At 38.2% G+C, this 250687-nt stretch overlaps 1 protein-coding gene across 1 annotated transcript; it reads right to left on the bottom strand.

Annotated features, from left to right (window-relative positions):
• Window positions 1-8279: 8279 nt before the first annotated feature.
• On the bottom strand, window positions 8280-116722 carry LOC5579452. The gene is made up of 8 exons (XM_021842854.1): window positions 116233-116722; window positions 87875-88359; window positions 58429-58572; window positions 47782-47943; window positions 45719-45895; window positions 38021-38167; window positions 9681-9967; window positions 8280-9357 (listed from the first exon to the last, which is right to left on the bottom strand). The coding sequence occupies exons 2-8, from the start codon at window positions 88230-88232 to the stop codon at window positions 9268-9270; spliced, it is 1365 nt and encodes a 454-aa protein (XP_021698546.1). The 5' UTR covers window positions 88233-88359; window positions 116233-116722; the 3' UTR covers window positions 8280-9267.
• Between the last annotated feature and the right edge of the window lie 133965 nt (window positions 116723-250687).

Here is a 250687-nt window from a genome sequence, read left to right as displayed (position 1 = left end):
TGTTCATTTTCGGCTCTGTAGAGTTTTCACCGGTCGTTATTTGTTTCTAAGAAAGTCAGATATGTCATAAGATAGCTCTTCGGGAGAAATTATTTTTTGGAACGGAATCCTTCAATAGTATTCGGATTCCGAAGTAGACACATCAATATCGTTTGGCAATCTCTTTTAGAGAAGTTCCATGATTAGTAATAGCTTTTATCGCTTTGAGTATTGTGTTTTTTGAATTTGAAGCACGTTCCGATTTTCTATGATAATTGCGAACCTTGTTTACTAATAGCTACCTTAAAAGAAAACACAAATTCAATCTCTAATGATAAACTTTTTACTTGCCCCACGTGATAGAAAATTGATGGTGTTTTAATTTAGTTATTTTTATGTCTAGGTCGAATTAATCCCAAACTTAGATGTGGTACAGAGAATTATTTTCTGCAAATTTTTTCTACTGAACATATCAATACAAGATTGCGCGCCGCCAACTTGTAACGGAGTAATAGTTGACAGGTAGACAATCTTTCACTCTATTATGCAATAATGGTTGAAAAATCGCAGGAATCTCTTATCTATCGTAATCCTCTGAATGGCCTCAAAGGTTTACGAATGAGTTTGAAACGTGAATACATATATTCAGTAAAATATACAATTTATTTTCACTTACCCCATTAACCCATTTGTCCAGCGGTACCTCACATAAATTTGGTTTGCGATTGGCATCTTGCCCATTTCATATGTAATTTCGCTTTTGAATATTTTCAGCAAACCTTATGTAATTTGCAAGTTTGTTCTAGAAAACTTGTATGCAACGTTGCCAAATAAAGATTTCTGATCAGAAAAATGTTCGGAATTTATTATATTTTGCTTGGTTTCTATATAGATACTGAATGATAAGTTTATCCTCATTAAACCATTATACGGGCTTCTGATTATTGTTTGGTCATTACTGTTATGTGGTAATAACATGTTTGCATAATTTTTCAATATAGAATTTTTAATAGCGCTGTTTAAGGAACAGACATTTAAGAATGTATCATTTTCAACGTTTAATGTAGTCCCATAATGAATAAAAAATAAATTAAAAATAATTTTCTGAAGTATTTTTCTAACTTCTTTTGTTCGATTCTATTCAAGGCATGTGGCACCTGACTTATTGTTAGATTTCTGCTCCTATTTTATGATCTATGTGTTGTCAGAAAACCGGAAAAAATGAAAATTGAAAAGCTGGTGCTGAAGTTGTCGCACAAAATATTGCTGGCAACTCTGTTTGGCAGACCAATCAGCGGCTTATTAGTTTTGGCACGAAACTCAGATACGTTTTGTCAAGTCTCTGTCTCAGGTTTTTATTATTGCAGTAGTGCTGCATATCGTAAAGTAGAGAATAAAAAAAATAGTCAATTGGCAAATAAATAAAGCACATAGTTGATAAATGTGGAAATGCTCATATCATAAGTACATTAAGCTAAAAAGCAGAATCTGACCCAGTAGAGGTGTAACGTCAGAAGAAAAGAGCATTTACGATGCAACATGCGCAGCGAAACACCATACATAAATTACAGCTTGTGTTAAGAATTCATATTATAATAACGTTTTGCGTGCATCAAATAGTTTTACGAATAAAATTTTCATGTTACTTTCACCCCAAAAATAGCCTTACTTATTACTTATTATTTATTTGAGCCATTCGCAAGCTTTTACAATATTTACAATATTTCAAATGAGTAAAATTACTCACGAGTGAGTAAATGTTAGTCGAAAACTCACTCACGAGTATGAGCTGTACAACTGAAACTCACGACTGAGTATACTCACGCGAGAGTTCAAGCTGTACAACTCATACTCGCGAGTGAGTTTGCAGTTTTCAGTGAGTATTCACGAGTTTCCCAACACTGATGTCGACACTTACAGTGATGAACTGTTCATATTTTGTTAAATCAATTTATTTAAGTACCATGTCCACTGTTGTCATGTTAAAATTACTATTCAAAAAATATTGTACATTTAAATAAAAGCATGAAACACGCTCAAAAAATTGATCACCAGCATGCTCATTCAGAGGCGTTGCGTGGTCCAATTATCAACCTGTGCACTTCAAATTTAGTGTCATATTATTTTTGCATTATTGGGTTCAAACTATTTTTTATTAAGTTTATAAAAATGTGTATCCATTGGCTACTAACCTTCGTTTTCAAATATAATTTTCTTCCGATCTCTCAGTTGATTTAAACTATTGAATATTTTATATCCTAATCGGGTGTTTAGTTTGATTTATCAACTCAACCAACACTTTCTCAATTTGAATGATTAGTCATTATTATGGACAAATTATAAAATTGAATATTATAATTATGTGGGTTATCAGTGACGATTTATAAAACACTGGATTCTAGCTAATATTGCAATTGTAGTATGTCATAGCTTACATATCTTTACATATAATTAATTCAAGATCGGTAGCATCGTGTAGTGCACACCTTTTGAAAAATGCTCGCTTTTGAAATACACCACAAGCGTCAAAATATTGACGATGGCGGAGGGCCCGACCGCTCTTGTGTTTATTTTCTGGTTTTCATCTAACTGACCATTGCAAGTACCCCCGCGCTGTATGTGAAAAGTGAGATTTTTAACCAGTATTGTTCAAAAAAACAGCAGCGCGAGTGCCAAATGAGAAGAAACTTCCTAGTAGGAAGTTCCTACAGTAAGCCGCCCGAAAAATCCACCTGACTTCACACCACAAGCTTGGTGATGCTGAAGGCGCCAATGTGAAAAGAGAGCAAGCAAAATACTGGACAAACATTTCAAAAGGGCACATCGACATTGGTAAACATTGGCTTTGCAAGCCGCTGTTGAGCCCAATTCAACTTGATCACGCTCACCAATACCACTATTAGGAAGAGCTAACACCAATCTTTCTGATAGTGGTGTTAGTTTGCGTGGGCGGGCTTAAAAGAGCTCAACAGAAACGTTTCTGAAAAAAGGCTCAAGACCTCTTGGGCCCTTTTCAAATGTTTGTCCAGAGTAGCAATACTGTGCACCTACCAGAGTTGACGTTTTGGCTACTAACACACTCGCATTTGTAGTTCAAAACGCTTTCTACTACATATACAGAATTGCGTGTACGATACAAGGCAGCGCGTTCCCCGATGAGAGTGCACGCGTTGGTCTTCATGGTCACAGCAGCAAAGTGTAGCGTGGAACAAATTGTTGCGTAGGATGCAGCATGCTGAGCGCGTAGAGAAAATGTGGTCACAAATCGCGCGTCGCACCAAACAGCATTTGCATTTAATTTGCATAGCAAAAATTTACCAACAGATATTTTGCCAGATGAAACTTGCGTTGCAAGCTATCAATAATAGAGATAACGAAATGGGCTAAATTCAATATTATTAAGAGAATTATTGAATTGTACTTCAAAGGCAGTACATATTGTAGGTGGTTAGGATCTGGGAGGGAGGCACCGATACTACACACGAAATTGGATACAATTGTTTTTCAAATTGCAAGATAACTCCAGTTTGCCAACGACAATCAAGGCAGGCTTAGTGAAAATCACTAGTTTTCATTTTTTGTGTACCTTCGATCTTTCTGGACAAACATTGAAAAAGGGCCATAGTTTTCTATGCGTTTCATTTTCAGTTTTAATAAAAACAGTAAAAAGAGCCTCATTCCAATAAGTTACATTCAATTAGACAAAAACGGTGCTCTTGTGACGTTACTTTTGAATGTTCATGAATTGATTCTAATTCGATTTTTGCTACTTTTGATGAAATGCAAAAATATGCTTAGGCTAATTACGCGCTTTTTTCATGTTTGTCCATTGCTTAAGATCCGGGCTCACAGTGACAGTTCGTGACAGCAAAATCTCGGCTCACTGTGACGTAGAGAAATTTTGTATTGGTTTCTCCCTCCCAGGTTAGGATGAACAAGTTGCCACCTGTGCAGTGCACATGTTGCACATGTGGACGCGACGCCTCTGTGCTCATTACACAAAAGCAAAATAACACTCCGGCAACGAGAAAACCTGAACTCGATTGCACTCAGAACGCATGCAAAAACGACGCAAAAACAAAAACGTTTTTTTCTGGTGAAGATGAAATGAAGCCAAAACTCAAACCCTCAAGAGCACAAATCTAGACAGGACAGCGGCTGAAGCTGAAAACTTGATCGATTGGTCACCACCAGCGAGTGACGAATCGATCAAGCCCCCAGCCCAATCCGCTGTCCGGCCCTCCAGACTCGTGCTCCCGAAAATCTGAGGTCCGGCTTCGTTGCATCTTCACCTTCTGCTTGGGCTTTAACAATCACTGCCCAGCGGAACGCATGCAGAACTTATTTCTGCTATGGACACTTTTTTTTTCCTAAACTGCAAAAGTCGTTTCACCAGCCGAAACTCTACTTCAATCAGTATGGTCATTTCACAAAAACAAAATTCCTATCACTCCGGCGACGCAAAAGCTCGAACTCGATTGCACTCAAAACGCGTGCAAACTAAAAAAAATACTTCAACGACGAAAAAAACAATGCTTCAGCTTGGGCTTCAACGAAGCACTGCTCGACAGAACGCGTGCAGAATAAACCGACTTATTTGAATTTGACACATTTTTCAAAAACTGCACCAGCCGTTTCATCCGCCGAATCTAATAACTTGCGGAGACGATAAAAACGTGACAGATCAATTTTCAACACATCCGTTCGCGCGCGCTGCCTACTGCGATCGTTATTCTGTTTGAACACCATCTTATATGGAAACCTCTAAGAAGGTCTCTTCTTTGATTTTGGTTGCTATAAGAAACATAGGGAAGATTGAATTTCGTTATTTCCTAGCAAAAAAGTGAATTTTAAAATTTCTATGAAATGGATTTATTGAAAACTAGTGTTCCCGGCAAACTTCGTCTTGCCATCAAGTAGGCTGTTGTAAAACGATTCGAATCACCCCATACAAAATGACAGGTCTGTTAATACTCGTTTTTTCGGTTTTTCTGGTGAATATCCTTGGATTTTCATGCACACAAACACGTCGGAACCCTTGTCGAACAAAGCGAACCCGTTCGTAAGTTATTTCGTGACATACAAACACCATTCCATTTTTATTTATATAGATTGTATCGAAATGAGCAATCAATTCGAAGTATCAGACACATTTTTTGAGCAACAAATTAAATCAGTAGCTCAAGCTCTTCGAATCAAATGAACGCCAAACGTGATCAGAATTTTCTTCGAATATTCTTTCATGAAGCAGGAGGTATTGTTAGGGTAAATCAAAGATATTTCAAATATCGAAGAAAGGAGAATACCGTGTTTTGTCGGAAACTCTTAAAGATCGCGAACTACTCCTCAATTATCTAGAAGAGAAGAGGCAAAAATGTTAATTATCGATCACAAAACAGAAACTTTGTCCAAGAATCACTTGAAAAGATCATAAGTAAAACAAAAAATTTAATAACTCAGGACTTCGAAAATATTCTCAATCAAGAGAACGTTTTCTAAAATTCCTGGGATATTTATTGATTTGGAAGAAGTGAGAACTATTATTAAAGAATTCAAAAATATGAAAGCTCCAGGCGATGATGGAATTTTCTACCTCCTCATAAAGAAACTTCCAAAAAAGCTTATCATTCTTAGTTGATATATTTAACAAATGTTTTCAATTAGCATATTTTCCTGACAAATGGAAAAATGCTAAAATTGTACCAATTTTAAAACCAGACAAAAATCCTGCAGAAGTTTCTAGCTATCGTCCAATCAGTTTTCTTTTCTTCATCAGTAAACTTTTTGAAAAGGTCATTTTGAACAGAATGATAGTCCACATCAACGAAAATTCAATTTTTGCCAATGAACAGTTCGGATTCCGCCATGGACATTCGACCACTCATCAACTTTTACGTGTAACAAATTTGATCCGTTCCAAAAAATCTGAGGGTTATTCTACTGGTCTTGCTCTTCTAGACATAGAAAAAGCATTCGACAGTCTTTGGCATGCAGGTTTGATCGTAAAATTAAAAAACTTTAATTTTCCAACATACATTGTTAGAATAATTCAAAGTTATCTGTCAAATCGTACACTTCAGGTTAATTATCAGAACTCCAGGCCTGAAAGACTTTCTGGAAGAGCTTGTGTTCCTCAAGGCAGCATTTTGGGACCAATATTGTACAATATTTTCACATCTGACTTACCTGAGTTACCTCAGGGATGTAAAAAATCTTTGTTTGCGGATGACACAAACCTCTCCGCCAAAGGACTAAGTCTGCGTGTCATCTGTAGTCGATTGCAAAAAAGTTTGGATATTTTTTCTTCATACTTGCAAAAATGGAAGATTTCTACTAATGCTTCCAAAACTCAACTAATAATATTCCCACATAAACCAAAAACTCTTTATTTGAAACCTTCAAGTAGACATGTTGTCACGATGAGAGGGGTTCCGATATGTTGGTCAGTATCTAGGGCTCATGCTAGATAAGAATTTGACTTTCAAAAATCACATTGAGGGCATCCAAGCCAAATGTAACAAATATGTAAAATGTCTCTATCCACTTATTAATAGAAAATCAAAACTTTGTCTTAAGAACAAGCTTTTGATATTCAGACAAATTTTCAGGCCAGCCATGTTGTATGCTGTACCAATTTGGACTAGCTGTTGTAATATAAGGAAGAAAGCTCTGCAGAGAATTCATAATAAAATTTTGAAAATGATTCTGAAGCCTCCTCCCTGGTATAGTTACATAGAATATCCAATGTTGAAACATTAGAGCAAATGTCAAATAAAATTCTTAATTATTCGAGGCAAAAATCGTTACAACCTTCTATTGCCACGATTAATGCGTTATATATTTAGGTTAAGTTAGGTGAAGTAAATTGAAAACATGTTTTATTTTCTCTATGAGCAGGTGAAATCAACTCACCTGTAAAAAATTTGAACTGCTACGGCAAATGAAATGTAATATGTTGTTAACAAAATGTTAATAAAATATTAAATTTGTTTTACCAAATTAGGATGATAGTGTTGTCCAATAACACAGAACAACTAGGTATAAGAAATGAATGTAATGTTTGGAATGATACTAATAAAGAAAAAAAAAAAGAAATTTTGTATTTTTTTATTGGTAGCGTTCGGGTTAGTGAGTGGTTTTTTCCATGCTTGCTTGGAGATTTATTTGGAAAATATTAGAACAATTATTAAAAGAAGCTCTTGGAGATGATGGGTTTGTTTTAATTCCACGTAGAGAAATTTCTAAAAAGTAGCTCATCGTCCAACGGTTGGATTTGGCATATTTTCCTGAAAAATGAAAAAGTTCTTAGAATTTACCAATTTCAAAACCGAACAATAATTTTGTCAAAACATCAATTAAAATTCAATTTTTGTCAATGAATAGTTTGAGTTCCGCCGTATACATTCGATCACTCATCAAATTTTACGTGTTATATTTTTTTCGATAAATAAAAATGTTTCTTAGCCTTTTGTGAAGCTAGGAATTTCATATTTCAAATTTTCAGCAGTTCAAATAATTTTGTCCTCAAAGTTATGTTAAATAATGATGATGAAATTAATCGGAAACTCCGTGAAAATGATCGGTCAGTCTACCTGAATTATTGTTCAGTAGTTTTGCCGAAAAAAAACTGTCACTATCTGATGAAGTCATACTGAGTTCGTCACTTATCCTTGACAGCCTAGTTGTAGTAGAACATGAATTCAGTCTCAAATCTCTTAATGAAAACCAAAAACAAAAAAAAAATCGATTCAGAATAAATCTTTTGCCAATCTATCAACTGCAATCGATAGTAGGGATACCAATACATGTTTTAAAAATATAAATTATAATTCTTTGAAAAAGCATGCATACATATTCAAGTTTTTTTTTTCTAAAAAACTATCAAAGTTACGTTTTACGGTACTACAAATTGTTGTTAATGTGATAAATCTATTGATAAAATTGCCTCCAAAGCATTACTATCTGACATTCAAATTAATTACAGTGTGAGATACGATTATAAAAGATTCAGCTCATTGGTTCGGCGCTTTCACTTTGTTTCATTGAAACACCCATTCGATGAAACACAGATAAACAGATTCCCAGCCTAACAGTGACGTACAACATTCCGAAATTCCCAAACAGCAAATTTTACAGCATGACTCAGCAGTGGAAATAATATTTGCTTAGTAAAGAAACTTTTCACGCGATTTTTCATTGAAAAATAAGTTCTTTAAATCCCTTTAATTCTTCTAGCAAAACCTAATGATGCGTAGTATCAGTTTGTTATTAATTTTAGAATTCTTCCGATTTCTCATTAGAAAATGCTAGTTATAAACGCTATACCTTCAACTTTTGGAAACATTTGTTTGCAGAGCAATTATTGTATGTTTGTATTTTAGTTAATAGTTTGAATATATATCGCCACAGAAACTGGTACCAAACTCAATCAACTGCTGATTTGAGGGCAATAAGGTTAACACAACTCGTAGAAGTCTCTAGCTATTCATTCTATTTTACTTGTGCTAATCGTTAACGAACTAACCGGTGGAAGAAGAATGTTCCTTCTGCCGAGTTAACTGCTGTTGTCTGGTTTGAGTTACATTTCAATTCATTGATTTAGTTCTGGTTAATGTTCTCGCGAGCGTTGTACTTTTTCTCGTTACATGAATTTCTTCATCAGACGTGCGTATCGAATGATTCTGTCATAAGATTTTTTTTCTTCTGTTGTCTCAATTCGTGATGTTTTTCGATTTTTATAGTTCTCTAAATCAAAACGGAACTTATTCAACTGGTTGAGCTGACCGCTGTCGGGTTGAATATTGCTTATATAATGGCTTTAGTTGTAGAATACTGCAGATTTTATTTGTTGAATTTGCTCACATTTAACTTCGAATCTGAGACTCAGATGCACTATATGGAACATGGAACTTTAGACTTTTATTGGGGTTTTTGTCCTATCAGTCAACTGATACTACAGTGTTTAGGGAACAAGAGCTAAATCGATTCGATTCATAACCAGATTTTTTGTTAGTTTTGATTTGTTTGGTCTACTGTTCAACTGGCTCTTCACCATTGTCATCCTGTTGTTTCCGCTTTGCATTCGTTTTTGTTGTTGTGTTTTTGTTGTTGTAATAATCTAGACTACGCCTGAATTACACTATATAAACGTCGTACTTAATAGTGTAACTTATCTAAAAATTCCATAAAATGTCTATTCAACAATGATGATAACCTCTAGGTTGTATCTGTCGTGGTTGTGTGTGAGTTTGAGATTTTGTGTCACTTAGTCGTGGTTTGCACCGTTCATTATTTTAGTAGCTCAGTGGAACTGCAGGGCCCATCGTAGCCACCACACATACTATCACTAGCAGATCTCTGGCTTAGGTTTGGAGAAAACTGAAAGTAAGGGAGATGAATGTTAAATTGGGAATGCAATAATAATATCACAGAGACACAGACGTAATACTTAGAACAAATTCCTTTTGAATCGCCCAGTTCACACCATCGCAATCTGGTGAGCATGTTGCCCAAAATACTGATTTGTGCAACAAGACCTGCTGAAGGCGCTAGTGTGAAACGTCTAACGAAAAGGAATGCGGTGCGCATCTAGTTGTGAGGTTTGAAACACGAATATGAAATGATCGTTAAATGAGAAGCCCGTGGGAATTTCTTCAGTGCTACGTCTGTTTGTCTCTGATCATATCGTAAACCACTCCTACCTCCTGGGTTTCATCAACTGACGGCAGCAGGTCGTCTATCGAGTTCGGCGTCATCGGGCTAGGGGTGGTGAGAATGGGTTTGTTCATCGGACACGATATCACATCGCCGATAATTATATTGGGTTTGATTTTCTGCAGCTGTTGTTGCTCCTGCAGTCGGACCAAGTGTTTCTTCATTTCCTGCCGCAATTCCTTCTGTTGGATCTCCTGCTCGAATCGACGCATGCTGTAACTTCGAACCGACGACGTTGTACTGTGCACAGAAGCTAAACTTGGTCTTCGTGAACCTGGTTGCGTTGAAACGAGGAAAAAAGAAAGGCAAAATGGAAACGGAAATGGACGAGAAGATAAAAGGAAAACGATTATTCGAGCCTCGAACAAGTCCTGAATCATCAACGGAAACGAAAAAATAGCATGTTTTCGAGAGTAACGATACAAAGTAAACGAGGAATTCATCTTAATGTACGGCAGTTGCGTAATGCATTAGGTAATTGGATTAATTGCGTCTTGAGGTGGCATTTGCTAGCATTATAGGAGAGCTGGAGCAGGCTTTTCCGCTTTTATTGGAATGAAATGTTGATGTTTGCACAAAAAGCAAGCAGGTGCACGATTAACATGAACAGTGTGGAGCAAATAGTGAATGGAATGAAAATATTACGTTTTTTTTAATATTTCATCAGTCATGTATCTAAACAGTTTTCTCGAAGGACAGTATGTAATAATTTCTAACACCCTAAAATCATAGCAATACTTAAACGTTCTAAATTTCGTCTTTTCCGAGCTAATAAAACTGGAGCAAATGTCAAAACTGTAGAAGCGGTTTTCTCAGTAATAATCCTCAAATCGAAATAAAATAAAATCACACAGCTATTTTATTTCGTAAATTAAAAGACTGTGTGTTTTTATTTTTTGATTCGAAGATCATTATGGAGAAAACTGCTTCTTCAGGTTTGCTCCAATTTTACTAGGGCCTTACCATTTCAAATCTTGCCCCTTGATTGAAATCGATGAAAGTAAAGGCGGTACCGTAAAATCGGGTGTAATTGATCATCGTATCACACGATTTTATTTATTCCTAATGGAGCACAAATATCAATGTTAGCTGCAGTAAATGAACGTTGTTTGCCGTAACTATTGTCGAATTGTGTGTTGTGAAGTTTTTTGCGGTGAAGAATGTTAATTACTATGAAAATAATGTAAAATTTCAAAATCATGCACGGTGCAGTATTGACAAACACCTGAAAATTTGTGAGGATGCTTGTGATATATCCCCAAACATGATTTCATCACCAAAACTCGTTCCAATTAGCTCAAATGGTTGAAATGATTGAATTTCTGTTAGATATCAATGAATTCCTTAGGAAATTGCATACATTTAGGCGTTTCCGCGTAATTCATGAAATTTAACTATTCGTTATTTATATAAATATTGCATTGCTAAGAATTTGACAAGCATATTCAGATTAAGGGAGCTCAAATTTATCATGTAGAGTTGTTTTGAAAACTAACAATAATGACATTGACAAGTGATCAATTTCACCCCGAAATGAGATTCCCTGATTTTTTATTTTAGAGATATTTGTTAACACTAAAATGACATGTGTTAGAAAATTTCGGTATATGAGTCGATGAGGCACACCTTTGTACTTGTTTTCCTGCATTAAGTTGTTTGGCATTGTTAACATTATAGAAAACAGACTAGAAAAACCGTGAAAAATGATCAATTTCACCCGAAATTACGGTACTTGGTATTGGAAATAAGTACTAAAAATAATATAATTGTTTTCATGGTAAAAACTAAAGAGACTAGAATACGTTTTAAAAATAAACTTACATTGCCGCTTTTAGTGCAATTTATGAACCCAAGTCATACATAGTAGGAGCAAGGTAGCGCTAGTGCTGACCATTTGGTTGACGATTTTTCCGTGATTTGAAAATATTGAAGCGCTGAACATCAGATGTTCATGATATATGAATTGCAATGAGATTTATTTTATTGTATAAGAAAATCTTGTTTGGGAATGAACTTCAATCGAGTTTTGTGAAGCAAGCGATGCTCAAAATAACACACCATCAGGGTCGGTGTACTAATAGTCGATCAATCACTTATTCATCGAAAATCTAATAATAAATCCAGCGTTATTGTTTTTACGTCATCTTAATGCTTCGGATGCTACGGAAAATTATGTTTTCCTATTTAATACCGTTTGAGCCATAAAAGGCAAAATGCATATAGAAGCACGTTTTCTAATTTTTCCTATAGTAGTACTAGGCAAAACTCAAATCTAAATCATACTTAAGCTCTTAAATTTTCCATATGAAGAGTAGATCAAAAACTTTTGATTGGTACAGGTTGGACTCGATTATCCGGAGACTCGATTATCCGGTGACTCGATTATCCGGGATTCGATTATCCGGAATATATTTTTCGACATTCTTGTTTGTGAGTGAAAAAATAATGCATCAATTTTGATATAATTTAATATTGCAATATACAATATGAATGGTTTAGCAGTTTTGGACGTAGGTAAGAAAAGGTTTTTTTTTGTGTATGACTGTCAAAAATTTATTACTCTTCTCTTGTTCCTAGAAATAATTTCTGGCTACGCCATTGCATCATATAAATAAAGCAACAAAAAAGATATTGTTAATGTTCTTTTATCGCAGATTTTAATTTTTCTTTCAGCGATTCGATAATCCAAAGTGAAAAAAAAATCTATACTCCGGATAATCGAGTCCGACCTGTACTGAATTTTTCGGTCGACTACAGCTACATCAACTACAGCCGAGTCATTTTGATTGACTCGACTTATAAAATTGACCCCTTAATATTTTTTTGTACCAAATGGGGCTTTAAATCATTGGTACTTCAATAGCAAACAATTATTTTAATTTTTTTGGAATGATTTTCAGTTAAACGGCCGTTAAAAGTCACTAATGCGACTATTTGAATATTATAAAAAAATATTTTTTATCTTTTGATATACTTAAGGCCATATTTTATAAGTCGTGTCGATCAAAATGACTGGATTGGAGTCACTGTCGACCAAAAAATTCGTTCGACACTGCTTTGTCAGTCGATTTTTTGACGATTGCCCTTTATGTGACTGGATTACTATGGCAGTCGACGACATTTGAAATATATTCGAAATTTGATTGACAGTGACTACAGACCAGTCACATGAATATGCTCGATGTAAAAAATAGTTAAGTCTTTCATCCTTTTTAACAGCAGGGTACTGCTTTTTATAGTTTAATGGCGGTTTGTAATTTCTCATCGTAATAGACTGTTTTCATCACGTCAAACGGCATTCTCTCCTGTACTAAGGGGTCTATTTTGTAAATCGAGACAATTTATGTGAATCGTCAGCAGTCACTGTCGAACACAGTAGGCATGCATATCTCAGAAGTCACCCGTCGACTATCGTAGAATCCTGTCACCCATAACTGTCGAATAATGCGAGTAACAGAGTTGTGTCGAGCGAAATTTTTGGTCGACAGTTACTCCAGTCGAGTCAATTTTCAGAAATTGGCAAAATGCATGCCTGATTCCAGGGACGAAATTCTCAATCTACCCTCGCCTACATTGATACTTGCTGGGTAGAATTTTCGTTGAATTTTATTTGTTTTTATCCACACCTTGACAACACAACAAAGATTGGTAAAGCTCTTGCGCAAGATTGTCAGTTTCCATTTAACCTGCTGATACTCAACCGCTATGTGGTAATCGGAAACAAAAATTGATATTCATTCTAACCAGCTGGACTATTTTTACATTCCATTTCGGGAAGTTGTAATTTTTGCACGAAGCACACTAAACACACGTCAATATAATCGATTCCGTGTATCGGATCGTTCATTACCCGTATAGCAGCAAATTTTTAAATTAATATGAACCTCATTGATAATCAAATTTCTAAAATTGACACTCTTCTGCTTCTGATAGTCAAAAACATCAACGACATACGGGCATCGTTGTTTGTTTTGTTCATCTATTTTTGTGTCATCTTCTCTGGTACAATCATATTGTTGGTGGTGCGGTTACTTTGATGGTGGCATAAATTTCAGTGAATCGAGTATAGTGAGCATGTTTTTTTGTCCCTGCCTGATTCCATAAAGTGCCTTTGAACGAAATTGCTAAAAATGTTGTACGTTGTTTTCATGAAAAACGAAAAAATCACCAACAAAATTTCTCAGAGTGTTCACAATCACTTGTAAATCATTCTCACATAGTCTTGTACCGAATATTCAACGAGATTTAAATGGAAATCCTAACCTGATCTATCATAATTCTAAGCAAGATTGTCAAATAATACTGGGATTGATTTTTACAGAAACCTCGAGGGAATTTTTTACAGAATTCTCAGAAATTTTTATCTTAGTGAGGTGCGAATATTGATTACATGCATTTGTTAAGGCTCAAGAATCCATCATTCAATCATCAACGATCATCAACAATTAAAAACCAGTTTTATTGTTCAAATTTAAAGAAATCCTTAAGAAAATCTATCACTGCATTCCAGATAGCAATTGTAATGCAATGATAGATTTTCTTGAGCATTGCTTCAATTTTGAGCAGAAAAACTGGTTTTGAAAATATCTAAAACGTTGATGGTTATTTTCCTCTTAAAAGTATCGAATATTCATAAAATTTCCTAACAACAATCTTTCTCATTGGTTGACAACCGTTATATCTTACAAAAATTGTTAGTTTAATAGGCATAAATAAGATCTTCTCTTGAAATGAGTGACATGGCTCTATGATTATTTGTTTACTAACTAGCAATACATATATTTTTAATAACAATTGGATCTTTTGCTAAAATATGTAAATGTTATAAAAATGTAAATAAAACTTCTGCAAAGATCTAGATAGGAAAGGTATTTTCATTGAGATCTACAAGGGATAGTCAAATGGTTGAGGTAGCCTGAATTCAAATGCTTGTAATTTCAAAAAAAATGAAGAGATTGGATGCATTCGGAAGCATTCTGTTGAACTTTTTGATGGTCTTTATTCTAAGATGGTTGAGTACAAACTGATTATTTTTCACAGCGCTAGGGTCACGGCTGGTGATAGCCATTGACTACTATGTTAGTGGCTAACATTTCTCCCTTCATATACGGCTCAAATCTGGATGGCATCCAGATCACGCTCTGTGGCTGGATTGATGATGCTTCTGAAACAGGTGGCTGGTTTTCTTCTCCATGCCTCGGTTGTGGTTGATTGGTCTGTGAGTGACCTCGATTGGGAACCACTTCGAATTGATTGGCACTTGCATCGAATTCCCGGTTGGGAACTGCTGGTACCACTTGAACATCGATTAGTGGTTGAATGGAAACATGAGGTGGTTCCTGCTCGGCTTAACCCTGTTGAGAGGCGTGCTGTACAGCTGGTCTTGGAGTCCAAACATATCCACCAGGGAATCTATGACATTTGGTCGAATGACATTTAGTCGAATGACGTTTGGTCGAATGACATTTAGTCGAAAGTACATTTGGTCGAATGGACATTACGTCGAATGGACATTTGGTCGAAAGAAAATTTGCTTATAGAAGCATATGATATTTTGCTAAAAGGATTTTTAGTCGAATAGGGATTTTTCAGTTTATTTTACAGAGTGTAGTTTTGACGATAAAACTCAGTGATAGAATCATTGGAAAAGGTGACGGTCTATTACTAGCATATGCTCGTACAACATGATAGACTGCAAGAAACCTGCATTGGTGTATTGGTATTTCTTAGACAAACTTCAAAGGTTCAATATGCGACATGCCTAATTATGGAATTTCATTTGATAACACAGACTCCCCCACAAACTCGACTTCTTGCGTTGGTGGCGTTACTTGATGTCATTTTTCTCATTCAAGCTTATTCTGCGGGTCGGATGAATCGCGACAAGCTGATATCAAATGAAGGCAAATCAACTTTTTACATAGGTCAACTCGTCTCACCTCACACAATACACAGGATTAACACAATTCTCTTGTTTGATTATTTTCGATTGAACCAATTATCAACTTATTATTAATTGAATCCATCGACACCGTTTTCAAATCCACGTGTTTACCCAAGAAATTTAATGTAGCTTAAAGTCAAAATCATAACAATTAGTAGGAAAACGAATTATATAGGTAATACTTTTAGTTCACTTCGTCAAAATCGTTGTAAATAAAATAGTTGTGTCACATTGCCATTGGATAAATATCAGCAGTTTTATGTAAAGAACGATGATATTTTGAAGGAATAATAAATTCAACAATGTTAAATATTTCAATAACTGCACGACACAAACATTTAGGAGGTTTTTTTACAAAGAATGATGATATTTTGAAAGGATAATAAACTCAACATAATGATTCAAAGTTGAGCATACATATTTTTGAACTCCTACAAAATTGGATGAAACAAAACGTTCCGTTTACAAATTCATAAAGGTTGCAGAATAATAACATTATCAAGAATAATTTATCATATATAGACGCTAGTAGTATATGTTCTAGCGTCTATATATGAAATTTTTGGCTGGAAAATGTAATTATGCTACAGCCTTTAAGCATTCACCACGTTGCAAAGCGTAGGTAATATTTATCATGTATAAATATTCGTGTTTGACTTCAGATGAAAAATATGTTTGCCCAAAATAAATTTAAGATCATCCGTTGAGCAAAAATTCTAGCTTGATTTTGGTTCTGCTGAATTAATCGATTTTTCAATCAACCATTACTAAATAAAGTTTCGACGAAATTTTCTAAAGTCATTCGACCAAACGTCCATTCGACCAAATATCCATTCGACCAAATGTACTTTCGACTAAATGTCATTCGACCAAACGTCATTCGACCAAATGTCCTAAAGCCCCACCAGGATATCTAGTGGTGTACAGTCTCCTGCGCTGGTTGTTGCTTCACTGGAACAATGCGTGAGCTGATTGGAGTGCGACCTGATGAGCTTCTTCCGTCTATGTCAATCGTCCAGTAGCACGCTGTGGTTGACTTTACCAATGACCTCGTGATTACGCCTGATTACGTCCGTAGCCCACTGCCACTTGGTGTTGCAGCGGTAGACCTTGGTGTAAACCATGTCGTTTTTTCGGAAGTTTCTGGGAGTTGCGCTATACTTTCGGTTGAACTGTTCGTTCTGGAGCTGATTGAGGACATCTGGCTTGGGTTGGCCGTGATGGAGTAGATCGAGAACCGTCTTCATGTTGCGACCAACTATTAGCTGTGATGGAGTCCTGCCATTCAATTGAATTGCTCAAGTGGTGTAGGGTAAGTGTTCCCTTAGTTGTGGGTGTTCCTATAGTTGCGGTAGTGCCGTTTTCACTGATTTTATTCCATTAGCCACAGATCCTACACTGCCAATCGACGTATTGGCTTGTTGATACGCGGAATAGTTGAAAAAAGCGCCCAAATTGCTTGAAAACTAATGAAAACTCACTAAATTTGCTAAAACTGTTCTTGCTTGTAACAATAGTTGCGGTAAAGTGTTCCTATAGTGGAGGATCCCATAAGAAAACAACGGATACCGCAACTATAGGAACACAAATTAAAAATATACCGCAACTAAAGGAACAGTGTACCAATATTGGAGGTATTATTTTTCGATGATGAAGTCCTCCTCCGGTTTAACGTAACTGTTGAAGTCGGCGTATCCAAACTGTGTGATGGACACGTACTCGATGTCGAAAATGAAGCACAGCAGCGTTAGGGCCCAACGTTGAAATTGGTTGGCCGTATGAATCGGAATTCCCTTCTTCGGTCCGAAAATCTGCAAGACTGGCTGACGAACCGTCTGAAAGGTGAACTTGCGACCAAGCAGCATGCGATGAAATTTCGTCACGTCAAACACCAGCCGAAGACCTTCCTTCTCGATCTGTCCATAATTTGCCTCCACGGGGGTGAGTGAGTCGGAAGCGTGTGCGACGGTTTTGAGTGAACTAGCAGGGAACCTGTGTAGAAGGTATGCACCGATTCCGGATTGCGAGGCATCGACACCAACGATGATTTCCAATGTAGGAACGCAGTGCGTCAGCAGCATATCCGACTGGAGTACCTCTTTGAAACGCTTGTATGATTTTGACACTCACTGTTCCAAATGAATTTGACAACCAATTTGACAACCTGAAATTTACCGCACTAAGGAACGAACGTTGAGTTGTGACATCTTTGGGCGGTGGCATCTTGACAATGGCTTCCACCTTGGATGGATCTGGATGGCGACCGTTCTCAGCTACGATGTGCGCCTGATACTTGACCTCCGACTGCAGAATGTTGCACTGTTCTTCCCTCAATATGAATCTGTAAGCTTGAAGGCGTTGGAATAGTGCGTTGAGAATCTTGTGGTGATCCTTTTTAGTTTTGCTGTTAACGAAGATGTCGTCCAGAAACGTGTCCACTTCTTCGAGATCTGCAACCATGCTGTTGATCAACTGCTGGCAAGCCTCGGGATCGGATTTTACTCCAGGTGCGTGCCGGTTGAAACGGAATAGACCTCGCTGAGTGTTGATTATGTGCAGCTGCTTCGAGTCGTCGTCTACGTCCACCAGCAGATAAGCATCACTCAAGTCGATGCCGCTGAAATACCGGCACCCATTGAGCTTGATGAAGATGTCATCAGGAAACGGTATCGGGTAGTGGTTGGGCAGCATACACTCGGGTTGAATAATCAGCACAGATTCTATCTTTACCTCCTGGCTTCTTCACTTCAATGATCGGAGCCTTCCATTGGGAGAAGTCCACTGGCGTGATTATTCCCAGCGATTGTAGTATGTCCAGCTCCGCATCAATCTCTTCCATGGACATGAAAGGGCACTTTGGCTTGAAAACGGGATAGGCATCTGGCTTGAGATAGAGCTGGACCCTCATCTTCTTGCAATGTCTGAGGCCTTGCTTGAACACTTCGGGATACGCAGCTTTTATTGACTTGATCAGCGGCAACGTGGACCTGGTTGCAGATATCCCACAGCTTGAACATCCCAAACCGAACAGGTTGATGCATTTGTTGGTCACGTAGAAAGCTGCGGTTTTGGTGACACCTCCTAGTTTGATTGGATATCGGAGCTCACCAAGTAGATGAAGAGCGTCACCCGATGCAGTTCAGGCAGGCCGTGTTGTGTCAGTCAGCGTTGGCGAGCCTAGGTTCTTGTTTCACTGTTTCTTTGAAACGATGGTGATTTCGGACGCGGTGTCCTACAGCAGAGTGACTTGGGACTTGTTGATTTCCAACGTTAGGATCTTCCTTCTTGAAGTGCAGTTGACCTGGTTGATGGAGAAAATGACTTCTTGAGTGCCAACTTCGATGTGTAGCTGCTGGGTTGCTTGTGTTGCCAGCAGGGTGTTCATGAAACATCGGACTTCGTCTTCTTCTTTACTTTGGAACCAGTTGACATTGGCGAAGGCTTCTGGTTGACTGCACAGATTGTAATCACCGATTTCTTGTGTTCCACCATGGCTGTGTCGCAGACGTTGGCACTCCGTGATGAATGATTCCAGCGTGCATCCTTACGCCGCGCCGGCCTCGAGATTGGATTATAGTCTCGTTCGGATGTCTGCGTCCTTCAACGATCGGAGTCCACAGATGAAAATCAGGCTTTTGAACTGATCCGCCGCGATCTTGCTGAGCTCGAAGTCTTCACAGCATCGGTTGACTGTCCCAACGTACGCTAAGAAATCATCTGCGTCGTTCTTAGTGAGATGGAAGCACTGAGACCTGAACAGGGAGATTCGGACGCTGAACAGCTCTTTCAGCTTCTTCACCGTTTCTTCGAACGAGTACTCACGCGGGTGCTTTGGGAGCATGAATTTGACGTTCTTGCCGTGCACCGTCACGCTGAGGCTTCTCAACAGCAACCGCAGTTTTGCCGCATCGTCCAACTTCGCTCCGTCCATGTGAAAGAGGTCTTCGTACTTCCGGTACCGTAATCCGGGGGCAAATTGATCACAATTTTACTACTTTTTGTTCTGTTATCCTTCAGAATTCAAATATGGTCAAATAAATTTCGACAAAACCAGTACTCCATTGATCTTTATCAGTTTATGAAATTGATTTTTCATGAAATAATATTTAACATATCATAAAAATAGTTTTAATATCAAAAAATTAAAATGACACATTGGGGCGAAATTGATCACCATATCACAAAGCAGATTTTAGAATTAAAAATTTCCCTGTCTACTAAATTTGGGCCTCCTGAATCTGAAAATGATGTAAAAATTCTTATAACTCGAGTATTTGATCAGTTTATTGCAAAATTAAACTCCGAAAATCTGCCAAATACGCCTAAATGTAGGCAATTTCCCTTGAAATTAGCACATTATCCAAGATTAACGGTTTTATGAGCAAAAAACTATATTTGCTATGCTGCATGATATCAAAAATAAGTTCAGTAGTTCATACTTAAGCTTACACATCATTTTAAACTCTCAAAGTTAACATATAGGCATTGCACCAGTGGATTGGGCGGCATCCACAAATTATGTAACGCTCTAGAGGGAGGGGGGGAGTAGGCTCAAGCGTTACGGCTCATACAAAAATTTTAAAAATTCATACAAAAAGCGTTACGGAGGGGGGGGGGTCAAAAATTTCCAATTTTAGCGTTACGTATAAAATGGACGCCGGCTTGTTTAGCACAGACATTTCCAACTGTATTGCTTACAGCTTACACCTTCCAAAACTGGGAATATTTCTATGCAAAACTGACCCTAATAAAAATGAAATAGTTCAAAATCATCATAAGATATCCATAAACTAGAAAACATGGAATGTCTGTAGTGCCAATGAAACCTTCAGTATTCTTGGAAGAAAATGTCTTTTGGTACCGACCTGATCAAATTCACCCCAGTGATTAATTTGCCCCCGGATTACGGTACCACCGATTGAGAAAGATCCCGTTGACTGGATCGTAGACGAATTTTCGGATGTTATATGCCGGAGATTCGATGGTGAACTCCGGGCTGCCCGCGGATCGTTTGGGAACGTTTTCTTGATTGCCGAAACGTTCCATCATCTCCATCAGCCGGGCATTTTGTTCCGCCATCGCTTGATTCTACCGGTAGATTTCTTCATATTCGCCTTCGCCGGATCCAGGCATCTTGATGAAAACTGCAGCTCTTCCTTCGTTTCAATAATGGTTGGATACAAACTGCTCTTCCTTCCTATTCAATGATGGTTGGATACAAACTGATTATTTTTCACAGCTGTTAATCTAAGACAAGACGTGACAGGTCAAAGTGCAAAAACGAAACCAATTGCCTGTCAAAAAAGACCACTTCTCATCAGTGTTGCCACATTTTTTCCGACTCTCATCTGTGTTTTCGGCTAAAAAAATCTTTTTTATCTTGAGTCAACCTCCAAAAATCTTGGTAAAAATCTGTGACGCATAAATATTTAAAATTTTTATTTTTTAGATCAAAAAGAATGTTTGCAAACGTATTATGACTGTTTAAGGCATGTCAACAATTTCTAATTTGTAATTATTCTTCTAAAAGTAAGTTAAAGGTACGTAATAGTTTCTAAAATATTAAAATATTCAAGTTTTTGGGAAAACTTAAACAGAGAAATGGCATTTCTGATTTATATCTTCCAAAACCGTGTCCTAAACTCGTGAAATATCCTGAAATCTTAGAAATCTTTTTAATTTCAAAAATCTGTGATCTGTTATCACAGATATCTGTAGGCAAGAACAGGAAAAAATCTGTGTAATTACAGATAAATCTGTGTATGTGGCATCACTGCTTCTCATTGGTCGTTTTGGCAAAGGCCTACTTTCACATCGTTGAGTTGGATTGCAACAGGGCACTTTGTTGTTAGCCCGGCCGTGTTGCTAGTTCATAGATTAAAGTTTTTATCAAATGTTTGGAAAATTTTCATGAAATCTTTTTGTTACAAATCTATTTATATTCGATGTTAAGTTTAAAGCATGTGCTCCTACAATGAAAAATATAATAAAAATAATTAATTGTAACCAATTTGATGGAAATTATGTCAATTATCTTTGAAAATAATGTCGGTTTTGAGTATTAACCTGATTTTCAAAAAAGCTTGCATCATTTACTACACTAAATGAATTGAGTGTACAAGAAACAACCAAATTATGCGCTTTGATATTTGAATTTGTTCACAAGATTTACTTAAAAAGGATACTGGTAGCACTGGCTGTTGTATCGTCAGGGCTATCGACTGAAAAACAACGGGGCAGTCTTAGTTGAGCTGTCACGTCCTGTCCTAGCTGTTGATGACTTATAAATAAGCAGGTTGCTGTGGTACAAAAGTGGTCGCTAGGTTCACGGCTGGTGATAGCCATCGACTACTATGTTAGTGGCTAACACATTCGACGGCAAATTTTATCTAGTTTTAGTAATTTACTGCACCATTTTGTTCAGGATTTTCCGAAAACATGTAAAAATCACGTTTTTTTCTGCCGTCTGTATGATGGAAGTTGTATAGATGTTTACAAATTTCCAGGAAACAAGATCCAATTGGAAATTGAATGCCGGCGGACGCATTGATATTCTTAGGAAATCTTCCGAAATATGGCCACTACGCATCAATTTTCAAGATGATGCTTTCGAGATCGCTTAAAAATGCAGGACATATTTAAACCTGAAATCCAACGTAATTTTCACGTACCTTATGATGATCTTGAAGCAAAAAAATATCATAGTTACGCCATTGCTTTTATAAACGCCGTGCATAATGCTTCATGTGTTCTACATCTGGTGCATTAAAACAGTAGGGTAGTTTGGAGTGAATGTGATGATTGGGTGAAACGGATCCCTAAAACTTTAAATTTAAAGACATGATTTTTCTAAACTATAGTGGCATGAATTCCAGAAGCTCAAATGGTCGGTGTTCAGACAGACCAGACTAAATGATATTTTGGCCTTGTGAAAATAAGTCAAGAACTTCACCAATTTTGATCTTTTCGGTGCTATTTTTATACAGATGTCTCATCAAATAGATAAGTTTCAATATTATAGTAAAGAAGGCATATATTTTGTTTTCCCAGATGCTTTCAAAAAGTTTTAATGAGATCTTTAAAAAACACCTGGTCTGGTCTGTCTGAATACCGACCAAATGGTTCGTATGCATCAAATTTTGAAGAATTAAATTTCATGTTACATACATTTTACTGCTTGTCAGCGACAAGTCAGCGCAAGTGTGATTTTGGTCATAATGGGGAAGATTTATTCAATTACTGGCTTTCTTGATCTCATAGAAGCGGGGATTTCTGTAACAAATTTCAGTTAAACCCCTTATTAAAAAAGAGAGTCATGAGGGTGTCAAAGTATTCCACAGATAACAAGAATTATTTTTCGTCTGTTCCAATACAAATATTGGAAGTTATTTTTTTGAAATGTGTACAACGTTTACAAACGACGAAGCTTCATAGTTTGGATTCATGGGTTCCAAACCACCCCAACATTCCCTACACAGTATTGTAGTGCTATGGAAATGGGAACAATTGCAGCATACCTGCGGTGATTTTATGATTTTAGGCCGGTGGGAAGCTGATGAACGCAGAGCACGGTTACAGAAGTGGGATGGCGTCAACTATGTAGGGATAAAGGCCTTGTGCGGTTTAGTTGAGTTAGCGTATAACTGGGAATGTATGGCAAAAAACATGCATAGCATTCAAAGTAGAAGCGGCTGTTGGAAGATTTGTAAATTTTAAAGCGCAGTGGGCTGGACTTGAAATAGTCGAAGATTAGCGGTGAACATGTTGCTTTTACAACTTTATCAGAAAAGGATTTTTTATTCTGTGACCTGTCCCGTTCCAGATCAATCAATTTAAGCTTTAAGTTGCCATTTTCGCATTCGTATATCGTGTACTATGATGTAACGCGTTTGTTTTATATTGAACAATGAATCTTGAAGCATAATATACGAATAATGTAATAAATTGAAAAACAATACGAATCAGAAAAAAATTAAGTACATTCAACGCATTTTACAAAAGATTTGGTAGTCTGTGCTAAAACCAAGAGTTTTCTACGCAATGTATCTACGAAACCATTTCGTTGCAGAAAACAACGAATGATTTCGTTGAGCAAACGATCAATTTCCTAACAATAAGCAATTTTTATCCAGTGCGAGCAGCGTTAGTTGAAGACAATCGCAAACATTGCTAGAACGCTCATCTTCGAATCGTTAAACATGTATTGCACAATACTTTCAATACGTTGTGCCAACTACAATTATTTTGTACGGTGCACAAAAATAGAGTTCTATGTACAAAATCTTGTGGTACAAAGTGAGTTTTGTAAAAAATACGATAACTTACGGGAGTCCATGTAACTTCTAAGGAATCCTTGAAATTTATCCAGAAATTCTAGGAATCTAAGGGAAGGAATTTTCTGAAATGATTTGTGAAACCTTGTGAATGCTCTGAGTAGTAAGGTGTGGCCTCCTGTTTTAATCTTTGGGTAGGGGAAAAAATAATCAAAAATTGAAAATGCTTCTGCAAAAGCATACTTCAGTATGTTATTTAAGCAGCAAATGTTCAAACCTTGCCCATTGTCACCGTCATAACTAGAGGGGGATAAGATAACCACAGACAAATAAACACTGACAGATTTTCCATCAACCACACAGATAACGATCATTCTAAATTTATTATGTTATAAACCTCACTACCAGAGGCGTGCGCATCGTTTTGATTCGTGTTTGACGTTTCACACTAGCGCCTTCTGCAGGTCTTGTTTCGCAAAGCAATGATTCGTATGGATTTGAAGCAAAATTGTTCGAAACATTATGTGTGTTTGTCTGTGGGATAACTATGCAACAAATCAAGTGGTATATGCGAAGGTAGGAAAATCTTGAATCATAACAGTTATATCCGTTTGAAAGAGAAAAAGCTCTTCTAATGGGTGCACCGTTTCAGTGGACGTAAATACCGGAAACGGCTTTATTTCTATGCTGATGCTTTTTTATGAAGGTTTATTTCGGTTTGAAGAGCTCCAGATGAAATGGAATGGATAAGGTAATGGTAAAACTATGTTATCTATAACATACCGAATGATAAACCTATGCTATCTCTAACTATGAGATCATTTGAAATCACTATTCGGCATCCTATTGTGCGTTTCATAAACCAATGCTTCCCAATCATCAGTACTGGTTTTATTGTAGATTAAATTATGACTTTGAAACAGTTTCAAAACCATATACAACCCTGAAATGTTATATGATTTAGGTTAGCTGCGTAAAATTTAAGATAAAGATTGACCGAAGCCACATATCAAATCTAGAAGAGCACAAATCTGAAGAATCGAATTGTCTTTATAGCTTGAAATTTAATCCACTGGTCAGAGTGTGACTTTTGGATCAAGTTTACACCTTTGCGTTCTTCAAATTTCAAATTTCTGTATTTACTCTATATTTACCAATAAAACAAAATTTCTGTATTTACCTTGAAAAATCAATCTTCATTTGTTTATAAAAGGTTTTTTTTTTTTTAAATTACACGTTGTCCGACAAATGTTCAAACATTTAGTTTGTATTTTACGAAATCTCAATCTACTTAATTGTAAAAAAATACGCTGGAAATGATATTTGAACCCTGTTTTATCATTTATACATGCAAGATAAACCTTTGTAATATACGGCACTTGAAAAAAAAAAAAAAAATAATGACAATAAATCCGGATGTTGTAGTGTGGTTTTTGTTTCCTATTGTCTCAAGAATAGTCCAAACTACGGTGTCGAAATCGCAAAATCGGCGACAAGGCAAACATTTGCAAAAACAACATCTGTTTGCAGCATGCCAGAGATGATTTACCGAGGTGCGGGCCCATCAGGTAGCCGTTTCTCATATTTTCCATGAGTTTGCAGATGAATCGAAACAATGAAACTGTTGTTTCGGTGTGGTGACGGTGAAGCAAGCGATAGCGTAATGCAATAAAGATGTCAATAGTTCCATTGTTTGCAAAGTTCATGCTGAAAGGAGAGGAGAGCCTAGACATACTTCGAACACAGGGAACAAAAGTGAAACGAAGAATTACCGGAAGCAAAAAACTATAGGTGTAGAGTGTAAATCAAGCTTAAATGAAACAAACTAATTTGGAAAGTTTTATCAAATTGGTGGTATTTGTAATTTACTTCTCTCTGTAATCGCCATATTGCTTATATGCATGAAACATCTCTGAGGGAAACTATAATTTACCTGACCTATCAATACCCTAGATCTAAAAAAAAGTTTAGAAGTGTGGTCAACATTGATGAATAAACATTAATCACGCAGCAATGGACAACTATTAGAACAGAAAAAAAACAACTTGTTCAACGAGTAATAAGACAACACAGAAGCGGCGCTTGGTTTATTTTGTTTTGCATGTTATTTTTTAACTGATGAAGAAATTCAAATAAACGAAACAAAAAGACGTTTAGTTTAATAATCAATTCAATTATTGCTTGGTTTGGGATGCATATAGATAATGGTGACGGCCTTTCAAATGTTTCTCTTGTATAACTTAGGCATTACGTTCCCACTGAGACAGCGCCTGCTTCTCAGTTCGATGTTCTTATGAGCATTTCTACAGTTTTTAACTAAAAGTTTCCATGGCTTAAGTTGCCACATTCGTATATCGGGTGGCAGGCACGACAATAGTCAAGGAAATTTTTGATACGAATATATCCAGGACCGACCGGGGATAGTTGAGGAGTGAATAAAATGTAGAATACTAGGACTGGTCCTTATAGCAAGACTGAGGTGGTGGTCAACAATCGCAAGTCCCAGCAACGGTCGCTTATATCGGTAGGTGATTGCACTATTAGGGATCCCTCAAATCAAGACGATTTTTTACGGAGACAGCGACAAATAATCGCCGTGATTCCGCTGATGTTTCGCTGCATGCACAGTTTGATGGGCGTGTCTAAGCTACAGCGACGCGATTTTCGTCGCGTCTGTCTAGATCCACGTTTCTCAACAGGGGGTCGGAGGACCCCCGACCATGTGAGAAGCTCGCTCAAACGAGCACCTTGCAGCGAGCCGTTTTTTAGTGGTCGCCAAGGTTGAGAAATGGTTGAGACTCTAGATGGTTCCACATAAAAATGCTTGCAGCGACAAATCAACGAAATCGCTGCGATTTTTTGTCGTTGTTATTGAAAAATATCGCATTGATTTGGGGGAGCCTTTAAATTAAATCTCCTGCGTGTCCCAATTTTGCTGGTGTGGAGGAAACAGTGGAGCAAGTCGTGTTAGATTGCCCGCGTTTCATTGTTGTGAGAAACCGCATGTTCGCTGCATGCGGAGGGGACACGTCCCAGGACAAAATAATCCAGAGAATGTGTGCTGATACCGAGTGCTAGAATGCAGTAACAACAACTGTCACTCACATCGGGCTAGAATTGCAGCGTCTATGGCGCGCCGAGCCCATAGCCATAGAGTTTGCCTAGGCTTCTTCTGCTACGTGTGTTAAGTGCTATTGTATGTTCGGCCAATTGTTAGAAAATGCATTTCGTCGAACTTGGATTTTTCTCTGAATACATGCAAGATTCGAGCGCATCCAGACGCGAATCGGATGCACACCTTCCTAAGTTAGGTTTCTCGCATAGGTTCTGAGAAAAATTCAACTTTGTCGAGGAATCATTTCTAACTTTTTATCGCACTGACAGTATATGCACTTACATTTCCCCGAACAAATACCGAAAAGTAGTTCAGAGGAGAAAAGGTTCTATGGCCAAGGGTAATGTCTGTGCATTAGGGTGCGGCTTATTTTTCGAATGTTCTGAAAACCAAAAATTGTTTTGCTTTTCTGAATTCAAATCACATAAAAGGTGAAATCTCAAATTTTGAGCCAAAAATATTAAGATTTAAAGGTGGCGCAAGCGATTTGAAGGTCAATTTTCATTACTTTGTTATTTTTTAACCAATTTTGAAGCTCTTAGCATCATACTCTTCACAATTGAATTTATGGATAGTTTGTAAAATATCAAATTTGTCTAAAATCAAAACTAGTCGTAGTTAACAGTAGTTTTCTCTAAATTTTTCCTCTTTTTAATGACAAATCCATCTTTGTTGGACCATGAATTCATGAATACTCATTCAATTCCAGATACTTTTACATGCTTTTGAAGCAAATATAGTAGTTTTTAAACTGTGGGTACAACAAACAAATTTAAAAATAGTTTGGTTGAGTAAGTTAACAAAAAATGCCCAAAAACATGAGTTTTCAACGAATAACATTATATTTTTGTCATTTAAACGTTAATACTCAAGCTGAAACTGGTTTTTCTCATTTGGTTTTTTTTTTAATTCCGTACAAAGTGGACCGAAGGGTCTCAGATTTTCAAGAAACTTTTTCCACAGGCAAGGCTCATCAATATATGAATAAAAAAAATGAGAAAAATTCAGGGTCGCTTATTTTCCCGGAAAACTCAGTTGGATTTTTTTTGTTTTCCTCTGACACTACTTACTTTGAAAAATCATAACTTAAGAACGAAGCATCCTAGAAACAAAGTTGTTTTTTTTTATGAAAATGAAAGCAAATTTTCTCAGGAATAAAATAAATATTAACTGGAAAAAGTTTTCCACAAAATTTTCCACCGTTGAGAAAACTCGTAAAGAAAAGCCGGAAAAACTATGCTCCAACTCGTGGAAAATTTTCAAAAAAATATTTTTAAGAAGATAATTTCATAAGCTTTAATCGCTAAAATTTTTGAAATGGTATTTTTTTCGTTTTTGAGTTATGGCCAATTTTGTAAAAAATGTGCAAATGTGCCATTTTGAGCCTTTTCTTCAAAAAATCATAGCTCAAGAAAGAAGCATCGTAGAAACAAAGTTTTTTTTTATGAAAATGAAAGCAAATTTCCTAAGGAATAGAAAAAATGTTAACTGGAAAAAGTTTTCCACAAAATTTTCCACCGTTGAGAAAATTCGTAAAGAAAAGCCGGGAAAACTATGTTCCAATTAGTGGAAAACTTTCAAAAATATATTTTTGAGAACAGAATTTTATACCTTCTCAAAAAAATATTTTTTGACCTTTGTTTCTATGATGCTTTGTTCTTGAGTTATGATTTTTTAAAGTAAGTATTGTCAGGGGAAAAAAAAACTTTCCAACTGAGTTTTCCGGAAAAATAGGCGACCCTGAATTTTTCTCAATTTTTTTTATTCATATATTGATGAGCCCTGCCTGTGGAAAAAGTTCCATGAAAGTCTGAGACCTTTCGGCCCAAACCCGTACGGAAATAAAAAAAAAAACCCTTTTTTTTAAACCTTCAAAGAGGTCTCAAAACCAATTTTTCAAAAATATTTTTAAATGTTTTAAAAAATTTCTGAACTTTTCAACTTGTAGTTATAAAGTATACTTCACAAATTCCAGTTTAACTTTAAAAATGAAATTTTCGGTGAAAAAAATCAACAATTCGAAGAAATTTGGTTTTTATTTCATTAAAAAATCATGTTTTTGGGTAGTTTTTGTTAAACAACATTTTCAAAAAAAAAAAAAAAAATTAAATATTAATTAAAATTGTTCACACATTTTGAAAACAACTAAATTACCTTCAAAAGCATGTTAAAAGATCGGGAATTTGATAAGCTTTCATGAAATTATCGTAAAAAAGATGGATTTTTAGTACAAAGAAGTGTCCGTGTCTTTTAAAGAGAATGATAATAAGAGCTTTTAAATTCGTTACGAAATAACAATGTTATGAAGGCTTCACTGAAGGTCATATTTCATATCATGAAAATTCACCCTTAAATCGCTTGCGCCACCTCTAAATCTTAATTTTTTTGGTTCAGATTTTGTGGTTTTCCTTTTTGTGTGATTTGAATCCAGAAGAGCACACGTAGGGAGCCGGATATTATTCTTGGAACTTTGATTTACTTTGGCAGAGGGGTTTTTTTTTAAAAGCTATAGAGCTCATATTTGGCCACAACATGCGTCGTACTGAAGCACTTCTTCTTCAAAAATTTAGATAATTCGGCCGAGAAAACCCCCCCCCCATGCCAAAGTGAATGTTGGAAGTGCCCAAGTGGCTCGGCACCCTATTTTTGGTTTTGAGAACTTTAAAAAAATAAGCCATACCCTACTGTGCATTCTGTGCACCATTTGAATAATTCGGCAGGAATTGGTCACGTGCAGTGCATGAGCTGGTTTTAGTTTTTGTTTTGAAGAAGTTTTTCAATATTTTTTAATAAAAAAATTATTCCTGAAGGAATTTGACAAAGGATTTCAATTATTTCACGAGACATTACTATACAAATCACCTTTTATATTAAAGCATCCAGCAGCTTATTCTTACAAAAAAGTCCAGTAGTTGCTCACTCAGAAATTCTTGTAGGTGTAGTTTTTGGATTCTCCGAAATAATTCATAAAAATATTTGTGAAATAACTTGTTTTACTAATTACATTTTTTTTTTTTCAAATAAGTTCGATGAGTTTTGGATGATCATCTAACATTTTCTGGGAGCACTTCTTACAAAAATCTTTTAAGTATAGTCAGAAGCGCAACCAGGATTTGGATCTTACAGTGAGAAGTTATGCGAATATTATTAGCAGATGATCGAATGCAAATCAGCGAACGAATGTTTGTGATTTTTCGGCATGAAAACGGCCACCATCTCCCTTTATCTTGCCAATGATTTTAATTTATAATCATTGAAACAAAAAAAAAATGCACGTATTTTCTGTAGTTCATTAAATTGGGCCAAATGCTAAACCAACTAAAAGTTTTTTGAAGCATCGGATTTTGCATCAATCAGCTGTTAAAAAAGATCTCAATTTGCATGTATGCTCGACAAACATCTCGTCGAAAAGCTTCAGTATATTAATCAGAAAAAGCGAGAAATTTTCCTTCATATAAAATTTATTTTGAAAACCAACCTACTGAACAGTCGATTTACGCTGTTTTTTTTTTCTCCTTATCTAGATATTTGCCTTCCTCGTCATAGTCCGAGTCGACATTTCTTTAAAAAAAATCTGTTTTTGTTCTTCAAAATAGTAAGAACTAACAATATGTATTGTACAGTAAACGAAAAAGTATGATTCAAAATTTATATTCAATTAAAAACTTATCAAAATTTATATTCAATTAAAAATTTATATTCAATTAAAAACTTATCTTATAAAGGTACTAACCTTAATTACGAATAACTTCACTGAAGACATCAAACGATAAACATGAACGAGAACGGACAAAAAATTATATAGTAGATTTTAACTATAAAATCTTAAATTCTTATTTCTCTTGCTTGAGACTTTCCATGTTTGAGTTGGAGATCACGCAACTCAAGAGCCAAGAAATCATGCATGAGTTGCCTCATCCGTTTGACTTATTGCCTTGCATTTCCACAGTTTTTTCACGTAAAGCACTATCCTTTATTTTTCTGCTAGAAATGTAACACACCTCTCTGAGCAATGAAAATCGACAGGTTTTCGATGGGTCTTGAGATTAAATCATTTTTGTCGTCATTTTTGTTGTTAAAATTCATGAATGAATATTTGAATGAGCTTTAAAATTCCGTTGGAAAAAATATCAAAAGAATTTATTTAAAAATTGCTAAAAGCATTCCTTGATCTCCTGTATCCTGCAAACAAGAACTAAATTGATGCTTCCGGCTTTCCTATATTACCTTTCAATGTAAAGTGTGTTCTCAACATTGCACTAGTAGAATACCGGCTGAAAAAAATTATCACACCAAAATATTGTCAAACCACGTTAACCATTGGATGACATCGTAGTTAACAAATCCAACATGCAACGTACATGTAACGCACACTGTTGGATTGTACATTGAATGCAAGGTGCGTGCTTTTGCTTAACTGCAATATATATTAACGTGTGACCATTTATTTCTCCGTTTTTTTTAATTTGCACGAAAGTTTTTTCGTGAATAAACAGAATTATATTCGGCGTAAACTGGAAAACGGCATCTGGCGGCGGTGCATGAATCACAAAGTTGTATCCAGTGAATGAGAAGATCAATATCCAAGCGTATAAAACATGGCAGATCCCGTTGGGTTGACCATTTTGTACATATGCCTCAAGAAAGACATGGAAAAATAAAGAGAAACCGAACGAGGCCGTCGGCAACGTGGCAGGCCATGCACGCGATGGGTTTTGCAGTAGAGGAAGGCTTCGGGGTGATTAGCCCAGGAACAGCATATACAACGCAAGTTGTGAGCCATCAAGTATCTAGTAAAAAATTACTCATAGAATCTTTGGATGGAATTGTAAAGTAAAAACTTGAGAACTTCCTGGTAGAGTTCAAAAGGAATTCAATATCGTCGTCAGGGTGACATTAGGCCAAAGCATAATCTGAAATATCTCAGCAAGTATTGGGAATATTACTATCTAAAGGTCTCTTCAAATTGTCACTTTTAAGGTTTTACAGAAAATCTAATTGTTAGGTGGACGAATACTATTCTAAAAACTCACATTCCTGTCCATCATATCAATTTTTATTGGAAAGCATTAGACAATTTGAGCGGAAGACGATTCTCTTCATTTGTTATTATTCCTATCAATTCTTGTTTTGTGTTCGATCCAATATCACTGCCTCGAAGGGGTGAGATTGGGGCAATTTTTATACGTTTGTATTCAAAGAAAAAAATAAAAAAACGAATTTCCAACATTGAGAGATTCTCTCCTCTCTCGCTATCTTTTGGTTATAAAAATGCAATACTAAAGCTTTCGGGAAGTTTTCACTACAGATGTCCTTGGCTAGCGATTCATACAAAAAACAGGTAACAAAAGCGGTTGTTGTGGCTTTTTTATTGATTAAAGAGAAAGTTAACAAAGAGAGCTTCTTATAATGTTAGATAGATTCTTTTGAAAAGTTACGCGAGATTTGTTCAGCTCTTGGCCAATACATTACCCATGAACGTATTCTCATATTTAGCAGAATATTTGAAATCGAATTGGCCCAATATTACTTCCAACAACAGTACCTTAAGCTGATAGTATTATTAGGGGATTCTGTGACTAATATTAGAAGGAATCATTGAGATATTGTTGTAGTAATTCCTCGTTTGTTTTTCGTGAAAAGGTAACTGCAAAGATTCATACAATAATCTAATTCTTGTGCTTCTGAAATTTTTAAGGAACGCCTCGTATGCTTTGAGAATTTTCTTTGATGTTATTTCTGTGAAAAAATCGTGGAAAATCTTTGGACCCCGTCTAAAACCGTTCATTGAGAAAATCTCTGGCGGAAACGGAGTCATCGAAATAATTCCTTGAACCATTTCTGGTGGACTAACTATTGAGGATTAAACTGTTTGTTTAATCGAGGATCCTTTCAGATGGTAATTTTTCTTGAATTTTGTATTATTATATATTGGCATTGGCAAGAAATTAAAATTCTTCAATAGTTTTACAAGTAGTAATAGTTACAAAAAGTTACATGTTTCGAAGAAGTAACATGGGATCGTTCATGAATGACGTAGAATTTTAGGGGTATCATGAATTTGTGACGATGTGTGACTAGGGGTTCTAAACTGGTGGACGTAGCATTTCGAGTCATGTCATGATAAATACAGTAGCGCTCAAAACAAAATTGACTTACCATTTTATTTTCACCAAATTTTGTTTTGTTTTAAAATGATGATGCTCAGCATCAGTACTTAAGGTACTAAGAATAAAAATTATTGATAAAATTTTGTGATATATGCAATCAACAAGTTTAAGGTGAAGACGAATCGAAGCCAAAGTTAAAGTTTTCAAGAGCACGGATCTGGAGAACCAAACATCCGTTCAAGCTGAAAACCTAATCGATTGATCACCACCAGTTAGTGACCAATATATTAAGTGGATTGAATGGATGTTCGGTTCCTTCCTTCGGGGCCTTCCTTAGCCGAGTGGTTAGAGTCCGCGGCTACAAAGCAAAGCCATGCTGAAGGTGTCTGGGTTCGATTCCCGGTCGGTCCAGGATCTTTTCGTAATGGAAATTTCCTTGACTTCCCTGGGCATAGAGTATAATCGTACCTGCCACACGATATACGAATGCGAAAATGGCAACTTTGGCAATGAAAGCTCTCAGTTAATAACTGTGGAAGTGCTCATAAGAACATTAAGCTGAGAAGCAGGCTCTGTCCCAGTGAGGACGTTAATGCCAAGAAGAAGAAGGATGTTCGGTTCTCCAGATCCATGCTCTTGAAAATTTGAGGTGTGGCTTTGTTCTTTAATCACCTTAAAATAATTATACCATATGTAAATTATTTCCGAATTATAAAGTAATGTTAATTTATTTAGCTATTATTTAATTAAAAAAAAAATTGAAAAGATTTTGTTTTCAGCTATCCAGAAAAATAATAAATTGTTCTACACCCCAACCTCTTTTTACGACCATTTTTGGGGGGTCGTAAAAAAAATCGGTCGTAAAAAAATCAGGGTTATAATTATGTTTTTGAAAAATGTAACGTCTAGATGCGGAAATACTGATTCGACAAAGTTGAAGCATGGGTTGAGAACTTTCCAAAATGGCCGTTCATGTTTTCATATTTTGGTAATAGATGGCAACACTGCTCGATTATTATCAAAAGAGCCAATTTTATGGGGGTGTGATATGCAAATACCAAAAAAAAATTAAACATAACGATACCGAATTTTCACCAAAGTTGAAGGAAGTGTTGCGTGTCATACAGTCGACCGAATCACAAATGTTCATGTGGCTGGCACTGTTTAAGTAGAATAAAGTAAAGATCAAAACCATCAAACTTGAGCGGAACAGAAATATATAATGCTTAGCAACATAGCAATACTTTTCAACTGTAGTCCAGTTTTTCATGAAGGGTTCAAATTTTTTTTCGTAGCTGGCAACACTGCTTAAGTAAAATTGAGCCACACTTGTACTGCCTAAGTGTGCATGCAACTATTGTTTTGCGTATATATCAGGATCCTGACCACTTAGAAAGATGGCGTCTTCGGCAAAGTTGTTCAGTAGCTGAAGGACTATCATTATTCTAGCCAAGAGATTCGAGATTTTGCCACCAGGCGGCTCTAGTGAGCATAGAATTTTTGTTTTCCGGATAGCTCAGGATCCTGACCACTTAGAAAGATGGCGTCTTCGACAAAGTTGTTCAGTAGCTCAAGGACTATCATTATTCTAGCCAAGAGATTCGAGATTTGGCCACCAGGCGGCACTAGTGAGCATAGATTATTTGTTTGCCCGATAGCTCAGGATCCTGACCACTTAGAAAGATGGCGTCTTGGGCAAAGTTGTTCAGTAGCTCAGGCGCTATCATTATCAAAGCTATGAGATTCAAAATTTTGCCACCGGAAAACAAAAATTCTATGCTTACTAGTGCCGTCTGGTGCAAAATCTCGAATCTTTTGGCTAGAATAATGATAATCCTTGAGCTACTGAACAACTTTGCTGAAGACGCCATCTCTCTAAGTGGTCAGGATCCTGAGCTATCGGGAAAACAGAAATTCTATGCTCACTAGCGCCGTTTGGTGGCAAAATCTTGAATCTCTTGGCTAGAATAATGATAGTCCTTAAGCAACTGAACAACTTTGCCGAAGACACCATCTTTCTAAGTGGCCAGGATCCTGAGATATCCGCAAAACAAAAGTTTCATGCTCACTAGCGCCGCCTTGTGGCAAAATTATGAATCTCATAAATTTTATAATGATAGCGCTTGAGCTTCTGAACAACTTTGTCGAAAACGCCATCTCTCTAAGTGGTCAGGATCCTGAGTTATCGGGAAAACAAAAATTCTATGCTCACTAGCGACGCCTGGTGGCAAAATCTTGAATCTCTTGGCTAGAATAATGATAGTCATTGAGCAACTGAACAACTTTGCCGAAGACGCCATCTTTTTAAGTGACCAGGATCCTGAGCTATCCGCAACACAAAAATTCTATGCTCACTAGCGCCGCCTGGTGCAAAATTTCGAATCTCATAACTTTTATAATGATAGCGCTTGAGCTACTGAACAACTTTGCCGAAGGCGCCATCTCTCTAAGTGGTCAGGATCGTGAGCTATCCGCAAAACAAACATTCTATGCTCACTAGCGTCGCCTGGTGGCAGAATTCCGCAATTGAATGACCACCATATGTTAGCCCTTGAACTACTGAACAATTTTGCTGAACATCATGATCCTCTATTTTGAATACTTTTTAAGATAATGATCGTATATAAAAACGGTAGTTAATCTGAATTTCGGTCGTAAAAAAGTGGTCGGAAAAAGAACCGTCGGTAAAAAACCGGTCGTAAAAAGAGGTTGTAGTGTAGTTTTAATTTTCGTACACCATTTTTATAATTATAAAAAAATGTTTACGCAGGCATAGTAAAACACAATATGTATTCAGTGAAAGAGATCTCCAACAAATCAACCATATCATTAGATTTGAGATAACAATACTCTTGATGCCTGTCAATATAGAATGATTATAAAATTAAATTGAAATATTTATAAAGATAAGTCATTTGAAGAGCAATCAATAAGATTTCAATAAAATTCCAAATATTGCATTCGTGATTATTTATTTATCTGGCCACTGTTTGCTGAACAGCTTTGAATTTGAAACAATCATGAAGATTACACAGAAATTAAGGTATTTTGTAGATCATATTCACTGAAATTCATGTCTTAACACTGAATAATTCGAAAAGAAAGCAATCTTCTTATGTAACATAAATACTGTCGTTCGATCAGTAATTAAAATCTAGCTTTGTTATAAATTCCTAAATTTCAATATTTCATTTTAGCTATTGGTAAATTAAAATGAATAAGAGGGGGAGGTGTACTCGATATGCTAGGTTCTTTAGTCTATGAGGGAGAGGGGGTGTATGAAATGTATGAAAAAAGCTACGTCATATATAAAAGGGGTCCCAATTACAATTTTAAGTAATCCACATTGTATAATGCCATTATGTGATCAATAGATTGGGTTCAGCAGGATACTTCAATTCTCACTACTTGATTTTTTTAAACACCTTCAAATACTTTAGAGTTCTCATATCCTAAGAACACCGTTTTTTTCTTTATCTATATGCATCCCAACACAATATGTTCTTTCTTTTTAGTTTCCTGTCTGTAAATGTTTTTTTTATGATTGCTAGCCGACCTAGCTGTAAACCATGACAGGAACACAAAATCAAAATCATAAACATCGAACGAAACCTAATAACATATTGATCGATTGAGCGTGAAAGAAAAGTGTCAGAGTTACTTGGAAGAGATATGTAATTTAGAAACAGACAGTTTGACACTGAACAAAATGAAGTCACCAAATATGACAAACCAAAAAAGAACAAGTACCTACAACACACAGTTATAGATGATGAACATGAGTTGAGTTTATAGTTTGTAGCATTTGTATCGAACACATTGAACGGCATTCTTGGTAAATAACTTGCTATGCTTGATTGCCTACGGACAGCACGTCAGACGATGATAGGAACTGACCGTCCCACGTATGGAATAAGGGATCTTAGGGGACCAGGATGGGAGTGGACTCCGGGAACACGTGGGCAGAGCACATATGCAGTAAGTCTTATAAGAGATGTGCATCTATTGGGACCGGGCTGGATCGAATAGAGGATTCTGGATAGGAGTTGTACTTTTGTTGCAATCGCCTGGTTATTTACACTTGTACTGAGATGGTAATCTTCAAAGTTCAACATAAATTTGAATACGTTGAATTGTTCAAGCAAGTTTGCTCATCTGATTCCGTGCTTCCTCAGAGCAGAGGGGTGGTTACTTCCGGAAAAGAGGAACAAACTTTGCTCGAAAGGGATCGGGGTGGAAAATTAAAGAAGGAATAACAGCCGTACAACACAGATATATGACACAGAGAACGTGGTGAATAAAGGATATGCATATTATATACGTTAACACTGTTACTTGGGATTTGTCTTGATTTGTGGGGGGAGTACAGGTTTAGTTGGGCTGGGAACAAAAAAGAACGACACCGGTCGGTGGTAAAGGAGGTTATAGTAGGTGAAAGTAGGTGGGAAATAGTAGTGTGGTTTTTGTTCGGTCGGATTTGGGAGCAGGATAAAATTGAGATGTGAAGGTGTTCTTTTTACCGCGACATTTGCCACCTCGCTAGCGGGTGTTGGCAGCGCTCCCATTTCAACACTATCGTTCTCATAGCTGTAATGATTGAGGCCAGTGTCGTTCTCTTCGTCGTAACTAGAGTCGTCATTACTGGAGGCGTATTTGGAGGTTTTGCAAAATTTGGACAACAGTTTGTTATGCTTTCTGAGCGACGGAATGTCCAGATAGAGCAACTGTTTCTGGTGTTCCAGCTGGCGCTCGAGATATTTGGTCATATTGTCGTCGCTCAGATAGTCGCTCGGATGCTGTGAATTACTAGAGGCGGTTGATCTACTATTTCTAAGCGCAGATATGTGACATGATACAAGCAATATGGCGGCAGATCTAGCCGCACCTGTACGCGAGGTTGACACCAAGACACCTTTGGAACCGTGTAAGGGAGCACTTGACGGCCGTCGATTGCCATAGGAACCGATGGAGCCGCTAGATCGTTGACTGGAACGTGATGACGGCCTTGCCGACTGTATTGTCAATGGAATTCCTGTGTTTGATGTTGTTGTTGTTAGTGTAGTTATTGGTGTAGATTTTTTTTAATCGCGATGGTTGTTTGAATGGAGTATTCGCAGATCCAAGGAAAGTAGACAGAATAGAAAGAGACAAGCGTACATACCGTATTAGATTCTAGGAGTTATTTGGCAAGACTCTTTCCACGGTGCAACAGATTGTACAAAGTATTCGTAAATAAAATTTGTTGTCTGATTTGCTATATTTTCCGTTAGGGATACACCCAAATATCAATACCACACTTGAACTCAATTTTCATTTGCATATTTCTCCATTGTTTGTGGCATTTTTATTTATTTCAAAACAACTTTGTCTACTTGTCTAAGGAATAACTTTAGTCCATTGCGGCCAACCTCAGAACGACACACTAAAATATTTGTGATAACACTTCTTAATAAAAATCTCTATGGCTTATTCGGTATGAAATCAAAGATTTTTTGTGTCTTACGAATGTTTTAGTGATCCCAAATATCGGCACGCGATTAGTTGATTGATTTTAAATAAGTTTTAGATTTTTCATCAAAACTTAACAAATGTTCTTCAAACGATATAAGAATAGGTACGGTCACATGTTGAACTGAACTGGCCACGTCTTTTCAGTGTAAGTTTTGAAAAATGTCACTACTTCAAGTAAAACCTTAGTGAACAATGTTCATAAAAATATCAAAATACCTAAAAAGTAACATTAACTTATTGCCTTTTGAATGTGCTATAAAGAATATCAATAATACGTGTGATCACAGAACTATAGACAAAACATGTTTGGGGGTCAATCCAAAATTTTCTCCAATGTACCTACAGGAGTTCCTCCACAGGTTTATCGGGAGTTCCATTAGATAATTTCAAAGCAATTCCCCCATTGTTTCTAGAGATCCATTTAATGAATCTTCCAGTGATCTCCAGAATTTCCTTACGAAACCACTTAAGTGATTTTACAGTGACATATTGCAAGATTTTTTCAAAAGATTTTTTTTTTTGAGTTTCGGAAGCTATCCAAGAATTTCTCCAAATAATACATGAATTTCTGTATGAATCAAGAAATTCCTTCCAAGAAATGTTCAGGAGTTCATGCTGAAATTGCTCAAGTGTTATTCAGTTAGCAAATCCTTCAAGATTTTTTTTAGAAAAAATAACAAGTATAATATAAAGAATATTAAACAGTTGATTCCATGCCATCTAACATTTTAATTTTCGTTTTCTTTGAAGATCAAAGCAGCTGAAACTGAGAAAGAGCGTATCATGATACCTGGCGCATTTTAGAGGTTCGACTGTTAGTACAATTTTTTTATGGTTTCAGTAATCTCAGCTAAAATTAATGCTGAATCTTCCTAGAATTTATTTTTTATTTTATAGAGATTCCATCAAAAATTTCTTATCGATATTTCTAGACATTCTTTCAGGATTTTTAAGAGATAGTCTTATTACTTTAGCAAAACTTTAGGGATTACAACAGGAATTCTTTTAGAAAGAGCTCCAAGGATTCCTTCAGGATTTCTTAAACATTTCATGCAAGAATTCCTTTAAAACTTACACCAGGAATTCCTTCAGAACGCCTCTATTTATTTCTCCTGTATTTTTTCAAGGATCCTTTATGTGGGGGCCCAGATAGCCGTAGCGGTAAAACGCGCAGCTATTCAGCAAGACCAAGCTGAGGGTCGTGGGTTCGAATCCCACCAGTCGAGGATCTTTTCGGGTTGGAAATTTTCTCGGCTTCCCAGGGCATAGAGTATCTTCGTACCTGCCACACGATTTACGCATGCAAAAATGGTCATTGGCATAGTAAGCTCTCAGTTAATAACTGTGGAAGTGCTCATAAGAACACTAAGCTGAGCAGCAGGCTTTGTCCCAGTGGGGACGTAACGCCAGAAAGAAGAAGAAGTTATGTGAATTCCTACAGAAATTCCTTCAAGAGATTTCTTAAATAATTTCTTCAGTGATTCCCACCACTCCACAGTTATTGATCAATTAGTGCCAAAGCTAGCATATTAAATTAAACAATATAGAAAACATAAAACTTTAATTTAATAGCATTAATTATCCTGTTTAACATTGGAACTTTGCTAAGTCAACTATCTGGTGTGAAATATTTACTCAGGGTTTCACAAAAAATAAAAATTCTAACAGTTGTTGAATACACTACTGTGGATCACTATTCACATTATGGATTAAATTGTGATATATTATGGTTTTAACATCAACATTTTTCAACCCCAAATCACATACATCTTAGTGATTTGACATAAGTTAACAATGCGTCACACCCAAGTAACCAAACAGCACTTTAAGAGGAAAATAACCATCATCGTTTTACAAATTTTCAAAACCAGTTTTTTTGCTCAAATTCAAAGCAATGTTCATGAAAATCTATCATAGCATTACACTTGCTATCTATAATGTAATGATAGATTTTCATGAGGATTTCTTTAAATTTGAACAAAAAAACTGGTTTTTCATTCAGACGATGAGTCGACAACTAGGCAGAAGCGTTAAAAGGGTCAAACACAATGCACCGGCATTACGGCAAGAACGGCTAATCGGCAACACCGACTTGAAAGACATGTCAATGTTTTGATCAATGTCGACTCAATCAGATTCAACATGGATTTGACAAGTATAGTGTAGATCAAGATGGGCTTGACGTTTTACCGTTGTACCATGCTGCCGGTCACATTATGTTTGGGGATTCACACAGCTCTGATCATCACAAGTTCCTACCTCACGATTCCGTGGGTCAAACGATGACAAAGACCAGATAAGGGTTGCATACTTAGCTGGTAGTGCAGCCTGGGCACTGTTGTCCATCTGACAGCAGCTAGATTGATGAGATACGTCTCGAGCGTCTGTTCACCACGAGGTGCGGCTCAAACAGCGTCTGTTCTGGCATCCAGCAGCTGAGCAAGAAATGCTGAATCGCGCACAGCTAAATCCAAGGTTGTAGCCCCATCAGCGCGATCTTCCTAGTGTTAGTTGGGACGTTAAACAGAGCTGGCACGATGGCGCTCCGGCGAGACAGGAGTGTTGGGCCTATGCCACCGTAAAAAAACCTTATTGCGATTAACATAGGAGATAATACGACCCGGAACAATCGGCAAAGATCCACGCGACAAAATAAGGATTAGGATTGGAATCTTGGAACATAGAACTGCTAGTCACTTGGTTTCGCAGGTTGCGACAGGTTAATCTATAATGAACTACATCCCCATAACTTCAATACCGTAGCGCTGCAGGAACTTTGTTGAACTGGACAGAAGGTGTGGAAAATCGGGCATCGAGCGGCTATCTTCTACCAAAGCTGTGGCATCACAAATGAGCTAGGAACTGGCTTCATAGTGTTGGGCAAGACGCGGCAACGCGTTTTCGGGTGGCAACCGATCAACCCAAGGATGTGCAAGATGAAGATAAAAAGCCGTTTCTTCAACTACCGCATCGCATCATCAACGTACACTGTCAACATGTCGATGAGAAGGAGACATTATATGCGCAGCTGGAGCAGGTATATGACCAAGGTGTGTGCATTTTACTCTGTAGCCAGAGTAGAATTGGACCCGCCTTGACAGATGATCGGGCGGAACAACTTTGCAGCCTGTCGTGGTATGGGAGTCCGAAGCACTTTCTTCCCGCGCAAAGATATCCATAAGGTCACCTGAAGATCATCTGATAATATAACCATTGGTTATTAATCAAGAACCGAATCGACCACTTCTAATCGACGGAAAATTCTTTACTGACATTACCAATGTTCGCACATACCGCAGTGCGAATATAGATTCCGAACACTACCTAGTTGCTGTATGTATGCCCAAATTTTATGCCACCGTCTATCACAAATTGCTAGAGAATTTGTTGGGCAATATCAGACAGGATTTATGGGCGAACGAGCAACAACGGACCAGATATTAGCCATCCGCCAGGTGTTGCAGAAATGCCGCGAAAATAATGTATCCACACATCATTTCTTCATCGATTTTAAATCACAATACAATCGATCGAGAACAGCTATGGCAGATTATGTACGGATACGGTTTTCCGGATAAACTAATAAGATTGATCAAGGCGACTCTGGAGTGAGTGATGTGCGTAGTCTGAGTATCAGGGACACTCTCAAGTCCCTTCGAATCTTGCAGAGGGTTACGGCAAGTTGTTGGCCTGTCGTGTTTACTGTTCAACATTGAGTTAGAGGGTGTGATAAGAAGAGTGAGAATACCAACGAGTGGCACGAGCTTCAGAAAGTCCGTTCAGCTTCTTGGTTTCGCCAACGACATTGATATTGTTGTACGCAACTTTGAGAGGATGGCGGACAGGCGAATCGGACTAAAAATCAATGTGTTGAAAACGAAGTACATGATAGTGAGGGGCTCAAGAGATGACACGGCCCGCCCCCAGCCTCGAGTCCATATTTACGGTGATGAAATCGAGGTTGTCGAAGAATTCGTGTACTTGGACTCACTGGTGACCGCTGACAACGACACCAGCAAAGAAATCCAAAGACGCATCGTTGCTAGAAATCGTGCCTATTTTGGACTCTTCAGAACTCTTCAATCGAGCAAAGTTCGCCATCGCACGAAGTTAACCATCTTCAAAATGCTGATTAGACCGGTACTTCTCTATGGGCACGAAACATGGACTCTACGTACAGAGGACCAACGCGCCATTGGTGTTTTTGAACGGAAGGTGTCACGGACCATCTACAGCGAAGTGCAGATGGAAGACGGAACGTGAAAAAGGCGAATGAACCATGAATTGCCGTGTCGATATTGATCATTGGTGATCTGGTTGTGAAGATATTCCGATGTTCTTTAAGGGACCGACATTTTCCATATAAAATGTCTTTGGCGGCCATTTTGTTTTTGGTCAATTTATCAATAAAATAAAATGTGTACTATACAATACCAGGTAATAAGGAGCTATTCTGAAAAAATCATAAAAATCGGTTCAGTATTCTTGGAGAAATCTGAAAACTACGATATGAGGTTTTAGAGTTTTCAAGATCTTTATTTGTCCAGGGTGGTACCAGAAACATAAATGCTCATTACTCAAAAACGGCTGCACCAAATTGCTTCATTTTTTCACAACATACTCGCATTAACATTCTGAGGAGTGAATATCCGATTACAATAAAAATTCTTTAGCCTGAGATATTTACGTGGGTTATGGCTACGCGTCGATCTCCCAAGTAATTTTGGAATTTATCCGGGCCCTAGTGACCAATTTTCAATGTCGCCACATATTCGTAAACTAGAAGAGGTTTTTTAGATCCTGTGAAAGAATGGTGCAAAAATATCTAGAAACAAAAATGTTATTGCGATTTGAATATTTTTTTAGCGGTTTAAAATGAAGCTGCCGATAGAGGGGTTAAGACACATAAGAAGATTGATTTGCAGTTCTTTAGAAAAAAATAGAAATTATTTGTACAAATTCCCTAACATTATTAGTCCCGTAATCCGGGGTATCATTGATCAGCGGGTAACATTGATCGGAATGACCCATCACGTAAATAGTTCGTATCGCCATTTATTGATGGAACATTTTCAAATCATGAATGGTGCTTCTCTTTCTTATATGCATAAGCTAATGAAAGTGAAGATTTTGCGTAATTTGCGTTTACCTTATGCGTAAATTTGTCAACTTTTCGAAGCAATTATTTCAATGGTTAAGGATGACACTACCGAACATTCATGTCTCACATAAGTTCTGCAAACAATATGAGCAAGGAAAATGCGGTTCTTACTAAAAATGGCATCGTCGAAAACAATTCCGTTGACAAAACTTTCATAAGTATGCTCAATTAGGCAACATTAACGAATTACTTTTAAGAATATAGAATTCCCTTAGGAAATTGCCTACTTTTAGGCGTATTCCGTGGTTCGAGGTGTTTTTAATTTAAAAAAAACTTAAAAAGTAATTGACCTGTAAGCGTTTGGCCTTCATATACGGCTTCGGGGGCATGATTTAAGTAAGCAACGACATTTTCAATATTACCGAACATTGTTTACATAGGTGATCAATGTTACCCCATATCAGCTAAAAAAAATTTAAATCACTTAAAACATTTTTTTTGAACATGCTTAAATGTTTAAAAAAAAAAACAAAATACAGTATATATTCGCGAGCTATGGGTGGCAGTACTTGTTTTAAAAATATAAAATTTGCAACATTTGGATTGTCAAACGAAATATTTAAGAAATATTCAAAAAAATGATCAATGTTACCCCGGACTACGGTCCTAATTATATATTTTAAAGTTAATCAACGAAAAATCGTGATGAAATTTTTGGGAGAATTCAAGAGAAGTTCATTAGCTGTAAGCCATTTTCAAGAATCTTAAGTGGACATCTTGAAGGTGTCGTTAGAGGAGTTCCTTGGCGAATTCCTATAGAAATAATTGATTTCTAAGTCGTTTCTGCATAGGTTCCTGGAATAATCATGAAATAATTGTATGTGTTTGAAAGAATATTTTCAGGAATTCCTAAATGTTTTTTCTTCTCTGAAAGAAGCTGGGGAAGATACTTTTGTCAAATTTTTGATGGAACCATCGATTGAAATTCTTGAATAAATGCATACCATAAGCCCTTGATCGGTTCATACAACGATAAACGAGTAATTTTTCGCGGGGCTTCTATTGTTATAGTGTATTTTCAACGATTCGTACAATATGTCCTGTTAGATTTTTGGAGAAATATTCAAAAAAATCCTGGAAAAATGTCTAGAGAAACGATTGAATTGGAAAACTCTTAAAGGTATCTCTGGAGGAATTCTAGAGAAAAAAATGTGCCTGGATTCATGATGACATGATGAGCTTGCTAACAAGATCCTTAGCAGAAACCTCGAAACACCAATAACACATTTTTTACGAATTATTTACAAGACCTTCGATCGATTCTGAAGAGAACCTATGAATGATTTTGCTGAGGTGTTCAGAAGATTATTTGCGTAAACTTATATCCCTTCTTGTATTTACCTTTTCCAGATAAGATGCAGATTTTATTTTATACAAATCAAAAGAAATCTGCAAGTCGATCCTGTGAGCTCAAGTATGGTATTGTTTTGTTGCACCGTGTCATATGTTAGTTGTTTAATCGTAATTATTTTATGGATCTCATGCATTATAAAGAGAAGTTTGTCTTCTAAGTACAAAAGTATTTCTACTATGTTTATATGTGTTTTTAAGAGTAAGGCAACATAACACACTCATATATCGATCCCATACCAACCAGCTTTTCTATGTTGGTCAAGGCAGTTGAAATTGAAGATGAGCGTGTCATGCTACCTACCGCGTTTAAGAGATTTGACTGTCAATTTATCACTGAGTGATATTCAGGATATTCGAACACTGATATTTCAGTTTTCATGGATTGTACGATCTGTGCCAACTTTCCAATCAATCATCCTATGCATCCTTAGACAGACAAATTCATCTCTTATTCGTTTAGGAATAAAAAAAAAAAAAAAAACAGGTGACAGCTTTAGAAAAAAACCTCTACTAAAGACCAAGAAATCTCAACCCGGAAAAACGTGAACCAACACATACCTGTATCGCTGTTGTACAAAATCGGCGGCGCAAGGTTAGCATCGCCAAAATGTCGAGGTCGAGGGTATTTCGTTTTGCTAAATAAATGCAGTACCATGCAAATGAGCCCGGCTAGCACGGCAATGCCACTGGTGACACCGAAAAGCGTCGGAAGATCTGCAGTTATTTGAGCCATATCTGAAAAAGAAAAAAAAACAAGCAACCAAGAAAATAGTAAAGAGGTGAAACGTGAATGCGACAGAGAAATCCAGTGCGGTTCCAATTCAACGGGAACCGATTGTATCGAGTTTTATTTTGCAAAAAAAAAAAGTTTGCGACGGAAGAAGTTTCAACTCATAACGATATGTTTCAAATCATCCCCCAGAAGCTACTTGGGCAGCCTGTGTATTTTAAGCTGCTTACAGTGGATAAAGTGAAGTCCAAAACATGACTACAAATAGATTTTTTCTGCTTGTAGGAAAAATATGTGGGCTTAATCGGTTTACTTAATTCATGGAGTATGAGTATTTACACAGAAAATCTACATTTTTAAAATCTTGTCAACATTGGGGACCGAAATATTTTGGGAAGTTTCAGATTCATGCGGAAATTCACTTATGTTGTAAAGTAAATTTGTTCACGAATTCCTATTGATTTATTTTAATTCAGGAAAAGGAATCTTCTTGTAATTTCCGACTAAGTACCTGGAGAAGTCGATTGGAATTCATTAGAGTAAATTCAATATATTCTTATATCAAATTTCAGAGACAATTGTTTGAATAGTTGTTGGACAATATTTAGTAGAACCCTTTGAGAGAATGTTTGATGCATTTTCAGAATGCTATTTAACCTTGTTTTTGACAAGACACCTAAATACATCCAGAAATCGTTGGCCGAATCTTTAATTTTTCTAGAACTCTAGATATTTTCTATGAAGCATTTTCTTACATTTTGATGTATGAGACAATTTTTGAAAAATAATAATAAAAAACGGTCGTGTAGGAAAGGAAAGAGTTCTCTTGACTACGTTCATGAACGAAAAACCGTGAATCTATTCATTATACCGGGTTCACTTTCGTATGGGGACCACGTGCCACGTGGTTTATAGATAGCCCCACATCATGATTATAGTATGGATGGATATCAGTTTTTACTTGATAATCCTATTTTTCACTTTGATATTTAATAGTTTTTCATGGAATGTTTCTTTTTTTCTTTGAGAATAGAATAGTTTCTATAAGTGTATCCAAATTATCATCAAATACTAAGATTCTCACTACTGAAACATTGGAATTCCATTAATAAGTAGTATTATTCCATAAAACAATAAACATTGTGATGGTAAACTAGATTCAACTACAGTTAACTCTCCATAACTCGATATTGAAGAGACCATCGAGTTACAGAACACAAAACTAATGCAAATGCGATCCAAGGGATCATCAAGGTAGCCATGATAACCAACTTTTACTTTGGTTCTCTAACTCAATATCGAGATATGGAATATCGAGTAAGGGAGAGTTAACTGTATAAATAATGAATATTCATCATATTATTTAACATAAAGAGTCGACTATGAAAAATAAATATATAAAAAAAAAATAAATTCGCTAAAAATATACCATTTGCAACCATATCATTCACTGACAGCACCGAATAAACATGGATAAAACAAGAAAATAGATTTAAATTATTTAATGTGTTGATGCTTGAGACCGACATTTCTTTTACTCCGGATGCTCAACGAACGCCTTTGAACTGTTAATTTTAATATCATATTTCGGACACTCAATGAAGCGAAGCTTAATCTGATTAGCAATATTGCTATTTTTATATGCCATCATGCACGTGTTCATGAAAATTCTTATGGTTTTGGGTGAAATATGTAGAATTCAATATAGAACATAAACCTAAGTATATGGCACCGTTGTAAATTTAGTTTAACGGCCTAACGCGTTTCGCATGTGAGATTGATGATTGGGGGATTCCATTAACGAAAATAAAACGCATCCACCCGTGAATCAGTCCGCCCCAGCACCGACCGTAGATATGTATTACGGAGAGAAAGGCAAAAGGACACTTACCTTGTGTGCAGAAGACACGTCTGGTTGGTTTTACGTAGCTAACGGAGTGGAAACCGGGAGCACACTGGCAGATGGCGTTGTGGCTGATCTGCACGCATAGAGCGTGCTCATCGTTGTAGATGCAGGTTTGATCGTAGAAGCATTGTTCCCCTAACTTTTTGGCTGATTGGGGGCAAGATGGCAGGTTGAGTGAGTAGCATCCGATAGTGGTGTTAATCGTCGTTGCATGAAATAGAAAACAGATAACGATGAATAAGAACGTGTGTTGTGCAATTCATATGAGAGGAAATTCCAAATATGGCAATGGTTGGTAAATGTATTAAGGAATAGAGAGTTTGTAAATTTATTAAGGGATAGAGATTATAAACTGTAGAGAAATAATGTCGCTGACGCTACTGTCAGAACATCTTTTACTGGCGGAGGTAGGCGGGGATATAAGTGTCAACGCGAAAAAGTATGTACTTTGACATTTATGTGCCCGACAAAGAACTTCAACATAGAAATAACTCCGGTATTCTAGTAGGTGGGATGGTTGGTTTGTCCGCTGATAGTGAACCCTTGGAAGGCAAAACAGGTGAAGATATGATTTATTTGCACGGATTTTGGCTATCATGCAACGAAAAACAAAAAGACTAAACAGGTCCCAATCGTGCATGAAATACGTCCAAAAAGAACACGTTACCAAAGACTGCAACCTAGGTGTTTGCTCCGTGAAGCGACAAGTAGCTTCAAATGCCCTGTGTTCGGTCACACCGCAACGACGTCTCTCATTCGTTGTATGCTAGGCGCGCTCAGATATAGCAGCAGCGCTTTGATGCTCTTGCGTTGGGTTGCGTTGCGGCTGTTGGCGCATCAAACTATTGTAACATTACGATCATCCGTACTATCTCTCACATATATAAGAGGCACCGTTCACTGTTGATATTAGTTGTAAGTCGTTGTTGTAACCGTAGAGTATCTCCCACCGAGCAGGAGCACAGCCTCTCGGTGGTGGGCAATAAATCACCGATAGTATTGGGTCTTGCACAAGTGTTTAGATTTATGTGATAATTTTGACATCCCTCCAAGCATGATTTCGCTGCGAAATTTTCCCCCGATTAGACTCAACGATTATCACAATACGATTTATTGCGCACAAATCACACAATCGCGCACAGCAAGATCTGTTTAACTAGGTAGGCTAACTGGCCAACTGTCAAAAAGCTGAAACAACCTATCTTATGACAGACCTTGCTTATATACATATTAGACTGGCCCTTAAACAAAAAAGTTGTAAAACTCAACGGGGCACCCCTTAGATATGTGCCTTAGGGTAAGAAAAAAGGTCTCCCAAAATTTCAACTCAATTGGTTGCGCCACCAGCTGGCGCATTCAATTCGAAGTTTGTATGGGATTTTCGTTTCAAATATATTGAAAATTGACCCTTGGTCACTGTTTCGTTCTGTATACTAATTGATCGTGTTCAATTGGGCCCAGAATGACAAATACACTAGCTGATACCCTAATGAACATAATTGCAGAAGGTTGTATCTGTATTTAAGCTCATTTTTATTAACCTTTCAGTTGTTGAAAGTTAGGCTTAGATCAGAACTCCCGTACAGTCATATATATACATGCATCTTGCGCAGCAGCTCGCCCAGCGTCATAGGTGGCTATGATGCGCCTAGTGGTAACCATCATGTTATGTTGAAGAAATGCAGAGCTGTATTGCAGATCTATTTCAGATAGTTAAAACACCAACTTTATCACTTTTAATCATGATACAACCTTCAACAATATTGTTGGCTATGGTATCAAGTAGTGTTTTTGACATTCTGGGTAAAATTGAACGCGATCAACAGTTTTCCTGAACCAAACAGTAGATGATGTACTGTTTCCCATATGCTTGAGCTGGGAATCCCATATTAATTTCAATTCAAATGCGCCAGCTCGTGGAACGACCAAATGAGCTGAAATTTTCAGGAAGTCTTCATCTAACCCTAAGGAATAATTCTGGGGGTTGCCCCGTGGAATTATACAACTTTATTTTTCTTCCATACTGAGCTGGGCCAGTCTAATACATATGCACTGTGAAATTGTATGCAAGATTCGACTGTGATAATAAGAAATTAGGGGTGAGTATAAATGGGTGCAAAAGTCGCTATAGCAGAAGATTGTTGTTCGTTCATTCGTCTGCCCCTTCGGGACCAAAGTAAATAACAACGTAGGGCCTGGTCAACCCTGGACGAAACACCCTGTTTACAAGCAAATTAAGGCAGGTTAACTCTTGTTAAATGATGAAGTAGGGAGCCGGATCCAATTCTTAGCACTTTTGATTCACTTCGGCAGTGTTTTTTTTTTTAAAGCTACTGAGCTCATATTTTGCCACAATATGCGTCGTATTAAAGTGCTTCTTGTTGCAAAATTTCAGACAATTTGGTCGAGGAAAACCCCCACATGCCGAAGTGAACCTTGCAAGTGCCGAAGTAGCTCAGCACTCTATAAAGATAACGTAGGTTAATCACAACTATTGCAATACTGCACAGCAACAGTTGTGTCAAACACGAAGTGTGACGATGCAAGCATTACTCTTCCCTAAGCATGACCTGCACTATACGCTGACGAAAATGGAGAAAATGCCGGCGTTGTTCAAGTTTCACATAGTTGCCAGTCTACATAGTATCCCTAACGTAACGCTAAGGACTGATCAGATCTTGGAGTTTCAAAGTATATTAAATACGATGTTAAAGAAGTGTTGAGCGGAAAACTGCTTTCCAGACAGATGGAAGTGGTAGGTACTAGGGGATGGTACACAAATTATGTCACGCTTAATTTCAACTTTTTCGATCCCCTCCCCTCCCCCCCTTTGTCACACTTTTTGTATGAGTCCTTCGAAAATTTTGTAAGGCTTGTCACGCTTGGCTCGACCCCCCTCCCCCCTTGGAGCGTGACATAATTTGTGCACGACCCCTAGTTGGTGCTGTTGCCAAAACCGGGGAAATCGCCAGGAGATCCTGCTTCACATATCATCATACGGTGGCTTGATACCCTTGGTAATAATGGACGTCAAAAACGCATTTGATAGTTGTTTTTAATTATGAATCGTGGTTTACGGCTAGCCAGCCGAGTGGAAGTTTAACAACTACTGAAAAGCTAAACATTACATATAATTTGCAATTGGATTAGATGGATAAATTGATGTGAAGATTTGTGAAAAAGTTACACGTCTTCTCAGTGAGAATCGAACTCACGACCCCCCGATCTCTAGTTGGGGCGCGTTACCACTACGCCATGAGAGGACTCATGAACGCAGAAGTTAACCTGAATTCGATTTCAGCTCAATAATCACGTGGTCCTTTTTCGCAACAGCCGAATGCAATACCGAATGATTGTTTACATTCTGATTCCGTTCGAGTGACATTCGGGTTTAAGTGCTGATGAGCGTTCACTGACTGGAAATCCACAGCACGAAATGATTCAGTGAGTGGGAATTCGCTCACTCAGTTCAATGCATTCGGCGAATGTAATGTAAATAGGTTCACTCGTGCCTCGCAGGTACAAGTGTATTGATATTCACTTCTCTTCATGTTCCTTCCGATCCTTGGTTTTACACAATCGGTTTCGACGCTTTCATGCTGCACTCCACCCTCCCGATTACCAAATTATCGATATCAAGCTTTCTAGACAACTAAGTACAAATATAAAGAATGGTTTCAGTATATTGAAGCATTTAAAGGATTGATAGATTTTTTTCGGAATATTTCGGTTCTAAGTACGGGTCTGACAAGTTCAATGCGAAATATTTGATGTCACTTCACGATGCATGGGCAATTCGAACAACAGCCGGATGGATCCAGAAAGAGCTATCTCCGTGTCTGAGAGTTTAATTACAAAACTACGCACACGTATGACAGTTAAACATTGAACTTTGAACATGTCTTGTATTTTTAAATCGTGCTTTATGAATTAAATGCAAGGTTATAACATAAAAATAGTCCATTAATAATTCATTTTGCACGACATCTCGCACCACATACAATATTACACAATACATCTGTAACTTTTTCGAATTTCTTTTAAAACGGTTGGCTAAAGATGGTTAAAGGACAGATTTAAATGAATATAGTCCACTTCGTCCGACAAAACTTGAATGTCAACACATATTTTTGAGTGATTCATTAGTTTAGAATGGTTTACTCATAATTATTTTAAGACCTTATTTTGTTATTATAATTCATAAAAAGCTTTTGCAAATTTGTGCTTATTGGCGAACTTGAAGAAAATGCAAATTGTTTGTCTATTTACTGCAAACAATCTTCCAGTACCGGTATTTTGCCGGCACTGAGAGTTACAGTACCGTCGAACGGGAACTCGTCAAAAGGGTTCGGTACTGGGAACCCTTGTCCATAATTCACAAAGTCGACTCCCTATGTCGAGTATGCCTTCGAGAAAGCGACGAAGGCTGTTAGTTCAGTAGCTAGGATGATGCCCAACAATGGGGGACAAAGAAGCAACACGAGACGTCTTCTGGTCATATTCAAAGGTAACAAGTACTATACGGGTAGCGATCGCCTGCCACACTATTTCGTCAGAAAAATTATGCGTTGTCGCCGTGATGATCCTCATCTGCATCACTCTGGTGGAGCATGTGGAATGTTGTCAGCGGAGAGACGCTTACATGTGAGGAATACTTTTAGGTTGTTCACGATTGCTGGATGGCAACAGGAAATGAACAACTCTGAGAAAGGAAGGTGATTCTAACTGCCTATCCCTTATGATGTGTCTTCAACCCCTAATGACGAAATTCCGGTCAGGCCATAGATGCTTCCGGAAAAGAATGCATAAAGTTTCCTCATTGCCCACCAGCCAAAACATCTAGGAGACACCGGAGTATTTTACACTTACACAGCGTAACAAAAATGACATTTTTGTGTGTCTCAAGGATCAAATTATGTGTCTCGAGTAGATTTGGGATTGCTGAATCTGATGCCATTTTCAGAAATGTCCCAGCACGTCACAATTTTTAACTACAGGTCGCCAAAGTTGTATAAAACACTGGTTTTCTTGATGTTTACATAAAATTTAAAGTATGATTTATCAAACTTTTTTGTGATCTAATCCACTAAGCATGCTATTTTGCACTTAAACTTTTATTATGGATGGTTGGTTGGTTTGACTTTATTAACGAGATTTTCAGCCCTGGGCTAGTTCATCTCGGGACCAACGGCTTTACTTCCCTTCCGAAGGAAGTCGTCACTATAACTTTTTACGTCATAAGTGACTATGTCGGGGATGGGATTCGATCCCAGGTCCTCGGCGTGAGCGGCGAGTGTTCTAACCACTACACCGGGTCCGTCCCCCGGACCTAGACCTTATGGACTAAATTTGATGCTTGCTGTCTCCATACAAAATTCGTCGTTTATCTTATATGGGAAAATACAATACTTTTTTAAACCATCAAAAGATATCTTTTCCGCATCGAAAGTATTATAAACTTTGCTGATAAGTATTGTTATACACATAAAATTTGAATTCTGTGGCAATTTAAGCAAATAAATTGCCTTACAAGCTTGCACACTTGCATGCAAATAGTCATTTTTTGCATTTTCAACAAACAATATCTCAAAAACTATACGTGCTATAATATTTTTGGAAACGGCAATGGATTCAGCAACTCTGAGTTGAGTGAATAGCGGAATTTTGGTGCTTGAGACAAAAACGTGTTCCGCAGTGTTATTTGTCTTCTTTCGATTTACGGATATTCCGTTTTGTTTCAAATTCCAAGCATGACTCATATTCAAAACACTCAACTTTTTTTTAACGATTTTTCATGAAAACCACTAAAATGTCTTCAAATGATGATCAATTTGTTTATGATTCTAGTCCTATGCATTTAGAAGTTGTGAAAATATCAATTCTTACCTTTGAAATCGACTTTGTTCGGAATCTGAGGCATTAGAGTAATGCAAATTTTGAAATTTTGGCTCCCCTATGCTTAAACGATTTTTATTATGGTAAATAGCATCCTCCCAAAGTTTTAAGTGTTTCGGAAGAAATTTGACTGTGCACACGCCATTTGAAGTTTATATGGAGATTACTATGGAAAACGCCAGAACACAAACAGCCCTTTATCTCGTTGTCATAATATTTTATGGAAAAGTGAACAAACTCTTCTCATGTGAAATCCTTTCAGCTACAACTTCGCGAAGACCACATTTCGATTGGACGTCAGAACAAATTGCTACCCATAATCATAAAGCATTGCATTTTGCATGCTTAACAAACTGCTCGGCAGGCAACAGTGGTGGTCTTGGCGCCCTGGCGGGTAGAATAGATCAAAGTAATCCAGGCTACTATATTCTACAGCAAACAAACAGTATTGTTCTGAAAGTAGGGTAAGTGTTCCCTTAGTTGTGGGTGCTCCTATAGTTGCGGTAGTGCCGTTTTCACTGATTTTATTACATTAGCCACAGAACCGACACTGCCAATCGACGTATCGGCTTGTTGATACACGGAATAGTTCAAAAGAGCGTTCAAATTGCTTTAAAACTGATGGAATATCACTAAAATTGATAAAACTTCTCTTACCTGTACCAATAGTTGCGAGTGTTCCTATAGTGGAGGAACCCATAAGAAACCCACGGATACCGCAACTATAGGAACACAAATTAAAAATATACCGCAACTAAAGGAACAGTGTACCAATAGTAGAGGTATTATTTTTCACTGACAAGCCGTGGATTACTACGATGAAATCATTTTTCTCATTAAGTCAATGGTCGTTACTTCCCGTTACAACATCAACACGTGCATTAATTGCGCTTCTTTAATTAAGGCGGTTAAATGAAGTTCAATCGTGCTTAGTACCTCCACTATTGGTACATCTACCCTAATTGAATGATCATCTCAGCAGGATTTAGATTTTGTTATCAATGATAACAAAGTATCCTTACGTCTAATGGAAATGTGGTCTTCGGCAAAGTTGTAACAGGGAAGAATTCATATGAGAAGAGTTTGTTTACTATTTCATTGATTATTATTACGAGCAGTTAGAGGACTGAACACAAAAGGTTTGCCTTCGCTATAGTAATTTCCATATAATGGCGTGTGCACAATTAAATTTCTTCCAAATCACTTCAAATTTTGGGAGAATGATTTTTACCATAATTGAAATCTTTTAAAAATAGGGGAGCAGCAACTTCAAAATATGCATCAGTCTAATGAGTCATGTTCGGAATTTGAAACAATGCGGTACGAAAAAGATATTGCCAGAAACACAGGCGTTCTAAACCGAGACAATATTACGCAAAAAGTGTGCCAGCTTGAAACTACGAGGAATGCAGTGAGTTGAAGAGTAACCCAGGCAATTTCTTGAAGACCAAAGAGCTTCGATCAGGGATCAGAATACGCTAGGGCCATCACAAGGGACTAGCTTGAGTAGAGCGGATGTTTCGTAGCGTCGGTTATGGGTCGTTGAGGTACGTGGGAACCAAAAGTCATCCCCCATCCGTAATCGTGGCACCGACATTGACTAGCATCGAGATTTCTATAGTACTAGCGTCGTCGGAATAGGATAGGTCCATCATCGGAAACTAGTTGAGTAGATTGAAGATAGGCACTGAAATGGGGCGCTTGTGAACCGGAAGCTATCCTCCACCGGAATCACAGGACCAATCTTGGCATCTACCCGTATGGCATCGGCTCTGGAGATTTTCCATTACCATAAAACACTTTGTCGGAGTAGGATTAGATCATCTAGATCGACCGTCGAAAACTGTTCCAAGTAGTACGTAGTAGTCTTCGTAGTAGCTGGCTTGAGTCGTCGAAAAGCCAGCTGAACGGAAACCGTCCTCCACCCAGAATAGCTGGATCTTCTTCGGCACTCTGCTGGGCAGTATTGGAGAAAAAAAGAAACGTGCGGGTTGGAGATATTCTATCGTCGGTGACTAAACCGAGGAGGGTGGGTACTTACATATCGTGATGAATAACTACTTTTGAATCGTGGGGGGCTAGTGAACCGAAAGTCATCCTTCAACCGAAATCGCTGAATTGACCTCGGCATCCAACTGGTATGGAGAGATAGATAAGCAGCGAATTGGCAGCAACTTACCATAAAGTAATGAAACATAGACAACAAGCAAAGGAGTGACCAATATCTCTGAGATTATAAGTCTCTTTGAAACTCTCTATGGATCATTTCAAAAGCAATAAGTAGAAATTACTTTGTGAGTTTTAGACCATTTTTATTTGGATTTTGCTTACTAATTTTTCAATTGATTCTTATTCTTTGACGAGTACTTGCAAAATTTTGACGGAAAAATCAGACAATTGTCTTGCCATCAAGAAGTCTATCGTACATACAACGTCATGTAATCCCCCATACAAAATGGCACATTAATTTTTTTCCCGTTTTTTTCGATTATTCCGGCAACTTTCTCGAACTTTTTCGTCGCTCAAACACGTCACATCCCTTGTTGATTGCAACAGTGAAAAACTTACGTCAATCCATTGATGCGTTCGTTTAAGGAAACGATTATATCAACAGTTGAAGAAATTTTGGATTCTTAAGCAAATTTCAGTCAATTGAATGGCCCACTACAGAAAAAAACCAATGTTTGATCTTATGGAAGATAAATCTTCTCATGCGGGCCGTACTATTCCAATATTCTAAATCACTCCGCGCCGCGCACAAAACCTTCCTGAAAGCCGCATGCAGCCCGTGGGCCGCAATTTGGTGACTACTGGTACAACTGAAAATACAAATGGGTATTTTTCTAATTCTAAAAAAAGTAATAATCTTTGGAATTAGCTTCAGCCAATGCATTTGAATGCCACTCTGCAACCTGACTGCACCTCTCAATAGCTTTAGTAGCCAGTTTCGATTACATACCATATGAGGGCATACATATGTGTCCAACAGATAAGTTTACCACCGACCGCTGACACGCAGCCAAAAAGCATATTCTAGTTTTGAGGTACACCGCACACCGGTCCACTCATACATGGTCCGGATATCTCAACGGTTCACAGAGTCGTTTTCAATAATGATGCCAAACCGGTTCAACTGTGGCCGTTCCTCGACATCATCACCAACACAAACAAGCTTCCATTTCCGGGAATTAGTCGAGAGTCGGGGATTGCGGAGGGAAGACGAAGTCAAAATTTAGATTCGGTTCGGTTATTTTCAAAGCCACGAACAAAATCAGCAGCCAACGGATCGGTGCCTATCATTTAGCACGATGACCATTTGGCGGGTAGCCAAAGAGATGGCTAAATGCTCACACGGCCACCAAAATGCAGTGCGAAAAATAGCAGTTGTTCTTTGTTAGTTGTAGTTTGACAGTTTGCAGTTGTTCTTCCAATCAGCAATTGTTAAATCTCTGAGGAATGTCTAGATATGTACAATTCTATAGCAAATAACCATGCGTCTCCTCCTACAATACGATGCTCACTTGTCCAGATTTGAAAACTCATAGCAATAACTACTAACTGTTTTCTAGGGTGTGTGCTAACGTAAGAACTAAACAAATTCCCAATATTTTACAAGTTTTGATCATACAGTTAAAGTTCCATTACTCGATATCCACTCATGGAACCATACTAAAAATCAAATTTCATGGTTACTATGATGATACCTTCAAAGGGCTTACCATAGCGTTGCTGTTCCATGACTCGATATTTCCATGAGTCGATGGTCCCTTCGATAACGATTCATGGAGAGTTGACTGTATTATGTGTTGTAGAACAAGTTTTAGGGTTGCAGACTGGTTTAAGCAATCCCGTAACATGATGGATGTCATTTTTGAATTTTCTCCATAGAAGTTCGAAGATCTTCTTTGTCGATTCTTTAGACTAAAAAGAATAGTTGACTAAGATATATCCGGGGGGAGGGGTGAGGAGCGATTAGTACGATACGACGAAGCTCTCCTTTTGTTATTAGACATTACTTTGTTATCATTTAAGATTAAATTGTTATTAAATAAAGTTAACGGGACTAATGATGTTTGCCGTTCAATGGCATATACTAGATTTGGTATATATAAGACATAGTTTGGAAACTTGTTGTTTGATTGACAACAGGTAACAATGTAATTGATGAAGGCCGTACGGAAAGTTTTTCATGATAATTATTAAAATGAGATGGAGGCTAGTTGATTACCTTAACAACAGGTGAAAACAAACACCCGGGAATCCTAAACCTAGGAATTCAGAATCTGGCTATTTCACCTTTTTAGCTTATATGGTTATTTTATGGCTAGAATAAAACATGTCAGCTGTATAATCACAATATTAGCTCACAGGGCGAATTTGGGCATACGCACCTATTTAGAGTCCAAACATAAAGAAAAACAAATTTTATTTTTAATGTATTCTTAACTATATAGAACTGAAGATGAATATTTGACATTGTTTTCCAATTAAAAACATGTTTAGAAATTAGGTATTTGCCAGCATTTTAGAGAACTGAACCTCTGTACGATGGTCGGTTCTTCAATACCGTTCAACCATAGCATTTTGTTTTGCTTGTTGTCACTGAACGAGTCAAAGCCTTATATAAGCACAGGATACGTATCAGACAAGATTAGACAGGATGATGTCGCACCGGACAACCATTGCATTGGTTTTCGAGGAAAGCATAAATATGATGACAAGGTTGGGTAAACTTACGCTTGGCACATCCTTTTAGTAGTCCAATCAGCACTACGTAATCTTTTTCGCAGCTGCACGTATTGGAGGATGGATCACAGTACACGTGATGCAGCTTGGCGTGGCACGTAAATTCGCACGGGGCTCCGACGTACATTCCTTTGGCTGTGGACAAGAGAGATAGGAAAGGAAAAACTTAGATAAGAAAAACAGGAAAAAAGTACCACCATGTTTAAGTAGAACCAGACGTACGGCAACAGGAAATAAATGTAGCAGCAAAAAATCAATCAATCAATCGATGAGTAATGTTGTTTCCTTTCGCGCATTTCACGCCTCCACACTTCAGTCGTGGTACGAGTCGGGGAAACAGTACATTACAACACTATTAAATTCAAATTTTATGGGCATTTTTATGACACTTTTCCAGTGGACGCATGTATAGTGTCAACATATATAGATAAAAAGAATGATGGTGGAAAGTATTGGATTGTAGCCAAGTTATGTAGTTACGGTGTGATAGAATGTTCATAATTGCTGGTTATGAAACTTTATTACGGATGTAACACATTGATAGTAAAAATTCAAAGGCATTGTTCAATTTTGTTTGCAAACTATGTTTATTGCGATTGTGGAAGAGAAACCTTTGTATGGTCAATTTGACAGAACAGCATATTGCTGCTATGTAGCCCTATCGTTCTACTTAGTCGCGCTTAGTCGACGACTAAGAAGCTTTTCTCAGATTTTTTCTCTACAATTTTCGCTTCAAGAAAGTATTCATCAAAAACATAAGAGAATTATTTATTGCGAGATCATGTGTAATATAACGCCCTGTAAGACATCAATCGAAAAGTTCAAGCTATATCAGACCAGGTGCATCTTAACACTATGTAAGACATGACACCTGGAATAATTTTGCCATATCTTACATAGGTCAGCAGCACTTCAACGCCCAAAGAATATTATTTAAAAATTCCAAGATGTTTCAACGCCCTACTGTCATCTGACCTCATCGTTTATAGATCAGGTGCGTTTGACGCCCTGTAGCTCGTCAATCGAAATTTCCAAGCTGTATATACACCTTGGAGTGATTTTACTCAGTCTCACGTAAATCAGATGCTTCTCAATCCTCTGAGGACATTGATTGAAAATTGCACGCTGTATTAACGTGCTGGAGAAATTAACCATAAGTAGATAAGGTGCATCTGAAAGCCCTGGAGTAATTTGACTCTCACAAAGATCAGGTACATCTTGAAGCCTTGTAAGACATGAGATAAAATTTATAAGCTGTATCCACGTCCAGTAATTTTACCTTATTCTAAGTAGATCAAGTACATCTTGGTGCCATGAGGGCATCAATTTGAAATTCTAAGCCATATAAACGCCCTGTAGTTATTCGACCTTATCCTTCGTAGGTCGGTGTGCATCTTGACGCCCTGTTTTACATCAGATGAAAATCATAAGCGGCATGAACACCCTGGAGTTATTCGATCTTATAGCACGTGGAGCAGGTGTACTTAACCCCTTGTTCGATATCAATGAAAGTTTCCTAGCTGTATCCTTGCCCTGGAGTAATTTGATCTTGTCTCACGTAGATCAGGTGCATCTGAATACAATGGTAGCAAATTCCAAGCCGTATCAACGCCCCGGAGTAATTTGTTTTAAGTATCAGGTGCATCTTATTGTCATTTGAGGTGTATTAACGCCCTGGAGTATTTTAACATTTTTTATGCTTCATCGATCAGGTGCATCGTTACGCCCTATAGGGCGTGGAATGAAAAATTATAAGCCTTGGAGTAATTTAACTTTATTCTACGACAACAAGATGCATCTTAACGCCCTGTAAGACATCATCCCTGGAATATTTTGACCATAACTCACGTAGATCAGATGCACCTCAACTCCCTGAGGACATTACTTGAATAATCCAGGCGGTATCAACGCCCTGGAGTCATTTGACTTTATTCTTTGTAGATCAGGTGCATCGCCCTGTAGGACATGAGTTGTAAATTATAAGTTGTATCAGTGCTTTGGAGTAATTCATTCTACACTTGGTCTCCAGTGTACTTAACGCCCTGTATGATATCAATTGACATTTCCAAGCTATATTAACTCCCTGGAGTAATTTACCCTAAGTAGATCAGGTGCATTATACGCCCTGCAACACATCTATTGAAAATTCCAAGTTGTATTAACAACCTGGAGTAATTTGACCTTATCTCACGAAGATCAGGTGCATTTTGACGCCCTGTAGGACATCAGATGGAAATGATAAACTGTATCAACGTCTGGAGTAATTTGATCTTATCCCATGGAAATCATCTGCATTTTAACCCCTTGAAGACATTGGTTGAAAGTTCTAGTTTTATGAATACCATGGAGTAGATTGATCTTATTCAAGTAAATCAGGTAGATCATGATGTCCTAAGGGCAACTATTGAAAACTATAAGCTGTATCAACGTCCTGGAGTTATTCGATTTTATTTCTCGTAAATCAGGTCTACTTAACGCCATGTATGACATCATTCGAAATTTTGGAGCAATACAGTAATGTCCCGAATTTGTCAGCCCCATGCTGCATTTAGGGTTGACAAAAACAGGATAATTTTTTTCGACTGGTTTCAAGTGTTATTTGAACTTAAGGAATTACTTTTATGATTTGTTTAACATTAAAAATTATGTTTTTACCTTTATTTTCTATGTACCGTTACATTGATAAGTTTCTTGGATAATTATGAGGAATTTCAAATTTCAAAAATTCACTCCTTAGATGATTGTATAGACGTGGCCAAGGTCATAATTGACTTTATGCATCCAATATTGCCAGTATAGATGTGTTTAGTCTAATTATGATAAATATAAATTTTAGGCTAACAAAATCGGGTCAAAAAGGGTGCTAAAATCGGGGGCAGACAAAATCGGTGGCTGACAAAATCGGGTCATTACTGTATTCACCCCCTGAAGTAGTTTGACCGTAACCTTGATATTATTCGATTGCTTGTACCATTTCCGCATCGTAGGAAAATAACACATAGTCATTTATTTATGCAAAACTTGTCATCTCGCACTACCTCCCCTATTGGAGCTTTGCCCTATGTATAATTCTTTCAAAATTTCATCATTTTTTAAAATAATCCTCCTTGATATTGTCGTCGCTCAGTTATTGGAATAGTAAACATGGTTGAATTTATTATTCTTCCAAAATGTCATCGTTTTTAATTTATAACTCTTAATTTATATCCAATGACAAGGCGCACGACCGTGGGTAAGAATTTGGAATGTCGGGACCAAACCTGATACTGTTGAACATAGAACAACTAGGTCACCTTGAATTGACTACATATAAGGGCGAACACGAAATTATTGCGACACCGAAAATGTCATGCCAATTTTCTTATAATGTTTAAAATCAAACTAAAATTTTATGGTAGTTTTATACGTATATTTACTTCAAAAATAACAGAAAAGTTAATCGATGGAGCCTTGAGTGTAAAATTGAAGGCATTTTCGCTTGAAGCCCTCCATTAAAGTCATTACAGTGTCATCCGGTACCAGTTTCTCAGTTTGTTTTTCATTTTCTTAACATGTCCTTCTCGTTTTGTACTGTCTTCTTGCTCTTCCGAAGTTCCCGCTTCATTATTGCCCAGTACTGCTCCACCGGGCGCAGCTCCGGACAGTTTGGCGGATTCATGTCTTTTGGAACAATATGGACAGATTTGGCCTCATACCGCTCCAGGACACTTTTAGAAAAGTGGCATGATGCCAAATCTGGCCAATGTAGCGGAGCTTCGTCGTGCTGCTGCAAAAACGGTAAAAGGCGCTTCTCGAGGCACTCAGATTTATAGTTCTCGCCATTTACTGTGCCCTTTGTCACGAAAGGCTCACTCCTCAGTCCGCAAGAGCAGATGGCTTGCCAAATGAGATATTTGGAGGTGAACTTCGACATTTTCTTCTTCTTAAATTTGTCGTCCACATCGAACTTGCTCTTGCCGGTGAAAAACTCCAACCCCGGAATTTGCTTAAAATCGGCTTTTATATACGCTTCGTCGTCCATCACACAGCAGCCATATTTTGTCAGCATCTTTTCGTAGAGCTTCCGTGCCCGAGTTTTAGCCGTCGATTGTTGCCGCTCATCGTGGTTTGGGAAGTTCTGTACCTTGTATGTATGTAGTTCAGCTCTCTTCTTTGCATTCTGGACTTAGCTCTGCGATATGCCGATCTTTTTAGCCAAATCACGGCTTGAGACGTTGGGATTTGCTTTAATCATCCGCTTCTCCTTTCCCTCCGTCTTTTTGTTCTCCGGTCCCGGTTTTCTTCCAGCTCCTTTGCCGTGGTCCAACGTCAACCGCTCCTGGAACCGCTTCATCACTCTGGAGACGGTTGAATGGTGAACGTGAACATTTTTCCCAACTGCCGGTGCGACAGGTCAGGAAATTCCAGGTGTTTGGAAAGAATTTGATCTCTTGAATCGCGTTGGTTCACCTCCATTTTCGTTGAATCGAAAAACCCGACTTCGAGTTTGACAGTATGTAAACAATACACATCAATGAGGAAGTGTGCAAAATTTGGTTGATTTGTATCCAATGGTAGAAAAGTTATGCCCTGTTGAATGTGTCGCAATAATTTCGTGTTCGATCTTTAATGCACTTTTATACGTAGAACCTTTACTAACTTTGGCGGCTTTTAGTAAAAGGTTTTGAAGAAATGCATTAAAAGTTCCTTCGGTACGGATGGTTTCCTTCTCATGGTGAATTTTTGTTGTGAATGTGACTTCTAGCTAAATTACATTCCTTACGAAAACATTTAGCTTATATGGTGAAGTCGATGACTTCGATTGATACCATGAAAACCAGAAGTCGCATAGCAGTATATGAACAAAGTCGTTCATTTATACAAACTGCATCACTCCCGTACAACATGGTGGATGAAATCACTTGATCGATGAGTTTTCACGCATGAAACTCTTTTTTATGAGTTCATATGTACTTCCGTTTCATCACGTATAGGGGGGCTGGGGGCAAGAAGGACACCTTAAGATATATAGGTTCAGATCATGGTTGATTAGCTCAATTTTTGAAGATTATTCCAGTGTAGAGGCAAGCTCAGCTCTTGTTCTGAATGATGTTATCAAAAGATTTCAAAAATATAAGAAACACATGATGATTTGAAATTTTTGAAAATGTCCCTTCTTATGAGGTTTTTAAACGAGGAACGGGGCAAGAGTGCCACTCGTATGGGGCAAGAAGACCACCAAAGCAAAATGCCACAAATTTTGTATATTATTATTTCCCCGCCTAAAGGATAAATTGTAGAGTAAGTAAAGATAAAAACTGAGGGATAAAAGTTGACTTATAGTTAAAAAGTAATTTTACGAAATTAATTTAGTTTTCATCTTATTTGACTGTAACAATAATAGTAAACATTTTCAGAAACCATTTTGAATGTCTAAGATGATTTCTTTTGATTTTATTTAGTAGGAAACATTGATTGAATGCAATATTAAAAAAAAAAAAGAAAATTGAGGTGTCCCTCTTGCCCCATAAGACATACTGTTATTATATATGTAAAATTTAATGTAAAAAGGACTTTTTCGAAAAAAAATCCTCACAGCTATATTAAACAATTGAAAATCATCAATACTGTGCGGAAAAATCAATATGTCTTGTATTTATTGGTAGTCAAACCTTGTTTTCCAGTCTTACATTCTTATAATATTTCGCATATTTTGAGTTGGTGAGTTAAAGACATTTTTCTAATTTTTTGTACTAAACATTTTGAACTGTAATATTTACACAACCCTCAATTAGTACTCAATTTATACTTATCCTGAGTTTAACATCAAAAAATTGATTTGAACTACGTGAAATTAGAGATGGCACTCTTGCCCCGGGTGTCCTTCTTGCCCCATGTCCCCCTACCTTTACAAAGTAAGTCGGATCAATCCGTAGCAGCTGTCAAATAAATTAAGTCGCCTAAGAGTACGGACTAACTCGCAAGAGAATCTACACACTCGCATTGCATGTTATGCTTCATCATATAAAATATGTACGTACAGTCAACTCTCCATAACTCGCTATTTAAGGGACCATCGAGTTAGGGAGGTATCGAGTAGAACACAAAACCAGTGCAAATGGGATCCAAGATAATTCCTATGTCAATGTCGCAGGTCATAGCAGTTCAAATTTTCTCCCTAGGGGTAATCGTTCGAATTGTTCCGAATCAAATGGAAATACCTGTGATGATGTCGCCACAGATAACTCATATTCCGCCTCTTGTGGGCTTCATGGCCGTGCGGTTAGTGTTACCAAGCATTTAGCCGCATCGAGACAAGGAGTGTGGGTTCGATTCCCGCTTCAGTCCGGAAAACTTTTCGTCAGGAATGTATTTCGACTGTGCCACTGGGCGTTGCATGCTGGTCCGTTGTCTAGTGTGGTGCTTCCTTCAAAAAGCAAATCATCCACTGGAAGTTTTAACGTGTCGGTGTTTCTTCATCAATGAAAAATTCCAATAAAAAATCAACCAAAAATGTACCTACTGCTAGTAACATGTCTGCCTCTGATTTTGATTTTTCAACTGAACAATAAAATGAAAGGATTGATCGAATGATAAAAGGCGTCACTATGACTGAGGCGAAAGTTGGCGAAAAACTTAATAATAAAATTGTTATTACACTACGTAATGTTTTTTTTTAAATAACTCAATTTTTTTTTTAATTTGAATACCTGTTTTTTGAACGATAAAAAAGACGAGCTGTTTTATTTTCTAACAGCTGATAACATACATATAGCAGTTATTACTATAAATTATTTGAAACCAAAAGAGATCAAAACTTTTTTGTTTATGATAATGATCGACTGGATGGAGCATGTGGTGGAACTGCTATCATTATTCATATGCGTAGAAAGCATTATTATTACTAGTTATTCGACACCATTTGCAATTATTTTCGAGCGGGCTGGACTACATATGAAACATACATCGTAGTCTTGAGGTTAACATATCTTTGCAAACAAAACTTGATATTGACAATGCTCTCGAAACTTTATTAAATCCCATTGTTGAAGCAAGGGACATTGCAATACCAAAATTTGAATAAAATTCGAATCCGTGATTATTAACGATGATCTTAAAATCTTGATCGGTCTTGAAAACGTGTGAAGATAGCAATTTTAATACACTCGCAATCTTGCTATGAAAATTATATGGCAGAATCTGCAAACAGATATTAAAAACGGTTTACTCCATTGAAAAAAACAAAAATTTAGAAAATAAGATTTCTTAATTGGAACTTGGCTCTTAACCTCGAAAAATAAAAAGCTCGAAAGTCAATTCAGATATTGAAAGAGGAATACAAATTATTACCTACTAATTGTGAAAAAGCTCAAAAATTTGCTATGCTGTTTGAGAGCGCACACAATTTTAATCTAGAACTAAATTGTCCAATTGAAAATCGAGTTACTCAGGACTTGGAAAGCATTCTCAATCAAGAAAACGTTTTCGAAAATTCCTGGGGGAATAATTTGGAAGAAGTGACAACTATTATTAAAAAAATCTGGAAGCCCCTGGCGGTGGTGGAGTCATAGGTACTCAATCAATTCGTTGAACATACAAACCAACTTGTGTATCATGCTTTCCAATAGTGACTGATGATTACATACTACGTAGTCCATCGCTGTCCTAATGAGCATTGCCCTTTTTGCAATATGTATGGCAAACATCAGCTCGGCGTGGACCCTACCCCTTCTGCCACCTACACTTTTGCATTTGAAATCCTATTTTACTAGCAATTAGACTCGATCCGGTTTATTACTGGCACTCAAGCAATCTGCAAATTAAGCTCACCAAATCCACCCAAACCCATGCTGTGCGAAACCCATCGCCATCAACGGGTCGGTTCCGGTGGGGTGGCCCCCATGGTGGAATTGCAGCATAAAACATTTAGTCACGACATTTCACCACCGCACGACGGAGTGCAGTTCCACAACTGAGGGATCCAGTGGCGTATGTGGTCACGAACAATTCCATTTAACAAACCTTATTTAATTCTGAATTCGACCGCTAGGTGGTACTAGAGGGCATGGAAGTTTTACTTTTGTTTTGCAAATATCTCAGGAGCCAGTCCATTTAGAAAGATGATGTCTTCGGCAAAGTTGTTTAGTATGTTAAGGACTATCATTGTTCAAGCTAGTTAATTCAAAATGTTGCCACTAGGCGGTACTAGTGAGCATGGAACTTTTGTTTGCAGATATCTCAGGAACCTGACCACTTAGAAAGATAGTTCCTTTGCAAAGGAACCTTTTTCCTTTCCTTGGTGTGTGTCGTTCGCAATCTTCGTATCGCATCTTTTATACCGCTTGTTTTTCGTGAAAATTTCGTTGTTTCGTTTGCACTTAAAATTTGATTTTGTTGTGTCTAATCGCGTATTGTAAAGTGCTACTCATCAGACTACAAATTTTGTCAGTTGTGTGTAGAAATCATCCTATTTAGCCTGCTTAATTTCTCGTGCAAGAGAATCATCACCTTTCAACAACATACAACACAATCTCAAGCGCCATTCACCATTGTTCCGTTATCGTCTCAACCGGACTCTGCCATCGCACGTTCAGCCAACTAGTTGTGAAGCTATAGCTATAGCAAATTTCATCGAAATATTAGAGCATCTCCAGCAGTTCAATAATGATTACTCACTGCGAGGCTTGCAAGGTTGAAATCGTTGCTGAGGATATTGTTGTGGCTTGTGAGGGTCTCTGCGAGGCACAACGTCATTTTCATGCCCGATGTGTTGGTTTATCCTATGACGAAGGCTGCGCTTGTCTGCATCGTAATATCTTCTGGATGTGTGATTCATGCAGAGATGCAATTGAGCGAGGTCGTTTTCGTAACTCTTTCACCGACAAAAATAGCAGCGGTTTTGTAACAAAAAATGAAGTTGTATGCTTGAAGTCGGAAGTGAACCGAACTAATGCGATTGTATCGCAAATGGTAACAAGTTCTAATGCATCGAAACAACCTACTCCAGAGCAGCCTGTTGTCCGTGATCCTGTTTGCCGTTCTCCGTTATCATCTACGAGGATGAATGCAAGCGATCACCTTGATATACTAGCTTCAAACGACACCGTACTTCAACTGTATGTTAGCAACATCGCACCGGATGTAACTGAACACGAAGTTAAACAAATGGTTTGCGAATCCATAGGAGTCAACGACGTTTATCATCTGAAATGTTTGGCGCCTTCTTGGAGAGACACTTCAACGCTCAACTACATATCGTACAAAGTGACAGTCGATGCAAAGCTTCGTGATTGTGCCTTCAAAGCCTCGAATTGGCCAAGTGGAGTGCGATGTCGCGAGTTCAGAGACTTTTCCAATTCAGTGTGTCGTCCATCCTCCCGAGAATCTCAATATTTATTTGCAGTTTAGACACTCTATACGTAATACGGCAAATTTTGATAATTATGTGTTTTTTAATAATTGTTTTGTGTTCATGTATTATTGCTCTAAACATTGTTAACGAATAACTGTTATGTATGCTGAATCATTCAATAGTAATCTGTACGACAATAAGGTCGAAGATGAAATCAGAAATAAATAAATAAATAAATAAATAAATAAATAAATAAACAAAGTAGTTCAGTAGCTCAAGGGCTATCATTATTTGAACCAAAAAATAGGATATTTTGCCACCAGGCGGCGCTAGTGACCATGAAATTTTGGTTTTACGGATACTGCACGATCTTCACTTTATAGACAGGCACCTTCGTCAAAGTTGTTCAGAAGCTCAGGGATTATCATTATTTTACAAAATATCGAACTTTAAGGATTAAACAAAGAAAGAATTTTAGCTACTGAACAACTCTGCCGAAGATGCTATCTTTCTAAGTGATCAGGCTCCTGAGATATTTGCGAAACAAATAGTTTATGCTCACTAGCGCTGCCTGGTGGTGAAATTTTGAATCAATTTGCTCAAATAATGATAGCCCTTGAGCTACTGAACAATTTTGCCGAAGACATCATCTTTCTATGTGTTCATACTCCTGGGATATTCGCAAAACCAAGGGTGTTGTACAAAGTACAACGCGCGACTACTCGCGTTACAAAAATTCGCGCGACGACCGAAAGGTTAAAATAATGGGTAAATATATTCCGACACTTCTGATTGTCAAAAGCTTCGGCCCTCATTCGTCGCGTGCTACGCCACTTTGGTCACCTACCTAATAGGGCAATTGAGATGACGAGAGGGATGTTTCCCCCTCGGCAGTTTTGCAGTAAGCGTATTTACTCAAACTAAAAATAAACTGAAACACGAACACAGAAGGAACCGTTCGGATAGCCGTACCGATTAATGGATCCCATGGGGTGAGAAAAAGAAAACTTCAACGTTTTGCCACTGTTTCGGACGGCTTCCGAGTCTGTAGGAGAAATAACGTGCCCGCATCTGCAGTTTCGATCCTTATCAGCTCTGAAGGGGCAGGAGCTTACTGGGAAAAAACGGCTACGAGTTGGATGTATTGTTTTGGCTGTGATACTTGAGCGACATGCAATCAATAACTGTGCCTTTGAAATCAATTGTCCATTCATTCGGAATAACATCCAAACGGAAGACATTACCAAAAAAATCAAAATAGGCTCTTAAAACTAGAGCATTTGGTTCTTAGAATTGGAGTTTTGATGAATATCCTTCGTGTGCGATTTGACAGATTACATTAAATTATTCTGACAATGTATGTTGGAAAATTGAAGATTTTTATTTTTTATTTTTTCAATCAAATCTTTATGCCAAACACTGTCGAATGCTTTTTCTAGAAAAGCAAGACCAGTTGAATAGCTCTCAGACTTGTTAAAAAAACGTAAAAATTAATGAATACCTATCCGCTTATTGGCAAAACTGATTGATATGGATCATCATTCTGCTAAAAATAACTTTTTCAAAAAGTTTACTTCCAAAAAAAATGGTACATTGTTCGCTTTGTCAGGAAAATACACCAACTGAAAACATATGTTAAAATATATCAACCAAGAATGATAGGCTAATTTCTGGAAGTAAATGAAAAACCGAATTCAGTACTATACCATTGAAATTCCACTAGAGTTTGTATACTTTGACAGATACGTGTATTTCGACCTCAACTGTAAGGCTTGAGGCTTTTTTAATGCTATGGATAATTTTTAAAACGTATTGTCCAGTTAACAGATGACACAATTTAATATGTAATAAAAATATGTTTAAATGTATTAGCATCGTATTCAAAACATTGCATTTCATATTGCCCCACCCGTCTCAACTTGCCCTGTTGTACCTTAAGGACTATTTAGGGCATATTTTTCCAGCATGTCCCGAGGGACCCGAGGAGGAAAGAATAACACGCCAATAACTTATGCATACCATATTTTGGTATCATACCATAATTAGGTATTGTTCAGTTATCAATACCTCATTTTGGTATTATAATGGTATTTGAAAAACATGTTTAAAACAATTAAAAATACTTCATTTTGGTATTCGATAGCTATTGAGGACTGCTGGAGGTATTGAACTATTATTGAAAAATATCACTTTTGTATGAAAATCCATCATGTATCATTTAGGTATTACAATACCTGATCTTGTTATCAGTTTGGTATTTATAGAATATGCAGAAGGTATTATTTGAGGTAGGGGGAGATCCCCCAGTACCGGACACTTAAGCCATTAAATTCATAATTCGAAAAATGTTGATTGTATGGGCTCGTGTTACCCATTTATGATAAATATTATCATTTTTATAGTGTACAAAAAAAAATTTGAAAATATAAATATGAATTTTGACATTGCGTTTTGATGATGTATTTTAGTACCAAATTGATCGATCTTGAAAGGTGGCACCCAATACCGGACACGATCTGGAAATGCCTTGAATTCTGTAAATTTGAACATCATTGAATATGTACACTATAGGAATAGTTTATAATTACCAATTCAATGCATTGGCAACATTTACAAGAATGATTTGAGTTTTTCTTAGTTTGCAAGATGCCTATCAAAAACCTCTTTCATATATGATGAAAAATAGCACATTTTACAATGTTGTTCTGAATGTTCATTCTTCTTAATTTTATTGCATGTTTGATACCATGATCGACGGAACTTATGAAAAATGAAAGTATTTTGAGACACTGACGCAATAATTACAAATACATCATATAACAAATCAAGCTGTCCGAAACTGAGAGATAGAGGGTGCTTAACCAAAATTGTAATTTGTCCATATTTAGTTCAATTATGGTACAAAATACATTCATACTATCAAATAAGGATTATGTTCGATCATGCTTGCGGGATCCAATGTATTTTTTCATATTCAAAATAATTACTAAATAGGCTCAAAATTAAGAAGATACGTCAATTTTTCAAAGATTTTCATACTTTTCTACGTTTTTAAAAAGGCATGCATATTTCAAGGATGTGTTATTCTACGCAAACACTATTCTACATAAGAGCTTTCTTTTCTTCTAATAAACCATCTTGATTGGACCATGATTTCTCAATGTTTCGACTTTGTCCGGTATTGGGTGCTGTCCGGCACTGGGGGATCTCCCCCTATTTTACCTCTATGCAGGGCTCATTCATATCTCATTCAGGTTGTAAGTATTGGAAATTATCTGGTATGGAATACCTCAATTTGGTATTCAGTAGTTATTTTCTTCTGCTCGGGGAGTAAGACGTTATTGATATGGATATGTGCAATACCCTACTACTAAAACAACAACAACAGCAACAACAACATATATGGTGGTTATATGTTCCACATTGATTGGAACAGTCATCACGCAACGATGGTTCACAAATATTTTAGCATAAAATTTTATTTTTCGTGAATAGTGGTGCAACTCCTTAGCCGTGGTTAGAGTCCTCGGCTACAAAGCAAAGCCATGCTGAAGTTGCCTGGGTTCGATTCCCAGTCGGTCCAGGATCTTTTCGTAATGGAAATTTCCTTGACTTCCCTGGGCATATAGTATCGTCTTACTTGCCACACGATATACGATTGTGAAAATGGCAACTTTGGCAAAGAAAGCTCTCAATTAATGACTGTGGAAGTGCTCATTGAAAACAGCTGAGAAGCAGGCTCTGTTCCAGTGAGGACGTAATGCCAAGAAGTGGAGAGGTACAATTCCGAAAATGAGTTATACAAAATGTTTAACGTAGGTACATGTTTTATTTTAGCTATGAACTCTTTAAAATCAGTGATTGAAACTTCGTTCGGAAATAACGCACCTTGACCCATAATCAAGAAAACTGTGTAACTGAGAATGCAAGCATGAAGGATCGAGTTCGAGTGGCTGATTGACTGACGGGAAAAGTGAGAGACGACAGTTTTACCGTTGTATCGATTTATGAGTAAACAACATCATTGGCATTTGGGACCTGCAGTCAGTAGACATCGGTTTACATTTATTTTGATGGACAGAAGCAGTATTGTTGAAATAAAATACCTGTCCATCAAAGGCAAGGAAAGTTGCTGTGAACTTACTCTGAAGTATTGATTGAATGAGTTGCGAGAAGGAGAATTGCAAAACTTTCGATGTGAATTAAAACCTCAAACTCTTGGCTGCGTCGAACGGGTAAACTATTTCGAAAAACTTTCTCGGATAAAAAATCCCAGGCACATCATTTTTTTCTTTTCAATTATCTTGGAATATTTTCGAAAAGAGTCAGTTCACTTGCTCAATCGTACGGAGAATAAATGAAATAAGACGATGCACTATTTGCATTAGGGAGGTTCAAAACTTAAAAATGTTTGAGAATCCATTCTCCCAGTCCCATATGTTCCTTACCACCCTTACCATAAAAATAGCATTTAGTTGAATCTTCTGCTTTCTAGGTGCAGATTTAATGGTGACCCAGAGACAATGTAGGTTTATATGGAAATTACTATGGATAAATTTTGAGATGTGTTGTAATGTAAGTACAAACTTATTATTCCATAGTAAAAACTCATTCTTAAAACCATAATAGAGAAATTTGGTAAAGAGAGAAATTCAATCCGACGAATAGCACAAGAGATATTTATGAGTTTGTTGGCTATTATTTAGCCTAATATGGGATTATAGCCCTGCAAACATGTACAAAAATCCCAAACAAAATAGGGTCAAATAGGATTTGTTTCTTCAGCAACATCTTTCATAAAGGTTTGAAGAATGAGTTTTCAGTATGGGATGATGAGTTTCTACTTACATTATAGTACTAGCGTGTTTGGAACATTTATCAAAATTTCTCCATAGTAATTTTCATATAAACCTACGTTGACTTTGGGCCACCTTTAAATCACCTCTGAAAACGATGAAAATTTCACAGAACGCTATTTTTATTGTAAAGATGATAAGAAGCATCATTGGATTTTCAAACATTTTTAAAATTTGAATGCCCTAATATGCATTAATGTTTGTATGATTACCCAGCTTGAATCCTCTCAAAGGGCTCCACAGCTTGTAGGTTGAAGCGCCAATTTAGCAGATAGAGAGTCGTGGGTTCAATCTCCACCGGAGCACGTGGTTCATTTTCGCAATTTCAACTACATTTTTTAAATTTGACACATATTCGGTGTGTACAGTGGTGGCGAAGTCGACATTTAGTGTGCGTGACATCCGTGTATGGTACAAATTGTTCCTGAAAGTAGTCAGGATGAGATTGTTAAAAAGAAACATGAATGTTGCTAGTATCCAATTTACGAAGTATACCGTAACTACGCTAACGCTAACGCTAACGTGACATCCGTGTATGGTACAAAATATTTCACAATCACATGCAAGCGAGTTCCCGTCATAAGCCGTTTAAATTAGTGACATAGTTATTTTTGTTTACGTTCTTCCTCTACTAATACAAAGCCATGGCTTCTTATTCCACAACTTAGTATATATTTTCATTGGTGTGTACCTGGGGGTGCGGTCTCGAACATTTTGATCATTCAATTTGAACACATTTTTTTCCACCAGTGCTAACCGTTGTTTGTTTGCTTGTAGCGCAGGAAACCAGGGTTGGGAAAAAATCTGAAATTCATTCTACAGTAGCCAAACAAAGCCAATCGCAGTCAGCGAAGTCAGTGAAAGTCACGCCTATCGCTGCCGTAGGCAAAGAGCCTTGAAATATTCAAAAAAAACCGTTGCTAAGGGCAACCCAAAATTACCGTAGAAAAATGTTCTATTTCCCGCTGCATTTCCCGCATTTATAGCCTTCAATGACACTAACGATTTAGAAAATTCATGCACCCAACATGGACCGATGCACGAGTTCACTTTTTGACGTTTGAGCGGTGCCGTGTTATTTACGTGACCATGGCAACGAGTGAATTCGGCACCGCTCAAACGTCAAATTAGTGAACACGTGCATTGGTCCATAGGCTACTTGATGAGATTCACATTTTTGAACTATTGTACTGGGAAAGCCACGTGATTTTCGCGAAATTCAAGCCTACTACTATTACCATTCCCAGCACTGCTACTCCAATTTGATGAGGGCAATCAGTCCAAAGAATCAGCTGAAACAGATTATTTCTGACCGTATGTTAGTATAAACATTAGAGTTGTTCAAAAAATCTGTTTTGCTCCACACCGCTCATTCGATTCAAGATCAAATTCTGAGTGTCCTCCCGTTGTTGATAAACGAGCACTGTAGAAAAATTTGCGATTAGATATAAATCAATATCTAATTACTGAGCCGTCCAACTTGAAAACGGTCTTCAGCAAAATTGTAGCTGATAAATGTATCTCACAGTATCAACGTAGAACTAATTTCGAAGAGCACATGGACAAACACTATGACCGATTGAATGATTTGCTTGCTTTTCCCATAGTAATTCTCATATAAACTTTGAAGGGCTTGTGCAGTCTCAATTTTCAGCCGAATGAGCTCAAATTTTGGGAGGACACTCAGAATTTGATCTTGAATCGAATAAGTGGTGTGGAGCAAAAACGAATTTTTTGAACCACTCTAATAAACATATTTTACAAAAGTTCTGTATATATTACGCATGAATAAGACCAAGTAAAACGTTTCTTCAACAGTTGATTGTTTTTGTGTCACATAAAATGTATAACATATTTTAGCGTGGCGAAATAATGACCGCACATTTCTAGGCATACTAGGATCATTTTGATGAAAAGTTGAGCTTGACAGCAGCCTGGCTGCTTGTTGATATCCAGTTGGCACCCCTTAGGTGTGTACATATTAATATCCAAACATTTAGATTTAGAATATTATAAATCCTTTGGCTGGATTTGCCTTGAACTAGAAAATTCAAATGTGCAAATTATATAGACAGTTAGATACATCTAATTTGTATTAAAGGAAGTTTTGGTGTTTCCAACGCTTTGTATAAATTAGAATAAATACTAAAAACTAGAAGAAGTAATTTACAGGGTGTCCGCATATTATCCGTACAAACTTTGAAGGCATGCTTCTATCAAGCTGAACAAATTAAACATTCCTACATGCTTTGATATTTTGACCTTTTATGTTCATAAGCAGCAAGTTTAACACATTCCTGATTTCAAATATTTGAAAAACCGACCTAAATGTGTTGAGTTGTCTTAATGAGTGCCATTTTTTAAACTTTTAACGGAAGTGAAATGTCCTTCTAACTCATAAAATTTGAACCGTATAATATTTGTTTCAGGTTATCGCCAAGAATGCCTGTAGATCATCGTAACTATCAGTAGGAACTTGGGATTCAGCGCATGATGAATTTAGAAAGAAAATATCTCTTGTTGACTAGTGGCCGCGGGAAAAATTACTCCGAATCATTTAATTGGGCAAATGTCAGTATGAAGCAGTCATTTGAAAAAGACTAAAAATTATATTTTGTGTTAACATATAGAAGTATTGAAAAAGGTAGGACTTTGATTTTTTATTGAGAGATAATCATATGCGGATAATAAGCGGACAGCATGAATGCAAGAGCTCGAGGAGAAATCAATGGGACAGATTTATTGTGAAATCCTTTGAGGGATTGCTACATGAACCCATGCAGAAGTTACATCTATCTATATAAATAAAAATGGAGTGGTGTTTGTATGTCACGAAATGGCTTGAGAACGGCTCGACTGATTAGAATGATTCTTCCATAGTTATGTTCCTGAAGTGTTCCGACGTGTTTGTGTATATAAAAAGCAAAGGTTAATTAACGGGAAAGTTGAATAAACAGGAGTGAACGGAGCTTCCATTTTGCACGGAGCGTTCCATGGCGTTTTTCAACAGCCTACTTGATGGCAAGACGAAGTTTGCCGGGACCACTAGTCTATAAATAAAAATGGAGTTTTTATGTTACAAAATGCCTTAAGAACGGATGAACGAATTGACGTATGTTTTTCACAGTTGCATTCAACAAGGGATGCGACGTGATAGTGCGAGGAAAAAGTTTGGGAAAGTCTCCGGAATAATCTGGAAAACTGGAGAAGACTAATGTGTCATTTTGTACGGGGAATTACATGACATTTTACAACAGCCTACTGATGGCAAACAAAGGCTTCGTGCTCCGAGCCGAACTGTGTAGGGATAAGAATGGAAGAATCTTGACGGGCGGACGTGAAGTGATCGAAAGGTGGAAGCAACACTACGACGAACACAAATTTCATAACGCCAAAAATGACCGTTTTTGACACACACCCACCCCCTCGTAACACATTGTATAAATTTTTCAATTTTCTATGATCTGTAACATCTCAAGGACACCCACCCACCCTTTTAGGCGTTATGAAATTTGTGAATGGGCCCAAGGTGCTATCCCAGATTATCTTCCGTCGTTTATCACCAACAGCAAATGAGTTTGTGGGAAGTTATCAAGTTGGCCGCTCAATGGCCGTTTGACGACGGATCAAATATTCACTGTACGACACATCCTCCAGAAATGTCGTGAACACCAAGTCAACCAACGCATCACCTGTTCATCGATTTCAAGGCGTAGTATCAACCGCAAAGAGCTATGGAAAACCATGGACGAGTACAACTTTCCCGGGAAGCTCACAAGACTAATAAGAGTAACGATGGACGGTATACAGAATAGCGTGAAGATTTCGGGCGAACATTCCAGTTCGTTCGAATCCCGCCGGAGACTTCGACAAGGTGATTCGTGTCAACTGTTCAACATCGCGCTAGAAAGTGTCATGCGGAGAGCCGAGTTTAAAAACCGAGGTACAGTTTTCACAAGATCCACCCAGTATGTTTGCTTTGCGGATGATACGGATCAAGGTATGTAGAAAGGAGGTAGTCCAATATGTCAGATTTTCCATTCTGCCATCTTGAAATACTAAATGACAGCTGGCAAGTTTGTTTTGATTGTGAACTAACACTATATTGAAACAACGTATCATAAAAATATTCTACGACAAAGTTCGCTTATTTATTTGTTGTTATTTGTTCAATCGGTCGGTTGTCAGTTTTGAGCGCTGTCCGTAATTGTTAATTTTTTGCTGTAACTGTGTCTGGAAATTCGTCAAATCACTTCAAAACAACGGATCCGAAAGCTTCAGATTTGGTGTCACCGATTATCGAATCTACAGCCGTTTTTCCAAGATAATACCAAATAATTGTGTTCAGCCGTACCGCCATGGACTGCAAGAAGTGCTTTGCTAGAGTTGCGACAAAAGAAGAGCAATTCATTCATTGTAATGGACCGTGTGGTGTGATATTCCATGCCGCTTGCGTTGGGTTAGACAAAGTTGATCTCGCTGCTGTGTCGCCTCCAAAGAGAAACAGTTTTTGGCTTTGCGACGAATGTTTGGCTAAGTTTGTGCTATGGAGAACCGAACGAAAGGAGGAGAACATGGAATCGATCGCCCCAACGGACAGAACGAAGCAGAAATCAATACTTCAACGCGATGTCGACGATCTGAAGGCAAAAGTGGATTCCATACTGTCTGTACTAGCGGCAAGTTCTATCTGTGCTCTGAATACTGTGATGCTGCATTCTACTCCTACCTCCTCACGGCACTTTGATAATGTGTTGAGAGAAGCTGCCTACGGTGGGACTTCATGTGTTGCCGATGCATCAGAACGATCTTCGAACACAACTGCCGGGGATGAAAACTTCTCATTATTGTTGACGAACATCGACAGCAGCGTTTCAGAGAAAGATGTGCAAATGATGGTTTCGCAATGTTTGGGTGTCTGTGATGCAGAATGTAAATATGTAAAAAAGTTAGTTCCACGATGGGTTGACAGTAGTACTTTAGATTATATCTCCTTTAAAATAGTTTTAAACTGCAAGTGGAAAACTATCGCAATGAAATCATCTACATGGCCAAAGAATATAAGATTTCGAGAGTTTAGAAGAAGGCAATGTACGTGGAAACCCGACACTCTGTAGAACTAAAACTTTTTGTTATTGTAAATTATTTTGATTTTTTAATGTTTTGATTGTCCTGCTTGATTTTCTGCTCTATGTAATTTGTTTAGTTTTTATGACCGTATTAAGAATAATTTTGTTTGTTTGCGAATTGCACTGTTTTAAGATTAAGTATATATTCAATTAGACTACAATAAGTCCGTTGAATCAAACAAATAAAGAATTATCAAGCACATACTTCGAATTGTTTTTGGTTTAATTTCACTAAATTCGTTTTTTGTGATTCAGAGATATCAGATGCAGGGCTTCACAGAGCAGCTATAAAATGTTCTTTTTAATCTCACGGGGTACACATTACAGGCAATTCCTCACCAACTTTTAAAATTTGTTGTAATACCGAACAGTCCATGCTTTGTCTTTCCGAATTTGAACAGATATGGTTCTCAATCAAAACATCTTCTGCGATTCAGAACACTTAAACATTACATTAATGACGAGAGTTCGAGTCGTGACGAAAAACTTTATGGATGCAGGAGAAAATTTTTACTTCACTGTATTTATGTTTGTTGAAGTAAACATTAACTAACAACCCCATAGAAACGGTAGCGTGAAAACAGTGTACACAAACCCGCCAGCTATCCAACTCGCCAGCTGTCACTTCCACCTTCCCCGCAGCTAACCACACCGCGAACCTACTGACTGCTTATAGGGTGTCCGCGAATTATCCGTACAAACTTTGAGCATAGTTCTATGCAATTAAGCGGAATAATTTCAGTATTCTTGCATGGTATAATACATTGAGCAATTCTCGCTGAAACCAGGCCGCCATCGGCACCCATCGTTAGAATTCCAATTTTATGTCACTGATCGCTAGTTTTCGATAAAACTTAAGGGTGGTCCTTTCTGTTTTCTCAAATTGGTGGACCCCTCGTACGCCAGCTAGCTGAACAGTTTGCGAAAAAGCCCATTTTTAGATAAATCTTGGGTATTTCTTCACGGGATATGTCCCATATTTCGCTTGGAACACATAGCAAACTTAGTGGCATCGTATAGAGAAAGGATATAGCTTTCATTTAAACTTGAAAAAATTTTGGCGGCCATTTTGAATTTGGCCGCCATCTTGAATTTTGTTAGAAAAATCGATTTTTCACCATCAGCGCACCGCTAGTTTTGAATTCTGAGATCACCATCAGAAAGCTGAGAATAAATTGCGTAAGATAGGCTACAGAAACTAGGTGAGCAATGGTATTTACCCTATCAAATGAACGATGTTAATCATGTTATACGATGAGTATAATGTAAATCATGTTATACGATTTTGACGTATATGGCGAGTGCAATCAATACAAACATCATTTTGTGTACAACAAAGAAACAAGTTTTCAACCATTGGTGTTTTATTCGAGTCGAGTAAAGAATAAGAATATTAATTGTAGTGAAAAAATCTGGCGGCCATCTTGAATTTTGACGCCATTTTGATTTTAGGTAGTAAAATTGATTATTCACCTTGATAGCACTCAGCATGTCGAATTTAGAGGCTACCAATAAAAAAAGGTTACGCATACTCTTCTTCTTATTATTCTTCATTTTACTGACGTTACGTCTCTATTGGAACCGAGACTGATACTCAGCTTTATTAGTTAGAAATTCAGGTTATTAAACAGGATTTTTTTTAATGCGATTTCTGACAACAGAATAATTCTTCGACATATCTTTGAATTCAGTATTAATGAATAAATAAATTCAATACATGAAAACCGTCAAATAACATTGATTGTTTTAAACAAACATTTTTTCACCCTATTCATTGTTGTTCATTGTATGAAGTTTATAGATTGCGTGTCGGGACATTAGTAAGCCTTGTGGTAATATCTGTAGTTCTAACGTAAAACATTGACAAAAGTTCATTAATTTATAATGAAAGTCTTAAATTTTGAAGCAAAAAACATCCTTGATTTTCTAAGCCATAAAGTATCGTTTTAAGTACCGCCCAACATGCATGTGAAAAATAGCGAAATTGAATGATGAGAAGCAGGTTTTGTTCTTATGGGGACGTAATGCCGAAAGGCAGGTGTATAATTTCGAGGTTAGAAAAACTGGCGGCCATCTTGGCTTTCGACGCCATCTTGGTTTTTAGTAGTTGCATGATTTTTTACCATCTCAGTGCTCATCATGTTGAATTATGAGGCCCCCGTTAAAAAAAAACAGTCAGATTCTATCTTTCTTATCTTTTGTCAGCTGTTCAACTGATTGTTCATTTGTATCAATGGTTTTAGACCAAATAAATGAAAGAAATAATGCTATTTTACAACTCGAAGATATGCAGAAGAATCTTTCAGGTAGCAAATAAGCGTTAAAAAAATCCTATTTGATAATTTGTTTTTTAAAACTAGTTAACCTGAAGGGCTGGCTCTGTTCCAGTAGGTACGTAACGTGAGAAAAAAGAAGAACAAGAAGAAGAATAAGTGTAACGGTAGCATTTAAATTCAACATGTTGAGTGCTAACAAGGTGAAAACTCATTCTACTACTTAAAACCAAGATGGCGTCAAAATCCAAGATGGCCGCCAGATTTATTCACTCAAATTAATACTCCCATTCTTCATCTGTCTCAAATAATACACCAACGATTGAAAACTTGTTTCTTTGTTGTACAAAAAATTATGTTTGCATTGATTGCACTCGCCATATACGTCAAAATAGTAGAACATAATTTGGAAAATCGTTCATATCATAGGGTAAATACCTTTGCTCACCTAGTTTTTGTAGCCTATCATACGCAATTTTTCCTCAGCTTTCTGATGATGATCTCAGAATTCAAAACTAGCGGTGCGCTAATGGTGAAAAATCGATTTTTCTAACAAAATTCAAGATGGCGGCCAAATTCAAAATGGCCGCCAAAATTTTTTCAAGTTCAAATGAAAGCTATATCCTTTCTCTATACGATGCCACTAAGTTTGCTATGTGTTCCAAGCGAAATATGGGACATATCCCGTGAAGAATACCCAAGATTTATCTAAAAATGGGCTTTTTCGCAAACTGTTCAGCTAGCTGGCGTACGAGGGGTCCACCAATTTGAGAAAACAGAAAGGACCACCCTTAAGTTTTATCGAAAACTAGCAATCAGTGACATAAAATCGGAATTCTAACGATGGGTGCCGATGGCGGCCTGGTTTCAGCGAGAATTGCTCATTGACCTATTATAATCTTAAGCAGTAAGTTTCACACATTTCCAATTTCATTATTATTATTATCTTTATTTATGAGATTTTCAGCCCTAGGATTTCCAATTTCAAACATTTGTAAAACCAGGCTAAAAGTGTTGAAAGGTCTTAGAGAGAGCCGTTTTTCGAGCTTTTTGAGAGATGATAAAAGTTCATAGAACTAACAGGATTTTAATTGACTGATTTTCTATTTCCAGCCTAACTTGAAGCCAAGGACCTGTAAGTAGGTTACTTGAAACAGAAATAGAAAATTTTGATTAATCTATTTAAGATGTTAGGAAGAAAAAATCTCTAAAATGACTAGCGGCCCTCAGGAATAACGTCTCCGAAAAATTAAAATTTGCCTATCTCAGAAAGAAGTAATAATTTTTAAATTATTTGAAATTCTATTTTCTGTCAACATATGGATGGCAGAAAATTTGGAAGGGTGGCAGATCTGTACACCCGGTTGAAACGTGAAGCGACAAAAGTAGGCTTGGGGTGAATGCGTCAAAAACATAGTACATGCTGATAGGCGGAACCGACCGCAACAGAGCCCGTCTAGGAAGCAGTGTCACGATAGACGGGAATACCTTCGAGGTGGTTCATGAGTTCGTCTACCTCGGATTCTTATTAACGGCTGATAACAACGGCAGTCATGAAATACGGAGGCGTATCATCAATGGGCTCCAGAAGAAGCTGCAATCTAGAAAGATTCATCCCCACACAAAATTTACCATATACAAAACGCTTAACACCTCGTTAACGAGGTTTTATCAAACTGATTGATGTAACACCAAGTATATAAATAAAATAAATAAATGAATATGTTCAAAGAGAACATTTTCCATATATTTCTATAAGAATTAAAATATTTTTTTTCTGAAAAAATAATTTCAATGCATTACTGAGATCATTGAAATAATAATTCTTCAATTTGCCACGCAAGTATATCTTATGATTTATATTCCAGGAAGCTATTGAATAAAGAGAAAACCTTATATGGGAAAAACAGCTTCAATAACATTTCCGACCGATTTAAAATATCAATAGCATGAGCCTACTGGGCGTGTACCGCTCTCCAGTGGTGAAAATATTCGCAGCACAAAGCACCTCACGAGTGTAAACTAGAGATGGTCGGGTTTCACATTTTTCAAACCCGAACCTGACCCGTACCCGACTTACTTTATTTCTTCAAACCCGGACCCGACCCAAACGCGAGACAATAATTGAAAAGCAAACCCGCGCCCGACCCGAACCCGAAAAATTTTTGCTGTGTAAGCCCGAACCCGATCCGAAACCCGAAAAACAATTGTAAGAAGAACCCGAATAAAACCCGAGTTTGAAAAGATGGTAAATTCATCGGTTCTGATGAATAGGGAAGCTTTTAGGTTGTTACTGTGTTCACAATTCTCACCAAACCCGATCTAAACCCGACTCAAACCCGACTTTTTGTAAGCCCGAACCCGACCCGTACTCGATAATTTTGTAGCCTTCAAACCCGACCTGAACCCGTCGGGTTCGGGTCGGGTTTCGGGTTTGAAAACCCGAGACCCGATCATCTCTAGTGTAAACCAATGCAAAACAAACATGGCAGACTCACGAACAGGCTTGGTGTGAGTATGTTCGCATACCAAAAGAAATAGCAAACAGATCGCACACATTTGCTCTTGAATAGCAAGATGTGATTTATTATGGTTTTGATACAATGAGAATATATACTAAGGTGTGGAAGAAGAAGCAATGGCTATGTATTAGTAAAGAGAAAAAACGTAAACAAAAATAACTACGTCACTAATTTACACGGCTTCTTATGGGAGCTTGCTTGTTTGTAGTTGAGAACCATCTTGCACCGTACACGGATATCACGCACACTAAATGTCTTCTTCCTCACCTCGGTATATATTCTCATTGGTTTTGATATACAAATCAATTGTAGGGGGATGAGGGGCATAATGGACGCATTAAATGAATGCTCTTCATAAGATAAAAAAAATGGTCATACTATTCAGTTACCGTCGGCTAGTTTTCATGTTCGATATTAGTATGACGTGCCTCATCATAATAAAAATCATATCACAAATCACCAAAATGAAATTGAAAATTGAGACGAAAATATGGCTAAAAATAGGGTATCGGGGCATAATGAACATTTTCGTGAAATTTAGTGAAAACCAGTGTCAATCGTTCTACCCTTCAATCAAATTAGCAAGAAATTTTTTTTCTGGGTTCGTTACTTTGCTCATTAATGTCGATTATCCCACCGCCTTGCTTATATCCCAATCTGAGACTGGGAAAAACTTAAAAACAAATTTCAAAGGACAATTAAAGCGAAAAATAAACTTGTTTACCGTCAAACAATTTATATGCAATACAGATTGAGTAAAGTGAATGAAACTGTGATGAAATATGTATACTGCAAGAGGGTGCCAATTTCTCCTCGTGTGTTCATTATGCCCCTAATCCCCCTATATCCATCAAAACGACAGTAAACTACTAGTTTATAGTCAAAAACCTTTTGAAAACCAGAAACACTGGTGGGATAACAGCTTTTGTTTTCCCAGAGGCGCAATTGACACTGAGCAGCTCCGAACACGACAAATGCGAGTTAATTAGCACTCTGATGCTCGCGAGTATTTTTTTTGTTTATTCCGGTTTAGCAGACATGTTCGCTACTTTCAGTCACTGGCGCTCTCAACAATATCATACAATCAGTTATTACGCTAGTAGATCTTTAGGCTAAGTAGACCTTCATTCGTTTTGGCAGCCATGTTGACATTGCAGCTCACATTTTCAAAGTGACAAAACTCAGTCCTCATAGTTGATATTTATACGGAAAAGTATCACTATATGCGCATACATGCAGAAAGTATGGTGATACTTTTTCAACTACATCACTGCAATACCAACTGATTTTCTTTAAATCGGTATTGTCTCATGATTCAGCAACAACAATCAACGACGTGTACATATTTCAATGACGGTCTATTTCGCCTTGAGACCTATCAATATATCACTTGTTTTGCGCGTAGATTATACAACCTGTGTTCCAAAAGGTTATTGGATAAAAAAGAGCGCCCGTTTAACTCAAAAATTTAAACAGCTCAATAACATGAGCAGTGCTGGGATTGGTACTAGTAGTAGGCTTGAATTTAGAGAAACTCCCCGAGGAGGAAAGAATAACTCGGCAATAACTTATGCATACCATATTTTGTTATCATACCCCAATTAGGTATTAAACAGTTATCAATACCTCATTTTGGTATTATAATGATATTTGAAAAAAATAATTAAAACAATTAAAAATACTTCATTTTGGTATTCGATAGGTATTGAGGATTGCTGGAGGTATTGAACTATTATTGAAAAATTTCACTTTTATATGAAAATCCATCAAGTATTATTTAGGTATTGCAATACCTGATCTAATTATCAGCTTGGTATTTGTAGAATATGCAGAAGGTATTATTTGAGGTATTTTACCTCTTATGCAGGGCTCATTCATACCTCATTCAGGTTGTAAGTATTGCAAATTATCTGGTATGGAATACCTCAATTTGGTATTCAGTAGTTATTTTCTTCTGCTCGGGTCACGAGTCTCTTTCCAATGGACCTATGCACGCGTTTACTCGTGGACGTTTGAGCGGTGTCGTGTTGTTTTAGTGACCATGGTAACTAGTGAATGGACCAATGCACGAGTTCACTAATTTGACGGTTGAGCGGTGCTGAATTCACTAGTTGCCATGGTCACGTAGGGGAGCATGGTTCAAGACGCACTGATGGGGTAAAATGGCTCACCTCATTAAATCATTCCCAAAACGTTTCAATTCGTATTCTTTGCCAAACAATGTTAAAATTTGTTCACCCAAGAGTTGCCGCCACAACCCTTGGACATAAACTCATAGATTTTTCCTTAATTTTCCGGCGAAATTTAATATTTTTCCCTGTTTTGTCCAAATATTAAGGTTTTCCGATGATTTCATTAAGGAATAAGCGTTTCCATACCACAGAGCAAACTCATGGAGAAACATGGTTGCTAACTACTAGTTTTCCATACTAAATGGCATTATACCCCATCCATTTGGTCATTTTGAACCACCCCCATTTTTAAACTAACTTTTCTACACGATTTAAAACCGTTAAAAAACTTTTTTTTTAGCAAAAATTGTAAAGTTTCTGTTAGGACTTCGAATAGTGTTAAAATGTGGATATCATAAGGAGAAAACGACACAAATCTTTAAAGTGGAATTTTGGACCATTTGACCCTAAATAATACGCTCAAACGTCAACGAGTGAACGCATGCATTGTTCCATACAGTAGTGCAAAAACGCGAATTTCATCAAGTAGCCTATGTTGGGTGCACGAATTTTCTAAACCATTAGTGTCATTGAAGGCTCTAATTGTGGGAAATTCAGCGTTAAATTGAACATTTTTCTTCAGTAATCTTGTGTTACCTTTAGTAACGGGTGTTTTGCTATTTTCAAGGCTTTTTGTCTACAGTAACGATGGGCGTGAGTTTCACTGGCTTCGCAGACTGTGATTTGCTGTGCTTGGATACTGAAGAATGAATTTCAAGATTTTTTTCCAACCCTGAACATAAGTCTGCTGGACGTTTACTGCTTATCAAACAATCAGTTATTAGGTTGGCAAATCTTAAGGCCTATATTTCCGGAAGTTCTTGGATGACTCAGAACTATCATTGTATTCACCAAGTTTCACAGTGTAATACCTAATACATTTCTGAACATGTGCTTAATTCAAAATTCACCGATGTGTAGCACTATTTCCGTAAAACTTTTCATTCTATTACATAATTTTCAATCAAATCGTCCTAATTTAATTTACGAATCGCGTAAAAGTTACTTTAATTGAATTTTACACGTAAAAAAGGGCTTAACAAAACGAAGTTCAACATACAGTTGTTAGTCATGATAGAAGATGAGGTCCACATGAACCACTGCATGATGCTCCGGACTTTTTAGGGAGTTTAGGGAGCAAGATTCTTTCCTGCATTCTCTACGCCCTTTGAGCGATCCGATTTAGATCAGTTGAAATAGTTGAATAGATTATTTAAAAAGCCAGGTCAATTTTAAAAGTGATGTGTGATGAGACTTATATGTATATAGTTTTCGGCACCATTTACAGTTCTGAAAAGAAGTGCTTTTCAGTACTGTTTCTACTGTTGTCAAATAGTAGTTTACGCAAGATGTTGCAAAGTGTAGAGTTTCTTCCTGATATCCCGACTAGCAGATCATATCAACATTATATCACAATTATATCATAGTGAGTTCTAAATTTCTCCTGTTGATGAAATTCAGATATGATATGATATGATTATTTTTACATTACAACACATCATGTTACAAAAAGTTATTACAAATCTTATTACAATCTTATTACAATAACTGGAACAGAATTTGGCTACATTCATCATTATGACAAAATTATAACATAGGTTGTTATGATATAATTGTGTTTTATTGTATGAAGAACATTTACCAAGAACGAGTAAGTTTGTCGTTTATATACGATATTAATTGTGACGAGTAGTATTTCATCTTTTGATCGTGTCGTCGTCTCTATTTGTGTACATTGAGAATGGTAAGCTAATTCCAAGCCACATTCGTTAAATCTCTGTGCAACTTTGATTGCTCTGGTCAAACACGAAGTACCAACTACGAATTGTATGGTCATATGTGCTCATGCTCATGTTAATTAACTCATGCTCATATACGTCATTAATCGCGACGTCATGTTTTTACGCTCAGACGCAGGAGAAATTTGGAAAACTTCAAGTCCTGTATGACTGGTTATGTTCAGAATAATAGTAGTGAACGCTGATTTTCATACAAAATGCTCAACTTTGGCATGCTGTAACGTTGTTTCCATATGAGCAATCGGCATGAAATTTTGGTAGGGAACTACAAATATACTCAATTTCATTATCACAAAATTTTAATTTTTTTACACTACCGGCTAAAAAGTTAAGTACCTGGTGAAATCACTCAAAATAATAGTAGTTCTTCTTTTGTAAATTTTTGTTCAGCAACAGTTTTGTAAAATATTGGCTTGTTTACATATTCACAGCTTGGGTGGAAATGGTTGAAACGATGAGTAAAGAAAAAAACTCAAAATACAGCAGATATTTAAATTTTTAAAACTACTATGATTTTGAGCAATTGTGTGAACATTTTCAAATTTTGTGATAATGAAATTGAGTATATTTGTAGTTCACTGCCGAGACTTCATGCCGATTGCTCATATGGAAACAAAGTTACAGCATGCCAACGTTGAGCATTTTATATGAAAATCGGCTTTCATTACTATTATTCTGAACACAACTGTACTAGCTGAGAAGAGTAAGCACCAGTTGAGCTTCCATTACCCCTTACTTAAAGTGCACCAAATAGCCTCAATGGTACATGTCTCAGCTCGACTCCAGGTATTGATTTGTTTTTTTTTAACAATATGAAACTTTTTTATTTCATTTCTGTTATTTTCTAAAAATAGACTTATACACTTTAAAATATTTACTCAAAAAAAATGAGTGAATATATAGTTCTTACCCAAATTGATTTTTACCCTAAGCGGTATTTGTAACAAAATATGTTACAATTTTGACATGTTGTAGTGCAAATTTTTAATTATTTTAACAACATTCCGCATCTAATTTATAACGACCGGTGTTACAAAAAAAGATCGTAACTAAATAACACATCAAGTTATTATTTTGATAGCTTCAGCTAGTCGAGAATTCATAAAAGACACCAAAAACAGAAACTTTTCAGCACCATTATGGAACAGTGCTGAAAAATACTACCTTTAAGTACTGTTTTTGTTGGTGGGAAAAGTAGGCAGTTATGTTGTTCGTTATTTTGACAAAAAGTAGGCTGATAAGCAATGGAATTGCAGCAAAGTTATTATATTGCTAATTATGCAAGCCCATACTCACCCGACTTATTGTTGACGATGTCGTACTCGTCGAAGTCCTCGTCCATGTAGTCGTCGTCGTCCTCCTCCAGGTGGGGCGCCACCATCTCCGGCAGTGTGCGTGACCGCACGTTGAGCCCGGTGACCGGTTTTGCCCCAGTGTTGGTTGTTTCGATGGCTAACGTCATTGGAAGCATCTTGATAAACACGTACGACAGGTAAAGCAGTGCAAAGTACGATTTGCGCAGCTTGCGGTTCTTGATGTACTTATCGCTAATAAGGGCGTAGATGATCCGATGGTAGAGCAGGTTTTTCTGCTGGTGACTTTTCTGTGCTGTGCATCCTCCCCATATGTGGTCGGGGAAAAAACTCACTATCATCTTTGATGACTTACAGCTGTACGGACATGTCGCGAATGCTGCAGATTCATTTAATGTTCATTTGTGTTCGGGTTTGATTTGCTGCGAGGGGTTAGTTTCCGTTTCGATGTCACATCACATTTACACACTGTTGGGATTTTGATAAAAAAAAACATTGATTAAGTGTACGGCTTTAATACATTGCCTCGGAAAGAGGCTTTACTGGATAAAGAGTGCCCGAAGAGTTATGGAGTGCATTGTTCCTAAACGTGAAGTGATAAATTGCTTTCAACACCATTTTGGACAGTTTGTTCTTATCAAGGTTCTCCTAACACGATAGTGATCTAACATGGCATCATCACTTCTCGATGCCGTCAAGAGCTTCTACTGTGTTTTCTACGTGCTTCGAATTAAGCCTAGATGCAAGATAGCGCAACTATCAAACGGAAAGCCATTGCACAACGTGGCACCTGCTTTGCTTTCCATCAAACAATGGCTGGAAGCTGCAGAATGAAAGTACCTACAGAAAGCTATAGCTATATAGCCAAAGCGTCAATTTCACGGCTTGTGTACACGTTGATGAATTAATTCATACCGGCAAGTTGTTGTTCATACATAAAAGCCTTTGAGAATGTTTTTTTCGGCATCTTTTAAAGTAGGCTTTTATTATGCATGCAAAGCCACGAAGTCACAAGGACATGCTAAGTGTTGAATTTCATGTTTCAAGGTAGTTTTGGTACTGCTTTGAATTTGTAGTAGGAATGAGTGGGATGCTGTTTTGTGGTGGTTAGTAATCGTGACTAAATCTGCAATATAGAATCAGGAAATGAGGATAATAAGGATTTCTTAAAATCACTTCGGTTACACACTTAAATTATTTTACGGATTCCTGTAAAAATCTCAACAGCTGAACAGTTCGGTGAAATAAATTAACGGAGTACGGTAAATTTTTACAGTATTCGGTGAAAAATTACCGGAATCCGTAAAATTTCGACGGAATTACGGTGTTTTATTTCACCGAACTGTTCAGCTGTTGAGATTACGGTGAAATTCACCGTAAGAGCTTAGTGTGTACAACTGTGTTGATAGACACTCATCCAAAAATCCTCTTTCAATTCAAATAACAAACGATAAAATGTCACCTTGACTATTGTCTACTTGAAGGTTTCAAATATAGTACTTTAGGTTTATGTGCGAATATAATAAGTTGAGTTTTGGAAGTATTGGGAGAAATCTTCCATTTTTGCAAGTATGAAGAAAACATATCCCAACTTTTCCAAACTACTACAAATGCCACGCAGGCTTCGCTTTGGCAGAGAGACCTTTGTCATACGCAAATAAGCATTTTTGACATTCCAGAGGTATCTCAGGTAAGTCAGATGTGATAATATTGTATAATATTGAACCCAAAATGCTGACTTGAGGACCTCCAGCTCTTATAGGACGTATTTCAGGCTTGGAGTTCTGATAATTAACCTGAAGTGTACGATTTGACAGAAAACTTTACATTATTCTTACAATGTATATTGGAAAATTAAAGTATTTTAAGTTTACAATCAAGCCTTCATGCCAAACACTATCGAATGCTTTTTCTATGTCTAGAACAGCAAGACCAGTAGAATAGTCTTCAGATTTCTTAGAACGAATCAAATTTGTTACACGTAAAAGTTGATGAGCGGTTATATGTCCATGTCGGAATCTGAACTGTTCATTGGCAAAAATTGAATTTTCGTTGATGTGGACAATCATTCTGCTCAAAATGACCTTTTCAAATAGTTTACTGATGGAGGAAAGCAAACTGATTGAGCGATAGCTAGAAGCTTCTGCAGGATTTTTGTCTGATTCCAAAACTGTACACATTTTTCCATTCGTCAGGAAAATATGCAAACTGAAAACATTTATTAAATACTAGTGGTCCCGGCAAACTTCGTCTTGCCATCAAGTAGGCTGTTAGAAAACGCTATGAATCGTCCCATATACAATGACAGTTCCGTTCACGCTCATTTTTCCGACTTTCTCGGTGAATACCCTGGAATTTTTATACACACAAACACGTCGGAACACTTGACGAACAGAACGGATAAATAATCATTCAAATCCGTTAACCCGTTCTCAAGCCATTTCGTGACATACAAAAACCATTCCATTTTTATTTATATCGATATCAACTAAGTAACAATGATAAGCTACTTTCTGGAAGTTCCTTGATAAGGATGTAAAAAATCACATAATTGCCAGGGGCTTTGATATATTTGTTTTTTTTTTTTTATAACAGTTCTCACTACTTCCAAATCAGTCTCCAAGGAGTTTTCAAAACCATTCTCTTGATTGAGAATGTTTTGCGAAATTCTGATCAACTTAATTTTCTATTGGACTAGTCAGCCCTAAATTAAAACTGTGCGCGCTTTCAAACTGCATAAAAAGTTTTTGAGCATTCTCGCAATTAGTTCGTAATAATTTGTTTCGGAATTAGCTTCTGAAGTTATTTTTTTTTCGAAATTTTAGATAATTACGAAGACTCTTTACCAACCAAGAAAGGCAAAAGTAGAGCAAACGGATTGATTTTACGGCAACAGACCCGGCAACGAATAAAGGACAACGATCGGAAAGTTGGATCTTGGAACGTGAGCACTTTGAATGAACCCGCCCGTGTTGGGCTCCTGGTTCGTGAACTGCGAAATGTCGGGGTGAACGTGCCAGCTATCCAGGAAATACGCTGGCCGAGAACCGGAGAATGCGAATTCCGAGCGGTGGACCCCATCGCCAACACTTCATCCAAGTACCACATCTATTATAGCGGTGGCGACAGAGCATAACGTGGAATTGGCTTCATAGTTATTGGGAAGCAGATGAAGCAAATTATTTGGTGGAAACCGGTAAGCGACCGAATCTGTGTGTTGAGAATGAAGGGCAAGTTCTTCAACTACAGCCTGATCAGCAATTATGCACCAACGAACGATAAGCCCGATGACATGAAGGATGAGTTTTATGAGAGCCTGAATAAGGCCTTCGGAGAGTGCCCAAAATAAAATGTCAAGATAGTCATCGGCGACGCAAATGCGCAGATCGGGAAAGAAGATTTATTCCGACCCGTCATTGGAACGGTAAGCCTTTATTCCGTTACCAATGATAATGGCCTGCGGCTACGCAAACACACCTGGCGACACCCGATTGGTGATGCCTGCTCCCAGACCACGTGCTGGTTGATGGGCGACATTTCTCAGATGTCTTTGATGTCAGGACCTTCCGAGGCCCTAATATCGACTCGGATCATTATCTCGTTGTAGCTAAAATTCGGGCGCGGTTATCCAGCGTCACGAGCTCCACAACAAACAGAACGCTGCGCTTCAATAAATTACAACGCTTGTCGACTGATGGGGTAGCTGCGCATTACCGTCAGCAACTAGACGAGCAGTTGGGAAGAATCAACGTTGCTGGAGACGTCGATCGCTTTGTGGGACCCTATCCACGAAGCTGTGACAACAACGGCAAAACGACTGGTTCGATGAAGATTGCCAGAGAGTGGCAGACATGGAGAATGTCGCTAGAAGCCGTATGCTTGTTGCCGATACCCGACAGAACAGAGAGCGGTACAGGGCAGCGAGAGCCGAAGAAAATCCAATCCACCGCAGAAAGAAAAGGCAGCACGAAGAAAGTGTGGTAGCTGACGCTCAAGAAAGCATGGCCCGGAATGATATGCGGAGATTCTATACAACGGTCAATGGCGCGCCGCACAATACCGTATCAGTGCCCGTCATGTTCAATGATCGAGAAGGAAATTCGCTAACCGATAAAACGGCGGTGACTGCCAGGTGGAAGGAGCACTTTCAACAATTGTTGAACGGTGAAAATGAAAATGTAGCGAGGATGAACATAGATGATGACGATCAAGCTGTGGACCCACCGACCATAGGAGAGGTTAAAAAGGCTATCAGCGAGCTGAAGAACTGTAAGGCTGCTGGGAAGGACGAGATCCCGGTCGAGCTTCTCAAGCACGGAAGCGAGCAGCTTTACCAGTCGATCCACCGAGTACTTCTGAAGGCATGGGAGGACGAAGAATTGACAACCGGCTGGTTGGATGGCCTCATCCGCCCTATCTACAAGAAACGGCACAGACTGGAGTGGGCCAATTACAGAGGAATTACCCTGCTGAATTCGGCGCACAAAATTCTGTCGTGCATCCTGTTTAACAGACTGAGACCGCTCGAGGAGCCCTTCATCGGCAAATACCAAGCTGGTTTTCGTGAGTGCCGTTCGACAACGGACCAGATGTCGGACGTCAACGGCTGCGTTAATTTTAACGTTAATGTCTGAAAGATTTTATTACCTTAAAAAAAATAATGTCTAATGACTAATCCATCGATTGACAAATAAGAAAATCTAGAAAAGCAGACTCTAAAATAGTCTACGCAATAGTCTTAAATGAACAATTCATTAGCAACATAAGAACAAGATAATTGTACATTGTGTAGACAGTTTCATCGATTTTAACTCGGATGACGAGACTTAAAAAAAAACGCATGATCTCATTACAATTCTCATAGAATTTGAACTGATTTCGTTGTAGTCGGAATCGATGGGAAAACGTTGATAACTTAGAGCTCCACAGTCTCAGAAGTAGCAGGTTTTCCAATGGAAACTTGCATCGGTATCATCCTAGCGCGGCCTCCCAGAACCATATTTTAGCTGTTGGTTAGGTAGAAAAAAAAGTTGCCGTGTGTTGCCTAGAGGTAAAAAGCCGATTTCTGGTAACGATTTCTTGAGGGAGAATACAATATCGCCAGAAAAATCGTTGTAATTTGTAAAAGTTCTTCTCTATTCTTCCTAGTAAGAACAAACTGACGTCCGAAGAGGCTGACTGTTGCGTGACAAATAACGATAATGACAACGCACTGTGAACTTAGATTTTTTTATCAATTTTCCATGGATACGGCGTATCAGCATAGAAACAAACGTGTTGATTATTGAAACATTTTCTAGGAACCTGCGCGAAAAACAAGATTGACGCTTTGGTTAGCGCTGATCGTTGACGTTGATTCAACGCAAATCGTTAACGTTGACGCTAACAACCATGGAAATCAACGCAACGACGTTGAAGTTGATCCAGAGCAAAATCAACGTTAACGGCGTTTATCGTTGATTAACGTTAACAACCTTGATGTTTAGCTTGCGAATGATCCTAGACAAATTCCGGGAGTATAACTTGCAGACTCACCATCTGTTTATTGATTTCAAGGCGGCGTACGACTCAGTGAAAAGAAATGAGCTTTGGCAGATAATGTCTGAAAATGGTTTTCCGGCGAAACTAATTAGGCTGATACGTGCTACGCTGGATGGTTCGAAATCAAGTGTTCGGATCGCAGACGAGGTGTCAACCTCGTTCGTGACGTTAGACGGATTGAAGCAGGGAGACGCACTTTCGAATTAACTGTTCAACATTGCACTCGAGGGTGCTATTAGGAGATCTGGCGTGCAGAGAAGTGGCACTATTATCACAAGGTCGCACATGCTTCTTGGCTTTGCGAACTTTATAGACCTAATTGGAATCGATCGCAGGTCAGTGGAAGTGGCCTTCGTGCCTCTGAAGAGGGAGACAGCGAGGATAGGCCTGACCATAATTCTACCAAAACGAAGTACATGGTTGCAGGTAGATATAGAGTTAGACTTGGTGGTGTAGGTGCTGAGGTAGTGCAAACATCCCGTGTTTGAAGTTGTTGAAGAATTTGTTTACCTTGGAACAATTGTGACATGTGACAGTGACGTTTCCCGCGAAGTGAAAAGACGTGTTGTAGCTGCGAATAGGGCCTTTTACGGACTACGTAACCAGCTTAGGTCCCACAGCTTGCAAACGGAAACGAAATTCACCCTGTATAAAACAATGATTCCTCCGGTGGCTCTCTACGGGCACGAAGCGTGGACGTAGAAAGAGTCAGACCGGAAAGCTCTCGGTGTTTTAGAGCATAAAGTGCGGACAAAACTCGGTGGGAAACTCGAAGATGGTGTGTGGCGCATACGCATGAATCACGAGTTGTATCAAGTGTACAAAGATGCGAATTTTATCAAGCGTGTAAAATACGGCAGACTTCAATGGGCTTGTCACTTAGTGCGAATGTCGGAAGAAAGAATTGCATAAATAATAATAAGCATGGAACCAGGTAGAGGTCGGCGGCTTCAGGGAAAACTACAAATACGCTGGTTGTACGCAGTGGAAGAGGACCTGGCGACCCTAAACTTTCGGGACAACTGGAGAAGTTTCGGCCAAGACAAAAATTGTTGTTTGTTAATCGTGAAAACCTTTTTTTTATTTTTTTTCTACTGATCCTGCCATATAATTTTCATAGCAGGATAGCCTTCTCCTCACGTTTTTAAGACGGATCAAGAGTTTAAGATCATCGTCTATAATCACGAATTCCAATTTCTTCACATTTTGGAATTGCAATCAAATTGCAATCAACAATGTTTCAACAATGGAATTTGTTAAAGTTTCAAGAGCATTTGTTCTGGCAGCACGGGTTCAGATGTTGTGCAGAATCCAATCGAGCGTAAGACGCACAACGGGGACTGTTAGGGGAACAATAGCTATTGTTGAAACTGCGAAAGTGAAATCACGATCGTGGACTTTATTGAAAGTGTCGAATATTATTTGCTATCTTATTAATCTTTTGCTCTGAAATTCTAGTTATTTACGGCATTGTTAACTTGTCGGCTACATTTACTATCATTGTGAATTCATTAACTAAAGTTTATCGGTAAGAATTCTTTGAAAACGTCACGAGTCATTATCATGAATCCTCTTATGTTACACTAGGCTTGTAATCTACAGATACGGAAATTACGCAATACATACTAAACCAGTCTTAATCGCTCTAATCTAATCATCAATTTAGTGGCGAAAGGTATTAGTACTGTTCTACTTACGATTACAATAATTAAGTGAATTGTTCTTTAAAATAGGGATTAGAAGCCACAGCCCAGAAGCGTCATCGGGTAGAGTTCTAAGCCGGTAGGCAATACCAAATGTAAGGGAAAATACTTTACTTAAATGGATTTAAATAAAACTACGATCTTTTCAGCTTTGAGCTGCGCCAAACTAACGCTGCTGCGAAATTTTTTCCTGCCCTTACAGCATTGTCAATTGTACTCCCTAAGAGCACATGGACAAACATTATGAGCGATTGAATGAATTTATTGCATTTCCCTATGTAATTCCCATATAAACTTTGAAGGGCTTGTGCAGTCTCAGTTTTCATCCGAATGAGCTCAAATTTTGAGAGCAAACTGAGAATGGTCTAGAATCGAATGAGCAGTGTGGAGCAAAAACGATTTTTTGAACCACCTTAATATATATGTTATAAGCTGTTAGAAAATCAAATAGTTCGTCCTCGTTAGCATTTAAAGTACGACCATTGCAATTTAAAATATTTGGATTATTATTTGAATCCATTAAAAAAACGTTATCCAATAACAATTTGATTAGTAAATTTTACACCAACTTGGATTGCTTTAGTCATAGTGGTGGTTTTGAACATTGCATCAATCGTTTGATTCAATTTTTGTAGTTAGAAAAAATAAGATCAGAGGGAGACACATTATTTGATGATTCTCCGTTGACAATCCCGGTAGACGAAGAAGCGGAATAGAAGCTTCCTGTGGCGGCATTTGATTTGAAAGAATGAGATCGGTTACTCGTAGTATGGAAAGGGGAGGAGTTTAAATTATCTGCTACGATATCGGCATAGGATTTTCCTTGAGTAGATCCAAACGAAATTAAAAGATTCAAACGGCTCACCGACGGTATAAAATTAGTTTGTGAATGAGCACTATTCTAATCTTCCTGATGGGTATAACTGAAAAATGAGCATAGTTCGATATTCTACCAGGGGAATTCTGAACACGAAAAACATGACCGTTCATCTGACTGCCACGAGCCTCGACGACTCGCCTACGCGAAGTGCAATCCCAAAGGTTTGACTTATGAGGGCCCCCGCAATTCAAGCATACAATCTTTGTGGTATCATCCGATACAGGATAGAAACACGTCCTTAGCGTCAGAAGAATCTCTGCAAATCAAGCATTTAGTGGCAATGTTTTGTACCATGACCCCAATTTTGGCACCGACGGCACTGAGTGGGGTTCTGAAAATTTCCTACAGGTTTATGGAAATGTTCCCATGTAACACGGACATCGAACATAAGTCTTGCTTTTTCTAAAGGCTTATTATTATTTAGATCTATTTTGTTAAAGTGTACTCTAGAATATTCTTGAGAAAGCCTTTTCCGAAGAATGCCAGACTGGGTTTTCTTTTTCATAATGATTACTTGGACTGGGGAAAATCCAAGTAAATTATTCCATTTTTGATCTTCTCAGGGGACCTATAGTCACTTGAAAGACCTTTCAAGACAACTTTGAAGAAACGTTCAGTTTTGTCGTCATAAAAAATTGTTCTTCTCTTCAATATGTTTGTTTCTGTTTCAAGAACTACGCGATCTTTGAGAGTTTCCGGCAATACGCGACCGTCTCCTTCATTTGCGATTTGGAAGATTTCAAGATCTCCTGTCTAAATCCCCCAAATTCGGAACAACTGACCACGATAGGCGCAACTCTTTGCTTACTCACTTGTATCAAAGAGCCTGGGCTAGATACTGCTTTGATTTGGTGTTCGTAAAATTTGTCTAGAGCATCGAACTGATTGTTCATTTCGATGCAATTATCAACATCATACATTTCACCCTTGGAAGAAAGCGTGCATTCTGAAGAAACGTCCTTTCTTCCAGTTTAATCAATGTCTTAAGAAAAGTGAATATAATTTGCAAGATCAAAGCATAAGGGCAAAAATGATTGAACTCAGTCGAAAGATTAAAATAACTTTTGATGAAACCAAACTTTTTTTCGTCAATGTTCAGTACTGTAGATAATAACACCTTCCACTCTGCCAACAATAAGCACCAGGATTCCCGTACAAACATCCACAGCAGAGAAAACCTACCGCTATGTATTTTTGGCACACGGCTGCTTGGCCAAAACCCAAGCATATCTTGTTGCTAAATGGTTCCGGATTGGTATAGTGTGTTTTGAAGTGGGTGGCTTTTCGCCATTGTGTGCTATTTCAATTCAACCTTTGACACTTTCCAACGGTACGAACGCCCAGCTCATTAGGAACCTTAAATTTTCGTACCGTGCCCTGATAGTTTCCGAACTATCAGCAGAGTATAATGGATAGAAAAATGACATTGTAAACTATCTCCGTCATTAACAACTTGAGGGATTTTAATGATGTCGGTGGGAAAAAAGGAGATTGGACCAGTCTTTTGAACTATTTATAGCACATTGAAGTTGTGGTATATTTTTCCAGTTAGCTTAAATTTTGTTGTCCCAGAAATTTGTATCTGTAAAGATTGATTGTCTGTGATTAGGGTGATTGCATTGCCGAATTTTTACTTCGATTTAAGTTTCAAGCTTCAAGCTCAACAATCAGTTTCATTATATGAGCATGATATGTGCAGTAAGCTCAAGCTTCACGACTCACAAAATTTTCATTTTTTTTTTTCATACAAAAACCGTTACGGATGGGGGATCTCCAATTTAAGCGTTACATGATAAATAAATACTGCCTTAGGAGTAAACTATCAAAGTAAACTTCGGAATAGATAGTTTCGAAGTAACGGTAGCGTTTGTTTCAATTGGCTAAGAACAAAATTATGTATCGCCTGTTCTGACAACTGTTGCTATCGAATACCACCTGCCGAGGATGTTTTTGTTCTTATGGAAATTTTCTTGAAGGCTGCTTGCGCACGCCAGGAGTTTATGATACATATTAACTGTCACGACCCAGTGCGCATCGTACCTTCGTGCTGTGCGTACACGAATTCTCTCTGCTCTTGGAAGTTTTCTTAAAAACTACCTAAAGCAATAAAACAGTACTTTTCTGTGCTACACAAACAGTACTTTTCAGTGCTAAAATTAAAAACGGTACTTTTCAGTGCTACTTAAACAGTACTTTTCAGTACTATTTTTTCTACTATTGATCCCTTTACGATCCTTGTTTGGACCCGTGCCTTCGATTTTTCGTTGGACCCGTTGGCGAAAGCTAGCGGTGGTAATCCTTCTTGGACACCGTCTAGGGAAAAAACCTCTCGAAGGTCACGTCTTTCTCGTTTATTAACTAAACATGGTATCAACAACTAACAAAAGGAAGGGTGAATCTCTGAATTCACTACTTCCTTCCAAAAAAGTGGGTTTTAAAACTGTCACTACACGTGGCAAGAATGGAAGAAAGGACGCTTCCCCGGAATGCGAAGTTTCTTCCAAGGGTGAAATGAATAATTGTATTGAAATGAGCAATCAGTTCGATGCTCTAGACAAATTTTCCGAACACCAAATCGAAGCAGCCTCTAGCCCAGGCTCTTTGATTCAAGTGAGGAAGCAAAGAGTGCCGCCTATCGTGGTCAGTTGTTCCGAATTTGGGGGATTTAGGCAGGAGATCTTGAGCTCCATTAGGGGAATCAAGGTTTCCTTCCAAATCGCAAAAAAAGGAGACTGTCGCGTTTTGCCGGAAACTCTTAAAGATCGCGAACTTCTTCTCAGATATCTTGAAGAGAAGAAGCACAAATTTTTTACTTATGACGACAAAACTGAACGTTTGTTCAAAGTCGTCTTGAAAGGTCTCTCAAGTGACTATAAGTCACCTGAAGAGATCAAAAATGGAATAAATGATTTACTTGGATTTTCCCCAGTCCAAGTAATCATTATGAAAAAGAGAACCCAATCTGGCATTGTTCGGAAAGGGCTTTCTCAAGAATATTATTTAGTTCACTTTAACAAAAAAGAACTAAATAATATTAAAGCTTTAGAAAAAGCTAAACTTATGTTCGATGTCCGTGTGACGTGGGAACATTTCCAGAAACCTGGAGGAAATTACCAGAACCCCACTCAGTGCCGTCGGTGCCAAAAGTGGGGTCATGGTACAAAAAATTGTCGCATGGATGCTAAATGCATGATTTGTGGAGGTTCTTCTCACGCTAAGGACGACTGTCCTGTGAAAGAAGATACCAGAAAATTTCAATGCGCCAATTGCAAGGGCCCTCACAAAGCTAACTTTTGGGAATGCATTTCACGCAAAAGAGTCGTTGAGGCTCGTGCCAAGCAGATGAAGGATAATATCCGTTACGATAACGGTCGTTTCCGGAATTTGCCTGGTAGAGTATCGAACAATGCTCATTTTCCAGTTAACGATCGCTTGATTAGGAATCATACCCACCAGGAAGATCATAATCATGCTCATTCACAAACAAATTTTAATCCGTCGGGTAGCCGTTCGAATCTTTCAATTTCGAATGTATCTACCCACGGTAAATCCTTTGCCGATATCGTAGCAGGTAATTTGAACTCTTCCCCTGTTCGTTCCATGAGTACCCATTCTACTTGTTTCAAATCAAATGGAAAAAACCCTACCGCCACAGGTAACTCCTACCCCGCTTCTTCGTCTACCGAAAATTCCAATGGGAAATCATCAGATGATATGTCTGCCTCTGATTTTAATTTTCTAACTGAACAATTGAATCTAATGATTGATGCAATGTTCAAAGCCACCACTATGACTGAAGCAGTCCAAGTAGGTGTAAAATTTACAAATAAAATTGTTATTGGATTACGTTTTTCTAATGGATCCAAATAATAATTTAAATATTTTAAATTGGAATGCTCGTTCTCTGAATGGTAAAGAGGACGAGCTGTTTAATTTTCTTACAGCTAATAACGTGCATATAGCAGTTATTACCGAAACTTATTTAAAACCTGGATCCAAATTTAAAAAAGATCCTAACTTTTTTGTTTATCGTAATGATCGACTTGATGGGGCATGTGGGGGAGTTGCAATCATCATTCATAGGCGTATAAAACATCAACTGTTTTCGTCATTTGAAACTAAAGTTTTTGAAACTTTAGGTGTTTCTGTTGAAACACAGTTTGGTAAATATACTTTCATAGCTGCCTATTTGCCTTTTCAATGCTCTGGACAGCAAGTTAATTGGCTTCAAACTGACTTGCGAAAATTAACTCGCAATAAGTCAAAATTTTTTGTCATTGGTGACTTTAATGCCAAACATCGGTCATGGAATAATTCTCAAAGTAATTCCAATTTTATTTGATGAGTGCTCTTCAGGATATTTCTCAATTCAATACCCTGATAGCCCTACATGTTTTTCCTCTTCTAGAAATCCATCTACGATTGACTTGGTCTTAACCGACTCTAGTCATCTTTGTAGCCAATTAGTTACTCATGCTGATTTTGATTCTGATCATGTCCCTGTTACATTTCAAATATCGCATGAAGCGATTCTCAATCCTATCAGCTCCACTTTCAATTATTTACGAGCCGACTGGAATATATATGAAACGTATGTTGACTCTAATCTTGATGTTAACATTTCTTTAGAAACTAAAATTGATATTGACAATGCTCTTGAAACTTTAACAAATTCCATTGTTGAAGCCAGAAACATTGCAATTCCAAAATGTGAAGTAAAATTTGAATCCGTGATTATAGACGATGATCTTAAACTCTTGATCCGTCTTAAAAACGTGAGGAGAAGGCAATTTCAACGCACTCGTGATCCTGCTATGAAAATTATATGGCAGGATTTGCAGAAAGAAATCAAGAAACGTTTTGCAGATTTAAGAAACAAAAATTTTGAAAATAAAATTTCTCAATTGGACCCCGGCTCTAAGCCCTTTTGGAAATTATCTAAAATCTTGAAAAAAACCTCAGAAGCCTATACCGGCATTGAAAGAGGAAAACAAATTATTACTAACTAATTGCGAAAAAGCTCAAAAACTTGCTATGCAGTTTGAAAGTGCGCACAATTTTAATTTAGGACTTACTAGTCCAATTGAAAATGAAGTTACTCAGGAGTTCGAAAATATTCTCAATCAAGAGAACGTTTTCGAAAATGCCTGGGAGACTGATTTGGAAGAAGTGAGAACTATTATTAAAAAATTCAAAAATATGAAAGCTCCTGGCGATGATGGAATTTTCTACATCCTCATCAAGAAACTTCCAGAAAGTAGCTTATCATTCTTAGTTGATATATTTAACAAATGTTTTCAATTAACATATTTTCCTGACAAATGGAAAAATGCTAAGGTTGTTCCAATTTTAAAACCAGACAAAAATCCTGCAGAAGCTTCTAGCTATCGTCCAATCAGTTTGCTTTCCTCCATCAGTAAACTTTTTGAAAAGGTTATTCTGAACAGAATGATGGCCCACATCAACGAGAATTCAATTTTTGCCAATGAACAGTTCGGATTCCGCCATGGACATTCGACCACTCATCAACTTTTACGTGTAACAAATTTGATCCGTTCCAACAAATCTGAAGGCTACTCTACTGGTCTTGCTCTTCTAGACATAGAAAAAGCATTCGACAGTGTTTGGCATGAAGGTTTGATTGTAAAATTGAAAAATTTTAATTTTCCAACATACATTGTTAGAATAATTCAAAGTTATCTGTCAAATCGTACACTTCAGGTTAATTATCAGAACTCCAGATCTGAAAGACTTCCTGTAAGAGCTGGTATTCCCCAAGGCAGCATTTTGGGACCAATATTATACAATATTTTCACATCTGACTTACCTGAGTTACCTCAGGGATGTCAAAAATCTTTGTTTGCGGATGACACAGGCCTCTCCGCCAAAGGACGAAGCCTGCGTGTCATCTGTAGTCGATTGCAAAAAAGTTTGGATATTTTTTCTTCATACTTGCAAAAATGGAAGATTTCTCCTAATGCTTCCAAAACTCAACTAATAATATTCCCACATAAACCAAAAGCTCTTTATTTGAAACCTTCAAGTAGACATGTTGTCACGATGAGAGGGGTTCCAATAAATTGGTCAGATGAAGTTAAGTATCTAGGACTCATGCTAGATAAGAATTTAACTTTCAAAAATCACATTGAGGGCATTCAAGCCAAATGTAACAAATATGTAAAATGTCTCTATCCCCTTATTAATAGAAAATCAAAACTTTGTCTTAAGAACAAGCTTTTGATATTCAAACAAATTTTCAGGCCAGCCATGTTGTATGCTGTACCAATATGGACTAGCTGTTGTAATACCAGGAAGAAAGCTCTGCAGAGAATTCAAAATAAAATTTTGAAAATGATTCTGAGGCTTCCTCCCTGGTATAGTACCAATGAGTTACATAGAATATCCAATGTTGAAACATTGGAACAAATGTCAAATAAAATAATCAATAATTTCAGGCAAAAATCGTTACAATCTTCTATTGCCACGATTAATGCGTTATATGTTTAGGTTAAGTTAGGTTAAGTATATTAAAAACTTTTTTTTCTCTTATAAGCAGGTGAAATCAACTCACCTGTAAAAAATCTGAACTGCTACGGCAAGTGAAATGTAATATGTTGTTAACAAAATGTTAATAAAATCTTAGATTTGTTTTACCAAATTAGGATGATAGTGTTGTCTAATAACACAGAACACCTAGATATAAGAAATAATGAATGTAATGTTTGGAATGATACTAATAAAGAAATTTAAAAAAAAAAAAAAAAAAAAAAAAAAAATTAACTGTCACGAAACGGTGCTTAAAATTAGCGTTTCACAGATTTTTGAACAGCCATTACTCTAAAACTAGTCATTCGATTTCAAATCTTCTTTCACAGTCATAAAGCTTGATTCTTCAATTAATAAACAAAAATATTCTACATAGTCGTAGCAAGGTACAAACAGTCTTAAGGGGGTGTGAAAATATGTCTTCCTTAAAAAAGAGCGTTACAATGGTTTAGAGCTCATATCTCAGCCATCAGACAAAAATATTATAATTTTATTGCATAGTCGGAGACTTTCAAGAAAACCATAACAAGGAAAAATACCATACAGAGTTGTAGTAAGGCAAATGAAGAATGTGAGGCTTCCATTCGGAATGTTTACCAAACCTATAAAAACATATTTCGGCGCCGCTATGCAATCAATTTTTGATTTTGTTTCACGATTTGACAATTCTAGTGTAGAACTTCAATAGAAAAATACTAAACATGGTCGTAGCTAGGAAAGACAGAAATAAGGGGCTTCCATTAAAAAATGGTTCAATATATCCAAAATATCATAAATTTACACTAAATAAACCGATTTTTGATTTTCTTTTACCATTTAAATGCTTAAATGTATAGCTTTCAGGGAAAAATAATATTGCACATAGTCGTAGTAAGACATAAGGTATTTAAGGGGTATACCCTATTTCTTAGTCCCGTTTGCCTGTAAATCAAAATTTAAAGCGATGACATGTAGGTTTTTCTTCTTAAAATTGATTGTAGAAGTCAGGTTAATAAAATTTAATAGAGATATATGTTTTTGAAAACACTCAAAATTTATTTTACCTAAAAACTAAAGAAAAATCTTTTTTTCACCTGTAGCTCAAAATTCAAAGCAATCGCATGTAGTTCTTATTCGACATAAAATTAATTGCAGAAGTCAAGATAAGATGTATGAAAAAAATAGAAACATCTGATTACATTCAAAATTTATTTTACCTAAGAAACTGATGAAAACCCTATTTCATGGGTCTGTTTTTGTGTAAATAAAAATCCAAAGCAATGACAAGTAGTTTTCTTCAGATTTAATTTGTTTATAGAAGATAAGTGAACATGTTTGAGAAGAAATAGATATTTCTTAATAGCATTTCAAATTTATTTGACCTTAAAAACTACTTAACACTGATTTCATGAGCTGTTTGCCTGTAAATCTTAATTCAGAGCGTTGGCACATAGCTTTTTCGAAATAAACTTACTAAGAGAAGTTAGAAGAACCCGTTAAAGTAGTAATAGTAGTTTTTTTTAATACACGCAAAATTTATTTACCCAAGAAACTACGCTAACCCTCAATTCATGAATTTATATGTTTGTGAATAAAAACTCAAAGCTAAAATATGTTATTTTTTCACCAACAAATTGTTTATAGATGTTAAGTAAATATGTTTTACAAAATACACTCAAAATTTATTTCGCCCAAGAAACTACGTAAACCCCTGTTTAAAAATATTTATGTTCGTAAAGAAAAAAATATAAGCAATGATATATTGTTTTTTTAACATCAAATTGATTGTAGAAGTTGAGTTAACATATAAGGTAATAGCACATTTTTGATTACATATAAAATAGGTAATAGCATACTTAATATAAATTTCTTTACCTAGGAGACTAAGAAAAAATCTGTTTCATGAGCCTGTTTACCTTTAAAGCAAAAATCAAAGCAGTGACATCAAGTTTTTTTTCGATATAAATACCTTTACAGCAGTTAAGTATACATGTTTGAGAAAAAAAATATGTTTTTCAATTGCACTCAAAAATTATTGTACTTAAATACTATGAAAATTCCAATAAAAATCTAAAATCTAAAGCAGTATGCAGATTTTGACATTGAATTTATTGTAGAGGCCAAGTGAACTTGTTTGAGTAGAAATAAAATGTTTGATTATACTCAAACTTTGATTCACACAAAGCTATGATATTCATAGTTTTTTAAGTAAAACATTTTTGTTTGTGTGCAAAACTTTATTTTTGTTCTTAAACATGTAAATACTCTAAAGAAATTTATCTTGGAAAAACTCAATTTCATCGCTTTGAATTTCTATTCACAGGCAAACAGTCTCTTGAAATATTGTTGTTTTTAGTTTCTTAGATACAGTTAACCCTCTCTTACTCGATATTCCGTATCTCGATATCGAGTCAGAGAACTATAGTAAAAGTTGGTTTTCATGGCTAACTCGATGGTCCTTTGGATCACAGTTGCACTGGTTTTGTGTTCTGTAACTCGATACTTCCCTAACTCGATGGTCCCTTCAATATCGAATCAGGGAGGGATGACTGTAATATGAATGTTGAGTGTAATCAAAAAAATCTGATGTTTAATGTAAAAATAAACTAATGTCAATTAACGTCGCCTTAGATTTCGATTTAGAGGCATAAAATTTGAAAAATTGGGATTAATCATAGTTTTTTGAGTGCAATCAAGAATTATTTTCTAAGCACAACTATGTTAAAATAACTTCTATTAGTAAATATATAATGGAAAAAAATGTCAACGCTTTGAATTATGATTTACAGGCAAACAGGCTCATGATTGAGGGTTTATCTTAGTTTCTTATGTGAAATAAATTTTGATTGTTATTACAAATTGTTTTACAAGCATAAATGTCTTTTGCACTAGGTTTCACGTAGTTTTTGTTTTTTTTACACATAATTATATTTAGAGTAATCAGAATTTGTATTACTTCTCAAACATATTTACTTGACTTCAATTTTTTGTTGAAAAAACTACGATCCATCGGTTTGATTTTTCATTTACTAGCATATATGTTTATTAAACAGAGTTGTACGTAATCTCTTAGGGAAAATAAATTTTGAGTGTAATCGAAAATCTCAATATCTACTTCAACATGTTCACCCAACATCTATAAGCAAGTTTATTCCAAAAAATCTGCGTGTCATCGCCTTCAATTTTGATTTACAAGCAACCTAGATCGTGAGATAGGGTTTCTCGGGATTTATTAGGTTAAATAAATTTGAAGTGTTATAAGAAAATAAATATTACTTCTTAAAAAGTTCACTTAACTTCTATTAGCAATTTCATGCTGAGAAAACTACTCAAAAATTTTCAAGTGAAAATTCTTCAATTCTTCAATCAAATTAATATAGAAAAGGCTACATATCATTGCCTTAGATTTTGATTTAGATACATATAATTTTAAAAATTGGATTTTTCTTGGGTTTTTAAGTAAAATAAAATTTGAGTGCAATCCAAAATTATATGTTTAACCAAACATGTTAATATGAGTACTATAAATAAATTTCGAACGAAAAAATAATTTTCATCGCCTTCAATTATGATTTACTGGCCTATCGGCTGATAGAGGGTTTTTCTTAGTTTCTCATGTGAAATAGAGTGTGAGTGCAATCAAAAATTTACATTATTTCTCAAACATGTTTACTTAACTTCTACAACCAATTTTAAGTTGAAAACAATAATATATTTTTGCATTGATTATTTTTTATACAAGCATGGACAAATTTTCACGTAGTTTTTTCGGGTAAAATAAATTTTGAGTGTATCCAAAAATTTGTATTACTTCTCAAACATGTTAACTTCACTTCTTCAATCAATTTCATGTTGAAAAATTAACTAACTATCGATTTGAATTTTTAGTCAGAAGCATATGTGTTTATTAACAAGGTCTTACATAGTTTCTAGGGTAAAACAATTTTTGAGTGTGATCAGAAGCTTCTATTTTTATTCAAACATGTTCATCTAACTTCTATAAGCAAATTTTTTCCATAAAATCTACATGTCATTGCTCAGAATTTTGGTTTTCAGGCAAACATGCTGCTGGCAAACGTCATGAGATAGGGTTTCTCGTAGTTTTTCAGGTTAAATAAATTTGAAATGTTAAAAGAAAATGTCCATTTCTTCTCAAACGTGTTTACTTCTATAAGCAAGTTCATGTAGAAAAAAAAATTACTTGTCGTTACATTGGATTTCGAATTACAGGTAAACATACTCATGACATGGTTTTAGCAGACTTTTCGATAAAATAAATTTTGAGCGCAATCAAAAGTTTCTTTTCCTATACAAATAGGTTTAGTTGGTTTCAAAAATTAAAATTATGTTAAAAAACACATGTATTTGCATTGAATTTCGAGCTACAGACAAACAGGACAAAAAATGGGTTTCCATAGTTTTTAGGTAAAACAAAATTTAAGTGTTTTCTAAAATGTATGTCTTTGTTCAAATTTAATAACTTGACTTCTACAATCAATTTTATGGAGAAAAAAAACTTGATGGCATCGCTTTGAATTTTAAATTACAGGCAAATGAGACCAATAAATAGTGCATACCCCTCAAAAACTTTATATCTTACTACGTCTATGTGCAATATTATTTTTATCTCATGATCAAAAACTGATTGCATAGCGGCACTTTTCATTGGAGTCAAGTGCATTTGACGATTTTTATGCAAATATTAAAAATTTACAAGATTTTAGCATCTTTCTACGACCACTATTTGATAAAGTCATAATGAGTTCGTCACTTACCCATGACAGCCTAGTTATAGTTATAGAACATGAATTCGGTCTCAAATCTCTTAGCGAAAACCATTTTTACAAACTGGTACTATTTTTGTAATCTAAGTAAGAAATTTCCATATAGCGTTAAACGCCCAGAGGTATGCAACGCCCTATAAATGTTCCGTAATTCATTCAATCTTGTTCGATTTATAGGGGAATGTGGGGCAAGATGAGCACCCGGGGCAAGATGGGCACCCCTAGTTTGTGTCGTTCCTACCGATTTTTTTCAATATATTATTTGGGGTTCTGATGAATATCATTCAATTGATATGATGGCCATAAATTTCAGCTAAAAAATCAACAGCACAACGTAAATATTGTCCAAAATACATAGAAGTCCAAAAATTTACCTTTTCATATAAGATTTGTTAATTTAAAAGTGATATTTTTGTTGCGTAAATAAATTAATTCATTCGTTTTTGGCCGTATAGTTATAGAATAATCTTCTGTAGATAATCAGGAGCAAAACTTTTTATCAAATTTAAAAAATATTTCAATTGTTTTGATTATATTAATAAATTTACACCCTTGGGGCAAGATGAGCACCATGTTTAAAATTAAGTAAAAGTGTGAAATTATAGAACCACATTTAGCTGTGGGCTTGACTTACGGTATCTTCTTTGCACAAAACAATTTTTCTAAAAAATATACAAACAAACAACAAATTTAATCGTTTTTTTAAGTAAAATCTTAGCAATTTATGAAAAGTTATTTATTTTCTGATAAAAGTTTTAAAAACTTAAGTTAGTTGAAGATAAATATTATCAGATATTAAAGATAATATCTTGGGATATTGCAAACATTGAAAAATAACAGTTTTCTTTAGTAAATTGCATCTTTTTATGGGGGTGCCCATCTTGCCCCGCAGTTTTTTTGACCGATGATAAAAAAGCTATTTTTTAACGTGTTGTTTGGAAAACTATTTATCACTTTCTAAAACTTTTAATGGTTGGAGGTCAAAGTAATAATGTAAAAGATAAGGATGGTTACCAATTTTACCAAAATAATAACGTTTAAGTAGGCTTAAATCGCGCTTATCCTTAGGGTGCTCATCTTGCCCCACCTGACCCTACTCCATTATCAAAGTTAACCCAAAACAGAAAACCGACTTTCGATTATATGAAAAATTATATATCCATTCAGAATCAATCTTTTGGCAATCTATCAAGTGCAATCGATAGCTAGGATGTCAGTACTTGTTTTTAAAATATAAATTGTAATTCTTTGAAACAGCATGTAGAAATATTCATGTTTTCTTCGAAAAAACTATCAAAGTTACCCCGTTTTACGGTAGCTGTCTGTTTTTTTTGTTGCTGGAATTTTTCTTGCTGAGATTTTAGAAAGCTTAATCTTGCTTAGTTTGGGTGGTGGCTACGGTTAGGATAGCTCAGATCAATCTCCAGCATAAAAGAACAGCAACAATCAATCTTTGTAGACTCATAAAAAATGGTACAGCATATAGATTTATTATAAAAGGAACATGGACAATGATTTTTCATTGTTTTCAATGCGAGATCATCTCTCCCATATTTTGCTGTTCGGATAATTTGCGGACACCCTGTAGTTCAATAACATTACTTTCGTAAGGGAGACTTCTACCTAGATAACTTTGTGGACCCAGTCTTTGCTACTTTCAGTAAAAAAAGAAATGGCGAAATTGTGTCATGCCTCGTCATGCGTGCTCGATAATAAAGCAATTGTTGCTACACTCATTTCTGAGTTAAAAACCAGAGTTGTATGTGGTGTCAAAATTGAGGTTTCTGTTGATGACCTCAATAGGAAATAAGTTCATTGTTCGGTTTATTTAACACATGATAAACCATCCCCGACGAGTTGTCGTATACTGTGTAGCAGAAGATCTTCCGCTGATTGTGAGCAGTGATGCAAATGCTCATCACATCATCTGGAGCAGCTCATATATTAATTTGAGAGGCTCCAGTCTGACGGAATACTTAAGTAGTACAGACCTTAGATTACTCAATATACACAATCGTCTAACCTTCATGGTATCTACTAAAGATGAAGTGTTAGACATAATGCTCTGCTCAAATAGAATCAGTCACGAATTGACGGCATGTATCAGACGAGGATCTGATCATCGCTACATCTTATTTGAACAATCAAATGTAACTTCGCAGACTTTGCGTTTTAGGAATCCCTAGTCAATTAACTGGGAACTCTATATAGAATTAATTGCGACCAAATTTCATGGATACTCTCCGTCCATTGAAAATCCAGGTGATTTAGATGATGCCGTTGATACTACAATATACCATATTATGCAAGCTTTTGAAGAAGCATGTCCTCTGCGCTCTGTGAAGACTACAAGAAATTTTGATCTTGATCCTTCCTTGATCCTTAAGAGATAGAGAGGTGCGATGTTCAGCAAAAACACGCGTTTTAGGATGTTTAACAACTTTGTAGAAGACATGAAAAATATTAAAAATTTAAGTAAAAAGTTATGAACAAAAATTATTTTAAACGTGTTTTTTCATACGGATTTGTGTACATTATGGTAAAGAATTCGTAACTCTTTTACAAGATTTTTAAGATTTTTTATGTCTTGTACAAAGTTGTTAAACATCTTAAAACGCGTGTTGTTGCTGAACATCGCACCTCTCTATCTCTTAAGGAAAAAGAATTATCAGTCGAGTTCGTTTTAATAAGGCATATTTGTTTGATAGTAAAAACCCATGCAAAGACGCTTATAGACAAAAGTTTTTATCAACTGCCGAAAGGGGAGATATGGTACTTTCATGATTTGTAAGAGTTGTCTGCGCCATTTTGCGCCGAAGCCAGTTATAGAGGCCTAAACTACCCCTTGAAAAAAGAGTAATTCATGAATAACTTTGTTTTTTTCAAAAGATAGGGTTATGATATGTTCAGCAAAAACACGGGTTTTTTCATGACAAACAACTTTGTAGAAAACACAATAAATGTTAAAAATCTTGGAAATAAGTTATGATATAAAATATGATTTTTTGGGGCCATTAACATACAACGGCATATATCTCAAAAAGTATAAGAGATAGGAAAATTGTGTCTTCGACAAAGTTGTTTCAAATAGCCAATTCTACTACTTTGCCGAATACACCATATGTCTATCTAAATGTTTTGAAAAAATAGTTTTTTCTATCTCACTGCTAGGTGGATTGATCACAAAACTTTTTTCGTCAAAAGTTGCGCTTTAATATACCAAGAAACTTCTCCGAACAAACTATATCGCTAAAATCAACGGTTTGGGCGCTATTCAAAAAGCGCATGAAATCGAGAAAATAAAACACAGTGGTGTGGTAGAATACCATTACATACTGCCATTAATGTTCTCCATACTAGAACTAGTAAGCAACCATGTTTCTCCATGAGTTTGGTATGGAAAAGCTTACTCGTTAATAAAATCATCGTAAAACCTTAATATTTAGGCAAAACAATGACAAATTTTGAATTTCACCGGAAATTTAAGGAAAATTGTAGTTCATGTCCAAGAGTTGTAGCGGCAACTCTTGGGTAAGCGTACCATTGGTGCCTCGCGTACCTAAAGGAATCAAATAAACCCCTCTGTGCGGTCCTTAGCCTCATGCCCGGCAATTCCTATCCCTACCTCCTCGCGGTACTGGCTGTAGTACGAGTAACCTTGGAGAAGATCGGGTAACCAACCCCCGGTGGGAACTTTGGTCGTATGCTGACAGGGAAGGGGGGGTTTGCTTTTGATATTGCTTCTGCAAACTTGGAGCGTCTGTACTCCATGTTAGGAGCGGCTCACAACAGCGTCTGTTCCCCATGTCAGGGGCGGCTGATCATCGTCCGAGTGCCAGAGAAGGACTCTAAGTTAAACTGCGCACAAGGGCTCTCCGAACATTTAGCGGGAATGGTCTTCCGGAAATCTAGGGGGTTGGTGTCAGGCCCTGCAAGCCAGCCGTAAAAACATCAAGCAACGAATAATCAAGGAGAGAATACGAACCGGGACAATCGGCAAAGACCACAGCGACGGAAAGGGACTAACGATTGGAAACTCGGTACGTGGAACTGCAAATCTCTCAACTACATCGGGAGCACACGCATACTCGCCGACGTGATGAAGGACCGCAGATTCGGCATCGTAGCGCTGCAGGAAGTGTGTTGGAAGGGATCAATGGTGCGAACGTGTGCAACACACACGAACTGGGAACAGCTTTTATAGTGATGGGTGATATGCAGAGGCGCGTGATCGGGTGGTGGTCGATCAATGAGAGAGTGTGCAAGTTGAGGCTCAAAGGCCAGTTCTTCAAATTCAGCATAATAAACGTGCACAGCCCTCACTCCGGAAGCACTGATGATAATAAAGACGCTTTTTACGCTCTAACGCGAGTACGACAGCTGCCCAAGCCACGACGTCAAGATCATCATAGGAAATCTAAACGCTCAGGTTGGCCAGCAGGAGGAGTTCAGACCGACGATTAGAAAGTTCAGCGCCCACCGGCTGACGAACGAAAACGGCCTACGACTAATTGATTTCGCCGCCTTCAAGAATATGGTCATTCGTAGCACCTACTTTCAGCACAGCCTTCCATACCGACACACTTGGAGATCACCACAGCAGACAGAATCACAATTGACCACGTTCTGATTGATGTACGGCACTTCTCCGACATTATCGACGTCAGGAGCTATCGTGGCACTAACATCGACTCTGACTACTATCTGGTGATGGTCAAACTGCGCCCAAAACTCTTCGTCGTTAACAACGAACGGTACCGACGACCGCCCCGGTATGACCTAGAACGGCTCAAGCAACCGGATGTCCCAGCTGCATACGCGCAGCACCTCTAAGCTGCATTACCGGAAGAGGGTGAGCTGGATGAAGCCCCTCTTGAGGACTGCTGGAGAACAGTGGAAGCAGCCATCAATGATGCAGCTGAGAGCAACGTCGGGTACGTGGGATGGATTCGACGGAACGATTGGTTCGAGGAGGAATGAAGGCAAATTCTGGAGGAGAAGAATGCAGCGCTGGCGGTCATGCTGCAGCAAGGGACCCGACAGAACGAGGAGCATTAAAGACGGAAACGGCAACAGCAGACCCGCCTCTTTCGGGAGAATATGAAACGCCTGGAGGAGACGGAGTGCCAGGAGATGGAACAGCTGTGCCGGTCTCAAGAAACACATAAGTTCTATCAGAAGCTCAACGCATCCCGCAACGGCTTCGTGCCACGAGCCGAGATGTGCCAGGATAAGCATAACGGACGAGCGTGAGGTGATCGAAAGGTGGAAGCAGCACTACGATGAACACCTGTGCTGATAGCACAGGTAATGAAGGTCAGGACAACGGAGAAAATTCCTACGTCAGTAGTGAAGGCAATGGAAACTAACTAGCTCCACTTTGAGGAAGGTTAAGGATGCCATTCACCAGCTCAAGAACAATAAAGCTGCTGGTAAGGATGTTATCATAGCAGAACTCATAAAGATGGGCTCGGAGAGGCTGGCCATTTGTGTGCACCGACTAATAGGCATAATCTGGGAAACAGAATAGGTACCGGAGGAGAGGAAGGAAGGGGTAATATGCCCCTTCTACGGGAAAAGCGACAAGTTAGGTTTGAGAACTTTCGAGCGATCACCATTCTAAATGCGGCCTTCAAAGTATTATCCCGGATCATCTTCTCGCGTCTGTCACTTGTAGCAAACGAGTTTGTGGGATGTTATCAAGCCGGCTTCGTTGACGGTCGATCGACAACGGACCAGGTCTTTACTGTACGGCAAATCCCTCAAAAGTGTCGTGAATACCAGGCCCCAATGCATCACCATTTCATCGATTTCAAGGCGGCGTACGATAGTATCGACCACGTAGAGCTATGGAAAATCATGGACGAGAACAGCTTCCCCGGGAAGCTCACGAGGCTGATAAGAGCGACGATGGTAGGTGTGCAAAACTGTGTGAAGGTTTCAGGCGAACACTCCAGTTCGTTTGGATCCCACCGGGGACTACGACAAGGTTATGGACTTTCGTGCTTGTTGTTCAATATTGCGCTAGAATGCGTTATGCGGATAGCCGGGCTCAACAACCGGGGTATGATTTTTACGAGATCCAGTCATTTTTTTTGCTTCGCGGATGATATGAACATTGTCGGCTGAACATTTGAAAATATGGCAGACCTATAGATGTTGATGTTATCATATACCCGTATCCAGTCCTTGCGTTTAGCGTGTCTTAGTTCTTTGTTGTATTATGGCTTGATGTTTGCTTTCACTGTCCTCCAGCAACTGTTCTCCATTCAACCCAATCTAAAGTGATCTTTGCTCTATTGAACAACCGCCTGGGTTCCTTCCTCAATCTTTCCAGATTGTCATTCATCTGGCACATCCATGTTAGACGACCTTTGGTGAATACCCGAGCAGAAGAAAATATCTACTAAATACCAAAATGAGGTATTCCATACCAGATAATTTCCAATACTTACAACCTGAATGAGGTATGAAGGAGCCCTGCATAAGAGGTAAAATACCTCAAATAATACCTTCTGCCTATTCTACACATACCAAGCTGATAATTAGTTCAGGTATTATAATACCTAAAAAATACTTGATGGATTTTCATATAAAAGTGAAATTTTTCAATAGTAGTTCAATGCCTCCAGCAGTCCTCAATAGCTATCGAATACCAAAATGAAGTATTTTTAATTGTTTTAAACATTTTTTTCCCATACCATTTTAATACCAAAATGAGGTATTGACAACTGTACAATACCTAATTATGGTATGATACCAAAATATGGTATGCATAAGTTATTGCGAGTTAGTCTTTCCTCCTCGGGTAGGACAGCTAGCATGATAAGATGAGATCAATTGGTCAATGATCCCATTAGAGGCATTTTCCAGTTGTCAAACAGTCTTGAACTGTTCACTGTTATATGAATTCTTATTCGTTAAATAAAAATGATTTATATCCTAATTGGTTTTCTTTAGGTCTCTATAGCTTTCTGTTATATCTGATTCAGCTTTAAAATCGAAACTGATTTGTTTAGGATGTGACAATGATTTTTCGTTAGAAACATGCCAGTTCACAATATTTTCCGATAGCAGGTCACTACAGATCATGAGTTCTAGAACCTCGGACGGAAAGCATTTACAAAAGTAGGAGAATTGTCTCATTACATATGTCATACATTTTTTAGAAGACATGTAGTTCAAAAGATCTTCGCCTCTTTTATTGATATTGGTGCTGCTTGAAATTGTATGATGGGCGTTTGCATCGCACCCTATTATAAATGGGCATTAATTAACGATTAAGTAACGACCGAAGATGGAGGCACAACTTCAACATCTCCAGGAAAGTAGGCAGCAGCAATACATACCTCCGTTTTCCCACAGTTAATTGGTTGAATTCTGAGATTGGGACAAATTTTGTGTCCCCGTTTACAAGAATAGTTGTTCGTGGTTTGGGCTGACTTTCGAGTAATCAACATGCTCTCATAAGCATCATGGTAATTTGGATGTTGCTAGTAGCAAGGTCATTGACATAGTATAAGTTTGGTCACGTTCAGGCTTCGGATTGAACTCATGACTGTCTGCCTAAAGAGCAAAAGCGATAACCATTAGATCATCGACTCCGTCTTATTTTCTTAAGACTAAAAATACTAATGTATTTTGTAATTTGAACCCATTTGATTATGAATTCATTTTCACCCCTTGTGGCAGTTTTCACAAGACTTTTCCAGCGTCAAAATTTTTCCTGTCTAAAAACAAACAAAATGATTTGTTTGTCAAATCATTCCATTACCCAGCACTTTTCCCATCCTTTTATTGTTTTATCGACTGCCCAAGAAGAGCAAAACACCGTCTTGAGAAAACGAGTTGACGAAAGCTGGCGCCACGATTACGACTACGAAGCCGGGTTTGTTTTTCTTTTTCGGTTTCCTCGGTTCTCGCTCTTTCCATGGACGGCAATCTCTCATGGCTTATCAAATACCCCCCAAAACGCATCGGGAAAATTGAGCAAGCAGCCACTGGTGCTTTGCCTAGACGGCAAATGAAAGCAAAAGCTACAATCGCGTGAGTTTGACACTTGAAAAGTGGGGGAGGGACGACATTGTGGGTGAGGAATGTAGTTTTCGCACATGCTCACTGATGGGCCTCTTTTGTCGTGCTTTATTTCGAAAAAATATACGATTGTGTATTTCGATTCGTTTCTCATATTCATGTCATCGCAAATCGAAAAGGAACGAAGAGGATATTCGATTTTGATTACATCGCTACTTGGTATACGTAATGTTGGGATTCTTAAAAAAGGTGACGACTTCCTATGTAAGAACTTTTCGAAAATGAGCCTTGTTATGCAATTATAAAATTGGAGCAATTATAAAAATGGAGCAAAAGGATATGTTCCTTGCATACTATAGGCGTGTGGGGGTTATTACCCTTTATTCCAAAGCAGTTGCGCCCGTCTCTAAGAAACGTCCGGTTTACTTACGCTGGATGTTGTAACACACTCTCAATTCTCAAACTTAATAAATGTCTCAAGCGGTTCTCTTTTAGGCTTAAGCTGTGGTCAGAATCGATCGAAACAAAAGGTTTTTTTCTCGACTGATAAGGCTAGTATTCGGTGGAGTGGAAGAACTACCATTTTTCCAATGCTCAATCTAGCGGAAGCTGTCTTCGTAGTGTTGGAAGAAATAGCATGCAAATTTATTGATTTATTCATTTGCATGACTTCCAGCGGTATTCTTGTTTATTCCTTATAGAGAATCATGTTCACAATCGATGGACTTGTAAAATTGCATTCTTCCCTATCGCTCGACAAAACCAGTAGATATATGCTATGCCGGAAATGGCACTTCGATATACTTTTTTCGGGCACTCTTCATCTATAGTTATAATTAATGTTAAGCAATACGATATAAGTTGTAATTTTCACCTTTCATAATTAACACATCGCTTCATCCAGACTGGTATCGCACTCATCCATCTTTCACTATTTGACGAAATTACAGTAAACTTGATCAAACATTTCAGGTTTCAATAATTTTCTTTTTGGGAACAGAATGCGTCAATCCGAATCCACTTCCCCTATCATTCACTGGCTTATTAGATATCACATTAATCCTCTATGCCGAGATTTCCATCAAGGCGTGTATGCTTGCAAAAATTAACACCAAACCGATTTTTACGAGCGGAAAATCCGGAAAAAAGATTTTATGTTAAGAACGCACAAATAACATTTTTATCCTTTTCGCCCCTTTTGGAGCTGGAAGTCTCCTTGTGGCGCTGCTATGTGTGGTGTCCTATTTGTATGATTTCCGTGTATATACAACTGCAGCCAGGTGTATGTGTGTGAGTGTCTGAGTGGTGGTGGTGTTCTATCGCGGCTTGAGAGTGTCGAGTAAAAACGGTGCTATCGCGGAAAGTTGCACGGCGAGGACTGAAAGCTTCGCCGTGAACATGACTCTGCTAAGGCAGTGAGAAAATTATATTCGCCTAATGTGTCTGGAGCTGGTCAGAGAATTTCTATGGAAATGGGAGCGGAGCATAGCTTTTTGATCGGGAGAAGATGTGCGAGACGGGAGAGTAATGTGGAAATCACGTGAAGTATCTTTTATTTAGAATTTAAACTTCTATAAATAAAAGATTAATTATTTCTATTATATTTTTCTATCGCACGTGTCTTTTTTAAATTTTAATGTATTTTAGCATTATGTATTATTGAGACATTCTATTTTAAAACTAATTCAGATTTATCAGGTAAATTCAAAATATATAAAATATATTAACTTTAATTTTAATTATTGGGGCCTTCCTTAGCCGAGTAGTTAGAGTCCGCGGCTACAAAGCAAAGCCATGCTGAAGATGTCTGGGCTCGATTCCCGGTCGGTCCAGGATATTTTCGTATTGGAAATTTCCTTGACTTCCCAGGGCAAAGAGTATAATCGTGCCTGCCACACGATATACGAATGCGAAAATGGCAAGTTAGGCAAAGAAAGATCTTAGTTAATAACTGTGGAAGTGCTCATAAGAACATTAATCTGAGAAGTAGGCTCTGTCCTAGTGAGGACGTAATGTCAAGAAGAAGAAGAAGAAGATATTTTATTTTTGAATGTTATAAATAAAGCTCCAAATTCTCGAATTGAAGGACGAAGATATGCCTTCCGGTTAGTTGGATGTCATCACTGACATGCAGTAATTACAGAGGGACTACTCGACCGAATTCGGCACACATAGGGAGACTTACGGCTTCGGCACCATTCGACTATTATCGGCAACCAAATTTCAAACGCCGAATACACAGTATTTTTATATTAAAACACATCAATGAAAACATTCAGATGATTCTTTGTTCTTCCCGCTTCCTGCTGATGAGATTTACGAGACTGAACAAACAATACCGCCAGAGATGTCATCAATTCAAATGAACACGCCTCGAAATGCGACTGGTTTGGAGCTGCCGAAGAGATTCGCCAGCAGCTCTTATGGGAAAGTTGCCGAAGAAAATGTGGTTGCCGACAATAGTCACAATGAAAAGAGATATTCGAATCGTTGTAAGTCTGTCGATGTTGGTGTGAATCGATATAGAATTGAGCAACGCATAACTGTAAACAGATAAACACGGAATTTCTCTGCTGATGTCCGAGAAAATAACAAAATAAGCGCGGCATCGGCTTAGACTGCCGAGAAAACGTAAGTTCCCCAGCTTTAGCTACCTTCACGATACTGGGTTCGCCGTAGAGTTGAGCGAGCTCGTGGTTCATCCTTCGCCGCCACACACCGTTCTTCTGCAGGTCGCCAAGATTGTCCTGAGCACCCGGCGTTCGAAAACCCCAAGAGCTTGCAAGTCCTCCTCGAGCATAGTCCACGTTTCATGCCCGTAGAAGACTACCGGTCTTATGAGCGTTTTGTACATCGTGCATTTGGTGCGGGCGTGAATCTTTCTTGACCGCAGTTTCTTCTGGAGCCCATAGTAGGCACAACTTCCGCTGATGATGCGCCTTCGTAATTCCCGACTAACATTATTGCCAGCCACCAACAAGGATCCGAGGTAGACGAACTCGTCCACCATCTCGAAGGTATTCTCGTCTATCGTGACACTGCTTCCTAGGCGGGCCCTATCGCGCTCAGTTCCGCGAACCAGCATGTACTTTGTTTTCGACGCATTCACCATTAGCCCGACTCTTGTTGCTTCGCGTTTAAGGCGAGTTAACAAATCTGCTACCGTTTTAAATTTTCTCCCAATTATATCCATGTCTTCCGTGAAGCAAACAAATTGTCCGGATCTCGTGAAAATCGTGCCTCGACTGTTAAGTCCGGCTCTCCGCATGATACCTTCAAGCGCAATATTGAACAACAGGCACCAAAGTCCGTCGACCTGTCGTAGTCCCCGCAGTTCTCGTCCATGATCTTCCATAGCTCTACACGGTCAATACTGTCGTATTTCGCTTTGAAATTGATGAAAATGTAATGCGTTGGGACCTGGTATTCACGGCATTTTTGGAGGATTTGTCGTGTAGTAAAGATCTGGTCCGTTTTCGATCTTGATAACTTCACACAAACTCGTTTACTATAGGTGACGAACGACGGAAGATGATCTGGGATAATACTTTGTAGGCCGCATTTACAATGGTGATCGCTCAAAAGTGCTCACAATCTAACTTGTTGCCATTCTTGTAGATGGGGCATATTACCCCTTCCTTCCACTCCTCCGGTATCTGTTCTGTTTTCCAGATTTTGTCTATCAGTCAGTGTAGACAAATGGCCAGCCTCTCCGGGCCCATCTTTAGGAGTTCAGCTCCGATACCCCCAACTAACAATTCAGAGCCACAAACAAGCATGCATGTTTAATTATTGTTCAATAATGGTAATGGCAGCTGAATAAAAAATTTGCTCTATAAAGAGCTGAGAAGGTGCTTTTTTAACACAAACTTAGATCAATGTTCAACGTTATGCATTAGAATGGACAAAAGTTGAATCACCACTTATTAAACGTTTCCAAAGATTCTCATTCGACTAGTCAAGATTGTTCTACAAATGAGCTGAACAAGACATGTTTCCCCCAATTAAAAAGCCAATATTCCACTGAACAAATGTATATGTATAAAAGGATATTCAGGTATCAGGTATCAGAAGGCCGGCTCCAAAGGCACGTTCCCCACCAGTTGGGAGATTTGTGCCATCGCCATATTTGAGCCTATTTCTCGCGGAACATTACTAAAGGACCTATGTACAAATGAGAGATTCTCTCCTCTCTCGTTCTCTTTCGATTATAACAGTGGAATACTAATGATTTTGGGAAGTTTTTCACTATAGATCGAAAGTCAATTCCCTTGACTAGCGTTTCATACAGAAAACGCAACGGAAGAGGTTAATGTGACTCAGTTATTAATGAAAGAGAAAGTAAACAAAGAGAGCCTCTCAATGTTAGATAGGTCCTTTAGTAATGTTCCGCGAGATTTCATCATCTACACGATGGGAGAGGAAAGGGAAGGGAAAGATGGGAGGAAATAGGAGTGGGGTCCCTTGAAGAGGGAAGATCGCATAAGCGAAATGAGAGCATGTAGCTCCATACCACAATGGGTTCGAACAGCGCGCTAAAAAGGGCACTGCAAAACGCATGAGCGTAAAAAGAGCCTATAGCTCATTACCACAGCGGGTTAAGAATAACAGAATGTCCTGAAGATTCAGGCTTCTGAATTCAGTTTCACTTAATAAGTGTTTACCAAGTAATTGGAATCGCATTTGCGCAAAAACTGGACAGTTACATATCAGGTGATACGAAGTTCCATAATCGGAGTCACAACTATCACACACAAATGAGTCAGAACGCTGCCATGTGATAGTTGAGTCGGCAGTGGCCTGTCAACGCTCTGACCAAGAGACTGCAATTCTGCTTTGACAGATTTGTTAAATACTTCGCCACCCTTGGAGATGGCTCAGTAATGTACAATTTTGTTTGACGACATGACTCCAAACTATTCCAATATTGCTTGTGCTGAGTTGCCGCCCAAGAATTTATCTGAAGCTTCACCCAGCACTTCGAAATTGGAATAGCCGGCTCAGGACCAATGAAGTCATGCGATGCTCCATCGCGAGCTAGCTCATCAGCCAATTCATTTCCAACGATGGAAGAATGGCCAGGTACGATTACAAGCTTCGACCTTGAGTTGGCCGAAGCGAGAGCTTTTATAGCAGCTTGACTATCTGAACAGAAGTATATGACTTTACCCATTACGCGCTGTTGAAGTGCTGATTGCACTCCACACATAAGGGCAAATATTTCCGCCTGAAAAACGGTGCAGTTTCTACCAAGTGAGTAAAACTGATTCAGCCTTAGCTCACGAGAATATACTCCTGCACCAGCTCTACCTTCAAGAAGGGAGCCATCAGTGTAACATACTATATTGTTTGATATACTTCTTTCCAAATAGCCAGACGTCCACTCTTCCCGTGAAGGGAATTGTGTGATAAATGTCCTGTAAGGAAAGTGACAAGCAATTGTGAGATCACTTGGAGCAAGGACAATTTTGTCCCAATTCACCAAAAGTGGAAACAACGAAGTGTGTGTAGATCTACGATTCACTGGATTTTTCTCCAGTAGATCCAGTACCCATAAACGGTAAGAGGAAGAAAGTGCTTCTTGTTTAAGATATATGTGTAGTGGCGCAACGTCGAAAAGGGCCTCGAGCGCTGCTGTGGGAGTTGTAGAGAACGCACCAGACATCGCCATCAAGCACATCCTTTGGAGATGGTCCAATTTTGATTGGATTGTTCTCACTTCGCCCTTTTGCCACCACACAAGACATCCATATGCCAATATGGAATCCCATCCGCTCCTGGAGATTTGAAAGGAGCAAAACTATTAAGTGCCCATTGAATCGATTCAGTAGTTACGATACTGCGAGCCGAGGCCAGAGACTCGTAACTACATGAAAAGACATTTGGTTCATCCGTAGATGCTATGTCCACACATCCGGGGAAGTGTGTATTGAATAGACATTCTAAAACTTCTTCATCGGAAGAAGTAAAGTCACCATTAGGTAAGCGAATTTCGTTCACTTGAAAATCCTTAGATTTTGCAAGGATTTTGTTTAGCCGACTGACTTCACTCAAACTGGAAAAATTTGTACAAAGGTTTTTCCAGCCGGATCGTTCAGCAGAACGAAGAGCCTTCTTGTAAGCCTTGCGAGCCGACTTGAAAGACTCTGATCCAGCTGAACGGCGTCTGTTCCAACTCCTTCTACATTGTTTCCTGAGTCTAGTCAGATCGGAATTCCACCATGGGGTCCCTCTTGTAGTCTTTACAGACCGCAGAGGACATGCTTCTTCAAAAGCTTCCATAATGTAGGATGTTGTAGTATCAACGGCATCATCCAGATCACTTGGATTTTCAATGGACGGAGAATATCCATGAAATTTGGTCGCAACCAATTCAATATAGAGTTCCCAGTTTGTTGACCGGGGATTCCTAAAACGCAAAGTCTGCGCAGTTACATTTGAATGTTCAAAGAAGATGTAGCGATGATCAGATAATGATTCCTCATCTGATACATGCCAATTCGTCAACTCGTGACTGATTCTATTCGAGCAGAGCGTTATGTCTAACACTTCTTCTCTATTAGAAACCATGAAGGTTGGGCGATTGCCTATGTTAAGTAATCCAAGGTCTGTACTACTTAAGTATTCCATCAGACTGGAGCCTCTTAGCCGTGTAGTTCCGGCGTATAGAATAGAACTACGGACGACCTGTTCCGGTGGTAAGAGTCCACCAAACGGGGTAACCCCAATTCAAGGTGTGATGCGAAAAACCGTGCTGAGGAATGAATGGTCGAAGGGGTGAAAAAGATGTTCGGCCGTTAACGGAGCCTGTGGGGCACCTGGGCACCCCTCACAGTATTTTGTCCCTTACCGCGTTAATGCAGGGCTCTGGCGTGGTGGACCTCTTTTCCCGTGCTACTCGTGGGATCCAATCATGAATACAAACTTAAACCAAAATCAAAATAATAGTAGTAGTGCAGGTAGTAGCAGTAGTAGGGAAGCGAACCCCTTCGCAAGAAGTGGGTTAGCTAGGTCTCCGTTGAGGAGAGCGGAAGCAGGAGGAGGCAGCAGTGCACGTAGTGCCAGTGCTGGAAACCATATTTCATCCCCGGCTAACGCATCGGGTGAGGTTATGGATGGAGCGTGGTTGATGAGGGCCATCAATAAAAGTAGAGATGGGCTCTCTGCGATGGAAGTGGCTGCACAGCAGCTCGACTCCATAATTGACTTTGCGTCCTCGAAGTCTAACATCAGCAAGGACCTCAAGCAGGCCCTGTTCAGACTTCGTAAGTCGATGTTCGCGGCCAAGCAGAACCATGCTGAATCCATGGCGACTGTGGCTGCGACAGAACCCGTGAAATTGAAGGTGCCGAAGTCTACCCAGACGGAGCCCTTCGTCTTCGCGGGTAGCCCCAAAAGTGCGGAAGCGAATGCTTACAACAAGCAATCGCAGAAGCGCGCGAGGCAGCCGTCAGGGGAGGAGCTACCCGGCGGCGCTCGCAAGGCCAGGCGGATATTAACCCCGAAAACCGGCAGAAGTGCCGGAAAATCGGACTCCAGCCAGGCGTCCCGGAAAGCCGAGAAGGGTGGGCCCGAAAAGGCTGGCCCCTCACGGAGTGATGGGAACAGGGGGTTGCGACCTTTGACAGGTCCTCAATCACCACAGGTTAGGGCGGATCAGGGGGGGACGCCCCCTGGACAACCGTAGTGAGAAAGAAGAAGAAGGAGAAGCAGGAAGTTCAGGAGCGCAGGGATACCAGGCCTAAGAAAAGTAGGAGGGTAGGTGCCAAGCGCGAAAAGGGTGATGCGATCATCATCAAGACGGAAGAGTCCAAGTACTCGGAAGTCCTGAAGGCGATGCGCAGTGACGCGAAGCTCGCAGATCTTGGAGCCGACGTACGCAGTGTCAGACGCACTCGTACAGGTGAAATGATTCTCAAGCTTAAGCGCGACAAGGAGCGCAAGGGCGCCGCCTACAAAAGTTTGGCGGAAGAGGTCCTTGGCGAGGGTGTCGAAGTGAGGGCTCTGACGCAGTCAGTGACTCTGAAGGTGATGAACCTTGACGAGATCACCAACGCAGAAGAGCTCGTCACAGCACTGCGGCAACAGTGCGAGATTCAGGTGCCCACCACTGCCGTTCAGCTACGGAAAGGTCCGGCAGGTACTCAGGTGGCCTTAGTACACCTACCTGTGGCGGACGCAAATAAGTCCGCTAAGGTAGGCAAGATCAAGGTTGGTTGGTCAGTATGCTCACTGAACATACATGAGCAACCGGTGATCTGCTTTAGGTGTAGGGAACCAGGACACAAGTCCTGGGGCTGTAAAGGCCCTGATAGGACCAAGTTGTGTAGGCGTTGTGGTGAGGAAGGTCGTAAGGCACTAGGCTGCAAGAACCCTCCCAAGTGCTTGATTTGTTCCGGCAAGTCCGTGAACAACAATCATCCAACGGGAGGCTCAAGGTGCCCGACCTTCAAACGAGCCATTAACGAAAAGTCACAGTGCAGGTAACGCAGCTGAACCTGAACCACTGTGACGCAGCTCAGCAACTGCTGTACCAGGCAGTTGCTGAGTGGGGGACGGACATCGCCATCATATCGGACCCATACCGAGTACCCGCCGGCAACGGCAACTGGGTCGTGGATGGATCCGGAAAAATGGCGGCGATATGGACGACGGGTAAATACCCCGTCCAGGAGTTGGTGTCTACTACCTACGAGGGCTTCGTGATCGCCAAGGTAAACGGGGTCCTCTTTTGTAGCTGCTATGCGCCTCCGAGTTGGTCGACCGAGCGGTTCACGCAGATGCTGGACTGCATGACGACCGTGTTGACAGGGCGAAGGCCAGTAGTAATAGCGGGTGACTTCAATGCCTGGGCCGTGGAATGGGGAAGCCGCATCACGAACCAGCGAGGTCAAATCCTGCTAGAGGCACTGGCCGTGCTAGATGTCGATCTGGCTAATGTTGGTACCAAAAGTACCTTCAGCCGAAACGGAGCGGAGTCGATTATCGACGTTACTTTTTGTAGTCCTGGCCTAACGAGTAGTTCGAACTGGAGGGTAGACAATGCCTACACTCACAGCGACCACCTGGCGGTTCGCTACAGTATCGACTACAACAATAGCAGGCAGCGCGTAGAGGAAGCGGCTAGGTCACGGCCAAGCCCTCGTAGGTGGAAGACATCGTACTTCAATGACGAAGTACTTAGGGAGGCGCTCCGTCGTGAGCGTAACCTACTCGGCCTAAGCGGGGACGAACTGGTAGCGGTGCTTTCGCGTGCGTGCGATGCGACCATGCCTAGGAAAGTCCACCCTAGAAATGGGAGACCACCGACGTACTGGTGGACTCAAGCAATTGCGAACCTGCGCCGTGCCTGCCTACGGGCCAGGAGGCGGATGCAGCGAGCACGTACCGAGCAGGAGCGTGAAGAACGACGGGCGGTGTTCACCGCTGCCAAAGTCGCGCTGAAGTCCGAGATAAGGGCAAGCAAAAAGGCCTGCTTTGAGAGACTCTGTCAGAGTGCCAACGCGAACCCGTGGGGTGATGCCTACAGGATCGTTATGGCGAAGACAAGAGGTGCAATTGCTCCTACGGAGCAATCTCCACAGATGCTGGAGGGGATCATCGAGGGGCTCTTTCCGCGCCACAACCCTAGCCCATGGCCTCCTTTTGTAGGACAGCCGGGGATTGGGGCTGGCGATGAGGATAGAGTAACCGATGAGGAACTTGTAGGGATTGCAAAATCCCTAAGCATGGGGAAGGCACCAGGTCCGGACGGAGTTCCAAACCTGGCCCTCAAAGTCGCAATCTTGGAGGCTCCCGGTATGTTCAGATCTGCTATGCAGATATGCCTGGACGAGGGAGTATTTCCAGATGCGTGGAAGAGGCAGAGCCTGGTACTATTGCCAAAGGCGGGGAAACCACCTGGTGACCCGTCGGCGTATAGACCAATATGCTTGATTGACACGGCGGGGAAGGTGCTCGAGAAGATCATCCTCAACAGACTGTTGAGGTACACTGAGAGTGTAAATGGTCTCTCAAGCAACCAGTTCGGCTTCCGGAAAGGGAAGTCCACCGTAGACGCTATTCTGACGGTTAAGAAAACCGCTGAGATAGCACTCCAGCGTAAGAGGAGGGGGATTCGCTACTGCGCAGTAGTGACTCTGGATGTAAGGAACGCATTTAATAGTGCCAGTTGGGCGGCTATTGCCGATGCGCTCCTGCGTCTGGGGATACCCGAGTACCTGTACAAGATTCTCGGAAGTTACTTCCAGAATCGGGTATTAGTCTATGACACAGAGGTGGGTCGGAAGTGCTTTCACATAACCTCAGGAGTCCCGCAAGGTTCCATCCTGGGCCCGGTGTTATGGAATGTCATGTACGACGAGGTGTTGAGATTAAAATTCCCGGCGGGTGTGGTCATCGTTGGCTTTGCCGACGATATTACGCTGGAGGTCTACGGTGAATCGATCGAAGAAGTGGAATTGACTGCAGCCCACTCGATCGCAATTGTGGAGGAGTGGATGAGCTCCAGGAAACTGGAATTGGCTCACCACAAAACTGAGGCGGTTGTTGTCAACAACCGAAAGTCGGTGCAGCAAGCGGTGATCAGTGTAGGCGACTGCACGATCACTTCGAAGCGCTCCGTCAAACACTTGGGGGTGATGATCGACGACAAGCTTACCTTCGGTAGCCACGTCGATTATGCCTGCAAGAGAGCCTCCACAGCTATTGTGGCACTGTCCCGGATGATGTCCAATAGCTCTGCGGTGTACGCCAGCAAGCGAAAGCTTCTGGCCAGTGTCGCCTCGTCCATACTGAGGTATGGTGGCCCGGCTTGGGGCACGGCCTTAAGTACCAAGAGCTACCGTAGCAAGCTAGAGAGTACTTATAGGCTAATGTGCCTGAGGGTTGCGAGCGCGTACCGTACCGTGTCACACGATGCACTCTGCGTCATCACCGGTATGGTGCCTATTGGTATCCTTATCATGGAAGACATAGAGTGCTTCGAAATGCGCGGCACAAGAGGCATACGCAGGACTGCCAGACTGGCCTCCATGGTCAAATGGCAGCGTGCGTGGGACAGTTCCACCAAGGGAGTGTGGACTCACAGGTTGATTCCGAGGTTAGATATCTGGGTCAATAGGCGCCATGGGGAACTAACATTCCACCTGACACAGGTCCTTTCGGGCCATGGTTGCTTTAGACAGTATCTACACCGTTTCGGTCATGCGGGTTCTCCCGAATGTCCAGTTTGTGCAGGTTTAGAGGAAACGGCGGAACACGTTTTGTTCGTGTGCCCGCGTTTCCGCACAATGCGTGACCGCATGTTAGCCACATGCGGTCGGGACACGACTCCGGACAATTTGGTCCAGAGGATGTGTGAAGACGAGTTTGGCTGGAATGCCGTTTCATCGGCTATCACCCACATCGTCTCGGAACTGCAAAGGAGGTGGCGAGTGGACTCGAGGAGTGGCTAGTGCAGACGCTAAACAACAGGTGGTCCAAGGGTTCGCAGTCGGCTACGTAGGTCATACCGGTGCCCTACGGTCGAAATCGACCCTTACAGCGATTAAGTGGCCGCGGGGAGAACATCCTGGTAGCGCTGCTGTCGTAGCGCCGGCCTACTGGGTTGGTACGAGCCTCTGGTTGTTCGGGGCAGGTGGAGGCCCCTTCGTCAGCAATCCCAGCTGGTGCTAGCTGATAGGGCCTGAGCCTTCAGTAGGTCAAATTGCGAAGCCCGCAGTATCAGTTCTTGATACCTGCGGTGCAGCTGGGCGCGGGCGTAGTGGTCGACCCTGCCCGCTTTCAGCGGACAACGGGAGGTGAGGACCACCTGGGAAGCTGGCAAAGCGCCAGCATGCTACCTTGGTGGACCCCCCTAAGCGTGTCATCGATGTTCGTTGCTGCATGGCTACGCAGCTAACCTGGAGGATGCGATGTGCAATAGCCCCTCTCCGAAGCAATGCCTTCTTGGTGGTCCCGGAGAGACGAAGGGTTTGGCGGCAATGGAAATGGTTTAGTGGGTCGGGGGTGTAGTCCTGTTTACTGCTTGCATGTAGTAAATGGTCCCTAACCCCACACGGCGTCTGTTGAGCAGATTATCCCCCCATTGCTTAGAAGAAAAAAAAAAAAAAAAAAAAAGACTGGAGCCTCTCAAATTGATATCTGAGCTGCCCCAGATGATGTGATGAGCATTGGCATCACTGCCTACAATCAGCGGAAGGCCTTTTGTTGCGCAGTGTACGACAACTCGTTTGAAGTCATCCGTTGGGGATGGTTCATCATGTGGTAAATATACCGAACAATAGACGTATTTCCTGTTGAGGTCACCAACAGAAACATCAATTGTGACAGCACATACATCTCTGGTCGTCAACTCAGAAATGAGTGTAGCAACGATTGCTTTATTTACGAGCACGCATGCGCGGGGCATGGAGCGCGAGTTTGCCATTTCAAGTTTGCTGAAAGTAGCAAAAACTGGGTCCACAAGGTTACCTAGATAGAAGTTTCCTCTACGAAAGTAGGGTTCTTGAACTAGCGCCACTTGGGCTGCACCATTTTGCATGAGTCTGCAAAGATTGATCGTTGCTGTTCTTTTATGCTGAAGATTGATCTGAGCTAACCTAACCGTAGCCACTACCCAAACTAGGCAGGATTAAGCTTTTTGCAATCTCAGCACGGAAAAGACCAGCAACGAAAAAACCAGATCGGTATCTATTTAAAGTCGCCAAAGGCGAAAGAGCACAGAACACACTGTGTAAAACGCATAATGCGAATCCATATAGGTGGTAATTTAAATTAAATGTCAACATATTCATAATCCCACCCTTATTAAGCCTCAGGATAGAGACTGAAGAAGGGCAGCCGATTATCTCGGAGAAACACAAGGTCACCTGCACCATTGCTCCGGGTAGCACAGGAAGGACTCAATACTGTGGAGGGCGCCCTGGTACCCCACAGGCTCCGTTAGCGGTTAGGTTTTATTTAGACCCCCCTAACCATTCATTCCTAGGCACGGTACGCATCACACCATAAATTAGGGGTCACCTGTGAGGTGGACTTTTACCACCGGAACAGGCAGTCCGTAGTGTTAATTCTTAGCCAGTTGAAACAATCGCTACCGACACTACGCGGCTATCTAGGCTGCTCGGGAAAAGGAGGTTAATATTGATGATTAACTCCTGACGTGCCCAAGAACCGCCCTAAAATTAGAATGGACAAAAGTTGAATCACCACTTATTAAACGTTTCCAAAGATTCTCATTCGACTAGTCAAGATTGTTCTACAAATGAGCTGAACAAGACATGTTTCCCCCAATTAAAAAGCCAATATTCCACTGAACAAATGTATATGTATAAAAGGATATTCAGAAGACGAACTAACGTTTTACTTGCATCGCACTTCAGCTATTCCCACATGTTTAACATAAGCATGAATAAGAGCTGAATAAGTATCTTATAAAATCCTAATTCTGCTTCAGTATATTATAAGAACAGTTGATCCAATAGAGGCCAAAATGACGATTAACAAACACATTGTTCAGCAATAAATAAGCCTTGTAAAAGCGATCACACTATAGCTAAATTTCATAAAATGGACAAAATATCCGAAACTCGTGTTGAGTTCCGAATGCATTTCAAAGCTCATAAATTATGTTTTCTTAAAACTTTTGAAATAGCTGTTCAGAAAATAAACATGGCCAGTCCCCAGAAATGCAGAATTATTGTAAAAAACAAAATTAAACATTTAAGCTAAGTATTCCAAGTAGGAGCAAAGTAGTGACAAACAAAGCGTGATATTGAATTAATTGACATAAGAGATAAAATATCTGAAGACAATATCAAAATTTTGTTTCTGGAACTTCTAAACCTATGAAAAATTTGATGTACACAGATCTAATGAATAGCTCGCAGCTATTGGTAAAATCTTGCAAAATCTAAATATGACATGCCAATTTTGTTCTAGTAGTTTATTTTAGATATCATTTCCAGATATTTTATATCATATATCTATCAAATTAATATCACTTTTAGCTATCCATATTATATTTTCTATTGCTAAGCTTTTTTCGCCTGCTCGGGATGTTTTTCCGTACAAGAAAAATGGAAATTTCTTTGACAGAATCGATTAAATAAATTTCTATAGCCAGCTACATTTGAAATGACATTTCTTCACAACTGAATAAATACTGCGCTCTAAGAAAAATGATTTACTTGGCCATTTCCGAAAATAAAAATCGCATCAAGATATTCGAATATTTTTCTATTCAGGTGGGTTCTGAGGGATAACCCTTCAAATGATTCAAATATATTCATACAGAGAACTTTTACTTCAATGCATATGTAATAGGTTTATGAAAAATACAAATAAAAAATAATCAAACTATTATTTATAAAATTATTTATGTCAATTAATCATTTTTGAACAAACTAAAACTTATTATGAAATAAGATTAATCATTTCAGGCTGTTTTTACTTTGTGTAAATGAACATTATTTTGACCAACATCGACATAAATTTTCTCACTGTGCGCTAAAAATAGCCGACTGAACTTAGCTTGGATCAGCACTAAACAGCAGCTGCATAATATGCTTGTTCAGTTGTAGATTAGCGTACCATGTGTTGATTAGACGTTGTCGAATAGAAGCTCGAACATGGTCAATATTCAGCTATGAGAAGTTTATATTTTGCACTGGACGGTATAATCATCAAATCTAGGTTGGCGCAGATGGCAAGGCATACCGTTCACGATTGGAAGGTCTCGAGTTCGAATCCAGTATACAGGCGATTTTTAAATAAGATTGTTGTACTATCATAATAATAGTGCACACTACATTTATAAAGTGCCTAGAAAAAAAATTTTTTTTTTAATTAGTCTTTAATTATTTTTAGACCAGCCGTATAAAAGCTGAACTAATTGGTTGTAAAACGTTTTTAAAGCTGAAAAATAAAGTTGGTATTCAACGACATGCTTTAAAGTTTCTCCAAATTTGTGTGAACAATGCTTTAACAAAGGTTGGCCATGGAAATTATTAAAATGTTATAAAACATGATGCTGGATAAAACTGCCATAATGGTGTTTGTTAAATGAGTGAATGTTAGTTGGGCCATCCTTACCAGCAGCTTTATTGTTCTTGAGCTGGTGAATGGTATCCTTAACCTCCCTCAAAGTGGAGGCTGGTTGGTTTCTATCCTCCGCAGTACTGGCGAAGGCATTTCCTCCGTTGTCCCGTCTTTCATTACCTGTGCTTTCAGCGCCATTCAGGTGCTCATCGAAGTGCTGCTTCCACCTTTCGACCACCTCACGCTCGTCCGTCGAAATGCTCCCATCCTTATCCCTGCACATCTCAGCTCGTGGCACGAAGCCGTTGCAGGATGCGTTGAGCTTCTGATAGAACTTACGCGATTCTTGAGACCGGCACAGCAGTTCCATCTCCACGCACTCCATCTCCTCCAGGCGGTGTTTTTTTTCTCCTGAAAGAGTCGGGTCTGCTGTTGCCATTTCTGTCTATAACGTTCTATGTTCTGCCGGGTCCCTTGCTGCAGCATGACCATCCGCGCTGCATTCTTCTACTCCAGAATCTGCCTACATTTCTCGTCGAACAAATCGTTCCGTCGACTCCATCCTACGTACTCGACGTTGCTCTCAGCTACCTTGTTGATGGCTGTCTTCACTGTTCTCCAGCAGTCCTCAAGAGGGGCTTCATTCAGCTTCCGGTAATATAGTTTCGAGATGCTGCACGTATACCACTTCGACATCCGGTTGCCTGAGCCGCTCTAGGTCATACCGGGGCGGCCGTCGGTACCGTACGTTGTTATCGACGAAGAGTTTTTGGCGCAGTTTTATCATCAACAGATAGTGCTCAGAATCAATGTTAGCGCCACGATAGGTCATGACCAGCCATGTCGTTCTGCTTAGTCGCGCTTAGTCGACGACTAAGAAGCTTTCCTCAGATATTTTCTTAACGCCCTTTGGGAAATCAGTTGAAAATTCAAGCTGTGTATCATCGACCTGAATTAATTTAGCTTTGTTGCATGTAGATCAGGTGCAACTAAACGCCCTGTGTAACATCAATCGAAATTGTCAAGCTGTATCAACGCCCTGGAGTAATTTGACCTTGTCTTAATTGGATCAGTTGCATTTAACGCCCTGTAGGATATCATTTAATAATTACAAACTATATTGAGACCCTGGAGTAGTTTGACTTTATTCTATGTAGATCGAGTGTATATTAATGGTCTGATGACTTCAATTACTAGTTGTATCAACGCCCTGGAGTATTAAAACTTTGCTCTATGTAGATCAGGTGCAACTCAACGCCCTGTATGACATCAATCGATCAAGCTGTATCAACGCCCTGGAGTGTTTTGACTTTGCCCAATGTAGATCAGATTCATCTCAACGCTCTGTAGAACATCAATTGAAAATTCTAAGTTTTATCAGTAGTTGAGTAGCAGTAATTTGATATTGCTTCACGTATATCAGATGCATCTTAACTCCCTGTATGACATAAATCGATCCATCTGTGTCGACGCTCTGGAATGACTTGACTTTATTCAACATAGATCTTTGCGAGATCTGGAACATCTCAACGCCCTGAATAAAATCAATCGAAATTTCCATGCTATATTAACGTCCTAGAGTAGTATGACTTTATTCCATGTAGATCAGGTGCATCTTGACGCTCTGTAGGACATCAATAAAAAATCCTTACTTTGTCAACGCCCTGGAAAAAAATGCTTTATTCCACACAGATCTTTGCGAGATCTAGAGCATCTGAACGCTTTGTAGAAAATCAATCGAAACCTACGTGTTCCAGGGCGTTGATACACCTTGGAGTAATTTGAGCTTATTCTATGTATCAGATACAACTTAATTTTAAGGACATTAATTGTATACTCTAAGCTGGATCAACGCCCTGGAATAATTTGACCTTTTCCATGTAGATCAGGTGCATGTGACCGCCCTTTAGGACTTATTTTCATAATTCCAAGCTGTATCAACGCCGTGGCAGGGGCCCAGATAGCCGTAGCGGTAAACGCGCAGCTATTCAGCATGACCAAGCTGAGGGTCGTGGGTTCGAATCCCACCGGTCGAGGATCTTTTCGGGTTGGAAATTTTCTCGACTTCGCAGGGCATAGAGTATCTTCGTACCTGCCACACGATATACACATGCAAAAATGGTCATTGGCATAGTAAGCTCTCAGTGAATAACTGTGGAAGTGCTCATAAGAACACTAAGCTGAGAAGCAGGCTTTGTCCCAGTAGGGACGTAACGCCAGAAAGAAGAAGATCAACGCCGTGGCGTAAGAGTCCACAAAGATCTTGGCGAGATCTGAAGCATCTTTACGCCCTATAGCAAATCAATCGATTTTTCTTGCTGTATCAAACCCCTACGGTCATTTGACTTTATCCTATGTAAATCATGCGCACCTTATAGCCCTGTATAACATCAATCGATATTGTCAAGCTGAACGTCAATTGTAAATTACAGGATTTATCAACACCCAGGAGAAATTTGAATGTACAGTCACCCCACAGTTATGGATAGCACACAGATATGGATCAGAGTTGGATTATAACGGGAATATCATCATCAAATGGAATTATAATTATGTAGAAAATATTTTCTATATGTGAACCATAAATCTGTACAGCATCGCAATCAATTATAATATGCTTATGCATAGTATTGCCGTGCGTAGGAAATAAAATGTCAACCGTATTCCCAGAAGTGTTGATTCACAACTGTGGGGCAATGAAAACCATACCACAGTTATGAATCAATGATAAGATGATTCCGAAACAAACGCCAAAACGTATGCTTTCACTAGCACACCATTCGTTTGCCACGCAGATAAATTGCTGTTATAGTGTTTTGATCCATAATATGAGTCGATTTGATCCATAATAAGGATCCTCCTCATCCACTGATCCACATCTGTGGGGTGGACATCGTTTGGAATTTCTATCGATATCGACACTGTTTCGTAAATAATCGGGTATTTTGAGGTGTATTCTCAAAAAAAAAAAAAAAAAAATTTTTTGCAGTGATAAGTAGGTAATTTTGTTTTGTACAGCGTCAGAATGTTTTTTAATCCTATTTTGTTCAGAAAAATGACCCTTAGCTGATCCATAACTGTGGGGTGACTGTATTCCAAATAGATCAGGTGTCTTTGAACGTTCTGTATGAAATTAAAATTGGTCCTACATCAATTAAAATTAGTTATGTATATCAACGCCTTGGAGTAATTCGACTTTATTTCACCTATATCTTTGCAAGATCTGGAGGATCTTAAAACCCCTTTGGAAAATAAATTGAAATTTCCATGCTGCTTCAACACACTGAAATTATTTGACCTTGTGTTATGTGGATCAGCTCCATCTTAATGCCCTGATTAAGATCAATTGCAAGTTCTAAGCGGTATCTACGAAAAAATTGAGCTTATCCTATGTAGATAAAGTGCGCCTTAATGCCATAAATGAATTAAAAATTCCAAGCTGTATCGACGCCCTGGAGTAATTTGACCTTATTTCAAGAAGATAAGGTGCAGCTTAACGCCCTGAACGATATCAATTGTGAAATACAAGCTTCTAAAACGCTCATGCGTTTTTGAGTGATCTGACATTGTCTTATGTAGATCATTTGCATCTTAACACTCTGTATCAATGTTCTGGAGTATTTTGACTTTATTATATGTAGATCGGCTGCATCTCATCGTCCTGTAGGGCATCAATTAAAAATTTCAAACTTTATCAACACGTAGATCATATGCATATCAACGCTCTGTATAGTATTAATGAAAATTGTTAAGCTGTAATTTGATTAATTTGATATTGTCTCAGATAGCTCATCTTAATTCTCTGTAAGGACTGTTCATTTTATAATGTGGACACTTTGGACATGCAATATCTTTTTAATTTATCAATGAAATCGAAATCGGTTTTCTGTACATCGTTCGACTAATATTGTACAATGCTGTGGTAATAAAAAAGTTACCAAAATAATATGATTTCACACTAATAAGGCACAACGTTTGTCGATTTTTGGAGGTTATCAAAATCAAGGATTATTAAAAATCGGCAAAAAAATTCGACAATTTATATTTTTTATTTTCAAAAAATGGTTGTACTTAGAAAGCATCATCAATTAGAAGCTTGCTGAAAAATATCAAATTATTTTTGGAGAAGCAATTTTGCAGATATCATAAAATCATTTTTTATCAATTTTTTTTAAAGAAAAATATCTTGAATTTAAATGGAACTGATATGAGTAGAATTTTAAGGTTTAAAGTACGTCCAGACGGAAGTAATAATATAGTATTTATAATAAAAATAACTTACGCCTTCATAGAGTTGCTGATTTAGTCCCCACGGCATATTTTAAGCACAATAGAAAAACAAATAATTTATTTTAAGAAAAACAAATAATTGGTTGGTAAATGGCTGGGCATGGCGTACCATTGGTACCTCGCGTACCTGAAGGAATAAAATAGACCCCTCTGTGCGGTCCTTAGCCTCTTGCCCAGCAACTCCTATCCCTACCTCCTCGTGGTACTGGCCGGGGTACGAGTAACCTTAGGGAAGATCGGGTAACCAACCCCCGGTGGGAACTTTGGTCGTATGCTGACAGGGAAGGGGGGGTTTGCTTCTGCAAACCTTGAGCGTCTGTACTCCATGTTAGGAGCGGCTCACAACAGCGTCTGTTCCCCATGTCAGGGGCGGCTGATCATCGTCCGAGTGCCAGAGAAGGACTCTAAGCTAAACTGCGCACTATGGCCCTCCGAACATTTAGGGGGAATGGTCCTCCGGAAATCTAGGGGGTTGGTGTCAGGCCCTGCAAGCCAGCCGTAAAAACACATCAGCACAGGAACGTCAACGAGAGAATACGGACCGGAACAATCGGCAAAGACCACAGCGACGGAAATGGACTAGCGATTGGAAACTCGGTACGTGGAACTGCAAATCTCTCAACTTCATTGGAAGCACACGCATACTCTCCGATGTACTGAAGACCCGCGGTTTCGACATCGTAGCGCTGCAGGAGGTGTGCTGGACAGGTTCGATGGTGCGAACGTTTAGAGGTAATCATACCATCTACCAGAGCTGCGGCAACACACGTGAGCTGGGAACAGCTTTTATAGTGATGGGTGATATGCAAAGGCGTGTGATCGGGTGGTGGCCGATCAACGAAAGAATGTGCAAGTTGAGGCTCAAAGGCCGGTTCTTCAACTTCAGCATCATAAACGTGCATAGCCCTCACTCCGGAAGCACTGATGATGACAAGGACGCATTTTACGCGCAGCTCGAACGCGAGTACGACCGCTGCCCAAGCCACGACGTCAAGATCATCATAGGTGATTTGAACGCTCAGGTTGGCCAGGAGGAGGAGTTCAGACCGACGATTGGAAGGTTCAGCGCCCACCGGCTGACGAACGAGAGCGGCCTACGACTGATAGATTTTGCCGCCTCCAAGAACATGGCCATTCGCAGCACCTACTTCCAGCACAGCCTCCCGTATCGATACACCTGGAGATCACCACTGCAGACGGAATCACAAATCGACCACGTTTTGATCGATGGACGGCACTTCTCCGATATTACCGACGTCAGAACCTATCGTGGCGCTAACATCGACTCTGATCACTATCTAGTGATGGTGAAACTGCGCCAAAAACTATCCGTCATCAACAATGTACGGTATCGACGCCCGCCTCGGTATAACCTAGCGCGACTGGCCCAACCGAACGTCGCTGCCGCATACGCGCAGCATCTCGAGGTAGCGTTGCCGGAAGAGGGCGAGCTTGACGAAGCCCCTCTTGAGGACTGCTGGAGCAACATAAAAGCAGCCATCAACAACGCAGCCGAGAGCATCGTCGGGTACGTGGAAAGGAGGACATGTAACGATTGGTTCGACGAAGAATGCAGGCAGGTTTTGGAGGAGAAGGATGCAGCGCGGGCTGCAATGCTGCAGCAAGGAACGCGACAAAACGTGGAGCGATATAAAAGAAAACGGAAGCAGCAAACCCGACTATTCCGGGACAAAAAGCGCCGCCTGGAAGAAGCGGAATGTGAAGAAATGGAACAGCTGCATCGTTCTCAAGAAACGCGAAAGTTCTACGAGAAGCTCAACGCATCCCGAAAAGGCTTCGTGCCGCGAGCCGAAATGTGTAGGGATAAGGACGGAAGCATCTTGACGGACGAACGTGAGGTGATTGAAAGGTGGAAGCAGCACTACGATGAACACCTGAATGGCACGGAGAACACAGGCGACGAGGGTCACGACAGCGGAGGAAGTGACTACGTCAGCACGGCGGATGAAGGAAACCAACCTGCCCCCACATTGAGGGAAGTTAAGGATGCCATCAGCCAGCTCAAGAATAATAAGGCCGCTGGTAAAGATGGTATTGGAGCTGAACTCATCAAAATGGGCCCGGAGAGGTTGGCCGCCTGTCTGCACCGGCTGATTGTCAAAATCTGGGAAACCGAACAGCTGCCGGAGGAGTGGAAGCAAGGGGTCATATGCCCCATCTACAAGAAGGGCGACAAACTGGAATGTGAAAACTATCGTGCGATCACTATCCTGAATGCCGCCTACAAAGTGCTATCCCAGATTATCTTCCGTCGTCTATCACCAATAACAAATGAGTTTGTGGGAAGTTATCAAGCTGGTTTCATCAACGGCCGCTCGACAACGGACCAAATCTTCACTGTACGGCAAATCCTCCAGAAATGCCGTGAATACCAAGTCCCAACGCATCACCTGTTCATCGATTTCAAAGCGGCTTATGATAGCATCGACCGCGAAGAGCTATGGAAAATCATGGACGAGTACAGCTTTCCCGGGAAGCTCACAAGACTAATAAGAGCAACGATGGACGGTGTGCAGAATAGCGTGAAGATTTCGGGCGAACATTCCAGTTCGTTCGAATCCCGCCGGGGACTTCGACAGGGTGATGGACTTTCGTGCCTGCTGTTCAACATCGCGCTAGAAGGTGTCATGCGGAGAGCCGGGTTCAATAACCGAGGTACGATTTTCACAAGATCCAGCCAATTTGTTTGCTTCGCGGATGATATGGATGTTGTCGGCAGAACATTTGGAACGGTGACAGACCTCTACACCCGCCTGAAACGTAAAGCAACAAAAGTCGGCCTGGTGGTGAATGCGTCAAAAACAAAGTACATGCTGATAGGCGGAACCGAGCGCGACAGAGCCCGCCTGGGAAGCAGTGTTACGATAGACGGGGATACTTTTGAGGTGGTTGATGAGTTCGTCTACCTCGGATCCTTGTTAACGGCTGATAACAACGTTAGTCGTGAAATACGGAGACGCATCATCAGTGGAAGTCGCGCCTACTATGGGCTCCAGAAGAAGCTGCGGTCGAGAAAGATTCACCCCCGCACCAAATGTACCATGTACAAAACGCTTATAAGACCGGTGGTCCTCTATGGACATGAAGCATGGACCATGCTGGAAGAGGACCTGCAAGCACTTGGAGTGTTCGAACGAAGGGTGCTTAGAACGATCTTTGGCGGAGTGCAGGAGGACGGTGTGTGGCGGCGGAGAATGAACCACGAGCTCGCTAGGCTCTACGGCGAACCAAGTATCCAGAAGGTTGCTAAAGCCGGAAGGGTGCGCTGGGCAGGGCATGTTGCAAGACTACCGGACAACAATCCTGCAAAGATGGTGTTCGCGTCGAATCCGGTTGGCACAAGAAGGCGGGGAGCACAGCGAGCGAGGTGGCTTGATCAGGTGCAACAAGATCTGGAGAACGTGGGCCAAAATCGAGGTTGGAGAGACACAGCCTTGGACCGAGTAAATTGGCGTAACATCGTTAACGAGGTTTTATCAAATTAATTGATGTAACACCAACTAAATAAATAAATAATAATTATTTTAAGAAGACCACTCAAAGCACAATGACAATCATCAAGATTGGGAACACTGCTTGAATTAAATCAAATTTATTTTGCATGTATTATTTTCAGAATGTGTTATTCTGAGACTACCTATCAAAATATTTTGAGAAAAACGCTTACAGTTTGCTCTAGATCGATAAACATGCGTATATAATTTTAAAAGTATGGGATTTTTCAATAAAACGACCATAAAGAGTAAATTTGGTACCCAAGAATGCGGTTAAAACTCAAGATTTTGATTTTTTTTTTATACATATATAGTTTCTTTAGTAATCTAAACCAGTTTTGAACACGCTTATTACTTTACTTTTTTGCTGGTAGTAAAAAGATGGTGTATCAGCAATTTTTACCATAAGCAATAGATCACTAAAGTGACTCAGCGTCAGGAACTGATGGAATATTATTGATGTTTTTAAAAGCTCTACCTTAAGTTGAATAGTAAAGGATACCAACATACAATTTGTTCATTAAATTTAGGATTTTTTTCATGCGAAAAATAATGCTTAAACTTGAAGAACAGTTTTTCTTAGGAGTTTTTGCAAAAACTGTTTAGTTCTTCAACCGAAAGCATTTTGTAAGTTTCTGTATTTTCATAACATTGTTGAATAATAGTTGAACGATACACAGAAAACCGTTTACGATTTCATCAATAAATAAAAAAGATATAGCATAAACAAGGTGTCCACTTTATAAAATGAACAGTCCTTAGAAAAATAATTTAAAATTCAAAGCTTTATCAACGCCCTGCATAAATTTGACCCTTATCCACATAGATCAGATACATCTCCACGCTCTGTAAGACACCAATCGAAATTGTCAAGCTGTATTAACACCCTGGAGTAATCAGGAGCAAATTAACGTCCTGTAGAAAATCAATTGAAATTTCCGAGCTATGCGACCCCTTGTCACCACTGAAATTCTGAAATTCTGAAATTCTGAAATTCTGATATTCCTCGCGTGAAAAGAAAAATTATGTTGAAATTGCGACATAACTTCAGCATAAAACAATAACGATCGAATCATCTCAAGTTACTCTTGAAGTTTAATGAGATACATGAAATTTTGAAGCAGAAAAAAAATCATTTCATATCTAAAGACAATTAGTTCGTATTCTTGTTTATTTTGGGCCAATAGTTTTAAAGTAATAGTGTTGAAAATACATTATCAAGTACGCATCAAAAACGGTATTTGCTGAAATGAGTTTGAAAACCTGATGTAATGAATAATCAACAATTCTCAAATCTACTAATAGATCCAACGCCAAACTACTATAATAAACAATAGCGTAATATTTTGAAATCCTGGGCGATTGGGTCCTAAAATGTTTAATGAATTCTTGTTTTTATTTAATAATACGAAAGAGCATGTTACTACTTTAGCAAGTTTTCCAGCTCAAATAACGGCTATAACATTTTTAAACTTCAATTTTAAAAATGGTTCCAAATATGAACCTTGACACTTGTGATCTTGTTTGACATTCACTTTTTCGACAAAAATGCCACAGGGCATATAGTTTTAACATTGGAGTTGTTCCTATCTGACATTTCGGAAGGGACACGGAAAACGAAATATACCCAACATTTGAGTTTAAACCGAAAGGTGTAATAAAATCTCAAAAATCATAAAAAAATGTTTTTTGTACTTATACCAATGAAAATCATTTAAAAATTGAGTATGTGTTACATGTGTTTCTGCCCTAAACTTAAGCGTTTGGTACTAAAATTGAGACCCTATTGTCAATTTAAAGACAATTCTTTCCTCGAGTTAACTGTAAAATGGTATTAAATTTTGGGTAAAATATTTGGTGTGCATATTGTATTATGACGCCATCTTGATTTTAAGCAAAAGTATGAGTTATTTAGTATAGTGATAAGTATCATGTTGAAATGAAATAAACATTGAGTTTAAGCAAATACTTTCCATTATGAGAATCTGTGTGAATTTTGATCGTCTGTCCCTGGTTTTGAAGATATTCCGATGTATTTAGATGGCTCGACATTATACATATATTTTTTTTAATTTTTTTTTTTTTAATAAGCATTGAAGATTAACTTAACACGTGCAAATGCATATTAGTTCTCATGAGTTTGGAATATATATATTAATTTGATAGAATTTTCTTGTGAGACTCCCTTATTAACACCTGCGAGTACAACCGCCGTCTGGGCTATAGCAACGCCCTCCTAAAAAGGGGATGACTAAGAAGCTCAAATTTTACGACGACAGGGCTGGTCATGACGTCGATAATGTCGGAGAAGTGCCGTCCATCAATCAGAACGTGGTCGATTTGTGATTCTTTCTGCTGTGGAGATCTCCAGGTGTATCGATATGGAAGGCTGCGCTGGAAGTAGGTGCTACGAATGGCCATATTCTTGGAGGCGGCGAAATCAATTAGTCGTAAGCCATTTTCGTTCGTCAGCCGGTGGGCGCTGAACTTTCCAAAAGTCGGCCTGAATTCCTCTTCCTGGCCAACCTGAGCGTTTAGATCTCCTATGATGATTTTGACGTCGTGGCTTGGGCAGCTGTCGTACTCGCGTTCGAGCTGCGCGTAAAAAGTGTCTTTGTCATCATCAGTGTTTCCGGAGTGAGGGCTGTGCACGTTTATTATGCTGAAGTTGAAGAACCGGCCTTTGAGCTTCAACTTGCACATTCTCTCATTGATCGGTCACCATCCGATCACGCGCCTCTGCATATCACCCATCACTATAAAAGCTGTTCCCAGCTGATGTAATATCAGACATGTTTTGAATTATCCACATCCCCCGGGACACCTGGAACCTACTATCGAGTGGTTTTGGCAGTCGGTGATTCTTGAAATGCTTCCGGGAGCATCACTTTAAAAAATCTTCAAGTTCAATGCCCTTATTGATATGGTTCCGAACATGTTCCTAATTGGCCACTTTCCCCAGGACACCTGGAACCTAGTATAGAGTGGTCAGTACGTCTAATGGTTCAGAAAATGCTACCGGAAATTTCATCTAGAAATTTGATGCTCATTTGGATATAGCTTCAGATTATATTTACATGATTGGAAATAAAAACATAGGCCTTCCTTAGCCGAGTGGTTAGAGTCTGCGGCTACAAAGCAAAGCCATGCTGGAGTTGTCTGGGTTCGAATCCCGGTCGGTCCAGGATATTTTCATAACGGACATTTCCTGGACTTCCCTGGGCATGCAACTTTGGCAAAGAAAGCTCTTAGGTAATAACTGTGGAATTGCTTAGTACTAAGCAGGTTTTGTCCCAGTGAGGACGTAATGCCAAGAAGAAGAAACATAATAATAAGAAGAAGAAGGTTTTTGTGTCCATGTTACTGGCGGTATGAAGCTCAACCGACAAAATTTGACTCGACTGGAAATCATTTTTTTTTTTCATTTTCGCTTTTGAGCTAGTAAGAGCTCCTGGTGAGTGACTGAGTATAGGTACAGTCAAGAAGGCACCTATATCAAATTCTTGCTGAGTTGCTGTTCCGAAGATCAAGCTTCAGCAATCAAGTACCGTGATGAATCAATACCCGGACGCTGAGTAGAGGCATATGTACGAACTCTATTTTAAACAAGTATTTTTCGAGTAAAATTATAGCGTGATATTGCCACAACAAAATATATTGAAGATTGGTATCAACGATGTATTTTATGTTAAAAGATATGAAAATGTCATGAAAAATACTGAAACAATGACGGACACATGACGCATACCGTTTTGCCTCGAAATCCAGACACCTAAGAAGAAGTTCAACTTTTAAAATGAATATTATTGTCAATTTCATGTATATTTAAGCCATAATGTAATTTACCAACATTAATAGTTTCTTGTTGGGTATAATGCATTGAAAATTACAATGTATAAAGCAAAAAACACTAAAATATTGAATTTTTCATGGTAGGCCTCAGAGCAGATTCAAATTTCGGATACATTTGGTTCGAATTCCGACCACTTTTGTTTGATTATAATTTTGATGGATCTGTAAATATTTCAATTAAATGGAGTTTAACACGCTTTATCAAAGGTTATTCTGCCAGTTTTTAATTCAAGTTGCAGTTGGACTTATTATTAAAAGGTCAAAATTTAATGTGAAAGATGAGGAAAAGTAACATAACACTCTACTATCGCCGCATCTGATTCAGCGTCAAACATTATCTTGAACCTCACACATCGCATTCTTCTTGAAGTTTTTTATCATATCACAAGGCACAATTGTTTTTCTTTTTTCGATTGGGGATTTTCGAAAACACTTATGAGACCACTAAATAATTGTGTTGGCTTCTTTTGATTCAGATTAAGGTGAAGATGAATCGAAGCCAAAGTTCAAATTTTCAAGATCACGGATCTGGAGAACCAAACATCCGTTTAAGCTGAAATTAATCGATTGGTCACTAGCTGGCGGTGATCTTCACCTTAAGGCACATTTTACTTCATATTCACAAATGACCGGCTTTGGAAGCAACTAAAAATCATGTCTCGTAATCCGGACACTGATATTTCACCATGATTAAGTATATTTTAACTTATTTTCTAGTGTACTTCACGTTTACCGCACTTTCTTCGTTCTGTTCATCACGTTTAATGAAACAGGAGCGAACATTAGGCTTCAAAACTTTGGACACAAACCCAATCACTCATCTTAAGAAACTGTTAACCCAAATTAATAACCAGCGGAGGAAGCAATACGTTTTCATTTTTACTTTTACGATTTTAAAGCCTACTGCGATGCTCATACATCTGAAATGAATTATTAAAACCAAGTAAACGATCTGTGTATTAACAATACAGTTAAACTTACTCTAACATTACATAAAATTAGAAAATATTCAAGATGTCCGGCTTTCGAAGCGTCCGGCTATTCGGAGTAAAATGGTACCGTAAACCGGGGGCAAATTGATCACTGGGGTGAATTTGATCAGGTCGGTACCAAATGGCATTTCCGTTCAAGGATGCTTAAAACTTCTTTGGCATCACAGACATTCCATGTTTTCTAGTTTATAAATGTCTAATGATGATTATAAATTTTTCTTTTTAATTAAGGTCAGTTTTGCATAAAAATATTCACCGTTTTTGAAGGTGTTAGCAATACTTTTGGAAATGTCGATACTAAACAATCCGCTGGTGATGAGCCTGTATGAAAACTTTGGGTGTCAAAAATGTTGTGTAAGCTTCAGTGTGAACTGCCGAACTCATTTTTGAAATCGAACAATATTACAAGAATAGCTTTTTGCTCATATAACCGTTTATTGTTGAATAACTTGCTTATTTCATATTATTATGCAGATTTTCAAAGTTTAATTTTGCAATAAAATGACAATATACACGAGTTGTAAGAATTTTGACATCATTTTCAGATTCAGGAGACCCAAGTTTAGTAGATAGGGAAATTTTACATTCTAAAATATACTTTTTTATATAGTGATCAATTTCGCCCCAATGTGTCATCTTCAATTTTTGATATTAAGACTAATTTTATGAAATGTTAAATTGTATTTCAGAAAAAAACGATTACATAAACTGATAGAGATCAATGAAGTACCGTCAAGCTACCATTCACCGTGCATTTAAGAAAAAAATGCACTTCAAAAAATTATATAACCTTTTCAAATAATTTGAAGCGTACTCAAATACCACTAAGCAGCGTGCAATTATATAATAATTCAGGGAAAAATCTAAAACTAGTGATGCATTACCAAAAAATACTCAAAAATTATGTTTGAAAATGTCATGTTAAGGTCATCTCGTACCGTTCTATGTCACCATTTACCGTGCACACTAGTGCACCATTCACCGTGCGTATAGTTTTCGTTATGATTTGATTTTGTATCTTGAAGAAACGTTGTTTCTGGAGCAACTACGTTGCTAGTAGTGTATGCACTAGACTGATGCAAATTTTGAAGTTTTTGCTCCCCTATGCTTAAACGATGTCAATTATGATGAAAATGATCCTCCCAAAATTTGAAGTGATTCAGAAGAAATTTGGTTGTGCACACGCTATTTGAAATTTATATGGAAATTACTATGGAACAGGCAAACTTTTTGTGTTCAGTCCTCTAACTGCTCGTAATAATAATCTATGGAAAAGTGAACACACTCATCTCATGTGAAAACTTCCCAGCTACAACTTTGCCGAAGACCACATTTCAATGAGACGTAAGGATAATTTGGTATTATTGATAACAAAGTCTAAATCATGCTGAGATGATCATTCAATTACTTTCGGAGCAACACTGCTGTTTTGCTGTAGAACATAGTAGCCTGGATTACTTTGATCTATTCTACCCGCCAGGAGCACCACTGTTGCCTGCCGAACAGCTGGTGAAGCATGCAACATGCAAACCAACTTTATGATGATGAATAACAATTTATCCTGAGGTCCAATCAAAAAGTGGTCTTCGGCAAAGTTGTAGCTGGGAGGATTTCACATTAGATGAATTTATTCACATTTCCAGAAAATATTATGATGAAGAGATAGAGGGTTGAACACAAAAGATTGGCGTTTTCCATAGTAATCTCCATATAAACTTCAAATGGCGTGTGCACAGTCAAATTTCTTCCGAATCACTTCAAACTTTGGGAGGATGCTATTCACCATAATTAAAATCGTTTAAGCATAGGGGAGCAAACATTTCAAAATTTGCATCACTCTAGTATGCACTCATTTTTAAGAGTAGTCAAATCTTCATTTTCAATAAAAACCATAAAAAATTGAAAATTTGGCTAAATAATTATTTTTTCATTAAAATCGTTATAGAAGGTTTCACTGTATTGTCCAAACCATTCCATATTCACTCAAAAACTAAATATGAAGTAGTTTAATGACGACATAACAATAAATCTACTATTACCGAATAATTTCATGCCTTTTACACTAATGCATGGTAATAGGAACCATTTATATTGAAAAGGATCCATTCACCGTGCATTTGGGTTTCGACTGAAACACAATAAAAAATTCTAATATGCTTAAAATCTCATTTCTCATACGACGTTATACATCTTACTAATAGTATCTACAGTGAAAACTTGCTGAAATTTTGAAAAAATCATACTCTATCGTCAAAATGAAAAATGTGAATTTCTGGCGTTTCTACTAAGAGTGTTAAAAAATCTCATTATCAAACAGAATTCACATGATTTTGACTACATGAGCTAGGTTTTTCAAGATGTTTTGTGACAAAAACTACTTCATTTCATCAGTTTTATCTTATTTTGCTGACAAAAGAATAATTTGTGAAAATTGTATGAATTTTCTGTAGGAATTTGTATATGTGCACGGTGAATGGAGGCCGCACGGTGACTGGTGACTTAACGGTACTGATTTTAATGAAATAAATTTGACAATTTTTTAATTTCAAAGGACAACATGACAAAAAGTTGTTAAATAGTGATCAATTTGCCCCCGGATTACGGTACATTGGTTTTACATCCGGACACATATGAATCAAAATCCGCACACCTGTAATGTAACATGAATTATTGGCATCAAATCCATAAAAAGTGTAATAAAATTCAATTTTACCCAAATTTATGATCATTTGACAAAAGATTAGAAGCTAATAAACGTAAAGCTTTAGTATTGCTGTGTGCGTTTGAAACGCAAATATCAAATGCGGGAACCCCAAACGCGGTAAGATTTTTCACAAGAAATACGGTGTTCAAGACAGATTTTTCTTGCTAGGTCAGCGGTGATTTATAAAATTGTTGCCAGGTGTCCTTTGATTGTTTTGTGTTTCCGCATTTGGAGGACGTTTAGTCAAGATTTTTAAATATGTGCTTTAATTACCTCTACTGGCTAAGAACTCATGCAATTGGGTACTTGATGTTTATTCAGTATAAAAAATAGGCCACACTGATTTGATTAGCATTTGTAATCTTTCGTTACATTTTAATGATATTATTTGCTGCTTTTATAGTGAATTTTATTTTCAATTATTAGTTCACGAAAGTAAAACACAATGGCTTCAAATGATGTCCGGATTAAAAGCCACTTGGCTCATATCCGAACAGTCCCTTCTTTCACAATTTATAGTTTATTTTTACGTTCTACCACAAGTGTAGTGCTTCACAATATCTATTTCATACACTGTTCTAACTGAAACACTTCCAAAATAACGCATAGAACTGTGAACTTAATATTATGGTGCGTTCGTCGAGACTCTTTCAAAAACGATCCGCGCTGCAAATAAATCACGTCAATCTAGAGCATCAACTTTGTTTTCATTCTTATGTCAATGTCAATGTTAACTAGATTACAATGATGATCAAATCGATTAAGTCAATGTTAACTAGATTACAACTGAAACTAAATTGATTAGTAGTGTTAAAAAAAGGAATTATGCACAAAATTTTATAAATTATTATGAAATGTTTAAATTTCATTGATAACAAGGGCTGTCCTTTAATTACGTCAGACAACTTTCGAGATTTTTTGTATGAAAACCTTAAATAAATTGTATGGCGCTTAAGAAATATCCAAATCCTCCCTCCCCCCATAACCCCTTACGTAATTAATGGATCAGAGTGTCCGGATATTGGTACTGTCCAGATTTTGATTCATCACGATAACAACATCTCTATCGGTGTCATCATCCAAGCTGACAAAGCCATCTCCTCATTTCATGGTCATCATATGAGTACAAACGAGTTAAGTGAGACATATTTCGTGTTTTATTTATCACGTCATTTAGCAGTGATTAAACATTCTTCTAAGATGACAGCAGTCCTGATGGGGACTTGGACTAACATTTCCTACTTCAATCACAACCAATTTATTTCGTCAGAACGATACGATGCTGTGGAATATCCTATATCCTGAACGAATTTGCAAACTAAGTATGATGTAAGATTCTTAATCAAAACCTCCCTTAGTATTCAGCACTTTTAGAACGAATAATACAATTTCAAGTTGATAATCTAACCTACAAACGCGTTCCATAATAACAGCGACAAAACTTAGCATTGACAAAGCGATAATCTCAATTTTGCTATTCTTGTATCGTAAGGGATACTTGTGGCTACGATGGCATATCATGCCTAAAAAGTCAAGAAAAATTTACATTATGAAGAAATCATGGATCGTCACCGGATTGAACCGGAAGATACTATAAACATGCAACAAATAATATGGCGTAGTTAACGTCATGCGGTCATGTCTTGTACACAACCCCCTTTTGATTTTGTAATGCCGGGCTCTAGATTTACGATGCTTCTTCCAAACTGTTGCAAATTTTGATGAAAATTGACTATTGAAAGAAAACAAAAGGGTATTCACTTTAAGTTGTTTGTTTATTTTGGTCCCTATCTCCCCTCGAGTCACGTTGGCAACAAATTTCACTCCAATATTTTAGAGCGTCCAAAAAGCTTTCAAAATGGCCCTTTTTTTCAAGACGCTATGCCGATGTTTGATTGAGTGGCATTTTATAGCACGTCTTCTATATCCTTCGTTTACGTAACTTTCCATAAATTGAAAGGTGAAGCTTTGATATCTGGATTGTTCTGCGCATGCTTGTAGTTTGCATGCAAGTTCACACTTTCCTCGTGGTGACGTTATAAATTGATAAATATAAAATAAGGATAAAAGCTTCTATAATTCAAACAGTCATATTACTAGCATTTATTACCGAGGTTGAGCGAATAGTTTCAAAAGCCATATGAAATTATATTTTCATTAAACCTAACTGAATGTTGCTTAAGGCCGCACGGGACGGTGTTTTAATCACCCTCTCCATTTGAAGAAGCAAATCTCAAGTACCACTCAATAAATCTATGCGAAAAATGTATCACTATAATTATATATATGTAGTGCACAACCCAATACATTTTCAATTTAATTAGTTCCCTAAAACTAGAGATTTGCTTCTGCAAAGTTTTGATGATAATTGTTAGAGGTGAGACAAAAGATAGGGAAAATAACACGGTCTCCCGTGTCATCCTCCGTTCAAGTGAGGGACACGTGTTAATTTTACGTTCACATTAGGTAATGATATAAGCGTCAAGATAACATAAGCTTGTATGATTGTTCACTTTTAAATTGCACATTTAAAATACAAGAAAGCGAAAGCACTGCTCTCAGCAAATGTACAGAACGAATCATAATATACAGTCAAAAAGACATAACTCTGGACCCTGAGGGAAGGACAGCTTTGCTCTAAGCAGGCTATGCGCATCGAGCAAGCTCAGAGTTACTCACATTTGCCTCGAAACCAGCTAATCCTCTTTTACTGCTACATCGATCTTGAATCTTTTTCAACACATGTAGGGTAGAGAGGTTTTTCGACATGAGGTGAACGACGTGAGGTGTAACTAAAAGGATGTGAGTTGTGATTTCTTCAACATTGCTAGCAAATGAATTTCCAATTTATATTACCAATTTTTACGTAAAGACGGATGCATCTTCTGGGTAAAGCCTCTCTCAAAAAAAAAAAAAAAGGATTTCACAAAGAAATGGGATATATCAGTACTAAATAATTTTTCCACCTTATTTGATCTGTACCCATGTCTTGAAAAATGTTGTCTTCGTATGAATAACTAACATCATTACATTTTAATGGCAAATGAGATGAAACACTTTCTTACATTAATCAATTAGTTAAAAGTTCTCCTAAGTGGACGAGTATTTGTACTTGCTACATTTCTCTCCTATTGTAGGAACTAATTCACTACATGCACTTCTGAGAGTACCGTAAATTCGGGTGAAATTGATCAGTAGGGTGAAATTGATCACAGTGTCACACGATTTTATTTCTTCCCAATGGAGCACAAATATCAATGTAACCTACAGTGAATGAACGTTGTTTGTCGTAACTATTGTCGAATTGTGTTTTGTGAAGTTTTTTTGCGTTAAATAATGTTCATATCTATGAAAATAATATGAAATATCAAAATCATGTTCGATGCAGTATCGAGAAAAACATTCATAAACTTCTTGTTCTAAGCAAGGTTTGGAACATGGTATAAACCTGAAAGTTTGTAAGGATGCTTAAAATATATCCCCAAACCAGATTTCATCATCAAAGCTCGTAACAATTTGCTCATTCGGCTGACATAATAGAATTTCTTTTCGATATTAAGAAATTCATTAGGTAATTGCCTACATTTAGGCGTTTTCCGCGTAATTCTTTAAAATTAATCATTCATTATTTCTATGAATATTGTATTGTTAAGAATTTGGCAAGCATATTCGGATTCAGGGAACTCTAATTCAGTATGTAGAGTTATTTTAAGAGCTAACAATAATCGCATTGACAAGTGATCAATTTCACCCCGAAATGGAATTCCCAGATTTTTTATTTTGGATATGATTTTTAACACTAAAATCACATTTGTTAGAAAATTTCGGTTCATGAGCCTATGAGGCTCACCGTCGTACTTGTTTCCCTGCACTTAGTTGTTTGGCATTGGCAATATTATAGAAAACAGGAAAGGAAAACCATGAAAAATGATCAATTTCACCCGAAATTACGGTACTTTTACATCAACGCGACAGTGCGAGGAAGTGCTAACAGTGAATAATTGGCAAAATCTTCATGACACTACATCATAAGCATTTATAATTTGGTTCAATAATTGCTAATATAATAACTGGACAAACTGAAAGAAAACATGTTTGTTCAGCAAAAGCCCTCCGATGAGGATTGCGGGCTGCATGAGCCACGATGCGATTTTTTTGCACTGCGAAACCAACAACATAGCACTAACGGTTGCAATGTGCAAATCGAGTTGCTCGGAGTTGCTTAAAATCAACTCATAATCTAGCTCAAGATCAGTAGGCTGTCCCACTAGAGTGATGCAAATTTTAAAATTTTGCTCCCCTATGCTTAAAATATTTCTATTATGGTAAGTAGCATCCTCCCAAATTTTGAAGTGATTCGGAAGAAATTTGACTGTGCACACGACCTTTGAAGTGTATATGGAGATTACTATGGAAAACGTTAACCTCTTGTGTTCAGCCCTCCAACTCTTCGTCATAATATTTAATGAAAAAAAAAAACAAACTCTTCTCGTGTCAAATCCTGTCAGCTACAACTTTGCGGAAGACCACATTTTGATTGGACGTCAGGATAAATTGCTATTAATAATCATAAAGTGACTTTGCATTGTGCATGCTTCACCAACTGCTCGGCAGGCAACAGTGGTGCTCGTGGCGGGCACGGTGTACTACATTAAGAAGGTGATATATTCCGAAAACTGACAGCTACTTGACGACGTCATTCCTATCCACCTCGATCAAATTTGCGAAAAAAATGATCTAGTGATCCGGTACGTATATGGTACGATAGGAGTGACGTCACATGTTTACAATCAAACTTGATATTTACATCAGTAAAGAGCCTGCCTTGTTAATTTTTATGCCGTGGTGGCGGGAAGAATAGATCAAAGTAATTCAGGCTACTATGTTCTACAGCAAAAAAGCAGTGTTGCTCTGGAAGTAATTGAATGATCATCTCAGCATGGTTTAGACTTTGGAATTAAGAATAACAAATCATCCTTACGTTCAATCAAAACGTGGTCGTCGACAAAGTTGTAGCTGGGAAGATTTCTCATGAGAAGAGTTTGTTCACTTTTCCATAGATTATTATGACGAGCAGTTAGAGGACTGAATACAAAAGTTTTGCCTTTTCCATAGTAATTTCCATAAAAACTTCAAATAGCGTGTGCACAACCAAATTTCATCCGAATCACTTCAAATTTTGGGAGAATGATTTTCATCATAATTGGCACCGTTTAAGCATAGGGGAGCAAAAACTTCAAAATTTACATCTACTGTCCCACCCCTTGACTGGACCAAAACCACTAGTGCCCAGTGTATGCATTCTAGTGGTTTGATGTTTTCGATAAAGTATTGCTGTGTGCGCTTTATACTTATATGTCAAATGCGGGAACACCAAACGCGGTAAGATTTTTAAAATGGAAAGGGAAGTCAAAGATTTGATTTCTTTGCTAGATTGGTGGTGTATATAGATCATGGCTGCTGAGTATCTTTGGGTTACTTTGTGTTAGCGCATTTGTAGCTCTGTTAGACTGCTTTATAACGAATCGATGGAGGAAGTAGAGTTGACAGCAGCCCACTCTATCTTGAGAAATGAATGAAATCTAGGATACTAGGACTGGCCCGTCACAAGACTGAAGTGGTGGTGGTCAATAACCGCAAGTCCGAACAACGGGCGCTTATCCCTGGAGGTGATTACATCATAGAGTCCAAGCGATCCCTTAGACATCTTAGGGTAACAAGCTCAGCCACGTTAAATATGCCTGTAAAAAGGGATCTACGACTATAGCGGCGCTTTCGTGGATGATGTCCAACAGCTCTGCTGTAATTGCTAGCAAACGAAAGCTCCTGGCAGTTGTGGCACTATCCATACTAAGGTATAGTGGACCAATCTGGTAAAAAGCGCTTGGAACGAGCAGAAACCTTCTTCTTTTTGGCATAAACGTCCCCACTGGGACATAGCTGACTCAGCGTAGTGTTGTAAGAGTACTTCCCCAGTTATTAACTGAGAGGTTTCTTTGCCTAAATTGCCATTTTCGCATTCGTAGGTAGTCGATGCCGATTATGGACCCTTTGCGTATTATGGACCTGCAGAAAAACATAAAATTAACACTCAAAGTAACGTTATTCCTATGAAAATCCACCGGGGGAACTTCGATTACATTGTTAGTCAGCAGCTTCAGGCAAAATATTTGGTCTGAGGCGCATAAATACAGATATTTGAACAGTTTTGTGAATGAATTCACATAAAAGGGTCCATAATTAGCATTTCCAGGTGGGTCCATAATAGGCACGTCGGCAGCGCGCCGGATAACATGGGAATCAAAGGGAAAGTCCATAATAAGAAACGTCAAATTTGTAAACATTCCTATTATGGACCCCGGGAGGCGTAATATGAAGTAAAGACATTTAACTTGTTGTTAGACTCCACAAAACGTATATCCGTCTGAGATATCATTGCAGAAACGCGTCGAGAATGAATTTCAGCTCCTAAGGGATCCATTACTAGCATTGGCAGGTACGAAACCGCGAATCTCCTGCGTGCCCCAATTGTGCTTTAGTGACCATGCGGAAGGGGACACGTCCCCGGACAATATAATCCAGAGAATGTGTGCGGATGCCGAGCCCTGGAATGCAGTAACTATGACTGTCACACACATTATGCTAGAATTGCAGCGCTTATGGCGCGCCGACCAAGAGTTGGCTGCAGAGGATTAGCCCTTCCGAGGCTGGTCCCTTGTAATATTGTTTAAGTCGGCTAGGAGAAGCAGTTTGCCTAGGCTACTTCTGCTACATGTGCTAAGTTCTATATGCACTGGCCCCTCCTCGAAGAAATATCGTAAGACCAAGGATAATGTCTGTGCACTCTGTAGCGAGAATTGCTCAAGTACAGTGCATGGGCTGGTTTTAGTGGGTCGTCGTTGATGCGGCATCCCCACACACCCTGAGTTACCTTTTCAGGCGTCTGTTTGCAAATTTCCTCCTTGTAAAAAACTGGATTTGCACATCAATTGCAAACAGCAATATTTTGGAATAGTTTGCACTACATACATTTTGATCTTTACGACTTTTGAAAAAAGATAAGCTATAACTGGTCAAGACCAGTTCGATCTCTAGCAAACAATCTTCATCTGTAAAGTTGTTCATTACGACATTTGTTCAAATAACACTTATGTTCTATTAATGACGTAAATAGAGCTGTGTGACACTTTATTATCTAGGAGAATTGAATTTGACCGTTTTGTCGTGCAAAAATCGATAACAAAATTTTCCAACGAGTTTTCACCGAACAATAACAAAATAAGTTGAAATTTATTCGCAAACTTTGCAGTTTGAACGGTTCTTTTAGTAAAATTAATTGAAAAGCACTGTCAAAGTAATAGGTGTTAAAATAATATAAAATACATGCGACAAGCTTAGGATCTCGATTGCCGTTTAGAATAATTAACAATAATCATAATCAAAGTGAAATGCTGAAACATGTTTATAATAATTAACTTGAAGGATTAGTTTTGTGCAGTGAATCAAATTGTCATCAAAGGAGACGAAACAAAAACACAAAGCAAGCTCGCTCCCAACCCGTTTATCCATATTTTTGCGGATTGGGATAAAATTAAAAGCAAAATTGTCATGACAATCACAGGGCACAACATTGTTGCAACCTTTTCAACTTGCGATTAAGGCGAAGTAAGCCGTCATTGAAATTTGTATGCGTCGTTGATGATTGTTGCTTATTCATCTCACGATTTCGAATAAAAGAAAATCAGTTGGTTTTACTCTGACACACCTGAAAAAGTATCAGCATACTTTATGCATGTTAGCGCGTGCAGTGATACATTTTCAAATCAATATAAACTATCAAGGCTGAGTATTATCACTTTGAAATGCAAGCTGAATAGTCATCATTGTTGTCAAAACGAATGATAGGCTACTTAGCCTTAATCACTTATTTTAAACACAAAACCAAATTTGTTGTATGCATGCTGTTCGATAATGTGCCAATGTTTACCAACATAGAGAAAGTTCTCGAAAATTGCAATGCGAAGTCCAGAAAATCGCTGCGCACGTGGTCATCGATCTTTGTCATATTCTGTTTAAGTGCTGATAAACTGATGTTGCGTAATAAAATTGTTGCAACAATAATAGGAGATGACAATGTCTTTGTTGTAGCGTGACAATTTATTCTCTGGTTTTGTGGGTTTATAGTGGGGCCTTTCTTAGCCGAGTGGTTAGAGTCCGCGGCTACAAAGCAAAGCCATGCTGATCGTACCTGCCACACGATATACGTATGTGAAAATGGCAACTTTGACAAAGAAGGCTCTTAGTAAATAACTGTGGAAGTGCTCATAAGAACACATAAGCTGAGAAGCATGCTCTGTCCCAGTGGAGACGTAATGCCAAGAAGAAGGAGAAAAAGTATATGAAAATTATTATCAACAAAGTTTATAATATTACGGTTGTTAAGAAAATTTTCCGTTTTGCAGTAGCCGCCGAGTTCTACCGCAGCTGTCAAAGTTCTACTGCAGGCTTCGAAATCATTCTATCATTGAAGCAAACAATTCAATCATAGTATGCTTAAAAGAGTAAGCGCTATGAAAAACACCAACAAACAACAATCATCAAGACGGTATCCAAGGTATCATTGAAGCCAACTGATGATTTACCAGTGCAAATCAGTGATGTGACAGCTGCGGTAGCTTTCCGTTGAACCGTAAAACGGAAAGTTTTCTCTGAAATTACAATACTTTCGATGCTCAAAAGTTATTTTTTGATGGTTTTAAAAAAGTATTGTATTTTGCCATATAAAAAAACGTATTTTGTATGGAGACTGCGAGCATGTTGCAAAAATCGATTTAATCTAAGTTCAATCGTGCAATTTCAACCAAATTATATCTGAAAACAAAGTTTAATTTATATTATGCTAGCTTGATGGATTAGATCACATAAAAGTTTGATAAATCATACTTTAAATTTCATGTAAACATCAATGAAAACAGTATTTTCTACAACTTGGGCGACCTGTAGCTAAAAATGGTGATGTGCTGGGTGCTGGAACATTTCTGAGAACTGCATCACATACAGCAACCCCAAATGTATCTCTAGTAACATAATTTGATCTTTAAGACACGCAAAAACGTCATTTTTTTTACGCTGTGTGATTTTTCAAAACATCAAAATCATCTAGTGATCGGACAACGAAATACTTTTGTACTTAGATATACTGGCCAAAATAATCAAAGGCCTAAGCTCCAAGGAATTTGAGAAGGTTTGTACCTATTTTAGCCTAATTGAGAACCACATATATCAATAATAGGCTTTCCATACCAAAAATAACAGAACAAAAACGTGAAATCACCTTGGCTTGTATTCATCATTATCTAAGCAATTGTTTAATTTTCCACAACTGTATTGAAAAGTGCCCGTTCGATTTTGGCAACACTTTTTTTATTGCCCCTCAGTTTTTCTTGTCGATGAATCTACAGGCATGTTATGATTGGCTTCATTCTATATTGGCAATTCAAGTGACAATTAGAAGTTCAGCAGTCGAAATTTCAGCGAAGTTCGGCTTCGGCATTCTAATTTAGTGCCTCGCCAACGCATAAGGACTGCCTTTGTTGGCGTAGCACTTCGGTAGAATGTTGTTGGTGATATTTCATTTCTTTTTCGAACTTCGGTCTAAAGTTAATCTGAATGCACAATATCCATTATTCAATTCAACTGAATTATCTTCCGGGTCATGGAAATGTTTAAGAACTGTGGGTCTACTATGGGGAAGCAATGCTCAAAATACGTAAATATAATTCGAGGTCATAAGAACGATGATACAAGTTTCAATAAAAAAAAACTATTTGCTTATGGTAACATGGAATCTATGGGTATGTTTCCAAGATCGAGCAGGTACTGTAGATTTCAAAAAATGTAGTGATTTGAAGATTTCGACAGAAAATAATAACATTTTTCGGTTGAAAATTATAGAGACGTGAATGTTTGTAGTCTACCCTCTTATATAGGAATCCGGATCCGGAGCATTTTTTCTGTTCGATGCTATATAACCAGGGGAGGGCCTGTCTAATAATTGTTGCATATCAATTCGATTCATTGCTGTGTTGACCAAATATCAGTTTTCGGATATGTTTGCAGCAAATGAAAGCTTGGCTGACATTGGATAATTGTTTCTGATTCGGACATTTTAAACTGCAATATTAAATTCTTATGATACGAACAGACAATAGTTTGATAAACATAATCCGTCATCAAAAAATTCCAACAAAAAACTGCATCCTCAAAGAGGTATTAATCACATCTCGACTACAAAGCATCCACAGTACGCAAATGTCGAACCATAATAGCTGCCGTTAGATACGCCGAAGTAATCCATGTGTGAGCATAGCTGTATTTATAAATAAAAATTATTCACCTGAAAATAATCGTTATCCATCGGTTCGTTTTGAACATACAACAGACACCAGGGTTGGACGAGCAACTGCACCACAGAAAGGGCATAAAACTCCCGGAGGATTTGCTGGTTGGGCCCTGGGGTTCTGGTTGGACTTCCATCTTTTGCCACAGAACGTGCACCGGTATAGGGGAAAGGGCTTTACAATTCACTTTAATAGTAATTTTTCGACGAAATCGCTCTACAAGTGCTTACTCGATGGTTGTTGCAATAAGCCTTGAAGATTAACTAATAACCAATCCTTTCATTCTTCATGGTTTATAGTGAATACTTCTAGAATTTATCGATGATTTTTGATAGCTTTAAAAATGGTCCACTGCGTTTGCAACTTGTACTATATGTCACTTTTGGAAACGTAGTTCTGGAAATAATCCAGTAATCATTAGAGAACTTAAACTAGTAATAGATTTTTTTTCGTTTTTCAATTCTAATTGAATAAATTTGCAGAAAAATATTTCTAAAGCAACGTTAGACATTGTGAACGGTGAGGATTGATTAAGTTATCTTCAAGAAATGTTAATTTCTGTATTTTTTTTTTGCTGCAACAACCATAGATTTTATAACATTATATCGCTATAATTTAAGCAAGATTCTGTACCTAGAGACTTATCCGTAGATAGAATAGTTTTTTCGAGATAACAATCATATTGACGTAAATTGTGAACATTTTGCTGTTCGGTAGTTAATGTTAATATTTTACCACTTTCCCCTTCCTTCAGGTGCTCCCACTGCCATTCTTCTCGTCCCTGCACAGATGAACTGTATTAATGGACGCTGGGTGGTTGCCATCATCGAGCCGCTTCGACTGTGTTGTTTTTGTTGCGGTGAAGCGATGTTCAGGTATCCAGAAAACCTACTTTGATATCATTATCTGGAGCAGAAATATGAAGCTTTTGAAATTAAACGTACATGCCTCGATACATTCTGGGGATGGTTCAGTGGCACCACGTTTCTTCTGATCTGTCCAATGTCTACATCCACATGGGCCAACGTGGGAGTTGCTGGTTCGTTTCTTGGTTGACGACATGACATGTTGGAGCCATACTCTTAATAGAATACGTGTACATACATATTGCCTGTAGGTCGCTTATATCTGAAAGCATAGAAAATTAGTTAAAATTTTTCGCAAGTTAGTTTATTCGTTTTTAAGCATTTAAATACTATTATAGGGTTTCTTTCTACTTTGTCGTAAGCGCTATTATTCTTCGTATCAAACTTAAAATGTTCCATTTCGGCAGATATTCCAACTTACCTTATACATAGATTAATTTTCCAAGTGTAATTTTATGAAAGCTGATATGGTTCGTACACTTGTGTAATAAAAATGCAATAAAACTACTGTATTTCGATAAATAATGTCAGTTCAATTATCCACTTTTCACTTTTTCACCGAAATCGCATGGACGAACACGATTTGAGAGAAATGCTTAGCGACCAGTCACACCACTTTACGATAAAAGTTTCTTCCCGCCCCCTTGTGTGACTTACTTCGCCGGGCACTTATTTTCTCTATGGAACACTTTCATACTTCTTCACTGAAGGATTTCATTCCAATCACACGCCGTGAAAGATCTATAAATCACGAAATTTTATGAATTTCCATCAAAAATAGCGTATAATTGAGAATGTAAACAAAGTTTAATCCGTCGTACTAAGACAAAAAAAAAAAAAAAAACTTGTGCGCATCAATGTGCGATCAAGATTTATCAACATCTAATTGTACAATGCGAAAGCCGTTTTGGGAAAAAAATGTTTGACATCGGTTTGCATCATCATTATTCACTGCAATGATCAAAGCTTAATACGATGGATACTAGCACATCACCCTAGTACTAATTATGCGGATCGCCTTGTGTTCGGGCTAGTGATTTTCGAAATCATAATTTTCACAGCAGCGATTCTCGTAGCGAAGCTTGAAACTATAATTTTATTATTATTATTTTCCCCTTAAATTAGTTATATTCCTTACTTACATGTTATGGTTTCTTTACCAAATCTAATTATTTTTGTCTTTTTCCTGGCATCGATGGCAGGCGCAGCCAGCCTGTGATTTCAAAAGATGCATTTTAATTACATTTCTCTCCCACAAGACCAGTAGTTTTACTTAGAAGCACGCACGAACTGTTTCTCAATCACTATATCAAACTTATATAGGGAAAGTGTACCAGTTATGTTCATAGTGGTTCCCTATTTGGCCATATGCGAAATTCGGATAGCTTTCACATTTCTCGCATACTCTGAGATAACGCCCTAAAAGCCATTGGTAACCACGTGTGTAGCTCGTTGTTTCTGAGCAAATGAAAGAATAAGCACCCAAACCAACATCACGGGCAGGTAGATAATGATCCTTTCATCCCCATAGCGTTTTTAAGTAACATAAAATACATTCAAATGCTCAGAAACAACGAGCTACACACATGGTTACCAATGGCTCTTAGGGCGAGATTGAATGTTTTAACATCAAGATATATCCTATATCTTACTGCAAAAACACAAAAAAACTTGTCAAAATGTTGAGACATTCAAATTATCACGTATGGCGAAATAAGGAACCACTATGACCACTGGTACACCTACCCTACCTTTTACCCTCAACTATTTCTACGCACTTTTTATCTGCATCTCTGAACTAAATCAATTTGCCGCTTTCGTTTGTTTACAGAACTTAGCTTTTTGATATTTACTTTGCTCTCCGGGATAATTCAACGACCAAATTTTCATCTACTTCATCTCCAATTCCACCAACCAATAGTCATTGTCAAATACACACCAGCAGGTGCAATAACGTAGGGTTTCAATGTTTGGTGGTGCGTACATACCCCCTCCCCATAATTCTAGCTGGGATTCATCCCTGTCGCCAGAGTTACAATTATTGGACGCAAGCACCACCAACTTCTACACCAGACCTATCCGCTTTGTACTTGCCTTCTTCTTTACATATCTTAAGTTCACATGCCTTAACCAGTTTCCACTGTGTTCGTTTCTTGCATTGAACACGTGATTACTTCACAATATATTCACAATGATAATATCCATTCACTCCTTGATTACCTCGCCTAACAGGCCCATAAATCGATCACCCTAGCTTTGATCTCACGGCGATCGGTTCATCTGGATTACCGATTTTGGATTCGAGTGCCGCGCAAAGGTGAACGTCCTTCAGTCCTATCAGTATTTGAGGAACACCATGCTCGTATTCTGCTTCTTGCAGTTCGCGCAGATGAGAATACTTGTTGATGACCTTACGTATCGCTACAGTTTCTTTTGGTAGCTTTTAAATTAAACTATCTACAGTATGAGCGGCGTTAATGTAAAAACGCTTTGACGATCCTCTCGCCAAAATCCACAACTCCACATTTCTCGAATCTTTCTCCAACCTGATCACGCCAGCAGTCCAAGTTACCAAGCGATAGTATCTACGGTGCGTCTCCCGTTGTACAATCTGACTGGCATCATTCGAAAAACTACCGACGTGCTGTGAGAGGCACCCTCGTTTATTTCGTGAAACCTGTCTGCTCGATATGCAACAGTGTATTGTGGCCTTCACCACATCGATCTATATTACATTGAAAGTTCAACTTGCATGGGACACTTCCATGTTCATTCAGGCACGAATAGCAAAGCCGCTCCTTTTCGAACCATATCCCATCTTTCCGTCAAATTGAGTTTTTTAAAGGTTTCGCAATTCCGAATACGATGATCATAGCATAAGCATAAGCATAAGCATAGATGACCGTACAATTCGTAGTTGCTACTCCGTGATTGACCAGAACAATCGAAGTTGCACAGGGAATTAATGAATGGGGCTTGGGATTAGCTTACCATTCTTCAATGTGCACAAATCGAGAGCTCAAATTTAAAAGTCAATAACGGCGCCGGCCACGTCCTTACGGTCATCGGGGAATGGAAGGAATGTTAGTGTGACTACCGTTGTTACTAGAGACCGAGGTCACCTCTGCATCTCCACGGTTGTCATGGAGAGGATATTGGGTTAGTGGGATAAGGTAAAGATCTGGGAGTCCCCAATGTTTGGTGATGCGAGCCATGATATAATCACGCCTAACCGGATTCGCGAAATAATTCGATAATCGCATTAAACGCCGAACAAGTGTTCGTCACTCGCCCACGCAAGAGCAAGCGACGCGATCAATAGATCAAACACTACTAGCGATCCGCGGCGCTTTTTCATTTCTCTGAGCGAACGACGCGCGACAAGTTTGATCCTGCCCCCATCGCCCGCCCCCGCAGGAGCAAGCGTCAAGGTCGAAGGATCAAACACTACTTACGAACCGATCACTTTTTCACCGCTTCACTACCGACGCGCGACATGTTTGATCCTGCCCTCATCACCCGCCCCAGCAGGAGCAAGTGTCAAGGTCGGAGGATCAAACACTACTCTATTCAAAAGATGTTTTTATTAATGACGAAAACTGAAAATAACATGTATATATTTTAAATTATATGAAACAGGAATAATTCCGACACTTGTAGTGACGAACTATACATAGTTTGTTTGAAAATTACATATGAGTATTACTGTGCATTTTGTCTCGATATGGTACAAGTTTTAAAAAATACGTCAACATTCACAATGTCGAACAATTCAAAAGATAATTTTTAATAACGTATAAAAGAGACAAATATATGTATATTGAAATTGTATAAGAAAAAAACATAATGCCGACACTTATAGTGACGAACCATACAAAGTTTGTTTTAAAATTACTTAAAAGTTACGCTTTCAAGAAAATATGTGTTATCACAAGAATGAAACGAACTCACCAGTTGGTAATCCATTCTCGACTGAACACAAAACTGACACTGACAGCAAAACTTCTTGGCGTCCCGAAAACAAACCGTCTTGCTTGTGCCTTCCAAATACCTACCCAGCAAGACGCTCCAAAACAGAAAAAAAAATCTTAGGAGCCGAAAACACGCGCGAAACCGTGAGCCAAATCTATCGGACGACGCAAAACCGAACTGTCCTGCTTGGGCTTCACGAAGCACTACCCAGCAAGACGCTTGAAAACAGGAAAAAAAAAATCTCCGGCGACGAAAACATGCGCGAAAACGTGAGCCAAATCTATCGGACGACGCAAAACCGAACTGTCCTGCTTGGGCTTCACGAAGCACTACCCAGCAAGACGCTTGAAAACAGGAAAAAAAAAATCTCCGGCGACGAAAACATGCGCGAAACCGTGAGCCAAATCTATCGGACGACGCAAAACTGAACTGTCCTGCTTGGGCTTTACGAAGCACTACCCAGCAAGACGCTTGAAAACAGGAAAAAAAAAAAAATCTCCGGCGACGAAAACATGCGCGAAACCGTGAGCCAAATTTTTCGGACGACGCAAAACTGAACTGTCCTGCTTGGGCTTTACGAAGCACTCATTCCGAATACGATGATCATAGCGGCCACAAATCCTGCAAGCTGTCTTCTTCCTGTATGACTGTTGTACCTTAGCTCTATTGTCTTTAGCTATGTGCGTATGCAGGAATCCTTCTCGAAGTCCTTCTTGCTCTTTTCTCTCATCCTTACGGAAATCTTCTTCTTCTTCGCTAAGTTTCTGTCTAAGTCTGAAGTAATTTCGCTGGCATCGTCAAAGAGTCTGGATAGAAATTTGGACAGAGTTCGGAGAGTTACACTTTGAGCCTTTCTACGATACCGGACCCACTCTAGCTGCAAGTTGGATGGCAGCTTTTCCGTCAGTTCTTGGATCAGCATCGGATTCACCAGATGCGCTGTCAAACCGGTTGCCTCCAAATGATCCGTAAGTTCTTGAACAACCACACCGTACTAGATGTACGATGATAACTTGTCCGCTTTCGGAGATGGTGCCTTCCTTACTTTTGATAACAGCATGCTCATCAACTGTTCCGGCCTACCGTACAGCATCCGTAAAGTTTCGATGATTTGCGGCACTGCACTCGGAAGAAGTAGTGTGCTTCTTACTGTTTCCAGTGCTTGGCCCTTCAAGCACTCCTGAAGTCGAGCGAGATTCTCGACGTTTGAAAACCCGCAAGCTGTGTTGGAAGTCTCGTAGGCACTAATAAACATAGGCCAATCTTCTAGTCGTCCAGAAAAAAATCAGTAGCTTTTTTGAGAGAAACTGCCGTACAGACAGTTGAGCTTTTGTTAGATTACGCATGGTGGTTTTGGAACTCTTTCGGCCTTCAAGTGACGAGCTTTCGTCTTGCAAAAATCTTTCTGCATTTGACGATCTTTCGTCTTCCGAATCATCGGAGTTTTCCCCATGTTTATCTTCGTTTGATGCATTTGTTGAATCGCTGTCTTCGGAATCCATGTACGGTTGTTTCTTTTGTCGCACAGTGCCTTGCTCCATAGACAAAAATCAAATTTCAAGTTATTTTATTCGGCGATAATAAGTATCCACAAGTGTTTATAGATAACATCGGCTATTGAAACGTGTATTTATAAGATTTATAAAGCACTAAAACGACTACAACAAGCGTCGAAAGTGACAGTTGTCAGAGTAGCAGAAAAACTTAATTTTGTCACATGTTTTCAACATTACGTTCAACTAGTACGGACGGCGTTGAAACCAATATATTCAATCAAAATTTAAAAGAGAACATGTTTGAAGGTTGGTAAAGAATATTAGAAATCGGCACGATGAGTTGGCTATGAAATCAATCTTATAAAATACTAACATGCATATTTGGTTATCGATTAAGAAAAAGTTCCACCGAGTTCCGCCCTAAATCACTCACAGACATCTTTCTCAGAGTGTCCTCTAAGAGGTCTGAAAGATGCAGCTGCAACTCCCTGCAACTCTTCGAGATTTTCAACTATTTTTCGGTATACTCCTTAACCAACACAAGTGTGAATATGAGTTGTTTGTGATAAAAAATCCGAAAATCTCGCAACGCTATGTGGTCAAAGCTGAACCAGGCATTACATCAGAGCAAGTTTATGTTAAAATAATATATTTTAAATGAAGTTTCCAAGATTTTATTCAAATTTTATGTTAAAAACCAGAAAATTTTAAAAATTTGCGCATTTTTTGCATAAAGGCGTTTAAGTCACTTTTGCAGCTACGAGTATGGAGAGACATATTTGCAAATAACTTCTTACATCATTATAGGCAATAACAGTACAAATTACAAGGTTTTTCTTGGAAAATATTGGAATTGGCGCTTAGGACAGTTTTGCGATTATGCGTATACTATATGTCATTTATGCAAATTGCAGCTCTTTTCACCAGAAAAAACTTTTCCTTTCATACCAAGGTCCTTAAATGGCTTGATCTTCCGGTTTTGATTTTTGTCCCGCATCTCCATACATTCAACGCACTGTGTGTCGATCCGAATTTCTTTGCGATCGTTTTTTTGCCGCTGACGACTCTACGAGATTCTCCATCAATTGTTTTTCGGCCTGAATGGCATGATTTTTGCTTTCTTCCATCCGGCTTTTTCGTCCCCGGTTCGATTTGTTCGAATTTCCTGCCTTCTATTCTCCTTCCACTTCTCAATCCGAATGCTTGTTTATCTATAGTCCTTGCTACTAGCTCCAACCGTTCCGAATCACGTTTAACCTTTTCAAGTTTCTCCTGAAGCTGCTTTAATGCTTCTTCGCGTTCAGACATTCAGAAAATATTCAACACATTCTTGGACTGTCAATAGATTCCAGCAAAATTAACCCTTTGACATCCCCTCAAATCCGGGTCTGTCTAAGATTACTATGAGGTTAGCGTAAGCAATCAGGCCACTTCATGAATTTAATCAAAAAATTTCATATTGTGGCGGATGTGTTGAGTAATTTTGTGTTGAAATACCAAAAAATCAGGACACATTCTGCTAAGGACGGATTGTTGAATTTATGAATAACACTTTAGAACCGATAATTCAATAACTATTTTTGGAATTCGAAACGTCTGGATATAAATAAAACATATATTAAGTAAATTGTTCAGAATGAAGACTCATTTTTTTTAATCATTCCTAAATGGCATGATATGTGTTAAACGAGTTTTATGTTGAAAGTATTTTCAACATTACTGTACCAGATGATAGCACACTTTCATAAACGTTTTCTACCTAACTAAACCAACAGCTGCATTGTCAGGGAGATGATGCATGCTTTCCGATCACAAAGCTGTAGAATTTAATTACTCCACTGAGCGAACCATGCGTGATCATTAAAAGTTTTTTTTTTATTAATTTATCCATCCTTCTCGGAAAGCTTTCCATCATTTCATTTCTACGAGACGGTAGTAGGTATCCATTGAATTTCGGTGCAGAAAAACAAATGCTGTCAGGCGAAAAAAGAAAAATGATGCAATGTGAGGCGGTAGGAGTTTGTTTAACAGTTTTCCAAGCTATCGATAATGCTATGAAGGTGAAGTTTTTTTTTTCTCTCGCACTGAACGTAATTACATCGTGGAAAGTTTGCCTGGATACCTTCCTTCAACGGATTGTACCATCATCGTAATACGTTCAAGCGATTTGATCATTTAAACTTCGCGTGAGCAGCGAGAATTCGATGGTGTTGTGTCATTTTTCAATTTAGGAAATGCATTCAGCAAGACACGCTTCTCTTCTCTTCGGCGGGGAACATTACATGCAAATTGTAGTCATCTGAAAAATTCATTGCGGCATCATTTTCGCTCCCACAATTTTCCAGCGAGGATGACGTTTTGGACAGCTTGTCATATTTAGTTGCTACAAAAAATCTTCATGCTTGAGCAAATTTCCCAAATGTGCCGTTGTGTGCCTTCAGTTGGGCTAAGTACTTCCATTTTGTTTCCGTTTTTCCTTCGTACACTTTAAGAGCGAATGTCAGCCTTTTACAACAGGCGGGGACAGCCATTCGCTGTTGACGGTGAAACGAGACAACGAAATTTTACATCTTCTGTATCTTTCCCGTTAGTCATCGTGACAAGAAGCTTTTATAGTTACTTGTGTATATTTTTCTTGTTGTTAAAACAAGGTTTATCCGCTAGGTTTTTCCTCTATTTTTACCAATTGTTCGCAGAGAAGAGTGGTTCATTGCATGTTTATGAAGATGCGTCATATTGATGCTGCAGTTGACAAAGTTTCGTCGTCATGATGAAGATGGATGCAAGAGTTGAAATCTCTTAAATTGTTAATGACTTAGATTTTACGTATAAACGGGCCTTTCTTAGCCAAGTGGTTAGAGTCCGCGACTACAAAGCAAAGCCATGCTGAAGGTGTCTGGGTTCGATTCCCGGTCGGTCCAGGATCTTTCCGCAATGGAAATTTCCTTGACTTCCCTGGGCATAGAGTATCATCGTACCTGCCATGCGATATACGAATGCAAAAATGGCAAATTTGGCAAAGAAAGCTCTTGGTGAATAACTGTGGAAGTGCTCATTGAACACTAGGCTGAGAAGTAGGCTCTGTCTCAGTGAAGACGTAATGCCAAAAAGAAGAAGAAGGGACGAAACGAAATGTATTGATGTACCGTAATCCGGGGTATCATTGATCAGTCGGGTAACATTGATCGGGATGACCCATCTCGTAAAATGTTCGTATCGCCATTTATTGATGAAACATTTTCAAATCATGAATGGTGCTTCTCTTTCTTATATTTATAAGCTAATGAAAGTGAAGATTTTTCCGTAAATTGCGTTTACCTTATGTGCAAATTTGTCAACTTTTCAAAACAATCATTTCAATGGGTATGGATGACACTACCGAACATTCATGTCTCACATAAGTTCTGCAGACAATATGAGCAAGGGAAATGCGGTTCTTACTAAAAATGGCATCGCCGAAAACGATTCCGTTGTCAAAACTTTTATAAGTGTGCTCAATTAGACAATATTAACGAATTACTGTGAGGAATATAGAATTCCCTTAGGAAATTGCCTACCTTTAGGCGTATTCCGTGGATCGAGGTGTTCAAAATATTAAAATAACTTAAAAAGTAAATGACTTGTAAGCGTTTTGCCTTCATATTCGTCTTCGGGGGCCATGATTTAAGTAAGTAACGACATTTTCAATATTACCGAATATTGTTTACATAGGTGATCAATGTTACCCCATATCAGCTAAATCAAAAAATCGCTTAAAACTTTTTTTTAAACATGCTTAAATCTTTCAAAAAACAAAATACAGTATATAGTCACGAGCTAAGGGTGGCAGTACTTGTTTTAAAAATATAAAATTTGCAACATTTGCATTTTGAAACGAAATATTTAAAAAATATTCAAAAAAATGATCAATGTTACCCCGGATTACGCTACTCAGAAAATATCGTTTTATGCGATGAAACTTTTCAAACAAAAGATTTCGTTTATTATGTTTTACTTAAAGTTGAGACATTTTCCAAAAAACACACTGAAATAATATGGCTAATTTCCTCAGCATTGGATCGACCAAAATTTTTAATCAATGTGTCATTAGAAGCGTAATATTATATTCTTTGAAATGCACTCACGAAATATTCGTGCATTCAAAATCTGTAAACAATTCAAAATGAATGAAACAGTCATTCAAGTCATCGTGCAAAAGTTTGGGTTCACCCCTAAGTATGCTATGTATCGTGAAAAGTTTGGGTTCACCTGAGCTGCATGCAAATCATTTTTGTCAATATCTCTGCAATATTTCAACAATAGTCCATAGCTTTTTCAAACGCAAATAATTTACGGTACACGATTGGTTTGAGATTTTACATCAGTTTTGCGTTTCAAGTAAGTTCAGGTGGACCCAAACTTTCACACGATACATATCATACGTAATGGTGAACCTTAACTTTCGCACGATGACTTGAATGACTGTTTCATTGATCTTGAATAGTTTACAGATTTTTTCGCCAATATTTCGTGAGTGCTCTTCAAAGAATATAAGATTACGATGACATTGATTCAAAATTTTGGTCGATCCAATGCTGATGAAATTAGACAATTTTTTTCCAGTTCGTGTTTTGAAAAATGTCACCACTTTGAGTTAATTTTTAGTAATCGAAAGTCAAAAAATCTTTTTGGAAAAATACATACAAAGTAATTGCCACTGCCCATTCAATGTACCATAGAGAGTTTCAATTGAACGTGTAATCACAGAGATATGGTCAAAACCCTTTTGTATGTTTTTAAGAAAGTGAATCCAAACTTCTGGACGGGAGTGTATCTGGAGAATCTTCCCAAGATTTTTTCAGTGATCTAACATTTCGTTCAGATTCTCTTACAGCAGTTAATTAGTTCTACTCGAAAAAAAAAAAAATCAATCATTGATAATTTTTTGACATATTTCATGGTCAGATTCCATGAGGACTTACTAGGATTTGAATAGATTCTGTTCCATGTTCCTGTGGAGCGAGCGAGGAAATCGAAGACAATGGTGTCCGATGCGAAAACATATTCGCGTTCAGTCGAAGATGGATTACCAACTGGTGAGTTCGTTTCATGATTATGATTACACATATATATCAAGGCAATGTTACATTTTTGTATTTTTAAAACAAACTCTGGATAGTTCGCCAATTCAAGTCTCGGCATAAACCCTTATTCTTACTAAATATAATTTTATTGGGTATAGCTTTCTTTTTATGGCATTACTGAAAATAACCTCTGTATAGTACAACATTTCGAATGACGACGTATTTTCTTAATCTTCTATCTTAAAATATCTTTAACCGAGAGATAAAATGCATTTTTTGTTTTCTCGTCGTATTTTTGCTTATTCATGAGATTGTAGAGATGCAGAGGTATTCTCGGTATCTTACCACAATAGATCAATTAATGGTCGCAGTGGTTCAAATCCCAACAAAAAAAAAAAAAAAATTCTCGGTATCTAGAAGCAACAATAATTACACCATATCATTCCTCCGCTACCCTAACTGACTGTGAGGACTTGGCCGGCGCCATTATTGATCAATAATATGAGATCTGCTAAAATTGCACTTCGAGAGTAATCGGAAACTCCCACTTCTTATTCATGTGGATCGAAGTGAAATTCTTAGCAGTTCCGATCAATTACGGTGTAGCAATTATGGACATGTACAATCAGTCTATGCTATACTATGCTATACTATGCTTATATGCAGAAAGTTTGCTAATACTATGTCAGGTATGTCAGTGCAAATCCAAGTGATTTTCTTTGATTTAAAATTGTGAGATGAATTAGCAACAATCTGAGATAGAAGAGACAACTCACTGACAGTTTGCATGTTTTCTTGCCTTCTTTGACGTCTATCTTGAATTATTGGGTTGTGCACAACGACCATTTATCAACTTTTTTTGGTCGAAATCATATTAACTTTTTGTTGTTCACTTTGAAAAAGGATATACATAAAAAAAATCAAATCAGTTTGTCAACACACAACCATATTTAGGTACCGTAAAACGGGGTAACTTTGATAATGCGGGTAACTTTGATAGTGCGAGACCCACAACATATTAAACGAAATAACGAAATTTCTGTCCATCAGTTTTTGTTAACTTCATGTCAAAGCTATTTTCGTTGGAATCAAGTGCATTTGAGCATTAAAATGCAAATATTAAAAATTAACAAAATTTTAGCAATTTTGCAACGCTTGCAAACAATCTGTTCTGCGATCACTACTTGATAAATTCATAATGAGTTCGTCACTTATCCATGACAGTCTAGTTATAGTAGAACATGAATTCGGTCTCAAACCTCTTAGCGAAAACCATTTTTACAAATTGGGATCATTTTTGTAATCTAAGTCATAATTTTCCATATAGCGTTAAACGTCTAGAGGTATGCAACGCCCTATAAATGTTTTGTAATTCATTCAATTTTGTTCGATTTATACTCCATTATCAAAGTTACCGTAAAGCAGAAAACCGACTTTCGATTATATGAAAAATAATATATCCATTCAGAGTAAATCTCTTGGCAATCTATCAAGTGCAATCGAGTGCTAAGATATCAGTACTTGCTTTGAAAAATATAAATTGTAATTCTTTGAAACAGCATGCACCCGTTTACCCCGTTTTACGGTATTCAACTTTTTAAAATGTGAAATCATCAAAAATCGCCTAGAAATTTCAATTACGTGTACTTGAATTTTGACAATTTTTCACGCTCTGCCCTTCGAATGTGCGGTTTTCCAGTGACAGTTGGTGACAGGTTCCCTTGACTTTTGGGAGTTCGCAATCTAAGCCAGCTGTCTCAGGCAACAATCATCAACGACACGTACACATTTTAATTCCGGGCTTCTTCGCCTTGATAATCATTATTTTGCCAATTTCTGATGGTATTTGTCATCGGATATTGAGTAAATTTTTTTTTATGACCGCTTGGTAGAACAAATGGAACCACTGTGCACCATACCATGAGCATTGCCGTTTACTGGGAATCGATACCTTGGAGTCAGAGGTGCAAATGATTCACCCTTCCATGCCAGCCGATGTAAATATTTAAGCACCTGGAAGGACACTGCTCAGACGTCAATTCAAAAGTCTTAAGTTTTGATTACACAGTGCGTGCAATGCACTAACATTTGTGCAAGTTGCACGAATGTTTGCGCCAACTGTGTAATACGTGCACGAACCACTAGCAAACATTTTGTAGGAACATATTCGTGCATTCAAACATGTTGGTCCGTCGAATTTGCGTTGCATAGCAACCGTAGAGAGTTCTATAGTATGAAAGGAAAGCAAATTATTCATTCGTGAAAAATTGGTGTTGGAAGAGAATTTCTCCACAGGCTCGTGCAGAGATTTCCAATATTTTTCCTCAAATTTATCCAAGATAATCTCTACAGTGATCCATAAAACGCCAGAATTTCCAGCAAGTACCTTCGACAATCTCTCCAGAAAATCTGCCAGGTGTTCCTCCAGGGATACTTCCAGAGATTTCTCCAAGGGATATCGAAGTCAGTAGAACTGGCTCAGATAAACTTATTTGCGAAATTATTCATTTGAATACGATTTATTTCTGCTGTTCGGAATTTGAATCAAGGTGTTCGGAATATGAGACAGAATGAACTCAATGTTCGGCATTTGAATTAAAATGTTGTTCCATACTTTGACATAAAAATAATACTAAACAAGTTCAAATAAACATTTTTATCGACACACCCAACAGCTAACAGTCAGACTTTGCGAGAAAATTGAAATTTTCACAAATATCATCTAATTTATGCCTAAGAGATGCGTTTAAAGTTACTGTTGGCCTTAAGTGTTCGGAATATGAGTCAAAACGGTACCTCCAGAAAAATCTCTACCGGGATTCCTTTAGAGATTTCGCAACGAGTTTTTTAAAGGAATACCTCCAGTGATTTTTTCATAGAATCCTTCGTTAATATTTTTAAGAAGATCCCTCCTGGAATATATTCAAGAATTCTTCTATGAACTGGGATTTATCCAGAGATTCTTCCAGGATATTTCTCATGATTTTTCTTCAGATATTCCTCCAGAAATTCATCCAGAGACTTTTCCAAACATTCCTCCAGATAAATATCTGTAATGATTTTTGCAGAGATAATTCCAAAGATTTTTCCAGAGATTGTTTCATAAAATCCTGTAGGTATTTCTCCAGCGATTCTACAAGTAAATACTTCACGATTTCCTTAAGGGATTCCTCAAGAGTTTTCTCCAGCTATTTTCCTAGAGATAACTTCAGCAAAATCGCTTCAAGAAATACTTCAAGGTTTTCTACAACTACACAACTTTTTTGCAAATCCTCCAGGGATTAACTAGAACTTTATCCAGAGAATTGGTGTGGCCTCAAAAATACCTTCCGGGATCTGTCCTAGGATTTCTCGAACAATTCTTTCTGAAATTCCAACCTCCAGGAATTTCATCAGAAATAATCTTAAGAGTTCTTCTAGCGATTCAAGATTTTTTCCAAAAACACTTTCCATGAAGTAATTTTTAGAGAAATTCGTAGATAAACTTCCTAAGAGAATTACTTGGAAGGATTCCAGGAGTGATCCCAAGAGGAACCTATAGAAAAAAAATGTTTAGAAATCTGTGTAGGATTTTATGAAGGAATTCTGGAAGAATTCTTGGAGGAATCTTTGGATAAATCCCTGGATAAATTCTTGCTGGAATGTTTGTAGGCATACCGAAGAAAATCTCTGGAGGAATTCTTGAAAAAAAAATAAAAAAAAACATAGAACAACTTCAGGAGTAACCTTGAAGGGGTTTTTTGCAGTAATCTCTGTAGACATTTTTGAAGAATCTGCTGGAAAATTTTCAGAAGGAATCAGTGCTTAGATTTGGATCCGAATAAGCCGATTGAACCATTTTTGGAGAGAGTATCAGTTCGTGAACCATAACAGTTCGTTGCACTTTGCAATCAGAGAGCCCTATGAAAGCAGCAACTCTCACAGACTACAACGGTATCGATCCATTCTGATGATTTATGTTTTGCATGAAATTGGTAATAACATTCATAGTTTTTGGTAATGCATAGAGAAACCTCTGGAGACATTCCTTGAATAAAACCTCAACGAATATTTGTAAAAGATTTTGAGAGGACTTTTCTGAAAAAAATAATAAGTTAAGTATTCATGGGTGACTTAACTTATTATCCAACAAACATTTTTGCTGAATAAGAGTCGAATAAACCACTCTAAAGCTTATTTCAGTTTAATATTGTTCAACTACTAATGTTACCTGTGGTCATTCCAGAAGAGAGCCATAGAATGTGAGGAATCTATATCCAAAATTTATAACTGAAAAACATTTCTACAATTTTCAAATTTAATTGTTTAATTATGTTTGGTAAATTATGATAAGCTGTACCAAAAATTGACTTTATTATTTTTCTTGTGAAAATAGAAACTTGAAGTCTTCCAGCAACTTATCCTGAAACTAATCACAAGATTCTTTCAAAAATACTTTCCAATAAACCTTCTCAAATTAGTCCAAAGATTTTGAATATTTTTTCACAAATTTCTTTAAGAAATTTTTCAAGATTTTTTTTTTCAGATATTCCTTTAGGAACCCGTCCAGAAATTCTCTCTTAGATTCTACCAGTAATTAATTCAAAATTAAAAACAAAATCTGACAGGTTACTTCAAATACCCCATACTTCAGTAATTTCAGTAGTAGAGTGAATAGTAGTTTCTTCCTGAAAGAAATTCTGGATGAATTTTAGATCACAACCACCATCCTTAGATTGGTTACGATAGGGCTCCAGGAATACCTTCAATAATTCACACAGAAATTCTGACAATAGGGATGCTACAGGATTCTACAGGAGTTCCTCTTTCGCAAGAAGGTTCCTAAAGAGTTCTTATAGGAACGCTACCAATCATTCCTCCAGTTAAATATTTGAAATTTATCCAATGAATCCTGTAGGGATTATTCCAGAGATTCATTCAGAGATTTTTAAACTATTTCTCATGATATTTTTCAAGAGATTGCTCTAGAAATTCTTCAAGACACTCCTTCGTGGATTCTACCAGGAAAATTTCTATATAGATTCTTGCCGAGATGTCCCTGAGGAATTCTCCAAGAAAACTTGACACTTCTAGGGATCCCACTAGAAATTACTTTACGAATTCATCCAAGAATTCCCCAAGAGTTTCTTCCATGTATTATCCCAGAGAAACCTTCATGGAAATCGCTACAGGAAGTACAACCTGGATTGTTTTCCAGGGAAATTTTTCCAGAAAATATACCAAATCAGTTTTCATTTAGGAAATCAATTGCAGGACTATCTGGAAGGATCCCTGAAAAAAATCATTTCAACTTTTTTTGGAGGATCCTATGTAGAGATTTTTCTGAAGTATTCGCTGGGGAAATTTTTAATGAAATTGCTGGAAAAATCTCTGTAGGAATGGCTGGAGGAGAGTCTAGAAATATTCCTGTAAGAATTTAGTTAAATTGCTGAAGAAATTCCTGTAGGCATCTTTGGAGTAAAGGAATGGGGCCCAATCGAAACTGAAATTGAAATACAGCTGCGATCGAAAGTTTCTTTTAGAAGAATCTCTACAGAAATTATTGTACCAGTTCTTGGTGGTAGTCTTGGAGGAATACAGAACCTCTAACAGTTTGCGCGAATATTGAACGGCTTTTTTAGCGAACGTTTGTGCATTGCACGCACTGTGTAATCAAAGCTTCAGCAGTCTCATTCAGGACTGGAAAGTGTCAATGTAAATAGAAAGTCTCGTGCGACTTTTACATAGATGCTTCCCTCACTGTCATCGCACTGCGAGACAATGACAGGGATTATTTTCAAATTCTATTTCATTTTTCTGTCGCTATTACTTGTGACGGAATAGTAAACTTGAAAATTTTTAGTTTATTATCTGGTATGATTGTTATTTATATCACTGGAATAATATCCACTTAACTTATCAAACACATTTACTTCAATAAATTCTCCAAAATGAGATAGTAATTTAAAAAAAATACAACAATATTACAATTGCTCTCATGAGAGCTCCGTCATTAAGACGTGACGAAGTGAGCACATGAAATCTAGCTTCGTCTAGTGACAGTGAGAAGACTTGTTTCGTAAGTGTCGCAAGTCGGTCATGATACTACTTAACAGCCCTTGTCGCAATACACGCTATAGACAGCATGATCCTAGGAGGTTTTAGAAGAAATTGACTGTTATACATGTTTAGCTTAAGTTATATATCTATATATTTAAGATAACTTCGTGTCAGATGGATTAAATCAGAAATACAAATACAAACACAAATAGGGTGCAGAACCACTTGGGCACTTCCACAATTCACTTTGGCATGGGGGGTTTTTCTCGACCAAATTGTCTGAAACTTTGCAATAAGATGCGCTTCAGTACGACGCATATTGTGGCCAAATATGATCTCAGTAGCTTACAAAAAACCCCACTGCCGAAGTGAATCAAAAGAGCCACGAATAGGATCCGGCTCCCTACAGGATGGATTCTTTCCTCAGGTTTTCGAAAAAGAGCTTTGAGAAAATATTTCAGGAATTTCAAGTAAAACATCTTTTATTGTAGGTTTGTTGCATTGTTATCTGACAGTTTATTTATAAAAAGCAAATTGCTTTTAATGCCAACTTGCAACAACAATAACAACACAAGAGTGATGACCAAAAATCTGCAACCCTAAACTTGTTCCAATATTCTTTTCATGGACAACAATAGTGAAATGTTAGGAATGCGCAATTTTTGAATCATTAAACAAACATTTAATTGACTTGAAAGGTCAAAGATCTTTCAAGAGTGTTTAAAAAAACCTTGAAAAATCTGTCAAATTTTTAAAGTAATTTCAGAATCATTTTTCTAATGAATCTTTAAACAAGTACGTGGTTGGATACATAAAATATTTCTTGAGGAATCTGTTTCGAAATCAAAACATTTGTGAAGTTTCTTGGAGATTTTCTCAGAAGAAAGGTTGGACAAATCGTAAGAAGAGTTCTTTTGAAATTTCTAGAGTAATTCAATAAACAGTTTTTTATACATTTCTTCGTGAGATTGTTGACCTTATTTTGAAACGGTCTCTGAAAAAAACTCTACACACTCCCAAAAATTCATGTGATTTTACGTCTTTTGTATGCACATAAAAGAAGCGAACCAAATGACGTAAACTTTTGTTGAATTTCAAATACGTCAGTGTCTGATTTGGTGAATGTCGGTTACAGTGCCATCGTTTTCGTGTCCTTCATCATGTAAAATTACATTTTTGTTCAATACATCTTCATGAACACGTTTTTGTGTCGTTCCATTACTTACATCATGCGTCATTCAGTCATAAAGGGAATTACGTCCACAGTAATTTTCATTATTTTTAAGAGTGTAAGAGTTAGTTTTTTTTAATGGATATTTAAAGCAATTTATGGGGAAAGCGGAAGTAACCTTTATATCTTTGGTGTAGTGACCGGCGATAATTCTGAGAACGAAAATCAAGAAAGTATACCTGGGAAGAATATGGAGGAAACCCTCTGGATGATTATTTTTTTCGGAAAATCTTTGGATGCATGTCATATTTATCATTACCCAGAAATTCATGATCCCGGACGCGACAACCTTAAAAAAATATCTGCGTCCCTTAAGTTTATTGTTTTCTATCACACTAAGAATCGTTACGTGTTCAAGCATGTGAATCCGAATCAAGATTGTACCTTTAATTCAAATCCATTACCCAAAGCACAATAAACCTCCATTATTTCAACTTCGTTGCCTAATGGAACCAATCAAACCACATATTGAAATCCTCTGTTATCACCAGCGTCCAGCCTCATCGCTCGGAAAACCCAACTGCTGGCCCAGTTCACGAATGCATGTTTGCATATTGCTCAATTCTATACTCGATTACATTCAATTTATTTCAACGACAGTGACATCTCTGACAGTTTAAAAGCGTTGTGTGCTTCCTAACTCAAAGCGCACACCTTCGTTGTTCTGTTCTGCCTCCAGTACAGTTTCCCCACAGCATCCTCCAGAAAACTCGATCGATATTGTTTTGTTTAGAATTGCATTGAATGCTCTCTCATACGTGTTAATCTCAAAAATCCAATATGCCAAATTCTACCTACTGTACTTATGCATAGTATGCAGAGCTGGGCATGTCCTTCGTCCCTACGATAGAATAAGGAGAGTACCGAATAGGAGTCGCAATTATTCAAAGCATTATATCTCAGAGAGTAGTTGATCTTTTTCATACCTTATTCCAAACAAATCTTCAAACTGTCATCAAGTTGTACAGAATCGAAAAGAACATTGAAAAATATTAATATATCGATGGTTAATAGGGTCCTAAAATGTTAAATGAAATCTTGTTTTTATTTAATAACACGAAAGAACATGTTACTAAAACTAGTTTAGCAATTTTTCCCGCTCAAATAACGGCTTTATCATATTTGAACTTTAATTTAAAAATTGAGACCATAAATGAACCTTGACACTTACGATCATGTTTGACATTCGCTTAGTCGACAAAAACACCACAGGGGTTTCAGCTTTAACACTGGGGTTGTTCCTATCTGACATTTTGCAAGGGACACGGAAAATAAAATACACCCAAAATTTGATTTTAAGCCAATGGTGGTGTTCAAAATTATAAAAAAAATATTTTTTGGACTTAAACAAACGAAAAACATTGAAAATTGAGTAAACATGTGTTTTTGGCCTTAACATAAGCGTTTGGCATTAAAATTGGGACAGGGCTTTAGGACCTATTGTGACCAAAATTTATGTAAAACGAAAATTGTATCGGAATGTATGAACTTCATGCATTAATGAAAACGGATGGAAGAGTTCAAATTTGAATTTAACATTTTCTACAATTAAAAAGGGCCTTTAAAACTGACTGCATCTTACGTTTTTTCTCATATATTGGTAAAAAAAAAATCTGCAATACTTCTATAGCCGTGTGTTAATTATTAGAAAAATATGTATACAAAATATCATTTTCTTTCACTGATATCACCACAATATCACTTTTATAAAATATCTTGTGAGTTCAATTCCTAATTTCTGAGATTGTTATAAATGTTTACGATTTCTTTTCGATACACTCCTTAGCGCTAGTTCACTGGAGAAAGGTTGCTGTTTCAACATGTCTAGGGCAAATTTGTCGATGGTAAAATGGTAACCATATCCAGAGTTGCCAGGGAAACAAACTGGTAGAGAATAGAGATGAGTGAATTTTTTTTGTGTTCATATGGCTGTGAATCAGAGTATCCTGTTTTATGCGGACTGCCCATGTTATATTCCCGGCTACATTGTTGCATTTGTTCAAAATTTCAGTCAAATAACACAGCGTAACAAAAACAACATTTTTGCGTATTTCAAGGATAAAATCATGTATCTTTGATAAATTTATTATTATTTATTTAGTTGGTGTTACATCAATAAATTTGATAAAACCTCGTTAACGATGTTACGCCAATTTACTCGGTCCATGGCTGTGTCTCTCCAACTTCGATTTTGGCCCACATTCTCCAGATCTTGATGCACTTGATCAAGCCACCTCGCTCGCTGTGCTCCTCGCCTTCTTGTGCCAACCGGATTCGACACGAACACCATCTTTGCAGGATTGTTGTCCGGTAGTCTTGCAACATGCCCTGCCCAGCGCACCCTTCCGGCTTTCGCAACCTTCTGGATACTGGGTTCGCCGTAGAGCCTAGCGAGCTCGTAGTTCATTCTCCGCCGCCACACACCGTTTTCCTGTACTCCGCCAAAGATCGTCCTAAGCACCCTTCGTTCGAACACTCCAAGTGCTTGCAGATCCTCTTCCTGCATGGTCCATGCTTCATGTCCATAGAGGACCACCGGTCTTATAAGCGTTTTGTACATGGTACATTTGGTGCGAGAGTGAACCTTTCTCGACCGCAGCTTCTTCTGGAGCCCATAGTAGGCGCGATTTCCACTGATGATGCGTCTCCGTATTTCACGACTAACGTTGTTATCAGCTGTTAACAAGGATCCGAGGTAAACGAAATCATCAACCAGCTCAAAAGTATCCCCGTCTATCGTAACACTGCTTCCCAGGCGGGCTCTGTCGCGCTCGGTTCCGCCTATCAGCATGTATTTTGTTTTTGACGCATTCACCACCAGGCCGACTTTTGTCGCTTCACGTTTCAGGCGGGTGTACAGCTCTGCCACCGTTACAAATGTTCTGCCGACAATATCCATATCATCCGCGAAGCAAACAAATTGGCTGGATCTTGTGAAAATCGTACCTCGGTTATTGAACCCGGCTCTCCGCATGACACCTTCTAGCGCGATGTTGAACAGCAGGCACGAAAGTCCATCACCCTGTTGAAGTCCCCGGCGGGATTTGAACGAACTGGAGTGTTCACCCGAAATCTTCACGCTATTCTGCACACCGTCCATCGTTGCTCTTATTAGTCTTGTGAGCTTCCCGGGAAAGCTGTACTCGTCCATGATTTTCCATAGCTCTTCGCGGTCGATGCTATCATAAGCCGCTTTGAAATCGATGAACAAGTGATGCGTTGGGACTTGGTATTCACGGCATTTTTGGAGGATTTGCCGTACAGTGAAGATTTGGTCCGTTGTCGAGCGGCCGTTGATGAAACCAGCTTGATAACTTCCCACAAACTCATTTGTTATTGGTGATAGACGACGGAAGATAATCTGGGATAGCACTTTGTAGGCGGCATTCAGGATAGTGATCGCACGATAGTTTTCACATTCCAGTTTGTCACCCTTTTTGTAGATGGGGCATATGACCCCTTGCTTCCACTCCTCCGGCAGCTGTTCCGTTTCCCAAATTCTGACAATCAGCCGGTGCAGACAGGCTGCCAACCTCTCCGGGCCCATTTTGATGAGTTCAGCTCCAATACCATCCTTACCAGCGGCCTTGTTATTCTTGAGCTGGTTGATGGCATCCTTAACTCCCCTCAATGTGGGGGCAGGTTGGTTTCCTTCATCCGCCGTGCTGACGTCGTCACTTCCTCCGCTGTCGTGACCCTCGGCGCCTGTGTTCTCCGTGCCATTCAGGTGTTCATCGTAATGCTGCTTCTACCTTTCAATCACCTCACGTCCGTCCGTCAAGATGCTTCCGTCCTTATCCCTACACATTTCGGATCGCGGCACGAAGCCTTTTCGGGATGCGTTAAGCTTCTCGTAGAACTTTCGCGTTTCTTGTGAACGATGCAGCTGTTCCATTTCTTCACATTCCGCTTCTTCCAGGCGGCGCTTTTTGTCCCGGAATAGGCGGGTTTGCTGCTTTCGTTTTCTTTTATATCGCTCCACGTTTTGTCGCGTTCCTTGCTGCAGCAATGCAGCCCGCGCTGCATCCTGCTCCTCCAAAACCTGCCTGCATTCTTCGTTGAACCAATAGTCATATGTCCTCCTTTCCACGTACCCGACGATGCTCTCGGCTGCGTTGTTGATGGCTGCTTTTATGTTGCTCCAGCAGTCCTCAAGAGGGGCTTCGTCAAGCTCGCCCTCTTCCGGCAACGCTACCTCGAGATGCTGCGCGTATGCGGCAGCGACGTTCGGTTGGGCCAGCCGCGCTAGGTTATACCGAGGCGGGCGTCGATATCGTACATTGTTAATGACGGATAGTTTTTGACGCAGTTTCACCCTCAGATAAATTTATGGTTGCTAAATCTGATGCCGCTCTCAGAAACGTTCAAGTTCGTCCCATTTTTGAGTTACAAGCCTCTTAAATTGTGTATAACACCAGTTTTGTTATTAAATTTATAGAATGGTTTTTTGAAAAACTTAAAGCTGGTAGGACATAGTTTGATTCAAATTGCAGGACCAAATTTCGGGTCAATCGATTTTGTCAATATGCCTGCAGTCTCCATAAAAAAAATCTTTAACCTTAGTTAGGACCTTGGGTCTTTTTCGACCCATTTCAAAATTCAAATCAATGGATCTTTTGATTGAAATAACCTAGCAATTTGAAATATTCTGACTTTTTTTTTGAAATTTTGTTTTTGTGGAAACAAAAGTTTTAAATGACCCCTAGGGCGCTTCCATAAAAAAAGTTAAAACATGTGACTTGGGGTCGTTTTCGACCCGAAAATTCAAACAGCTCGCAAAAATCAGTGTTGACCGAATTTAGTTTTTTTGGGCTTAAATGAAAGGCACACATGTCAATGAATGACATAATCATAAGCGATAAATGGTATTTATACTGATAAAAATACAATACTTATGCATATAACGGTTTTTAACACAATTTATCAAAATTTTGTCAGTTTTATAAAAAATAGTAGGCTTTAGAAATTCGACATCTTCAGCAATTGTTTTTTAGCTTTAGATAACGATCGACTTTGCCGAAGGAATCATATACGTACATTTCCATTCGACCGAAATGGTTTGACATAATGAGTCTGGCACTTAGGGCGTTTTTGCGAATAGCAAATATACAAGCAATGTAAAAAGCAAATAGTTAAGTGCTTTTGGGTACCAGCATGCTCATGATTATGTTCAACTTTTGTTTATATTGTAAAACTATTACATTGTCATGTAAAATAATTTTGAAACTTTTTATAAGCTTAGCATACTTTCAGATCACATAGAAAAAATATATTAAATATCATATCCGTGGAAAAATTAGACGTGAATACTCTGACCTTTCGCAAGTGAATGATGATGAAAACACCTGCCCGAACTTGCCCGATCGCAAAAATGGCCTATACGCAATATCCATGTTTTTTGAAAATTTTACTTAAAAAATCCAACCATCAAATTTGCACCAGACCTGTTTTATGTTAAATAACGACATAGTCATAGGCGATATATGGTATTTGAATTGAAAAATTGCAAGCAAAACTCGATTTTAGGCACATTTTTTTAAATAAATGTCTATATATTTCAAAAACAGTAGACCTTGGAAATTAGACATCTTCAGCAATTATTTTCAGCATAAAATAATGATCAACTTTGCCGAAGAAACCATACACGTAAACTGCCATATGACCGAAATGGCATATCAGTCATTTATGCGAATAACACGAAAAAATATGACTTTATCTCAAAACATCGGCCTCATTGAAAGGATCATTTTCGCTGAAGACACCAAACGTCTATCTCTTCATTCCGAGTAAGTACAGGTTGTTTCCGCGTTTTTTCAATTCTGCCCCAGTGTGCAACGTGTTTGGTGTTAGTTTGAGAAGATTGCCTGTGTCTACTTCAACGTGTAACACAAAATTTGTGCATTTTACATTTTTCTTCAACGAGCCTATCATAGAAGAAGAGCCTGATGGAGTCGAAAAAGAATTCCAATCGATTTTTCCGTTTTTTACACGGAAAATAAAATATGTTCCAGAAAAAAATAAGAAATTTTATATTTTCAAAAGAACTGCTTAAGCTCAAGGGGCCCAGATAGCAGTAGCGGTAAACGCGCAGCTATTCAGCATGACCATGCTGAGGGTCGTGGGTTTGAATCCCGCAGGTCGAGGATCTTTTCGTAATGCAAATTTTCTCGATTCCCTGGGCATAGAGTATCTTCATACCTGCCACACAATATAAACATGCAAAAATGGTCAATCGGCAAAGAAAGCTCTCAGTTAATAACTGTGGAAGTGCTCAAAAGAACACTAATCTGAGAAGCAGGCTTTGTCCCAGTTGGAACGTAACGCCAGAAAGAAGAAGAAGAAGCAAAAACTCAAGAGGCTTCAAAAACAAATGAAAATGGATAGGGATGCTCAAAAATAAAGATTAGAAAAATTCAAATTCATAAATTTGCGAATAAAAATAAATATGTCAAAAACATGTGAAGAACGATTTTAAATAGCGAAAAATTGTACACAGATCGAAAATTAAAAAAATGGGTAGTTGAGGGTTATATGGATGAATTTTAGGAAATACCTGGTTACTGTCATATGATCCTGGTGCTGGCGTTGCAGAATTCGCTCTCATTTGAGAATGAAGCACGATCAAAGCAAGCGAAGAAAAACATCCCATCTGTTGCGGTCCACGATCGTCATTGTATCGCAAGGTGTAACAAGTCTGATAAATGGAAGCAGCGAGCGAGAGCCCCAACGAGAGAGCGATGATAAAATCCATTTTTCTCGCTTGTTTACCGTTGGGGATATGTGTTTTTCTTTACTGGCACGATAAACAATCCACGAACTTCCAATAACAACAGTGTCCCCCAGGCTTGGAGCATGTTTAGAGGGGTTTTATCATGCACTAGTATCCCCCCAATCTGATCAAACTTGTAGCAGTATACGATAAACAGTCTCTCATAATGTGCAGCATGTTATGATAGTTACAGAGAGCGATACGTGAGCGATTCTCTCAATTTTCTCAGGATTCAATCCCTGTCCTGGTGTATACGCTGAACTTTCTGAATAAACGCTAGACAAAACGGGTAGCACGCATACCTGGGATCACGATATTATCAAACTTGAGTAAACCTAAAATTTTTCTTTGTGGGGTTTTAGTTTTTGGTTTACCTTTCAGAAAATCCATGCTTGAAAATATTCTATCGGTGATATACATAGAAATATTCAAGTATTAATCAAATTTCTTAAAAAATTATACAATGCAAACAAGATTTGAGAAAAAAATAATCTAAATTCGATCATAACATTACTTTTACTGAGGGCTTAAGTAGCATATGGCATTATGGTGCCGAATAAATTTCTTAAATATTCTTATAGGGTCGTCCATAAATCACGTGGTCATTTATGGGGGGAGAGGGGTCTGGCCATTGACCACGGTCCACACAAATTTTAAATAACCTCGAGGGGAGACGAGGTTTTGTCTGAAAAAAATGACCACGTGGTTAATGGACAGCTCCCTCCTTCGTTAGTTAGTACTCGTCTTTATTTCAGTTAGCTTTAGAAAAGCATAAATTGTATATGCTTTTGCAATTCAGCAGTACACCCGATTTTGTTTTTGCACGGATTTTTTTAACACAGCCGAGCAAAAAAAGTTACCATACATTTGTTTTCGCCATAACCTTATTTTTGCATGAAACGTCGAGAAGAACTTTCAAAAGTATGTGGTGAAACATTAATTTCAGTAATAAATCATCAGTATATCTCTTTTACTTTAATTTTAAGTACTAGATGAAAGCTCATCAGAAATACAAAAGAGGATAACAATGTAATATTGTTGTTACACAGATTATCGCAGACATGTAGATCAGATAAAATGTATGTATTTGATTACGAATTTTATCAACCTTCCATAGTTATTTTCATTTATAAATGTTATGCCTATGGTACTGTATAAACTGGATATTTAAGAAATGTTTTACATTCTTCAGTCCAGGTATTGAAAAACTTGTGATTTACTGAGATGGAACTTAGTCAAGACTCCATCTAGGTAAAGTATCGACTTATGTCTCAAGGTTCCTTCTTGTTTTTATTGTATAGGGCTCACAAATAGTTGTTAAGGACTGCTCCAAATACATGAAGTGTTGAATAAACTTGATTGTATGATGGTACTGTAAACTCAAGACAAATTGATCACTAGTTTACAACTTTTTGTTATATTATGCTGCGGATTAAGAGAAATGTCATTTTTTTTCGAAACATCAGAAATTGAAATTTATTATACAAAAATGTGTGTTTCGGATGGAAAATGGAATACAATGAACACATGTTCATGTAATTTTTCATGATTATGACCGAAAAAACTGGTTTTGAAAATTCTTAAAATTGATTACTGATCCTGCCCCCTTGAAGAATTGTAAACATGATGAACATCGTGGATGAAATCGGGTTTGGAATACACGATGGTAAACTATCCGCTAGTAGCTCAAATCAAAACAAATGTATTAAATGTCAAGGTGGTTAGAGTGCTGTTCAGGTAAGAGACTTTCCCTCCAAATATTATAGAAATCGATTGCGATTTGGAAAAGTTATTGCGATTTGTTGTTTTTAGACTTGAAAATATCAATTTTCGGTCGTACTTTCATTGCATGGAACAAAATAAAAATTTAATCTTATTTGATTTGCTATGTAAGGGGGTTGCTGTACCTCTCATAAGGTACACTATTCAGGTACATTTTTTTTTCTAAAATTTTAATTCTCATAAATTTTTGAAGAAATGGATTGCATTGGATGCATACAGTAGCTTCCCACAACGAATTTGGTCTAGTTTCAGTAATTTGCTTGTTCCGGATTTTAATTTTCCGTGGTCATGTTCAAATCACTTTTTTTCTGTTGCTTGTATTTTTGTACGGTGTAAAATGTCAACATCAATTTTCTAAGATTCAATTTTCAATTGAAAATTGAATGCCGCCGTAATATCGATATTAGCAACCAGAACAACACCTTTTTCTATCGTTGGTTGTTCGACTGTAGTTTCTTGTTAGAGTTCGATTGGCTCTTCAATCTTGACAAAATTAAAATCTCTTATTTTGTCAAGACTGAAAAGTCGTAGGATCAACAACTGCTTATTCTTGAAATTACGCATCCACTGAGAAAAATTCTGATTTTCTGCTTAATATTCTATGAATAATTTCACAATTATCAAACAGAGTCTTTCTTGCCGAAGTTTCCAAATTGTATTCGTACACACAGTGACCGGCGAAAAAAACACTCATTTTAACGTTTTCCATACAAAATGACCAAGTTTAGTGACTTGGATCTTGGCCCAGATAGCCATAGCGGTAAACGCGCAGCATGACCATGCTGAGGGTCTTGGGTTCAAATCCCACTGATCGAGGATCTTTTCGTAAAGGAAATTTTCTCGACTTCCCAGGGCATAGAGTATCTTCGTACCTGCCACACGATATACACATGCAAAAATGGTCAATCGGCAAAGTAAGCTCTCAGTCAATAACTGTGGAAGTGCTCGTAAGAATCTGAGAAGCAGGCTTTGTTCCAGTTGGGACGTAACGCCAGAAACAAGAAGAAGATCTTGGCTCCGATTAGGCTGAAATCCGCAACTAGGAAATATCCTGAAATTTGAGCGAAATTCACTGCATTTTAATCGCCCACTTTAAAGTTATCGCAAAGGCCCCATTTGGAACTATTTTTGAAACGAAAGGATTTTGAGCAATAAACCCTTTGGAAAAAATGTTTGATTTAACAAAAGAATCAAATATGAAAAAAAAATGTTTCAGTCAAATTCATAATTTTGAAAATATATAAAAAATTGTTGGTTTTGACATTTCTTTTAACATGGGACATTTGTGATAACTTCAAAGTGTGTGATAAAAATGGTGTGAGTTTTTTTTTTTTTTTAATTTCAAATTATTTCCTAGTGGTGGTATAAATTTCAGATCAATCGGAGCTCTAGGAGTCAAGATCCAGGTTTACAAACATGGCCATTTTGTATGAAAAACGCCTAAATGATCGTTTTTGCGCCGGTCACTGTAATTGCATATTTGTCACATCCGACAATTTATGCCGTTAAAAGTTAATACTGTGAAACGCAATCAATTCATAAACACTTTCGACCAACTTAATCAAATCTGTGAGATTGTTCTAGAAATTTCGAAAAAAATACCAGGTTATTTCGTCACATTGCTAAATATAACCGCATAACAGTTACATTGAGATTATTCATGGGCCTTATAATGTAGTAGTAATGAAATCTCCATTAGATTTATTTTCTATCTATTCACCAAATATGTGATTTGATCTGTACAATATAAGTATTTTGAGTTATTGGTATATTTTAGAAATTTTAGTTTTTTCCCAAACTGACAAAAATGCATACTTTGTACTCCATCTACTCAATGCCTAGTTTTGGTAAATGTTACAAATATGCAGTAATGGCCAGATTATGTGGCGGGCGCGATGATATTTCATGCCCAGTGTAATCAAGAAAACTTCCTTTTTTACTGAAAGATCCTGGACCACATGGGAATCGAACCCAGGCACCATTAGCATTGCTGTGGACGTTACCAAGAAAAGCCCCACATCTTCTTCTTCTTCTTCTTCTTGGCATTAACGTCCCCACTGGGACAGAACCGGCTACTCAGCGTAGTGTTCTAAGAGCACTTCCGCAGTTATTAACTGAGAGCTTTCTTTGCCCCACATCTACTTGTTTAGTAGATGCGATGCTATTTGGAAAAGATTCAGATTTTTTTAAATATCCAACAAGAACTTTCAACGAATATTTCAATGAAACATTCCATAAGTTGTTTTCCTTTTTCTTGGCATTATGTCCTCACTGGGTCAGAGCCTGCGTCTCAGCTTAGTTTTCAATGAGCAACATTACGACAGTTGTTAATTGAGAGCTTTCCGCCCAGGGATGCCCAGGAAAGTCAACAAAATTCCATTACGCAAATATCCTGGTCCGACCGAAAATCCAACTTTGACATCTTCAGCATGGCATTGCTTAGTAGCCGCGGACTTTAGCCACTCGGCTAAAGAATGATTTTATTTTTTTATTTAACCATAAATGCATATCAAAAGCATGAAAGATTCTGAAGAAAACAACACAACATACTCATTTTTCAAAAACATTAGAAGACGTATCAATTTCAATCGTTCTTAACATGATCGTACGGATGCATTGCAATTCTTTGCAACCCTCTTATCACATCTTCCGCCACAGACAGGAAGCGTGTATGGATAGCACCAGCCAGATACCGTGTTGTGATGTTTCAATGAGGCAGACTCTTCCCAAACTCGGGCCCCTCTTCGCAGACCAATGTAAAACAGGCGCACTCTTTTGAAACTTTAAATGGATATGACAGGAAATTCAATTTACTTGCTCGCTCATAATTTAATAAGCAAAATAATTGCATTATGTCCCATACGAAGTGTGGAAAGTGAAGCACGTCAGATATCCGTCTTTGGTGGAGTTGCTCTCCTCGAGTGTCACACCGGTTGCTGGCTGCTGTTTTGCACCCCTGGCAAATGCCATGACTTTCTCTTGTACAGTGAAGCAATTTCATATTCGTGCAGGGCACTGTTTTCACATCAAGTTGGTCGAAACCTATCAATTGATATCTCGAATTAAAAATAGTTTAAGGTCAAATGTCATCTACTATTTAAAAATTATGAATTTTTTACATTTGCTTCAATCTTTGGAATAACGGAAAAATATCGAATTTTTGTCTAAAATTGTCCCAAATCCATATCCGTGCATTTATCAAATTGCCTCGATGTTGCATTAAAATTTAATAAATCTAACAATTACGAACATAATAAATACTTAAAATGATGCAGTATTGCAAAGATGAAAGCAAATGAAAACAGTTTATGATTTTCGAATAATAGATGACACTTCATAATTGATGAAGTTTTTTGATTCCGATATATTTTTTAAAGTTTCTTACCAACTGGCTATGAAGACAGTTCTCTGTACGCATATGAATTTGAGTCACTGTAGGTACTATACGCGCTCCCACTGTATGTTGATGGGTTCACTAGCAAGCAATACGAAATTCTGATTGAAACCAAGCCGCGCAATCTGTTCGACGGTGTTTGTGATACCTCTGGTAGGGGAAGACGGGGTAAGAGCGCCCGCCGGGGTAAGACGGACCACCTTCAGTTTGGCATGAAAATGGCAAATTTCTTAAAAGTTCATCAAGCACTTTTCATGAACACAAGATTTTTGACATTCCGGAGCATTTAGTGTGATATTTACAACAAATTTTTCATAACAAATGTCAAAAACAAAATTTCTGCTTGTCAAAAGTGAATTTGATCTAAATTTCACAGATGCTCACTTAAGGATTTTGGAAGGGATTTTTTTGGAAAAACATAACAAATTACCCGTCCACGCTTTAACAGAAATGTGAAATATGCTTCGGTGAAGTGAAATATGAATTGTAAATATTAAGCTTTTAAATAAGGCCATAGTTGTGAAAATTGCGCAAGCGGGGTAAAACCGACCACTGTTGACGGGGTAAGACCGCCACCCCTGATTTATACCAAATAACTGTGTAAACCATTTTAAAAGTTGTAACTACGTTGTACATTACTGTTCAAGTGAAATGAAATCAATTTTATGAAAAATACAAGCCAAATCCGCATAGTTTTTCCAGAATATGGGTGTTTCAAGGTACTAAAAAGTATATATTTAAGTTTTTTGAAATAATTAACCCTGAAAATGATTCAATATCCACGTTTATCAATGTAGAATTCATAAAACATTATACTTTTTAGAATCACAGGGAACTGATATATTTTATTGCAAAATTGTGTACGAAAATCGTGGTGGTCGTTCTTACCCCGTGGGTGGGCGGTTTAACCCCGTCGCTAAAAATAATCGTGATAAGACATCACTTTTTTGAAGCTTCAAGAAATAAATATTTTTTAGGAATACAACACATGTGATATTTTTTGATCATGCCCAAGGCTTCAAAATACGATATGCTGCGTCGAAAAAGGATTTATTGATTCTTGATTTTGACATAGGAATTAAATTGCTAAGCCGGGCGGTCTTACCCCGTCTTCCCCTACACCCACCCCATGTGGAAGAAGTCGGACTGTGGTAGAAGGCTAGTGACTGTTTTCTGGAAGTAAGAAAATAAACGTAGGATGGAGGGAGATTGCATTATGGTACAGGTAAATATGCATCCGAGACTTGGTCAAGAGCGCAGAGGGACATATGGGAAAAAGTTCAAAGCAATTAGCTGAATTAACAGGAAGATGGGGTTGGACTGGACTAGATAGTTAAATAATCTGCTGGCACTGATCAGAATAGTGCCTTTCGCTCTTTTATTAGCGCTGTCTTTCCTATACGATTAACAAAATGTTGGAAATAATGTTCTGTACAGAGCACACAACGAAAAACTAACATGAAATGTTATATAAGTTTGATATTTAACAAAATACTGGACGTAAAAAATAGAACGACGTAAATATGCAATTAAAAACTCGTATTTCTTGTAAAATTACGACCAATGCGATGGAAAAGTATTGTTATTTGCACAAAGTTTTCAGCTCAAGTTGTACAACTTCATAAATAAGCATTGTCACACTTTCGTTCAGTAGTTTTGAGAATAATAGTAGTGAAAGCCAATTTTCATACAAAATGCTCAACTTTAACATGTTACTATGTTTCCCTATGAGCAATCGGCATAGTTTTTTGGCAGAGAACTACAAATATCTTTAATTTTATTATTACAACATTTGAAAATTTTTACAGCACCGGTTAAAAAGTTAAGCACCAGGTGAAATCGCTCATAATAATAGTAGTGTTAGTAATCAAAGTATGTATCTGCTGCATTTTGTGTGTGTGTGTGTGTGTGTGTGTTTTTTTTTTTATTTTCATTTCCTCATCGTTGCAACATTTTCTACCCTACAAGCCAGTTGTTTTTTACAAAATTGTTGTTAAACAAAAAAAAAAATACTAAAAAAACATAATTTTGAGCGATTAGCGATTTCACCTGATGCTTAAATTTTTAACCGGTACTGTAAAAAAACAAATTTTGTAATTAAATTAATTAACTCGCTCTCTCCGCGTGTGTAGGAACATGAGATGGATGGAAATGGGTTATGAAAGGGGTCCGCGTGGTCTGTAGGGATTTGAATTCTAAACTTGCAACCAACTCAGTTATTGGGTCACCAAGTGGCTCGGTAGCTTAGTTTGTAAAGCGCTCGTCTAGCATACAAGAGTCCTGGGTTCAAATCCCAGCCGAGCACGTGGATTTTTTTTTTCATAATTTGTCCATCTTTACCACGCGTAATGAGTTAATTAATTTAATAACCATGCGGATTGGATTACCGAATCGAATATAAGAATCAATTTAAATTTTGTAATAATGAAATTGAGGATAGCGCTCTGCCAAAATTTCATGCCGTTTGCTAAAAGGGAAAAAAAGTTGCAACATGCCAAAGTTGCTCATGTTTTGTATGAGAATCGGCTTTCACTACTATTATTCTGAATACTAAATTTGCACTTAAAAATGCGTCTTTCTTATAAAATTATGCCCAATGCGACTGAAAAGTATTGTAATTTGAACAAAGTTGATTTCATTTATGCTTTGAATTTACGTCATTTTGCTCGTTTAAGTATGTAAAGTAAGTATAGCTAGTGATACTAATTCAGTGTAAATGGTCTTTTCAATCATTAAACTTTAAACTTGATTGGACTACCTACGGCCGGAGCGTTGTCTCATAACGCCCTTAGCAAATTTCCATTTCGTCATTTTCAACGTTCTCTAATCAAAGTCATGGGTTATCGTCGAGTTTCTAGTCTTGGTTGATAGTAGTCTGCAGTCTGCGTAGTTCTCGATCAGGGAGTGAAATTATCGGTCACAGCGATAATCATAAGCCTATCGCTCAAGCCAATTTTCCGGAGAAAAGTGACGTGCGGTAATGGGTGATATGAATAAAAAGCGTTGCTGTTTACTACATGTAGCATCTACAAAAACAAAATCCACAAAGTTTACTACACTTTTGGTATGAATAAAAAACTTTTCGAACATGAGCAGTTACTGAAGCTGCACGTTAAGAAATTAACATTCAGAGTGCAGAGCGATTCTGCACGAAAAGAAAAATCTCTTCAGAGTGACGCTTAAGGTGAAGATAAATCGAAGCAAAACTTAAAATTTTCAAGAGCACAAATCTGTAGAACCGAACACCCGTTTGAGCTGAAAACTTAATCGATTGCTCACCAGCTTGTGTCCAAACGGGTGTTCGGTTCTCCAGATTTGTGTTTTCGAAAATTTGAAGTTTGGCTTCGATTCACCTTCACCTTAAAATTAATAAATCATGCATATGAACCCGACTAGAAGCTTGAAACAAAAAATATAATAAAATTTCATCAGAATATGATATGCATATCATATTATGATATAATTTTGTTAGGCTTCGTTATCCACAGCACATATTAAAACAAAAATATAACATAATGTGTTTTATTTCCCTTTAAGATATTGTTTTGTACATTTTTAACAACTTTATCACAAAATTCACAAAATTAAATAGATACTTATGCATTTCAATAATATACAATATTATCGTATTTCGAAAAGTATTATAATATTAGTAATTTGTATTAAACATTATAACTTGGTTTGATATGTTTTTGATATAATTAAAACACATTTTGTTAATGTTAATATTCATACACTTTTTGTTATAATTTTAGTTATTCTAACAACATCATGCATCAAGTTTATAACAACCTATGTTCGAAAAAAACCTTATAACATAATAACATGTGCTGATATAATTTTGTTGTGTACACTTAATCGGGAAGGAAATGCATGTAATCTCATCGATTACGCGACACAAAATCATGAAGATGCTGTTTTTTTGACAAGATTTGTAGTGTAATTTTGCGATTACAGTGGGGATTCGCTTGTTGGGGTCTGCTACATGGAATGACTCGATGGTTGGATGTTCGCTAGTTGAAAAAAAAAATCCAACTAAAAAGCACTCGAATGTCAGGAGAAAATAGAACAAATGTGTATGTGTATGTGCGTTTCGTGACGATTTGCGCTCCAGATGCTTTAGTCTGGAGCATTTTCACCAGCTGTCAGTCGTTCCAACTAACGGGTCGGATTCGTTAGATGGAAGGCAGTCGTGTTCCAACCAGTGAATCCCCACTGTAGTCTGGTATTCTCTTTATGTGTATGATTTTATGATGATGGTACTTCAAAGAATTTTCTGTGCGGTTGTCGGTCTTCTCCAATGCCAGTGATTGATGATTTTTTTTTTAATTTTACCTTAACATCTATGAAGAGATCTTAAGATTACAGCTATCAAATTAGGAATCACATATTTCCTAGCACCAGTAATGAGATTTTGGTGAAATTGCGGTAGAATTTTGATGCTCGTGTGTTTTATTAACAGCATGTTGAATTCCGGAGGTTCTAAGTGTTTCTGTGATATTCTCGTTTCTGATAGTATCCTTGGAATTTCTAGGATTTAGAATGTAGAGATTTCTATGGGAACGATATCCCTATCGGAATCCCAAAGTTCCTACAAGGATTCCGGAATTCCAAAGGAAATCTGAGAATCTGAGATATCAGAATATACACGTAAAATTCAGAACATTATAAATATCTGAATTCCTACCGACATCCCAAAGTTCCTAATAAATAACATAATTATCGTAATGCCAGAAATCACACGGATATCACAAATTGCTACAGCCGGTGATCTTACCAGAATCTCAAAATTGGCGGGGCGAATGTTTTCTTAACCTCAGAATTCCTAAACTCAAAATACCTTACAAAATATCAAAACTCATATCGTTTTTCCATGATTTTTACTCAAAAGTAAATTATTCCATTCAATTCCGCAATCTCAAAGCATGTGTAGCAACCTCTGAAGCTAATTACCAGTAGCTTTGTAGTAAATGCTACCTTTATTCATAGCAACGCGTTGTTTGTAGTATGTTCTAAAGGTGTAGAAAGGAAAATGACTCAAACATGTTCCACTCGTGTTACACATTTAGCGTTCACTACCGAGAATGTTGTAAACTCAACTTTACTACATTTTATTTATACCGCCCATTGGGAAATATGAATAAAAAGCGTTGAAGTTTACTACATGTAGCATCTACTCAAAAACAAAATCCACAAAGTTAACTACACTTTTGACATGAATAAAAAACCTTTCGAACATATAGTACCTACTACTTTCGATCATGAGCAGTCACTGATGCTGCACATTAAGAAAATTCAATTCAGAGTGACACTTAAAATCAATAAAATCATACACATATGCCAAATTTGTCGCTGGTTCACACGATAAATGATGTGAAAATATGAATACTACTACATTCCTGTTCTAAATCGCGTAATCGAGCATGGACACTAATTTATGCAAATTATGTATTTTTACACGATTTGAAATATAAATTTGCGATAAACCTAGCATTCTCTTTTATGTACATGGGGATTTTTTTTTTTATTATCGGACGATTTGGGCCGGAGGTTCTCCGATTTGGATGAAATTTTCACCAGAGGTAGAGCTCGTGGATACATGACCAAAAGGGAAATTCAAAAAAAAAATATAGTGGCCCATTTTCCCGGAAAACTCTAGATAAATTTTCACGATTTCCCTATTTATTCTTCTTCTCTCTGGCATTACGTCCCCACTGGGACAGAGCCTGCTTCTCAGCTTAGTGTTCTTATGAGCACTTCCACAGTTATTAACTGAGAGCTGAACTATGCCAATGACCATTTTTGCATGGGTATATCGTGTGGCAGGTACGAAGACACTCTATGCCCTGGGAAGCCGAGAAAATTTCCAACCCGAAAAGATCCTCGACCGGTGGGATTCGAACCCACGACCCTCAGCTTGGTCTTGCTGAATAACTGCGCGCTTACCGCTACGGCTATTTGGGCCCCCAAATCTAGTCACAAAAATTGTCTTTGCTTATGATCAACATACAGAGAGAAAGTTTGGAACAAATAAACAACAGGAACACATCGAGATATGGAGATATCGAGATAAGGAGGATATCGAGATATGGAGATAGAAAACGTATGCAAAATGAAGGGACCGAAGAAATCATCAACTTAAGGAGAGATATCGAGATATAGAACATCGAGATGTGGAGAGTCGATTGTAACTCGAGATTTCGATTTTTAGAGCTCAATTTGTCGAAACATAAATCTTAATTAGATCTGCCAGATATTCACAGCTCATAAGCTTGTGGTTCAAAGTAAAGAAGCCAATACCTTTTAATCATATATTCAGTGATTAACCATCCCCTTGTGAAACGGTCAAACTTTCAATGTTGAGTTTTGGACTTGATATTATCCCAGTAAGCTATTGAGATTTGAATTCGAAACGTGTAATATTCTAAGCTATTGGATCATCAAATCGCTCAGCAGTTTAGTTGGTAAAGCGCTCGTCTAACATGCAAGAGAAGTGGGATCGAATTCCACCTTAGCACGTGGATTTTATCATAATTTCACTCGTTATATTATCTATACCACGCGTAATAAGTTAATCAAAGTCAAAATATTTACACTCTAAAAACGTAGTTGAACACTTACGAGTATTGAAGAAAAATTTTCTGTATACAGCCATTCCACGAAAAACCGATTTAGTGGGTCACCGAATTCTGTGAAAATTTGCTATTTTGTCCCTTATCCGAAATAAGGATACACGTGTTTTTGGATTTTTTGATTAGGGTGACCAGAAAAATCGCGACTTTGCAAATTTTTATTTTTTTTAATTATTACTGTTGAACCGCTTGACCGATTTTCAATTTTCTTGGACGAAACAAAAGCTAAAGACTTCGAATTTTCAAGAAAAATAAAACAAAAATCACAAAAATTGTTTTTATTTTTATATGGAAAAAATATCAAAAATTTCCGTTTTTTCGTATTTTGAAGGCCTCGGGACCATAGGGGTTTTTGCTGTTTTAATTTTTTCTTGAAAGTTCAGAAAATTTTACGTTTTCAGCGATGTATGTTTTTAAGTTTTTGAGATATTTTTTTTTTTAAATAAAAAAATAGCCTTTTTTATCGGCACACACTGTAAGTCTCAATGCATTAGATTTTTTTAGTTAAAAAAACATCATTACTTTTGAACAGCTCAACCGCTTTCCAATCTTTTTTATGGAATGTAAGCTTAAGATTTCAACTTTTTAGAAATAATATAAAGCTCTGAAAAAAAAAATATGTTACTTGAGAAAATATTATAATTTCCTAAAAAACTAGATTTTGTTATTTATTTTCATGTAAAAAAATCAGAGTTTTACCGTTTTGACTCATATTCCGAACACTTAAGGCCAACAGCGACTTCAAATGCATCTGATTGGCATAAATTGGCTGATATTTGTATACATTTTAATTTCTTCGCAAAGTCTAACTGTTAGCTGTTGGGTGTACCAATAATAATGTTGATTTAATAAATTTTAGTATTGTTTTAATGTAAAAGTATGGAACAACATTTTGATTCAAATGCCGAACACTTTGTTTATTCTGTCTCATATTCCGAACACCTTGTTTCAAATTCCGAACAGCATGAATAAACCGTATTCAAATGAATAAATTCGCAAATAAATTCATCTGAGCTTGTTCTACTGGTCTCAAACTAGATAATCACCACTACTCCCGTGGTACAAATTATATTGGATACGTTAAAATTGAATTGCAATTGACTGCCGTTTCCTTGTTATTTGGTGACATATTTCAGCGAAACATTTCAACCGAATCGCCATACAAAAACCGAGTGTTCGGAATATGAGTCTGTTCGGAATTTGAGACAAAACGGTATATTTTTCTGAAAAGTTGAAATCTTAAGCAATCATTACATAAAAATGCTTGGAAATCGGTTGAGCTGTTCAAAAGTTATGATTTTTTTTGAAGATAGCCTACAGTGCGTGTCGCTGCCAGCGACTTGCTGGTTCTAAAAGGCAACCAACCATACAAAAATACGACCGAACAATGGTAAAGACGTAAACAATATTCTCAAACATTCATTTTAGGAATTAAGTAGAATTTTCTGATTATATTGGCAACAACGCACTGCAGTAGTGCGTAGTAAATAACTGCTTGCAAACAATATCTTTCAAGCGCATTTATTACCTGTAATTTCGCGAATAATAATGTTTACTTTTCCACGTTAAGCCATAAAACTGGTTCTGGACTTAGGTTGGTGGCATTCTCATTTGACAGCCGCCCTTCACCCTTGGAGATCAGTTCATGGATGGAGAAGTCAATTTGTCTGTTTTTTCCCTTCAATATCATCTTTTTCATTCGACGGCTAGAAAACATGTGTTTTCTTTTTTCAGCCTTCAATAAATGGTGTCAAGGTTCACCTAAAAATGTAAGGAGCATTGCATCCGAAATAAGCGATTGTTGCTCGACTCGATAGTAAGTATCCATTGTTTTGACCTAGCAGACCAATTTCTTATTGGTTGTTTCCTTGATGTTTCGCACACAAAAGCAATTCCCAGCTAATAAGTTTTTTGTTGCAAAAATATCTCCTTTAGTTGATCATTATTTTTGAAGATACCAAATGTTTCATCACTGGACTTCAATATAGGCGAATAAAATATTTGCCGACTAGCGCCATCATGAGAATGACTTCCGAACTAAGAAGGATTTAGGCGAATAGCATTCTTTGAATATGATCAGTGGACTGATGTATAAACGAATAAAATGTGTGCCCAGTAGTGCCATTTAGGTGATTTCCGAAGTGATAAGTTTCCAGGCGAATAGGTCTCATTCAATGAGAATATATACCAAGGTGTGGAAGAAGAAGCAATGGCTAAGTATTAGTAATGAGAAAAAACGTAAACAAAAATAACTACGTCACTAATTTACACGGCTTCTTATGGGAACTCACTCGCTTGTAGTTGTGAAACATTTTGCACCGTACACGGATGTCACGCACACTAAATGTCTTTTCCACACCTCGGTATATATTCTCATTGGGTCTCATTTAGTTCTTCAACTTTGTCAAAGACACTAACTATGTATCCAATCACTGGATTGAGATATAAGCAAATAATATGTTTGTCTACTAGCGCCACCTTGGGAGAGTTTCACAAACTACTATGTTTCTGGGCGAATTGATCCCATTTAGTTGAACACTTTTCTCGAAGACACCAATTTCGAATCCCATTGCTGGGCTAATATATACAAAAAATGATCACTAGCGCCACCTTGTCAGTGTTTTCCGAACTAATAAGGTTTTAGGCGAATAGGATTCATTTAGTTGTTCAACATTGTCCAAGATACAAACTTTGTATCTAATCACTTGACTGAGATTTTTGCAAAATTAAATCTTTCCCCACTAGCGCCATCTAGTGAATGTTTTCCGAACTAATAAGTTTTCGGGTGACTAGATCTCATTTAGTTGAACACATTTGTCGAAGACACCAATTTTGTATCTCATATCTGGACTAAGATATAAGCAAATAATTTTTTTGCTCACTAACGCCATCTAGGGAGTGCAGTCATGTGATAAACTTTGCAGAAGACAGTTTTCTCGTAAACCTCTTTATTTTCAAGATATTTGCACTACAAGTACTGTCCTATTTTTTGGACGCTGAGCGGATATGGGTTAAGCTCAGCGATTTGATTTAGTGAAAATATCAGCATGACGAATTTAAGCAAAGTGTAGCTGAATTCAGCAAAAAAAAAATGAGTACGGTTACAAATAATTTGGCGATCTTGCAAACCAGTGGAACAACCCCATTCCCAAATGGTATGTTGACGACTCAATTAACATCGCAATGAAGAATTCAAACAAGTCCGAAACACTTAGGAAAAGTGACACGCTTAGTTATGCCAACTTCCGGTAGCAATCGGTGAATTGTGCACAAAACTAATTAACAAACTAATTCAATTGTGTCAGTTCGGCAGCGGGAACCAAAATGTTTAAATGAAAATTTAATCGACACTAAAATAATTGCTCTCAGCTACTGTAGAAAACACGTCGTCGTCGCGTGAATCGCACAGAAGTGGAGCGCGGGTGTTGTGCGGGCAGTCAGTGGAGGAGTTGTGATATAAACAACTTTTCATTCTGCAGAACAGGTATACTGTGGCGGGAAATGGTTTCTTCGAGTACTGTTCTGGTCGCTTATTCACTCTCGCCAGAAGTCTGAAACTTATCGTGGTGGATAAAGAAAAACACTCCCCAAACGGAACCAAAGGATTCTTCTTCAGTGGTGATTCTTAAGAAGTGTATACTTTTCAGTCCCATGGCATCAGGAGGAGAAGTTTTATTCAATCAAATATTCAATTTGATGGTTTAAAAGTATGAACTTTGCAAATCGGATTTAGTAATGATAGTAAGTTTTTTTTTACTAATTTTTAAAATGATAAACTAAAACATGGAATACTTGATATTCTGCATTATAATAGAATCAATCAAAAGAGGAGATCCAAGAAATAATTCTATAGCCCGACCAGTGGATTACAACTGAGTTGTAACGGGTTTTGTTACTCAGTTAGTGCATTTTTTATAAAAAAAATATGTTATTATTTTGGCTGGTTAGTATTTTTTTTGCTTTATAATAGAGACTTTTAGCCCTGAGCTGGTTCGTCTCTGAGGTTAGTAGTTAAAATAACAAAAATTACAACACAATTTTCTCTATACTAAACATAATTGAAACAAAATATGTTATGATTTAATCAAAAATATAACTCATTATGTTTCAATTTTTTTTAGGGGCCCAGATAGCCGTAGCGGTAAACGCGCAGCTATTCAGCATGACCATGCTGAGGGTCGTTGGTTCGAATCCCGCTGGTCGAGGATCTTTTCGTAAAAGGAAATTTTCTCGATTCCCAGGGCATAGAGTATCTTCGTACCTGCCACACGATATACACATGTAAAAATGGTCATTCGGCAAAGAAAGCTCTCAGTTAATAACTGTGGAAGTGCTCATAAGAACACTAATCTGAAGAAGAAGAAGATGTTTTAAATCAAACAAAAATATAACTCAGAAATATTTGTTGTATTCCTCGTTCTCAGATTTTTTATAACAAATTGTGTTTTAATTTTGTCCTAATTTGAAACAAATTTGAAACAGCTTTTATTATTTTAACTGAACGTATTTAAATTGTTTATTTTTGATTGTATTTAAAAAGCTGAAACCCTCAGCTGGGTCTTGCTAAAAAGCTACGTGTTTACCTTTTTCGGCTATCTGGGCCCCAACAAATAGATCGCAGCAGTCGAAAATAAAAGATAATTATTCATAATCAACCTTAAAACAAGACCTTACCAAACACTTCAATTTATTTATGAAGGCAATAATGAATCAGCAATTGCTAAGAAAAATGACTTAGCTCTTAGCATTTATTTCCACTCTACTGATACTAATATGATCTAATCGGTAGTAGCTTCACATTATCTATTCCTATTTATTGGGCCACCTTTGCAGGGAAGACTTCCTTACGATGCTGTTTGCCAAATAACTCACTTTAATTAATTAATTAATAATTTACACAACAATGGCAACACAAAAACATCGTGCTCGAACAGTTTTCTCGGTGCTTTGATTTTGATTCATCCAACGCAACGTTTCAGGAAACAGACTTGAACAGGTTTTGACCTAGAGAAGAAAAAGGCTTGATCCAGGAATGGTGGTGTTTCTGCCGCTGCATGCAAACAAGTTTTGTTGAGCTGCAGGTCAAGATGGGGCTGAAGGGAACGAATACATAGGAGAAGCTGTCCATACATGACACTCGGGGTCACATTATTCCCCCTTATTTTCTAGAGGTCTATAAAGGTAACTCTTTTTGAAACTTTTTCAAGCAATTCATACAAATTTATGCAAACAGAATTTATAATCAAAAAATGAATTATCAATTACGTTGAACATTATGTATATCTCATAAATCACTGGAAAATACTTCAAAGTTCGAAGAACAGCTTTCTTAAAACATTCATTTAATTTATTTAGTCATCATCTTAACAGATAACATTGAATCAACAATTTCACGCCACAATACTCGATTCGTGGCCGCAACTTTCCATCCGCGGTTGTGCCCTACGCTCGCCAAATCACTGTGCACCTGATCCGCCCACCTAGCTCGCTGCGTTCTGCGTTATTTTTGCAACATGGTCTGCCCATCGCATCCGGCCAGCTTTGACCACCTTCTGGATACTGGGTTTTCCTGTACACCGCCATAAATTGTCCTAGGCTCCAGACGTTTGAAGACTCCAAGTGCTTGCAGGTCTTCCTCGAGCATCGTCCACGTTTCATGCCTGTAGTGAAGTACCGGTTTAATAAGCATTTTGTACATGGTACATTTGGTGCGGGTGAATCCCTTTTGAACGCAGCTACTTTTGGAAGCCATAGTAGGCCCGACTTCCACTGATGATGTGCCTCCGTATTTCTCGGCTAACGTTATTGTCAGCCGTCAGCAAGGATCCAAGGTAGTCAAACTCGTCTATCGTAACACTGCTACCTAGGAGAGCCATGTCGCCGTCGGCCACATCAGCTAGCATGTACTTTGTCTTGGAAGCATTCACCACCAGTCCAACTTTTGCTGCTTCGCGTTTCAGGCGGGTGTACAGGTCTGCGAATTTTTCAAATGTTCAGCCGACAATATCCATATCATCCGCGAGGCAAACAAATTGACTGGATCTCGTAAAAATCGTACCCCGGCTGTTAGACCCAGCTCTCCGCATAACACCTTCTAGCGTAATATTGAACAACAGGCACGAAAGTCCCTTACCTTGTCGTAGTCCCCGGCGGAATGCTCGCCTGAAATTTCACACAATTTTGCACACCTTCTATCGTCGCTCTTATTAGTCTCGTGAGCTTCCCGGGAAAGCTGTTCTCATTCATGATTTTCCATAGCTCTAGGCGGTCTATACTGTCGTATGTCGCCTTGAAATCGAAGAAAAGATGATGAGTTGGGACCTGGTATTCACGACATTTTTGGGGGATTTGCCGTACACTTCACACGAACTCGTTAATTACAGGTTAATACTTTGTTGGCCACGTTTAGAATGGTGATCGCTTGAAAGTTCTCACAATCTAACTTATCACCTTTCTTGTAGATGGGGCATATTTACCCCTTCTTCCACTCCTCCGGTAGTTTTGTTTCCCAGATTATGCCTATCAGCTGATGCAGACAAATGGCCAGCCTCTCCGGGTCCATCTTTATGAGCTCAGCTTCGATACCATGTTTACCAGCAGCTTTATTGTTCTTGAGCTGGTGAATCTTAACTGGACATCCTTAACCTCCCTCAAAATGGGGGCTGGTTACTTTCCATCGCCCGCAGTACTGACGAAGGCATTTCCTCCGTTATCCCGTCCTTCATTGCCTGTGCCCTCTGTGCCATTCAGGTGATCGTCGAAGTGCTGCTTCCACCTTTCAATCACCTCATGCACGTCCGTCAAAATGATCCTATCCTTATCCCTGCACATTTCGGCTTGCGGCACGAAGCCGTTGCGGGATGCGTTGAGCTTCTGATAGAGTTTACGTGTCTCTTGAGACTGGCACAGCTGTTCCATTTCCTCGCACTTCGTCTCCTCCATGCGGCGTTTTTTCTCCCGAAAGAGGCGGGTCTGTTGTTGCCGTTTCCATCTATAACGTTCCACGTTCTGTCGTGTCTCTTGCTGCAGCATGACCGTCCGCGCTGCATTCTTCTCCTCCAGAATCTGCCGACATTCCTCGTCAAACCATTCGTTCCGTCGACTCCGTCCCACGTACCCGACGTTGCTATCAGCTGCATCATTGATGGCTGCTTTCACTGTTCTCCAGCAGTCCTCAAGAGGGGCTTCATCCAGCTCACCCTCTTCCGGTAATGCAGCCTCAAGGTGCTGCGCGTATCCGGTTGCTTGAGTCGCTCTAGGTCATACCGGGGCAGCCGTCGGTACTGTATGTTGTCAACGACGTAGAGTGTTGGGCGCAGTTTAACCATCATCAGATAGTGGTCAGAGTCGATGTTAGCGCCACGACAGTCTTTGCCGATTATTCCGGTTCGCATTCTCTCGTTGATTAATCGTTGCTTGATATTTTTACGGCTGGCATGCAGGGCCTGACACCAAACTCCTAGATTTCCGGAGGACTATTCCCCCTAAATGTTCGGAAGGCCATGATGCGTGGTTGAGCTTAGAGTCCTTCTCTGACACTTGGGCGATGATCAGCCGCCCCTGACATGGGGAACAGACGCTGTTGTGAGCCGCTCCTAACATGGAGTACAGACGCTCCAGGTTTGCAGAAGCAAAAGCGAAAGCCAACCTCTCCCCCCTTCCCTGTCAGCATACGACCAGAGTTCCCACCGGAGTTGGTTACCCGATCTTTCCTACCCGACCAGACGGAAGAAACAAGATTATAACAGAACGTGTTCCCCTGATATGATTTTTTTATATCACCAGTTGTTATAAAACCTGTACCATTAATAGTTAAAATAACAAAAATTCTAACAAAATTTGCACTAAATTAAACTAAAATATAACAAACCCTGTTACAATTATATCAAAATCAATTCAGAATGTGTTGCAAGGATGTTATAAAATAACAAAATTATTGCAAACCATGTTACTGTTTATGACGGATGTTATTTGTAACAAACTTATGTATGCGATGTCAAAAATATTACAAATGTTGTTATAAAAATGTTACTAAAAATATAACAAGTTGAGAACAAAGCCATCTTGATAAAAATATTTTATCAACGTCTGTTATTTATAACTGCTGCTGATAGGAATGTGTTATAATTTTGTTATGTGGTTCTGGTCGGGTAAGGTTACTCGTACTCCGGCCAGTACCGCGAGGAGGTAGGGATAGGAATTGCTGGGCAGGAAGCTAAGGACTGCCCAGAAGGGTCTATTTTATTCCTTCAGGTACGCGAGTTACCATTGGTGCGCCATGCCCAGCCATTTACCGTGCCGCGTTTATTTATTAATTTTTCAATTCAGCTGTAGAAGAGTAGAATCGGTTGATGGTGATATTCCAAATACTAGGTGTTTGATACCAAGCCAGCAATCTGCTTCATATTTGTGGCATACCACTACTATCAAAACTCACTTCGCTATATTGACTCGTAAAATACCAATTATTCGACACATCTACAGGGTGATTACTAATTCCTGTCAGTAAAGTAAATAATCGTAGATAAAAGATGTATGTATGAATTTTAATTTCCGGTGTACATCCTGTTTTGCACATCTATAAAGTTTGTTTTGACAAAGTAGAGATTAAATATTTTTTCATTTACCTTAGTTTTTAATCATATGTGTTGTTTTAAAGGCATTGCACCTGGCACGCACGTTTTCCTCAGATATGTATTTTAGACTAAACTCCGCTGAAAAAAAAAATGCCTGATTGAAACAGCATATTATCACAATCTTCTAGACTTACTAGGGAATAACATAAGACTGATTGTGGAAAATTTTAGCGAAAAAAATTTTTTTTTTTTTTTTTTTTTTTTTTTTTTAAATGTTATCTATGTATAGCGAAGACAAATGTTATAGATGTCCAAAACTGGATATGCACTGGTTATTCAAATTCATACAACCATCTTTTTTGTATGATTACTTATTTTACTGACAGGATATAGTAATCACCCTGTACACCAGACGGTGTGCTGGAACACACATATTATCGAACATGCATAAACCTCCAATCTTTTGACGAATGATTACGTCTTTCTTCTCTATACAGGAGTGGAATTGAAATTTCAAAACCAAGAGCGTTACGGTGGCCAGTGCCGTAGCGTGCAGTTGGCCAGGTTGGCACCCGCCAAGGGCGCCAGCCTTTAGGGGCGCCAAAATGCTTAACGCATTTGGTAATTTTTAAGAGATTTATTGAGTTAGGGCGCCACTTAAGTCACAGTTTCAAAAGAAATGCCTTGCAAAAGTGATCTTCCTTGTATTTTCAATAGCAGTTAAAACTGGTTTAAGCATAAATCCAGTTTGTGGTGTTTAATTGGAGGTTCATATTGAGAAAAAAGTAAGTGAATATTCAATTTACCTTAAATACTTTTTGAAAACACAACATAAAAAAACTATTGAGCTTGAACGAAAGTTATTGCGAAACATTTTTTTGTTTTAAAATCCTGAAAGAAACTCACAAAATCCTTCACAGGGTTCTCAGACTTCGGTGAATTAATTATCACAGAAAATCCTGAACAGGCCTTTCTCATGATGAAAAATGCATTACGAGCGGATTTCTTTTGTTAACTTTTTTAAAGTTGGGCACAATATTTAAAAAAGATTAAAACTGGGAAAAATTGTCACAGAATCCTGAATAACATTTTCGGAGAATTTCATGTCAATGAAGAGCAAACATTAGAAATACATTTTTCCATCAGTAAGAGCATATTTCACACTGACCAACAAAAGATTATTTATTTTTCGAAAATGTTTGATATCCAGTAAATCAATAGAGATGATAGAGATGAATTTCATTACTGAAATCCAACGCAAGAAAGGGAAGTGTTGGGGGTTCTACTAGAACAACTCCATTCAAATTTTAGTAAACTACTCCCTGAAAAAGGCTATTGAGTTAGCAGTGCCTAAAAATCAGCAACGAATTCTGCGCTTATTTCCAAGCGCCTTCAATGAATTTATAATTCAATCTAATTATACTAAACATCTTAATGATATCTTGACAAATACACATGTCCTATAAATCTGTTCTGATTCCACAAAAATAAAATGAAAAAAGTATTTTTATTTTTTTTCTATTAAACTTTATCCAAATGATTTGACTAATTTACTCCAATTCGTTGGAAGACTTTGGCAAAACAACTAAAAATGGGTTTTCATTATAAAACTTATAGAAGCCTCTGCATTTTTTCAACGAATGAAAGTATAGCAAGCACATTGCACCCAAGAGATTTTTAAAAAAATGGTCCTTTGATTTTAAGAACTTTTTTTTCTTGGCATTACGTCCTCACTGGGGCAGAGCCTGCTTCTCAGCTTAGTGCTCAATGAGCACTTCCACAGTTATTAACTGAGAGCTTTCTTTGCCAAAGTTGCTATTTCGCATTCGTAAATCGTGTGGCAGGTATGATGATACTCTATGCCCAGGGAAGTCAAGGAAATTTCCATTACGAAAAATCCTGGACCGACCGGGAATCGAACCCAGACACCTTCAGCATGGGTTTGCTTTGTAGCCGCGGACTTTAACCACTCGGCTAAGGAAGGCCCATTGCCGAAGGACTTATAGCATTCAATCGAATTTGTGGATCATTTTCCCACTCTAAATCCACTTTAATAGGGTCCTAAAACGTTGAATGAAATCTTGTTTTTATTTAATAACACGAAAGAGCATATTACTGCAACTATTTTAGCAATTTTTCTTGCTCAAATAACGGCTAAATCATATTTAAACTTTAATATTGGGTCCATAAATGGGGTTGTTCCTACCTGACATTTCGGAAGGGACACGGAAAACAAAATACACCCAAAACTTTAGTTTAAGCCAAGGGGTGTGACAAAAACTAAAAAAAAACATAAAAAAATGTTTTTTGGACTTATTTAAACGGGAAACATTAAAAAAATTGAGTAAACATGTGTTTTTGGCCTAAACTTAAGCGTTTGGCACTAAAATTGGGACAGGGCTTTAGGACCTTATTGTAGTTTTACAGTAATGCTAGCTCTACGTACATCGTGTAAATGCATAAATTACAGCTTTAGCACCATGCTTACTTGGGATGTTTTAGGAAATCTTTAATCACTTACGAACTTGCATGAAAACGAAATTTACTTAGGGGCGCCCAAAGTAAGGTTTGCCAAGGGCGCCGTGAAGCCACGCTACGGCTCTGACGGTGGCATGAAATATTTTAAACGTTTATAACTTTTTGCTGGCTAAACAAAATTTCTTGATTAGCACCTCAATCGAAAGACAAGGCATCATGTCATTTACTTACTGAATCCCACATTCCTGTTTAAATAGTTCAATAACTGATTTAAGAGAGAACGCTGATTTCGAATCTATAAATCATCCCTAGAGAAAAATGGCGTCATTTGCTTTTTGCTCTCCGCCAAACCCCACCAAGACCGCCGTGATGAAGAAGACCCTGAAGAAGCCGCCACCGCAAACCTCATTGGGCGATGAGGATTTCAACCAGCGTGCCGTCAAAATGTGTCCGTGTTACTCGAATTCAACAATTCAATCGGCCCTTTTCAGGGCCAACAAGTGTGTACTGAACAGTTATTTGTGTAATGTTTCCTAATGTGTAAATTACATACTTGCTATAAGCTCATCTTGTAGCAGCATACAATCTCTGATTTATTAAGGTGTTTATATAACGAAGCCACACCTCAAAATTTCAAGACCATAAGACTTGAGAATCGAACAGTGCTCCGCGTTGAAAATTCATCCCATTGGTCACCACCAGCATGCAAGCAGTTTGATTGATTGTCAACGCGAACTGTTGTCAGATTTTCCAGTCTTGTGCACTTGAAAATTCAAAGTCTGGCTTCGTTTTATAATCACCTTAATAATAATCGACAATACTATAATTTGCTGCTGCAGTGCCGTCGGGATGCAATAACAGCATATTGCTCATCTTGTACATCCCTTGCCAGGACATCAATTTCATATAGCTTATTTTCTATTTAGCCTATTTCTTCGCTTTCTGATCTGAGAACTAGGCTATACCACAACCACAGCGATTAAGACGATTGACAGCTTTTCGGATCAGCCGATCATGAGGCTTCTTGTAGTGGTGCCTAACGCTATTGTATCTTGACTGTGCCAATGCTGCGATTATCACGAGGAGCTCTTACTAGCTCGAAAGTTTAAATGAAATAAACCTAATCAGTCAAAAGTAGTATGTTCTACACAATTTGAATAACAAACGATGTTCATTCCTTTCGTATTGTTCGCCTTCTTCTGATCGACCAATCTAGGACATAAGGTAATAAAGTTGATGTCTTGGTTATTTCTTTGAAAATTCATGAACGCGTTCGGATGGACACTAAAACATTATTTCAATAGTTTACTATAAACGAAAAAAACACGAATGTTTTGCCTTCGAGCAAATTTTAAATTTTTCTTTTCAATGGGCGTAAATGTCATGGAAATCGGAATTCGAAACCCAATACAAGCGTTAATATGAATGCTCTGCTGACATTTGCAATGGATTTCTTTATTGAAACTAACATGTAGATCAATAGTTGCTTATTACAACTAGTCAAGAAACAGTTTAGTGAACAGTATTTAAAATCTGTTGCAATTTTAATACATTTTCCTCTTTCCACACTCGAGAATTTAGAGAGTGTTCCTCCATTATATGACAAATCAACTATGCTGTTAGAAATGCCATGCAATGCTGAGTACTATGATGATATTACGGTCCGACAGCGCAGCAGCGGCGTTCTCGAGTAAATTTTCAAATTTCATGAGATTATGTGGGATAAATTATATGACCCAAATCAAGTTTTGTACAATACCGCTAGATTTAGATCATGATAGATAAATCAGGAAATATTATTCAATAAACCCTTTTTACAACGTTTGTTGGCCTTGAAAAGGGCCGATTGAGGTTGTATGCTGTCACAGATGAATAACACTACGGGATGTTATCAGTTGATTGCGATGGTTAAACAGGGAAACTCCAACGAAAGTGTATATGTAAATAAGTTCTCTGTTTATACGACAAATCAGCTGAATATTTCATGGATGCACAACAGCAACAGGGTAGCGGATCACAGGGATTTAGTTGAAATCTGGAAACGTAGCTCAATCTTCAAATCTTGAGCGGTATCACAAGCCAGACGCTCGATAAGCAGCTCTTCGGATCAGCCACTCAGGGGCTCTGGTATTGGTGCTTAGCGGGCTTGTTTCTTGACTGCACTAACGATGCTGAGTTTATCACGAGTCTAAATCTGTAAGCGCGGGACGGTCAACCCAGAAATCTTAAACGATTTCACAAACCAGATGCTGGATTGGCAGCTTGAAGATTAACAGCTCAGCAGGTTTCTAGCAGCGAGGTACTTCTCGCTAAGCAAGTTCGGAGGAGCTCTTACCAGCTCGAAAGCGGAAATGGGATGAAACTGAATTCGACGAAGGAAGCGTGTTTTATAACCTTAGAATAGCAGTTGATGCTCCTCCCTTTTGTGTTCTTCTCTTTCAAATCGATCAATCTAGGGAATGTGTATGTGCCAAAAATGTGTTGGGCTTGGAATTACTTGAAAATTGTGGAGAATGCTAATGTGTGAGATATTGGTTGAACATGAATTGTTGGAAGGGTTGACATTAACTAAATATTCAATACGAGCTATTGATAATCAATAGCTTTCTTTATTATAAAGATAAATTTCTGATCCATCGGTGCCAAAACTATTACAATTGTTCAATGAGAATGTCTTTTCAAAACATTCTAAATATGTCGCAATTTTGTTAAATGTGATAATTTTCCTAATTAAAGTGTTCCCATAAAATATGGAACATCAAAGACGCTGTTGGAAATGCCACTCTATTTTACAATCGTTGTGCAATGTTGAGCACTCATCCCGACGGCACTGCAGCAGCGTCCGCGAATATAGTCTCAAATTGTTGAGTCATAAATTATTCATGAAAAATGAAATTTTGTATGAAGCTGTGAAATTGATTTAGGATTATAAGAAGTCATAAATAAAGTCGGAAATATTTCTCTATTAACTCTTTTCCACTAATTTGTTAGCTTTGATGATCTTACAGATAAATAACACTGCGGTATGTTATCAGTTGATTGCCATGGTCAAACGGGGAATCCTTAACTCAAATGTATGAATTTGAGCAAGTTATTTGCTTATAAGACGAACCAGCTGAATGTTTCGTGGCGTGGATGGCGCACAACAGCAACAGGTAGTGGATCACCGGGCTTAAGTCGAAATCTGGTAACGTTGCTCTCTCTTGAAATGTTGAGCAATTTCACTAGTCTAACGCTCGATTAGCAGCTCCTTGGTATTTGTTCCTAACGGGATTGCTTCTTGACCACCAATGCTGATTTTATCACGAGTCGAAATCTTGAAGTCAACAGCTCCTCGGCCGATGAAATTTGCGGCGGCGATGACGATGACTGGGTGAAAGCAAGCAAGCGGTGAACCACAAAGTGAGAATGACTCTCCCGACCGCGTTTACAGTTCGACCGCAAACTCTCCTGTGGACTGCTTCCTCTTCTTCTTCTTGGCGGCGGCAGCGGTGATGGCTTTGGCTTCTCACGGCATCTCCTCTCGCTCGCTCGACAGTTTGGTTTGAGCGAAGCAACACAAACGGGGGGTCCTTCGCTATCGATGTCTGTGCCTGAGAAGCATGCCCGGTCAGAGCAAGCCGATCTGTTGCCTGCTGAAATGCGATCCAAGTGGAGAGTGTTCTCTAGCATCCCTATTTATAGATTTGGTTGAAGTTAACGTTCTCCTTCAAAACGGTTATTAAACTATTTGGACAGGTATGAGGGATTCAGTAAGTAAACGACATGAACCTTTGATGTCTTGTCTATCGATTGAGGTGCTAATCTAGGAATTTCATTAGGCCAGCAAAAAGTTATAAACGTTTAATATATTTCATGCCAACGTAACGCTCTTGGTTTTGAAATTCCAATTCCACTCCTGTATAGAGGAGAAAGACGTAGTTCTACGTCAAACGTGTTAGAAATATGTATTTCGTTTTGATTGATTCAGCTAACTATAAAATTTCATTCTGTGCAATCTTAAATTTTCAATATTTTAATGATTTTTAAGGAAGTACAGATCTTAAAGCAAAAATATAAAACTATTAACTTACCCCTTCGTTTATACTTCTACGCCTCTGATTTCACCATAAGAAGTTTACAGACATCTTTTGCCCTTCACCTGAATTCGTTGTGCCTTCGTTACCGAGAGCAGACAATATTTGAAGGGAGCCAAATGCAAACCAGTAGTGGTTGTCTGTGCGTTAGTTGGGCCTCTTAACAAAATCCGAGTTTCTCAACAAGCGGAACCAATTAAAACTGGAAAAACTTATTATTTTCTGAACAGTAGATATGCATATTCCCATCGCACTTGGACATATACCTCTGTGTTTCTCTCACAGGTTCACAGGAGTAAATTACAATAACAAAGGAGCGGAAATTAGTGAATGCAATAACTTATGCCCTACACTTTAACCATCTCAGCAGCGCTCAGTCGGGAAGAGAGCAGAAGTTAGCTACATCAGCAATCTGGAAAGCGGTCGGAAGTCATTGGTCTTGCTAATCCAGAGCAGAATCGCCGAGTAGGAAAATTATCCCACTTGACAGAAGTCGTCGAACAGAGAATGCACAGAAGAACCGACTGTTGTGCTGAAGTGTGGTTCGGTGTAAGACAGATGTCGATGCCGCCTACAACAACCAGATTCATACAAGTTGAAAGTTTGCTGTTTCTGCTGATGGTGCACCTTTGGAAAGGAGTTTAAAATTAAGCTCAAGTGTAAGGTGAAGCCACTTATAGAAGATTCAGGAAAATCTACTTAGATAGAGGAAACTAGAGAGAAAGAAGGGGTTACTTAAATAGAAAAAATGAAATATAATTTTGTGTAGATGTTATGCAATTCGAATTCTTATCAAAAATTGTCTCAAATGAAAGTTTTTTTTGTATGCTCGGTGGATATAACAACCAAAAATACTAATAAGTCATAGTTGAATGAAACTCAATCTCACTGAAATCAGCATCTTATACAACTTTGGCGACCTATAGCTCGAAATTGTAACGTGCTGGAACATTCAAAAAATAGCATTAGATTCAGCAACATTTACGGGAGACACACAGCTTAATCTTTGGGGCTCGTATATATGTTAATTTTGTTATTTTGTGTAATTATTAACACTGGTTCTTACTCTACTTGGATTCGAGACAAAACTAAAACTCTGAGCAACACTAAGTCAAAAATACAATCAAATGGATACATGAAACAAGAATATCTTAAACTGTCATTAAATATTATTAGATAGTTCACTAGATGCTATTCCATTCTATGTTATGCGTATATACGATACATTTTGTGATGTAGGGTAAACAGGTACAATGCGCCCTCCCCCCAAGGAAAAACTGCTCTATCGCAGTAACAAATGCATTGCTTCTATCCTTTTTGATGTCAAGGTGTTATTTTATTAGTTGGTTATGCTCTGCATCCAACTTTCTCTTGCCAGGTAGCTTCTTAAAGAGTACAATACGTTTTCTGTAAACGGTCTGAATTTTGACGGTTTAAAAAAAAATTGGGCAATATGCCCCTCCCATAGAAAAACGTTCCACAGCGTTGTAGAAATAGTCGAAGAGAAATTCAACCACTTGCTAAGCTTCAAAAGGTCCATTAGCAGTCTTCTCCCGGTAAAAGTTTTTGTAATAAGAAAAATAGTAAAGGAAGGGCTACATTGACAACAAGGTTAGCTTATCGGTTTAGAAATTTTACGCCAAAAAGCTGATTTTCGATATTTTTCGAATATTATTGATTTTTCATACTTCTCAAAGATCTAGTATGCGTAACATCATTTATTCGTGGATAATTAAGATATGTAATCATATTTACGTGTTAAACATCTGGATCCCTTAATAATGAAGTGGGCGTATTGCCCGATTGGGGCGCATTATCCCGATTTACCCTATATACCAAAATCATTGATCAAATCGAAAAAACTTCTAGAGGGACTTAAGCGTTTTCCTTGTAAACAATTTTCATCATTGCTACGATATGAATAAACGCCTGCATCCCACTCCAGTATCCATGACAAAGTAACTCAACCATTTCAGTTTTCTCAATTTCATGGATTGAAAATATGTTTCACCCCAGTAGACGCCTGTCCAACCATCTTGCATTATGGCCGAAACCGGACCACAAAGTATCGCACGAATAACGTTCATTCTTCCCGGTAAAGGTGTGGCATGATGTGGAAATTAATTTGATAATCGCCTGTAGATATCCGAAGCATGTTGCTGAGCACTGACAGCCAGCGATGCGATGCTTGGGTGGAAACCGAGCGTGCGGATCGATTTCGGGATTGAGAGATAACACGAAAAGGGGAAACAATTGGCAGATACCTATAGATTCGGGACTTCCGAATTCTTTACCCTTTTCACGATGTGGTTTTGATGGAACATTCCAGGCTCCTAGCATCACGCTTCATCACGCCCAAAGGTTTCGTTAAACGGGAAAATATCGTTAGTTATTTAGACATCGCAGATGTGGGTTTAGCACACGATATACTGTGCTGGTGAACGATTCATTACGGAGTAATTTTATGACATGTCGAGGCAACAGATTTAAAAAATTGTAAATGGCGAAGTTGTCAGTCTGAAATATCAGTATAAAAAAAACAACTTTATTTAATCATAGACAATAAAAGCAAAATGGTAATTTAAAGATTATGAAGATATCTTATGCTTAGAGTATCTTGAATAAACCTACAGCGTAATGTAAGTAGGTTTACCAGATGAAAATTTTGGAAAGGAGGACATTTCGCGTAACTTGCTTTGAAAAAGGAGGACATCAATTTTTTTTACAAAATCGTGAGACGCTCTGGCCACATCCTTGTGACCGGTGGCTATAGAATATGTTTCATGAAACCCTTGGAAGAAATAGCGCGAATTCCGGAGAAACGTTTTTTATCTTTATTAACAAGATTTTTAGCCCTGGGCTAGTTCATCTCGGGACCAACGGCTTTACTTCCCTTCCGAAGGAAGTTGTTACTATAACCTTTGTTTAGGTTCTAGGTGACTATCTCGGGGCTGGGATTCGATCCCAGGTCCTCGGCGTGAGAGGGGGTGTTCTAACCATTACACCAGGCCTGTCCCCAATTCTAGTCCATGGGGTGACGCCTACAGAGTGGTAATGGCTAAGACCAAAGGAGCCATAGCGCCCCAAGAGAAATCGCTCGAGTTGCTGCGATCGATAATCGATGTACTCTTCCCGCACCATCCCATAAGCCCATGGCCCCCAGCGCCGTATGCGGCAGATGAAGGAGAAGAAGTGGCGAGAGTGACGAACGAAGAGCTGGCAGAAGTCGTGAAATCATTCGCGTCAAACAAGGCACCGGGACCCGATGGTATCCCGAATGTTGCCTTAAAAGCGGCAGTGAACGCGGATCCGGACATGTTCAGAACCACGATGCAACGCTGCATTGATCAAGGAATCTTCCCGGATGTATGGAAGCGACAGAAATTGGTGCTACTACCAAAGGCGGGGAAACCACCAGGTGACCCGTCGGCGTATAGACCTATCTGTCTACTAGATACGACGGGCAAGTTATTGGAGAGGTTGATTCTCAACAGACTAGTACCGTATACGGAGAGTGCGGACGGCCTGTCCAACAACCAGTTTGGATTCAGAACAGGTAAATCTACTCTGGACGCCATCCAGTCGGTCGTTCAAACAGCTGAGGTGGCAATCGAGCATAAAAGGAGCGGCATCCGTTACTGCGCGGTTGTCACTCTGGATGTGAAGAATGCGTTCAACAGCGCAAGCTGGGAAGCAATAGCACACGCGCTTCACCGCCTCAAGGTACCGGTGCAGTTGTGTAAGCTTCTAGAAAGCTATTTTGATGGTAGGATTCTACTGTATGACACCGAGGAGGGGCAGAAAAGCGTTCGAATTACCGCGGGAGTACCTCAAGGTTCAATCCTGGGCCCGCTGTTATGGAATGCGATGTACGATGACGTACTGAGGCTGCCCCTTCCGACGGGTGTTAAGATTGTTGGCTTCGCCGACGATATCACCCTAGTGGTCTATGGTGAATCGATGGAGGAAGTAGAGTTGACAGCAACGCACTCTATTTCCCTGGTTGAGGAATGGATGAAGTCTAGGAAACTAGGACTGGCCCGTCACAAGACTGAGGTGGTGGTGGTCAACAACCGCAAGTCCGAGCAACGGGCGCTTATCTCGGTAGGTGATTGCACCATAGAGTCCAAGCGATCCCTTAGGCATCTTGGGGTAATGATCGATGACAAGCTGAGCTTCGCTAGCCACGTTGAATATGCCTGTAAAAGGGCATCTACGGCTATAGCGGCGCTTTCGAGGATGATGTCTAACAGCTCTGCTGTAATTGCCAGCAAACGCAAGCTGCTGGCAAGCGTGGCGCTATCCATACTAAGGTATGGAGGACCAATCTGGTCAAGAGCGCTTATAACGAACAGAAACCTAAAGCGGTTGGAAAGCACGTACAGGATAATGTGCTTAAGAGTAGCAAGTGCATACCCAACTAACATCCACTCATTTTACAAACACCATTATGGCAGTTTTATCCAGCATCATGTTTTATAACATTTTAATAATTTCCATGGCCAACCTTTGTTAAAGCATTGTTTACACAAATTTGGAGAAACTTTAAAGCATGTCGTTGAATACCAACTTTATTTTTCAGCTTTAAAAACGTTTTACAAGCATTTAGTTCAGCTTTTATACGGCTGGTCTAAAAATAATTAAAGACTAATAAAAACAAAAAATAGTTTTCTAGGCACTTTAAAAATGTAGTGTGCACTATTATTATGATAGTATAACAATCTTATTTAAAAATCGCCTGCATACTGGATTCGAACTCGAGACCTTCCAATCGTCAGCGGTATGCCTTGCCATCTGCGCCATCCTAGAATTGATGATTATACTGTCCAGTGCAAAATATAAACTTCTCATAGCTGAATATTGACCATGTTCGAGCTTCTATTCGACAACGTCTAATCAACACATGGTACGCTAATCTACAACTGAACAAGCATATTATTCAGCTGCTGTTAGTGCTAATCCAAGCTGAGTTCAGTTGGCTGTTTTTAGCGCACAGTGAGAAAATTTATGTCGATGTTGGTCAAAATAATGTTTATTTACACAAAGTAAAAACAGTCTGAAATGATTAATCTAATTTCATAATAAGTTTTAGTTTGTTCAAAACTGATTAATTAACTTAATAATTTTATAAATTATAGTTTGATTATTTTTTTATTTGTATTTTTCATAAACCTATTACATATGCATCCAAGTAAAAATTCTTTGTATGAATATATTTGAATCATTTGAAGGGTTAGTCTTCAAAACCCACCTGAATAGAAAAATATTTGAATATCTTGATGCGATTTTTTTTCGGAAATGGCCAAGTAAATCATTTTTCTTAGAGTGCAGTATTTATTCAGTTGTGAAGAACTTGATAGATATATGATATAACATATCTGGAAATGATATCTAAAATAAATTACTAGAACAAAATTGGCATGTCATATTTAGATTCTGCAAGATTTTATCAATAGCTGCGAGCTATTCATTAGATCTGCGTACATCAAATTTTTCATAGGTTTAGAAGTTCCAGGAACAAAATTTTGATATTGTCTTCAGATATTTTATCTCTTATGTCAATCAAGTCAATATCACGCTTTGTTTGTCAATACTTTGGTCCTACTCGGAATACTTAGCTTAAATGTTTATTTTTGTTTATCACAATAATTCTGCATTTCTGGAGACTGACCATGTTTATTTTCTGAACAGCTATTTCAAAAGTTTTAAGAAAGCATAATTTTTGAGCTTTGAAATGCATTCGGAACTCAACACGAATTTCGGATATTTTGTCCATTTTATGTAATTTAGCTATAGTGTGATCGCTTTTACAAGGCTTATTTATTTCTGAACAATGTGTTTGTTAAACGTCATTTTGGCCTCTATTGGATCAACTGTTCTTATAATATACTGAAGCTGAATTAGGATTTTATAAGATATTTATTCAGCTCTTATTCATGCTTATGTTAAACATGTGGGAATAGCTGAAGTGCGACGCGAGTAAAACGTTAGTTCGTCTTCTAAATATCCTTTTATACATATACATTTGTTTAGTGGGATACTGGCTTTTTAATTGGGGGAAACATGTCTTGTTCAGCTCATTTGTAGAACAATCTTGTCTAGTCGAATGAGAATCTTTGGAAACGTTTAATAAGTGGCGATTCAACTTTTGTTCATTCTAATGCATAAAGGTGAACATTGATCTAAGTTTGTGTTTAAAAAGCACCTTCTCAGCTCTTTATAGAGCAAATTTTTTATTCAGCTGCCATTACCATTATTGAATTATAATTAAACATGCATGTTTGTTTGTGGCTCTGAATTGTTAATTGGGTACCGGACGGTATCTAAAGAGGCCGTGTGCATCATAGCCGGGATGACGCCCATCGGGCTCATCATCAAGGAAGATGTTCAATGCTTCAACCAAAGGGGTACCAGAGGAGTCCGCGACACGTGTAAAGAGGAAACGCTCAGAAGCTGGCAGCAGGAATGGGATAACTCCACTAAGGGTAGATGGACCCATCGACTAATACCAAATGTGTCAGATTGGTATGGTAGAAGCCATGGGAAAGTGAACTTCCACCTGACACAGTTTCTGTCAGGACATGGTTGCTATAGACAGTACCTGCATAGGTTCGGGCACTCAGAATCTCCTGCGTGCCCCAATTGTGCTGGTGTAGAGGAAACAGCGGAGCATGTCGTGTTCGATTGCCCCCGTTTCATTGTTGTGAGAGGTCGCATGCTCACTACATGCGGAGGGGACACGTCCCCCGACAATATTATAGAGAGAATGTGTGCGGATGCCGAGTGCTGGAATGCAGTAACTACGGCTGTCACTCACATTATGTTAGAATTGCAGCGTCTATGGCGCGCCGACCAAGAGTTGGCTACAGAGGATTAGCCCTGCCGAGGCTGGTCCCTTGTAACATTGTTTAAGTCGGCTAGGAGAAGCAGTTTGCCTAGGCTACTTCTGCTACACGTGTTGTGCTATATGCACTGGTCCCTTCGAAGAAATACCGTAAGGTGGTTCCGGGGAGATGAGGGTCTGAGTCCAAGGGTCATGTCGATGCACTGTTCACCACTTGAGCAATTCTAAATGAATTGCTCATGCACAGTGCATAGGCTGGTTTTAGCGGGTCGTCGTTGGTGCGTCATCCCCGCATTCCCTGAGTTATCTTCTCAGGGGATCTGTTTGCAGATTTCCCCCTTGTAAAAAACAAAAAAAAACCAGGCCTGTCCCCTTCTCCCATGATTGTCACGTTTAGTGACAGGTTTAAAAACCATTTTACGAAGTTAGGAAGTTGTGAATTCAGGTTCACCATTTCTTTTGTTCGTGGTTGCAACCATGTTTAATGAATAGTAGTTACCTTCTAAGTAGTTTTTTCCAACACTTTTTTCAAGGAGGATTACCACCGCTAGCTTTTGCTCACGGTCCAACGAAAAATCGAAGGCACAAGTCCTAACAAGGATCGAAAAGGAATCAATAGTAGAGAAAATAGTACTGAAAAGTACTTTTTTTTGCACAGGAAAGTACTGTTTTATTGACTTAGATAGTTTTAAAAACTTCCGAGAGCAAAAAGAATTTGAATATTCACAGCACGAATATACGATGCGCACTGAAAAAGAACGTTTAGATATCAAATGCTATCATAAGCCCTACATTTCAAATATATTTGCTTTCCACTTTTCTCTTCGGTTCGGTACTTTTTTGCATGCGAATATAATATAGAAAGAGTTCTGATTCTCCGGGGTTTTCAGGGAAAAACTCAACGTACGTATTAGCAGAAAACAACCGTCTGCTTGCTCAATTCACGAACAGTAAATAGCAACAATAGACTCAACTTCGCACAAGCCATCAAAAAATCATGCGATAATACATGATATCAATCAAATTATCTACTTTCGTCCATCAATAAATGACTCTTTTTCAATTACTGCTACTTTCCCTATACTTTGAGTCAGACTCCGATGCATGAAATGATGATGCTGTGAGCTGTGCTCGCGTCGAGCGAACGAAATCGAACTTTTCGGGACGGTCTTCCACAACCAGAGACGGTTATGATTGGTTTCCCTTTCTCGTTGCGATGTTCTGTCAGTTCGGAAAAGTGATTGTCGTTGTTGTTGTTCTCAGCATCCACGGTTGGTCTGTTGGTAGATTTCTACCACGCTTCTGTGCCAATTCCAATCGGTGACTGCCTATCGTTGGCATCTGAGAGCGTGTGCGCGGAATCCGATGAAAAATTGGATCCGAACAGACAGGATTTTCTTTTTCCGGGTTTGTATTTTGATTTATGTCAGGTCAAAGTATGTTTGTGAGTAAAGAATGGCTTTCAAATAATCATGAGGTTTGGCTTGGTTACGACATGTTTATAATATGTATTGATGATTTCAGACAACTTACATGATAGGATTCACACAAATGCAACAGAGGGAAATTCGCTGTGATTGGAATGAAAATTGACAATCATTTGTAGGTTCCAGTAGCCTTATGCAGTATGCCGACACTGCGAAAAATGATTGATGTGCTCCGAGGATTCTTCTAGCGAATGAGTATCAGTTGGGTAAATCAGTGTCACATAAATCATCGGAAGCTAGCATTGTTACTAGAGGATATAATAGCCGGCATCGAGAAATATGGGGGATCAACGAGGCAGGCTACACGCATGGTGGGGAGTTTGGATGATTTTGAAATGGAGGGTCAATCGATTGCAGTTTCCTTCACTATGAGAGGCTGTCACCGTCAGTTATTACTGCCGGTAGAAACATGCAATTGTACTTTACCTACCTCACGTCATGAACCGCGAAAACGTGAACGGCGGGCTAGCCAAGCTGGGCGGATTTGTTTGCACTGAGATTGACATGCTTAAGTGGAATCGAGTCAATCGGTGAGCGAGAATGATTGTCGTGATGCCTATTTAATGGATTCCAATTGAATTTTGATGGGCTTAATGGTTTGGTTGTGCTATGGACGGACAGTGAGCAAATGTCTATGGCTGATAAGTAATGCAGATCGGTACTTATAAGTTAGAAGATAGAAGATAGAAGATAGAAGATAGAAGATAGAAGATAGAAGATAGAAGATAGAAGATAGAAGATAGAAGATAGAAGATAGAAGATAGAAGATAGAAGATAGAAGATAGAAGATAGAAGATAGAAGATAGAAGATAGAAGATAGAAGATAGAAGATAGAAGATAGAAGATAGAAGATAGAAGATAGAAGATAGAAGATAGAAGATAGAAGATAGAAGATAGAAGATAGAAGACAGAAGATAGAAGATAGAAGATAGAAGATAGAAGATAGAAGATAGAAGATAGAAGATAGAAGATAGAAGATAGAAGATAGAAGATAGAAGATAGAAGATAGAAGATAGAAGATAGAAGATAGAAGATAGAAGATTGAAGATAGAAGATAGAAGATAGAAGATAGAAGATAGAAGATAGAAGATAGAAGATAGAAGATAGAAGATAGAAGATAGAAGATAGAAGATAGAAGATAGAAGATAGAAGATAGAATATAGAAGATAGAAGATAGAAGATAGAAGATAGAAGATAGAAGATAGAAGATAGAAGATAGAAGATTGAAGATAGAAGATAGAAGATAGAAGATAGAAGATAGAAGATTGAAGATAGAAGATAGAAGATAGAAGATAGAAGATAGAAGATAGAAGATAGAAGATAGAAGATAGAAGATAGAAGATAGAAGATAGAAGATAGAAGATAGAAGATAGAAGATATAATGAATGTTGTGTATATTTTGGATATTGTGATAATACATGCCTTAACAAACTACTTGAATATACAGCTCTTCTGCACCACGAGTCATTGTTTTTATGCATTGAATATTTTAGAATGGCAATCAGTGGTACGTACAAGGGCATTAAAAATTCTATTCATACCATTCCGGAAGCCTTCCCAGTTGAACACATTCTCGATTTGCATCCATTCGTCACAAATCTATTTTTCACGTCACATTTACCTCGTCCAAGTCGGTTACATCGCCACCTTTTCAGAATGGATTTTCTTCCGTTTGGTCGGCTCTCGTGCAGTTCGCCACATTCAACAGCTATTCAAAGCAAGTTCTACCCCTGCGAGGGTTACGGTGCTGAAACGTTTTCAATACATTAAATATCAATAAATAAAAATGTTTTGCAAATAGCTGTGAAACAAGCGTGGGTTCACTTATCCGATGCAAAATCGCTGGAAACATAGTGCATGCGAATTGCATTTGAAACAGTTGTGTGCCTGCCATTCTCAGTCACGACAACGACTAACCGTTAGCTTGCAATCGGGGGCAATGAAGCGAAACAGACCAAAAACGACGGATCTAATGCTGGGAAAGGTGCTTCCATTCGAAGCACATCTACTGGTTTCCGTCGAAACAAGATGTTAAGGAACAATTTTTCGGATATTCTTGCATATGTTAAGGTGATTGTAGTAGGATTTGCACCGTAATTCGTAATTCATCATTGCTAGACACTTTTAAAAACAATGAATGTTGAGAAAACAATTAAACAGAAAAAAGTATGCATAAGTTTCCATGCAAAAAGGACAAGTTTGAAAACTCGCATCTCAGATTCTTAAACCGATTGGCCTGAAATTTTTATCGCACCATAAAAAAGAAAACTTGATGTTTTTTAGATAAAAAAAAATCAAAGTTTGTCATAAACAAACTTTCGTCAATTTAAAAAAAAAATGGTAAAAAATGTAAATAGAACTAAGTTTTTAATTGCAAATATTTAGAGCAGAATGCCCGTCCACATTTTTTTTTGTAAGATAATTTAGTAGTTTCATGATTTTAGCAAAATTTATTGTGTTATTTCTTATCTTGATTCAATTTATATTATATTTTGCAAAATGAGGGAGTTGCAGAGATTAATAAAAATTAAGTTTGTTATGGTGTAAATTTAGTGCTGAAGAAAATTCATGTTACTTCTGAGCTGCGGTAAAATCATCATGCAATTCAGTCAGAGAACTGAAGACCGAGATTAAAGGTCTCCAAGCTTTACCATACTGTTTAACCACACATGCTTTACGGTGTCGTTTCAGTACAAATATGACTTCAGCAGATCTGACACAAGGAAACTTAGGTTGATTTATTACCAAAACGAAAATAATCGGTAAGATGGGCTGAAGTAATATATTTTAGCATGTAGTTTACGAATTGTAAAATTAACTATAAAAAAAATCACAGCTCTTAGAAATCGCCAATTTTGACAAAAACGGCATAATTTTGAATTTAATACGCTTCAAACGCTTTTCAAACGGAGTTATTTAGAGCAATTCAAATTACAATTTAACAACAAATATTGTTTTGGGCGCCGTTTGTTACCGTATTATTCGTTTAAGTCAAGGAAAATTTAACAAATCCTTTCTAAAGTCTTCAAAAAATCTAAATAATTCTGTGTAGGAAGCCGGATCCTATTCTTAGCACTTTTGAATAACTTCAGCAGTGGGGTTTTTTGAAAGCTACAGAACTCATAATTGGCTACAATATGCGTCGTACTGACGCCCTCCATATTACAAAGTTTCAGACAATTCGGCCGTGAAAATCCCCCAATTGACCCCCATGACAAAATTTTAATTACCGTTGCCTGGGGTGAAAATGGGTTAAACACTCTTCGTATACAGTATAGACAAACCGTAGCGGCATCTATTTGTGATTTTTTGTCGACCATCAGAAACAACTATCTCGTTTATTGGTAATGTTCTTCTTCGTAAAATTCGTTAAATTATCTAGTCTTCAGACAACATTCACAAGATGAAGACACTTAATCAATCGATCAACTATGAATCCTCAACCAACAACAAATTGAGTGAATTTCGGACAATAGTTAAGGGAATTGTTAAAGTATTTGAAATTAGGAATAAAATATGTTGATAAAGTGATGTAATCAAACGAACTTACCAGTTAATAATGTGGACTACTGAACTTAATCCATATCCGTAGAGTGTCCTAAAAATAGGACAGAAACCCCGAATGCCCAGCGACCTATAAATAGGACAGTACTTGTAGTGTGAATATCTTGAAAATAATGAGGTTTAGGAGAACTTCTTCTGCAAACTTGATCACAAGACTGCTGACTTTCACACGGTAAATGTTTTAATTCAGAATCAAGTCCCGAGGTGGCCCACAGACTCCGACAAATTTTGCATTTAGAAGCAACATATGAAACAACTTCCTGGCGTACATATATTTGCCTCATTTGTATCTCAGTCCAGCGAAGAGATATAAAATTGGTTTCTTGACAAAGTTGATCAACTAAATGAGATCTAACCACCCAAAACCTTATTAGTTCGGAATACACTCACAATATAGGACTAGTGGTCGAACATTTTAATTGTTTATATCTCAGTTCAGTGATGAGATACAAAGTTGTTGTATTCGACAAACGTGTTCAACTAAATAAGATCTCTACGCTTAAAAACTTATTAGTTCGGAAAACATTCACAAGATGGTGCCAGTGGCAAATATTTTATTTGTTTTTAAGAGATATGAGATACAAGTTTGGTGTCTTCGAGAAAGTTGAACAACTAAATGAAGCCTATTTGCATCAAACCTTCTTAGTTCGGAAAACACTCATATGATGGCGCTAGTGGGCAACAATTTTATCTGCTTGTAGCTCAGTCAAGTGATTAGATGCGAAGTTGGTGTCCTGGACAAATATGATCAACTAAATGAAACCTATCCTCCTTAAACCTTATTAGTTCGAAATACACTCACAAGACGGCATTAGTAGTCGAACAGTTTAATTGTTAACATATTAGTTCAGTGATGAGTGTACTCGACAAATGTGTTCAACTAAATGGATTTCTTCGCCCAAAAAATAATAGTTTGTAAAACATTCACAAGATGGCGCTAGTGGGCAGAGATTTTATTGCTTCTATCTCAGTCCAGTTACCTACATTGATACCTTGATGGCTGCAGCATAGCGTCACGCCATTGCCTGGCGTTTTGTAGAGCTACATATTCGTCGGTGTTGGGCGAAACTTCTCCAGTTGCCCCGAACGATTAGGGTCGCCAGGTCTTCTTCCATTGTGTACAGCCAGCGTATTCGTGGTCTTCCCCGAAGCAGCCGACCTCTACCTGGTTCCCTGCTGAATATTATTTTCGTAATTCTTTCTTCCGACATTCACACTAAGTGACCAGCCCACTAAAGTCTGCCCTATTTTACACGCTCGATCTTTGTACGCTTGATGCAACTCGTGATTCATGCGTCTGCGCCACACACCATTTTTGAGTTTCCCACCGAGTATTGTCCGGTCTGAGTCTTTCAACGTCTACGCTTCATGTCCGTTGAGAGCCACCGGAAGAATCAATGTTTTATACAGGGTGAATTTTGTTTCCGTTTGCAAGCTGCGGGACCTAAGCTGGGTACGTAGTCCGTAAAAGGCCCTATTCGCAGCCGCAACACGTCTTTTCACTTTGCAGGAAACGTCGTTGTCACATATCACAAGTGTTCCAAGGTAAACAAATTCTTCAACAACTCCAAACACATCCCCATTAAAACACTACCTCAGCACCTACACCACCAAGCCTGACTCTACCTCTACCTGCAACCATGCACTTCGTTTTGATAGAGTTAATGGCCTATCCTCGCTGTCTCTATCTTCAGAGGCACGAAGGCCTCTTCCACTGCCCTGCGATCGATTTCAATTTGGTCTATATCGTCCGCAAAGCCAAGGAGCATGTGCGACCTTGTGATAATAGTACCATTTTTCTGCACGCCGGATCTCCTAATAGCACCCTCGAGCGCAATGTTGAACAGTAAATTCGAAAGTGCGTCTCTCTGCTTCAACCCGTCAAACATCACGACTGAGGTTGACACATCGTCTGCGATCCGAACACTTGATTTCGAACCATCCAGCGTAGCACGTATCAGCCTAATTAGTTTCGCAGGAAAACCATTTTCAGACATTATCTGCCACAGCTCATTTCTTTTCACTGAGTCATACGCCGCCTTGAAATCAATAAACAGATGGTAAGTCTGCAAGTTATACTCCCGAAATTTGTCTAGGGTCATTCGCAAGCTAAACATCTGGTCCGTTGTCGGTCTTAGTTCAGTTATGAGATTAAAATTTGGTGTCTTCGACAAAGTTGATCAACTGAATGAAGCTTATTCGCATAAAACTTTATTCATTCTGAAAATACTCTCAAAATGGCGCTAGTGGGCAAAAATTAAATTTGCTTATATCTTAGTATAGTAATGTGATACAAAATTGATGTCTTCGACGAAGTTGAACAACTAGATGAGACCTATTCGCATAAAACCTTTTCAGCTCGGAAAACACTCGCAAGACGTCAAACATTTTTTGTTTTTTATTATCGGACAATTTGGGCCGGAGGTTCTCCGATTTGCATGAAATTTTCACCGGAGGTAGAGCTCGTGGATACATGACCAAAAGTGAAATTCAAAAAAATTATAGTGGCCTATTTTCCCGGAAAACTCTAGATGAATTTTTACGATTTTTCTATGTACCTCAAACTTTGAAAATTCATATCTCCTGAAATATGCATCGTAGAACAAAAGTTTTTTAGTAAAATCGAAAGGAAATTTTCTCAGCAATCTGTTAAAAATGTAAAAAGAAAAACATTTCTCGGAAAATTTTTCACCGTGGAGAAAATTGTCGGAAAAATAGCAAAAAAAAACTATCGTCTGTATCATGAAAAATTTTCAAAAAAAAATTTTTGTTTCATCAATCCATACTCTAACTTTCGTCCAAAGTGGTATCTTTTACCGTTTAGGCGACAGAACTGAAAAACCGATGACCACCCGCACGCTTCCCATAGAAAAATGTGTTCTATTGTGGGCCTCATAACCGTGCGCTAACGGCGGCAGTAATTTACACGCATTGTAAGTGTAACGCAGTAAACCATCCTTTCCTTTCCAGTCAGAAGAAGCTTTTCGTCAATCGGAGCACTCTCCTTTGGTCTGTTGGGTGTTTTGTATGTCCTTTATTCGTAACCTTTACTATTGAGACCAACAGTCTTTAATTGAAAACGATCCTAACATTTAATAATATAGGTAATAGGAACTGACCCTCAGCAAGCATGGGAAAATTCACTCACTCACCCGAACGCCACCGATGAAAAAATAGCAAAAAATCTGCTGCTTTCGAACATTCAGTGATAGCTGAACCGTCTTAGGCGGAGTGTAGCATGAAAACGTCGAAACCGATTGTGTAAAAGCGACAATTGGAAGGAACGCGAAGAGAAGGGAATACCAATACACTTGTATCTGCGAGGCACGAGTTAATGCACTTAGCATCCATTCGCCGAATGCATTGAACTGACTGAGAGAATTCCTACTCACTGAATCATTCCGTGGTGTCAATGAACGCTCATTAGCACTTAAACCCGAATGCCATTGGAACGGAATCAGAATGTAAACAATCATTCCTGGACAAACATTTCAAAAAGGCACATCGACATTGGTAAACATTGGCTTTGCAAGCCGCTGTTGAACCCAATTCAACTCGATCACGCTCACCAATACCACTATCAGGAAGAGCTAACACCAATCTTTCTGATAGTGGGGCTAGTATGCGTGGGCGGGCTAAGAAGTGCTCAACAGCAACGTTTCTGAAAAAAGGCTCAAGACTTCTTAGGCCCTTTTCAAATGTTTGTCCTTTGTCCGAATTTTGGTATTGCATTCGACTGATCAGATGTCGTTTTTTGTTTCGCTTAGTGCTCGCCGAAGAAGCAGAATGGGCACTGGAAATTGAAACGTTCGGCTTCTAATTCTAATTCTAATTCTAAGCGCTTGCACAGCCAATATTGAAAAGCATCCTGGAAATACCGGAAATTATTCTAGTATTTTCTTGTCAATATTAATATTTGCAGCATATCTTCAATATGTTACAAATATTAAAATGGCCAGGCCCACTGTGCAGACTTGGGTTTGAAGATAATCAAAAAAATTACGGCGATCAGATTATTCACGTATGAATAACGTGATAGACGGAAGTTTTTCAATTTTATGATTGAAGAAACGGGGACAACCGTACCAACCGTTTCATTTAAGGGGAGGTGAGTAAAATCGTTGGAAGTGGCGTTGCTAAGAATGTTAATGCACACTCCTTTATTGCTTCTTTCTAGGGATGGGACATAGGTATTTCACCCTCATGCCCTGGCTGAAAAAGCCTTGGCTATAGCGCCATTGCTCGCTCTCTGAAACGAAAAGAAAGTGATCCCTCGCCCGTTACACAGCAATTATTTACCCCATCATACATCAATGAGCTTCACATTTTTACACAACTAGTTAAATTAAATTAAAAATTAGTATCAATCTATTTCGGAGGGATCTCACCCATTTCTCTAATGCTTGCAAATTCCTGTGTGTTCAGCTCCCGTTGATTGATGATTGTCGCACTTTGAAAAAATATACAACACTATATCGAGCACAACTGGTAGAATTTTCATCTTTTTTCTGCTATACACATGTTGCGTTTTTCTTTTCCTGTCAATTCCTTCAAAAAGCACTTCTTTTTTCACGAACAAATTATAAAACGGAGTGTGCTTAGTTTCAAAAATGAATAATTCACAGTCGATTTTGGCACCTAAACTAATGTCAATTTCCCGGATTGCACAGCTGAACCACAGGAATCACTTCATTGCTTTTTTCGGGTGGCATAGCACCACCACCAGCCGTTTGAAAATTTCGCGAATTCGATATCACTGGAAATTGAAACGTTCGGCTTGGTTAAAAAAAACGGCTTTCTCGCTCCCGACTGTGCGTAGAAGCGAGTGAGGGAAACACAATAACTGAGTGAGTGTTTCCCATGCTTGACCCTCAGTATCATATAGTTGCCAAGCAAAAAGGATATTTATGCATACATAAAGTGCTATTTGTAATTTTCTCGCTTTTTTTCAAATTTTGTTCAATTTATCAAATGATTAGATAATTAATCAAAAGCGCGCGAATAAATTTTCAGTTTTCTATACAAAGTGATATATTTGATATAAATTCTGATTGTTCCTTGGAAAAATATAGTATAGTATTTGCATGTATATAATACACTGCGGAACACGTTTTTGTCTCCAGCATCAACATACCTCTATTTACTTAATTAAGGATTGCTGAATCCATTGCCGTTTACAGAAATATCATAGCACGTCTAGTTTTTGAGATATTGGTTGTTGAAAATGCAAAAAATGACTATTTCAGCCAACTTGCATGCAAGTTTGCCAGCTTGTAAGGTAATTTATTTGCTTAATTTGCCACAGAACTCAAACTTTATGTTTATCACAATACTTATCATCAAAGTTTATAATACTTTTGAAGCGGAAAAGTTATTTTTTGATGGTTAAGAAAAGTATTGTATTTTGCCATATAAGAGAAACGAAGAATTTTGTATGGAGACTGCAAGTATGTTGAAAAAGATCGGTTGAATCCAAATTTAATCGTGAAATTTCAACCAAAATATATCTAAAACAAAAGTTTAAGTCCTCTTTTGTATGCTTGGTGGATAAGATCACAAAAAAGTTTGATAACATAAACTTAAAATTTTAGGTAAACATCAATCAAACCAATGTTTTATACAACTTTGGCGACCTGAAGCTAAAAATTGTGACGTGCTGGGAAATTTCTGAAAACGGCATCAGATTCAGCAACCCCAAATCTACTAGAGACACATAATTTGATCCTTGAGACACGCAAAAATATCATTTTTGTTGCGCTGTGATATCAATCAACTGTATAACACTCAGGGACGCTATCTATTGTTCCATTGATGGCTGCTGTGGAATATTCCACTGCCAGTCAGCGTGCAGCCTCTACAGTTGGCGCCAACCCAACAGCGCGCCAAACTGTATTGAGAAGCGTACGCGCATAATGAATAATTATTGTATGTTTTGTCTGGCCGTATCGTGTGCTTATATGCTTATATAAGGCGCACCCATTGAATGTAGTTTCTTTCGTTTCTCCACCGAGTAGGCATGCTGCCTCTCGGTGGTACACACTTAAACAGACACTATGAGTTCGGTAAACGAAATCACCGAAACCGATCTGTAATTCATAAAAATACTGATGTATCGGTAAATGGCCAGCTTTTGACAGTGCGTCATTAACAAAATTACTTAATTTCGGTAAGCTGTGGTAAAAATTCACCGAACATTTTGTAAATGTGCGACATTACCGAAGTCTGTAAAATATTACACTAACAATTCGGTAATCAATGAGTTAAACTACCGACAGCTCAGTAATCTGGCCCAATCGAAACGTCAAAACAAAACATTCGGTGTTCACCTGTGGAGCTTGATTAAGAATTTTATGTAGCTACTCGCAAAACATTAATTATGAAGATTTAGTGTCCTTGTTGTTTTCATACGGTAAGCTAAATAAAGTGAAATGTTAAGGTCATATTGTGTAAACTATATGAAATCTTTTACAGCCCATGTTCAAGTCCGTCTGCAGCCTACCCGCTGCTTCTTAGCAGCACTACCAAGTACCAACACCAAGATGCCACGTTACAGCTTCATTTTCTGCATTTGGTCGAATTCGGTCGCACCGGCATGTCCCCAATAATTGCCAGGCCAAGTGATAATAACGCTCTACAAGTTAATCTGAAAATAAAGTGTAGTGAAATAATCCTATACGTTTGTTCTTTTTCGTGTTAGAAACAAACTTCCGGGAAAATATCACTGATCCTAAGTTACAGATTTTCGGTAAACGATTACCGAATGTTCAGTAAATTTGACAGTTTCCATCCCAATCGCAAATTACGGACCGTTCTGTAATCTTTTCATTTACCGAATCGATTACCGACCGCTCAGCTGTTGAGATTTCGGTAAATATATTACCGAATTCGGTGATTTGTTCTAAGTGTGTAATAAATCTGTTAAAGTGAAGCCGTTCGCTTGATTTGCCGTCCGTTGTATCGTAAAAGACACAACGTAGGAAAGACGTCCTGGCCGAAACAAAATATTAACAATATATTCATAAGTTTTCAAAGAAAGTGGATCTTGAGATTTGATCCTTCAAACGTTATCATAATGATTGATTGTAACAAGAACTTCCCGTGCGGCTTTCATAGAGGCTGTGAGCTTTAATAAATACCAAATAACGTTGCTGATGAAGGGCACACAAAACACCCAACAGACCAACGGAGAGTGCACTATGGGCGGTTTCCATACAGACTGGCGGCCAAAAATATTTTTTCCATCTCATGTCGTATTTATGAGTTTAATGATACAAATTTGACGTTTTATTTTCAAAAACAAGTTTTCGAGACTAACTTTTGAATAGGACCTATAGCGAAATATTAAACTTTGTTACTTATAATGCATATAAGCCATTTATGCGATTAACGTTGTGCAAACCATTATAAATATTAGAACTTACATAGAAATGATGATTTGAATGATTTAGCGAAATTCAGTTATTTTCTAAACTTGTTTTTAGCTGTTTTCAATAGAAAATGGTTAAAAATATTGAAAAAATTCAAAAACCCTTAAATTAAAAAAGTGCAAATTTGTGCAGCTAAATTCTTTACGATCCTTTAGTTTACATCCCAAAGTGCCCTTGGAACTGAATTTAAGCCTGGGACAACTTGGGACAAAAAAGTACTCGATGTGAGAACTAAAAGCTTATTCGATTTTTTTAATTGCTTCATAAAAAAGACATCATAAAAGCCACTATTTTGAAGCTTTTTTTATTTGTTTTATTGTTTCTAGGAAGCCTTTTTTGTAAGCTTTCAAATGGTGTAAAAACATTTTACATAAGTATTATAGAAAAAAAGTTATATTAATTTGAGTAAACCATAGTTTTTGTTAATAAAAACAAGTTTTACTCCATAGGCTCAACTTTGGCACCTCATATCTGAGTGTGCAATGCAAATCATGCCCTAATATTTTAGGGATTTCTTAGCAGACATGTTTACAATGAAATGGCGAACAAGAATTGAAATTTGGGGCACATCACTTTTTTGATTATTGGCCACCTGATAAGCCATAGTGGAGTGGTCCGATTGACGAAAAGCTTCTTCTGACTGGAAAGGAAAGGATGGTTTACTGCGTTACACTTACAATGTGTGTAAATTACTGCCGCCGTTAGCGCACGGTTATGGGGCCCACAATAGAACACATTTTCCTATGGGAAGCGTGCGGGTGGTCATCGGTTTTTCAGTTCTGTCGCCTAAACGGTAAAAGATACCACTTTGGCGTCTATGGACGAAAGTTAGAGTATGGATTGGATGGACAATTTTCTCCATGGTGAAAAATTTTCCGAAAAATGTTTTTCTTTTCATTTTTTTTATTGCTGAGAAAATTTCCTTTCGATTTCACTAAAAAACTTTTGTTCTACGATGCATAGTTCAGGAGATATGAATTTTCAAAGTTTGAGGTATATAGAGAAATCGTGAAAATTCATCTAGAATTTTCCGGGACAATAGGCCACTATATTTTTTTTGAATTTCACTTTTGGTCATGTATCCACGAGCTCTACCTCTGGTGAAAATTTCATACAAATCGGAGAACGTCCGGCCCAAATCTGTCCGATAATTTAAAAAAATGCCCATACAGTAATTTCAAAGTGATAGACGAATAATCTTGACTTCAAATATCCATGTCTGTGAAGCATATAATAGTTGGAGTCCAATATTTAACTGTTATTGGGCTGAAGGACAAACTTTTTATTAGCATAGTCAAATATATAATTGGGTCGCTGACAGATCCCAGCCATACGATGTACTAATAACTTGACTCAGAAAAAATATTTTAATAGAAATGTTTCCATTATCAGCTGGAAAGTTTTATAACATAATTTTGAAGACTTTTTTTGAAAAATTCATAGGTTTTTTGTGAATAATCTAAACTTTCGACGTAAGAGTTTGATTTTTTTTTTATATCGAGGGACAAACAGACTTAACACTTAGAACAAATCGTGATAAAAGTCATATTCACGAGAACATGTACCCCCAATGCTGACGATTTACATTTTGAATAACTGATCATTATTTACATGGGCGATTGATGTTACCCTATATTATCTATATGAACATATTTGCCAGTACAGGTCGGACTCGATTATCCGGAGTATCGATTTTTTTTTTCACTCCGGATAATCGAATTTTCCGGATAATCGAATCACTAGGAAAAAAATGTTATCTCTGATAAAAGAACTTAAATTTTATCTTTTTTCGTTATTTTATTTATATTATGCGGTGGCGTAGCCAGAAAATTTTTTCTAGGAACAGTAGGGGTCTTTACAAGAAAAAAAAATTTTTTTGACTATCATACACAAAAAACCTCTTTTCCAAACCCCTTTTAACTCTGTTTTCTTAAATACGTTCTATACTACAAAACCATTCATATTTTATATTACAACACCAACTTATCTCAAATGTATGCATAAGAATTTAAAAACAAAAACATCAAAAAATTAATTCCGGATAATCGAGTCTAAAATTCCGGATAATCGAATCCCGGATAATCAAGTCCCCGGATAATCAAGTCCCCGGATAATCAAGTCCCCGGATAATCGAGTCCGACCTGTATTTGTTATAAAAATATAAAACTTGCAACATGTGCATTTTTAAGTGAAATTGTTTTTGAATATTCGAAAAAATGATCAATGTTACCCCGGATTACAGTACATGAAGTTTAAGGGCATTGCATACATATAGGTGGTCAAATGTTTTACGACAATATTTGCCTCTAATAGCAAAATGAGTCTGTATCCAGAATATTTGTCAGATCCAATTCCGATATTTGCTTCTTATGCTGTGATACAGTGACATCATAACAGACAAAAAACAAACAACAAAGCAAGCGCGCTCTTAATCGTTTGTCCCAACTTTTGATACAACCAAGAGAAAACTTGCCATGACAATCATAAGAGGCAACAATGTTGCAACCTTTTCAACTTGTGATTGAACAGTTATTTTAAACAGTTAATCAAATTAGTTTTTTATTTAATGTGACATTGTTTACCAACACTGACAAAGTTCTCGAAAATTGCTATGCAAAGCCTAGAAAATCGCCGAGCACGCGTAGTCATATTCTGTTCAATTTGTGATAAACTGTTATTGCGGAATAGGACAATGTCTTTATTGGTGAGTGTTGGTTGACAATGGGGCATTATCAAATCTAAAAATGCAATAGATGGCTCTTTTTCAATGGTAGTAAAAACGAAATCCTGAATCAAAGATAAAGATCGGAAGATAAACTAAACACAAAAAGTCATGCATTCACTTTACACTTGATTTCTAATCACTACTTTTTTGATTCAATGTCCTAATTGCAAGTTTTTCATTATTTTCCATACGTTTTGACAGTTCTTCGACTACCATTCTTCCATGCGCTTATGTTGAAAGTTTGAGAAATTTGAGAATCCAGCGTAGCGCGATCAGTGGGTGGAATATAAACAACAGTGTCGTCGATCGGCGACCAGTGAAAGAAACTGAATGTTCGAAAGGTTGTTGCCTGTACTTTTTGCCGCGCCAACTGTTAGCATTTAAGAACGAAATAAACAGTCGTTACCCTATTGATTCACTGATCACAGCAGAAAAAACACTACAACAGAATTTAAGGCTGTAATAATTTGAGAGACACCAAGCTCTTACCATAGTATAAACTCAGGTGATTTTTTAGAAAGGTCATAAGGCACACCATTGCAAATTGAAACGGGTGGGGCAAAATGAAATGCAAAGTGTTGAATTTTAATTTGCACATTTTGTTTTAATTTTAAAAGTGCATATTTACTTTTCAAAGTTGATTTTTAGCATCATAACTCTGTTAGAACGTGGCTAGCCATGAAGGATAATCAATTCAATATTAAAAATGTCATTTCTTTTCATTGCGATGTGTTTTAAAAATGCCCATGTATAATCATTTTTTAATGAAGAGCTTCAAATGTCTGCAGTTATGAATTTTGTAATGGCTTGTTATGTCAATACCGTTTATTCATGTACCGTCAAGCTACTTTTCACCGTGCATTTTCCCCTTAAAAAATGTATATAACTTTTCCAAATAATTTGAAGCGTACTAGAATACCACTACGTAGCGTGCAATTATATCATAATTCAGGGAAAAATCTTTAACTAGCGAAGCATAACAAAAAAAAAATACTCAAAAATTATGTTTGAAAATGTACTGTTAAGGTCGCCTCATACCGTTCTATGTCACCATTTACCGTGCACACTAGTGCACCACTGAGAGAGACTCGCAAAGAGGAAAAATATCAACGCCATATGCAGCCCAGATTCCGCTGTCACGAAACGTCAAATGCAGCCAGCCGTTTTTATGGTTATAAACATGAAAAGTATTGTGTTCACAATAAACTGTTATTAACAACCTCAGTCGGCGGAGCAGTTTTTTCTGAGTTGCTGAAAAATCCAACCACAAGATTAGTTATCTCTAATGTCTGCTACGTTTGCTGGCATGAAATTTCATTCAAAAAGCAATTTATGATTCGGTGTAATGCAAACGCAATCATTGTTTGCTGAGAGGTTCATGTGGGGGTTTGAACGCTTTGCGCATGGTTGGTATAAACACAAAGCGGAATAAGAAAAAAACTCAGCAATCACAGAAAAAGGAGACCGTCTTCGCGAGTCTCGTCTCAGGTGCACCATTCACCGTGCGTATAGTTTTCGTCATGATTTTATTTCGTATCTTGAAGAAACGTTGTTGATGGAGCGACTATGTTGCTAGTAGTGTGGGCACTCATTTTTAAAAGTATTCAAATCTTTATTCACAATAAATACCATAAAAAGTTTATAAATTTCACGGTACCAATTTAAAAATCAGAAAAGAAATGTCGGTGCTCTTAGCTCTCGTCTCATCAACTTGCTTTCCATTTTCAATTGAATTATCGTTATTTTGAACGGAATAATGGTTCTTATCAATCATAATTTATTTATTTTTTCCAAGGAACTGATTGATTTCCGACAAACACAAACGGCTGCTAAACAATTTTACATTTTTTTTTACTAGTTCCATCAGATCATGGTGCTACCCAGACCTTCTATCAGAAAAAAATCAATAAAATCTGAACTCACTAGTCCTTCTTCATTACAAAGCTACATGTCTGGCAAATTAAAAAAAAGTCGTAGGGCCTGTTTTGAAATCACTCCCTTTTGAAGTTATAAGTCTATAAATTCAGAGGGAATTGTTTCAATGGTAAATATCTTTCCTCCTATACAATACCATGGTGAGTATTATTTGTTACATTACTTCGTATTTTTGGCTAAATTTTTGAAGAATCAAATCCAAATAGAAGTTTGACTAATTCCATTCAATACTCTTTTTATCAAAATACTCACCTTATAAAGGCGTTAACGTGTACCCATATACCTAAATCCTATTTTCAACTGACATAAAGAAAGCAGTTCTTCTGCAACAACAATTGTCCATTGCAAGCCACCCACGCTGCAGCTGCGGCCTGATGTTGTAAATTACGACGCACTCAGTGCACCTGTCCTCCACACACAGCACATCAGCCAGCTGGCGTCCTTTTGCGTCTCAGCTGAGTTCTATGCCGGCCACACGACGTTATGATGAGGTGGAAAAGGTTGGTCTCTGTTCTTTTGCCGGGAAGTGCACTCCCGGCGTGGCGTTTTCTATTTCAGCACACGAAAGCTCGGAGCTTTCGTCCAACCATCGGAACGACTCGTGCTAACTCGTGTCACCGGGACGAGCTTTCCGACCCGAAGCACTGTTGGCGTGCTTCACTCGTGTGGGTGCTTTTGTTGGGTGGTATCCGGAGTCGGGATTGTTCCACTGCTGGGTCCCAGTTCGGGCGGCGTTTGTGTGCGCCAAACGAAGTTAACAGGCAGAAAACCGGCTTCTCGCTAAGGGTATGCGAAAGAAAACCCATCATGCCAAAGTGAATCGTGGAAGTGCCCAAATGGTTCTGAACTCTACTATTTCGGCCACCCTGAAATTGGGATTTTGAATTTCCCGCTTTTTTCCCGGTTTTCCCGGTATATTATACAAAGTTTTCCCGGTTTTTAATTCATTCTATCCAACGACTTTAATTGACTTTTTCTATATCAGAAATCATTTCTATGAAAATCACCAACATTTTTTTTGCAATTTGAGCTCTGGAACTATCTATGGGCCTAAGTTGCTTCCTTGTGGAACACCCATGATGACAGCGGTGTCAGTCCTCTGGGAACACCCGATGTGTTGCAAAAGGCAGACGAAATGATCGAATCGATTTTAAAACGAAGTTGTCTACCAGTCAGATAAGAACTAAGCAATGATGTGAGCTTGTAGGAAGCTCCTAAACGAGAAAGCTTGCGCAAAAGGATCTTATGATCAAAGCCGCTTTCAGATCGATGTAGATGCCATCGACTTGTGCTTTGTCCGTCATTGCAGTTACACAAATATTGGTAAAGCTAAGCAAGTTTGTAGCGACTGACCGACCATGCATAAACTCATGCTGATCTACGGAAATGTTTTGTTTCGACTGGCTAAGGATTACTTCGCTGACGATGATTTCGAATAACTTCGACGCAGCTGACAAGTTCATGATTCCTCTGTTCCTGACATATCGCCATTTTTAAAGACAGGAAACACAAAGGACTGTTTCCAAATCTCGGGGAATACTCCGTTATCAAGAGACCGTGTGAAAATAGTAGAAAGTGGCTCAGCAAGAACAGTGGCACAACGTCAGAACAAATTGTTATATGGGACAGCGAACTATTGGTACAATTCTTATTAAAATATGGTAAACTTCTTCCTCTTCTTCTTCTTGGCATTACGTCCTCACTGGGACAGAGCCTGCTGCTCAGCTTAGTGTTCTTATGAGCACTTCCACAGTTATTAATTGAGAGCTTTCTTTGCCAAAGTTGTCATTTTCACATTCGTATATCGTGTGGCAGGTACGATGATACTGTATGCCCTGGGAAGTCAAAGAAATTTTCATTACGAAAAGTTCCTGGACCAACGGGGAATCGAACCCAGACAACATCGAAACGTCGGACAATTGAAACGAATCAGCTTTTGATTTACACTGACTGCAACGCCAATAACAGATTACACCCAGACACCTTCAGCATGGATTTGCTTTGTAGCCGCAGACTCTAACCACTCGGCTAAGGAAGGCCCCATCAGTGGGCTTGAAATGATGAACATTGGACCAAGTTTCAAATAATCGTATCGTAGACCATTCATCTCGACTTTCAGCCGGTAAGGATCATAAATCCCAAAGCGTCTTGTTAGATCGCTTCGGCCATGATCACAGCTGTCATATTTATCCAGCTGCAAGGTTTCATCGGTTTCAGCATTGCTGATAACAAAAAAGCTTTCGGACACTGTAGTTCATTCAATTGTGAAAATAATCGGTCTCTCAGTCGGCAATAAAAAAACATTCATTCTCAGTGAAAAAGTGAGATTTAATCCTAATTATGTTAAACTAAATTAAGCTTTTATTAACATTTTGTCAACAACTTATTACGTTTCATTTGTAGTTCATTTTACAGGTGAGTAGATTTCTCCTGCTTTTAAGATAGAAAAACAAAACGCTTTCAATTAACTTAACCTAACTTTTCAGCGAGAACTGATTATCGCGGGTTCTTTTCTTCACATAATCAGGTTGCGATGCCGCACAGTGAAGCGAGGCGGGAAATAGTCATAAAACTTTCCCCTCACTATTTATCACCAAAATATTTTTGCATTTTTATACGAAAATTGAATAGTATTTTCTAAAATTTCATGAGATTTGAGTGAAAAAGTGAAAGTGTTAACCTTCGGGCTGTCGCGCTGTTGTACTTTGTACAACAGCTGTGATTTATATGCTATTATTTTGCAACAAAGATATCTATCGACACCAAACCAAAATGTATTCCTCAAGAATCTTCTTAAGAACAATACTCGACAGTTTTTATTTACAGTATGACTCTTTATAATACGGTAAAATCAACAAATGTACATGGAAGTCGCATAATAATGAACGCACTATGTACGGTTCGAGGAAACCACAGTTTGAAATCGTCATATCTCGAAATCCAGATAATATAGAAACTTGGGGTATTTAGTAAAGTTGTTCTGGAGGTGAAGCGCTATCTGATGGTATCTCATTTAATTCGGAATTTAACCGCTAGGTGGCACTAGTATGCATGGAAGTTTTACTTTTATTTTGCAGATTTTTCAGGATCCTGACCATTTAGAAGGATGCCGCCTTCGGCAAAGTTGTTTAGTAAGTTTAGGACTATCATTTTTCGAGCTAGTTGATTCAAAATTTTGATACTAGGCGGCGCTAGTGAGCATGAAACTTTTGTTTGCAGATATCTCAGGAGCCTGACCACTTAGAAAGATGGTGTCTTGGCCAAAGTAGTTTGGTAGCTCAATGGCTATCATTATTTGAGCCAAGAAATACAATAATTTGCCATCAGGCGGCGCTGGTGAGCATGAAATTTTTGTTTTGCGGATACTGCAGGATCTTGGCTTTTTAGACAGGCACCTTTGGCAAAGTTGTTCAGAAGCTCAGGGACTATTATTATTTTAATAAATCTCTAATTTTAAGGATTAAACAATGAAAGAATTTGAGCTACTGAACAACTCTGCCGAAGACACCATCTTTCTAAGTGATCAGGCTCCTGAGATATTTGCGAAACAAATGTTTTATGCTCACTAGCGCCGCCTAGTGGCAACATTTTGAATCAACTAGCTCAAACAATGATAGTCCTTGAGTTACCGAACAACTTTGCCTAAGACGCCATCTTTCTAACTGGTCAGGATCATGAGATCTGGGAAACAAAAGCTTAATGCTCACTAGCGCCGCCTAGTGGCAAAATCCCGAATTTTTTGGCTATAATAATGATAGCTCATAAGCTACTGATCAATTTTGCCGAAGACGTCATCTATCTAAGTGGTCAGACTCCTGAGATATTCGCAAAACCAAGGGTGTTGTACAAAGTACAACGCGCGACTACTCGCGTTACAAAAATTCGCGCGACGATCGAAAGGTTAATTAGAAAATTTTCGGTACATATTAACCTTATTTTGGGCAACAAAGGTTTTCAGTCATTTGAATAACCGGTTTGGATGGGACAATACTGAGTACGATCATACATCATCTTCTTCTTCTTCTTCTTCTTCTTCTTCTTCTTCTTCTTCTTCTTCTTCTTCTTCTTCTTCTTCTACTTCTTCTTGGCCTTACGTCCTCACTTATGAGCACTTCCACAGTTATTAACTGAGAGCTTTCTTTGCCAAAATTGCTATTTTTCGTATTCGTATATCGTATGGCAGGTACGATAATACTCTATGCCCAGGGAAGTTAAGGAAATTTCCATTACGAAAATATCCTGGACCGACCGGGATTCGAACCCAGACACTTTCTGCATGGCATGACCGTGTAGATACATAAATAAGCGTAATGAAAACTTTCGTTTGTGTGCCAACAAAAAGGCATAGAGGAAAAGCACCAATTTTCGACCCAGCACTAATTTTCGACCCATCCATATGATTTTGGCCTACTTTGTATGGAAATCCGAAAATTGGTACAGAATTCTTGTGGGTCGAAAATTAGTGCTTTTGCCCTACTTGTTAAAAAGTCATTTTATCATATACTTAAATAACGATGCCAGAGGATTTCATTTTCAAATAATACTCAAGCTGGGCTCAAGCGCAGTTTAACTTGACGGAACCAATATCACATGTTGATAGCATAGAGTTCTGATAAATGGAAAAAATGCCCTAAATGGGTTAACAATGCGATGATGATAGTCTCAAAAAATGCCAAAACTGATCTATCATAGAAAAAATAGCTTCATGAGAATATGAGCAATCTATTTCAAGACTTTTTTTCCATCTTTTGTTGTATGGAATGGAATCACTGTATGCCACTGGCATGTTCAAGTGATTGAACAGTCCTAACGCCGGAGCAAAATCGTCGATAATTTTGGTTTCCCTTTGGGAACACAGGTGATAATTAGTAAACATGGGGAAAAACGACAGCTTCCATTGCAAAACTTTTTACCTAAATTCCATAAATTACTGTGAGGGAATCAAAATTAACAAAGATGACCTTCAAGTATGAAATATAATATGTAAATATATGTTTAGGGTGTAAGAGATGGTTTAAATCCGGTGTATTGTAGCTCATTGTACCATGTTTTTAAAAGTGTTGAGCCCGTACGACATGAACTACGCCTAGTTAGGGAACATCAATTAATGACGTAGCATTTTTTGGCAGATTTTGGACACCCTCTCTCCCATCGTAGCATATTTTCCATGCCTAATTCATGGTTTCTCACAAAACCGTAGACTTCTTCCTCCCCCTAAATGCTACGTCATTGAGCAAAATCATCCACTAATCAATGGATTAAATTCATTTTAGAGCGAGGTTCAACTCAAGTAGACGAGTTTGGTGTTCTAATAGATGCCAGCAGAAGATCGTATGTATATTCCCAGGCCCGTCACTTTCCTCGTACTTTGTAGTAATATCTTTCACTTGCTTCTATTTTTTCACTCCTAATCTATCACAGTTGATCTATTCGTTCATAGCATTTGCTGGAACCAGAGACGACAAAAAAAACCGTTTCCCTACGCTTCCCATCATCCCATCATTATAGCACACCTTTCCTTATGTCTGATACATAGGCAGTCTGCTAACCAAACATCAAGTCTCTCTGCCATAAATTTACCACCCCTACACCTTCCCACAGGAACTGGCGTAGATGCAGAAGTATGTACGGCTTACTGTGGGATCCAGTTTAATGCACCATAAATTGCTCCCCCTTCTCCTCATTGGTCTGAATTCTGACGTGGCAGACACCATTGTTGCCTTGAAACTGAAAATCACCATCACTTATACATTGAGGGTGTCTGTTGATCTCAAACACTCATCCGGTTGGTCCTTTGTGTAAGTGCAGTTGATCTGGCGATACTCGAGTAGCAACCACGGGCGTCCAATCAAGCTCAAGCTCAAGCCTTAGAGCGAGGTTTAACTGGAGTATTATTACCTAGGTCCAGAAATGTTTTTGTGTTTTCGGCTTTCAGTCTATAGGGATCATAAAAGGATTTCCGTTCTACACCTGACGTTTCGGTCACATTTATTGTGCCTTTTTCGAAGGATAGACAACGATCACTCCAATCACTCGTTTCATGTGTGTCCTAAACATAATTGTACGTCGGACCATAAGTGTTTCGAGTTCCCTTCTTCTACGCTCGTTTTAAATCTACCGGTTGAATTTTGATGTACCTCCTACGATAATTCCCTACCATCACTTTCGCGCCAGATATCAATTGGAAATTGACTCTCGCTAGCAAACTTTTTTCCAATATTTTTTCATCCCTGGATCTTGATATGTTAGAAGATTGGTGTCGTCGGCAAAACTATTTAGTGCAGATCAAGGATTTTCTAACAGGGATAAATTTATGTTGAGATACATCGTTAAGTAGTTTTTATAACCGACCGGGAATCGATCCCAGACTCCTTCAGCATGGCTTTGCTTTGTAGCCACGGACTCTAACCATTCGGCTAAGGAAGACCCCCTTAGTCCAGATAGTCCTCAATCTGCTGAATATCCTTGCCCAAGACACCAACCTTCCAGCTGACAAGGATATTGTTGTTGATTTCCTACGGTCATGCGCCCAATCAGGTTTTGAAATGCCATTCCAAATTTGATCAGTGTTTCTATGTAGTTATCTTTTGGCTATGGCACACTTCATAACTGTTTGAGTAATGCATTGTTAATAATTTCTGGTTGGCAAGACATTGGCGCCAATACTTTTCAACTCCTGCCCTTAATCTGCCTTAATATTTACCGAAGACACTAATTTTCTAACTAATAAGGATCTTGAGGTAGAGAAGATTGAAGATTTCTTTTGATAAGTGCCACCTAGCGAATAAATTCCCTTCACCGCTAGATAGTCCTTTTCCGCTGCTCAACTTTGCCGAAGATACCAACTTTCTAGCTGATAAGGATCTTGAGATATAGACATTTGAAGAAAATTTGTCAATAGCGCCACCTAGCGGAAAAAAAAATCTCATTCAGAATCTTCACCGCCAGTTAGCACTTGATCTGCTGACAAATTTGCCGAAGACAAAAACCTTCTAGATCATGTAGATATTGAGATATCCGTTTGAGGCCAATTGTTGCGGGAACAAAGAAGGGGGCTTTCGACCGAATTCTACTTAGCAGCTCGTAAACTCCTTGATGTGGGTGCGAATCAGCTGTAAGCTGGAAGAGTTCATTTTATTATAATATTAAGTTCAATAACCACAATACAATTTACAAATTTCGGTGTTCAGCTTGCTATAAATATCCCATTGCCTCGATGTTCGTACTGTGTATATATCTGTGATATAATTGTAGGTTAGATTTACGGAACTAGATTTAAGGAAATTACCTGTGATAACTTACTGTGATACAATACTTGATAGTTTAGATATAATAATTGAGGTACATCTTTTACCAACTTGCATAGGTATAGATTCTAGAAAATTTAAGATTATTCAATATTTAGGCTAACTTTCTTTCAATAGCAATAACGTGAATACGTTCTAATTTGCATAGATATCAACTGGCGAGGTGACAGTTGTAGGAACAGTCAAACTGATGCGGTGATAATACCGCAGGGCAGTGTTGGCAGCAACATTCTTCCCCCCGTAACACTGGTCACCGGTCCCAGTTTTACCAAAATTCATTTTACACTGCTAGTATGGCGAAGGACCCCGGAATCATCGTGACATACTGTTTAATCCTACAACTACATTCTGCATAGTTATCGAATCTCCGATTCGTATTACTTCTGATGTTTGCACCACATTTGCATCCACCCTCGCTATCATCGAAGAACGGCTGTTGATGCTGCAGTAGCAAAGATAGAAATCTAGTGATCATGACAAAATCCATGATGCCTCGCGTTGTTCTTTATCGTGCGATCATAGCAACAACGATTAACTTTTTGTCGTCAAGTTATCACAACAAACTACGCTCTGCGAATAATGCATCATGTTGCACGTGTGCACGCGATCACCTGTTCGCGAATAAAAGTTTAATCATTTTGAGGATTTTTCCACTTTTACTTAATGTTCTACCTCCATATATGCTGTTTGTGATTCTAAAACCAATCGGACCTTGTTTGAGTGATAAATAATAGCGCGAATGCGGCATGATTCAAGTTGATCGCTACTTGTAACAATATCCGATAAACCCTTTGTCCTACGACAAACAGTGCATCTGATGCTTCATATATCGGCTCTACGCGCGCGTAATGAGGTGTTGAAATCATGCTGCTGCGAGAATAATGGCCCTCTTAGATTATTCGAATTACATGTTGTTGATCGCTAGAGACGATTTTTTTCCATCCTTGTGCAGTAGTCGTTGCTCATATTTACCACTTACGTTCTCTTTGCTGTCGCCTGTTGACAATAACTCAATTGAACTTGACATCAGCGCATTGCACAGTGTTGAATCATACGTATGATACGCGTACGCTCTGCTGGCCATCGTTAATATCATCGTTCTCTGCATTGTTCTGACTTTTTCCGAAATCATCTCTGCACGTTGCTCGATCGGCGATCTATCATCTCGGCCACCATCACTGTTCCCGCGGTTCCTACGTATGCTATGTTCATCTGCGTATGGACCGATGCACGAGTTCACTAATTTGACGTTTGAGCGGTGCCGAATTCACTCGTTGCTATGGTCACGTAAATAACACGGCACCGCTAAAAAGTCAAATAGTGAACCCGTGCATAGGTCCATTGACGATCTCCGACATCATCGTGGAATATTACATGGCTATGCCTCCAATCACATAGACACTGAAAGTCATCTCTATCAAATTCATGAATGGGACTAGCAAGTACTAAGCCGAGTGGTATCAGCAATTGCGGTAGCACTGTATCTTTTGAAACATTCGAAAAGGCCTTACGTGATGGAAAAATTGATGGGCTCCTATCAAATTCAGTAGACAACGATCGCGATGGCACCCATTCAGCTATTTCCATGCGATTTAGCGATACAGTTTTGTTACACTGACAAAGTGTAAACTTTTCTCCAAATACTGGTATCTCTGGAACTGCACAATAGGTACCAACCAGAAAAAGAGCACCATCCGTCTTTTTAAGAGGATTGCAAATTTGCGCTTCAGCCATGCAGCAATCGCTCCCTTTGGCAGCATGTCTCGATCCACTGGGTTTTCGAAGTTAGTTAGGGGAGATGATTTGTTCCACTCGCTCTTGCATTTCTCGTTATCCATGTTGACACGATAAGGTTCTTGAACACGAGACAACGTTGGTTCTTGTCTGCTGCATCCTAGACTCTGCGATTTCTGTCTGGTCGTTGCTATCAAGCTTACGCATTGATCACGCATTGTTTACCCACAAACCGTTGATTGAACGACGACCAACTATACCTTCACAATAGTCACTATCACCTCTCTTAACTCGCAGCATCAGTCGGCTCCTTTGAACATTTTCAAAGATCTGGTCCATCAGTCTCTTGTATCGCTGTTTACTAAATCTGCAGCAGGACGTTTTGCTTATGGTAAACAACATTTCACTACAGAATTCGCCGTCCACAGTACCAGCGGCTGGATCTGATCCGTATGTTTCAGTTTGTCTCTCTTCTATGCCACATGGGGGAGGATCTGGACCAGGGACGGCCGGGCTCATCAACCTGGGAGGCATATACAGTTGCACTTCGTATTTATAACGAGTTCCACTAGCATTTTGATTTAAATAAGTTTTGTTTCCTTTCCTGATCGATGGAACGCAAACGGTGGATGACACACGCCTCTGTGTGGTGAAATGGTTCGCGAAATCTGCTGAGCACTCGAAGTGGGATACATCGATTGATTTGTTTTCAACTAATACATATCGACAGATTACATTCCTAGATTCAGGCGATGTAACTTCGGATGGCAAGCATGTGATAATGTTACCTTCGGTCGACACTCCACTATCGTCGATCTTCTTTTGTTCGTTCGGCATCGTTTTGGGAAGAGTGTCTGTATTCCGATGCTGAGTTTCACACAATTGCGATAGTTTAGGTACCCGGTTAACTGGTACAGACGGTGGCATGTATTGAAATGGTTTGTGTTCGTCGAATAGCGTTTCATTGACGACAGAAACACTGCGCTGTGTATTTTTTTCAATAACGTCGCCTGGTTGAACGGCACTCAGGCTGCGTTTATTCGTATTTCGCCGCACGGAAAACTGTTGCTCTAGCAAAGTGTATTTTTTCTGCAATAACTTTTTCTGTTCCTCTAGTGCTCGTCTTTCAGCTTCGAATTTGCGCTGCTGTAGTGCGCGCTCTTCTTCATGTCTCAGCTGGAGAAGGGCTACTGGGTTAGAGGATCTACTAGATGATACCTTTACGGGTAGGTGAATGCCGCAGGTTCTTTGCGATTTGTCGCATGTGTCGGGGCGCGAGAAGTTGACGCAGCCTCCCGCTTGTGCTTGATAGGTTGTTGGTTGATTGTTTGCCGACTTACCACTCATCGTGTCGAAATTTCTTACAGTGTTGCGGGAACAAAGAGGGGGGCTTTCGACCGAATTCTACTTAGCAGCTCGCAAACTCCTTGATGTGGGTGCGAATCAGCTGTAAGCTGGAAGAGTTCATTTTATTATAATATTAAGTCCAATAACCACAATACAATTTACAAATTTCGGTGTTCAGCTTGCTATAAATATCCCATTGCCTCGATGTTCGTACTGTGTATATATCTGTGATATAATTGTAGGTTAGATTTACGGAACTAGATTTAAGGAAATTACCTGTGATAACTTACTGTGATACATTACTTGATAGTTTAGATATAATAATTGAGGTACATCTTTTACCAACTAGCATAGGTATAGATTCTAGAAAATTTAAGATTATTCAATATTTAGGCTAACTTTCTTTCAATAGCAATAACGTGAATACGTTCTAATTTACATAGATATCAACTGGCGAGGTGACAGTTGTAGGAACAGTCAAACTGATGCGGTGATAATACCGCAGGGCAGTGTTGGCAGCAACACCAATTTTGAACCGAGGACCGAGGCACCCAAGGAAACTCAGAAAACTAGATTACCAATGATTAATCGAATCGCGATTTGAATATATTTAGCGGTAAAAAATGAAGCTATCGGTAGAGAGATAATCCCAAACATTAAACGAGTAACTCACTGATTTACAAAGAGTTTATTCAACTGTTTCATAAACAAACAATGTAGCTTTCCTTCTCAGAATGAACATTCACATCATTTCAATAGTAATCTCGCGCATTGGTCCATAGTGATAACTATCACGTATCATCAACCTTATTTTAGACAAAGTTAGAGAACATATTGATTAAGGCACAATTGCCCTAAATTAAATTATGTAAATTTTGATTTAGATATCACGACAAAAAACACCTGAAATTTTGGATAATCAAAAGAAAATATCAGATATTGTAAGAACATTTCCGCGTAACAGCAAATGAAAAAAGGGAACAAGCTGGCATTTTACCGGTGTTTTGGATTTGATTTTCTTCCGGAATCCAGTTCGAAGATTCGTGAAATTCCGTTTTGTCCCGTTGTTATCAAAATATGCCGGCTATTTATTTTTCAACTTAACGAAACGAAACAAAATCTGAAAAAATCGCCTTTTCGGATTCCGTGCTATTCTGCGCAATTTCGTTTCAAGGATACTTTACGAATTCTTTCGAAATATCGCATACCCTTACTCCCCACGAGACGAAAGATTGCTGACGTGGTGGAATGGCGTGCACAGGTGATCATTTTAGAATGATGAGAGACCCGGGATGCTGAGCGCGGGATGTTAGAGGCGGTGGTTATTGGTTACACGATCCTGGTTCGTATCCAAGCGCCCGAAGTCGGCAAACGGATGGAGATATTTCCTTCCAGACAGACAGACAGCCAGTCAGTCTTCTGTGCAATTTTGACCTGTACGGCCGCGTGCTAAAACGCTTTTTGACACACAAATTTTCTTGTTCCGCCATTCAACTCTCCAAAACACACTAGTTGTCCCTCGTGTTACACGTCAGCCCACGCAGTTCCCGGGAGAACCCAGACGACCCAAATCTGCCATCAGACCGGTTTTTTCGTAACCCGCGTAATTCTGTGTGTGCATCCCGCCAGGAACAGTGTTTACATCAAGGAGACCGAAATCAGCTTTCCGCCGAGAGCTGCCAACGGAGTTCAGTTAGCCCTATTAACTCCCTCGAGCGAAATCATTGGCAAACGGTAAGCCAAATTATTGGTGAAATCGAGGCGTACCAAATCGGTAATTGAATTTCGTTTGCTTAATCGCCTTATCATTAGCGTTGACACGTTATCGCATCGTCGACATCTCGTCTCTGTGTCACGACATTGTTACTCAGTGCTCCTTGAGTTCTCAACTGCTGAGACCAGCTTGACACCGGTGCTAATCTTCGTACAGGAGCGTTAAGAGATTTTATCAACTTGTAATAGCTTTGCTCTAGGGTGCACTTGGATTCCATTTCGTCGTCATATCCTTGTCGTCGTCTTCGTCGTCTACTTAAACTGTGCTGTAACTAGTGCCGCCAAAAAGCAAACAGGAATCTCTTTAATTTCTCAACAAAGAAGAAACCATCAAGATTAAACTCGGATGCTGAAATAAGGTAGTTGGATGTATATATAGTGCTTCAAAGTATAATCGTGCGTGTCTTAGTAGTCAAGATAAATAGCTCAAACAATTCGCTTTGGAACTCTGAACCATTCGAAAACTCCTTCGAAGAACCTCAACTCAAAGGTGATTATTGGATTTCCCAAAAGTCCCATTAGTGTGCAATCAGATCCAAACGACGGTCGAAACAGTCGCCGAAGAAGAAACGTGAAAATTAAATCAACTGAGATAAATAGCTAGTGATAACGGCCAACCTCCCTGGTCATCACCACTCAAAGGAATCGCACTATTCGAGGTTTCAAGGAAACAAGTGGTAGAACATCTATAAATAGTCCCACATCCAGGACGAGCGAAGAACGAGGACAATAAAAGTCACTCGTACCATTTTTGGTAACAATCCAATCCTCCCAGAAAACATAAGAAGAAAATAACAGTGCAAAGTATTTATTTTTAACTGAAACAGTAGAAAACCTCCCCCGGTCAACTTCTCGGGCAATCTACCAAATCGGTGGGGCGTGAGTGCAGAAGCCGTGTGACAGTGTGTTAAGTGTAAGAATAAAAAAGGCATCCAGCAACTACAACAAACAACCAAGAAGCAATCAAGTTTCGTCAACTTTCTTCACCAAATATCTTTGGCAACCAAACAGAACAGAACAGTATCGGATCTCGTGGGGAAGGCGAGCGGAAAGAAAAAAAATTGAAAACGCAGAACGGAAGAGGACTGTGCTAAAAACATTTCCTGCTTCACGTGTTGCCTCGAGCGGCTTTTCCCAACGACGCAGACGTTTCTTGGCATCGAGAGAAGTAAGTAGCATTTTGGAGACGCTGTTTCTCCGGGCGGTGATAAACATTCCATTCGTCCGTGGATTAGGCTTCACTTCTGGGAGGTGGTCGGAATAATGAATTTACCTTTCAATGGATAAAATTGCGATTATATTGATCTTTACCTCACTTTACATCTCATTTTAAAGCAATGAGTGAACAACAAGGTTAATTTTTGGTTGTTACGCTGTGTTACCTTTATGCTCGTACCACACTATATACGAATCTTTAAAACGCTCATTAGAGGTCTAAACAGCCCAACGGCTTAGGAAGAAGGTTGAAATGTTTTAACGGCTTGAAAATAATAAGTGGTTATGCTGGGAAGAGGAAGAGATCGATACACCACATGAGTTTAAGCTGGGTCTTGAACTGACCAAGATTAGACCATGTAATGCATGGTCAACCCCTGGAAGGTGCTAAAAAGTCGAGCGAAAAACATTTTATTCAATTTCATATATTAATGATTTAATTTTGCTTTAAAAATATTATCGAAGCTTTATTTCCAAAGAATAGGTTTCAAAGGCATGGTATCTTAGGATAAGCTTCTCGGGTTGTATACAGCCTTCTTGAAAATGCATGGTTTCAAATACCCCTAAAATGCGCTAGAACTTGATGAAGTTAACAAATGATTTTTCAGTATCTACGGTACCTAGTGTATTTTTTATGGCTGATTGATAATTTTCAGGCCTTCTGGGTAATACTATATTCGGTTCAGATATTCAGAATAGAGCTGATATTGCCTAAAAAGGCAAGAAAAAGATTCTTGGCTGATTGACCAGAGTTTCCTCCAGGAAAATCGCTTCATGACTTACTCCAAAAAATTTTCCAGATTATCCTCCAGGGATTTCTCAGGAATCCTCCTGTAAAATCTCTATATAAATTCTTTTTGGATGATCTCTTCAAAGATTTCTCCAGAGAACAGATCTCTCAATTTTTTTCTTCAGGATTTAACCAGAGATTGTCCCAGAAAAAAAATCTCTACATGGTTTCCTCTAGAAACCGTTCCAATGATGAGCTGTGAGCTGGTGGATAATGGACTGCATATTTTAATGAAATATGCTTCTACGCAGTCTTTGTTATAAAAAAGTCGTTGAAAAAGAAGACTGTGTAGCTTAAAACATATTTAGCGTTCCAGGAATTTCAGCAGGAATTCCTGCAGAGATTTTCTCGGGAATCATTCCATAAGCTTCTGCAAGAATTTCTCCAAGGGGAATTTAACCGAGAAGGGAATTTAGGAATTTTGGAGAGGACTTCCCAAGGAATTTCTGAAGATATCACTTGAAAAAAATTACAGAAGAAATCTTGAAGAAATTGTTGTAGTGTAACCTGGAGGAAGCATTGAAAACTTCTTTGCAAAAATCTCCGTTGAGATATTTTTAAAGAATCCTCAGATGAGTCTCTGGAAGAATTTTCGCAGGAATATCAGAAGAAATCGCGTGAACAATCACTGGAGGAATTCTTTAAGTAATCTCTGCAATAATTCCTTGAAAAATGCCATTCGAAAGAAATTCCTTCTAAAATTCCTGACAAAATCGCTGGAGAAATCCTTGAAGAAATAACCCTGCAAAAAGTCCCGGAATAATCTTCGGAGGAATCTCTAGAGGAACTTCTAGCAAAATTCCTAAACGAATTGATGCAAATATTTCGGGAGCCCTATTGGAACCGGTCCATTATGGGCTGTTTGGGCACGTCAGGAGTTAATCATCAATGCCAACTTCCTTTTCCCGATCAGCCTAGATAGCCGTGTAGTGTCGGTAGCGGTTGTTTCAATTGGCAAAGAATTAACACTACGGACTGCCTGCTCCGCTGGTTAAAGTCCACCTAATAGGTGACCCTCATTTCATGTGGCTTTAAGCTTACCGTGCCTAAGAATGAATGGTTAGGGGGTCTTAATAAAACCTAACCGCAAACGGAGCCTGTGGAGTACCAGGGCGCCCTCTACAGTATTATGCCCTTCCTGTGCTACCCGGAGCAATGGTGCAGGTGACCTTGTGTTTCTCCGAGATAATCGGCTGCCCTTCTTCAGTCTCAAGCCTGAGGCTAAATAAGGGTGGGATTATTAATACGTTGTAATTTAATTTAAAATTTTCACCTCTATGGTTTCGCATCATGCGTATTACACAGTGTAGTTTGTGCTTTTCGCCTTTGGCGACTTTTAAGAGATACCGATCTGGTTTTTTCGCTGCTGGTTTTTTTCATTCTGAGATTACGAAAAGCTTAATCCTGCCTAGTTTGGGTAGTGGCTACGGTTAGGATAGCTTAGTGAGACTAATCTTCAGCATAAAATATCAGCAACGATCAATCTTTATAGACTAATGCAAATGGTACAGTTCAAATGGCGCAAAAACCTTACTTTTGAGAACTTTTTTCTAGGTAACCTTGTGGAGTTGTTACAGTTTTTGTTACTTTCATAAACATGAAATGGCAAACTCGCGTGCCATACCTCGTGCATGCGTGCTCGTAAATAGCGCTGACGTTGCTACACTCATTTCTAAGTGTAGCAGAACCACAACCAGAGATGTATGTGCTGTCACGATTGATATTTCTGTTGGCGACCTCAATAGGAAATATGTCTTTCGTTTTGTGGTGTATTTACCACATGATGAACCATCCCCAATGAATGATTTCAAACGAGTTGTCGTTCATTGCCTATGAAATGGCCCTCTGCTGATTTGTGGGTAGTGATGCTGATACTTATCACATCATCTGGAGCAGCTCAGATATCAATTTGAGAAGCTCCAGTCTGATGGAATGCTCAAGTAGTTCAAATCTTGGATTACTTATTTAAGGGAATCGCCCAACCTTCATGGTATCTGCTAGAGAAGAAGTGTTAGACATAATGCTCTGCTTGAACAGAATCAGTCACGAGTTGACGAATTGGCATGTATCAGATGATGAATCATTATCTGATCATCGCTACATCTCTATATGAACATAAGAATGTAAATTTGTAGACTTTGCATTTGTTATACTCCACAAAGTGGGAATTGGTTGTGACCAAATGCTATGAATTCTCTCCGTCCATTAGAAATCCTAGTGATTTGAATGTTTCCACTTCCGGTGAGTTGGGACACAATTGTCCTTGCTTCGAGTGAATCCCACAATTGCTTGTCACTTTGTTCCTCACAACTCCCTTCGCGGGACGAGTTGACGTCTGGCTATTTGTAAAGGAATATGTCAGATAGACAAGCTGCTTTTAAAGCTCTTGCTTAAGCCAACTCAAGGTCTAAGCTTGTTATCGCACGTCGTACTCAATTTGAGGAACTGAATTCAGCGAACTCTGTAAAACTTATATGGGTCCTTGATATTCTTCCATTGCTGGGAATGAATTGGCTTATGAATTAGCTCGCAATGGAGCATCGCATGACTTCATTGGCTCTCATGCAGCTATTCCAATTTCGAAGTGCTGGGTGAAGCTTCAGAAATACTTGGGCGGCAACCCAGCACAAGCAATATTGGAATAATTTTGAGTCATGTCGTCAAACAAAATTATTCATTACTGAGCCATCCCAAAGGTGGCTAAGTATTTGACAAATCTGTCAAAGCAGAATTGCAATTTCTTGGTAACAACCTTGACTGGCCACTGCCGACTCAACTATCACATGGAAAATATTCAGTGTGTTGATACATTTGTGTGTGATAGTCGTGATTCCGATTATGGAACTTCTTATCACCTGACGTGTAACTATCCAATCTTCGCGTAATTGCGATTCCAATTACTTGGTTAACACTTATTAAGTGAAACTGATTTTAGAAACCCGAATCTTCAGGACATTATGTTATGCTTAACCCGCTGTGGTAATGAACTATAGGCTCTCTTTACGCTCATGATTTTTGCAGTGTCCTTTTCAGGGCGCTGTTCGAACCCATTGTGGTATGAAGCTGCATGCTCTCAATTCGCTTATGCGATTTTCCCTCTCCAAGGGACCCCACTCCTATTTCCTCCCATCTTTCCCTTCCCTTTCCTCTCCCTTCGGGTAGATGATGAAATAGGCTCAAATATGGCGATGGCACAAATCTCCCAAATGGCGGGGAACGTGCCTCTGGAGCCGGCCTTCTGATACCTGATACCAGATGAGTCTCTGGAAGAATTTTCGCAGGAATATCAGGAGAAATCGCGTGAACAATTACTGGAGGAATTCATGAAGTGATCTCTGCAATAATTCCTTGAAAAATGCCATTCGAAAGAAATTCCTTCTAAAATTCCTGACAAAATCGCTGGAGAAATCCCTGTAGAAATAACCCTGCAAAAAGTCCCGGAATAATCTTCGGAGGAATCCCTAGAGGAACTTCTAGCAAAATTCCTAAACGAATTGATGGAAATATTTCGGGAGCCCTATTGGAACCGGTCCATAAAATCTGGTAGTGAACAAAAGTTGTTCTTGGAGGAATCTCAGGCAAAATCGCTAATGGAACACCTGGAGAAATTTCTGTAGGGATCATGGTGGAGATTATCTTGAAACAATTTCTGGTAAAATCCCTGGAGGAAGTTTTAAAAAATTCTGAAGAAATCTCTGGAAGAGTCTCTGGAAATATTCCGAGAGGAATTCTTGAAGGAATCTCTGGAGGTTTTCCTGGACGATTTATTGGAGAGCCCTATTTAAAGTGATCTCAACATTCAAATTTCTGTTAAAAGGTATCATTTATCAGTGATAAAATGTCTCTTTACTTAGGTGAAAATGCTCGTTTTCAAAAATTAGGAAATATCAGAAAATGTCTATCCCTTCTTCCTACAAAATTGCATCTCTTTTAACGTTTTTTCGATATGAACATTTAGAAGCTAAATTGAAACACCATGAGTTAAGTAAAAAATTTCTTTCTAGAAATTGAA

Source organism: Aedes aegypti, chromosome 2, assembly GCF_002204515.2.
Source record: "Aedes aegypti strain LVP_AGWG chromosome 2, AaegL5.0 Primary Assembly, whole genome shotgun sequence".
NCBI lineage: Eukaryota > Metazoa > Arthropoda > Insecta > Diptera > Culicidae > Aedes > Aedes aegypti.
The sequence above is the reverse complement of the archived record's forward strand: the minus strand, read 5'-3'. Positions and strand labels throughout refer to the sequence as shown.

What these genes read in the sequence shown, in the direction of transcription:
- LOC5579452 (XM_021842854.1), bottom strand. Translation starts at nt 88,232, where the DNA reads ATGATAGTGAGTTTTTTCCCCGACCACATATGGGGAGGATGCACAGCA. An exon ending in TTTGTACAACAGCGATACAG is followed by an intron (nt 38,168 to 45,718) that starts GTATGTGTTGGT and finishes CATCAAACACAG; the next exon opens with GAATTCCATTGACAATACAG. An exon ending in GGTGTCAACCTCGCGTACAG is followed by an intron (nt 9,968 to 38,020) that starts GTGCGGCTAGAT and finishes CAACGCAACCAG; the next exon opens with GTTCACGAAGACCAAGTTTA.